The sequence below is a fragment of the Bos indicus genome, chromosome 5 (assembly GCF_029378745.1).
Source record: "Bos indicus isolate NIAB-ARS_2022 breed Sahiwal x Tharparkar chromosome 5, NIAB-ARS_B.indTharparkar_mat_pri_1.0, whole genome shotgun sequence".
NCBI lineage: Eukaryota > Metazoa > Chordata > Mammalia > Artiodactyla > Bovidae > Bos > Bos indicus.
Genome location: NC_091764.1, coordinates 118801133 through 119084654, shown reverse-complemented (window position 1 = coordinate 119084654; position 283522 = coordinate 118801133). Strand labels below are relative to the sequence as shown.

The 283522-nt window shown below is 58.5% G+C and overlaps 1 protein-coding gene and 2 long non-coding RNA genes across 5 annotated transcripts; 2 read left to right on the top strand and 1 right to left on the bottom strand.

Moving 5' to 3' along the window:
• Positions 1–12718: 12718 nt before the first annotated feature.
• Positions 12719–18402, top strand: LOC139183020 (uncharacterized). 2 transcript variants are annotated; one of them, XR_011566500.1, is made up of 4 exons: positions 12719–12768; positions 13644–13778; positions 15077–15176; positions 17900–18402. It is a non-coding gene; the product is annotated as an uncharacterized lncRNA (long non-coding RNA). The 2 variants fall into 2 exon arrangements; XR_011566499.1 differs by lacking the exon at positions 12719–12768 and having other exon boundaries at positions 13404–13778.
• Positions 18403–78609: 60207 nt separating this feature from the next.
• Positions 78610–80625, top strand: LOC139183274 (uncharacterized). Its single transcript, XR_011566902.1, has 3 exons — positions 78610–78779; positions 80202–80236; positions 80512–80625. It is a non-coding gene; the product is annotated as an uncharacterized lncRNA (long non-coding RNA).
• TAFA5 (TAFA chemokine like family member 5) lies at positions 79819–258537 on the bottom strand. 2 transcript variants are annotated; one of them, XM_070790592.1, is made up of 4 exons: positions 258351–258537; positions 147616–147765; positions 106229–106356; positions 79819–81939 (listed from the first exon to the last, which is right to left on the bottom strand). In XM_070790592.1, exons 1-4 carry the CDS (start codon positions 258460–258462, stop codon positions 81931–81933), a joined length of 399 nt encoding a protein of 132 aa, XP_070646693.1. In that variant the 5' UTR covers positions 258463–258537; the 3' UTR covers positions 79819–81930. The 2 variants fall into 2 exon arrangements, with proteins under 2 accessions (XP_070646693.1, XP_019817557.1); XM_019961998.2 differs by lacking the exon at positions 258351–258537 and adding an exon at positions 186866–187116.
• Positions 258538–283522: the final 24985 nt, after the last annotated feature.

Below are 283522 nucleotides of genomic sequence, written 5' to 3'. Positions count from 1 at the left end.
AAATACTATGCTTAAAAGAAATTGAAAATGGATTTCCAGTTAAATCAGACTAAAGAGAAAGTTTGCTCATTAGCATAACCACTGCTTGTGGCATCAGAGAACTTAGCCGTGGACAGATGGGTGTGAAGTAACGTGCTTCTTATAAAGAGATGATCATATACATAGAAATCCAAACAGAAACAGAGATGAAAGCCTGGCACTAATCAAAGGACTTGGAAGGCTTCTCAGATGCAAGGTCAACTTAGCGTCACTTAGCCGTGGACCTCAGTGGGAGCAATAGCCAACTACAGTGTTGATCCTAAAAAGAAGTATAATTTACTAAAATGACAACCCATTTTAGATAAACTAGTCCAACAAAGAACACACAAGATCTTTTGAAGGTTTTTTAAAGATTTCATTAAAGTGTATAAAACACATCCAACATGGTCTCGTTCAAAATTTCATGTGGCTTATTTGGAGATGAGATTCTACAAAATGGTTCAAAATCATTCCAAAATACACATGAAATCGGCACAACTCTTATAAACTCTAGTCAACTCTCATAAATGAACTGCCAGCACAGGCAACTTGCCTCAGGGGTGTTATGACTCATGAAAAAGTTACACAAATAATTTAATGGACAAAAGCCGAGTGGCTGGACAGAGGAATGGGCAGCTGAGGCAGGAAGAGAGGACAGATCAGTCAGGTCTGGATGTGGATGGGCCCCCGGCATAAGGTAGAAGTGGGGACTGATGGCTGATGACCACTCGAAAAGTTCTCAGCCACAGGAAATGTCCAGCAGGTGCTGAAATGAGAAAGACAGAAAATGCTGAGTAAAGCTAAGCAGCAAAGAGACCTTTCCTACAGGATCAACGAGATTGCAAATTGGGACAAAGACCTTAAAAATAAATAATAAAGCCTACAAAGGCTACAGTTAAGGCCAGCCCATGACTCAGCAATTTTAGACCTAGAGATACAGTCGGCAGAAATGCATGCACTGGGAGCAGGAAAAGATGCTGATCCTTATATTTGCCTCAGGGTCCAATATGGCTGCTGGTGCTCCACCCATCACATTAACTTTCCCAGAAGAAAGGGACTTTCCATAATCCTACACTACACTCCTGTTACCACTTTATTGGCCAGAACCCAGTCACCTGGCCTTGACTATCTGCAAAGTAGGCTGGAGTGTAGCCCCATAAAGGAGTGCAGGGCAATCCTACATAAAACCTCAGATCTATGGAAGGTTGTCCAGTTGCTCAGTCATGTCATTCTCTTTGTGAACCCATGGACTGCAGCATGCCAGGTTTTCCTGTTCTTCACCATCTCCCGGAGTTTGTTCAGCTTCAGCATCGGTCATTCCAATAAATATTCACGACTGATTTCCTTTAGGATGGCCTGGTTGTATTTCCTTGCAGTCCAAGGGACTTTCAAGAGTCTTCTCCAACACCACAGTTTGAAGGCATTAATTCTTAGGTGCCTTCTCCCTCCAGCCCTTCCTTCCTGCCTCCCAGGAACGCTTATGTCCACTTGTCCAAAATGTTCTGTCCTTTCAATGCCCTTGAAGTTGCAAGTTGATCCTGCTTCCTGGAAAGACTTACTGCCCAACATTCCTTTTGTGAACTCCTACTTTATCCTCAACACCCACCTCACAGAGTCCTTAATTATTCCTCTGCATACACAGCTGTCCCCCAAGTAGAATGGGAACTTCTCAAGGGCAGGTACCAGTCTCATTGGGTCTGAATCTCTCCTGTAGGGCACACGTGGATACAGTCTGATAGTGGTTGAACTAATAAATGTTTACTTTCTAAAGTTGAAGCCTTCCCTTTTTGCCAGGGAAGTTCTGGCTTTGACGTCAGTGGGATGAAATGCAGTTGCCATTTCCTGTGAGTTGGTTCCTGTGGTCTCAGCAAGTCCCCCCTCCTTTCCAGGATGCCCCCATCCACTCTGCTTTCTGTGTCCTGGTGGGGCTTCCCGGGGCAGGGCTGGTCTCCTGGAAGGGAGGACAAATCCGCCTGCTTCCTAATGGGGCGCCCACATCTCCCAAGCATCTTCCAGGGAAATCACCCCTAGTATCAGAATCAAAGTCCAGTGCTGCTGACCGGGGGGGTTGGCTGCCAGGGGCTGCTGGGCAGCTCTCTCTCTCCCGAGACCCCGGGCACATCCCGGCCAGGCTGCCTCTGCAGGGGATGCAGCTTGTGCACCTAGACCCAGGAGAGTCTAGATCGAGGCGTGTGCTCCAAAGGGGAAACGCACCCCGAGTTCAGAGACACTGCAAAAAGGCTGGACTAGACCATGCATCAGTTTTTAAATTGGGTACATATTGAAATGATAATATTGGATAATTGGAGTTGAAATGATAATTGGATAATTAGATTAAATGAAAGAGATGATTAAAATATAAATATTTCACCTGTTTTCCCTCGCTGAGTGTGACCTGCAGAAAATTTTAGATTATACAGTTGGCTGGTAGCCTGGTCCCCTCAGACGGCGTGGGTCTCCCGGGCGGGGCAGGGCCCGTGGCGTCAGATTCATGGGGGCCCTCAGCTCTCACAGCTTCTGACGCACCCAGGTGACAAAGGAACGGGTGACCTGTCCCAGTCGTCTCCCATCTCCGGGGAAGGACGCGGAGGGAGCTTCCTTTAAGGCCTTGGACGCAGAGGAGCAGGCACCCCAGACAGTCTGCAAGCCGACCCTGCAGGTGCTGTCTGAGCCCCGGGAATGTCAGACAGGGGGCTCCTCCAGGAGGAGGGCACCACACAACTGCAAATCCAGCTTGGGCTGCCTCCACGATGGAAGCTTTGTGCTCCAACCTCGTGGCACCGGCATCGAAGCTCACGGTCAGCTGGATGGAAGGAATAGGAGGACACATGCCTCACAGACCCTGGTGCCCGCCGTGACTGCCCGCCGCGACGTGCACCTGCAGAGCCAGGTTCAGGGGTGCCCGCTGTGACTGCCCGCTGTGACCTGGGCCTGCGGAGCCACAGTTTTGGGGGTGAACATGCTGCCCCCGCACTTACGCAGCCTTGGCCTTCCCAGGGTCTTGTCTGCACACCTGGGCCCCACTTTCCTGGCCTCAGATAAGGTCTGCCTATTGCTGCTCTGCACACCAGCTCTTACAAGCTCCAACCCAGAAAGGACCCCATGCTCTGCCCGTCTCAGCCCACGGAAGGAAGTAGAAGTCGCAGCCCGTGGAAGAGGGAAGGAACTCCTCTTCCTCAGAGCTGGCCGAGTGGTCTGGGGTGAGTAGAGAACCACCAGGGGCTCAGGGAGCAGGACATGTCCCTTCACAGTTGTGCAGGTCCTCCAGCCAGGGAGGCAGAAGGGCTGGGCCACGCCTGGCTCTCGGTTTGGGCTTAATTCAACTGCGGTGAGAGCCCAGGTCATACGCTGATGACCTTTACCTACCAGCGATTTCTCCAGCAGCTTCTATAAAATAGCCATGGTGGTTGTCTGAGTTTCTGCGTCCATCTCTGCAGAGTGTCTGGAGAGTTAGATGGTTCTGACTTTTACAATGGACCTACTGGGTTTGGAGCTGGCATCCAGTAACTATGGGCTTCCCTGAAGGCTCAGGTGGTAAGGAATCCACCTGCAATGCAAGAGACCTGAGTTCAATCCCTGGGTCAGGAAGATCCCCTGGAGGAGGAAATGGCAACCCACTCCAGTATTCTTGCCTGGAAAATTCCATGGACAGAGAAGCCTAGCGGGCTAGTCCATGGGGTCCCAAAGAGTCAGACACAACTGAGCGATTAAACTTTCACTTTCCAGTAACCATGGAGACTTTTGTCTTGGGACCCCACTTCCTGTCGGTAGAATGGACTTCTAGCAGCATCTCCTAGCAGGGCTCGGAGGACTCAGCCACATGGTGCCCACAAGCCCCTGGGAACAGAGACAGACAGACAGAGGTTGGTTCTTCTTTCCACGGATGCTTTAGAAACAGACCCACATGGCCAGGCCTCCCACTCCTGATGTCAGGAATGACTGTGGGAAAGGCAGGCTGGTCATCTGCAGATCCTTCCAGACAGAGGATGGCATCTGAGCCCATGAAAGAAAATAAAGACCCAAAATCACCTCTGAAGTTAGGCGAACAGTAACAGAGAAAGCAAATTAATGGTTTAAGGAAATGTTTAAAAATAGAAAACTAATAACTATTAATTTTAAAATAAATTAATTAGGCAAGCTTGAAAGAATGCCATTTTTTCCTGAGCTGTCAGCGATGAGGAACTAACAGTGCCTCACAGATGACACTATAAATTTCGCTTATATTCTAGTGATTAAGCCAAAGTGATTTATTGGAGTTTTATGAGGGCATTTTCCCTCTGTAACTTAAAACACAGACTGTATCAAAAGCGCCCACTTACTGCCGTTATTCCAACACTGGTTATATTCTGTTCTCTTATTTTGTGATTTATAACTTTGTTTTTCTCAAGATTCTAATCTTAACACTGTTGGTGTGCTGCGTGTGTTAAGTCGCCTCAGTCGTATCCAATTCTTCACGACTCCGTGGACTGTAGCCCGCCAGGCTCCTCTGCCCATGGGGTTCTCCAGGCAAGAATTCAGGAGCAGGTTGCCACGCCCTCCTCCAGGGTACACGCAAAGGTATTTTTTAGGAAAAAAATTATTAATACGAGAAACAGTGACAGGTTGGAGAGGTGTTCTATTTGAGTGTGTGCGAGTGTGTCGGTGCGCTCCTGGGTTAGATGCTCTCTGCTGGTGGGATCTGCCCCGGAAGGTGCGGAAGTTAGCCCCGCCCTCCGTTAGCCCCGCCCTCCGTTAGCCCCGCCCCCGTCACCCCCAGCACCTCCCCCGCTCGTATAGTCACGCCGCTGACACTTACGCTACTGTCGTAAGGTCCGTCATTGCCAAGTTTGTTTCACCGTCACTCTACACCAAGTATTCTTCCTCCATCGACTTGTTTGCTGTGGCCCAGCCATCATTAGGAGAAGGCAATGGCACCCCACTCCAGTACTTTCACCTGGAAAATCCCGTGGATGGAGGAGGAGCCTGGTGGGCTGCAGTCCAAGGGGTCGCTAAGAGTCGGACACGACTGAGCAACTTCACTTTCACTTTCCCTTTCATGCATTGGAGAAGGAAATGGCAACCTACTCCAGCGTTCTTGCATGGAGAATCTCAGGGACGGGGGAGCCTGGTGGGCTGCCGTCTATGGGGTTGCACAGAGTCAGACACGACTGAAGCGACTTAGCAGCAGCAGCAGCCATCAGCTGGACCAAATGCCTCCCCGAGACATTCATATCTCCCGAGCTTCTGTTTAGGTGGGACTTGATTCACTTTGAGCACACAGAATCCTTTCTCACATGTCCGTCTTCGTATATAAAGAAACTTGGTTTTAGATCGACTGTACCCCATTCCCCACTGACCCTCAGCAGGCTCGCTCCTGTGCCTACACGGGAGGGCACGGGGCAGGGGATGTGCCCAGCCCAGCAGACAGCGAGACCCAGAGTCTGAGCCGCAATCTCTCAGCTCGTCCATCCCTTGCGGTTGGAGCCCATCTCTCGCCTGGTGAGATTTCATCCCAAAGTATGTGTTTCCAGCAGAAAGCAGAATCCATTGTGTATTTCAGAATGACTGCGGTTGCCTTTACAGTTCTGGGAAGCTTTACTTTTCCGGCCAAGAACCGCACTGCCTTTTTCCTGGAAGGTGCCCCAAGCAGACAGAGAAACCACACCCTGTCCTTGGAGCTAACGTGCTCCCCCAGGAACTGGAATGTCCTCTCTCGCCCCGAGGGCGACGAGGTCACCAGGAGGCATCCTGTTCTCGGCCGATCTGGGTCAGCTCGCTGCGGTGCGCGCTCCCTTCTGATGGACGAGCCGGTTCTGTGCTTCAGGGGAAGATTTTTCTTCTGTTTTATTTTCGAGGGCATTTTTTTCACGTCGGGTATTGCGGATGGCCCACATGTGTTCCCCGACCGCTAGCCTCTCCAGGCGCTCAGCCCCACCTAACTGCCCTTTCGGCACAGATCTCTCCAAACAGATCTCAGCCACGCCCTCTGTCAACAGCTTAATTTTCTCACGTCTTTTCTATTCATCGCAGTTCTAATGAATATTCTGGTTTGCAAATTGTGGCACTTCTGTCTCGGTTCTTCTTCCGAGCTCAGAAATCTTCATCATTTTCCTATAATTTTCTAATCATCTCATCTCGAGCTCATGTCCTGTGGAAACAGTGTTCTAATTAAGCCTTTAACTAATTCACAGAAAGCTTCCCTGCGTGGGCTCTTCTTTGCTCCAGTTCGCTTTTATAAGTGTTTCTATTGTATTTCTTTTCTCATGTTGCCAATTTCTTTCTCCTCCTTCTTCCTCTTTTGCCAGTAAGCTCAAGCAGTTGCCAGACCGTTTTTTTCTCCTCTGATCCTTCCTGAAAGGCCTCCCTGGACGATTTGTTCTCAGACAGTATAGCAGGACTTGCCTTGACCCCAGCTCACTGGAAGCCGTTTGCTTTTCCTTCTGGGAGATGGTTGGGCGGTTGGGTCCCTGCAGGTTTGTGCTGATGTTAGAGTAGACGGGGTTGGGAGGGAGGTGAAGGGTGATCCTCACACGAGCACCTGCACTCAGGTGGGGGTCCGCAATGCAGCCTTCTTCCTGTGAGATTTCTAACTAAACTTCAGCGGAGAAAGTGAGAGTGCTAGCCCTTCAGTCGTGTCCGACTCTGTGACTCTGTGGACTGTAGCCCGCCAGGCTCCTCTGTCTGCGGGATTCTCCAGGCAGGAATGCGGGAGTCAGTAGCCATACCCTTCTCCAGGGATGCTCCTGAGCCAGGGATGAAACCTGGGTCTCCTGCATCGCAGGCGGATTCTTTACCGTCTGAGCCACCAGGGAAGCCCCACTCCTCCAGTTACCTGGCATTTATTCTGTCTCTGAAGAAACCCCTCCCCTGTTCAGCTGCAACACTTGGAAAATGGTGAGTCCTCAGTGGCCCCTCTGCCTCCACTGGCATCCTCCACGGAAGGGCAGCGTTTCTGTTCTCAATAGTTTTTTAAAATTTACTTTTGATTGGAGGGTAGTTGCTTCACAATGTTGTGTTGGTTTCTGCCGTGCACCAGCACCAATCAGCTGTGAGTGCACACGCACCCCTGCCTCCCAGCTCCCACCTCCCAGCTCCCACCCCTCTAGGTTGTCACAGAGCTCCAGGTTTGAGCTCCTCGCCTCATAGCAGATTCCCTCTGGCTATCTGTTTTTCATGCCATAATCTATAGCTTTCCATGCTGCTCTCCTGATTCAGTCCACCCTCTCCTCCCCCCGCTGTGTCCACAGCTCTGTTCTCTGCATCTCCATTTGTTCTTATTCAGTCGCTCAGTCGTGTCCGACTCTCTGCGACCCCATGAACCACAGCACGCCAGGCCTCTCTGTCCATCACAAACTCCCGGAGTGTGCTCAAACTCATGTCCGTTGAGTCGGTGATGCCATCCAACCATCTCATCCTCTGTCGTCCCCTTCTCCTCCCACCTTCAATCTTTCCCAGCATCAGGGTCTTTTCCAACGAGTCAGTTCTTTGCATCAGGTGGCCAAAGTATTGGAGCGTCAGCATCAGTGCTCCCAGTGAATATTCAGGACTGATCTCCTTTAGGATTGATTGGTTTGATCTCCTTGCAGTTCAAGGGACTCCCAAGAGTCTTCTCCAACACCACAGTTCAAAAGCATCAATTCTTCTGCGCTCAGCCTTCTTTATGATCCAACTCTCACATCCATACATGACCACTGGAAAAACCATAGCTTTGACTAGATGGACCTTTGTCGGCAAAGTAATGTCTCTGCTTTTTAATATGCTGTCTAGGTTGGCTCAGACGGTAAAGCGTCTGTCTACAATGCAGGAGACCCGGGTTCGATCCCTGGGTTGGGAAGATCCCCTGGAGAAGGAAATGGCAATCTACTCCAGGACTATTGCCTGGAAAATCCCATGGACAGAGGAGCATGGTAGGCTACAGTCCATGGGGTTGCAAAGAGTTGGACATGAGTGAGGGACTTCACTTTTTCTTTCTTTCTTTCTAGGTTGGTCATAGCTTTTCTTCTAAGGAGCAAGTGTTTTTTAATTTATGGTGTCACCATCTGCAGTGACCATTTGCAGTAATTTTGAACCCCAAGAAAATAAAGTTTCTCACTGTTTCCACTGTTTCCCCATCTATTTGCCATGAAGTGATGGGACCGGATGCCATGATCTTAGTTTTTTGAATGCTGAGTTTTAAACCAGCTTTTTCTCTCCTCTTTCACTTTCATCAAGAGGCTCTTTTAGTTCTTCTTTGCTTTCAGCCATAAGGGTGGTGTCATCTGCATAATCTGAGGTTGTTAATATTCCTTCCAGCAATCTTGATTCCCGCTTGTGCTTCTTCCAGCCCGGCATTTCTTATGATGTACCCTGCACATAAGTTAAATAAGCAGGGTGACAATATACAGCCTTGACGTACTCCCTTTCCTATTTGGAACCAGTCTGTTGTTCCATGTCCAGTTCTAACTGTTGCTTCCTGACCTGCATACAGGTTTCTCAAGAGGCAGGTCAGGTGGTCTGGTATTCCCATCTCTTGAAGAATTTTCCACAGTTTGTTGTGATCCACACAGTCAAAGGCTTTAGCATAGTCAACGAAGCAGAAGTAGAAGTTTTTTCTGGAACTCTCTTGCTTTTTCAATGATCTAACAGATGTTGGCAACTTTTCCCCTGGTTCCTCTGCCTTTTCTAAATCCAGCTTAGACATACAGAAGTTCTCAGTTCATGTACTGTTGAAGCCTGACTTTGAGGATTTGGGGCCTGACCTTGCCAGCATGTGAAATGAGTGCAATAACACCTCCATTGCTGCCCTGAAATCAGGTTCACCAGATCCATCTTTACAGATCCCATGTGTTGATAAACGGTATTTGTCTTTCTCTTTCTGACTACTTGACTCTGTACAACAGGCTCCGGGTCACTGGGGGCGCACGTGACTTTTTCTCTAGTAGTTCCTGCCTTCACTTTCCTCGGGCTGTCTCTGCACTTCTGTCCACCTCTGTCCACATGTGGGAATGTTCTGGGGTCGTGGACCCCAGACCGCGTCTGCTCGATGGGACAGGGTGGGAAAGTGTCAGGAGATACATCAGAATCTGTTACTTTGGGGGAGCCACGGATTTTCAAAATTCATACAGTGCCTTGCGGGCTCCCTCTTCCCCTAATGCAGCGGCTACAGTTTTATAATAATTATATCATGCCAACCCTTCATTGCTTGGCTTTGCGCCCCTGGTAACAGGCGCAGCCCCGGCCCCACGACTGTGTGGTCCTCCTGGCTCAGCCCTCCCCTCCAGGCACCCTAGTAGAGCGCCGTGAGCCGCCCACCCCTTCCTGACATTTGCCTCCGCCCCCGACACCCCCAAGCTGCCGTCCACATTCCTGGGCCAAACAGCCATGTCCTTTAATGGGCAGCAGCCGATCCTCTGTCCGCGACCTCAGATCCACTGCGACGCAGGCACTTTCAGGACCACGTGTTGAAACTTCCCCACCTCTGTTCCCAGGATCTGTTTTCGCCCCGTGAGACGGTGCCTTGTGAGGCAGGGGAACTGGGCCCCGACGCCAGCCGCTGCTGGCGGTGCCTCCTCTGTCCACCGGCGCATCTGTGAAACATCTCCAGGCAGAACTGGGGAGGATTAAGTGAGACAGTAGGTTTCAAACACCCGGCACAAAGCACGTGATGAAAGAACCCGTGTCCCGACCTCTTCGGGCCCACAGCCCAGGAAGGCACCCCGCCTCTGCCAGCTCAGGAACAAGCGTTCCCCATGTTTGGAGCTGATGCAGGCTCTGCTCCACGGTCCCCGCCCTGCCTTCTAGTCCTGCTCTGTCTGATTCTCCCGGAGTCTTTTGTCCGCTCCCCAGTAGACTGATCTCCCTGGAGGAGAGGCCCATGTTACACCCCCAAACACCTCTCCTGACTTGCAATGGGCCCCAGGAGACATACAGGACACGAGAGCCCGCTCTGGTCACCTGACTCCCCTGCATACACGCCCCACATGCAACAGTCCCACCAGTGGGGCTCAGGAAGGCTGAGAGATGTACACGCTTGCAGAGGACAGCCAGCAGGTCAGGATGCACCGCCATCCCCACCACAGCCGCTCGGCGACCGTGTGGCCAGGCGTCCCACCAGGTCTGAGACAGGAGCAGAGTCAGGACCCCGAGGGGCAGCCGCTGCAGTTCTTGTCAGGACAGACGCTGGGGCACGGCCCTCGGGGGAGAGAAGTCAGGATGCTTGGATGTGGGCCACCAGTTCAGAGAGGGCTTCCTGGGGAGGGAGGGGCTTCGGAGGTGACTTGGCTCAGCCGGTAAAGAATCTGCCTGCAACGCAGAGACCAGGGTTCCATCCCTGGGTTGAGAAGATTCCCTGGAGAAGGGAAAGGCTATCCATTCTATTCTGGCCTGGAGATTTCCATGGACTATACAGTCCATCGGGTTGCAAACAGTTGGACACGACTGAGTGCCTTTCACTTTCATACATATTTGGAGCTCCAGAGCATCTTGGTGGACCAGGTTCTCAACTTCCCCGACTCAGTGTGTTCCCCCGTGACAGGTTGGTGACAACCGGCATCACTCCCCTCGAAGTTCGTTGGGAGCGTCAGTTGAGGTAATCTAGGTAGAGCACCTGTGACCGGGGCACAGAACTCAATACGTGTGTCATCTGGATGAGTGACGGGCGATGCAGGAGAGAGAAATGATACAGGGGGAGAGCCGGACGAGAGGATGGATGGGTGGGTGGATTTCTAGTTTAGGCAGGTCCCATACCGGGCAACAAGGAAGCAGTAATGTGTAAAAACAGATGCAATCTCTATTCTCATGGAGTTTGCAGCATAGCAGGATGAGTAGACATTATTCAAATAACCACACAGGCAAATGTGGACATGAGGCTGTCCTGTCCGCAGGAGAGCTTCACAGCTTTGTGAGGCTCCATTGAGGGGGACCTAACCTGGTCTGTGAGACCAGGAAGTGCCCCCAGATGGGATGATTTGAGCCCAAAGGCGTGTGGGCAGAGAGAAGGGTTAGCATTTCCAGCTTATGTGGGGCATCCCTGGGGTGGGTGCAGCGGGCAGAGCAAGGAGCGGGCTGAAGACGACTCCAGAGCTGCAGAGACGGGCGGACGCAGAACTGGCCAACCTGGTGCTCCAGGGACGCGGAGCGGGTGAGGGTCTGGCAGGAGTCGGGCCCGGCGCCCGGGTTTCTGGCCTGGTCTATGGGGCGACCTCGCTGCTATTCCCTGGGAGAGGGGAGACTCAGGAGCTGGGTTTGGGTGTGAGAAGGCTGGGCACCGTGAGACAGCCCCGAGGGGCTCCCGGGAAGGCATGGAGCTCAGGGCAGGTGGGAAGGTCTGCACGTGGTCCGCGCTCGAGGCTGCAGGGCCTGGTGAGGTCACTCAGAGAGGGCGTAGGAGACGGGAAGGACGAGGTGGTCTCGTCACCCTGGAGGGCCTCCGTCACCCAGGGGCTGGCAGGAGAGGCAGTGCAGCCAGGGGCAGAAGGAGCCCAAGGAGCCATTGGGAGGGACTGCGAAAGTTGTGGGGGGAGGGAGCTGGGGATGGGGTGGGCAGGTGGGTCTGGGGTCGTGGCTGCACATGGGGGAGCAGGCAGAGAGGGTCCCGTGTCTGCTGCTCACGGACACGGACATGCATCCGAGCCGAGGCACCTCCCCAGATGTGTGCTCTGGAACCTTCTAGCTCTCCAGCCACCCCGGTCTGCTCACTGCCAGGAGCACTCAGAGGGGGGTTTTGCCCTGTGCAAAAACACTCTTTTCTTTGTGGCCCTTGAACCCTTCAGTCCTTGGGACACTTAGAGGATGCAACCTCAATGTCCTAGTGGTTGTGGAACCAATTAATACAGAATCCTGTGTCGTATGTTGCTTACCGGCTCTTGGTCAAGGCTTCGAACGGGGGTCTTGTTCATACATGCGCGGGCATGCGTGTGTTTTATTTCTCCTCTCAGCCAAATCACCCACTTAAAATCTGTATTTCAGTGACTTCCCTGGTGGTCCAGTGGCTAAGATGTTGTGCTCCCAATGCAGGGGGCCCAGGTTTGACCCCTGGTCAGTGAACTACATCCCCCGTGTGAAACTAAGACAGAGCAAGGAGCGGGCTGAAGTGCAGCAAAAAAAAACCAACCAACAAAACTATATTTCATTTCTCTTCCAATTGATGCATCACACACACACAAATCCCCTAACGTACTATTACACAATGCTGATTATAATCTCCGTAAGTCCTGATCTCGGAGAAGGCAATGGCAACCCACTCCAGTACTCTTGCCTGGAAAATCCCATGGACAGAGGAGCCTGGTAGGCTGCTGTCTATGGGGTCGCATAGAGTCGAACACGACTGAGCGACTTCACTTTCACTTTTCACTTTTCATGCATTGGAGAAGGAAATGGCAACCCACTCCAGTGTTCTTGCCTGGAGAATCCCAGGGAGGGCGGAGCCTAGTGGGCTGCTGTCTGTGAGGTCGCACAGAGTCCGACATGACTGAAGCGCCTTAGCAGCAGAAGCAGCAGCAAGTCCTGATCTTACAGCGATCACAGCAACCACAGCTGTAACCGCTGTCCTGTGGGGATGGAGGGCCCCGGTCCCTGCAGACGACTCGCTTGGGGCCTTGGGTCTGCCCGGAGCCCACAGGCTGTCCTCCAACCCCGGGGCCCAGACGGAGACCAGCCGCACCCACCCAGGTCTCAGCCTGCGCCTCCAGCCCCTCCCGCCGACCCCGCCCCTTCCCGCTGACCCCGCCCAGTCCAACGGCCACGCCGGGCCCTCCTCCCACCTGGTCCAGGAGCGTCAGAAGGGCGCACTCTGTAAGCAGGGCAGGGGGCTGAGCCCGCCACCTGTTCCTGCACGCCCCGCCCCCCCACCCAGCTTTCTCACTGACGGCTCTGCCTCTGAGGGCCTCTGTGCCTGGCCCGTCTCTACAGCAAGCGGGGTCCAAGGGGAATCTCACCCCCATTCAGCCAGAAGACCCTCTGAGTCTGAGTCTGAGCTGGAGGCCCAGCCCTCCTTCCATCTGGGAAGCTGCGGTGGGGTCCGTGTGGGGTCGGGACCAGCCCTAGGGGTGGGGGTAGGGAAAACAGCCCACCCACGAGGCTGCAGGGATGTCACGGCCGGACGGCTCCAGGCCTTCTGTGGACTCCGTCGCAGGAGTGAATACACTTAATGGTCACCAAGCCTCTAATTCCGTTGTTTTATGATATTAAAACCTGTAATTTCATAGAACTTAGCCCAGCGAGAAGTGCCCACCTAACACCCACTGCAATTCTCGGTCACTTGCCGAGGCTGACGGGGCTGGGGTCACCGCCTTGAGGCTATGCAGCCCCCTCCTCCTGCTGAGGAGGTCCAGCCAGGAGCAGGGGATGTGCAGACGGGGAGGGGGCAGAGATGGGAGTTGCAGGGCGGCAAGGGGAGCTCCGTGGGGCCCTCAGGACCAGCTGTTGGGTCCTGCGGTGCCCACGTGGAGTTGCACCTCCCAGGGGCTGCTGAAAGCCCGCCTGATGCTGTGAGGGTCTTGGCACAAACCAGGCCTCTCCCTGGGGGTTGACACAGGCCCCCCGGGGGAGAAAGCAGGGGAGGATGTGGAGCCTCCAGGCTGAGCAGTGGCTGGAGAGGCCACCTTGCCTGCCTCCCCCCCCAGGGTCACCGGGAACCTCCCTCCCACGCACACCCTCTGCGGTTGCAGCCTCCCTGTCTCCCTGGTGCCCCGAGGGGCCATGTGCCCTCGGGGATGACTACCGGGCCATCAGCGAGAGCAAGCAGCTGCCGAGCACTAAACCCTGTTTCTGGCCGTGAAGAGCAGGTCCTCCGAAGAACCTGGGTACGGTTCTCTCTGGGCTGACCCGAGTCCTGGTCCAGGGGCCTGGGCTCCGCTGCGTGCTTAGAGCCCCCCATCCCGTGGCTGTGATGGGAAGACGGGTACTTGGTGAGACCCCCAGGGCCCCACCTGCCCCACAGGCTCTGGTGCCACATGGATGCCCTCGGGCTTCGGGGGCAGCCCTGGGGGAGGGCTGCTGCTGCAGTGAACACCTAACAGGAAGCTGCCCGGTCACGCCTTCTGGACCCCGTCTGGGGCAGGAGCAGGAAGGGAGGTGATCTCGGGTGTCAAGGTGCGCTGGGGCAGGAGCCCAGGCACCCAGCCACACAGGGCCTTTCACTGTGCAGGCCTGGGGTCAGCGTGCCCTCCACCCACAGCAGGGACCCAGCTCCACCAAATCCCCCTCCTCCCCCCTGCCTTCCCCAGGCCCCCGGGGCCACGAGGGCGGCGGGCTCCGTGGCTCACCAGGAGGTCATGAGCGGTGCTCCCACGTGGTCCAGGGCGCACTCCCGTGGCCAGGACCGGCCGTGGGGCACGTGGAGCCGTGGGGCACGTGGAGCCATGGGGCACGTGGAGCCGGGCTCTGCAGGCCCAGTGGGTATGCGTCCCGGAGGCGACTTCCTGCCCGGGCTCCTCTCCTCTGAGTTTCAGAGAAGCCACAGGACACCTGCCCAGCTGGCAGGAGGGTGCTGCCCAGGGTGGGTGACCTGGGGTGGAGTCTCTCCTGGTGCTGTCCCCCAGGGCAGGTGACCCGGGGTGTGTGATGAGGTGGATGACAGGGTGGGTGATGGGGTGGGTGACGTGGCTGACCCAGGGTGGGTGACCCAGGGGGGGTGATGGGGTGGGTGACCTGGGGTGGGTGATGGGGTGGGTGACGGGGTGGGTGACCCGGGGTGGGCGACCCGGGGTGGGTGACCCAGAGGGGGTGATGGGGTGGGTGACGGAGTGGGTGACGGGGTGGGTGACCCAGGGGGGGTGATGGGGTGGGTGACGGAGTGGGTGACGGGGTGGGTGACCCAGGGTGGGTGACCTGGGGTGGGTGACCCGGGGTGGGTGACCCAGAGGGGGTGATGGGGTGGGTAATGGGGTGGCTGACCCAGGGTGGGTGACCTGGGGTGGGTGATGGGGTGGGTGACCCGGGATGGGGTCTCTCCTGGTGCCGTCCCCCAGGAGGAGGGAGGAGCGGGCCTAGGGGGCTGTGAGGGTCCGTGGTGAAGGGTCTCTGGGCATCTTTTTGGGCATCTAGGTCAGGGGGCCCATGATGCCCACTCACGCATGCCGTTCATGCCCCTTCCCTCCAGGCATCCGGGCACTGTTACCAGGACAAAGGCATCGATCTCGGCTGAGAGAACGCTGAGATGTATTGACAGAGAGGTTTGCATCGATCCAGCAGGAAGTAAGGTCGGTGGCCTCCTGGGCAGGTGCGCAAACCAACCCCTCGCCTAAGGCAGGGTCAGGATCCACTCCTCCTGGCCTCAGTCAGTGGCCTGGCCCCCACTGTCCACGCTTGAGGTTATTCCAGCCAGCAAGGCAGGGAGGCCAGTGAGCCAGTGAAAAAGCCCTGGTCTTGGGGGCCCAGGAGCCCAGGTCACGGGAGCCAAGGACAGGGGAACCCAGGATGCGGGGGCCCAGCACAAGGGGGCCCAGGAGCCTAGGTCACGGGGGGCCTAGGACATGGGGGCCCAGGGTGCGGGGCCCAGCATGCGGGGGCCCAGGACGTGGGGGCCCAGGTCGCAGCAGCCCAGGACACGGGCCTCGTGGGCCCGGGGACTGGCAGTCAGTCCAAGGCCGAGCACACAGCAGCTCTGGGCCCGGCCGACGCTTCCTCTCCAACTCAAAGCCCCTTTGTGAGCAGACAGCCTGCCTGCTGCCCCATACTCACTGCCCATGAGCAGAGCAGGCCAATGGACCACAGGGCCGGGTGGCCCAGCCCCAGAGCACGGCCCGGTCTGAGGGTGACCCTTCCCACGTGCCTCCCTTTAGGCCGGCTCCCTCCTGGAAAGTGGACATGGGGCTGCAGCTGGAAAGACCACCCCAGGGTCTCTACATCCTCCTCTCGTCTCAGACTGTCCCAGGGGAAGGGCGCCCAGGGAAGGACTGGGGCAAGGAGCCCCACTGCACCCGCTGTGGTCCAAAGAAAGCCCACGTTCCCTCTTGGAACTCGAAAGGGTACCCCTCTAGACAGACAGTGCTTGGCCGGACGGAAGCAGAGGTCAGTTCTGAACACTCTGCCACGTCCTGGGGTCTTAGATGGGTGCACTGGGGTCCAGGGGCCCCACACAGCCTTCGGGTACATTAATGTGCCCGGAGACTGTGTTTCCCAGACAAGCCGAGGCTTACCGCAGTGTTCCCCGCAGAACCATCTCAACGACAGGTGACCGGGGGCTGGAGGGGCACGTGTACGCAGCAGGGGAATCACCACGCTCTCCCCTGGCCTGGCAACGCTCACAACGCTCTGCAGGCCTTAGGCCCACAGAATGAGAGTCCAGCCCACGAGGGTGGGCAGGCGAGGCTGCAGGGGGCAGGGGGCACCCGGCCCCTGGACCCTGGGGACAGGACCCCGCTGTCCCTCTGTGGGGGCTCCGTTTGCTCAGGAGCTGCGTGAATGTGGACGAGGGCATGTCAGTAGATGCTCGCAGAGACGGGCTCACCTTGGGACAGAGCAGAGATTCGGAGATTCAGGGGCCGGTACATGCTCTGACGCAGCAGGCAGAGTATTTTCCCGACCCACCCACCTTTGCTCAGCAGCTTCTGACCCACACACTCGCTGTGTGCCCACCTCCTCCAGGGCCCCCTCCCGGCTGGGGGCTTTGAGGAGGGGCTGCCTGGCTGGCACGTACAAGGAGACAGGGAGAAAGCCAGAATCTAGGGGGCTGGAGGTAAGCACGATGGGAGTGAGCGCTTACGGTGAACAATGTCGGATTTGTGATCTCCAAAGCAGATTTAGCTTCGGGACCAGAGATCAGGCTTGATCACTCAAGAGCCTTTGTGCAGTAGAGTTTTATTAAAGAAGGACAAGGGACAGAGGAAGCTTCTGACACAAACATCAGAAGGGGGTGGAGAGTGCCCCATCCCTCGTCTTAGCAAGGGAGCCATATACTTTTAAATTGGTTATTGCAATAAATCAAAAGAATGTCTCAAGGTTGTAAAGATCTTACTAGACCCACTCCCATAGTACACATTTTAAGATAACAGGATTAGTCAGAAAGTTTTCACAAAGGAGAAACATGTCCTTAAGCGGGATACATTGCTGTTATATAATCCTTACTAAGGAATGTAGAAAAAGACGTTTGTCCTTTCCTCCTCTTTGAGAGCCCCAGACCCCTCTCTCCTCCTCGGGGACCCCGGACTTTTTACCAACCTGCCTTGGACTTGACTCTCCCAGGAGGTGGTGGCCCCGCAGGTCCAGGGCACCTGGGCTGGGCGGGAGTGGGGCTCGGCCCTGAGGAAAGAGGGAACGGCTGGGGTGTGAGCCGGACACACACAGAGCAAGGGGCGCCTCTGCTGGCTTCAGTGTTCTTTTTAATAAAGTTTTATTGGCATATAGCTGACTTACAGAATGTGTTAGTTTCAGGGTTCCAGCGTACGCCCACTCTTTTCCAGCCTCTTTTCCATATAGGTCATTACAGAGTCTCAGGCGCGCTCCCTGCGCGGTGCAGCAGGTCCTTATTGGTTGCCTGCTTTACATCTAGGGGTGTGTATGTGTCAGTTCCAGCCTCTGCAGGTGGAAGAGACACTTGTCTGCTCAGCAGTGCCAGAAGCGCTGGTTTGATGGAGGGGAGGAAGCTGAGATGACCCCAGGGAGACAGGACAAGGAGGACAGGTGTGGAGCCTGGAACCCCAGACTCCTCCCTCCCAGAGAGCAGCCCTGGGGCAGGAACTCTGATCCCCTGCTTCCTACACGGGGTGGGGCCTGAGGCCCAGAAAGCAGGTGATCCAGCCGTGAAGGGGGCACCAGGCAAGGGGGCCACAGACCCGGGGCAGCAGGGCCCGCAGATACCAGAGAGAGGCGGGGGAGTGGAGGGGGTCAGAGGGGAGAGGGGGGGAGAGATGCAGAAGGGAGGGAGCAGGGAGACCCTCGGGAAACTGAGCTCTGTTCAGAGTGCCCTGGCCTTCTGTTTCAGCGGTGTGTGGTCACCTGCCCGGGAATGAGACCCACTCCGTACGAGAGACGAGGGGGCTACAGACGACGGGGAGGCTCGGGGCTCCGAGGCTGCAGGACCCCCGGCCTGGGGTCACCGAGACAGCCTCCTTCCCCAGGATGAGCAGAGCGGCTGCAGAGTGGTGGGGAGAGGCCGCCCACGGAGGGGTGGGCGTGGACACGGCATGGCCCTGCCTGGCCCACCCACAGGGAGACACGCGGTGGAGCCCCCGGGGGTCTCCCAGGACCAGCTCCTCCCACCCCGACCTCAGGGGAAGAGCTGTGGTCATGGAAACCGCTTCATCGTCTGAATTTCAGAGCTGGGAATATTTGAGTCAATCAAGAAATTCAATTAGCGGAGTGACATGTTGTCACGCGTGGCTCTGCCGCCCCGCTTCCCATTTTCCGGGAGATAATTGGTGTATTTGCGACAAAACTGAAATTCAATATTTATCGGCTGCTGCTTTTCAATAAAGGAATACTCGGTTAGACCCTCTCCTTAGGATGTCATTTTTACTCAAACCTGCTGACACGCGTGTCCTGGTTCTGACCCCGCCAGTGACTCAGAGATGGGGGCGAGGCCAGGGGCACAGAGGCTCAGGCTGTGGAATCTGTGTCCACAAGGAGGGGGCAGGCAGCACCCTCAGAAAGGCCAGTATCCCGTGGGGGGCCAGGGCCCCCAGCCCAGGTCCCACCTCGTCACCCGCGTCCCGGTTGCACGGAGGAGAAGCTACCTGCTGATCCAGAGGGGCAGAGGAGCCGCGGCCAGCAGGGGCAGGGGGCTCCGGAAGGGTCAGGGCCCAGCTCCCGGGTATAAGTAAGGTCCGGGCCCGGGGTGGCCTCAGGACCGCAGGCAACAGTCCTGATCACAGACACGGAGGAGGCGGGTCTCACACGCTGTTCCTGCTCGGTGCAGCCACGGGAGGGTCGGGAGCGTGACCCCCGGATCATTTCATGACCACACACAGATGCCCCAGGCACCGTCCTGTGTGCGAGCTGTCACGGCTGTGGTCATCAGTTCTCTGGCTGTAAAGTTTGATCAAATAATAATAAACATACAGACCGCGTGCAGGCCGGAACTCTGTGAGGTTGCCTGGCTGCTCACGAGGTCCCCGGGACTTCCTCCTCCCTCCTGTCCCCCTGCCCTGGGATGGGAGCCCCCCCAGGGCACCCCACCCCACCCACTGCTCCCTCAGGCCCTGCCGCTCCCCGCTGTGGGTGGAGACAGTGTGTCAGATGAGAGCAAATCCAGACCTGAAGGAGGAGAGATGTGATGTCAAAGTCTGTCATCGGGGGGTGGGGGGGACACCCCCATCTCAGGCTCTGTGAGGTCCCAGCACCAACAGGAATAGGCTTGCCTGGCCTGGGGAGGTGGGTGGGCAGGGGAGAGGCTGACAAGAGGTGGGGACCCCAGCCCTGAGGGGGTCTCCCCACTTCAGTAGCTGTGCAGGACCAGAGGGTCAGCCCCACGAGGCTGGGGTGGCTGGATGGTCCTGCTGCCCTTTTCCAGACCCGCCTCTTCAGGCCCAGGGCCCCGCCATTCTGCGGGAACCTTGGGTTTAGGAGGAGAAGACAGAGGCCGTGTTCCATCAGCCTCGGTTCCCAGATCTCCCCCGGGCAGCGGCCAGTCTCCTGGGGCCTCTGGGAGTCCCTCCCGAGTCAGCATCCAGCAGGCTGGCCCAGTGGGCAGAGGCCGTGGCTGCTGCCGTGACATGGGGGAAGCAGTGAGTGGTGAGGAGGCCAGGCAGTGAGCCCCCCACCCCCCGTGTTAAGTCCCCAGGGCTGAGACCAGGACCACCCCCAGCATCCAGCTCAAGGGCCCTCGGGGCTTGGGGGGGAATGCACGGTGGACCGGGGTCAGACCGTCGAGCACCTCAGAGCCCTTGTGCAGTTCTAATCTACGGTCTCACAGCCTTCACGCCTGCGAAGCAGCTTTCATGCTCCATCAACTCCCAGCTCCTTCCACCCGGGTGGGGCCCGCCGTGGAAGCCCCATTGTGGACATGGGCACGCGGCTTGGAGCCTCACTGTGGCCGGTGGGGCTGCGCTGGGGGGCTCCGTGGGGGCCCCAGGACGGCTCTGCGGAGGGGAGGGGCCACCTTGCCCGGAGACACGGAGAAAGCTGGGGCAGTGATCAGGATGCTTCTTTTATAGCCTTTTCTGCACAGGCAGGATGCAGAAAGTGGAGAGCAAATGGGTTCAGAGATTATCTACTTTTATTTAAGGGAAAAAAAACCCTTAATTTTGCAAAATCCACTGGTGTGCTGAAGCTGGCAGGGATCCTGGGCTCTGTTCAGGAAAAGAAAGGCCTGGCGGCTGGGAACAATGTCCGTGGGCAGGCGTCACCTGCAGGGCTAAGTGCCCAGAGGGCGCGTGGTTCACAGGAGGGCAAGGGCTCTCCAAACGCCAAAGTGCTCCTGTCTAATCCTGCGGGGCGAGAGCTGGCTCAGCGCCACCAGACCCCAGAGGTGAGCCTGTGTGCCTTGTGGGTGGGGGTGGCTCTGCAAGAATGCTCCCTGCGATGGCCACGCCCTCACAGCCTCCAGGGAGGAACAGAGGTCCCCTCTCTACAGGGTTTGAATTTGTCCTTTCAGAACTCACTCCCTTTTCCACCCCCGCCCTTGTTCATTCATTCGAATCCTGTAGGCTCCATTGCCTGGGTCTGAACGTTCGAGTCCCTCCTGAACGTGTATGTTGAAATCCTCGCCACGGTTATGGTATTGGGAGGTGATGACGTCATGAGGGTGGGACCCTGGGAATGAAATTAGTGTCCTTAGGGAGGCCCCAGAGAGCCCCTCACCCCCGCCACCTGCGGACCTGGCAGAGAGATGCCAGCCGAGGACCAGGAGGAGGGCTCTCCCTGAACCCACCCCTCCAGCACCTCGAGCTCCCGGCCTCCAGAGCTGTGGGAAGTCAGGTCCTGCTGTTAGAAGGCCCCCAGCCTCACGAGAGCCCAGGCCGCCTCGTCCCTGGGAGAGCGCAGAGGGCACGAACCCTACACAGGCCGGGACCCAGGGCTGGGGCTGGGGGCAGAGGGCAGAGACATGGGTGATGGGCTAGGGAGTGTCCGCCAACGCCAGCAACCACCGGATGGCCAGCAGAACACGTCACCCCAGAGGCAGCACCGGGCCGGTCCTTGGGAGCACGACGGCCCAGCCCGGTGGGGGGGTCCCCATTATCCCCCGTCACCTCGTGAGCAGAGCGGCAGGAAACACATCTCCAAGCCCAAGGATTTGCCCCCAAGGTTGCATTGCCCAGACCAGCAGCTCCAGATGAGACTGCGGAGGGGACAGCCCCCCGAGAGGCCTTGCTGGTGACAGAGGAGGAAGGGGCCGTCCCAGCTTTGGGGCCCCGCCACCTGCCCCAGCCTGTCCACCCTCCCCAGCCCTGCAGGGAGCGGACCGTCCAGCCTTGAGGACCTGAGTGACATGCCCTCAGGGCGTAGACGGAGGCTCCCTTCAGACACAGGGCTCGAGGGGCCAGGGAGGGGCGGCAGCTCAGAGCAGGAACCAGTGGAAAGGGGCCAGAGGGACAGACGGGGCAGCTGCTGCCCGCAGGGGTGAGAACGGGGGTGACTGGGGGGGGACCCCCGTACCAGCGGCCTCCCCGGAAGGCGGGGCTGCTAAGGGAGCGGCGGAGCTGGCCACTCCGCTTGTGCTGACTCTGGGGGCTCGCTGCTGAGACAGCGGGAGGTGCCGGGAGGAGGCAGGGGCCTGGCACGGGTCTCCCGTGGCCCTGACTCCATCCTCAGGGCGTCAGAGCGGGGCCGCCAGCTCCCACGGCACAGCCCTCTTCACCCAGAGGGGTGGGCAGCGGGCTCTTTTCCTGTCCCCATGAGGGGTCAGCCCCCGGGAGCAGAGCCCAGGCTCCAGGCGCCCCTTCTGGCCGGTCACTGCTGCAGCAGAGGCTGTGAGACCCTGGCGACCGCTCACCTCCCTGGGAAAACCAGGCAGGAATCAGAGGCTGCTGGGGTCCAGGCCAGGGCGGGGTGTGGACAGGGGAGTCAGGGGCAGAGGCCCTGGGTCTGTAACCACTTCCGTGACCTTCATCATCACAGGGTGAAGACGGAGGCCATAGTCCCCCCTCCGCCCCCATCTGGAGACGCGAGTTTGCTGGAGAAGTTTCGCCCAGGTGCGGGGACCCCGAGACATCACAGCGAGGACCCCCACCACTCCTTTGGGCCCTCAGGACACCAGCCCCCGGCTGCCTCCCCTTCTGGCGGTGGGTGATGCTGGCACCGATGCTGCCCACCTGAGCCAGCCTCCTGCCGCGCCGCGGCAACTGTGCCTCCGGGCTGGCCTCCTGTCCTGGGCCCCAGGCCCTGCCTCCAGCCTGACGCCCCACGAGCCCCACGTGGGGACCAGACCTCGGCTCACAGAGCATGAAGTCGGGACCCGGGAGGGGCAAGCCTGCTGGGCCTGAGTCCTGGGCCATGCCCAGGAGCAACCCACCCGGGAACGGCCAGACCGCAGCCCGACACCAGGACCCCGGACTCCAGGAGGACGTGAGAGGAGGCGGTGTCTTGAAGAACTCTGGTCTCGAAGCCATGAGGTGGACTGAGTCAGTGACAAAGCCCGCCTGCCAGCTCGGGGGCCGGGGTGGCCGGGGCTCTTTTTGTTATTGTTGTGTCTCTAAGTCATGTCCGACTCTGCGACCCCATGGACGGCAGCATGCCAGGCCTCCCTGTCCATCACCAACTCCCAGAGCTTGCTCAGACTCACGTCCATCGAGTCGGTGATGCCATCCAACCATCTCATCCTCTGTCGTCCCCTTCTCCTCCTGCCTTCAATCTTTCCCAGCATCAGGGTCTTTTCCAACGAGTCGGCTCTTGGCATCAGGTGGCCAAAGTATTGGAGCTTCAGCTTCAGCATCAGTCTCTCCAATGAATATTCATTTACAAGGAGGCAAAGGAGATGAGAGCCGATGATTAAATGTAACAGGAAATGTGCCAGGCCAATGTGAGAGCAACTTTAAGACATTTGTGAATAAAAAAAAAAGTTAATTTACTCAAATGCAAATAAACTTAGCCTCACAAAGATGCTGATTCTGTTCATTTATAAATTTAGCACAATCACACACACAAAATACTAATGGGTTGCTTTCCCTGGGATTAGCTGGGGAATATTTGAGTGTCATATGGGGAAAATACAAGCAGAAGCAACCGGGAAAGATGTGTGGGTGGGGGTGGCTAGCTCTCGACATCAAAGTGCCCCTGAAGCCTCCACTGTGATCCGTGCAACCCTGGACTGAGGGGACAGACAGACGGACAGATAGAGGAGCAGAATGGGAAGTGCAGAAAGAGACGGACAGAGCTGCGTGGGACAGGCATGGCCCATGACGGGCGGGACCAGGAGAGACCCCTGAACCTTAAGTGCTGCCCTGGGGGATGGGGGCAGGGCACGGCATCGCCCCCCGCCCTTCACAGGCTCACCCTCAAACCAAGCAAGTTCCAGATCACTGAGAACAGGAGACAAGGAAAGAAAAAGAAAAGAGAACTCAGAAGAGCGGAGCAGAGCAGGGCAGCCGCTCCAAGGCCTGGTTCCTTGGAGGCACCGGATGGATCCCACGTCCTGGGCTCCCCCTGCCCTTGGCAGTGCCTGAAAACACAGCCAGGACACAGGAGACGGGGCCGCAGCCAGGGGACTCGGCTCCTGCCTCGTTCTGAATAACCCCAAGGAAAAGTTCTCGGAATGGATGTGCTGGTTCTGATAATCGGCCAACACGCTTGTCCTTCCACGAAGGCATGGGGGTGGGGGAGGGCTCCGAGAAAGACAAAAACCTCCTCTTTTAAAGTACCATCCTTGTTTGTGGAGTGGAATTAATGTCTCGTTCATAGCGTTTGCTATTGCGTATCTGTCTCTCTCAATCTGGCTGCAGGAGGTGACCTCCAAATACAGCTAATTTAATCTGCAGAAATCACCCTGCAATTGACTTTCCCGAAACTGATATTAGATGAAATCTCTATTCCAATGAGCCTGCCTGTCATTAACTATTCCCCGTGAAAGGCCTAATGTACAACGTTTAAAAATCTTCCCTAATGTTGTCAGATTTCATAAACGCACTCTTTTATTAAGGAATTAGCAGCTCGGGCTGAGGGACTCACTGATGAACAGGCAGATCCTGGGATCTTGCCCTGGACAGATAGGCTCCCGGGGACAGAGGCTGAGAGCAGTGGGCAGCAGAGATGCTGACGCCAGCTGCCCAGGGATCAAAAACGGTGTGGGGACCCCAAGAGGGCAGAGGGAAGGGGCTGGACCCTTGCTGAGCTGGCTTGGGGTCCCCAGGGACACAGGAAGGCCGTGATGGCCAGGTTCAGCCTGTCCACCTGACCCCGGTTCTGGGCCAGAGCTGCGCCACGTGGGTGCCGTGACCACGGACACACCCGCGTGTCGGGAGTGCTTATGCTTCCTAACCGGGAGCGCCTGGTGCCCTGCTCACCCATAGGTGATCCACACGCCTGTGCTCCAGGTCGGGCGGGGCGGTTGATCTCTGACCCCAACCCAAAGCCTCTCAGCGCTCTCTGGGTTGGGACCGGGGAGTCAAAGCGCTCTGCCCTCCCCCTCCCCTCTCTGAGCTTGGTGCCCACATCTGCAAACGGGCGCCACGCTGGCCCGCCTCCTGGGCATGCTGGAATTCCAGGAGGCCATGCTGTGGGGGTCAGCCCACCCCAGGCACAGATGAAGGGCTTCCTGCCCGTGACCTCAGATTAATACTTTGACTAACACTTTCACCTCCTGTATCTGTAAGATGAGTAGTAGGGGGTGGGCTTGTCCAGAGTCCTGTAGCTCATCAGAGCCTGCTGGGGACTGGGGGTACCCAGGCCACCCCCTGGTTCCCAGTTCAACCAAGAATTACATCTGCTTTCTCCTTGGAAAACATGCGGGCAAGAGAGGAATGGGGTGAAACATTCAAAGTGTTGAGAGAAAAGGCAGCAACCTAAAATTCAGAAACCTGAGTAATTGTCCCTCCTTCGAAAGTGAGGAAACACAGCGCCTGTCTCAGAAGAGCAAAGTCTGAAGGCGATTGTGTCGGCACACATGCCTTGTGAGAAGTGTCAGGGAGATCTTTAGAGAGAAAGAAAATGCTGCAGTCCAGAGACTCAGACCTACTTAAAGAAAGGGAGAGTAGAGCAGGACTAACTGAATGGAAAATGAAAATTTATTTTCTTTTTCTTAATTGAACAGATTGCAGTTTGTTACAAATAATGCTGCCAGCGTATTTGATCACATATTCTTATGCCTACGTCTTATGTACATATCCTTGGAGAAGGGAATGTTTACCTATTCCAGTGTTCCTGCCTGGAGAATTCCATGGACAGAGGAGCCTGGGATTGCAAAGATTCAGACACAGCAGAGCAATTAACACACACACATATGTACGTATATCTATGTTTACACAAAAAAATGAATGTCAGAGTAATACAAGTGAGGGAGGATTAGAATTTTTTGACTATTATTCGGCACTTGAACCACCCTTTGGCGGTATAGTATATACTGAACATGTTCTTGGATCTGTTGTAAATGTATGCTGCAGACTGTAGGCAATCTGTTAAAAAAAAGTTACAAAAGAAATACAACTGATATGCTAAGAAAGGAAATTATATAAAAAAGCTCAATTAAAACCACAAAAGGCAGATTAAAGAGTGGAAGATAAAAATAGGAAAGTGAAAGTGAAGTTGCTCAGTGGTGTCCAACTCTTTGCGACCCCATGGACTGTAGCCCACCAGGCTCCTCGGTCCATGGGATTTTCCAGGCATGAATACTGGAGTGGGGTGCCATGGCCTTCTCCAGGGGATCTTCCCGGCCCAGGGATCGAACCCAGGTCTCCCGCACTGCAGGCAGACGCTTTACCATCTGAGCTACCAGCTGAGGCTGCAGATAGAAAACAGGTTTGGTTTTGTAGAAGCTGAAAGATTATTCTAAAATGTATACAAAAATTCAGAGTCAAAACTAGATAATACAGCCTTGGAAAGGAGCAGGCTGGCCAGACTTCCCCGTTGCATTCTAGTGTGTCCCGTGAGCTCGCGTTCAGGGCCGATGCTGTGGAGTAAATGACTCAGCGTTGAGTAATTCAGGAGTGTGGTTGCTTTCAGGACGAGGGTGGGATGGGTGAATGGGTCTGCAGGGTCAGAGCGGGAGCGGGTCCCGGGCAATCTGCCCTTTACTCCCTGGCGCTCCTCCGGTGAAACTGAAATAAGACGCACCTTCGCTTGTGTGCTCAGCTGCTCAGTCACATCCGACTCTTTGTGACACTGTGGGCGGTAGCCCACCAGGCTGCTCTGCCCGTGGGATGTTTTCAGGTGAAAATACTGGAGTGGGTGGCCATTTCCTCCTCCAGGGCATCCTCCCGGCCCAGGGATCAAGCCCTCGTCCCCTGCGTCTCCTGCACGGCAGGCAGATTCTTTACCACGGAGCCTCGCGGAAGCCCGACATGCGCCTTATGCATTAGGTATTATTCTTTGTGTTAGAAGGTTTACAAACGGTGATCCCTCAAGCTTGTCACCACAGCTGTAAACAGTTGCAAAAATGTGATTTTCATGATATTTCAGACATTGAAACAAAACTGCTACCATCGTCACTTCTGGTTTTTGCAACAGAATCTAAGCATATAGCAATGGATGGACACTAGGCATCTATTTTTTAAAGACTTCAGTAAATGCTGGTTTTAAGTTGAAATGGAAGCACTTAATTTTTACCTTCCTCTCATATTTCTGTTCTAGTTCTCCATTAAATCGTAAACTAATATTTTTTTTGCATCAGGGTTTTCGGTCACCCTATCATAATTCCGTATCATAACATGAATAAATATGTATATAAATTGATATTTTTAAATATCCAGATGTCATTGGGCTCTAAATGCTAAATTTTCTTCTAGGTTGAGTTATTATTACAATATTTTCACAACAGTAATTTAAAAGCACATGAAGGCAGTATACATTTTGACAAACAATTAGCAAACACAAAAGGTTTTTTAAATGCATCTCATCCCCACGTTTAAATCACACCCTTTTAGATGACTAATTGCTGGAATGAAGCGGCATTCACTTTTCCCCCCCTATTTTTAATTTTTAAAATTTAATCTAAAGCACTGCGAACATGCCTTTATAAATAAGATGAGAATGAAGGGAACTTTTTCATTCAATGAACATCATTTGGTTGAAGCTGGACGTTGAGCTCTATGCCAGCGAGCACGCTGTATGTGGTACCCACACGTCCCCCACCAGGATGCGCACCCATTGTGTGATGTCGACAAGGGGTCCGGGCTCCCTTCCCTGGAAAAGCTGCCGGCCTGGGGCTCTGGGACTCTGAGGCTGGGGCACACAGGAGATACGTACTGTCTCCCACCGCGAGGATGACTGACACCCCAAATCCAGAACACGACAGGTGTCGAGGAGTGAAATGGAATAGGACCTTGTATCGACCTTGGCCCTCAAGTCCACGGCCTGCCTTTTGTCTGGAAAACAAGTAACCAAGAGTAAATTCTTGGTCTTTTTAATGGTTTTATGGTCTATGCTGAGGTTTCTGATCTCCCCTGTTATTGGTTAAACATTCAAAACCAAATGGTGAGGAGGGCTTCCATGGTGGCTCAGTGATAAAGAATTCGCCAGCCAATGCAAGAAACACGGGTTTCGATCTCTGGCCCCGGAAGATCCCACACGCCATGGAGCAACTAAGCCCATGTGCCAGAGCTACCGAGCCCTCGCCCTGGAGCCCGTGTTCCAGAAGGAGAGGAGCCCAGGCCCCGCAACGAGAGAGCAGGCACCACTCGCCGCTACGAGAGAAAGCCCAAGCGGCAATGGAGACCCAGCACAGCCAAAAACCAACCAATAAATAAAATTCAAACACACCCAAACGGGCTCTGGGTCAGCATGTCACCCCGAGTCGCCCCGTGAGCGGGGTCCGCGTCTCCTGCCCCGTTCCATTCACGGGGCCGCCACCCTCAGTGTTCTGTGGGACGCGAGCTGGTCAGCACAGCTTTACCTGGGAATCTGCCCAGCTGGGAGAAGCGCCTGGCCTCTTTTCTCACCACGTCAGGTTTGCAAACTTTGCAGGTTGGGCGAGTGCAGATCCAGCTGAGGACGGAGCCCGGCGCCTCCCCTGAGCCCTCAGGCTACCCCCTGCCCCACTCCTTTCACTGCCTCCACAGCCAGGGACGTTTGTGACATTGTACAGGAGGCAGGGATCAAGGCCATCCCCCAAAAGAAAGGCAAAAAGGCTACATGGCTGTCTGAGGAGGCCTTACAAACAGCTGAGAAAAGAAGTGAAAGGCAAAGGAGAAAAGGAAAGATATACCCATTTGAATGCAGAGTTCCAAAGAAGAGCAAGAAGAGATAAGAAAACCTTCCTCAGAGATCAATGCAAAGAAATAGAGGAAAACAATAGAATGGGAAAGACTAGAGATCTCTTCAAGAAAATTAGAGATATCAAAGGATTGTTTCATGCAAAGATGGGCTTAATAAAGGACAGAAACGGTATGGACCTGACAGAAGCAGGAGGTATTAAGAAGAGGTGGCAAGAATACAGATGAACTGTACAAAAAAGATCTTCATGACCCAGATGATCACGATGGTGTAATCACTGACCTCGAGCCAGACATCCTGGAATGTGAAGTCAAGTGGGCCTTAGGAAGCATCACTACAAACAGCTAGTGGAGGTGACTGAGTTCCCCCTGAGATATTTCAAATCCTAAAAGATGATGCTGTGAAAGTGCTGCACTCAATATGCCAGCAAATTTGGAAAACTCAGCAATGGCCACAGGACTGGAAAAGGTCAGTTTTCATTCCAATCCCAAACAAAGGCAATGCCAAAGAATGCTCAAACTACTGCATAATTGCATTCATCTTCAGTTCAGTTCAGTTCAGTCGCTAGTCGTGTCTGACTCTTTGCAACCCCATGAATCGCAGCGCACCTCCCTGTCCATCACCAACTCCCGGAGTTCACCCAAACCCATGTCCATCGAGTCAGTGATGCCATCCAGCCATCTCATCCTCTGTCGTCCCCTTTTCCTCCTGCCCCCAATCTCTCGCAGCATCAGAGTCTTTTCCAATGAGTCAACTCTTTGCATGAGATAGCCAAAGTATTGGAGTTTCAGCTTCAGCATCAGTCCTTCCAATGAACACTCAGGACTGATCTCCTTTAGGAAGGACTGGTTGGATCTCCTTGCAGTCCAAGGGACTCTCAAGAGTCTTCTCCAACACCACAGTTCAGAAGCATCAGTTCTTTGGTGCTCAGCTTTCTTCACAGTCCAACTCTCACATCTATACACGACCACTGGGAAAACAATAGCCTTGACTAGATGGACCTTTGTTGGCAAAGTAATGTCTCTGCTTTTTAATATGCTGTCTAGGTTGGTCATAACTTTCCTTCCAAGGAGTTAGTGTCTTTTAATTTCATGGCTGCAGTCACCATCTGCAGTGATTTTGGAGCCCAAAAAATAAAGTCTGTCACTGTTTCCACTGTTTCCCCATCTACTTCCCATGAAGTGATGGGACCGGATGCCATGCTCTTAGTTTTCTGAATGTTGAGCTTTAAGCCAACTTTTTCACTCTCCTCTTTCACTTTCATCAAGAGGCTCTTTAGCTCCTCTTCACTTTCTGCCATAAGGGTGGTGTCATCTGCATATCTGAGGTTATTGATATTTCTCCCAGCAATCTTGATTCCAGCTTGTGTTTCTTCCATCCCAGCATTTCTCATGATGTACTCTGCTTATAAGTTAAATAAGCAGGGTGACAATATACAGCCTTGACGTACTCCTTTTCCTATTTGGAACCAGTCTGTGGTTCCGTGTCCAGTTCTCACTGTTGCTTCCTGACCTGCATGTAGGTTCCTCAGGAGGCAGCACTCATCTCACACGCTAGTAAAGTCATGCTCAAAATTCTCCAAGCCAGGCTTCAGCAATACGTGAACCGTGAACTTCCAAATGTTCAAGCTGGTTTTAGCAAAGGCAGAGGAACCAGAGATCAAATTGCCAACATCCGCTGGATCATTGAAAAAGCAACAGAATTCCAGAAAAGCATCAACTTCTGCTTTACTGACTACGTCAAAGTCTTAGACTGTGTGGATCCCAACAAAATGTGGAAAATCCTGAAAGAGATGGGAATACCAGACCACCTGACCTGCCTCTTGAGAAACCTGTATGCAGGTCAGGAAGCAACAGTTAGAACTGGACATGGGACAACAGACTGGTTCCAAATTGGGAAAGGAGTACGTCAAGGCTGTATACTGTCACCCTGCTTATTTAACTTATATGCAGAGTACATCATGAGAAACGCTGGACTGGAAGAAGCACAAGCTGGAATCAAGATTGCCGGGAGAAATATCAATCACCTCAGATATGCAGATGACACCACCTTTATGGCAGAAAGTGAAGAGGAACTAAAGAGCCTCTTGATGAAAGTGAAAGGAATGAAAAAGCCGGCATCTGGTCCCATCACTTCACGGCAAATAGATGGAGAAACAATGGAAACAGTAGAAACTTCTTTTTCTTGGGCTCCAAAATCACTGCAGATGGTAATTGTAGTCTTGAAATTAAAAAACTCTTGCTCCTTCGAAGAAAAGCTATGACCAACCTAGACAGCATATTAAAAAGCAGAGACATTACCTTGCCAACAGAGGTCTGTCTAGTCAAAGCTATGGTTTTTCCAGTAGTCATGTATGGGTGTGAGAGTTGGACCATAAAGAAAGCTGAGCGCAGAAGAATTGATGCTTTTGAACTGTGATATTGGAGAAGACTCTTGAGAGTCCCTTGGATTGCAAGGAGATCTAACCAGTCCTTCCTAAAGGAGATCAGTCCTGACTAGTCATTGGAAGGACTGATGCTGAATTTGAAACTCCAATATTTTGGCCACCTGATGTGAAGAACTGACTCATTTGAAAAGACCCTGATGCTGGGAAAGATTGAAAGTGGGAGGGGAAGGGGGCGATAGAGGATGAGATGGTTGGATGGCATCACTGACTCAGTGCACATGAGTTTGTGCAAGTTCTGGGAGATGGTGGTGGGCAGGGAAGCCTGGAGGGGCGCAGTCCACGGGGCCACAGAGAGTCGACAAGACTGAGCAAGCGGCACACACACACTGGCCTGCTGCACATGAAGCCGGCCCGGAATCACCTGGAGGAGGAGCCGCTTAGCTCAGCGAGGCAGGCGGCGGGTTCGCTCGGGGAGGTCTCAAGGCTAGCATGCCTCCAGCCCCATTGTCTCAGCCAGCCGACAGGGACTATGTGCACACATGCGTCCAGCTTCCGTCCTGGGGTGATGAGGCAGCCTCCCGATCGCCACACCCTGGGCAGGGCTCACGCGCCCTGAGGACCCCTGAGGGGGAGCAGGTCAGGCGCTGCCTGAGCTCAGCTGAGCCCTGGGGGCTGGGGCTCCCGGGGAGGCAGGGCAGGAAGGGCAGCCTCCCACGGCCGGTCCCTAGGCCTGGCTGGCTATGGGGGTCTCTGCAGGAGGCTCTCTGGCCCCTCTCCGTCCTCCAGCAGCAGCGCCAGCACCTCCGGAGGCTCAGAAGGACCCATACCGGACACGTGGAAGCGGGTGTCGGCCACACGCTGGGCTCCAGAGTGGGTAACTTCTCCCAGTGACATTCATCTGAACCGTTACCATCACCTTCGGGCAGGCACTGGCCTGGGGTTCTGTGTCACCAGCTGGGTTCACATTCTTTGACCTCTGGGTGCTAGGGGGCAATGCCAGGATGCCTGTACCCCTGAGCGCCCCGGGACTTGCTCCAGAGAAGCGCGCTGGGACTGTGGGACCTGACCCTTCACCCCGAACTCTAACCAGGTGCCCCTTTGACAGAGCAGCCCGAGCCTGAAGGGTTGCAGGCGTCTGACCTGGACAAGGTGCCAGGCTTGTTGGGGTGCAGCCGTGGCTGAGGCAGGGGCAGGGAGACACAGGTGGGGGACAGACGGGTCCCCTGCTGGGTCCTCCTCCCTGCCCTGAGCTCTGCAGGGAAGTCCAGGGCAGGGAGGGCCCAGGAGGCGTGGGTGTTGGGCTGGGATGAGGACTGGGGCATCTGAGGACAGGCGAGGCTGGGGCTGCAGCAGGGGCCATGTGACAGACCAGGGGGCCCGGCTGGGGAGGAGCGGACAAGGGGCGGCCCTGGAGCAGAGAGCCAGCTCTCCCCGGACTCCTCCAGGAAAAGCAGAGACAGACATTAAGGAAAACAAATGTACCCTCCAATCCCGCTGTGTTCTTAAAGGCACTCAGGGGGCAGGATTTCATCCCATTAAATAATTCACTCCGACACCAAAAACAACAGTGGATGTTCTTCAAATGGCCGAGAAGAAACCCGTGAGACCCCGGGGGCTGAACCTGGGGGGCTGGGGGAATTTGTTCTTCCCCCCGATCTTGGCCTCCAGCCAAGCACAGTCTGGGCCAGTGAGCCCGTCTGGCGGAAAGTCATCGGGGGCCGGGTTGATAAAGTCCTGCTAACCCTCCTCAGGTGACCCAGGCCCACCCGGTTCTTTGATGCAGGGAATCAAATCCAGTGAACACGCCTGTTTTCTCCATCAGTCTTGGAGAATGTGGACCAGGAGCTGGCCTGGTGTTCGCTGGGGAAAGCCACTGCTGCAGACGGTGTCGAAACCAGGCACCCTCCTGCGGCTCTGTAAAAATAACCCCGGGTTTCCCTGACTCGCCCGCTAGCTCCTGGGGGATCCCAGTGTCTGCACACCTCCTCCGGGTGGTGTGTCCGGCTGTGAGGTCAGGGCTCAGCCCCAAGCCGACCTAGCCTCTGTGCCCCCAGCATCTTCCTGAACGCTGGCTGTGCAGGGCTGGGCACCTGGTGGGCAGGGCTGACAGCCTGCAGGACACGAGACAGGACACCCAGAGCCAGGTGTGCCCCAGGACGGGGAGCTGGTCCTGGAGAAAGTGCCGCGTGGGGGGAGAGGGCGGCAGAGGGCGGGACCGGAGAGGAAGCGGCTTCAGGACAGCTGCCCGACTGTGCAGCCAGGACGCTGGACGGGGTGGAGCTGGACGTTGACCCGAGGAGGACCATCCGAGGGACCAGGCCACAGAGGAGAGGGCCCAAGGAGGAGTGCCCTCCTCACGAGCCTCGGGGCAGCCTCGCAGGTGCTGAAGCTTCAGAGAAGACGGTGCACAGCCAGGCGGGCTCAAAGTTCTCTCCAGGGGACGAGGAAGGAACCACCGTGTGGGCAGCAAGCAAGCAGGGCCCGATGTCCCTCCTACCCCATGCCCTGCTGCATCCCAGGGAGAGACTCTAGTCCTCCCCTGGTCTACACCTAGTCCTCCCCTGTCTACACTCTAGTCTCCCCTGTCTACACTCTAGTCGCCTCTGTCTACACTCTAGTCTCCCTGTCTACACTCTAGTCTCCCCTGATCTACACTCTAGTCTCCCTGATCTACACTCTAGTCTCCCTGATCTACACTCTAGTTTCCCTGTCTACACTCTAGTCTCCGTGTCTACACTCTGGTCTCCCCTGTCTACACTCTACACTCTCCTGATCTACACTCAAGTCTCCCCTGTCTACACTCTACTCTCCCCAGTCTACACTCTAGTCTCCCTGTCTACACCTAGTCTCCCTGTCTACACTCTAGTCTCCCTGGTCTACACTCTATTCTCCTTGTCTACACTCTAGTCTCCCTGATCTACACTCTAGTGTCCCCTGGTCTACACTCTAGTCTCCCTGTCTACACTCTAGTCTCCCTGTCTACACTCTAGTGTCCCCTGGTCTACACTCTAGTCTCCCTGTCTACACTCTAGTCTCCCGTGTCTACACCTAGTCTCTCCTGTCTACGCCCAGTCTCCCGCAGTCCACACCCTAGTGCTTGCCCTGTCCCACAACCTGGTTCTTACCCTGGCCCTCACCCTGGCCCTTAGCCATTCCACAGCTCAGCCCGCCTGGAGACTGGGGCATCTGCCCGTCTCCCTTGGCCCCCACCCCGAGCCGCCCGTCGCCCGCCCTCAGCTCCATCAGCTCTGCACCCCAGCTGCTGGACCCAATTCCTGGCGTGGCTCGGTTTCTTCTTTCTCCAGCAGCCTGTCTCCGGTCTTGGCTCCTGCCCACTGAATGACCTCCAGGCAGGTCGAATCCAGCCCCACCTCAAGCTGCCACATCTCCCACCTGATTTCTGCAGTACCCACCTCCATCTGTTCTTGGTGCAGAGGCCAGTCGGACCACAGTCTGACCCGTGTGGGCAGCCCCCACCCACAAATGCTCCAGGGAGTGGGGGCCAGGGCAGGGCAGACGCACCCTTGCTCTCCTGCAGCTTGTAGAGTAGAGAAGGAAGCACGGGCGACCAGCAAGGCACAGACAAGCAAGGACTAGGAGGCCCTGGGATGTCCCCGGTGTGGGCTCAGGCCCTGGCTGCACCTGTCACCACTGCCCCCCAGCTGTCCGGCCACACGGGCCTTCTCGTCGCCCGTGGGACACTGCCCACAGCCTCAGCACCCTGCACCCTGTGCCCTTGACCTTGGGCCTCTCCGCCCACCTTGATACAAGACCTGCTCCTGCTTTTCCTTTGGGACTTTCCTCAAAAGTCACCTCCTCAGAGAGGCCCCCCAGGACTGCAGCTTCTAAGCCAGCCCCTCTGTCTCCTCACCCCTTCTTTGATTTCTATTTCTTTCCAGCACCTGGCCTCCTAGTCCTTGCTTGTCTGTGCCTTGCTGGTCGCCCGTGCTTCCTTCTCTACCCCACAAGCTGCAGGAGTGCGAGGGTGCGTCTGCCCTGCCCTGGGCCCACTCCCGGGAGCCTTTGTGGGTGGGGGCTGCCCACACAGGTCAGAGTGGGTGGACTGAGTCCCTGCATGCCTTGGGCCGCACCAGGCACCCTCGGTCTTCAAATCACACCAGGAAAGCTGAGTCAGGCACTGCCTTGACTCCGCGGGGAATCCTTCGAGGCTCTGGATGCCCCAGCCGCCTGTACACCTGGCCCAGGAGGCCAAGAGGACCAGGTGAGGCAGGTGCCCCAGCCCCACAGACACGTCTGCCTTCTCGTTGCTCCGGCGACGGCAGCTCCAAAGCCACACAGCACACACGCCGTCGGGGACGCAGCACCGCGCCTTGCTGCAACTGCTCTCTGCCTCTGTCCCCTCTGGCTGACATGCCTTCCGCCTGCTCAGCTCATCATTAACTGATAGTTTGCTGCTCGGAGATAATATTTCCAATGTGTAAGGCAATTTAAAGAGGGTAGAAAGTGCTTACGGTACAAGGCTGTGACTCGGGGTCGCAGACCTGTATGGAAATTGCTGCGGGAGCCGGCTGGGGAGACTGAGGGAGCAGACGGTCCCGGGGAGACGGGAGGACCGTCCCGATGGCTGCTTGTCTATGCAGGAGGCGTGTTTGTAAGTCAGGGGGAAAAGCAGATGAATGCATTGGCATGTTTCCTCTCTCAGAAGCCCGTTAGACATGCTTTATCCAACGCAAGCTGAGCTTGTCCCCCATCGTCAGGGTGAGGCATATGGGTCGGGGCCTACCGGTAATTTTAATCTCCTGAAAGCACATTTCTATGCTAATTTTTAATTACAATTAGTGGCAGTGTCAGCGGTTAGCTTGGCTGACTGGCTTCATGATTTGCCGGTGTTGAACCTCCTCTTGGAGACTCACCGTGAGGGGTGGGGTCCCTGGGAAAGGACAGCGCGGATCCTAAGCCAGGGGCCCTGGCGGCGGTGCCCCGTGGGAGATCTGGTTGTGCGGGTCATCTCACACTGTCTCCATGGGCTCCTCCGGTCACCCCCGGCCCCCGGCCAGTGCACACGGCAGGACCTCTGGACTTTTCCAGCTGCCGGGAGAAGGCGTCCCAGGAGTGAGTGAGCCCCACAGGGTCTGACCAGCAGGGGAGTGACACGGCCGGCCTGCAGTGTGGGGAGAAACGCAAGCTGCCCTTTTCGGGGCCAGGGTGTGCGGGCGTTTGTCTCCTGACCTCAGAAGAGCCTGAGAGTGATGGGCCAGCCTGGGGGCTCTGCCTGTCTCCCCATCCCCCACAAGGCCCCAGCGGGCAGGGAGCTCTTCCCTGGGGGGCCTGGCCTCCGGGGGAGCAAGGAGGGGCAGCGAGGCTGCAGCCTTTCCGCCCAGAGCTTTGTGGGGCGGGGGAGAGGGCGGGGGGGTTCTGAGAGGGGTAAGGAGAGCCAGCCCAGAGGTGGCGGGGACCCCTCAGGGCGCCCCCGACCCCCAGGGCGCAGAGGGCCTCACCCCCTCCTGTATCTCCTCCAGAGTCCGCAGGGCCCTTCGTAATGGAAGCTGACAGAATGCAAATGAGTTTCTAAAGGAACCAGCAAAAGCGGCAATTTTTCTCATTTAATCTTCAGATGAGCTGTCTGTCTCCAGGAGCAGTCTCATTAGAATTCGGAGACTAATTTTGCCCATCAACATGAGATTATTGGTGTGAGGGAGGTTTGGGGGGTGTCCTCCCAGTGGAGCCCGGACACAGAGCTTGGAGCTGCCCCCACAGGCCTGCCTCGCCTCTCCAGGTGGTGCTGTCTACACTGGGAGGGGACCCCCAGGCCCGCGGGACAGACAGTGGAAAGGAAGAGTCTGGAGTCCTGGCTCCCAGCTGGACGTTCCTTGCACGCAGAGACACTTCCGTCCTGCAGTTCCCTGAGTAGCTCGCACACCCAGAACCCACTGCCTCCCAGGGCCCGCCCCCGGCAAGACTTGCGGGGCAAGGGGAGCCTAGTGCGGGGGCTCTACCTCCTGGGCCCCAGGTCCCTCCCAGGAGAGGTCCCCGCCCAGAAGGAGGGTTGTCCACGGAGCACAGCGCTTCCCTGCCCCCATCCCACCCCTGAAGGTCCTGAAAGATGGCACCAGCCCATTTCACAGGCGACAGGAGCAGCGGCATCGGGCTCTCAGCCGTGTGACCCAGCCAGGATTCGAGCCCGGGTCTACTTGCTTCCAAACTCCACGCATGGGTCTCCCTCCTGGCAGGAATGGCCAGGAGGCGGCCTAGCAAAGCCGGCAGCTCCCCTTAGACTCGTAGGTGTGGGCGGGCAGAGCCCGGAGCAGAGCGCATGCGGACTTCAGGAGTCCCCGAGCTGACGAGAGCCGGGCTGTCTCCACGCAGAGTCACAGCGGCCCACACCCCCCCCACCCGGCTTGAGGGGGCCCCCCCTCACCAGCCGATCTGAGCGGGATCTCCACCAGCACCGAGACACCTGCTCACAAGCGGGTCTGTGGGCAGAGAGAGACGCTTCCCAGGGACTCACGTAAAAATCCAGGGATGCGAGCGGTGAGGACCCACTGAGACTTGGGAGCACTGTGTCCCCTGAGGCTCCAGGGTTAAAGGTCAGGGTTAAAGGTCAGGAAGCAGGACCCCAGGAGGGATATCAGTGCTAACCCCTGGCCACCTAGCACCCGAGACAGACTCTGGCTCTGGGAATCAAGCCCCTCTGTCCCCGCACTCCTTTCAGGGAGGGCACCCCTATCAGCTCAACTCAACACCAGGGAAGCCGCGCCTCGGAGCATGTGCGGAGCTGCCCAGGGTCACGCGGAGAGGACTGCAGCGCCAGGGAGGGCTGGGCTGGGCGCCGAGAACCCACCCTTCAGCACTGTTCTCAGCCGCTTCCTCAGTAAGATGTTCTTCCCCATGAAACCAGGGAAGAGCACAGGAGTGTAAGGCTGGGGTCACCACTTTGCACCCCGCCCCCATACTGGGACACCTTCTAGAACACAGGGCCTTGAGCTCATCTCAAATGAGCGAGAGAGAAGGATTGTGAAAAATCCACAGACACCTTCATGAGGGTAAAGGGTAAAGGGTAAAGGTGAGCTGAGGGAGGGACCGGCAGGGACCCCCCACTGGAAACTGGCCTCTGGACGCGTGCAGGCGGGAGCCTGATGCAACAGACGAGCCGACCAAAATGAAGACAAGGATGGATCTGTGAAGGCACACAGCAGTGAAAAACAGAAAAGCTCAGGAATGAGCTTGCTAAGCAGGAAGCCGGGAGAAAGGGCGGAAAGGCATAAAAACAACTTTTTAAAGGAAAAGCAGCATCATTTCAGAAATGAGAATCCAGCCGGTTTGTACATACGGGTGAGCAGAGAGCACGGCTGCTGCGGTCAGGCCAGCGAGAGAGGAGGAGAGAAAACGGGAAAATGAACTAAACAGTGAGGGCTCTAAGAAAGTTGTAGTCACAGAATAGACGCAAAGAAGGCCCAAGATGCATGTGGACGGAACCCTCAAATCGGGTGGGGCGGTGACGGAGCAGTGTTCACCCTCCCCCGAGGGGAATCTGTCCTGAAATAAAGGAGTCTGTGCAAAGGGCCAGTCTGTCAGAACGGCCCACCCTGAGCATGTTCTAGCAGATCCTGGTCTTTAAGGATTTAAACGTCTGCTGGGGCTTTGTGGGAAAAGGGAAAGCTGTTTGTGAGTAGGGTGACAATGTCTTTAGCACCCAATCAGGGCAGCTTCCAGACGAAAGTGGGGGTGTGGTGTAGACTGCTGGGTGGACACGCGGTCAGCAAACAGCTGAGATCAGGCGGGCTTGTCGCCAGGATCCCGGACCGCGAACTTTGTGCCGGAAGGAAACCAAAAGGCAGACGTGAGGTACTCAGAGATAGAAAATCCAGGGGGTCGTAGGTGCTCACTGGCCTTCAGCTATCAAGATCACCCAAGGGGCAGCCCGTCTCCCCCGGCCCTTCCCAGGAAACCCACCCAGGACCTCACAGAAGCAGCAGCTCAAGAGCCAGGGCTGAGCGTGTCGCTGCAGAGCCAGCAGCACATGGCAAGTCCCTCCCAGCAGTGGTCCACATGGTAACAAAGTTATTTCAAAGGGGCAAAGTCCCCAGTCATTTGGGAACAAATAGGGAGAAGCTGTTGTTCAGTTGCTCAGTTGTGTCCGACTCTTCGCGACCCTGTAGAGTGTAGCCCCCAGGCTCCTCTGTCCATGGAATCCTCCAGGCAAGAATACTGGGGTGTGTTGCCAGTCCCTTGGGGTCTTCCCTGGTGGCTCAGAGGTTAAAGTGTCTGCCTGCAATGTGGGAGACCCAGGTTCGATCCCTGGGTGGGGAAGATCCCCTGGAGAAGGAAATGGCAACCCACTCCAGAACTCTTGCCTGGAGAATCCCATGGAGGGAGGAAGCTGGTGGGCTGCAGACCATGGGGTCGCAAAGAGTCAGAACGACTGAGCAACTTCACTATACTACACTATACTCTCCAGGGCATCTTCCAGACCCAGGGATCGAACCCACGTCTTCTGCACTGGCAGGAGGGTTCTTCACCGCTGAGCCACCTGGGAAGCCCACAGAGAGGAGACCCCGACTGCAAATCACGTTAACGATGCAGCCGTGCCGAGAAAGCCGCGGAAAGGGTGGCGGGTTTGTGATGTGGAGCTGAGCCGGGTGTCGTGGGGGAAAATCCACATGGTCAGCATAGTGGAAAGAAGACCTAAGCCTGACCACACACGAGAACCGAGACTCTCCGAGTGAGCGGGTGGCGTTGCCTTAGGACGAGAAGCGGCAATGGACGCCCGCGTGGAGGGCGCCCGGCTGCCCCGACGTCAGGCGGGTCTCCTCCTGCCCGCAGTCATGTTGTCGGTCCCCGTGGGGCTGGCGGACGGTCCTCCAGGCTCTGCTCTCGGCCACTGTTTGAGTCCCTGCTCACACACCGTGCGCCCGCCCCACCCGGAACCCCCCAGGGTTGCACGAGTCTGGGCAGTTTCAGACTCCTGGCTCCCAGGGTCAAAGTCAGGACAGCGGGTGGAAGCAGGAATCCCCGGAAAATGTTACCACTTTTACACTCCTGTGCTTTTACATCGCCCCAGAATAGGCCAGGCAGAGCTTGGCAAAAACAAGAAGGACAGACTGATCAACCAGGGGAGATGGAGGTTTAGGTGAACGTGAGGACTTTGCAGGAACAAAGACCCAAAGGGAGAAGGCTCCTTGAGGATGCCATCGCGGCTCGCTTGTCCTGATGAATAGAAGTCGGATGGAGTGCTAACCCTCGGACTGCAGAGCACGCTTGAAACGGGACAGAGGAAACTGCGCCCCCTGGAGTGAGTTACAGCTGCTGCGCCCTCCAAACGCGACACCGAGGGAAGGAGGCCAACCCTTAGAGACCAACAGCGTGGCTCCGTGCCACGAAGCCCAAACCAGAGCAAGGCCCGCATTCCCCCGCAGGACCGTATCTGCAGGTGGCACAGCTGTGCAGGCACGAAGTGGGCATGGCTGACGCCAGCAGACCTCTGGGTGAGGGGGCTGGAACCTGGACAGGTCGTTGCGGGGGGCAGGGTGCCCAGCCTTCACTTGGGGGCGGGCACACACGTCAGCCCGACCCTGATGCTTACACGCATGGGTGTGTGCCGTCCCCCTCACACGCGTGCACAGGAGACACACGTGTACAAGTTGGCGATGGAGCCGTAAAGAGCGAGAGTGGAATCAACAAAAGTTGGACTCGAGAAGCTTTCTCAAAAGGCAGAGGCGAGATGATAGCAATGACAGAGAAGAGAGACGGAGACGGCCCGAGGAAGTGGCCCCGGGCTGGGCCAGGTGAAGAGCCGACCCGGCCACGCCCGGCCGGTAGAAGGTCACCACCGCTGCGTTTGGGTCCTAAGGTCACGGGGCTGCGGGTTCCGGCCCTGGGCTTTGCCCCTGGGTGTCTGGGACCTCCGGCCCCTCGGAGCCCCAAATCCCAGGGGAGAGGCCCGTGGCAGAGGAGAACCCGCATCCACCCGTGCTCCAGCCGACACAGGAGGCTCAGCGGCTTCCCGCCCCTCTCGATCCCAGCGCGGAGCAGGAGAGAAAGTTCAGGGAGCGCCGGCTGGGCCTGAGCCTGGCCAGGTCCACACCTCTGTGAGCCTGGAGCCGGGCGACTCCTCACCATCCGGGGACACCTGCAGCCGCCCGGCCCGGGTCCCCGGCCCCGGAGGGGAGGGAACGGAACAAGGTCCCCTGAGCCTTCCTGCCACCCGCCGCGGCTTCAGATTCCAGGGGGGCCTGTGTTACCGAAGCCACCCCTGTGCTCCCCGGTGGCTCACATGTGGTCCGGGCCCCTGCTGAAGCAAGGCCAGGGGACCTTTCCTGAACCCTCTCGGCGGTGGGCCCCGCCCCTTCCATGTGAGCCCAGCACCTGGAGGGTCCCTCCCCCCACTCAGAACACCCTGGCCACAGAGGGGCTCGGCAGTGAACCCAGTCTTTCGAGTCCAGGCCTGCTTCCCGACTTCGCTAAGAGAAACGCGGCCCGTCTGCCGACACCTCACACCTCGGCCTGTTCGGCCGCCCTGGTCCAGGGCCTCCCTGACCTGGAAGGGGCCTCTGCACTCACCTGGATGGAACACAGGTGGGCTGGTCAGCAGGCCACCTTGGGGTATGGTGAAGGTCAGTCTCACCCAGCTTTCTCAAGGTCATTGAGACACAAAAGACAGAAATCGGAGCAAAGCAGGTGCAAACGCACGAGGAACGCCCTGGAACAGGTGGCTGGTTTGTCTGCTGCTTCCAGGGTTGGCGGAACCCTGCTCCTGACGCCAGTCAGGGAGCTCGCGGGCCCATCCGAGGGCTCGTTTTCCTACTCTGATTCAACAAGGCACCTCTCCCCGTCTTCAGGCTTTGGTAGAGAGCCTGGAGGGAGGCTAATGGAGCTCTCAAGGAGAAGATAATCTTTTAATGGTCTCCAAGAGGCGGCCCTGAAAACCGTACTTAATACACACACCTGAGGAGTTAAAGCCCTGCTTATCCTCGGTTGAGAACGTTTGATTAGGAGGTTTTGTGAGGGTTCTGGAGGGAGGCCCAGCAGGCCTGATCTGGCCTTTTGTGGAGGAGGATGAGGCTGTTGGCTTGGGGGTTTGGGGCAGCTCTTGGGGTCTGGGCCCTCCAGGAGTGGGAGGAGGGAGCTGGGGTCCCAGCAAAGGCTCCTTGGAGAAGGACAAGATGCCTGGAACGCCCTGCAGTGGACCGCCCCCGAGGCGGGCCCTCCCCGGCCTCTGAATGGCTTCCACTCAGGCCCATCTCACCCAGGCCCTGCCGGTCACCCCCACCCGCCCCAGCCAGGCGGCGTCCCAAACCTGGCCCTGCGCTCGGGGGCTGCAGGCTGCCGAGCTCTAAGACTCAGGCTCAGGGGGCAGACGGCCCTCGCGGGGCGCTAGGACCCTCAGACTCTCAGGCATGGTCTGGGCATCCCACCGACACCCACCCCGCGCCTCTACCTCCTGAGAAATTGTTTTTCTGACCCGAGGTGGGTTCAGTGCCCTGTGAGTGAACCAGCCACATGAGCTGAGAACCGGGTGAGGGCAGCTTCCAGGAGGAGGGGTGCAGGGGAGGCTGTGGGACTGGAGGGGGCATCCCGTCTCCTTCCTGCCTGCATCTGTTCTCTGGGTGTGGAGGCCCCAGGGCACAGGGGTCCAGATGGGATGACCCGGCGTCCACCAGGGGCTCCCAGATTGGTCTCGGGGAGGAATTTAGGGACAACCTGCCAGGGAGCCAGCAGAGGGAGGCGGTGAGGGCTGTGCTGGGGCCGGAGGAAATGGGGAGCAGACGGGAGCGGAGGGTTCTGGCCGAGCTGGATTTTAACCAGAGATGCTGGCTCGTGGGGCGCTTGCAGGGCTTTTCTTTGTCCCTAGGCCTCCAGCGTCCCCTGCCAACCCGCCGCCCTGAGCACCCTCATTGCATCCCTGAGTCTCTGGGCACCCCCCTCCCCCGAGACCCAGCCTGTTCCTCCTCTCGAGAGCCCCCGCCCCAGCCTCCTGGAGGCCGGTCTGCAGCTGGTCTGAATGCACTTGGCCCCTGCCTGGGCGGACGCAGCACACGGCGGAGGACCACGGCCATCCATCTCCTTAATGAGCCCATTTGTCACGCGAGGGCTGGTGTTGTCCACCCTCTTGGCGAACGGTCTGTTCCTGCTGGACGAGCCCCAGCCAGGCCCCGGGGTCCAGGGCCCTTTGCAGGCCTGTGGAGGGGGGCTCGGTCACAGCTGTTATTGTGGGGAATGCGGTCTGTCTGGGCCCCTCAGCTTGCAGCAGACCACGGGGTTTCTGGAGGAGCCCAGGGAGGGTCTGCTGGGTCATTTGTCCAGAAACAAGGGGGTCTGCTGGGTGGTCACACCCTCCGGACATCTGGGAGGGAGCAGCCATCTCCCTGTTGTGCTGGCCTGGACCTCAGCTGACCTGTCTGGGGCAGATGGGGATGGCTGCCAGGTTACCAGCCATGGATGGGGTCTGGTCCTACTCTTGGAAGGGAACAGAGCAAGTGAGGTTCCTTGGTCCCACGGGGCTGGCCCACAGCCGAGCGCGCTGGAGATACCATCCAGCCTCCTGGTTCCTCCAGAACCTTCCAAAGGGCACAGTGGCGTGCCTGCCACCCCCTCTGGCTTACCCCGAGTGCCCGCTCCTGGGGTGCTGAGACGCTGGACTCTTGGTCCACATGAAAGGCTGTGTCCCTTGCTGAGCAGTGAGTGGTTCCAGGCCAGGAGCTGTAGGTGGAGGCCCAGGGACACGTTTGGGTGGGCTTCTGTCCCCAGGGTGCTCCTGCAGGGCCCCCAGGTACCTGCCAGGCAGTTCTGCAGGGAGCCCTCACCTGGCCCTGGGCTGGTAGACTTGGAGGGAGAAGGAAGGCATGACCTGGGCAGGGCTGAGTGGTATGGTTGCAGCTGAAGGAGACCTCCTGGCAGGGCAACAGGGGTGGGCAGACAAAGAAGACCCCGTCCTGTATCACCAGCCCCCACGCCCCACGCAGGAGCCCTCCCCCGCATCCCCTCCTGAGGACAGCCTGGCCATCCCCGGGCGGGGGCAGGCAGGAAGGCTCACACAGGCAGAGCTCTTAATAAAAGGGGATTCAGGACTCAAAGACACAGGTGTGTGCAGAGTCCTATGTGGAGGCACTGATCACCCAGAGGGGCCCAGACCTGGCTGAGAGTCCCTTGGACAGAAAGGGGACCAAGCCAGTTCATCCTAAAGGAAATCAACCCTGAATATTCACTGGAAGGACTGATGCTGAAGCCAAAGCTTCAATATTTTGGCCACCTGATGTGAAGAGCTGACACATTGGAAAAGACTCTGATGCTGGGATAGGACTGAAGTCAGGAGAAGGGGACAGAGGATGAGATGGCTGGATGGCATCACCAACTCAGTGGACATGAGTTTGAGCAAGCTCCAGGAGATAGTGAAGTACAGGGGAGCCTGGCTTGCTGCAGTCCGTGGGGTGCAAAGAGTTGGACACGACTGAGCGACTGAAGAACAGCAGCCCAGCAGCACGCGCGCTGCCCACAGCTGAGCTCGCACAGCCTCTCCGTCTAGCAGTTTCCGGGGAGCGGGGTACGCAGACCCACAGTTCTCTGGCTGCGCCTGTTTCTGGCAGGGGCAGCCTGCTCTCGCTGGGGCTGGGGGTTGGCACCTCTGTCCCACCCGCTCTCCCCACCAGGCGCCCGGGGCACCAGCCTGCCCTCTCCGTCCCCAGAGCCTGCTCCTTGTGGGGCCGGCCTGTCTGTGTCCCTGCACCTCTGAAGCCTGGAACCCTGTCCGGGGCACCCACAGGTGATGCCCAGAGCTGAGGGGGAGCCCCGCCTCTGGCCCCCAAAGACCTCCTGGGCTCCACCCTTGCTTGGCGGCAGGCGCTGATCCATGCCCAGTCCACCTGCCCGCAGTCCCTTCCCACGGTTCCCTGACCTCTGGAGGTGGACTGAGGCTGCTGCTTTCTCTGCTGGCAGCCTGAACCCAGGGCCCGAATCCGCCCAGCTCTCTCCCCTGAATCCCAGGCAGAGCTGCTCCAGATGTAACACAGCCATCTGCGCGCGGCTGGCAGCTGTGGAGAACCGATTACCAGGGACCGATTACCAGGGACCGGCGGGAGAGAAAAGAGCCCGGCGCGCTCCCTAATGGGATTAGGGACGCTGGGAAGAGGTGTTTCCTGCCCCACGGGTGGTGCGAGCTCCGTGGTCACACTTGCCGCCTCTGTCCTGCTCGGGGTCCCCTGGGATCTGCAGGGCCAGGCCATCACCACTGGCCTCATCCCTAATGATGCTCTGTCCCCTGAACTGCATCTCCAGGTTCAGGTCCAGAGACCTGCAGACCAGGGCGCACGGACTCCCGGTTCCCCCGGCCCCCAGAGGCACCCTCCCAGCTCGGCCTGCCTGGGGTTGTCCTCGGTCCCCCAGCCCCCTGACCCCGTTCAGTCCTCCCGGAAGCCCTGGGCATGCTTCCTCCAAAACCAGTCAGGGCCCCTCTCCTCCCTTCATCCCCGCCTCCACCTCCCTCCTCAAGCCCCTACTTGCTGTCTCTTGGGGGCTGCCCTGACCCTCTGCTCACCCCCGGCAGCTTCTCTGGGCCCTGAAGTCGGCCTCTTGCAAGAACAACCCCTTTCAAACTCCGCAGTGTCATCTGGTAAATGCAACCCCCAGCTAAGCTGGTCCACATTCTGCCTTCCAACCTCACTGGGAGCTGATCCGCTTGCCCCAGAGCGCCTCACGCCCCACCCCACCCATGGCACCCTGGGGCTATCGGCACGCTGGTGCCCACCCAGACCCGCTGCCAGGGGGGCGCGTCCTCCCATGGCTCCTGGATTTCAGCCCCTGGGATTTCAGCACCTGTGTTGCTGTGGGGGAGGCTCCCTGACCCTCTGTCACCCTGCCAGTGCTGGTTCCTCATCCATGAAGCCAGGCAGTCAGTCCCCGGGTCCCCCACTCACTGCCCATCCCGCCCTCCTCGTGAACACAATGGCCTCCGTGTTCACTGGGTTCTCAGCACCATGGACAGCACCTCGCCCTGAGCTGGGAAGGGGCTCACCTGACTGGGACGGGTGTGGGGCGGGGAGGACCGGCCCCCTGGTGGCCTCACCCCGGGCTCACGGTTCCTGCATGACAGCCCTCGGGGCGAGGGGACGAAGCATGTCACTTCTAAGTGCCAGTATTTCTCCACGTGATTTCACATGGCCCTCGGGCAGCACTTCCTCAGAGCAAAGCAGTCCAGACGCCAGTGTGCAGTCGCCAGTGTCCAGCCCAAGCTGCAGGCGAGTGGGTCCCTGCGAGCCCTGCCCCTCTCCCTGGCCCACCCCCTCAGGTGACAGACACGCAAAGTGAGCCTCCGTGTTCCCGAACGCAGTGCGAGTGAGCAGTCCTGCCCGCAGGGAGGGGCCAGCACACGTTTACAGTCCAGTGACAATGTGCAGCAAGCGCTGGGGGTCGCGGACAGGTGGACGGGGATGCGAGCTGCAGTGGTGAAGACACCTTGGAAAGTTCTCGGGTGGGAGCCCCAGGGCAGGGCTCAAAGCCCTGAGTCACAGATACGGCTTCTTCCTGAGAAGGGTGGAGACCACACCCACTGTGGAATTAATGCAGCAGTCAAGGCAGCAGACAGGAGCGTCCCGCAGAACCCAGCTACCACGAGGCCCACATGACATTCAGCTCAGCTCCCACGGCCCTGGCCCTTTCCCTGTGGCCAGATTCAGACGTCGGGGCCAGGAATCTGGTGGGTCAGGGGTCTTTCCTGACAGGACGGTCATCTGGGCAGCTCTGGGTGGAACAGGGGGATGTGGACCCTGGGCTGATGGAGGTGCGGGCGTGACCGGTCCCCCCTGCCCCCGCCCTGGCAGCCAGGATCTCAGAGCCTCTGCACTCGCACCCATCCCACCCAGCTCCACTGCTGTGCGGAGTGGCAGGGATTCAGCTGCCAGTCATGTGGCTCCCCCCAAGTCCCCTGGGCAGGTGGTAGGCGTGGCCTGCACGAAGCCCCTCCCACCGGCCCTGGGAAAGCATCCTTTGTCGCTGGTCATCCCTGAGCAACAACCAAGCTGCCCTCATCGAGGGTCTGGGCTTCACCGGGACACCACGCTTGGCAGTACTGGCCCCACGGCCTGGGCTGAGATCAGCCGGTTGGGTGGTCCTGGGGCCCTGCCCTGCGCGCCCACTGCGGAGGAAGGCGCTGGCCAGGGTATCCATCCTGAAATCCCACTGAGGGTCAGCTCACCAGGAGCTTAAGGAAATGGCATGGCAGCCCCCAGGGAGCAATGGATGGATGGCCTTCAATTTCATCTTCAAAGCGTAAGGGGACGGGTCCCTGGGAGCAGCAAGTGGGGGACCCAGAAGCCCAAATAGGGGCCCCAGGGACCTCCCCTCAGGCTGGGCAGCACTCTTCAGGGACCACGGGCATTCCTTCCCCCTGGACACGCGACTCTGCCTGCGGGAAGAACAGACACACAGACTGAAGTGTAGACGGCAGACGGGGGGCCCAGCTGCGACGGGCCCGCAGGCGCAGGCGAGGCAGGCACGGGGATGGAGGCTGGGTCTGCATGAAGCACGGGGGGTGGCGCCTCCAGGCGGCTCCGTCACCCCCTAGTTTCTTGTCCTCAGCAGCCCCTGAATGTCAGCGTGTTTCCTGGCGAGAAGAACCACTCGCCGACTTCCTGGAGCTCCTCTAAGGCGACAGTCAGATGCTCCTCACGGGCTCAGACTTCAGGGGTCTTGCCCAGGAATACAGGGCGGTGTGGGCTGCCCCTCGTGGGCTCAGGGACCAGACTGAGCGGCCCTCCCAGCCCTGCCCTGTGGACGCTGACCGGCCCAGGACACGGACGGGAGACTGCGGTCCTCCTCCTCTCGCCTCGTGAAGTCAGGCTCCAGCTCCTGGGCGTCGGAGACAGGGAAGGGGGCGCCTTCTCTCCACCAGAGATGAAGGCTCAAAACATTCCAGACGCGAGAGCCGAGGGAATTGAGCCCGAAACTCTACAGCAAAGTTCCCTCAAGGCACCGACTGATTCCCCAGCTACGTGCACCCGGGTGGGAGGCTGAGAACCCAGAATCCAGTAGCTGAGACGGCTGGGAAGGCAGGTGTCAGCAGCTCCACTCCCAGGGCGGGAACCACCAATGGTGCCCGGGGAGCACGGGAAGCGGGGCCCCAGGAGAGCATCTGGCTGGCCGTCATGACAGGCCGGAAGGCTGTCCCCTGGGGGTGAGGGCGAAGAAGAATAACGGGGGTCAGTCCCTAAAGAGGGAGAGAAAGGAAGGGAGGAAGAGAGAAAGGAGGGCGATAGGGAGGGACCACATGGTGTCTGAAGGTCAAGGGCAGGTCAAGGGACACGGGGCATATGAAAGAGCCCCCGTCCAAGCTGGAACCATTTTCGTATCAAGATGTGTGGTCTAGGAGACACCCAAACGCCTGAAATAACCCCCTGAGTTCAGACTGATGCAAATGATTGAGTAAACAAGGCAGAAGAGGCCGATCCGGAACCGTCACAGCGTCTGCAAACCCCTGGCCCTCGAGGAGCTGGGGCGCGACCCCCACCCCGGGAGTGTGGGCTGCGCCCGGCGGCTTCCGTCCAAGGAGGGCAGGGGGCCTGGGGGCGCAGGACGCCTCCGCCGGGTGAGAGGCCGGCACCACGGCGACCAGTCCCGGTGACAGCACGTACCCCCGGTCAGCTCCTTCCAAGATGACAGCAGAGGGACCTTCCGGGGAACACCTGCCCCGACGCCCAGACAGCCAAGGTCACAGAGGCAAGGGAAGCTGGAGGGACTGTCCCAGCCGTGGGAGGAGCCCAGGGAGACAGGAGGACTTTGGGTCGCCTGGGGTCCTGGAGAAGGGCGTTAGATAAAAACCAAGGAATTCAGGTACAAACTAAGGAATTCAGAGGAATGCTTGTGCTTCAGCTGATACTGAAGTACGGATACCGCTTTATTTGTTGTAACAGACATGTAAGCATACTAAGGATGTATGGAGACCCTCGCGTGGGGGTATGGGAACTCTGCAAATCTAAAACTGGCCTGAAAAATGAAACGTACAACAAATCCAAGCAGAGTTCCGCTAGGACGGCACCGCGGTCCGTCGAGCCCCTCCCATTCCGCGCGGGCAGCCCCGCCCCCTCGCCCCCACCAGGCCGCTCCAGCCTCCCTGCCCCTTTCCGCTCCTTCCGCCCTTGTCGGGGACCAGACTTCTTCTCAGGAACGTGAGCCCCTCCCACCACGTCGGTTACAGACTTAGTTGTGGTCCCAGCCTCTCCCAGTCAGTTCTGAGCTCCTGACCACCAGGTCCAGCTTCTCCGGGGCCCGTCCTTGGCCCCCACTCTCTCCCCTGGGGGCCCATCCCGTGGTCTCCAGGCTTCAGTGACTTAGCTCAGGTGATCCCGTGCACCTGGAACCCCCATCCCCTCACTGCCGTGGGCCAACCCCTCCTCACACTCCAGGTGCCTCCCCCAACCCCACTGGAAAACCTGCCTGACCTCCCAGGCCAGAGGCAGCTGGGATGAGCTCCCAGGGGCTCTGAGAGCTGTGGGGGTCACAACCTCCGTCCTCCTGCCCACAGGCGTCCCGCTCAGAGAGAACTCAGGGAGGGGCCGGAAACAAGACCCCAGGGTGAGGCTGCTGCCCAGCAAGGGTGGGGCTAGGGACTGACAGCCCCCGCGGGAGCTGGAGGCCTCCCGGGGCAGCTGGAGGCCTCCTGGGGCATCCCCGCTGGAAGTGGGGGCCGGGATGCCCACCCACAAGGAGTCAGGGAAAGTCATCAGAGCAGCCCACCTTCAGAGACCCTACGGATGGTGCCCAGCTCCGGACAGACCCTCCCCACCTTCTCTGTCTGGAATGAGGCTGCCACCACGTAGGTCCCATTCATAGAGACGGTGTAAGTTCCATCCTGTCTGCGAGGCCCTGGGAGAGGCCGCTCCCTGCCCCTCACCTGGCCATGACCCCACCCCCCCCCACCCCGGGCTCCGGGGCCTTGACTGCAGCTCTGGCCTCCCGCTGGAAGCCTGGCCCGGCTCTGGACACACCAGGGCCCCCTCAAGACCCTCCACCCCACCCACCAGGACATTGCCACTTCTCTTCAAAGCTCCCCGCTCCCTCTCCAGGTCTCCTCCGATACCCATCACAGCCCCCTCCCAGGTTGATATTGGGAGCCCCTACCTGCTCCCTGACATCATGGGGGAGGGTCCTTTGGGCACCTCCCAGCACTTCCTGCCCAGGGACACCTGACCCCTGCTCCCTCTGTTCCCGGGTGACCGGTCCCGACCTCGGGGCCTTTGGACAGCTGCTGCCTTGCCTGACCCCAGTGATCACGGGTGCTGGTAGGATGCTCCCCTGCCGTCCTAAGAAGGATGCTTGGAAGCAGTGGCCCCTGCAGGAAGCACCTCCCTGGTACCGGCCAGGGAGGGGACCGGCACCCCCACCCCGGAGATGGGCTCTGCCCTCTGAGGATGGGATGCTAGGGGTCCATCCACCTCAGTAGCCCCATCAATGCCCCTCAACCTATGTCAGATCCAGGAGGCCCCTGGCCACCCCAGCTCCCGGCTCCAGGGGCCAGCCTCAGGCCTGGACGGTCCTCACAGGAGGGAGCATCGTCAGGAGGTCCCCACCCCAAGACGGGGTGAAGGCTAGAGCATCTTGCCCCTGGGCCTTGCTGGGCCCAGGGGAGACCGCCTGTGGCTTCCCGAGCCCCGGGCTCACCGGCCCCCAGGCCTGCTGGCAGCCTCCCCTCCCCACTCCATTCTCCAGCCCTGCTCCTTCCATCCTGGGAGTCAGGCTCCTGCTGGAGCTGGGATGCTATTAAGCTCCACTAAGTTTACACTCTTGGGAGTCCCTTGGACTGCAAGGTGGTCCAGCCAGTCCATCCTAGAGGAGATCAGTCCTGAGTGTTCATTGGAGAGACTGATGTTGAAGCTGAAACTCCAACATTTTGTCCACCTGATGCAAAGAGCTGACTCATTTGAAAAGACCCTGATGCTGGGAAAGATTGAGGGCAGGAGGAGAAGGGGATAACAGAGGATGAGATGGTTGGATGGCATCACCGACTCAATGGACGTGAGTTTGGGTAAATTCTGGGAGTTGGTGATGGACAGGGAGGCCTGGTGTGCTGCAGTCCATGGGGTGGCAACGAGCCGGACATGACTGAGCAACTGAACTGAACTCAACTGTACACTGGCCACGTAGGTTGTTACTGGGCATAGGAGGTGGGTGCCAGAGAGGGGTCCCCCTCCTGGAGGGCGTGTGGGGACTGTCCACTCTCCTGTGCCTGCCTGGAGAGCTTTCTATACTCAGCTCACCTTCAGCTCGCAGGGTAGGCTAGGCCCGATGTGCGGTCATGGAAAATCCCCATGTGGTCCTTCTCCCCTGAGGACGCGTGTCCTGCACTCATGAATAATCAGCAGAGCCGCTCCCACCACAATGAGCCAATCTGGACAGCCGGGCGCTGCCACAAGGGTCACCGCTCCCTGCCAGCCCTGAGGTCGGACAGAAGCCCCAGGCCCAGCAGAGCCCCCTAGGCACCAGTGGGCAGGCTCCTCACGAGTCCAGCCGCCCAGCTCTGCCCCCTGGGAGTGGAGGCCTCCTGAGCACCCAGCTTCCCCAGGGCACGGCTGGGCAGGTAGTCGGGGGGATGAAGGCAGGGCCCGGCCTGAGAGCCTCCGGCGGGAAGGGATGCTGGCTGGGCACTGACAAGGCAGGGGTCCTCCGTCCCGGGGGCAGGGGTAGTCAATCTGATGGCCTTTCTGCTCAGCTGCCTGCCCAGGACTAAGTGTTGGACGGCGTGACTGGCCGACCACAGGAACCAACCCTGGAGGGTAAGCGCCCGTGGAGGGGGGCCCCAGGGCTCAACGGAGGCCTCGACACCCCAGGCCGTGCGTCTCATGATGGGGGACCCCAAGCCCTGACTTCACAGCACCCGCAGCGGCCGCCGGGCAGGCTTCTCCAGGAGCGGGCCCTGCAGGCTGGCTGAGCGAGCAAGGGATGGGCCAGGTCAGCGCCAGAGCAGGGCCCTGCCCTCTACCCCCGCAGCCGTAAACCCGCTGTCTTTAGATGCTACATGAGTTTTATGGACAGACAATGCCTCTCATCGCCTGATGATTATTTTTTTAATTTTGGCATTAATCATCCAAGGTCCCCCTATGTATTTTATGAAACGTTCTATCTGCCATTTAATGAGCTCTATACGACTAATCAGAAAATAAAACATAAAATGCAGAATGATTTAGCTGGTGCGATGGAGAAGGAAGGGTGGCCAACTAAGTCGAGGAGGGCTACTCGGGGCAGAGTTGACCTTGGGATGGTTGAGGAGGCCGGGGGCCATTCCGAGGGGGGTTTGGAGAGGCCAGAGGCGGGGCAGGGGTCCTGATGGTCAGAAGCCAGCCTGGGCCCAGTCTCCACATGGCTCACCTCTAGGACTGGGAGGAGGGTCCCCTTGACCTGGGGGGCCAGGCAGGGCCCCAGGGGCAGGGCACATCTGTGACTTTTTGCTTGGGAATCACTCCCTCGCTGACCCACTCCCAGTGGAGGAGGCCAGGCAGTTGGGAAGTATTGGCCGCTACGTGCGTGGTTTACAGTTGATTTAGCTTTTAAAGGCTCCAGAGCTGAGCCCCCAGAGCTCAGGCTAGGTTTTCAAATCATTAGCCTGAAGCAGAGTTCCCTGTTAACATGCAAATCTCTCTGAGCTGAGGCCTTGCCAAGCTGCTGTCATCCACCCTCGGACCGCAGAGCTCAGGGGGTTGGGGGGTGGCAGGGGAGGCTTGGGGTGGAGGCTGGGGGTGCACGGAGTGGGCAGAGCCAGCAGGGGGGTCCTTGACAGGCTTCTGGACGCACTCTGAAGCTGGAGGAGTGGACCCCTCTGAAGCTGGAGCACTGGACCCCTCTGAAGCTGGAGGACGGGTCCTGCCTGCGGTGGTGCCTCCCCCGCCCTCCCCCTGCCCAGGGCTCAGGTCTTTGAGCCCCTGCTGGAGGAGGCCGGCTGGCATTTTTTAAAGGCTCCATAAATGTTAAGGACTTATTTACATAAATGGCCAATAAACATATGAAAAGATGTTCAAACTCAATAGTCATCAAAGGCATGCAAATGCAAGCGACGAAGCCATTGATACCGTTTTTGTTTAGCAAATTGGCAGAGATTAGAGAGAAGGTCACCCCTGGCGTGGGCGGCCTGTGGGAAAGGGGTCTGTTCCGGGTTGGTGGCTTCTGAAGGGGTCCCAGTTTCCCAAGACGGATCCGGCCAGGGGCAGCAAGTGTGAAAGTGCACAGGGCGTTTGCACGGTCACCTAACAAAGTCCTGCCTGGGGTTTCAGTAATGGAATTTCTAAATGAGTTTGAGGGTCGTACACGGATATACGCAGGGCAGCATCAATCGTCACAACGGGAAGGGGCCAGGTCAGCAAGACTGAGGAGGGGCTGCTGTCTCTGAAGGGATTCCCAGGCCCACGTTTTAAAGAGCAGGCATGCATGCTATCTAAAACTAGCTTCCCTGGTAGCTCAGTTGGTAAAGACCGCCTGCGATGCAGGAGACCCCAGTTCGATCCCTGGGGCAGGAAGATCCTCTGGAGAAGGGAAAGGCTACCCATTCCAGTATTCTGGCCTGGAGAATCCCATGGACTGTATAGGCCATGGGATCGCAAAGAGTCAGACACAGCTGAGCGACGTTCACTTTCAGAGTGATGACTATAGCCCTGGAGACAGCACCTCAGCTCTGAGAAACTGCTTCAAAGAGGCAGGGGGAGGTCAGTATAGGTGTGATGTTGGTGAAAAGGGAGTACGTGCAATTCAGCACGTTTGTTTTTTTTTTTTGCAAAGTGTTTCTGCTAGTCACCAGGGCTTCCCTGGGGGCTCAGATGGTAAAGCGTCTGCCTGCAAAGCCGGAGACTCCGGTTTGATCCCTGGGTCAGGAAGATCCCCTGGAGAAGGAAATGGCAACCCATTCCAGTATTCCTGCCTGGGAAATCCCATGGACAGAGGAGCCTGGTGGTCAGACGTGACTGAGCGACTTCACTTTTCTGCTGGTCATGAGGAACAGATGGCTCCATGAAGGATTTTAGTGCTTTTCTAGGTATGAGGAGATGCCAGGGTCAGGTTCATAAAACCTCCTGAAAACGTCTAACCCGAAGACCTGTTCTGAGGGCCTCATTCCTGATCTCCAGTCTGAGCTCCTTTCTGGGGCTGTTGCAGGTCAGCAGCTGCAGCAGCTCATGTTTCGATCCTTGCTGGGGTAGACGGCAACCTGGACAAAGCTGGGGCTGAGCTCACAGTGACAGCGAGACAGAGCCACGTCCACAGGAGCGAAAGGCGAGGCGGAGTCAGTCTGCAAGGGCTGCTGAGCGGCTGTCACAACCCGGGCGGCTTGCGACTGCGGGGACGTGTTCGTTCAGGCTCTGGAGGGCGGGGGCCTCAAGGTGGGGGCAGGGCAGCTTCCTCTGGAGGCTCGGGGAGGGTCCTTCCTGCCTCCTCCAGCTCCGGGAGGCTGCAGGTGCCCCTCGGCCCGCGGCGCGTCACCATCCCTGCCCCTGGCTGCACACGGCCTCGCCCTGTATCGGCTTCTCTGCATCTCCCACGGGGACCCTGGTCACTGTGGGCAGCACCCACCCTTCTCAGCACGGCCAGCTCTTAACTTGACCCCAGCCTTGAAGACCAAACAAGGCCGAGTTCCCAGGGTGGGCGGGCGTCAGGACTGCAGTGTGCTTTCCGGGGGACACGGTTCAGTCGACAGCAGACCGCAGCCGCCCATCTCCGAGTCCGGTGTCTCCTCTGGTTGCCACGACAACCCTGAACAGGGCTGATGGACAAGGACGCGCCGCCGGGGATCAGGAGCTCCTCCAGGGCCACAGAGCCGACTCGGAGGGTGGGTCAGACTCCTCGCTCCCCCCTCCGCCTCCGTCCCCGCAGGCCCAGGGCGGGGCTGTGACCTCCTAGTGCAGGCCCCCCATCACACGCCCATCCTCCCATCCCCAGGCCAGCCTCCCTCCTGCCCTCGGGTCAAGCAAACTCCTTAATGCCGTGGACTTAACGTCCTTGTTTTCCTTTATGGTTTCACCTCCCTTATCTACAGCCCTGAAACCGAGCGTGGTTTTGCCTTTCGGGGGGACTTTGTAAAAACAGAAGTGCATGCACGTATTCATTCAGTGCCCTGCGTCTTCCGCTCAGCGTGACGGTTTTGAGATTAATCCCTGCTTTTCCCAGATTTGTGGCTAATTCCTTTTCACCGTGAGTGATATTTCACTTTGCTGTTAAGCCTTTGGCTCATCCCTCGAGGCTGTAAGGAGCAATGAGACCCAGTGCTGCCCCCTTGGCGAAGGTCCCCACGTGGGCACGGCGGCCGGGGGTCTCCAGGCTCACACGCTAGACGCGGCCCCTACTGCCCTTGGCAACGCCAGCCAGGCTCCCAGTGGGGCTGGACGAGGTCGGTCTTTATTTCCTCCTCTGCGTTTTAGAGACTGCTTAGAGGTTCCCAAACATTGCTTGGATAGTTACATTATTTTGGAATCATGTTAAGAGAGAGGAGGCTGAACAGTCTTGTGCAGAAAGCTTGAACTCTGCAGTCAGAGGGACAGCGGCTCACCCCACGGCCCACGTGACGCTGGACGAACAGCGCCTCCTCTCTGGGCCCGGGGTCCTCACCGTGCTGCCTCGTGGGCAGAGGGGATTAAAGGAGTCACGTCCTGATGGGTTTGCTAGGACTGCTAGTCTAGAGAGACAGAAGCATTCCTGTTTTGGAAAATAATAAAGCTGCACAAAAAGCAGATGGACAGGCAGCCCGTCGCATGGAGCTGATGTTCCTCGAAAGGCCCAGCCCCAGCGCTGTGGTCCCCAGAAGCCTTCTCCCTGAGCCCAGGGGGTCTTCCTCCCACTCTGTCCCAGCCCCTCTGAGGGGTGACTCTGCTCTTACGGGGCTTCAGGGTCTCCAGGGAGAGCCCTGCCCAGTGAGTTAAAATGTGAAGCCACGGGTCAGGGTCACAGGCCTGTGTCTGAAGATTTGGAGCCAGAATTTAGCTCAGGGTCTAGCGAGTGGACTTGATTCCTGGGCCCCCCAGACACCCCGAGGCAGCAACTCCACACGCAGTTCAGCTCTTCACACTGACCGTCTGTGCCCCCCCAAATTCAAGTGCTGAACCCCCCACCGCGAGGACCTCAGCATGTGAGTGTATGTGGAGATGGGTCTTTAAAGAGGTGATGATGGACCCAGGAGGTCACGGCGGTGGGCCCCGGTCCCACATGACCAGGTCCTTGTAAGAAGACACTCAGGGGGACGGCCACACGAGGACATGGGGAGGAATCCGCGTCTACCGAGGGGAGAGGCGTCGGCAGCAGCCAGCCCCGTGAGCACCTTGACCTCGGACTTCCACCCTCCAGCATGTGAGGAAGTAAATGTCTGCTGTTGGAACCGCCCAGGCTCTACGGAACTGAAGCAGCCTCGTCGTCACCCCCTTTCAAGCTCAGCCTGATTCTTGCCTCCAAGCTGGCTCCAAAACTGATCCATCCTTTCCACCTTCTGCCTCTCCTCCTCCTCACGTGTGTCCCTGGGCACTTTGTCACGGTGAGGGTTAGCTTTATGTGTCAGCTCGGCTGGCCGTGGAGGCCCCGACAGCTGGTTGGAGGTGGGTCTGGGTATGTCTTAGAGGGTTCTGTGGACAGAGTAAGTCAGGGCCCCCCAAGGGTGTGTGTGCTGGGTGGGTGGGGAGCCCTCCATCCCTCGACCCCAGCATGGCACAGAAGGTAGAGGAGGAGCAAGCCTTTCCCTCTGCAAACCCGACGTCCATCTGTTCCTGCCCAGAGATGTCGGGGACATTGTTGTCTGGGCTCTCGTGCTTTGAGATTCACACTGGGACTCAAAGGACCGGCTGACCCTTCCTTATCTCAGGCCTCAGACTCTGCTGGGAGCTGCTCACTGGCTGTCCTGGGGCCCCAGCCTGCAGGCAGCTTGTGGGGCTTCTCAGTCTCCATCACCACGGACACAGATTCCTACAATAAATCTCTTCTGTTTAGAGGCTTCCCCGGTGCCTCAGTAGCTAAAGGATCCCCTTGCCAATGCAGGAGACCCGAGTTTGATCCCTGGGCGGGGAAGACCCCCTGGAGGAGGAAATGGCCACCCGCTCCAGTGTTCTTGCCTGGAGAATCCCATGGACAGAGGAGCCTGGCGGGCTGCAGTCCTTGGGGTCGCAAAGAGTCGGCCATGACTGAGCTCAGGCATATCCCACTGGCTCTGCTTCTCTGGTGACCCCTGACTCCTCAGCAAGGAGGCCCAGGGGGAGTTTTGCCAGAGTGAGGGGTGGGGAAGCTGTGGGCTCCAGCCTCTGCTGGAAACTCCCCCGAGTCCCCAGACTGGGTGACACCATGGCGCCCAACCGGCCGCGTGGACCTCAGGAAGCATCAGTCCTCCTGTGTCTCCTCTGAGAACAAGCAGCTGCCTGGGCGGCAGTTACGCAAATTAAACAAGAGGCCTGTCCCATCGGCCATTCCATGCACGGCGGCCAGTGTGCCCTCTCCCCTGGTGAGGCCAGCCACTTCCGAGTCTTCTGAGTAGAGAGGAGTGCCGGGGTGCCCTGCGCCAGCCCAGGTTGGGGCGTGCACCCCACCCCACTGACGGCAGAGCCACCGGCGGTGAGAAGAGGGACACCTGACGGACCGGGAGCAGAGCTAAGACGGATGTTTGGCTGAGGTTCAGTTACATCTCAAGAAAGTTCCCTCTGAGAAGTTTTGCAAAGTCCACTTATAGGACAATAAAGGCCCACGGCCCAGTTTATGATGCTACGTCAGCCACCATCGCACGGAGAGTGGGCACCTCGCTGCGGAGACAATGGGTGATCCCCTTGTCCACACTGTCCCTGCCGGGGAGCAGCTCCCTGAGCCTCAGCCTCCTGAGCCTTTCATCACTGGTGTGGGCTGGGGGCAGGGCACTGGTCAGTGGGAGCAGGGCCGGGCTCTAGGAGAGTCCTCAGGGAGACCCCCCGACGTGTGCATCCTGTGGTGTGGCCCAGCCCGGACCCCCACCCCACTCCCTGGCCCCTGGGATGCAGCTCTGTGGGAACCTGGCCTCAGCTCTGACCCCGTCCCAGGACCCCCAGTCCCTGCACTCTGCCCCACTGTCCCCGGGCACAGGGCCCCCCGCGGGGGCTTCCTGTCTGTGCTCCTTGCCATGAACCCAGCCTCCTTCCCGAGGCCCTGGGGCCCTTTCCAGGGACTCCCCAGCTCCCCCGGGAGGCCTCTCCCACCCCTCCTCTGCAGTGCTCCCCACAGCCTTGGCCGCTGGACAGCAGCCTTGGCTTCAGCAGGCGGGGAAGGGGGGTCTGGTTCCTGCTGTCGGGCTGCCTCCTCAGCACCAGGACACGGTGGACAGAGCAGCCCTGGACCCTCTCTCCTCGGGGTCGAGTTCCGGGAGGTTCTGCTCAGGGCCTGTGACCTGAGACACAGAGCAGCCTGGCTGGGAGTCAGCGCACCGACGGGCTAGCTCCCCTCACAAGGCAGCGGGAGACAGGGAGGAGGGGACGGTGGGAACACGCTGGCCTCTGGGTTTCAGGGCGTGTGTGTGATCTAATTGCCAGGAGCTGTAGCAAGGCAGGCCAGGCCCTCCTGCCCCTGCAGACCAGGGGGTCCACACAGCGCAAGCCCACTCTGAAGCAGCCGGCACTCTGATGGGCACCTGCCCTGGGACACGGGCAGAGAGCTGCCTGGGCACTACAGGGCTTTCTTAAAACGCCTGACCCTGCGAGGGGTCATATAACTGCGGGCAACAAGGAAAAGCACCGCCGCCTTTGCAGGAGGCAGTTAGTCCATCACATGCTGGAAGAAAGGCATCCCGCCCTGAGAAGTGGCTCTGAAAACCCTGATGTCCGGGATGGAAGCTCGGTGTAGACCAGCATCAGACAATATGCTGCAAGGGTGCCCGTGCACACGCAGCACACACACGCGCACACTCACATACAAACACATGTGTGCACACATGCAGCACACACACACATACAGGCATACATACATGTATGCATATGCACACATGCAGCACACACACGAACACACTCACATACAAACATGTGTGCACACACGCAGCACACACACACATACAGGCATACATGCATGTATGCATATGCACACACGCAGCACACACACGCGCACACTCACATACAAACACATGTGTGCACACATGCAGCACACACACACGCATACATACATGTATGCATATGCACACATGCAGCACACACGCACACACTCACATACAAACATGTGTGCACACATGCAGCACACACATACAGGCATACACACATGTATGCATATGCACACACGCAGCACACACACGAACACACTCACATACAAACATGTGTGCACACACGCAGCACACACACACATACAGGCATACATGCATGTATGCATATGCACACACGCAGCACACACACGCATGCCTACAGATGCATGCACACACAAGTGCTCACGAAAACATGCGTGCATGCACCTGTGCAAACACACACAGGTACACACACGCAAACACATCCAGGCATACACACGTGTACACGTGTGCACACAAGCACACATACCTGTGCACATGCATATACACGCACGTGGCTTTTATCTGTTCGTGAGGATGGACCGCCATAGCTGGGGTAGGCGGAAGTGAGTGTGGAAACTATGAGCAAAATGAAATAATTTGGTTAAGTTTTCAAATACAAGGGAGAATGTGTGGCCATAAAAGAAAAATAGATTGCTACCTGTATATAATTATTTGCCTTGAAGAAGAGGAGGTGAAATTCCTGGACTTGAAAGATATAGAAACGACATATGAAAGCCACCTCTTCCTCTAAAACTTAATCAAATATTAGGGGAGACGTTGGTCCATGTCAGGACTTTTCCATAGGAACTTTCAATATCGGAAGAGCACAGATTGAAGTTTATGGATTTATGAAAACAAAATGCCATTTGATAATTTTATGCCCAGCTCAACTATTATTTGAGTGCAAAATAAAGAGAGACCTTTTGTTGTATAGAGATCTCCCATTGCCTTCTTGAAGAATTCTCTAGAGGGCGAAAGCTGTCTGCTCTGAGCCATCCTGTTCAAAAGCTGTAACGAGTGAACTGGTGTGGAGCTTATTATGAAACCTTATAAATGTAATATGCAGTCTAAAGCGAGGGTAGAAATGATGGCTATCGAGTGAAGATTAAATATTATAGGCTATAACACTGCGAAAATAATGATATGAACTGAAGAGCAGGTGGTGGGGAAAGCAGGCTGAGCGTTGGATCAGCAGCGACCTTACCATCCTTCTCAGCACAGGTCAATGGTTTAAAGCTCATTAATCAAACAATCCAAGTATCCTTATCACATTTAAGTGAATGAAGTTGTGTGTGTGTGCTCCGTTGTATCCGACTCTTTGTGACCCCATGGACTGTAGCCCATCAGGCTCCTCTGTCCATGGAACTTTCCAGGCAAGAATATTGGAGCAGGCTGACTTTTCCTCTCCCAGTAGATGTTCCCATCCCAGGCATTGAGCCTGTGTTCCCTGTGTTTCCTGAACTGGCAGGAGGATTATTGACCCCTGCACCCTCTGGGAAGCCTTGTAAGTATGAACTGGACAACTAGAATTAATAAGAGTGATTGTGAAGCCGGAAGTGTTGCCACCTTATCTTGACCCTCCGGCTCCCAAGCCCACTGGCTTGCAGTTGGATTTGGTCAACAAGGAGATAACACGAGAGACCAAGGGGACTAGGCACGCAGCCTTCTTCCCAGAGGTCCCCTCAGCGCCCCTGGAGCTGCCGTGTCCCCTGACCACAGGTCGCGGCTCCTGTCCACGTGGACTGCTTCACGCGCCGCTGGCCTCTTCCACGTTTCAGCAACTCCTTCTCCTGGCCCCTTATTCTACAGAGCTGGCTCTTCCTACATGAAATGACCACACACAGCCTGCTTTCAGGAGAAAGAAAGAAGGGAGAGGGGGAAAAAGTAAAGAAATTCAGAGAAGGCAGAAAAAATAGCACAGCACTACTTGAACTGGAGTGGGGAGCCTTTCCCTTCTCCAGGGGATCTTCCCAAGCCAGGGATTGAACCCAGGTCTCCTGCATTGCAGGCGGATTCTTTAGTAGCTGAGCCACAATGGAAACCCACACACGTGAAAGTATTCCAATATAATTAATTATAGCAAATTTGAGAAAAGCAGTCATACGGCAAACACAGCAGACATGCCCACGACACAGGGAGACGTTGTGGAAGCACAAGAAGGGCCAGAGCCTTGGAGGCAGATGAAACGACAGTGCCTGGGGGCAGCTGCTGTTAAACGTGGAATAGGAGTTACCGCAGACGAGGAGGGTCACTTGACAACGAAAAGCCTGATTCATCAGGGGCACATGCAAAAGTCCAAATACGCGTGCACAAAACCAAACTCCAGATTTCAGCGTGCCCGTTAACAGAACTGCAGCACAAGTGGGCACGTCCACCACCATTCTGCAAGACGGTAACAGAGCTTTCACGATAAATCAAGAAGCAGAAATATGAGATTATGAGAGGTCAAAGCGACACAATTACCAATAACGAGCAAAGAGACAGCATGAAAATACAGACTGTAGGAGAATGCACCTCAGACTTGCAGGGTTGACTTTCTTTTAAGTAGACGCAGAATGCTTGTGAAAATTGACCCGGACTGGAATATAAATCAGTGCATTTCAAAACCAAACCGACTTTACCACGAGACAGAGCACACTTTGTGAGCATGGTAACGTTGCACGTCACTGACGAAAACAACTTAAAATATCCGTACGTTTAGAATGGTTAAGCAGACTGCCTCCCCCACCATGAACACTAGTCGGTGATGAAATTAACCAGCTACCTGTACCCCAGCACGGAGCCACAGGGAATTACGAGGAGCAAAGAGGAAATGCCCGAGGCTACAGGGGACATGGTTCTCCTTATATGACATTTTAAATGATGAAATTTTAAGACTGGAAGACTGATTAGTGTTTGCCAGAAGGTGGGGTGTGGGGAGGTGTGAGGAGGTGAGGTGGGAGGGTGTGGTTAGAAGGGTGCTGAGTGTGAGAACTGCTGAGTGTCCTGACTGCTGCTGGATTCATGAAGATAACACTGTGCAGGACGGAATTCACGCATGGCACACATGTACCTGCCACACCACACACACACACACATACCACATACACGCACGCGCACACACACACACACACACGCGCACACATCCACACACACACACGCACACATCCACACACACACACACGCACACATACACATGCCACACACACACGCACACAACCACACACACATCCACACACACCACACATACACATGCATGCACACATCCACACACACACACATATCCACACACACACACACCACACATGCATACACACACACACACCACACATACACACACACATACACACACACATCACACACACACCACACACACACACACCACACACATACACACACCACACATACACACACACCACACACATACACACACCACACACACACACCACACATACACACACATCCACACATCCACACACACACGTACACACACGTACACACACACCACACACATACACACACAAACACACACACATACACATACACATGCCACACACACACATCCAAGTAAAAGCAGGGAAATCTGAGCAAGATCAGTGAATTGTGCCACTCCAGTGAAACGCCACACTAAAATTTTACATGATGCTTGGATTGGTGAAAATAGGGCAAAATTGCATGAGATTCTCTCCATATTATTTCTTCTACCTGCATGCAAATCTCTAGCTCAATGAAATTTTTAATTAAAGATGTTGTGTATAAAAAAAAGTTAAATACTTGTGGTTTAAAGGATAAATAACAGTGTAAAGTATACAACAGACATTTCTAAATAATAAAAGAGTCTATGATCAAAAGTGTTAGACACAGCTGACGCAAAACTGGAGAAAAGTTTGCAACCGTAAACTCTTACTTTTGGAAGGAAGAAGGACCAAAAATAACTTAAGAAGTTAGGAAAAATAACAAAAACAAAACCAACAACGTAAATATCAAAAATATAGGATGAAGGTAATAAAAAAGTAGAAACTGATAAAATTGAAACCAAAATAAAGGTATTCAATATTTTCAATGTTAAAAGTTAGACTTTTAAAGAAAAATTTATCAACATTGACAACTTGCAAGAAATTTATCCAGAAAAAACTTCCAAAAACTAAAAGTCCGTTGCATTTTGAGGACAAATAAATGAATACTAGGGGTGTAAAAGACGATAACTGTACTTCTAGCATGACCATATTATCCCCTCAAAGACAATGTCATTTAGAGATTAAGACGGTAGAGTGCACATTCCATGTATTTTTACGACTTCCCCAAAACATTAATAAAATGACTTTTTAACTTGAAAATCTTTTCTGAAGTTCTAAAAAGATGGGGGTGCGAGGAATACAGATTTTGAATCCAAGAAATAAACCAGCGAAGAGTAGCTAATTGAGTGAGTCCGAGAGGTCTGTGTTCCAAGCAGGCACGGGAGTGTGGGGAACCGAAAGGACGCATCCCAGAGAACCCACAAGGGAGGGAGGAGGAAGGGAGGGAAGACGGCTGGGACCTGTGGCGCCAGCATGGCCTCCGTTTGGAGAGCGAGTCGGCGCCTAGCTTTCCTCCCCACCCACGGCCCCCCCTCTACCTCTGCTGGAGTCTGGGGATGTAGTTTCCACACTCGGCAAAACTGAGATGTGGGGACCGTATGCAAAAGACTGAGACATAACCTGGCAGGGAACCCTCGCCTTTCAGGCGAGAGACGAGAAGATAGTCTTCTGGGGAGTCAGCCAACCAAAGAGAAAACATCGAAATGCGCCTCAAGTCTCCAAGGTGATGAGTTCCCACAGAACGGGCCATCCACGTGTCCTTGGGGCAAAATCCAGATTCCATCGTTGACCCTGTAAAGCTTCCAAACATGTTGCACCGTGAGCCATCAGCCCAGGAGTGTCACGTGGGGGAAAAGTTTACGTGGGAGACAGCGGCCAGAGCTACAGAGCAGCGCCACTTGGAGGAAACGAGGACTTTCCAGAGAGCAGAAACTTTCCCCAAAGTCATCGTATACCCCAGAGAAATAAGAAAAATATTGCAATAATAAAGCAAGAACAACATGCTATCTGTAACACACGAGGAAATTCAGAGAACAGTAACAAAATAGTGATTGGAAATGAAAAACATGGCTGTCAAAATGAAAAACCCCAGAGAAAGTCTGCAAGAGAAAATCGAAACAATCTCACGGTGAGGCGAACCCACAAAAAGTACGCAGAGATAAAGGGGAAGTAATGAAAAACAAAGAAATCAAATTAGAAGATCAGTTCAGAAGGTCCAACATCCCAATAACGGGCGTTAGAGGTGAGAAGAGTCAAAGTACATTAAACAGAAAAGATTAATCAACAACAACAAAAAGCAAGGACATTTCTCAGAAATAAAGGGCGTGGGTTGAGGGATTAACAAGGCCCTGTGGATATCTAGCACAGGAATGAAAAGAAGCCCGCGCCAGGGCTCCTCACATGGAGCTGGGCAATAGAGTAGAGACCGTGCTGTGATCTTACTTGTAGGAAAGTTGGCTCAAAGGGTGGAACCAACAAGGTTTTGGGTTTCTCAACAGCACGACCGGCATGCAAAAGACACAGATATGCCTCTTCTGAGTCAGAAGGGAAACAGTTTCCAACCAGAATTCTTTACCCAGCCAAACCCTTCAGTGTGTTTTCATGGTCAACAATAAAATAAATATGTAGAAAAAGATAAAAGCCACTTTGGACAGGCAGACTCTGAAACCATTGCTTCCCTGGAGTGCTTTCCTGGGAGGCTCGGGAGGTCGTGACCACCCGGCCGAGAGCAGGAGCCCACCGAGGGCTCAGGGCACCGGACATGCCGTGCAGAGCGTGGCCGTCACCCTCAGGAGGCAGGTGAAGGTCTCTGTGTGGACAGCCGTCCACCAGACGCAGAGCTCACCATGCCCGGACTGGAGGGCATCCCTGTCGACGGGCACGTGGAGGTTCACCCGGGGGCCTCACCCCGGCCGTGTCAGCGTCTGACCCAAGCTCTGTGCAGCTGAACTGCTGACTGGGGCCCTCCTCTGCCATTCCTTGGCTGTGTGCATGGCTCATCTCCTGGGATTCTGGGCCATCTGAGGGCGTGCACCCCACTGCACAGATGGGGCTTCTCGGGGCGCATCCCGGGAGCTGGAGGAGGACTGAGCAGTCAGCACAGCTGTGGCTCTGACTGTGGCCTAGCTCCTCCCAGTCACCAGCTCCCGGCCCGCACTACAGCCCCCGCAGGGGCCCGGCCTCTGTGAGCGCAGGGGTCCCCGCCTCATTCACGACCTGCTCAGGGCACTCTGCAGAGGGCCGCACTAACTCTCCAGGTGCCAGGCGTCCCCACACACTCTGCTGAGCTTGTTTTCCCCGGGTGTCTTTCCTGTGCGGTGGCCACGGTGCTCTGACCTTTAAACTTAGCTCCCTGACTGTTACTCTCACTGTAAACCCAGTGACAGAAGGTACGGATATGTTCTTAGCTTACAAACTCTTAAAAATGTAAGAATGTGATTTCCACAAAGTCAGGGAGATGATGGCTCTGGGGAGAGTGCGGGAGAAGAAAAGACTGGGGTGAGGTCGTGGCGGCTTCGTCAGGCTGGGGAGGCTCCGACTCTTCACGGAAATGCTGGAAGGATGTGTGTTTCCTGTGTTACTGCTGCTCACCTGCGTCGTTGAATGAGTGATATGATACATCTCACAGTAGAGACATTAAAGATGAGAGAACTCTATAAGCACATCTGTCCTGATAAATGTGCAAACTTAAGTCAACTTGAAAAGTGTCTGATAAAGTATAACTTCCCAAAAATGATCCCCAAAGAAACAGCAAGCCTAAAAAGACCTTTAAGAGTTAAAGAAACTGCACTGGTCTTTTAAAGGCCATCTAGCTCGTATTTTCAGTTTAAAAACTGGCACAGATAGCTTTATGGGTGAATTCTACCAAATAGTCAATGAACAGAAATCATTCCAATTTCATAAAGAATCATCCAGACAATAAAAAATAAAAGAACTCTTTTTATGAGGTATCTTCTTGATCCCAAGTCAGTGAAGGACAGTATAAGAGAAGCGTAGGTCAATATAATTTATGAGCATCGATTTAAAAATCAATCAAAGTGTTAACAATTCAAATGCGGTAATCCATTAAAAATTACTCATGGTCAAACTGAGTTTTCTTAGGAATAAGAAGATGCATTAATACCACATGTATAATTCACCACTTAAAAACATACAGTTATGAGAATAGAGGCAAGAAAGTACATATAAAAATTTTAACCTCATTTTTGATAAAAGCTCTGAAAAAGCTATGAATAGGAGAGTACTTCCTAAAGTTGATATAGGTTATCTCTAAAAACGGACCACAGACATCATGCTTTAGTATAAAACTTGTAGACACACTCTCCTTAAAATCTGGGACAAGTTAAGAGTATTTCAATTTGGTGGAGTAAAACAAGATAAATAGGAAAAGATTTAAAAGGAAAAATGTGACAGTATTGCCAGACAATTTTGTGGCATCAACAGACGTATTATTCAAAACAAGCTTCTCAAAGCTGCTTTCTGTAAAACCTAAAGGAACGAACACTGGTGCATGAAAACCTGTTGAGGAGAAAATAACACAACGACAATGAAAGACAATCAGAAGATCTAAATAAATATTTAAATACACGTCGTCTCATTTATGTAAAGTCTCAATACCTATACAATGCCACCTTCACTGACTTCAGTGCACGTCTCATTAACATTCTAATATTTTTGGTAGAACTAGACAAAGAGCATTTTAAAAGTTTATATTTGGATATGCGGTACTGATAACAGTTGATATTTACAGGGCACAAATGCGACCCTTACAAAATACACATTTGTTTCAAATCAATACGGTACAGTCACCACCATACATCATGCAATAGGCCATCAAACAGGCTCAATTTCAAAGGGCTGAAATCATGCAGAATACTTTCTTTGGCCACAATGCAACTAATTTAGACCTCAGTAACCCTAAAATATCTAGAAAATCCCCAAATATTTAGAAGTTAAATAACCCATTTCTGAACAATCCATGGGTCGAAAATAAATAACCAAGCAAATTAGAGAAATACTCTGAACAGGACGATAATGAAAACACAACAGACCCACACGTGTGTGATGCGGCAGAACCAACTCTGGGAGGGAGATTCACAGCTTTACATGTGTGCATTAGAAAAGAAGGAAACCCACAATGAGACGTGCCACTCTGCCCATGGTTTGTTGCCACCGCAGCCAGAGCAGACTGAGACGGGGCAATGGTTTCAATGGTGTGCGTTCATGTCAAAACGCTGATGTTTTCCACAGTTGTACGTTTGAAATACCTTCAGTTAATTGCACACCCATCATAACTCTGTGTGGGCTTCCCGGGTAGCTCAGTTGGTAAAGAATCCGCCTGGAATGCAGGAGACCTAGGTTTCATCCCTGGGTTGGGAAGATGCCCTGGAGAAGGGAAAGGCTACCCACTCCAGTACTCTGGCCTGGGAAATTTCAAGGAGTGTATAGTCCATGGCATTGCAAAGAGTCGGACACGACTGAGTGACTTTCACTTTCACAGCTCCGTAAAGCTGCTTTTTAAAACCCCAGCATTTGGTTTCATTGCTTTTCTCCGTTACTGGCTCGCTTTCTGGTTCGCTGACCTCCGCCTTCACTGCACCGTCTTCCTCCCATGTGCACGGAGTCTGCTTACGTGCGTGCCTTCCTCCCGTGTGCACGGAGCCTGCTTACGTGCATGCCTTCCTCCCGTGTGCACGGAGTCTGCTTACGTGCGTGCCTTCCTCCCGTGTGCACGGAGCCTGCTTACGTGCATGCCTTCCTCCTGTGTGCATGGAGTCTGCTTACGTGCGTGCTTGCTAAGTTGCTTCACTTGTGTCTCACTGTTTGCAACCCCAGAGAGTGTGCCCGTCAGGCTCCTCTGTCCATGGCATTTCCCGGGCAAGAATACTGCAGTGGGTTGCCATGCCCTCCTCCAGGGCATCTTCCCGACCCAGGGATTCAACCTGCATCTCTTAGGTCTCCTGCATTGGCAGGCGGGTGCTTTCCCACAAGGGCCACCGGGGGAGCCCCTCATGGACTTTCTCTGGTTTCTTAAGGAGGAAGCTGATGTCAGTCACTTCATACCTTTCCCCCTTCCTAATATGATCTTTTAAAGCGCTGCACTGGCTGCATTGAAGAGATTTTCAGTGTAGTGTGTTTTTATTTTCATTCAAGTCAAAATATTTGCATTATTTTAATTAAACATGTTAAGTTCACAGTGTTCCTTATCTTCTGGATTGTGTAGAAGGTATTTCCAAGTATTGGGGAATTTTCCAGATACTGTTTTCTGATTGATTTCTAACTTGTGGTCAGATTCAGTTGTGGTCAGACAGCATGTATTACATGATTTTCATTTCTTGAATTTTTTTGAGATTTGCTTTTTCTCCAACATTTGGTCTGTCTTGGATCATCTTCCATGTGTCTTGAAGAGAGTGTGAGTCAAGTTAGTTCATTAGAATGTCTAAAGTTAACAAAGACTGATCAGACATGTACAACTACTTTTGAACAGAGTTTAGTAATTTGAGAAAATATAGGCACACAGCCCTACCATGGGTCCTGGCACGTGTAGGGGCCATTCTGTTGGTGGAATGTTCTAGAAGTGTAATTAGGTCCTCGCTGCTCTTATCTGAGTCATCCATGGCCTTACTGATTTTGTGTTTCTTTCATCAGTTACTGATGGCAGAATAATGATATCTCCATTTCTAATGGTTCAGTTCAGTTCAGTTCAGTCGCTCAGTCGTGTCCCACTCTTTGAGACCCCATGAATCGCAGCACGCCAGGCCTCTCTGTCCATCACCAACTCTCGGAGTTCACTCAGACTCATGTCCATAGAGTTGGTGATGCCATCCAGCCATCTCATCCTCTGTCGTCCCCTTCTCCTCCTGCCCCCAATCCCTCCCAGCATCAGGGTCTTTTCCATTGAGTCAACTCTTCACATGAGGTGGCCAAAGTACTGGAGTTTCAGCTTTAGCATCATTCCTTCCAAAGAAATCCCAGGGCTGATCTCCTTCAGAATGGACTGGTTGGATCTCCTTCTAATGGTTACCGTCTCTGAATGTCCTTTCAGTTCTGACCATTTTGTTCCAGGTACTGTGTATTCATTTTCAGGCACATAAACATCTAGAATTCTTTTATTTTTCGGATATACTGACGCTTTGTCATTATTGAGTGGTCCTTTTCAGAGTATTGTTCCCTGTCAGAGACTCCACTCGTCTGTTATTACTCATGAACCCCCTCCCGCTTTCTCCCGCCTGCTGTCTGGATGGTACAAGCTGTCCGTTCTTTCACTGTGTGTGGTTCATGTTAGGGTTTGCCTGCATAAAGCACACGTTTTGTTCTTACTGTTTTATCCCGTCTGTCCTCCCTTGACTTGTCATTGGGGTGCATTCTGTTTACACGCGGCTGCTGCTGTGCTGGGTTTGGGGCCGGCTCACTGTCTCTCCCATGGTCTCAGCTCAGCTTTCTTTCTACAGCCTCCCCTTCCCGCCTTCCGGGGCTGACCGCATGTCAGTAGCACACCGCTTCCCTTCCACTTTCAGCTTTCTAGGTAACACTCTGCTTTTAGCACCTGCACAGTGGATTATACTACGTTATCACACCTCATTTAAGATTAATATTAAGTGACTTCTGAAAAAAAAAGGAACTTTGTAACAGAATATTTTCTATCTGCAACCATCATCTTTTGGGCTTATATGCCTTTATACAAGACAAGTAAAACCTCTGTACATTTGAAACCCAACCAAATGTATTTTGAAGAAATTACGAAATTGTGGACACGCTGCTGTTGTTTGTATTTATGATACTTGACCACTTCTTGCACTGCAATGCTACTGGCAGGGAATTTTCTCGCTTTATTTTACTGGAAATGTCTTTATTTCACATTCTATTTGAAGGATAGTTTTTCTGGAAGTAGATTGTTTGTTTGGTACATTTTTTTTTCTCCTAGATACTTCCGATGTGACTCTGCAGTGTCTGACCTCCACATTGGTTTTCTGTTTGCTTTTTTTAAAAAAATAGAATTATAGTTGATTTTCAGTGTTGTTAGTTCGAGGTGTACACCAAAGTTATTCTGTTATACATAAAAACACACACATTTATAAATCTATTCTATTTCAGATTCTCTTCCCTTATAGGTTCTTACAAAATATTGAGCATAGCTCCCCGTGCTGTTCAGCAGGTCCTTGCTGGTTACTGATTTTGCGCTTAGTCATGTGTGTATGATAATCCCAGCCTCCTGATTCTCCTCTCCCCTCACCCCTTTCCCCTCTGGTGACCATAGGTTTGCTTCCTATGTCTGTGGGTCTGTTTGGTTTTGCAAATTACTTCACCTCTGTCACGTTTTAGACCCCACGTATAAGTGGCACCTTATGATACCTGTCTTTCTCTGACTTACTTCACTTATTATGATGATGTCCGAGTTCATCCCTGTCGCTGCGAATGGAGTCATTCCATTCTTTTTCACGGCCGAGTAACACTCCCTCGTATGCACACACGTGCGGGGCCTCTTCTCACCCACTCCTCTGTCCGTGGCCTGCCTGGTCTCTGGCGGGGTGTCAGCCGAGCGTCTGAGCACCGCCACCTCTGTGGAGCGGGCTGCTTTCTCTTGCGGTTTTCGAGGACGCCTCTCAGTGCTTGTCTTGCGGAAGTTTCACTAACATGCTCTTCGTCGTGGTTCTTGTTTTTGTTCCACTTTGGGCTGTTGGCCCGAAGGGTCTGTGTATTCACGTCTTCTCCAGATGCGCAGGCCTCGGCCAGCACTCCTACAAATGCTGCTTCTACACCATGTTTCCTCCTCTCGTTCCAGGGCCCTAATTCCGCCTCTGCTGGACAGTTTCATCTCCTCCCCAAAGGTCTCTGAGGCCTTCCCACTTTCCGTCCACAGTTTCGGTCCATTTTTCAGATCGACTCACTTTTACTGGCCCATCTCCAGGCTTACCAGCCTGCTCCTCTGTTGGCTGCCGGCTGCTATTGAGCCCATCTGGTCAATTTTTCAATGTATTTCCTAATATTGTACTTTTCAGCCCCAGAACCGCCATTCTTAGATGTCGTTGGAGGTTTCTTTGTGGACCTTCTCTGCCTCTCTCCTCATTGATACCACATGGCGTGGCATGGCGTGCACACTCAGTCATGTCCAACTCTCAGAGACCCCAGGCTCCTTTGTCCATGAGATTTTTCCAGGCAAGAATACCGGAGTGGGTTGTCATTTACTCCTCCAGGGGATCTTCCCCACCAGGGGTCGAACCCTCGTCTCTTGCCTCTTCTGCACTGGCAGGCGGGTTCTTTAGCAGCTGAGCCACAGGGAAAGCGCCCTGCTACCACACTGTCCTTTAAGTATTTGAACACCTTCATGAGAGCTCTTGGAAGTCTCTGATAAATCAGCAGCAGGCTGGTTCTGAGATGATGTCAATGTGTAAACTTTTTTCCTGAGTACAGATCACACATTCCTGCTTCTTTACACATCTGATAAATTTTGGTGGAAAGCTCAAAGTAGTATGTTGTGGGCACTCTGAAACGTCTGTTATTTTTTGAGGGTTCTTGCTTTGTGTTACACTTGGCAATTCTTTTGCCTGCACTCAGACTGTGAAATCTGTCTTCCCTGAAGTGAGGAGCAGCTGACACTTCTGCTTCAAGCTCCTATTTTCTGGGTTTGTTTTGTGTTCTTTGGTTTCAGCTCGGCTCACTTTAAATCCTGACTCCTCGTGTGTGTCTCACACCTGTGTGGTCTAGTGCTCAGCTGAGGATTTGGGCGGAGTCCACCAAGGTTTGGGGGCTCACCCACTTTCTGGGTCTTCGGCTTCTGTCTTCCTTGGTCACCCTGTGTTCCTCCTTCTGATGCCTCAAGTTGGAGCATCTCCTCTCACGGCGGCCTGGACCGTGCAGGTTGGAGACTGTCCTTTATCAAAGGCACGGCCTTCCCATCCGTCATCACAAGCCTTTGTCTCCAGTTTCTGCCGCACGGCCCCCTGTTGCTTAGTGATCAGCCAGGATCACTCAGGACTGGACCCTCAGTCCTGGATCTGGCCCCATCTGTGTCCCCTGCTCACAAACCTGCTCTTTCTTCACCCTTCCTGCCGCCTGCTGCTCCGCTCTGTCACCTGCCGCCGTACCCTCCGAGGCTGTGCATTTTCACCGCCGCGGCTGGGGTTGGGAGTAGCCCCAGGAAGAGAGCCGTGAAGTTGCAGTTCTCACCTGATCAGCAGCAATCTTCCGAAAGTAACTCTTCCCTGTTTCTTCCTGCCTCTATTCAGTGCCTTCGGAGTGTTGTGTTGGAGAACTGGGTTCAGGTTTTGTAGTTGTTTCTTGGAAAGAGTTTCCAACCTTACCATTCTCCAGTAACCAGCATCCCAGCTCCCTGATCCATGTTCCTTCCTGAACCTCCAAGATTCTCTGGCCAGTGATCTGCTGGGGCCCTTCTCTCGAGGCCTGGGAGGGTGATCTCCTCTTCAAATTCCTCGTGCAGGCAGGTTGGCATTCCCTTTATGGAAGAGGAAATGTTTGAACAGGCCCCAGGAGACGATGCTTTGAATAGGCGTCTTTTTTCTGCTGGGCGTCTGCAGCGTGGTGGTGGCCCTGTGGGTGTGGCCGTGGACTGTCCAGCACGTGTCCTGCCTGTGCCCTGCAGGGGCAGGGTGCCAACCAGGGCTGGTGCCAGGAGAGCCCACGTCAGGTCACACCTAGGATGCCGCCGTAGGGCAGGGCATCACCCAGGGCCGGCTCTGCAGGCGTGTGCAGTGGGCAGAGATGATGCTGGGCATGGTGCCTGCATGAGCCTCATGGAGCAGAGGGCAGGTCTAGACCCGACTCTTGAAGCACCTGAGTTTCGGAAAGGAGGGCAGAGCTGAGCTCAAACCTCCAGGTCCCCCCGTCCTAACAGAAGGCTATTCTGGTTCAAGCCTTCATCCCAACCAGGTCAGGACAACTTAGGCTGTGATGGGCCCTGGCCCCCACGTCCAGCAGTGCGCTCCCCACATCCCCGTGGCCCAGTGGAGACGACATTTACCCGTTTGCTTGTGGGGGTCGTCTTCCTTCCCCTCCCCTCACCCTGCAGCAGAGCCTGGCCCCAGCACTGCGTCTGCTCTGTTCCCCACCACCCCTCACCCCCAGGCTCGTCCCGCGCTGGGTGGGCTGCGGTGAAAGTGCAGGTGAGTGAGTGTGGGAGGGGTTCTCACTCCTGGGAGCCAGGAGCCGGGGAGGTGACGCCTGGGTGAGCTGGGGGCTGGGAGCCGTGGCCACAGCCCTTGGCTCCCGTACTCCTGTTCCCTACAGCATCTTCCCCTTCAACACATTATTATCCGTTTTTTGGAAAACCACAGTTCATCTGGAGCCCACACCTGACGCTGCGTCCGTGCTCCGGGGTAGACACTGCTGTCAGACGTTTCTGGGCCCCCGGGCGCCCCTCCCCGTGCCTGCTGGACTGTGGGGCTCGTGTCTGGGGGCCTCTCTGATGGGCCGCGTGGCCGAGTAGAGGGCGTCCCTGCAGGAGGACGCTGGCTTGGCCCTGCCTCACACTGCGCCAGGCGGGAGCAGCCTCCTGTCGCTGAGGAGCTGCGCCCCTGAGCAGGCCTCCTGCGGGGCTCAGCTGCGGCAGGACACACACATGTGGGCTCTGACACACACCGTGGACACTCCCATGAACACACGTGTGTGTGCACACACATTCACACACACACACAGAGACATTCACACACACAGACACACACACAGAGACACATTCACACACACAGACGTTCACACACAGACATTCACACACAGAGACATTCACACACACACAGACACACACACAGAGACACACACACAGAGACACATTCACACACATGTGCACATACACAGACATTCACACACACACAGACACACACACAGACATTCACACACACACAGACACACACACAGACACACACAGACACACACACACAGACACATTCACACACATGTGCACACACACACATAGACATTCACACACAGACACAGACACACACACAGACTCATCCTGGGATCAAACAGTGTCTGGAAAGCTAACTGGGAAAACAGAAGCTTCTCTGACCATCTGGCAAAGCAGGATCCCATGAACAGACAGCCCAATTTAGCATCTGAGCACAACCCTCACCCACTGCTGTGGAATATTCGCATTTGATTGCCCTCCCCCGGCACGTATGTCCCTGGAGCCTCACCGGAAGGGCCGGGACAGCACTGACCGGCATGGGGAGGAGCTGTCCAGCCACCCCTAGGGAGCTCCGCTCAGCCCCTCGCTCCCCCGGCACCCCGACCCCACTCAGCTCTGCCCTGCAGGAGACTGCGGCTCCTCCTGGATGCGGCGTGCACGCCCGCCTCCCCTGAGCCTGTGCTCCTGGGGTCACTGGGGCTGAGGGCTGCACCCCGGGGGCTGGAGAGAGGGCGACCACCCAGGGGCCTAAACGCCCCCTCCAAGCCTTGACCTTGACTTCACCTTGACTATGGAACACAGAAGCCAAGTCACCTGATCACAGCAAAAGCGATCTTTTCTGGATGAAGGAGACTGTTCAGAAATTCCTTGGACGAGAACAAAGCCAAGAGCATGGACCCCAGCGGCCACGTGGTCTCTGGGGGGCAGGCAGGGTGCTTGCTGTCATTCCTGCAGCTAATGCTTCTTGTCTTCTTGTGAAGAGTGTCTGCACATAAGGGGATGAAGCAGGGCTGAGAGGGTCTGGGGGAGCCCCACATGGAGAAGCCTGAGTGTCCACCTGGCTGACCCCCGTCAGGATGCACCCCACGCCCACGACACAGACTATTTCCCCAAAGGGATGGGCCTCCTCAGGCCGCAGCTCACCTCCAGATGATTGAGGGGCTCTCGCAGTCATAATTAAGGGGAAGTTTATGAACCCCAAGCAGAAAAGTAAGTTTAATTATTTGCAAGTCAGAAGCTCATTCTCTCTGGGTGACTTATGACAGCCAGCCTCCAGCCTTGGGGATGAGATCGGTTCCGTTTTAGGCATTAAATTGATAACTTGACCAAATCGATTTCATTAGCGGCTCTGTCATATCCGCAGTTACTGATGGGCGGTCGGCCCCGGGAGCTGACCACAGCCCTGCGAAAGCGGGAGGAGGCGGCGGCTCCACAGAGCTCGTGGCCTGCGTGGAGACACTCCTTCTGCCAGGACCTGTGCTCATCGCCAGATCTGCCCTCTGCCCCCGGGTCACCTGGGACTGCTCTTGTCTTCGGGGTTCACGGGGCCGAGGCAGTGGGGGCATCCGGTGGGTCCAGGCACCTGCTCGGGTGGGGTGAGGCCCTGGGCCCCTGAGCATCACGGATGCTCCTGTAGGGACAGCGGCCTCCCCGGGCGCACAGCAGATCTGAGCCGCTCCCGGACCGTGTGGGTTCTGGGACTCGGGGCTGTGTTCACTCTCCTGAGTGCTCAGCCCGAGGTCCTCCGGCCTCCTCCCTCCACCTGCCAGGCTGCACAGGGGGCAGGGCCCGCTTCTGTGTCTGTGTCCCGGGCGTCCCGCCCCCTGAGCCAGTCAGATGGTCCCATGGTGGTCTGTGGGTCCCAGCGCGTTAGCTGACCCACAACACGAAGCACAACATGGCGTTTCTGGGACGAGATGGGGCTGGCTCACGGGGCCACGGCCCCGACGTGGGGTGGGATGGTCGGCGTCGCTCAGAAGGGAGCCCAGGCCGTCCGTCTGTCCGGCTCGGTGAGGCCTCGTCCCTCAGAAAGGCCCCGGGAGCCCTCACTGATGGGGCCTGGGGTGGGAGGGCAGCCGGGCCATCCTTGGCATTTGGGGCTGGGCCTGGACGTTCCCACTGGGTCACCTGTCACTCAGGGGCGGGCTTAGCTCTGGGGTTTGCAGCCAACCTCTGCCTGAGAGCTGGCCTTGCCAGGGCCCAGCCAGTGTCAGACTGAGTGTCACCTGGAAAGTGCCTCGGGGCAACCCTCCTCCGCCCTTCTCCCAGGAGTGTTGGGGGCCCAGTGGTGACCACGGGCTCAGCAGGTGTCTCGGTGTCTCCTTGGCAACAGGAGCTTTTCCTTCCTCGTCTCTCTTCCTGCAAGTGAGGCCAGGCTCAAATGGGAGGGCCATGCTGTGGCGGCTTGTGTGGGAGGTACCATCTCCACGCTCAGAGAGGCTCATGACCAAAACACTCCCCTTGACCGGGTCTGGTGCTCGGCCAGCCTGGCGTCGGTATCCCATGTATGACCTCAGCAGGCCCATCTTAGCCAGAGTCCTGCCGGGTCAGTCTCAGGGCACCCACCTTCGCTGACAGGAACCCCAGCCCCACCGTGTCCAGTCCCGGCCTCCATCCACTCTGCTCCTTGGCTGTAAATCCCCAGCCATCCGTCTGCTCTGCTGGGAGTGGAACTTGACCTCCCGACTGTTGCAAAGGTCCTCAGTGGAAACTTCCTGACCGTTTCCACAAGCCTCAGAGTGAAAGTGTTCACTGCTCACTCGTGTCTGACTCTTTGCGACCCCATGGGCTGTAGCCCACCAGGCTCCTCTGTCCACAGGATTTCCCAGACAAGAATCCTGGAGTGGGTTGCCATTCCCTTCTCCGGGGGATCTTCCCAACCCAGGGATCGAACCTCGGTCTCCTGCGTTGCAGGTAGATACTTTACCATCTGAGCCACGAGGGGAGAGTGACTTTTCCTTAGCGCTCGCCCTCTGCGGAGCTGAGGTGCTGTGAGGCATGGACACCTCCACGTTTGGGTTCCTTTCTCGCCTCCCGGCTCACTCCCGTCTTTACCACGGGACCAGACGGTGCAGCGGGCCTGGACGGCCAACTTCTGGGCTCCTCTTGCCCTGGAATAAAGCCCTCTCCTGGTGAGGGGCCCCTAGGGATGAAGGGTCAGCGACACCACAGGCGGGTCCACTGGGTGCCACCCCAGTAGCAGGGGCCCCTGCACCCCCACCAGGAAGGAAGCGGGTTTCCTCCCTGCGGTACTGGCAGAAGGAATAAATGAGGTGACATCTATAAAAGCAAAAAATAAATGTGGTTATTATTTTAAAGCAATTCCATGACCCTGGGAGCAGGAGAAGAAATAAAAGATAATTTGAGATTCAGTGTGTCCCCTAAGGAAGCCAGTGACTAAATGGAGAAGATACACGACCAGGAGACCAGCTGGCCAGCCAGAAGGGTGCACGCGGGTCCTCCAGGGCAGTGAGAGCAGAGAGCCCACCCCCACCTTCAGGAGGGACGCCCGATGCCCAGGCCAGGAAGAGTGGAGGGGTGACGGCCTGTGCGTTGGGTGATCAGGCCCTGCCTTGGCGGTCTGGAGGGTGGCTGAGAGACAGAAGGACAGAGGGGCGTCTGAATCAGGCCAGGGCTGTGAGCTCTGACCTGACCAGTGGAGCTGGGGATGCGGGGCAGCGCCTGTGAAGGTCTGCATGCGGTTCCTGGTAGCTGCTGGGTCCCCTGTCTGCATGACAGGACCCCCGGGGCAGGACACAGGGTGTGAGCAACCTCCGTGGGATGGGGGCGTCTTAGTGGGGAGCAGCCGGCAAGTCCCGGTGCAGGTGAAGAGTGCTGGTGGGCAAACACGGGCATGTGTCCTGGGAGGGCAGGCTGCCGTCCTGAGGTCCTGGAGCTGCACGGAGAGGCCCGGACACCCGTTTCAGCCCCTCTCCTTGTCCCCCGCTCCCCGGGGCCCCTGAGTCCACTTCCTCCCACTCCTGTCTGCCTTCTCTAGCCCCTCCCCGAGCGCCCACCACCCCCATCTCCGCCAGGAGCCCCTTCCACACCCTGGTGTTGCCTCTCCCTGGGCTGGGCTGACCCAGCCACTCAGGGAGCCTCCTGAGCCCTGAAGTGGGTCCTCTCGGTGGCACTCAGGTGCTGTCACAGGTTCTGCTGGGGACACAGGGCCTACTCAGACCAGCAGGACGAGAGGTGGCTCCCACTCTTGCTGAGCCCAGCACTCTGAGAACCTCTGGGAACCTCCTGAGCCTCACCTCCACAGGGGGTTTCAACAGAAGCACACTCGGGTGGGCAACAGCCTCCCTGGCTGATGGTGTGTGACTTGGACTTCTGACCTAGGAAGTGCTCAGCACACAAGGGTGACCATGAAAACAGGCACGTGTACACACACACACACACACACACACACACACGTGCACACACTCCCTACACAGCATGTACAGTGGTCCTGGTTGGCTGGTTCAGGAACCGACCATGGAGGGCGTGCCTGATCGCTGTAGAGACAGTCACAGAGGGATCCGCTTAAGAAGCCCTGCCCTGCCCCTGACCCGGAACCTCACCTGCCCCCGCAGGCAGGCGCCCCCAGGACCCCCATCACCCGCAGCCTGCTTCACTCCTTCCAGGAGGCGGAGCTGGCTCCGAGAGATGGGGCAGTGTTGGCGGCCCTGACTCAGAGTCACCCCTAAATCAGCACCCACCCTCCTGTTCTCTCAGGCTGCCGGCGCTGGGTCATTCACGTGCTCCTCCTCCTTGCTCTCCAGGAACCCGGTGAGCTCCGCCCAACTCCCTTTACTCCACCAACGGGAAAGCCGAGGCCCAGAGCGCAGGCGCATCTGAGCTGTGCGGGCAGCCGGGACAGGGCCCACGCCCAGACTCCTGCCCCTCCTGACACTCAGCGGGGCGGCCTCCGCAGCCGAGGGTCGTGTCCCTGGGGAGCATGGCCCTCCAGCAAGGCTGTCCTGCAGGGGCTGGAGAGCAGTCCTTCCCCTCCTGGGGACGGTGTCCACGCCTGCCCAGCCTCAGGTCACAACCCGGCTGGGACCGGGCCCCGTGGGGGGAGTGTGTGACCGTCCCCCACACGAGGAGGTGGACCGCACGTCCTTTCCACACCCTGCAGGTGGGCAGCAGGGAGGCCTATCGAATTTGGTGGGTCAGGAAACTGAGGCCAGGAGCTCAAGTTAGAAGAGCCAGACTTGGCCCAGCCTGGAGTGGACAGGGCAGAGGGGGCGTGGCCAGGCCAGGGGAGGCGTGCGGGGCAGAGGGCGTGTCCAGGGCAGAGGGCGTGTCCAGGGCAGAGGGCGTGGCCGGGAGGAGGGGCGTGGCCGGGTCAGGGGAGGCGAGGCGGGGCCAAGGAGACGTTGCTTCCACGCGGAGGGCTTTGCAGTGCGTTCTGGACGCCTAAGTGTCCACACATTATGGAGACGCTCTCGCCGGGCACTCTGGCTTGTGGCGGGAGGGGAGAACCCTGCTGATGGGAAGGCCAGCCTCAGAGAGTTCGGCTGTCGCTGCAGCACACCAGGACCATCCAGACAGGTACACCGGGCTCCGCTTGGAGATCAGGGTCTGCTTTTATGAACCCTGGCGGTTACGAAGCTCTTTCTCTTTCCTCTGGCCTCACGATTCTGTTTTCCCCTGCTATGCCCAGAAGGCTCTGGAACAGCGGCCGTGCCCCTGGCTCTGGGTAGGGGAGGTTACTTTCCTCTGGCAGGCACGCCCCCTGCGCCCTTCCAGCGCATCTCCGTGTGCACAGAGGGAGGAGCCGAGGGCTGGTCGCTCTCCCGGCCACACTGCCCCGCCCTCTTGGCCTCTGATGGCCAAGTCCCCTAGGTGCTTCCTGTGGTGTAGTCCCCGGAAGGTCCTATCTGTCATGGCCGCCCAGGCCGCCCACAGTGTAGGGCACACCTGGGTGCCCTGTGGTGGCAGCTAGGCCTGTGTTCTGTCCTTCTTCCTCCCTCCTGGGATGAGCCCGGCTCTGTGCGGGAGGGCGGGGTCTCCTTCACTCCCTGGAGCGGCTCCAAAGGCCAGTGAAGCCTCCTCAAATCTAGCACAGACCTCGAGATGCCCACGGCCCGCCCGCCAGGCTACAGGTCCCAGAGTTGAAATTTTATCAAGAGCAGTTGCAAGCTGGTGGTCACAGCCTGCCTGATTTGGAACACGCCAATATCTGCTGCTTGGAGGTCCAAGCAGATTCCCCTAGAAAGGGGGGCCTTAGACAAGGGTCTCCTTCTGGAGCCCCGAGCAGGGTTCTGCAGCTGGGCCTGGGGGCATGAGCAGAGCCTGGCTCACAGACCCCGGTGTGGGTGAAGGCAGGTGGCCGTCAGCCTTCCCATGGGCTTGGCCGGGGATGAAGCATTAGCTACCGGTCAGGTGCTGCTCGCCCGCCCAGGGCTGGGCATCAGGGAGCCTCCGTGTGGTCCAGAAATGCCTGGAGGGCTCTCGCCTGCACTTGGTCACGGGGCCCACCTCCTGGGAAGGAGGCCCTGTCACCACCTGTGCCCTGAGCTCTGTCTCTGCCAGCCACACCGGCGAAAGCCCCTCCCAGGACACCGCGGCCAGCGAACAAAAGCCATGCTTATCAAAGGAGTTTCTCTTTATTTTCATAATTTAGCTGAATCAACACAAAATTGAATACTGTAAAACAAGGGGAAAATGCTGCAACATATCAAACTCCCAGTCTCTGCCCTCAGAAGGTGTCTACACCCACTGTTGAAAGAATCAAACTCCCAGTCTCTGCCCTCAGAAGGTGTCTACACCCACTGTTGAAAGAAACAGGCCGGGGGGAGGTGGTGGGGACGCTGGCAGGCAGGGCAGAGGTGCGCTGGGCCGGGGACCCCCCAAGGCCTCCCTCCCCACTCCTGGAGTGACCCCGGGCCGAGGAGCCTGGGGCGGGGCAGCACCCCGCGGCTGCCTCCTCTGTGATGAGAAACGCAAGCCCAGCCATCTCTTTCACCCCAGGACAACACGTGCCCGTGAATCTGTGGTGACCGAAGGTAACTAAATACTCATGGACGTTGGGATGGGTCTTAAATAAATGGAGTTTCTCTCCTATCTTTAGTCTATGGGTGGCTGGAACAAGTTCTATATAGATTTTTTATAACTTTTTTTTTTAGTAGCATAGACCTAGCATAACGCTCCTGTTAATTGGACTCTTAGGTAGTATACTTCAGCTGAAACTCAGGAGGATAAAGGGGTCTGGCACAGGGCGGCCGGGGGAAGGTAAACGTAACTGTTCCTTATCCGTGGGCCTGGCGACCCCACCTCGCAGGAGGGACGCGGGAGACACGGGCTCGGCCCGTCCCCCCCTGTCTCCGCCTTCTGGCATGAAGACTGGGATCACGGGGGCATCCGACTGGGAAGACGAGGTCGGCTGCCAACTGCCCTCCAGGTCTGCGAACGTCAGAGGGGTAAGAAAACAGGAAACAAAACTGGTCGGAACAGGCGTGATCCAGGGACTGGACACTCCCAGGACAGAGGCCCAGGAGGCAGGACGATCCAACCCAGACCATGGGAAAGGCCACTGGCCCTTCTGTGTCGCCGACCAGCGTGCCTGTGCCGCCCGGACCTGGCCCTCAGCCCGCTGCCCCCGAGTCCTGCCCCCTCCGCACACTGAGCGCCCCTGTGTCTGGGGGTGCAGGTCCCCAACACCCACCCCAGACCCTTTGGGAGGCCCCTGTCCCGGCCTGCCTCTCAGGGACGGCTGGGGCTGCCACATGAATTGTTAAATAGGATTTTCTACAAATATACAACATATAAAAACTGTTAAATATATAACTTTCGGCTTTGCAAAATACATTTAATGATCTCTTTCAAACAAGTGTTACTTTCGCTTTCTTTAATTTGCTTTCTGGAGCTAAAGGGCGGTCAGATGAGACAGCAGTCATGGGAGACCCAACATGCTCTTGCGGATCCTGGATTGTCCCGCTATCTGAATGGGGCGGCGAGAGGCGCGTCGAACTGGTTAAAACAGAAAGTGATTTTAGTAGGAGAAGGTCCACCTAAGTACAGAGGAGCAGGTGTGCACGGCAGGTTGTGGTCCCCGGCAGGCGTGCCCGTGGGGTCCGCGTGGGGACATCACGGGCCACATGTCCTCCGGTCACGTCCTCTGGCCGCGCGGGGCGGGGGCAAGGCCCACAGTGTTCGTGGGGCGGGGGCCGCCCAGGCACGTCTCTGCCCCCGTGTACCCCCCGGTACACAAACCCAGGGACTCGGATGGTGAGGGCGAGTCCACTTGAAAATAGATTTTGCTCTTTGGTCTATTGAATATACTGAAAGGATAAGAAAATAAAAGCGATTCGGACAGTCTGGGGCTCGAGGAGAGGCCACGTCTGCGTCCGAGACTCAGTCCTCCAAGGACCCGGCGCTGTCCTCCACTCTCAGGCTGGCAGGGCTGCAGCCTCGTCCTCCTCCTTCTCCGAGTCCACGCCGGGAGGGCGGCCAGGCCAGGCTCCAGGGGTGCCCGGCGACACGGCCTCGCGGTGTGTCCCCGGCCCGAGTCCTGGGGGAGGCCAGACAGACTCAGCGCGGGCGGCCGAGGAAGCAGGCTGTCCTTGACGGGCTAGAGAAATGGAGCGTGGGCGGATGGCAGCGGGTAGGTGGCGTCCACGACGGGCCGAGGACCGCGGCCGAGCTGTGGACTCTCCAGGGAGCCGGGGCCGCTCCTGGGGCCCCTCTGGGGCTGTGTTTGTCAGGAGACCTGAGAAGCAGAGAGAGGAGAGCCGTCAGCCTCCACACACACCAAGAGTCCCCGTCGGGAACAGCAGGAGCCCAGGGACCCCGCGAGGTTGGCCTCACCCGGACAATATGCTGGAAAGACACCAGCAGACCTTCTTGAGGACAAAAACTAGTTTTCAGAGCCACACTGGAGGAGAAAGCTATGCTTGTCACAAGAAGTCCCTGGGAACACCCTCTTCCTCCGGGTGGGGCCCTGCCTCCCACCCTTGGCTGTGACAAAGGAACGTGCTGGAACTCTCAGCTGCTGGTGTGAACTGCCTGTCCTCCGCCCTGTGCTGGCCAGGTCCTTGGGTCTGGGCGGCATCGGCCTGTTTCTTTAACCGTGTACACAGCAGGTGCTGCATAATTGCACAGAGGAGAGCGCTGGAAACAAGGGTGCCTCACCCCCACAGAGCCCCTGGCAGGATGCAGAGCTGGGGTGTGCATGCTGGTTGATGGGTGCACAGCCCCCCAGGCAGCACTGGGGCATCTCGGGGACACGACAGAACACGCCAGGTCAGCGCCGTGAGGGGACGGGGTCCCCAGCCTCTGCTCTGCAGCGGGAGCATCACGGGTGAGACAGTGGACACAGGATAGGGGAGGAGGCTTCCCCGGGGTACCCCCGCAGCCTCCTGCCCAGTGTCCACGTCTGCGCCGGGCCCACCCACTCGGCAGGACGGGGCCTCCCAGGGGCTGCAGAAGCAGGGCTGGTGTGGGACCCCAGGGCTGTGGGTGCGTGTCCAGAGTGACAGGAGCCCCGAGGGGAGCTCCATGTGCCACTGGAGAGGGGGATGAGCATGAGAGCGGGCAGCAGGGGAGACGCTCGGAGCCCCTGTGTCTCTGCCGACTGAGGCCCAGCCCAGGAGGGGGTGGGGAGCAGGGCCAGGGTGGGACACATCCTGGGCTCACTGTCCAGACTGGCGCAGGGTGCTGGGGGGTCACTCTCCAGACCGGTGCAGGGTCCTGGGCTTCCTGTCCAGACTGGGGCAGGGTCCTGGGCTCACTGTCCAGACCATTGCAGGGTCCTGGGGGGGTCACTGTCCAGACCGGCACAGGGTCCTGGCGGGGGGTCACTGTCCAGACCAGTGCAGGGTCCTGGTTGCATGTTTCTCCCCATCTGACCAGCTGCCTAGCAGCCCCGGGACCCTGACCCTAATCCACAGCGAGCACCCCTTCCCCAGCTCTCCTGAGTTGGACAGAGGCCCCTGTGTGTGCCATGGTGACCCTCAGCTGCCCAGGACCCCGCAGGCAGCGTCCAGGCCCACCCTCTGCTCCGCTGCCCACAGCCCAGGGCAGCTGCCCCTCCCTGACCTGTCCAGTCACGTCCACGACCGAGACCATCCAGCCCGCTCACTCACAGGCTAGCTCGAGGGGCTAACCAAGAAAGGAAGCACTGAGCCCACTTTTTCTACATAGAAAGTTGTATAAATTCTTACTCGTGGATAAATGGGAAAACACTGGAGCATAAAAAGAAAATAAAAGCCCACCCACGTTTCCATACCCGAAGGTAAATATTTTGATAACATTACTGCATTTCCTCTGCACTCTGTAACAGCTCACATGCTCTGTGTTACAGCTATGATGAGGCTGGGGCTTGGCATGAAAGCTCGCGTCGTCCGACGCAGGCCGGCAGCCTGTCCGAGGGGTCGGCGACCCCTGGCCACGTCCATGCTCATGCGCCAACCCCAGGACAGACGGGCAGGGCCCGGGCTGTCTCAGCGTCCCCTCTGAGCCCCGCCTGGGGGGCTACTTCTCACGTCTGCGAGCTCAGACAGCAGAGGCTCCCACGCCCCGTAATTCCACCGAAAAGAGGCAGGGTTTGGTTGAGGATTCGTCTTCACTCCTCGTGCCGGCCAGAGGAGTGGAGCACGCTCACCAGCGGGGTCCCGGCCACGCGCCTGTCTGTGCCAGTTCGTCTGGCCGGGCTCTGCGTTTCTTCCCGATCTGAACAAGGACGCGTGTTTCATCACGGGCAGGCCCGCAAGAGGCCCCGGCACGTGCCCCGTGGGCCTGCCGCCCAGCTTGGTCCACCTGCGGTTCACATCTGTGCCGTGTCGCGGACACCCAGGTTTTCTTTTCTGGGAGGGAAGCAGGGCTGGGAGTCCATTCGGGACGCCCTCATGGCTTAAAGCGACTCAGTCTACACACCGTCCTAGGGCTTGTCCCAGAGGTTCCCCCATCCTCAGGAGGCATCTTCTTTCCCCCACACCCCCGGCCTCTGGCTTTTCCTGACCTTGGGCGGGCAGGTGGGTGGGGCAGGAAGGACACCAGGCCCCTGTCTGCTCCGGCCAGTCCCCCTGACAAGGGCCCAGCCTGGAGACAGAAGCCAGGACGGGTACACGGGGGCCCGTCCAGCTTCCACCCGAGCCCAGAGAATCCCCTTCCGTCTGCGGCAGGGCCCAGGCTGAGTGGGGGAGGGAGGCAGACCCAGAACCACCAGAGATGGGGGCTGCAGCCAGACCGGCCAGGCGGGGGCTCACAGGTCTGCGGCCTTTGTGGGCAGACGTTGGGCTCAGCGGTCCTGGCCTTGGCCTGACTATCAGGAATGGACAGGCGGCCTGACGTCCTCAGAGGTGGTGTCCGTCTGGGACAAAAGGCCCGGCCCACCCAGAAGCACCCACGGTGGGGACTGCCAGCTGGTCCCGAGGCCCAGTGACCGGGAGAGAGGCTGGGGAGTCGGGTCTGCAGCCCGGGAAGGCGGTCAGGAGCCCGGGGACCGGCTGCGGCGGGGCCGACAGGGCTCGTCTGGCCGCAGAGATGCGTTTCCAGGCGAGGGACTTCATGGCCGAGGCCCGTCTCGGGGGCCCTGCTCAGGGCCCTGCGCTGGTCCTCATGGCGCCGGCTGGCCCCTGCGGGTGGCTGCTCTGCTGGGAAGTGGGTTCTCTGGTTTCCAGCATCCTTCCCTGGGGACAGGCCCCTCGAGACAGTAGGCCAGACCCCCAGGGACCCCTGGGATCTCCTGGCGGGCTGCGCCCACACCTGGGGACCACATGCCTGAGCTCTGGCGGTGACAAACAAGAAGGGAGGCAGACCTGAGCTGGGGGTCTCAGCCCCAGGGCCCCTGCCTCCACCTGCTCAGGGACAAGCGGAGTCAGCGACCGGGACCCCAGGCTTGGCGGGACTGTGGGCTCCATTCCGCCAGGAGCTCGGGCAGCTGTCTGTCTGTCTCTGGAGGGGGGCATCCGGCCTGGCGTCCCCTCCGCGTCTATGCACCTGGGGGTTGTTCTGAGCTGGCGTTGTGGACCCGCTCGCATTCCTGTCCAGGTGAGTCTCTCCCACCAGCCGGGGAAGCATGTGTTCTGAGGTGATGAGTTGGTTTTTCTCGGTGTTTGGAGCCTATAAAGCTTTGTTCACAAAACACAGGGACACTCTCCAGCTCCAGGAGTCCATGGAGCTGTGTTACTGGTTCCTCTGAAAGTTCCCACTGCCTTCTAGGTCTGGATGAATCTTCTGTTCAGGAAGCTTGAGGTTCTGATTTGAACGCCCTGAGCAAGAGGTCTTGAACAGCAGAGACACGGAAAACATGGGGCCACAAGATGACGGTGGCCTGCGTGAGGTGGCTTGACCACGAAGCCTGTTACTGCGGAGAAGCTTCTGGAAAGGCTGAGCATCGTCCCCTCCACACCCAGCCAGTCGTGTGACTGAAGCTCTAGGACTGTTTCTTGACCTCACACGTGAGGAGTGCTGTTAACTGAGCCCTGAACCCAGAAGGTCCCAGATGCGCGAGGAGGGAGGGACATACTCATTCCCAGAGGGGCGCAGATGCTCAGATGTGGCCCCCTCTGCCCAGGCGTGAGGGAGGCAGCCACCTGGAGACCCAAGTCCTGGTGAAAACTCACAGCTGCGGCTGGTACCTGGGGCAGACAGGGCGGAGACGGGACACAGCAAATGGTGGGGCTGCAGACAGAGGCCAGGGCAGCCCGCGGCCCGGGGACGCCTGGCATGAGACAGCGGGGCCCCCTCCTCGCCTGCCCCTTGGGGACCAGTCTGGCTGCCCTGATCACAGCTACTGGTCACCGCAGCTGCCTCCACAGCTGTCTGTCCCCACCCCACCTGCACCCCCCTCTGCCTCCCTCAGGGGCTGCTGGACACCAGGAAGGTGACAGCCATGCCGCCTCCTGATATTCAGGGTTCCCAGGGGGCAGGGAATGAAGGGCTTCGTCCCCTGGAGCCCACAGCCCCTAACGGTCACACGAAATGCCCCCGACCAGCGGGGACACCAGTGATGACACGCAGTAGGCACGGCCCGTGCCTGGGAATCCGTCCTGGAGGCTGCAGGCTGTGGTGGTCTTGTGGGACCTCGTTGAGCCGGTTCTGAAGGGCCAGGCCTCCACGATGCCCCTGACGAGAGAGGCCAGGGAGGGGAGGCAGTCGGGCGGGGGCGGGGGACGCCTGGGCGGGCAGCTCTGTCCCTGCCCCGCAGCCTCAGCACACTGCCCTCGTGCCTACGAAGCGGTGTGGGGTGGCCACCTGTCCCGTGGCAAGGGACACTGACAGCCGCTGTGCACATCACGTCCCCAGGGCACCCCTAGGCCCGGGTCTGGGGCCCCAGCAGATGGGGAGAAGCTGAGTCTGATCTCAGGGCCATCTCTCCGGCTACCCTCACACTTTGGCCCTTGGCGAGGACTCAGGTGACCACGCCTGCCCTCCCGGGCTCAGCACCAGCCGTGGGTCTCCCCTCCTGGGGTCTCTGGCTAACAAAGCTGCTGCGTGGCCTCAATCACCCCGAGCCACTGGCCTTCCAAGGCCGGAGAAGGCAGGCCCCACCTCTGGCCGGGCTGGTCAAGAACCGGCAAAGGATGGGAGGGCAGCCGGCACCCAGCCCGAGGCGGGAATGCGAATGAACTGGACAGTCAGCTCGTCTGGGTCTCAGTGGCCTTCCCCTGGCAAAGCAGACCCTGCGTGTTGAGGAGAGGAGCTGATTCAGCACCTGCTCACCAGGGCGAGGATGCTGCACCGGTCACAGTGGAACCGGCCCTCGGGGGACAAGCGACGTGAGTGTGTGAGTGTGTGTGTGTATTTGTGTGTGAAACGCCGCGAGGGGCTGAGTGCTGGCGTGGGCGTCCCACTGGAACAACGAGACGGAGAAGACTCGAGAGCCAGCGCTTGTAACACACCAGGAGCTCCTGGGGCCACCGCAGACCTCTCTCCCCGCGTCGGTCCTGCAGGCCCGTCTCCCCAGCAGGCGGTGAGTGCCTGGCCTCAGGCAGAGGGAGGCGGCAGAGAGAGACCTCCACTCCGCCCCGGGGAGGCTGGGACCCCCGCAACATCCTGCTCAGCTACTGCCCAGCTCTTGCAGGGGTGCACGCCCTGGACGGGGCCCCCAGGCTGAGACGGCGGGCGGGTCCCCGCCCCAGCCCCCTCCAGCTCCGTACTGGGCAGTCCTTGACCTCCCCACCCACTCAGCTGCCCCTGGAAGGGCCGGCTCGGCTTTTCCAAAGGGGGTCTGACAACACTGGCCTCTGGTCTGTCTGCTCTGTCCCTGGGCACCGGCAGACTCTGAAGTCCCTTCTGCCCCCGCTCCCCGCCGGCTCCACCAACACCAGCAATGAAAGCCCGGCTGATTTGGCCAACCATCGCTCGCAGCCGCCCCACCGTCCTGAAGTCCCAGCAATTCTGGAGATGACAGGGCATGGCGGGGGGTCCTCCGAGGGGCATCAGGCAGTTTCCCTGACGCCTGGTCATCCACAGTGTGCGGGGCCCCGCGTGCCCGGGGAGCTCAGGGGGGAACCCCGACCCTGCTCTGCCTGCCACGTCCGCTTTCAGTGGGTGGGGAGTCACTTCTGGACGCAGGCCGCGTCCTCAGGGGGACACGTGTCAGCAGAGGGTGCGGTGGCCCCACCAGGCGGCTGTCAGTCAGAGGAGCCTGGGGAGCAGGCCGAGGATCCGGCCAAACACTTTCTGGCTCAAATACCCATCCACGTCCATCTGTTAAAAGGAGCTTCACTGAGGGACAGCTCACAGCCGAGGTGCCCTTCGACGGGGTCAAGTCTGCGGTTTGGTCTGTTCAGAGCCAGGAAGCCATCACCATGGTCAACTTGGAACACTTGCCAACATTCCCCAGAGTACACCCGTCAGCAGTGACCCCCACGCCCATCCCATCCCGGAGAGCCCCCAGGAAAGGGGTTCTGCGTCACGGGGTGGATGTATCTAACTTTCTGAGCAACTGCCAGCCCGCTGTCCAAAGGCGCTGACACGTGCACCTCTCTCGATGACGCACCGCCCAGCACTTTCCAGCACTTTCCGGAAAGACTGGCAAATTCACACGCCTCCCAGCGTCCTTTGTGAGGCTTCAGAGTGAAGCTAAAGGAGATGGGACCCAGCCCGGGAGCCCTGGGAGCCGCGCCGTCTGCGCTGTGACCCCTGATGGAGAACTTCTCGTCACACGTCCCATCCACATTTCACGCTTTAGGAAGTTTCTGCCCCGAGCTGCGATCCTCCCCGTCTGCCTGCTGCCCGCTCCTGGGCTGGGAACCAGTCCCCTTCCATGGGCCTCGGTCCTCATGGAGGGGAGCTTGACTTTCAGAAGCTCAGGGTATGGGGGCTGCCCCTGAGGATGGCCCAGTGCCGGCCTCCTGGTCACCGGGAGACCTGTAGAGGCCTCGGCTGTAAAGCAGGGTGACGACAGCCCACGGCGACCACTGGCCTGGACGGGTGACCTGTAGAGGCCTCGGCTGTAAAGCAGGGTGACGACAGCCCACGGCGACCACTGGCCTGGACGGGTGACCTGTAGAGGCCTCGGCTGTAAAGCAGGGTGACGACAGCCCATGGCGACCACTGGCCTGGACGGGGGCCCTGGGCATGTGCTCAGAACAGCGCCGGGGGGTGTCTGCCATCACTGCTGGTCACTGATCGTGTTCAGGCTGCTGGGCCTTCAGTGTCCTTCTTCCTCCTGAACTCAAATGCCCCCCGGACTCGTCTCCAGCCCCTTCATGGTTTCCGGTGTCTTAGTCTGTAACCCATAGGAAATTTAATTTGGGATGAGGGGTGAGGTAAGGATCCCACTCGAATCTCCCCCAAATACAAAGCGGGTGTTCTCAGCATCCGTGTCATGGGCCGCCCCTTCCCCCTCGCTCCCCTGTCCGTGGTACCAACATCTGGATTCGTGTCGGCCACGTGGTCTGGTCCTCAGATCAGAAAGAGCATCGGAAGAGTGAACGTCTTCGTGGGTGGTAACTGGATCCTGGGAACTTCATGAAGCAGGGTCCGCTATGGACTCAGGAGGTGGGTGGGTGGCAGAACCAGGTTGCAGCCACACTGCCCAGCGCTGATCCCCTCACAAAGCTTCTTTACCCCCATGTCGCTCCTCAGCGGGAGGTGGACACTGGGGCATGTCCCAGAGTCCCATTCCACACTGTGGCTGAGTCCCACCCGACAGGAGGCCTGAAATCACTCTGTAACGTTCCAGAAAAGTCTCATCGGAGATTTGATTGAAATTGTATTAAATCCAAACATCAAGTTTGAAAGGACAACGTCATAATATTTAGACAATCCCTACCTTATCAAAGTGTGTGACGCCTTTCTATTCATCTCTGCAAGTCTTTGTAAGTTTCCCATGGGGAGGCTTTGTCATGATCTTTATAGGTGCTTTTTCTTACTGGAGTTATTCCCAGCTATTTTATGTTTGCTCCTGCCATTAATGCAGCTCTCCTCTCTTTCACTTTCATTTCTTTATTAACTGTAATGAAACCGTTATGCTTTCTACACATAGCTGCCTGGAGGTAAGAACACAAAGGCTTTTTTCCAGTCTCTCCTCCATGAGCCAGTGGGCATGTTTTTCCTTAAAGCTGCCTACACACCTCACCTCCTGTTTTCACCTCCTAAATGACCCATGTTTAAGCGACTGCTGACTCTGTGCCCCAGGCCTCAGGACTGTTGAGCCTTTATCAGTCTAGTCTGGGACTGGCAAACTCATGCTACCAGGGGCCAGTTCGTGTACATTTTCAACTTTGCAGGTTGTAAGGTCTCTCTGCAAAGACTCAGCTTTGCCATTGCAGTGTGAACACATCCCTAGATGATATATAGGTGAATAAACCAGGCTGTGTACCAATAAAACTTTATTTACAAAAACAGGTAGGGGGCCAGATTTGACCAGCAGGTGGTAGTCAGCTGACCTCTGATCTAGACCAGAGCTTGCTCCTGTCTATGACAGTTTACAGTTGAACACAAGTAGAGAAACTTCCATGTTCCTCATTGGTCTAATTTAACAAATTCTTTAATTCATTTTCAAGGCATTCAGGTGATCCTCCAGAATTTAGGAAGTACCTGTTTACTTTCTGTAGGTAATAGTGATTGCATTTTCTCATATCAAATAGTTTTGTGAGTGCCTTTGCCAGAACTTCCAAAAAGTAATCAGTCCTGGGGGGCTGTAGGCCAGCCTCACGACAGCCACTGGCCCTCGGCCCAGGAGGGCCAGGGTGGGGTCTGCGTGTAGTGCAACGTCAGCCCTGGCTCCAGGGGGACACCGGGTTCTGGGAGGACCCACCTTCTCCTCCAGGTTAGCCTGGAGGGCTGCAAACATCGCTCCTGTGATATTTTTTCTGAGGAATAAATACAGGGTTTGACTGCTGTCTTTTTCCGCATCTTCTGAATTAGAACACGTGTTATATTTGATCTCCTGACAGATCTTGTCCTACCTGATTCTGAAATATTAAAGTGTATTTGCATCTCATATCAATCTACTGTGTGGGGGACTGTCCTGGGTTCTTTTGAAGGCCTGCAGAAATCAGCAGGCTGTCATTGTATGTGAGTGCCAGCATAAGATCACCCAATCACCACTCACACCAGGGGAGGGATCCCCTGAGAAGCATGTGCACCCTGAAAACAGTGCTGACTCCCAGAGGGCCCCGGGCATTGGCTGAAGGAGCTCAGTGCTTGGCAGGGCACACAGCCCTCATCACAGACTCAAACCTCTCTACCGAACAAAAGGACTCTCTGCGAACTTTAACTGTGGGGACCTTCCTGGCATCAGGGTTTCACCAGCCCCTAAAATGAACAGGGTCATTCACTGCATTTTCCAATTTGGGGAAGAGACACCTGTGTGCAGAACGCTTCCAAGAACGTGCCAGTTAAAACATCTGGAACTTTTACTGGAAAACATTAACATTGCCTACTTCTTTGGTTATAATTCCCCCTGCCCCCAGAATATGATGTATTTAATCAGATTTCCATGTGTCGTGATCAGGGGCCCAGCTCTGCACACGCTCCTGAATAATTTGAGGCCACATTACAGGCTGATTTTTCTTTCTCCCTTTCAGGTTTATGCTCTAACTTTTAAAAAACCTACACATGACAGAAGTAAAATGCATTTGTATAGTTTTTCCAGAGATGCAAAGATCAATTCCCTGTCTTTAAAAAAAAATCATTAATATTTCTTTTTCATCTTCACAGCTTTTCTCCTCTTGTTTTGAAGGTGGCTTTTTCTATAGCTTGGGTTCTTCATTTTTGTTCTGAGTTAAAAATAAAGTTATTTAAGGCATAGTGTATTGACGAGTCCATCTTTCCCTGTGCCCACAGGTGCACTGTGCTGTTCTCATCACATCCGAAATGAGATTTAACAATAGCTCAGATGTGTACACTGTATCGTCCAGTAAGTGCCAGCCCCACAAAATGCTGTTCATGTTCTACCTGTCTCAACCCTTAGAGCAGCCCTGGTGGGGCTCCCCTGGTGGCTCAGATGGTAAAGAATCTGCCTGCAGTGCAGGAGACCCTGGTGCAATCCCTGGGTCAGGAAGATTCCTTGCAGGAGGGCATGGCCACCCACTCCAGTTTTCTTGCCTGGAGAATCCCATGGACAGAGGAGCCTGGTGGGCTATCAGGAGTCCCCAAAGAATTGGACACAACTGAGCGACCAACACTTTCACACTTTCAGAGCAGCCCTAGGAATCAGGGAATAGCATTTTGCCCATTTTTATAGATGCAGAAATGGAAACGCAGAGAGCAAGGCCATGCACTCTGAGTTAAGCAGATCAGGCTGCTCTGACAGGGAATCAAGCGGGAAGATTGATCTCACATGCACAAAACTCATGGGCGGGGCTTCGTGTTTTATTTCATCCTTGACCAACAAATTATAGGAAGGCCCTGGTTGCTCGGATTATGATTATTTTGAGAGGTATGGTTTCAAATATATGGTATCATGATTGGAAAAGAAGGCTGGCACATTCCTCCTTTTCAGTTCAGTTCAGTTGCTCAGTCGTGTCCGACTCTCTGTGACCCCATGAACCGTAGCACGCCAGGCCTCCCTGTCCATCACAAACTCTGGAGCTTGCTCAAACCCATGTCCATCGAGTCAGTGATGCCATCCAACCATCTCATCCTCTGTCGTCCCCTTCTACTCCAGCCTTCAATCATTCCCAGCATCAGGGTCTTTTTAAATGAGTCAGCTCTTTGCCTCAGGTGGCCAAAGTATTGAAGTTTCAGCTTCAACATCAGTCCTTCCAAAGAACACCCAGGACTGATCTCCTTTAGGATGGACTGGTTGGATTTCCTTGCAGTCCAAGGGACTCTCAAGAGTCTTCTCCAACACCACAGTTCAAAAGCATCAATTCTTCAGCACTCAGCTTTCTTTATAGTCCAACTCTCACATCCATACATAACTACTGCAAAAACCATAGCCTTGACTAGACGGACCTTTGTTGGCAAAGTAATGTCTCTGCTTTTTAATATGCTCTCTAGGTTGGTCATAACTTCTTCCAAGGAGCTAGTATCTTTTAATTTCATGGCTGCAGTCACCATCTGCAGTGATTTTGGAGCCCCCCAAAAATAAAGTCAGCCACTGTGTCCACTGTTTCTCCATCTGTTTGTCATGAAGTGATGGGACCAGATGCCATGATCTTTGTTTTCTGAATGTTGAGCTTTAAGCCAACTTTTTCACTCTCCTCTTTCACTTTCATCAAGAGGTTCTTTAGTTCTTTACTTTTTGCCATTAAGGGTGGTGTCATCTGCATATCTGAGGTTATTGACATTTCTCCCAGCAATCTTGATTCCAGCTTGTGCTTCATCCAGCCCAGCATTTCTCATGATTTTGCTTTCTATAAACTTATGTTAATCAGTACATAAAGGTTTCTGTGACACTTCCACTAGTTTGAACTGTAGTGAATCATTTTGTGTCAATAATCCTGTGCACATATATATCAATATATGGCACCACATTGTTCCACTTTAATCATTTTACCTGGACTTAGCAGATGGCTCAGACAGTAAAGACCCTGCCGGCAATGCAGGAGACCAAGGTTTGACGCCTGGATGGGGAAGATTCCTGGAGAAGAGAATGGCTACCCACTCCAGTATTCTTGCTTGGAGAATTCCATGGAGAGAGGAGCCTGGCAGGCTACAGTCCATGAAGTCACAAGAGTCAGACCCGACTGAGTGACTAGCACACTTTCACCTACTGATTTCTGTTCCACTCATTTGCCTCGTATCTTTATTATTTGCTTTTAAACTTCTGTTTGTAGGAGTGCCCTGAGAACGCAACACGTTTGACTCTTAAAAACACCCTGGTGAGTCTGTGCCTTTTGGCAGCGGAGACTAACCCGTTCACACTTATTGTCGCCGCTGATGCTGCGGTTCTGTCCTGAGCAGCAGGTTCCACAGCCTCTCTTTCTGCTCCGTTCGAGGTTCTTTTCCTCACACACAGGCTTACTTGCTTTCCTTCCACGCCGGTTTAGAAGAAATCATGTTCTTGTTTCTACTAGGGGTGGCCTTTACGTTAGTCCAGTGCACTTTCAGTGACTAAGCCATTTCCTTAGTGATGGCTGTTCCTTCTTCCCACAAAGAGACACTCAGTGACTTTTCCTCTGCAGCTGCCCCCCTGCAGCTCTGTTAAATTAATCAGAAGTCACAAATCAGTTTATTATTACACAAAAATGTTCTCCACCATACATGGAGCGCATTGAGTAATAGTGTTGTCAAGTTTGTGTTCAGCTGTGTAACCGCCATCATAGGAATGATTTACATCTAAGCGCTGTGTAGTTAATTGGCATCCAGTCACCAGTGACCTTACCTATGGCCTATGACCTTTACAGTCATCAGCCACTCATTCATATTTCTTTGATGGCTCCAGGGCCTCTTTTATTGACTCTTTCAGGAAAGGTATGTGAGTGGCACACTTTCTAAATTCTTGCAAATTTAAAACTGTCCTTTTCATTTTGTCCAAAACCACAATCAGAGATAGAACTGAACTCACAAGTAAAGGGGGCCACAGAGGATGAGATGGCGGGAGGGCATCACCGACTCCATGGACGCGAGTTTGAGCAAACTCTGGGAGACAGTGAAGGACAGGGAGGCCTGGCGAGCTGCAGTCCACGGGGTCGCAGAGAGTCGGACATGACTCAGCGACTGAACGACAACAGAGACAAAACTGTTTTTCGACAAAACCCTGGAGATGGTGCTGCTCTTCTCTCTGGTGCTGGGTCTCACAGTTCGCAGGCAGCTTCTCTGTGCCTGTGGAGGGAGGTCCATGGGCTTCTCCTACTGCTTTTGCTTTTTTCTCCAATCCAACCTGGGAGATTAGAGAGTTTCCCTTCATTCTGCCAAGTCCAGATACTGCTGTGGACGGCCGAGTTCCGGAGGCTTTTGCTCTGCCTTAACTGGGGGCTCCCCTGGCTCCGCAAAGCTTCTTGAGAACCCTCTCTTCTCACCTTCAGCTGGCCTTCTTCTCACCATGTGGCTTCCCCCAGTGGCATCCACTTCCACATTCTCTTTGACTTAATTTCCTGCATCTCCTATGAAGCGTCGCTTGGTTTAAGGTCGGTCCACGCTCCTGCGCTGATCCTCTGCAGCGACACCTCTGCCATCTGCAGCTTCTGTACGCATCTCAGTCCGCTCTGGTCCACGCTCCTGCGCTGATCCTCTGCAGCGACGCCTCTGCCATCTGCAGCTTCTGTGCACATCTCAGTCCGCTCTGATGTCTTGGGTCCCTTTGTGTTCAGCCGCTACTTAGTCCTGCAAACTTTTGGGTGCTTGCCTGCATTTCATCCCAGGCTGCCATTTCCTCCAGGCTCTTTGCTTCTGGGTCACAGAGGTCACAGCCTCTTGTATCTGTTTGATGCCAACAAGCAGATGGTTCCCAGAAGCCTCACATTTACTGCAGAGCCTATTTCCAGAGCTAATCTGCCTTTAAGTCTCCAGAAAGCATTCCCTTCCACAGAGAGCTGGCGTTCTTTTACAGCCTTCTGTTTATATTTTAGATGTGATGCTTTTAAGATTCCTTTTTGAACAGGCAGCGGCTGATCCCACCTGGGAATGTGTCAGCAGGCTTGGGATGAGCAAGTTTGATTCTCTTAATTCTTGGGGCTGTGGGAGGCCCTGCATGCCCCAGGCTGGCCTGGAAGGTTGGGGCGATGTGCAGAGACCCCGAATCTTCATTGCTCCCGGGGGGGCCTGTTCCCATCTGGGAGGTCAGGTTTTCTGTCTAAACGGCAGACTTTTGAGAAGGAAGGATGAAGGGAACATCACAGCCTTGGTGTGCTGGGCAGGCTTCTCTTGCCCCAGGCAGCAGGCTCTTCTGGCTCACTGCCCCTTCCAGGGGGCTCACCTGCACGCTGGCATCCTCTATTCCTGTTGCTGCAGCCGTGTACTCACAGAGTGCAGCTTCCCCCATCCCCATCCCCGCCCCTGGTGGGCAGGCTCCACCTCTGCCCGCTTGTTTTGTGACCACGGCAGGGTCTCTAGGTCCAAGGTGAGGTCCAAGCATGAGGAAGGGACCCCAGGCTCCATACCTGGGGGTGGCCTTCTCCTCCGTTATCTCCCTTTCCCCACACCCCAGGACCTGTGAGGTGGAACGGGGGCATGCTCCCCTCCCACAGCTGAGGAAGCTGAGGCTCACGGAGGGGAAAGTGGCTCCTGCAAGGCTGCCTGTGCATCACACCTGTCACGCCTGCAGGCGGAGGGTGGGGGGATGGGCCTGTCTGGGCATGGCCCCGGAACAGGACTGGACAGAACAGGGGGGCTCGGGAGGTGTGATCCCACACGGGTCCAGGTGAGCCTGAGCTCACGCTCTGGCTCAGGGGATGACGGGGGGCAAGAAGACCCGGGGACAGGACGGCGGGGATGGCAATGGCAGCCGTGGTACCGGCCCAGCAGCCACGTCACCCAGTGGGTCTGTTCAATGCGGAGCTGACGTTTAAAGTGATCTAGATTGAGACACAAATCCTTCTTTTTCATTTTTCAAGAGTGATCTTTAACAAACGTCTGTGCCAAATGTTGTATTTCACGCCCACTGCAGCACCCAGAAGCCATCAGAGCTGCCACGTGGGTGGCAGGGCCAGGCAGGGGACGGGGGTCACACCTGGCCGCAGCAAGAGGGCAGAGCAGGAAGACATGACCACAGGGAGGGGTTTGGGGCGACTAGATGCCGGGCACGAGGGTCAGGCTGGGGCAGGCAGAGCGGATGCCAGGAGCCTGGCATTCTGCATCGGAACCAGAGCTGCGCCGGGTTAGGAAGAAGGTCACCACCCTGATGACTTCTGCTGTGCTCATGCTGACTTAACTTCTGTCTTGAATGTATGATCTGACTTTTCACAGAACAGTAAAGAAGGATCAGGCTTACCTTTGTCTTTTATGAAAAAATAAATCACCAGGCGATGAAACGCCATGTGTAAGATTACAAGGACATCGTAAACCAGCAGGAAAAAGCCGTGTTTTCGATGACTTCGCCAGGATTTCTGCCCAATTAGTTCATGAAACATGGAATCAACAAACAGTATTAACTCAAGCAGCTCTTCTGGGAACTGGGGATGACTCTGAACTTCATCCATCCTTATCAAAAGCTCACGTGGACAAGATGGGAACTCGCGTGCTTGCAGGACCTCAGGGGCACTCTTGACCAGGGCAGAGGGCCAGGGGGAGGTGGAAGGCCCTGGGCAGCTGTGGCCAGCGTGCAGGCTGGCTGAAATGGGCAGTGTGCTGGGAGTGATGCCTGCTCACTCTAGAACCGCTGTCCCGATCATCAGGAGGGCTCTCTGCAGGTTCCTCTGTGGGGACACACGCCCTCAGGCTTCCCTAAGGCTCCTAGAGATCTGCGACTCCTTGGAATTCTCAGATCCCCGCCCCCACATCCGTCTGAGCGGTGGGACTCGGGTACCTGGCCAGTGCCCGCTGCCCCCTACCCCCGCCCCAGGTTCTACAGACAGTATTCTCATCCGTTTGGTCAGCAGCCACTTGACCTCACCTTCCAAGCACCGGGCATCCCCACAGCCCCTGAAGCAGCCCCTCCAGGGATTCCTGAGGGGCGCCTGCTGATGCCCTGAGATCCAGGGGCTGTGCCCCAGCGTCCAACACAGAGCTGACAGGGCCAGAGGGTGGGGGAGGGGGGAGGGCAGGAGGCACTGGGGATACTGCGGACTGATCACGTGACCCAGCGGCCCGTGCGGTGCGAGGGGAGGGCCACCCCGGGGCCGGCTGAGCGGGCAGAGCTCAGCTGACCCCGACCCTGGCCCACTGCTCTGTCGCGGAGCCTGTTAGCCTGTTAGCTCCGTGGGGTCAGGAGCACCCAGCCCCACGCAGTGGCCCGTCCAGCGCCCACTGGCTCTTTCCACTGGACACGCTTCCTCCCGTTTCAATCCTCACCACTGAAGTATTTAAAATCGAAGAACTGTTCTGAAGAACACTGAGGCTCGCGGCACAGTTACGGTAAAGAGCCCCCGCAGGAAACGCCCCCCGTCTCAGAGCGGGCCAGGAGCGCCCAGGAAACGCTGTGGCTCGGTCAGACCTGCTTTCCGGCTCGGGGCGCGTCTCCGCAGAGGACATGAAGGGTGTCAGTGCTCACGGCGCGGTGGTGCTGGGCCGCCACCTACGTTGGTGTTTATACACGGAATCTATTAAAATGCCCCGCTATTATCGCTGTGATGAATAGCAGTGATTCGAATGAACACAAAATGGATTGCAGACAGGGATTGGAGTCACGAAGGGGCATTTTTCATTGTTTGGCAGAAGGAAGAATCTGTGAGGGGCAGGTACCAAGTTCCTTCTGCGGCGGACGCACCATCTGCTTGCCTTTTGACGGGTTAACCCCAGACCTCCTGCACGAAGGCCTCTCGCCCTTGGGAGGGTGTCTTGTACACAGCGAGGAGGGCTGCAGCCCGACCTCCCTGCTGGACAGCTGGGTCTGCACGGACCCCAACCTCCCCCTCCACCCCCGTCTCTCTGCTCCAGCACCTCCCAGGACGCAGCGAGGCATCTGGACCCAGGACCAGGTCAGAGGATGCCTAGCGTGTGTTTCTCGGAAGCAGAAGACACAGAGAGCCGGCCCAGGTGTGGCAGAGTCCTCAGGAGGAATCCTGCCTGCCAGACGGCGCCCTGGGGCCGGTGAGCCCTCCCACCGAGTAACCTGCCTGCTGAGGCTGCACTGGGCAGGCGGCGGCAGACGAGAAGCCCCCAGGGCTGGGAGGTCCAGGAAGAGCCCTTGGCGCACAGGGCAGGTGGGGCCTCTCGGGGTCTCAGGACACACGCCTGGCGGACAGATAGGAATTCAGGATGGCCCACCTCTTCCCCAAGGAAATAGGAAAGACGGCCCCAAGGCAGCTCACTGCGGTCTCTGCTCAGCAAGGCCATATGGCACCTTGCTCCCGGCTCAGAATCAGTTTCATTTCATTCATTCTCAGAAGAGCAGTGGGAAGGTGGTGACAGAGGATGAGATGGTTGGATGGCATCACTGACTCCGTGGACGTGAGTTTGAGCAAGCTTTGGGAGTTGGTGAAAGACAGGGAAGCCTGGCATGCTGCAGTCCATGGGGTGGCAGAGTCAGACACGACTGAGCGACTGAATGGCAACAAAGGGAAGGCTCAGCGACAAATGCTTCTAACTGCTGGCTGGCCCACTTGGGAGCAGAGAGGAACGTGACGTCGCCAAACGTCCGCAGGAGCCCTGGCCGTGCTGGGACAGTCCCGTCCGTGGAAACCCACACCCAGCGGGGCGGCTGGGGGCCGGAAGCCCCGGGTCGTAAGACAGGCCGAGCGTGTGCTCCTCCGTGAAGGGGACGGAGTCCACTGCTCCAGGGGCCCCGGGGCGGGCTGACCTGGGCTGACGGTGGACGGATGGCCAGACGGTGGGGGAGAAGGCCTTCAGCTGTGATGGGAGTGTGGCCTGAAGGATGCCAGTCGGGGGAGTGACGCAGCGCACACAACGCCCCCCAGAGTCCTGGCCCAGGGGGGCAAGGCTCTGCCATCTTGACCGGGGAAGGAGCCCGCTTCCCAGGGAAGGAGGGAAGGACTCACACAGGAGACAGCAAAGCGGGGGCGACGCCTGCAGACACTGCAGCGCATCAGAAAGGCGGCGGGAGTTCCTGGGTGTCCAGGGGCCTGGGGGGAGCCTGGGAGGGTCAGGGGAACCCTGTGGATGAGTCAGAAACCCAGAGCCCTGCTGGGCTGCACTCTGAGGACAATGAGAAGGCACGGCCCCCCAGGAAGGCTGGGGATGGGGTGAAGGGCGCAGTGCAGGGCCCCCAGACCCTGAACCACATCCTTCACCCAACGCGGGGTCAGCCACCCAGAGCCGATGTCACCTGCCAGGGCCTCTGGGCTCCCCTCCAGGTCCACGGCCCCACCTTCCCTGCTCGGGGGCCTCCACGCTGCCCCCACGGGGATGCTGCCCCCTTTGTCCTCAGTGAGTCTCGGTCCTTCTGATCTGGGTGCGGCCAGGAGGGGTCAGGACGGGGTCGCCTGTCCCCACAACGCTCGCCTCTCCTTCCACCCCTTGCACCCGGCGTGTGCCTCTCGGCCTCCTCCTGGGTGCCACAGAAGTCTCTGTGCTGCATCCTGGGATGGTTTCCCTTCAGGTTTTCCTGGGGAATCTTCCAGGGGCTCCACTGCCTGACTCCCGTGCCTGCGGGGTCAGCCCACAACTTTCTGGAAGCTTCTTCATGGCCCACACTGTCCTCCGTGGAGGGGCCCTCTTGGGGCCTGTCTGGCCGCCGTGGGCTGTGCTGGGGGCGCATGGTGTCCCGGGTCCCCCGCGTCCTTCACACTTATCCGCGTGGACCACTTCATCTACAGCCTCCGGAGGACGGGGCTCCCGGAGCGGGGAGCGGGCCCTCGGCTCCTGAAGCTGGGAGGACCGTCCCAGTTACGGACTCCAGGCTGGCGGCCCTGCCCCCGCCCGTGGACTCTGGGCTGGCGTGGAAATCCACTGGGTCCCCGCTCTGGAAGGTCTGGGCTGCTGTTTTCCAGCTCCGAGCGCTTCAGCTGAGAAGCCAGATCCACTCTGATGTCTGCATCTTTGTAAGTGACCTATTTTTTCCCTCTGAGTTTTCAGGATGCTGTTTTCATCTCCACGGGCCTGAGATTTCACGCTGACGCGCCTTGGGACGGGGCTTTCTTCACTCATTTCCCGCCGGCGGTGAGTCCCTGCACACAGGAAACCCAGGCTTTGAGTCCTGGGAATTTCTTTAGAAAACACTTCTTTGATAATTCCTTCTTCATTTGTCTCTATTTTTGGATCTTATAGTCTCTAGACCCCCTGAATCGATCTTCTAATGTTTTTTTTTTTTTTTTCTTTCGTACTTCCTACTTCTTTTTTTTTTTTTTTTTAAGTTCTCCTCCTGGCTTTATGAGACCTCTTCAATTTTATGTCCCACACATTTGCCAGAGTTTTAACAAATTCTGTTACACAGACACACACTCACACAGGTAGGTGCTGTCTGCAAAGACAGATACACACTTCACGTGGTGTGTGCAGGTATGTGACCCCCGCATCTCACAGCTCTTGAAATACGTCGTGCTTCCAGGAAGCTCCAGCCTCATACAGACAGCAGCCGCCGCGGGCGTGGCGGGGGCGAGCGCCCTCGGCCGCGAGCCTGGCGGGCTAACCGGGTGCCTTGCATCTGAGCTGTCTCCTCTCTGCGGCCTGGGCTCTGGTCTCCTCTGAGCCCCTCACCCCCGCCCCCAGCTTCTGCGTGTCTGACCTCTCTCTCCTCCCACCGGTGAGGATCCTGCTGTTTGAACCCTGACAGGTGGGTGGGGGCATCACAGGGGGCCTTGGGCCCCAGCTCATAGAACCCAAGCTTCTGCACTGGGCTTGGCAGGCTGGTGGGTGGCATAGGGCACCCCCACAAAGTTCTTGTCCATCCGGAACGTCAGAATACGACCTTCTTTGGAACTGGGTCCTTAAGATGGAGCGAGGTAAGGACTTCGGGATGAAATCACCCGTCACGGAAGGTGGGCCCCACATGCGATGCTGGTGTCTCTACGGGAGGAAAGAGGGGAGCTCAGATGCCCAGAGAGGAGCCGGCGCCTTCGTAGGGGATGTGGCCTCAGCCCAGGAGCCCCCAGGGCCACAGGCACACCTCAAGGTTGGCAGGACCCTTGACCTTGCACCTGTGGCCTCCATGCTGTGAGGGAAGCTCTCTGTGGCTGTGGGTCACCCAGCGTGGTCACTGGTCACAGTAGCCTGGGAAGCTGGGGCCCCGGGTTTGCTGGAGAGAGGCCCCACGCCCCGCCCACACCCCTGGCAGTGGGCAGGTCTCACATCTCAGGAAGTTCCTCCACACTTGGCGCTGGCCTCCCGGGGCCCAGAGGCGTGCAGCTGTGAGTCCTACGGGCGTGAGCCTCTGGGGGTTCAGGCTCCCGTGGGGCACACAGCCCCTGGGCCAGTGCCTCCACTCCATAGGCGGGGGGCCCTGCGTCCTGGCCCCTGAGGCGGGGGTCTGAGAGCAGGCCCGGCCAGTGGTTCCTCGGGAGTTAAGTCCCCCGGGGCCCCCGAGGTCATGGGCCTGCCCCACTTGGCTCTGCGGCTGCGCTGAGCTGGGGAGCCTTGCCCCCGCCCCGAGCTGGGGACCCGCACCCCCACCTGGTGGACTGTGTCCCCGCCCCGCGTCCCTGTCCACCCAGGTGTCTCCAGGGTGCGCAAGTGGGAAGCATGCCTTCTGCTCTCTATCACGGTGGGGGGAGCCTGGCACGGGCAGCTGCAAAGTGCCCCCTGAATGCCCTTTGAGAGCCTGAGCCCCTGTGTGCGGGCTGCTCTGGCCAGAGAGCCTGGCTGCCCGGCCCAGTGACGGCCGGTTCACGACAAGATGGGGGATGCGGGGTGATGACCCATAGACCACTGGGCACCTCTCCTGGTGTCCAGGGGAGCCCCCTGGGCACCTGTCCGTACCTCACCACCATGCACTCCGGGGTCGGGGACACCTGGGCTCAGGCAGAATTCGGACGTCCAGGGTGGCTCCTGGGAAAGTGCTCTTGGCGTCACGAGTTTCCACGAAATCCAAGGTCCTGAGCAGACTGTACAGAGCCCCCCGCCCCCGCCAAGAATTCCCCTCACCCTCTAGAGCATGGCGTCCATGCAGCACAGGATTAAAACACTGAGCTTAATTGCTGATTTGAGAGACGAGTTCAACCAGCTGGCCTGTCCTGGTCTAGGAGGCGCTCGTTACAGCAGCTACCAAGGCGCATCTTCAACACAGAGACACCGAACGTGGTGGACGGAGCGTGGGTCACATCGCCCTGGGTGCCACCAACACCCAGGCGCTGCCTCAGCCACTCACGTCTGCACAGAAGCCAGGAGTGGGGGCGGTGCTCACACCCACCGGCCCCAGCCTCTGCCCGCCCCTTCCGCCTGCCCAGTCAGCTGCTGTCAGCGGCTGTTTGGTTGCCAAGGAGAGGATGCTGCTTGTGACCTTGGGGAGGGCCTGCGATGTTCACCTTGCCCCGTGTCGACCAACGTCACAGAGCAGAGACAGATCGCTAAGGGAGCCCCTGAAACAGGGATCATGGGGGCCCCAGAAGCCAGGTTCCCCCCACCCTGCATACCCCCAGGATGCCGGGTCCCCAAGTCGTCATGGCAACTGGCCCTAGTACCCACATAGCCTCACCCAGGGGCCCGTGTGCATGTCACCAAGTAGCTCTCACCCTCAGGACGGGGATGCACCCGAACATTTTTATTCTATTTCTTCCTCCTTCTTTTAATGCTGATCGTGAGCCACTAAATTAATTTCACAGCCCACTAATGGGGTGATGACCTGCACTTTGCAAAGCGGTGATCCAGGAAATGCAGGCATCGGCATGCACCCAGGGCCTGGGTTCTGCTAATCAATTAATCAATTGATCACAAGCATCTACGTAAGACCTAAGTGGGGGATGGGGATGGTGAGACCCCCAAGGCTCATGCCTGCCCTTGGCTCGCTCATGGTTTGCTGGGGACACTGAGAAGGGAGCAGCCACGGCCATGTGGAGAAGGAGCTGGGGCGTGACCAGGTGGGGGCGGGGGGGGGGTGGCCACCTGTGGACAAAGCCTGGCTGCAGGGTGCTGGGCTGAGGACCTGGCCACTGGGGTGGAATTAGCCGTCTTGTGGCCAAGCAATCCCGAGGTCTCCTAGATTCCCGCCCCCCAGCCCCCGCCACGGAAAACCAATTTATGGTAAAATGTGAAACTCCACGGTGCTAATTTGCCAGCTGTAAGAGGCCTGCAATTCAATCCTAGACGAAGATTATGTGCTCCAATTATAAGATGTTTGGGTCAAGAGCTTGCAGCTTCCCTTATAGCTCAGTTGGTCAAGAATCCGCCTGTAATGTGGGAGACCTGGGTTCAATTCCTGGGATGGGAAGATCTGCTCGAGAAGGAATAGGCTACCCACTCTAGTATTCTTGGGCTTCTGCTGTGGCTCTGCTGGTAAAGAATCTACCCGCAATGCGGGAGATCTGGGCTCGATCCCTGCGTTGGGAACATCCCATGGAGGAAGGGAAAGGCTACCCACTCTAGTATTCTGTCCTGGAGAATTCCACGGACTGTATAGTCCATGGGGTTGCAAAGAGTCGGATGTGACTGAGCGACTTTCACTTTTCACTTTGGGTCAAGAACTCAGGTAAGCATTTAAGCAAGCTTGGAAAACAGGTCTCTGCAGGCCGGGGTCACCTCTGCAGACATTGGGAAGACGACGGAGCCTGTCGGTCCCCTAGGGCCATTGCCCAGTCGCTCGGTGCCACCTGCCAGGGCGAGGACCCGGGGCCCACTTCCTGGGCGGGGCTGTGACGCTCAGGGCCAGCACGTGGGCGGGAGGTCAGTGTCACCGCACACACCTGCCCCTCGGCCGTGCCTCTGAGTGGGGGGCCGCCCCAGGAAGTCGAGGGTCCCGGTGCGTGCATGCCTCCCCCGACCTGCCCCATGCGTGCCGGGTCCGTCCGCCTGGACCACGGGCTTCACGGGCTCTAGCACCAGACACTCCCCAGGGAGGGGGGCTACAGGAGCCCCAGGAGGCACGCGGGGCTCCTGCCAAGCCAGGGCTGCATCTGAATTCCACAGACCCGGCAGATTCAAGCCTCAGCTCCACGGCCCGCCGACCCCTGGCCGTCGGCATCTCTGTCTCTCCCAGTTGCAGTTTTCACGGCTGTAAAACCGAGATGATGGTTCTGAGCCTGGAGGTCTGGGGGATGGAAAGGAATGCGCGTCTGCACCTTCTCAGCAGAGGCCTTGGAGTAAATCAAGGATTCGGGCTGTGCCCGCGAGGAGGGGCCAGCCTCAGAACCCCTGCATGGCAGGGCGCCTGGAGGGGCTGGGGGCTTGATGAGAGGGGCACCCCAATTCACCATGATGACACAGACAGGTGCTGCCTACACCATGCAGCCTGGAGGGCAGGCCTGACCCAGCGGCAGTCCGCCGAGGCACCCAGGGCCTCTGGAGCCCTGCCCGAGCCTCCCCTCCTCTGGGGGTTCATTCAAAACCCCCAACACAGCATCACCTGCACCAGAGCTGGCCCAGGTCCCAGGGAGCCCACACAGGGACCCCCAGGCCTCATGGATCTGGGGATGGTGACCCCGGGGGTGCCAGTCTGCTTGTCGCCAAGGATCCATCCCAAAAAAGGGCACAGCACACAGATGGGGCCCTTGGAAAGGTTACCCGCCTCCTGGACTCTGGGGGAGGCGGCAGCCCCAGCTCAGAGCCCATTCTGCTGCCGGAGCAGCGAGGAAGGTTCAGGAAAGGGGCTGGGGAGCCTGGCACACCTCACGGGTGTGGAGACAGGCCCTGCCTCCATGCTAAACACAGAGAAACAAGGGCGGCTGATATCAGACAAGCGCACGGCTGCAGCTCCAACTGGAGATCCGGGGATGCTCGCTGCAGCCCGGCTCTGACACCCTTGAGGGGCCGCCCTGCTCAAGACCCCTGCCACCCAGGCCTGCGAGGGGGAGGCTGCTGGCAGGGCCCCCAGGCCCGAACCCCCACAGTCACAAGAGGCTGCCGAGGCATCCATGGGGCAGCGGGGGGCCTGCGTCAGCTTTACAGCGCCGACCTTGGAAGGTGCCCCACTCAAGCTCAGAGCTGACCTCTGACCGACCACGGGGCACGGACCCACAGCTCCCTGCAGAGCAGCTGGGCCACACTGGCCTCCTGACGGTGCTGCTGAGAGAGCCCACCTGCGCCCTCACATGGAGGCTGCGAGAGCGGGAGGGGCGGGTTTTCCTCTGGCCTAACTCCCAGGGGCCGTGGCCCCCGCTTCTCTGCCTGGGGGTGCCAGCAGAGAGCTCCCAGGTGCTTCCATGAGCTCCCGCTCCCTGACCTAACGCTCCCCGCCATCGAGGTGGGCGTCGTAGCCTGGAGCCCATGCCAGCCCTCAGCTTCCTACGGAAACCTCAGGAGGATGGGCCTGGATGAGGCGTGATAATTGGCCTGTGGAGCCAGCAGTGAGCGTGCCAGGCCTGCGGAGCCCCAGAGCGGCCCCCAGAGGTCACGGCCGGGCGTCCCCAGCTCCCCTGGCCTCACTGTCCCCCTGTGCTGGGGGAACGTTCCTTTGGAAAAGGAATCTCAGAGAAAACATCCCTGGGACTGCTCTGCTGTTCTCGCCTCCCAGCCCACGGAGGTGAGCAGGGGACCCAGCGCTCCTCTTGGTGGATCCAGGAGGGACCCGGGGCCCCCCCGGGGTTCTCAGAGCCTCTGCTCTAGATGCCTGCCTGGGGCGCCTGCATCAGACCACGCCCCACCCCCATTCTTTCCTCTTAAAGGCCCTCTGCCCAGAGGTGGGGTCTGAAGCCCCTCTGTGGGTTCGAACCTTTCCTGCAGCCTGGGGCTGGGAGGACATCGCCCAGAAATGAGAGCCCCCCCACACAACAAGCTTGTGTGGGCTGAGCGGCCTGGAGGTGCTCTGTGTGGCCCCTTGGGCCGATGGGCACTCAGTGACCCCGTGATGCTCTGAGCAGCCAGGGGACAGACCCATCCGGCCACAGAGCCGGCAGCCTCTTGCATCAGGAAGCCGGGGCCCGGCTTCTCGCCGTCGCTGGTGTGGGGTCAACCCCCAGCCCCACCTGCTTAGGCCCCTGCACCCCAGGACAGCCGGGGGGCTGCGTACATACCGTGGTGGTCTTTATCCGCCCACCGGGCTGTGTGCACGTCCAGCCTGACCGGTTGATCAGCAAGTCGCAGCCCTCCCCCTCCAGACACGGGAGCATGTCACACCACTGCTTTGTCCTGATGATCCGCGCTGTGGACAGAGGACAGAGGACAGAGGTCAGCGCCGGCCGGGGGTGGGGCGGATCCCATGCTGCCCAGCACCCAGCCCTGGCCTCAGGGACGGGAAGGCTGGGTGGGCAGCCCCTGGGGCCAGTTGGGGAGCCCCGCCGGGCACCGCCCCTGCCCTGGGCTCCCAGCCACCTGCTTGCTGTCTGTGGGCAGCTCTGTCATTGGTTACTCGGTCAGCAGGGACGGAGGGCCTTGGGGACAGTGTCAAGGAGCAGCCAAGGCGCCTTCCTGGAAGGGACAACATCGTTCTCTCCTGTGTCTGGAACCCATGTGAGAGCAGGAAAGCCTGCCCGGTCAGAACCTCCTCACATGTCTTGGGAGCCACCCATCCGCAGGTCAGAATCCAGGTGCTGGGTCAGGCTGGAAGGAGGTGGGCGGGGGGCGGGCGGGGAAGTCTGGCAGATCTAACAGTGACCACAGCACTCCCAGAGCCCCATCCACAAAGGGGACCCCCCAGAGGCCATCCTGGGGTGGTGAACCCCCAGAATATGTCCCGGGGCGGTGAGCCCCCAGAGGCCATCCCAGGGCAGGGAACCCTCAGAATATGTCCCGGGGCGGTGAGCCCCCAGAGGCCGTCCCGGGGCGGGGAACCCTCAGAATATGTCCCGGGGCGGTGAGCCCCCAGAGGCCGTCCCGGGGCGGTGAGCCCCCAGAGGACGAAACCCACCACTGCTCTGTGGCTGTAGTCGGGGGGCTGGGGACCCCTCACTGATGGAAACCCTGGAAGGAGGGGCTATGTGATGGAAAGAACACGGATCATATTAACGGACATGTCGTTAAAGGAACCTGGGAACTGCGGGTCGTTTCTGAATTAGGACCAAGTGACCCATGTCCTTCCAGAGGCGATCGCTGTGGTGGCTGCAGACCCGGGTGGGGCGCAGCCCACGGGGCCCACGCTGTTCTTCCTACGCCTCAAAATTCTCAGCAACCTTTGCAGCCTCCTGGCGCTTCTCTTTTCACAGAGGACAGCAAGCACAGCACCAGCCACGCAGGCAGCGGCTGTCCCTGCAAAGCGACAGCCACGCAGGCAGCGACTGTCCCTGCAAAGCGACAGGGGACCCGGGAGCCTCGCCCCGTGGGGGCCTGGGCCTCGGGGCCCCTGCAGGGGAGCAGGACTCGGTGAGTCTTAACAATGGGTTCCCTGGGAGGTGGTCTGGAAGACAGACAAGGACGGCATCCCAGGTGACCCCTTGGTGTCAATTCTGACAGATAAGCAGGAGCTGCCTGAACACAGGGGAGAGTGTCCTGGGACCGATTAGTGATGCCCGCTGCGGGCACAGCAGAGGGCCCTGTGGTGTGTGCTGCCCCACGGCCCCACCCCAGGCATCTCACTATCCATGGTCACCGGTCAGTCAGCCTGAGACCAGCTCCGTTCTAGGCCGAGCTATGGACAGAACCGTGACCCACCAAAGTCATAGGATGACCCCAGGGTGGCTGGGCTTGGAGACGGGATCTTTAGAGATCCTGTTTAACTGAGGTTAAACAAGGTCACAAGGGTGGGGCCTCCCCCCACGGAATCAGTGCCCTTAAGAGAAGTGACCTCAGCAAGACCAGCCTCCCCTGCGTGGACACAGTGAGGAGGGGGTGCCGCCAGGAGCCCGTCAGCAGCACCTGCACCACAGCCTCCCATCTCCGGAGCTGCAAGAAATGGAGTTTCTGCTGCTCAAGCCCCACGGCCTCCAGTTGTGACTGCAGCCTGAGCCTGAGCAGACAGCCTGGGAGACCCCACGGCTCAGAAAAGCCGCTCATGCAGCTGAAGTCAGAGCGGAAAACCAGTCTGGCTGAGTGGCAGCTCCTGCGGAGGAAGAGACGGGCTCTGCTCCCCCGAAGGGTGAGGGGGATGCCCCAGACACGGCTCCAAGATGAACGACAAAGGCCGCCCACCACCTCGTGTCCCTCGGAGCCCCCAGGGCTGGCAGGCAGAGACGGCTGTGCCCCCAGCACGCCCCGCTCGGGCCTCCTCTCCTCGTCTGCACTAGGCAGAGATGGCTGCGCCCCCAGCACGCCCCCCTCGGGCCTCCTCTCCTTGTCTGCACTTCATTCCGGTGGAAGTCCCCAGTGCACCACTTTGGCGGCAGTAAAAGATTCACAAAAACCTTGTCGTTGCAGCAAGCACAAACCTTAAACCCATGGAGCAGCGAGACTGAAACACACACCCTGCCAATCCCTGGAAATCCTGTGTGCACAGCATAGAGAAGATCAAGACGAATTAAAGAAAGAAGGGAGGGTTTCTCTGGGATCAACCAGGACACGCGGGGTGAGAAGAGGCTCACGTGTGGTTAGAAAAGTCTGAATCTGTGCTCCCCTCTGTGTCCCGGGGCTACGCCCAGGGAGATGCTGTCAGGCCACTGTGCCCGGCTCAGAGACCTCCATCGGGGGGGCGGGGACCCAGCCCCTGGCGGCCCAGGGACCAGAGCAGGAACTTGGCCTTCTCAGGCAACAGGCCTGCTCTTAGCTGCAAGAGGGACATGCAGACCAGGAGGCAAGGAGGCTGGGGTGAGGCCCTGCTAGGAGAGGCCACAGCCATCCAGAAAGTGGTCATCCCACACCAGGGGCAACGTCAGAGTCCTCCTTCTGATGTCGACGCTGCCCTGGCTGGTTGCAGGACCAGATGACGGAGTGGGGATGGATGGATTCAATCTGCCCTGCTGTGCCAGCCAGGACCTTGAGCCCGGGGTGCCCCCCTCAACCCACCATAGGCGCTGTCCTCCCCGGGAAGCTCAGTGACTGTGGGGACAGAGGAGAAGCTGTAGGTGGAGTATCCGGCCCAGGGCTGGGCCAGTCCACACCCCAAACACACGTCCTTCACAGTTGAGTGAGGACAGAAGCCACTCTCGGCCGCTGACCATGGTGCCAGAGATGGTGGACAGATGCTGGGGGAGACGGAGCCAACCTCCCCACAGCCAAGGGTTGGGATGCCCGCTAGTCCCCTGGAGCCCGCCCCCAGGCTGCAGTGGGCACGGCTCCAGGCCCTTGGTCAAGGCCACGAGCCCCATTCATCTTCCCTGAAGCTTCACGTGAGGGCTGCTTACTCCAAGCCTCCATCCCCTCCGGGAGATGGGGGCACACAGCCCCAGCGGTCATGGGGGAGCCCCAAAATGTGACAGGACATTTGAAGGTCAGGGAGAGGGAGGAAAGCTTGAGGGGTGAGGGATAAGGTAGGGGAGGGACAGAGGTCCTGCCCATGCTGCAGGCACAGACCTGCACACACATGTTCACACACACACATGCACATGTGGAAACATGCATAAGGATGCGGAGGCCCTAGATGGAGCACACTCACATGTGGAAACACCCAAAGCACACGCACACGCCTATATGTGGGAAACGGCTCATGTGTGCACAGCTACATACACTGACAGGCACACACGTGTACATGAATGTGGGGCTTCCCAGGCGGCGCTGGTGGTAAAGAACCCGCCTGCCAAGGCAGGAGACGCAAGAGACGCAGGTTCAATCCCTGTGTGGGGAAGGTCCCCTGGGGAGGGCAAGCAACCCACTCCAGTCTTCTTGTCTGGAGAGTCCCATGGACAGAGGAGCCTGGCGGGCTACAGTCCATAGCACTGCAGAGTCGGACACGACTGAAGCAACCCAGCATGCACTCGCACTCACGGATGCTTGAGCACACACTCATCACCACACACGTGGGACCGCTGTGAGGGCTGCCTGGCAGGGAGCAGGCACGCGGATGTGTCTGCAGAACAGACAGACACACCGACTCCCTGACCACTGCCCTGCTCCCACCCAGAGAGGTGGCCTGGTGTGTGGGCACCGGCCCTGCTGAGGGTGCTGGATGGCCAGTAGCAACCACACAAGGCCTTCTGTTGGCCTTGGGAGCTCGGCTCAGCCAGCCCCAGCCCACTTCCTGTGGGGGCAGTCGGCGGCGCAGGGCTGGGCCACCGTGTTCCAGGGACAAAGGGGCCTTTCATGCCCACACGTCACCACCTCATCTCTGGTCCTGACGTCATGGCAGCTCTCAGCTGGGGAGGGTGTTCCCTGGGGTGGAGGGGGTCCAGTGAGCAGAGTGACGTGGACGACAGCTGGGGACCGCAGTCCAGCCTGTTCCGGTGTCACGACCGGGGGCCCTCGGCCTCTGCAGGCCCAGGGCGTGGGTCTCCTGTGGCCGCATATCCAGTGCCTGTCCGAGGCACAGGGGAGGGCGGGTCCATCCACGCTGGGCCTTGGGGCCCAAGATGGACCAGCTCTGACAACCGGAGCCTATGACGGGCGCTGCACCCAGGGACCCAGCCTGGTCACACTCCTCTCCTTCTGCCTCACACACACACATTTGCACATATGCACACATTTGCATATGCACACGTTTGCACACAACACACGCTACTCCATGTATACTTGCACTCACACACATCTGCATGCACACACACACACATTCGCACATGTTTGCATACAACACATAAATGCTTGCACGTGAGCACACACATCTGTGAACACATGTGCAACCCAGCACATGCAGTCTGCACACACTTGCAATACACGTCTACACACGCTTGCACAGCACACATCTGCATGCACACAGTTGCACATCCACATGCACTTGTGCACGCACTTGCACACGTTTGCACACACCACACACATTTGCACGTGAGTACACATCTACACACACACATGCCTTCACAGGCAACACTTGCACATGCAGTCTGCACATGCTTGTACATACATGTCTCACGTTTTCGCAGTAGTCTGCACATGCATGCACGTCTGCACACGCTTGCACACACACACATTTGCACACACAAGCACTTCTGCACACGTACTCATGTCCACAGGGTGGTGTGAGAATGCAGGCTGCAGAGCCACTCTTCCCTCTTGCAGCCATGCGGGGGCAGGCAGAGGCTGGTTCCTCCTCTCCGAGCGCCCCTCTGTGAGAACACCAGGGTAATTCCAGGCCCAGAGCCTCAATCCCGGCCACCGTCTCCCCAGAAGGACGCCACCCCTGCAGCCCAGGTGCTCGTGAAGGACAAGACACGCCTTGTGGGGCACAGAGGACCAGCGTCTGGGGCAGGGAGGGGCCTGGAGCCTGGTGGGGAGCAGGGCAGGGCCCGGGTGTCCCAGGGGCTGAGGAGCTGGGGTCCGCTGGGTGCAGGTCGTGAACACATCAGGGACTGGCTCAGGCAGGTCCCGGGCAATCAGCTGAAGGGCCAATTGCCAAAACTGTGGGGGCAAACTGTGCCTGGCATCAAAGACAGACCCCCGGAGCCGCAGGGTGACGGGGGCCACAGAGGGGCCTGGGACACCTCCTAGAGAAGACAGAGTGCCGCAGATTCAAGGGACAGGGCAGCACAGGCCCATGCGGAACCCAAGCGGGGACCCTCAGAACAGGTGCCACAGGGACACAGCGCACCTGCCTCGGGGCCTGCTGGGGGCGCCAGCTCCTTCCTCCTTAAGAGACAGACGCACCCTCCCACCCCTGGAGCCTCACTCTGAATATCAGCCACCTGGGGTCAGAGAAATTTGGGGCCAAATTCACTCGGATCCACGGCCAGCCAGTGAGAGATGGGGCACTGCCTGAGCGCATTACACCCTAGAAAGCTCGTGGGGCTTCACACGTGCCGCTTCTCAGGAACCTGCAGAAGACCCAGAGTTGGGCTCAACCAGCAGAGACCAGCAGCGTCTCTCCTGGGAAGGCCCGGGAGACTGAGCCTTTGTCTTATCTGCAGACAGTTCCTGAGTGCTTGCCCTCACTGGGCCCCCCTCACGGGGCCCAGTGTCCACCCTCCAGGGCCACCACTCTGGAATTTTCCATCTCAGCAAAAAAGGCAGCCTGCAGGAGGCAGGAAAAAGGCAGGAGGGGCCGGGACTGAGGCAGAAGCTGCAGGGCCTAAGCCTGGACTCACTCTGCTCAAAGAGGACACTGCACTTTCCCCAGCGCGCTCCTCGACTGGGCCAAGCACAACTTTGATTGCTCTAATCCTCCAGACCAGGGTCCTGAGGATGTGTGGAGGGTCTGATTGGACCTCAGACCAAGCAGCTCACCAGCCATGAGAGCCTCCTACAGAGGCTGTGTGCAACTGTTGACCTCGTGGGTGTTTGTGTATATGCGTGTGTGTGTATGTGGTGTGCACAGACGTGCCCCTGTGTGACACCTGAAGCTCTCTCGCAGGGATGAGCTGCGTGGATGTGGGGCCCCTGCCCCTCCCCACCAGGACTTGTGCGATTCTGGGACCCCTTTCTGCTCCCAGCACACGCAAGCTCCAAGGACGGAGAAGGTCAGAAACGCACCCCTTCCAGACGCCTCTGCCGGTCCCCCCCCCACTTCCGCAAAACCGAGGACATGGACACGCAGGATGACCTTGAAGACACCCGGGGCTGGTGGCTGGCATGCGTGCTTGGACAGCAACTGTGGCGACGAGCGTGCTGCCCTCCGGAGTCTGGACAGATGGACGGGGATGCGTGGCACTAATTGGCTGGGATCACAGAGACCGTGCTGCTCCGCTCAACGCCCGCGCCCTTTGCTGCTCGTAAATTGCATGGTTCCCTTTGGAATAAACTGTTTCTTCATTTCCATTAACACATGAATCTGCTTACTTTACTCAACAGCTCGGAAAAATGAATCACCCAGAACAAAACCAGTGGGATTCCAGAAATCTCCGGCCATCTCTCAGATGCAGTCATAAAGGGACTGTGCCCATCCAAGGTGGGGAGGCTGCATCTGGCAGCGACGTCCCTGGCCCCAGAGTCCCCCCGGCCTCGCTGGTGACGGAGGGCTCAGGCCACACGCACACATGGGGGAAGCGGCGGCTGACATTTAACACGAGCAGAGAGACACTAACTACATACACACACACACACACACACACACACACCCACCCACCCACGGGGGTCAGGCACAACTGAGATGTGCGTAGGTTTCCAGAAGAGTCCACCACACGAGGGGCTGGCACAGGCCCTGAGGATGGAATCGAGATGCTTCTGCTGCAGGAATGTCTAGAGGGTCCCCAGAAGGCCCCATCTTTCTGCTCCTCAGGGCAGCACGTGAGGGCCCCTCCTGGGAGTGGTCACCAGCTGGGGCAGGAAAGCCCAGCGGGGCTGGAGGTCAGAAGGCGCCTGGGGTTGGGGAGCGCTGTTCAAGGGTGTTCCCTGCCAGGCCACTCTAAGGCCAGCCCTCCTGGGTAGGAGGACTTCGAGGAGGGGGCTGGGGGCCCGCCCAGGGAGGCCCTGCCCAGCCTGGGGAGACGAGCCTACCCAGCTGGGCTTCCTGGCGGGCTCTGGTCTCCCTGCATCCCCCCGGAGACGGGTGGCCCTGGGCTCAGGAAAACTCCAGCAACCGTAACACCTGCTGGGACCTGCACGCTTCTGGGAGAGATCCACTGTGCCATCACACACTAGGAAGCAGCTTCTGTGTTCCAGAAACTCCTGTTTGAAATGCCAAAGCCCAGGCACACCCGGTGAGCCCACCTGGCAGGGGGCTCCTGGGGGCTCCGGACGGAGCTACGGGGCTCGCGGGCTCCGCTGACAGTGGGCCGGCTTGCCGCTCCTCCCAGGGACACACAGGCTTCCTTGTGGGTAGATGGACGGCTGGCTGTCACTCATGAGGAGGCGATGTGACTGATCCTCTCATCACTCACGGGGGCGCAGAAGGAGAGGTCCAGAACTGTGCCAGGGTCACAGAACTGCTGGAGGGGCGAGGCGGGGACTGGAGTCTGCTCAGCCTGACTGCAGCCCCGACTCTGACTCCACGTGGCCGAGGCCAGGACCCGGCTCCCCCAGCCGGCCGGCAGGAGGAACGTGACCCGCCCAGAGGGTTCAGGGCCTCTGTTTCCTCACTGTCCATGGGATGAAGGCGCCCACGGGGTGGGGGTCTGGGGCTGCTGCAAGGATGGACCTGACGTAAGAGCCAATGGGAATGAGCTGGCCAAGGTACCCCCCCCCCCCCGCCCCACCACAGTCCATGCTAATGAGCTGGCCAAGGTACCCCCCCCGCCCCCGCCCCCCCACAGTCCATGCTCTTAGGATTATCACGGTAGGACAGCAAAGACAGTGGCCAGCTGAGTGCTGTGGGCGGGCAGCGGCTCTGCGGCTGGCAGGAGGGTGGGGGCACAGGGCCCTGGCCGTCTGTGCCAGCGCCCCGTGCCCTCAGGGGCAGCCCAGCCACAGCGAGGACCCCCAGCCCCCACCGGGCACCCCCGTCCCCAGGCACGATTAAGGGCCCCCACGCAGCTGCCTGCCCCAGCCTTCCCCTGCCCCCGGCTCTGCCGGCCCACGGTCCTGCTCTGTGGAGGCACTGGCCAAGACCAGCTCAGGCCCCCGCCATCCACCATGTCATTCCCGAGAGAGCAGCTCAGCTCTCTCGTGGACAATGTCCACCTCGTTTGGAATTCTTTTCTCAGGATGCACTCCTGAGAAGGGGACGACGGGATCGAGGGTCTGAGCGTCTCCATGGTGCTGGATGCGTGCGGCCAGGCTGCCCGGAGGGTGGATGAGACCCTGACCGTGCCGCAGATGACCCTCTAGGACGTCCCGAGTATGGCTGGTCAGGCTGCAGGCCTCTCCGTGTCCTCGGTCCCCTGTCCCTGGGGGAGCCAGCACCGAGTCGCGTCTGGCAGGAGGGTCTGTGGCCATCGCAGCAGGGGGTCGGGGGCAGCTTTACGATGGCCTTGGGCCTGAGTCAGTGTCCCCATAGAGGCGTACCCTCTCAGCGCCCGCCTGACCGCAGAGCTGTGGGCAGAAATGGGGGCTCCTGCTCCTCGCTGGGTCAGCCCGGGCCTGGGCTCCGGGGCTCTGCAGGCGGGGCGGGGGTCACGGGCGATCCGGGAGGCCTGTGTGTGAGCACCCTCCCCGCAGCACCCGGGGCTGCAGGGCTGGGGTGGTGGCTTGTCCCCCGCTCTCTGTCCCCAGAAGCATCCGGAGGGCAGGGGACGGACGGGGTCCCACCGCACTGGACACACAAGGAAACCAGCGGCATCTCACCCGCGGGCATCCCACCCTGGGGGCCTCCTACCCCGGGGGCATCCCACCCCGGGGGCATCCCACCCGCGGGCATCTCACCCCGGGGGCATCCCACCCGCGGGCATCCCACCCCGGGGGCCTCCCACCCCGGGGCCTCCAGGCGGCTCTCCACAGACCCGGGTGCCGGCGCGGGGCTGCTCCAGCCTGGGGCCGGCTGGGCCTGGGTCAGCGGCCCGAGGACAGGAGCCGCTTCCCAGGCTGACCACCAGGGTCTGAGGCCGCCTGCCGCTCCCACGAGGGTTTCCGGCGTCCATGCAGACGCACGTCCACACTCGTATTCAGGAGCTTCTGAGTGCTCCAGGGCTCCGCTAGGTCTCTGACAATCAGAGCACGCAGCAGGCGGCTGCCGGGTCTGCAATCGCGGGCGGGCTGAGCTCACAGCCACCGCAGTTTAGAGGGCTGACTTCACCCCCTCCGCCGCCCCCAGCGTCAGGCTGCGCTGACTCCTCTTGTGAGGAACGGGTATGTGAGATTGCCGCCAACGGTCCCAAAATAGGCTCTGGGCCTTTGCCACGTTGATTACGGCTGACAGCCGGGAAGGGGGGACCGTGAAGGCATCGCCACCACCTGGCTCCAGCGAGTTCTGTGGGCCCAGACGTCCCCGCTGGGCGCGCGGCGGGCATCCTGATGCAGGCGGGGGAGGGCTGGGTCTGGGGGGCCGGGCCGTGCAAGGGGGTGGGAGAAGGGGCACAGAACCCAAAGGGACCCGAGACCCTGCAGTCCTGGCCTGGGGCCCCCTGGGGGGACCCGAGGGACGGAGCTCTGGGCAGAGAACCCTTCCCCCCGCCGGGCCAGCCCCGCAGACTCCTGCTCCAGCCCCCAGCTCTGGGGCCCACCTGGTGGCCGCTGGACCTTGGCCCGAGGATGGAGAGACACGGGGTGGACTGTCTGTGGACCCTGCAGGGGAAGTGTTTTGAGTTCTGTTGGAAACGTCGTGAGGAGACGGGACGAACGGAGAGCGCCCTGGCGGGGACGTGGAAAGAGCTGACGCGGCCACACGTGGCCACTGACCGCACGTCTTTACTGGACAGCACGGGTCTGCGTGGTGGTTTAAAGGCCCCTGTGCTGCGGGGCACAGAGGGGTCCCTGAGGGCTCCAGGGGATGGAGGTGGCCGTCCTGAGTCCACAGAAAAAGGTCTCCGGGACAAACAGCCCTCCCTGTCCCAGCCTTCCGGAACCTTCTCTGACCCTGCCCGACTTCTGCGAGCCAGCTGGGGCCTCTCTGCGGTCCAGGGTGGTCTCTGTGCCCGTCCTGTCCAGGGGGGCCAGGACTCAGGGACTTCTCAGGAGCAGCCTACCTCCTCCTTGAAAGGCTGCCCCCGGGTCTGGCTCCAGGCTCCCTGACCTGCTCTGGTCCCCTCCGTCACGTGGGACAGACAGATGTCAGTGAGCCAGCCCAGAGCATGAACCGTCTGTGATTCCTCTTCCTTTGCGGCAAAGGCTGGCGGCAGCTTCCTGGAGCCTTCTCAGGTGTCCCGAGTACTGCCGGGCCAGACTGGAGGGCCCTGTCCTCCCCCGGTACCGAGACTAGCCATCAGAGATGCAAGAGGGGTGGGAGTGGGCACAGCTCAGCTGCTGGGACCCCTGAGCTCCGGTGGCCTGTCAGCCTCTACCCGCCCAGGCCATGGGGGCCACGGTCGCTGGCTCAGGCTATGCTCAGCCCACCTGCAAGGCACACCCAGCTCGAGCACTCGGGCCTGCACTCAGAACAGACAGACAGGCAGGGAGACCCACTGTCCCCGGATACGCCTGGGGTCCAGAGGCCCCAAGGCCACGCTCCGCCCTACGGTGGGGTCTGCGACAGAGGCCGAGGTTGTGGGCCGCGCCAGGCTGGCACACGCCACACCCGAGACCTGGGGATTCGAGAAGAGGCGAGTCCTCCTCCCAGTCACTCAGGCGGAATCTTTCAATCACCCGGCAAAGAAAAATCTGCAAAACCCAGATTATGTTTTAAAATTAGACAAAAATTTTCTTTCGACAACTTCTAGACAGTGTAATTTAGCGAGCACATTCTTGATAATTATTTTTTCTTTAAATAGTTACAGTAGAATGGATTAATTTTCAAGACGAGTCTCTGATTAGCATGACTCATTAGCTGCCTGGGCGCTGTCCGCACTGGAATGCAAGGTCAGAGAAGTCCCCTGGAAGACTGGACACCAGCCCCCGCCCGTGGCAAACTCTCCAGATTTGGGTAATCAAATTAGATTGAGAGAGAAAAACCACAGTTGTCGCGAGCTACCTGCTTCATTATCTCATTAGGATCAAGAAACGTATGTGGAGGGGGAAGAAAAAAAATCTTTCTTGGGCAAATTCCCATGAACCGACAGAAGCGCCTTGGGAGAGCAGACAGGAGAGGCAGCCAGGTTTCCAGTTTAACTCGTGACCGGGAGAGCATCCACCCCGGCTCCGGGAGGCCGCGGGGCTCCTGGAGGGCAGCAGGCGGGGGGTCAGTCCCTGGCTGCATGGGGACATCACACCTCCATGTGCGCAGAGCTGGACACGCCCTCATTTAGGGCGGCCACCCGGGGCAGCCGGGCACCCACAGGGCTGGGGGCTGTGCTGGGGGCCCGTCTACAGAAAGTGATGAGGCTGCGGTCCAGGGGAGAGGTCCGGCCTCTGCAGGAGAGATGCTGGACGTGGCGGCAGACGCCGAGGCTGAGAATGCCAGCTGCTTTCAGGGAATCCAGGCCCCCACTAGGACTCAGACCTGTCACCTTTCATGGACGATAAGGCCCATGAAATATCTAGAAAACCACTCTGCCCATTCAGCTCTCCTTTTATCCATCCACCCTCCACCCATCTACCTATCCATCTATCCATCCACTTATCAACCCACCCACCCTCCCATCCACCCATCCATTCATTTATTGACCCATCCACTCTCCCATCCGTCCATCTAATCTTTAGTGTGTGCAGCACCATGAAACTCTTGAACTTGCTTTCCTTTGCCCAGTGGTGAGAGGCCTGGTCATGCCTACTGAGAAAGGCCAAATAACCCGGTGCTCAGGGACCCCCTGTCCTCCTGCCCCCCAGAGCAAGCTTCAGAGGGAAGCGGGGGAGGAAGTGACATCACTAGCTGAATCAACCCCACCCCGCCTGCCTCTGGCTCCTGCGCAGCAGACATGTGGCCAGCACACAGCGTCCCAGACTTCCTGCCTCCCCTCCTCTCCTGAGGTCCACTTGGCAATGACATAAGGAGCCGGGGACAGCCCGTGGGCACCGAAGACTCTGCCCGGGCTCTCTGCCCCTGATGTGAAGACTGACTCATTGGAAGAGACCCTGATACTGGGAAAGACAGAGGATGAGATGGTTGGATGGCATCATCAACTCCATGGACGTGAGTCTGAGAAAACTCCAGGAGATGGTGAAGGACAGGGAGCCCTGGCATTCTGCCGTCCATCAGGTCGCAAAGAGTCGGACATGACCGAGCGACTGAACAACAATTGTAAACAGGGAACCAGCGAGTTTCCACCCATGAACTGGAGGTTCCAGCGGCTCTTCAAGTATTTCCTCCAGACGGCGCTCCCCGTCCTCCAGCAGCTCAGGCCTCTCCTTCCTGATGGGCTCAGAGCCCCTCTCCCTGTCCCCGCAGGAAGGGAGGCTGTGAGGCCTGGGGAAAGCAGGGCTGGGGAGACGGAGGCCCGGAGGCGGCTTGCAGCCCTGCAGTCCCTGCCTCCATCTGCATGCGGCCCGCCCCTGGGGCCTCTGTCTTCACGTGGCCTCTCCTCTTCCCATGAGGACCCAGGCACTGGAGCAGAGACCCCCTTGATGACCCCGTCTTAACCGGTCACCTCTGATTACATGGCCACCCAAGGCCACAGTCACAGGCCTATGGATTAGAACTTCAGTGCATCTCTGCAATCCAACCCACTACAGACACCCTTCCTGGGGCACAGAGCAAGGCAGCCAGGGCAGGCCATGTCCCACATTCAAGTTCCACATCCCACACTTAGGAGTGACCAGCACAAGGCCCCCTGGCCCCAGGAAATGGACTGAGCCACGTGCAGGCTGCTGGAATCCAGGGCCACGTGAACTCAGCACGGAGCCCCTGAACTGGAGGGTGTGGGTGTTGGATCATTGGGGAGACGCTGTGTTCAGACACCACACCAGGATCGATCGAGTTGGCAAAAAGGATAGACTGCTTCCAACTGAACCCAGTAGCTCCACACGAGCGTTTCATCTCAGAATCTGGGAAAGGCGTCTCTACCAGAAGCACCTCACCTGTGTTAAGATTTACAAACTTCGATTTAAGGAACGGGAAGGAAGCCTCTCCTGACGTCTGTTTATCCACTCTATGGTCTGAGCCCCTCACGGTCGGAGAAGCTCCGAAACGGGGCAGGCTCAGCCTGGACGTCTGGATGCGGTTCCCTTGGTTACCACTTTGATCTGCGTCCCCAGGTCTCCCCATAACTTTGAGCTCAGTTTCGGTCCACGCACAGGGCCCTGCCTGGCATTCCTAATCTTGCTGAAATCCCCCAAGCCGGGAGGCTGCGCCGTGGTAGCGGTGAGGCCCTGCCAGCCACCCGAGGTGAGGGGGGCGAAGAAAAGGCCCAGGGAGTGAAATGCCCACAGGAGATGCTGGAATCAAAGGCTCTGGGTTCACTGGGCTGGAGCCTCCTAGAAGCCCCGGGGGGCTCACTGAAATGAGCCCGGTGCCCCGCCCTGGGAGGTGGGGCTGGCGCGGGCCGGGGGTCTGGGGGTCCCCACGCATCGCGCTCCTGGGGCTGCGGCAGGGTGAGGCCCGTGGTCTCGCGGCAGTTTGGGAAAGCCTCCGGCCCGCGGCCGCTGTGTCCCCCTCCGGCCCGGGGCCCCTGTTCCGGGCTCTCCTGCACTGTCCAGGGCCGCCCCGCCTCACTCAGCACAGGGCCGTTCTGGCTGCCTCGGGGAGCCCACGGCTGAAAGGGGTGAAGCGCCCAGGGCCACAGAAGGCGGCGTTGGCAGCGGGGGGCTGGAAGCGAAGTCCTGTCCCTGCCTTTCTTCCTTGATCTGAGCCAAGAATCCAAGAGTCCAGCAACCAGTGACGGCCACCTGGGCAGCAGTATGAATGGCTCCCGGCCCGGCCACGGAGCTGCCAACTGGGCGTTATTTGTAGTCTGCCTCTGCCGGGGTCAGGGTCCGGGGAACGGAGCGGGTGGGACCGAAGCCTCGGAAACGGACTCCCATTCCCCGCCTGGGGCCGGACCGCCGCTCCTTCTGGGGCAAACACCGTCAGATCCTGCTGCAGAGGCGAGGCTGGCGCGAGGCCGGCCCAGGCCAGCGGGCTCTGTCCTGCCTTCCTGCAGCCCCCGTGGTTCCTGGGGACAGAGCCACCCTCCCTGCTGACAAGGGGGCACCGAGGTCCCAGGCAGTCAGCCCCAGGCCCCGCGGGGGCAGCAGAGAGCTGGGGCCGGACCCAGCGGTTCAGAGCCGACCTCTCCCACTCGGGGGGCACCCTCTGCCCCTTCCAGCCCTGCAACCTGGGACGTCCGACTGCATGAGCCTACACCTGACTTTTGTCCTATTTCTTCTTTTCTTTGTTATTTCTGTGTCGTGACACTCGTCTCCAGCATCTTTTCCGTGAGTCAGGCTTTCATCCCATGGGCCATGCTGGAGACCCCCTCTGACTGTGGGACCAAGACCCCCGGGCCACGTGCCATGGCTGCCTGCCTGCAGCCTGTCCCCCACCCCCACCGTGCGTGGGTGCTCCCCGCTGCACCTCTCAGGCCTGACCTTCCCCCAAGGGAGGCCTCTCCTGCCCCCTCCACTGACCACAGGCCCCAGGGCCTTCCTTGGGAACCCTGACCCTGCAAGAGGCCAGTGACACACAAATCCGAGTGTGGATTTGGGGAGTCTGCGCCCCACGAGGGGCTCCATGAGAGTGGGGCTGGCCTGCTCTGGCCCCTGCCGCAGGCCCTGCACAGCTCCTGGTTCAGAGAAGGTTCTGGAAAGAACCCGTAGACGGTGGGGGAGGAGGAGCTGCTCTGGGAGCACTGCTGTTTCCAGAACATTCCACATCCTTCCATCACCAAGCGTGGCTGGGCCTGGCCGCTGCAGCTCCGGGAGTGGAGGCTCCAGGGCTGAACTGCATCTCATTTCCAAGCTTCCAGGAACGTGCCTGGCTTCTGCTGGGCTCCTCCATCGCTGCCCCGACCAGCAGCCGCCCTTGGTGTTCAGAGGCATGACCAGTTGCTGGCTGTGGCCACAGGGTGGGCACAAGGTCAGCCTTCTATGCCTGGGGTCCCCGTTGCCAGGAGAGTCAGCAGGAGGCACCGGAAGTTTCCGGGTTCAGATAAGACTCCAGGCAAGGCAACCTCCTCTCCTCAGCAGGTGGACAACGCCTTTCCTGCCCCCAGGGTACCAGGCACCCGTCGGCCCATCAGAGGACACCACAGACAGGGCACCTGCACACCCCGAGCTGGTGCCGGGGAGCTGGTGCTGGTGGGTGCAGGGCGAGCAGGCACTGGGCCTTGGACCAGGGCCCCCAGGATGGCATCTCAGGGCCCGAGAGGATGGCCCAGCCCCATGGCCCCAGCAGCACCAGAGCAAAGGGGCCAGGTTCTCCCCCAAGGGGGCTCCATCACCCCCACACTCTCCTTGGGCTTCCCAAGGCTCAGAGTTCATCCACGCCCCCACCCAATCTGAGGGCATCACTCTGAGATGCATGGTGCAAGGTCAGCTTGCTTGGGATGAAGGTCCCCAAACCCATTTCCTCCTTTCCCTGCATATATAGCAAGAACGCACTTCCCAGGCTCCTGCACGGAGGCAGTGGCCCGGCCAGAGGACCTTAGGAAGCCGAGAGGCTCTTTCCAGGCTCGGCCCAGAACCTGCCTGCCCTCCCAGGCCACACGTGGCTCCTGTAAGACGGGGGCCCCAAGGTGTGGGGGACCCTGGGCCAGCGGGGCAGCACCACCATGACCCTGTGGTTGTTGTCTGGCCGCTCAGTCGTGCCCGGCTCTTTGTGACCACGTGAACTGCAGCACCCAGGCTTCCACGTCCTGGAATTTGCTCAAACTCATATCCATTGAGTCGGTGATGCCATCCGGCCATCTCATCCTCTGTCACCCCCTTCTCCTGCCTTCAGTCTTCCACAGCATCAGGGTCTTTTCCAGTGAGTCAGCTCTTTGTATCAGGTGGCCAAAGTATTGAAACTTCAGCTTCAGAGTCGTCCTTCCAATGAATACTCAGGGTTGATGGAATAAAACAAACTTGTATTACAGGCTTGATCATCAGCAAACTTTTCTTAAGCCAGAAAGTGTCCCTGGAGGCTCAGTGGTAAAGAATCTGCCTGCAATGCAGGAGACCAGGGTTTGAACTCTGGGTTGAGAGATCCCTTGGAGTAGGAAACGGCAACCCACTCCAGTACTCTTGCCTGGAAAATCCCATGGACAGTGGAGCCTGGTGGGCTACAGTCCACGGGGTCCCAATAGTCGGACGTGACTGAGTGTCTGAGCCCAGATGCACAGGACATCTCACAGCTGTGGCCCTGATGCCCCTGGAGGCTGAGTGTGGAGGGGACCCTGTGAAACTCCGACAAGCCGGGCGGGCCCTGAGAGGACATCTCAGCTGATCCCAGCTCCCCATGGGCTCAAGGCCACTGCCAGCAGGCACGAGGAGGGGGTGTGGAGGCCTCCCTCCCACAGCCCTTCTCTAGACAGGGTCTCTATTGGGGAGCCGGCTGGCCAGGGACCCCCACCCTGTCCCTGATCTAGGAGTCAGGGTGGGCCGTGGGCAGAGACGCCCAGGAGGCCAAGATGCAGGGTCCGGCTCTGGTGTCGACACGGGTACCTCAGGTCCTGGCTCTGCCCCCCGAGGCTGTGCCCCAGACTTGTCAGAAGCCTGCACCCCACGAAAGCCCCATGACGGGGTGGTTTCCAGTGTCAGGCGGTTGGTCAGGCGCCCACCTGGGCTTCCACAGAAGCTGGGCAGGTCTGAGACAGTCCAGGGCCCCAGGGTCAGAGCACTGAGGCCCCTGCTCCACTTGTGACCCTGGATCCCCACCCCCCCGCCCCCCGCCAGCTCTGCTGGGCCATGTCTCAGGCAGGCGGTGATTGAGGCCTGGGACGCGGCGCCTAACGGCCTTGACCTGGATCAGCCCTGGTGCTCATGCTGACAGCACAGTGTGCAAGCCACACCCTCCAGTCCTTCAGTGAGGCCACAGCAGCCTTTGTGAGAGCCGGAAGGATGCACAGGAAGGTCACTCCCATAAAGGCAGGAAGGAGCCCTGCAGTCGGGGAGCACATGGGCCTGAAAACCGCCCGCCTGCACCTTGGGCTCGGGGAGGGAGGTGGGCGGGAGGGGCAGCAGACGCAGATGCAAACGCGCCAAGAGGCACAGCTGCACTTACCCCGGCACCCACAGCAGCTGCGTCGGCGTCCCAGGCAGTGGGAGCAGAGGGAGCCATGGCCACAAGTCTGTAGTGAGAGGCTGGGCGCTGGGTCCCCACGATGTCCCGGCGCATCGCGACGGGAGGCCAGCCCGCCGGGGAGGGGCCAGTCCTCCCACCCCCCGCCCGGTACCCACGAAGCAGATACCACAACATCCAGCCCCACATCCAGCCCCTAAATCACCCGTGGGCTGGCCAGATGGGTCTGGGGAGGTGGGCACATCCATGGAGAATTGCAAACAGTGGCCACCAGAGCCTGAAACGGCGCTGGCCCTCCATCACCCCATCTTTCTGAGTCCTTTCCCCCCACTGCCTCACACACGAGTGCAGACCTTCGGAGGCTCAGGGGCTTTGGCGAGGAGGAGATGGCCCACTTCCAGGATGTATAAAGCTGTCCTGGTGGGGCAGGGACAGGGCATCATCCATCCTCCACCTAATGCCTGGTACCTGAGAGCTGTCCCAGTCTCCAACTTAGGGAACAGGCTGCTGCAGATGCAGGGGACCCTGGGCTGCCCCCCTGTGCAGTGACCTGGCGCTCCCGGTTCAGAAAGAGGCAGATGTCCAGGGGTGGCCACAGGCTGGGGGCAGGGCAGAGAGGAGCCGGTGGGAATCCCGCCCGGGAGACCATACAGGGCAGAGACCATGGTCAGCCCATCTCGAAGGACCCCTGAAAGTCACATGGATGGACGTGGCTCATGTGAGAGGAGAGTGGGTTTTGGTGACGTGGAAGCAAGGTCACAACAGCAGTGCTCTCAGCAATTTTCCACAGCATCGTGAGAGCAGAAGGCAGGAAGGACAGAGGGCACGTGGCACCAAGTTCTGCAAGGGCCCTGGTCTCTACGGCCATCACAAACACCCCTGCACCTGGGAGCTGAGCTTCTCAACACCAAGAGAAACCAACAGGAAAAAGCCAGGCAGAGACGGGGCTGAGGCTGATCAGAGATCGTACAAACGTTTCCCCAGCAAATCTGGAGTCTCCAAGGGCCCACTGAGCGTCACCACGACTGGCTGTAACCCAAGGATGCCTCTGAATGCAGGAATTCCATGGAAAGTTTCAGAAGGCTCTGGGGGGAGGGGAGGACGATGCCCCGGGCGTGAGCAGGCACTGACAAAGGAGGCGCAGCCACAGAAGGTGCGAGAGGCCCTGTGGACGCGAGCGAAGCCTTGGGGGCCCCGCAGGGAAGCGAACATGAGCTGCGACTATACCCAGCCAAGATAGCACCCAGCACAAACCACATTTGCAGGAAACACGAACCTGAATTTCAGCCGTGTCTTCCACACGTGGGTTTTTGTTCCCTGATACACATGAGGAAAACAGGCATTTTCAAAAGAGCTAACTGTGGAGTTTTTTTGGGGGGGGGGTATGAAAGAAACATCTCCATCTTCTTCTGCCCAAATGATCTACCACAAATAATTAAAACTCGGTGCTAGTTTTAAAGATGACTGCTCAAGGGGATGGTCAGATCGCAGGCCAGTGCGGGCAACACAGGTCCACAGACCGACCCTCCCAGGGTCCATCAGTCACGGCCTGAGAACAGAGTGCTGAAACGCAAGCGAAGAACAGGAGTGTTTGCAGTCAAGGTCTGGGGAGGGAAGTTCACGGGCGCAAGTTTCCAGGTGAGCCCAGACCGATGAACACAGCGTGACAGTCACCACCCCTCACTCATGATATTTCTGGTCCTTGAAGCGAGCCCACGTGACAGAGGACAGAGCAGACTCAGGAGGCCTAGGAGTTTCTTCAAAGACACACGGATACTCAGTGCAAGAATCACAACTGAGCCCAAGGGACCACGTTCACACTCTGGGCTCACGCCCTGGTCACTGGAGATCGTCTGAGTCTTGGAAACAGGCAGCTTCTTTCTTTCTTCCTGCGAGCCTGGCCAGGGCTGCAGGAGCCAAGGGTGAGTCGCAGGTGCGGCTGGCTCTAGGACACAGCGATTCTCGGGGAGGGGCCCCCGTCATAAGTCCTATGACTTATGTCCAGGGTACTTGTGGGTCTCACGGGGCTTGGAGGCCTGAGTGATTCCCTGACAAACACGCCTGCTCGTGTGGGGTGTGCTGCAGGGTCATCCCATGGACGGCAGGTCCTCCTGGACGCCACTTCGCCCCGACAGCAGAGTCAGCAGAGACCCCGGAGTCCTCGTGCCCCCGGTTTGGGTGGACTGGACATTCTGAGCCCCCTGCAGGCATGGAGCTCCCGCCCGCTGTGGTCCCAAGCCCGGCAACCCCCGCCCCGTCCAGCTGCAGATTTCTGTGTTTCTCAGCAGAGCACCTCAGGTCCGGGAGAAGAGAAAGGCGACCTTGCCAGAGGGGCCCTGGGTGCTCTGGTCTCCAGTTTGGGACAAGACGGTGGTCTTGCAGCGGTGGTGGCGGGGAGGAGCTCGAGGTCAGGGCCCACCTCCCTGCTAAGTCTCCTCCCACTCGGCTCATTCCTCGGGGAGCTCAGCTGGGGAGGGCTTGGTCGTGGTCACCGCCACCAAGGCTGTGGCTCCCCCAGCTTCTGCATCACAGGCATATCAACCTCGGGGTGTAAGCAGTGTGACCAAATAGCGGGCTCTGGTCGTCCCAGGCTCACCACGTCCCTGGAACACGGAAGCTGTCCAGCGTTTCCTACTGGACACCTGCAGGCGATGTTCCCCGGGCCCCTAATTCACAGGTAATGTGTGATGACAGTCTGACTCCCTGGGGTTTAGGGTTTTCATCGGCACAGATAAGTCAGGACCGGCTGTCCCAGCCTCTGGAAATGGTGATTTCCTGTTGTATTTATGACCCAGGACAGTCACCAGAGGCCCGTAAAGCCCGCTGCGGAGAAGCTGCTGTTAATCACCGTCTGCATCACGAAAAACCTCCCTCACTCAACACGGGAGGTGCCTCCTTGCCGTCAGGACCGTGACAAAATGCCCTGACCCCACAGTCTCTACTCCTGATGAGCTGGCAAGTCTGCATGGTCGTCACCCAGTGGCTCCGAAGCAGCTCTGTCCTGCCGGGAGCTTTGACCACGGCGCCGCTCTGCCCTGGCCGTCCCCAGCAGACTGCCCTCCCTTCTCGCCCCTCAAGTTTCCTCTGCAGGGCTAGACGGGAACAGGGGGCTGCCTTCAGCCAGCACTCTTCTGGATCCGAGCTGACAGTGGCCACGGGTTTGGCCACATAAGGTGAACAGAGCTCACTCAGGTGCATTTGTCACAGGCACACTAGACGGGTCTCCCAGCAGCTTCTAAGTGGCCTGTCCATGGAACCCTCCTCCACGGAACCCTCCTCCACGGAACCCTCCTCCAGCAAGACCCTCCCTTAAAGATAGCTTCAGACGTCTCCGCGTGCCGAATCATGACGCCCCGTGCAAGGCAACACTGCTCTTCGTAACGGACTGTAACCAATACTGCATTTATTTATCAAAAAAGCCACAATCAAAGAAGACCACCCCGAGAAGTACACAGCGATTAGCAACCAATTATGGGATTGGGGGTGGCATGCGCTGGCCCGAGGGCACATTCAGAGCCCGGAGCCGCCCCTTCCAAGAGGAATGAATGAACCGTCCAATGCCAGAGGTGGGGTGTCCAGCCCCTAAAGGCCATCCTTTATCTTCCTGTGATTCCCACAGGCTTGGACCGCTGACCAGGGCAGTCTGCCAGATGGAGCAGGGGCCAGAGGTCAGGATTTTCCATTCCCAACAAACTGAATGGAGAGGCCAGCTAGGGCAGGAGGCAGCTTGCCTGGGTGGGGGTGGGCGTCTGCAAGATCTGGCTGAAAACCTGAGCTCTGTGAGGTCCTGCTATTTGGTCACCAATGGGCAGGGACCCCCTTGTGCAAAGTCCAGGAGAAACAGGGCTGGGAGGGGGCTGAGGGGGGGACAGGACCGGGGGAGGGTGTTGGGGGGGAGGGGACAGGATGAGGGGGAGGGGGCTGAGGGGGAACAGGACCAGGGAGGGGGCTGGGGAAGGGACAGGACCTGGGAGGGGGCTGAGGGGGGGACAGGACCAGGGAGGGGGCTGGGGAAGGGACAGGACCTGGGAGGGGGCTGAGGGGGGGACAGGACCAGGGAGGGGGCTGGGGAAGGGACAGGACCTGGGAAGGGGCTGAGGGGGGGGACAGGACCGGGGGAGGGGGTTGGGGGGGAGGGGACAGGATGGGGGGAGGGGGCTGAGGGGGAACAGGACTGGGGGAGGGGGCTGAGGGGGGGAGGGGACAGGACCAGGGAAGGGGGCTGAAGGGGGTGGGCAGGACCGGGGGAGGGGGCTGAGGGGGGAGGGGACAGGACCAGGGAGGGGGTGGCTGAGGCAAGCAATTCATTGCCACCCAGCAGGTACTTCCAGATGGTGCGCAGTTCTGCACCATTTAAACCACGCCTGTTCAGAAAGAGAGGCCGCAGAGCCAGCTTACCCCTGGGAGGGCCTCCATAAGGACACCTCGTGGGTTCGTTTCCAAAGAACCACCCAGGTGGAGCCTTGGGGACCCCGCTGGCCTGGGGCAGGTCACAGACGCTCCCTCCAGACGTGACCCGAGGCTCGTGGGCGGTGGCTGTGACCCAGGTCAGCCTGAGGGCATGCTGCCTCCTCTGCTCAGGGTGGCACCGGGTGAAGGTCACCAGGAGGGAGAAAGAGGCACACCGCCCTTCCCGGAATGACTAGTTCTCCTGGAGGAACAGTGACTGGGCTTCAGTCAGGGACCCCAAGTGCCTGTGGTCTGGATGGGTCTCTGGGTTCCGGCCAGGTAAGGTCCCGGGCGCTGAGCAGCGGGTCCCACTCTCCTTTCTCAAGGGTTTTGGAGATGAACCTATGCCCGATTAGAACTGCATCTCTGTTCATCCATTAAGGTTAAAGTTGGGACCTCCTCTGTCTCCTGCGGCTGGGAGTCAGGGTGCTGTGGGATTGGCCGACCCCAAAGACAAGGTCAAGGAGGACGGGGGTGCAGCACCCCCAGGCCAGGACCTCAGGGCACCTGCAGACCCAGCCCTCAGGGGAGACTCTGCGGACGGGGGTGCAGCACCCCCAGGCCAGGACCTCAGGGCACCTGCAGACCCAGCCCTCAGGGGAGACTCTGCGGACGGGGGTGCAGCACCCCCAGGCCAGGACCTCAGGGCACCTGCAGACCCAGCCCTCAGGGGAGACTCTGCGGACGGGGGTGCAGCACCCCCAGGCCAGGACCTCAGGGCACCTGCAGACCCAGCTCTCAGGGGAGACTCTGCGGCCCTGGCAGCCAGAAGCCAATTACTTTTGTCAGCGGAGTCAGAACAGGAGGGAAATTGAATTAAGTTATAATGCAGTGCTGGCGAGCCGACGAGCGTCGCCCTCCCAGCAGAGCCCACGAGGTAAGTCAGCGTCAACAGGGGAGAGCGGCCGGGCCGGGCGGGGGTCAGCTGGACGACGCTGCTCACGCGCAGCCCCCGTGTCAGAACCAATACGGCGACAGGCGCATCACCAGCACGGGCACCGCTATTTCAGGAAATGCAATTCTATTAGAAGTTCTCCAATCTCTTCTCCTGCCTCCTGACTCTCGGGGGCCACACGCCCTCCTCCTGCAGTGTGGGCGCGTCTCCGGCCGGCCGGGCCAGGAAGGGGCGGTTCTTGCTCCCGAGTCAGCCCTCTAGGGCTCTGGAGCACTCGAACCCGCTGCACACACAGGACGCTGGCCCAGGGCGCCCTCCCCCGAGCTCCCCCAGGGGCATCCAGCTTCTGCCCCACGCACCTGCCTTCCGGATGCCCCTGCCCTTCTGGGCAGGAATAATGGCCCTGCCCTGGTGCCCTCTAGCCCCCCGCGCTTGGGGCCCCGCTGGGCATTCCCAGATAGACAGGCTGCCAGTGTGGACAGAAGCCTCTCCGGGAGCAGCCGGCCCAGGGGTCTCTGCAGCCTGGAGACTTTTCCCCAAACCGGCCAGGCAGCACCTGGGCATGGGCCACAGTGGGTGCTCTGCGCGAGGGGCAGGAGGCCCAGGCCCCACCGCCCACCCGGGGGGCTGGCAGACACTCAGGAGGGTCTCTGGATGCACCAGGTTCCCCTGTCGTGGTGTCCAGCTCTAGCCCTGGCCTGGTGACAACTACCTCAGAATCAGCAGCGCCTGCGAGGTGGGCTCCTCCGTGGGCCCTGGGAGCTGGGAGGGTGGGCTGCCTTCGGGAACACAGACTAGGTCAGCTCTTTGCCTCCCCCATCACTGTCGCCCCGGCTTCCTGGTGTGAAAGGGAAGAAGTGGCCTCTTACCTGCCTTCCTGAAGACCTCCAGGGGGACGACGCCCATCTCAGTAGGCACAGGCGTACCCTGGGTACCAGTTCCCTTCCACCCGCCACAGGGACCCCTGTCTTGGGGAATAGACCCCAGAGTGTGGAGGGGCCCCAGCTTGCCCCGACAGCAGGCTCCAGGGCAGAGCGACATTGTGGCTGATGCCGTCCCCATGGGTCCCTGACACGGAGTATTTGGCCAAGCCCCTGACACAAACGTGGACTCGGGTTGATGACAGTCTCTCCTACCGGCTCCTCAGCCGGAGCAAAGTCAGTAGCAACACCATCCTTAATGCCAATAAGCGGGGTGTGGGGGAGCTGGGAACACTCTGTACTTGTTGCTCTATTTTTTTGTAAACTGAAAACTTCTCTAAAAATGAAGCATATTAATTAAAAACAAACAGACGAAGGAAAAACACAGGCTCCAGCCCAGACGATGTGGAATAAGACACGTGGCCCGATCCTCGGTGGGAGGAGAGACCTGTCCCCCCAGAGCTCACAGCCCGGACAGCCCAGCCCCGGTCCTCTGCCGGCTGCCCGACCACACGGACAGAAGAGATCCTCCCCCGTCTGTGGGTGCAGTGCAGCCCAGGCCGACAGCCCAGGATGGAGGAACAAGCCAGACCCCTCTCTCTGCCTGTCTGTCTGTCCTGCCTTCAGGCCAAGAGTACAAGACTGCCAGGCCAGGGTCCCCCTAAATGACCAGCACCCTCACCCCATAGAGCCTGGCCCTGCACCCCCACGGGAGGACCCACAGGCCAGGACTGTCTGGGGAACGAGGGGTGGATTCCTCCTGTGGATTTCACCCTGAGATGCTCATCAAGGTGGAGAAGGACACAGAGGTGCCACGGGTTTGTTAGCGCTCTGGGTGGGGGGAGGGGGGGAGGATACACAGTGACACACGTGTGACCTGAGCCCCCGCTGTCAGCTGATCAGACAGCAAGAGACGATTAGCTAATGAGGTCGATACAATCAGAGGAGCAACCCAGCTCTTCCACTCTGCTTCAGAAGCATGTTTTAGAACTTCACATGGTATTGTCATGAGTTCCAAAGACCAGAGCTTTTTAGTAGTGACCCTGGAACTGCAATCAGAGCTCCATCTGAGACCACATGAAACGTCAGTGAGAAGTGTTCACAGACCCACAGGTGTGATGTGGACGCCAGAGCTCGTGGGAAGACATAAGGCACCAGCCCCCGACCTGCAAAGCACGTGGCTTAAGAGGAGAGCCCAGTAACACAGACCTGCTTAAAACAGGAGTTTCTGTTCATCCAGAAATTGCCTGGGAGCCCTCGTGCTCTGATTGCTGGACACCTGTGGCATTATGCAGGGAACAGTCCTGGGTGGGGTCTGTGCCAATCACCAGATCTGCAGGCCGCCTCCATCCTGCCCGCCTCCTGCGGCTCAGGGACATCACAGACCCCCATCCTCATGGTGGGTGGACACACGGGAAGCCGGCTGACCACGCCAGGCTGGGAGAAGATGTTAGCAGGACAAGCCCCCAAGGCAGGAGTCGGATGCAGACTAAAGAAAGAGCTGCTGAGAATCACCCAACAAATAAGAGATGCTCTTCAGCTGCTCAGCAAGCCTGAGGAATCACGCTCACCATCACCACTCAGCAGAGGGATGCACGTCAGCTCCAAAGTGAGATACTGCTTATACCCCGGAGGATGGCTAAAGTGAAAAGACCCACAGTAGCAAGTGCTGGGGAGGGCACCGGGCAAAGGCGGCTTGACTACGTGGCTGGAGGCGGGCCCGATGGTATAAGCACTTGGAGAAACACTTCGGCTGTCCCTCCCATAACTGACCGGCGCCCCTGCCATGCCTGCGTACGTACACTGGGTGTGTATGCCCACGGTGTTTACCAAGACACACACACGTGTTCACAGCTGCTGTACTAACAATGATGAAAAGTTCAAAATAACCCAAACACCCGTCTTCTCTGAAACAGACAAATTATGGGACAATGATGCAATGGAATTCTACACAGCTGTAAAGTAAAATATCGCTCCACACAACACAGTCGATCTCACAGACAAGGTGAGTGAACGAAGCCGCACACAAAGGTCTACTTTCTCTCTGGTTCTTTTTATGGGAGGCTCCAGAGGACGGGACGCTAGGGATGGGAGGTGGAGGGAAAGACCGCGGTCGGGGGAGAAGCGCCCAGTCCCGGCCGGCCAGTTGTGTGCAAGCCTGTGTGTGTGTTCGTCTCAAAGTGTTTTTATTTAAAAGAATAAACACTGGCTTGGGACTTCCAAATCCTACGCAAGTTCATAGAATCTTTTCTGAACGTGTTACCCGGGCATATTTATGGGTCTGTAACTGTACAGACACAGATTCCCCAGGTCGCCCGGTGCTGGAGAGGAGGCCTTGCAGGAGAAGGGGCCCAGTTCACTTCCCCCTGGCCCTGGGACACCCCCTCCACTCTTCAGGCTCCCCAGGCGCACTCACGGTTAAAGAAGAAGCATCTCTGCACACACACGCCTGCATCTCTGGTTTGGTGCCCCCGGGGAACTCTGACTGCCAGGCCAGCTGTTGTCAGAGGTCCACACGGGAGAGACCCCGGTGCTCAGGCTGGAGGTGAGGGTCACGGTCAAACGGGAAGCTGGGCTGAGGACCTGTGACGAGTTGGGTGCTTAAGCCCCCGCGGGGCCGGTGGCTCTGCCTCTCAGGGGCGGCGCATGCCCCCCAGGCTGTGGACCCAGCACGTGAGCGTCATGTCCTCCCTGGTTCCGGATGAAATCTGAGTCAGCGCGGCTGCTCGAGTGTCAGCTGAGGACACTCAACAAGGTGACCGTAAAGCCAAACTAAGTGCAGCCGAAGCGCAGGGGAGGACCCCCCTGGCCGATCCAGAGAACCGCCCACCGGCGCCTGGCCCTGAGGGCCCACGTCCCTCCCGAGGCCCCTCTGACCCCCAGGCGCCCGGCCCCGTCTCACCCGTCAGACAGGCCGACTCTGCCTGGTCCTGCCTGGCGACTGAACAGTGAAAGGGAGAACTTTACTCGCCTCTGTGGCTCCCTTACCAGGGGCCTCCTTCCTGTGCCCCCCAGCCGCAGAGGGCAGGAAGGGGACGCTGACCCCCCACCCTCCGTGCCGGGTCTCTGAGTGGCAGTCACCACCTGGAGTCAGGCCAGCGGGCCTGTGGCCGGATCCCCGTCCTGAGCCGCCTCCCTGCTGACCTCACGCTCCTTCCCGCCAGCCAGGGGAGCCCCTTGAGCCTGCCTCCAACCCCTGTAGCCCACCCGCTCCCCCGCCCACAGCTGGGCCACACCTGCTGGGGGGAGGAGGACAGTGCTCAGGCCAAGCCCAGGTCCTCCTCGGTCAGCACGGACGCCTCTCTGCACTGAGATCCCTGTGGCGCTGGGGGGCAGGCCCACCTCCCTCCCAGAGGGGCTCCCCATACCTGCACTTCTTGGCCAGGCCCTGCCCTGTAACTCGAACGGTGCCTGGGTCCACTGCTCTATGGAAGCTGGGCTCCCAGAGAAAGCGCTGGCCTCCCTGGGAGGGGTGGGACCCTTGGTGGCCAGCTCCCACGACCCACCCTTGGACTCAGCCTGGACGCGATCAGGATGGCAGGCTGGGCTGCGTCCAGTCTGTGCCTCCTTAAGGTCGACCCCAGGCAGGGCCTCACAGTGGCTGGGGTACCCCATGCCAGGACCCAGGGCTGGGCGATGGACCGAGGCTGAGGACAGCCCTGGTCACCAGGCTGAGCACTGGTGTGACCCTCTGCTGGGCACATGGGCACATGGGCAAGGTGTGGACAGAAGGCAGAGGCCACCGCCTCACTCCTCTGCAGCCGCCACACCAGGAAGGAAGGGGGACCCTCAACCACAGGCTCTGCAGAGCACGGACCCCTGAGACTTTGTTCACGACAGTAATCACGGCCTAGTGGCCGGCGAGCACCCTGGATGTGATGCCCACTGCTGCCCGCCTGCTTCTGACACCTGCGGCCCCATGATGAGCACTGGCGTCACCGATGCCTGCCTGCTCCTGACACCTGCGGCCCCGTGATGAGCGCTGGCATCACCTCTTCCAGGAAGCCTTCCCTGCTCACTGCAGCCTGAGTCCCTGGTTCCCTCCCCTGGGGTCTCGTGCCTCCTCCAGGCGTCTCAGGGTAGGTCAGGACCCTTTGTTCCATCTCCCCAGGTCCTCGATGAGGCTGCTAGCCTGGGCCATTCTTATTCTGCACCCAGGTCTGGACCAGCTCAGCCCTGCTGAGGTGTTTCCCAGAGGGAACTGCGACTTTCCCGGTGGCTCTAAAATCCCGGTGCCCCCGCGATGCGGCTGACCATGCAGGGCCAACTCCACCCCCCAGATGGCCCAGTCTTCAGTCTTTAAAGGTGGGCGCAGGACATTGCTTCTCTCCACGGGTGTTTGTGGAAATAAAACCAGTGATTCATTTAAGGCTTTCAGCAAGGACCTGATGCCCTTGTCAGGCCCGGGCACGCTGGCCTGAGGAACTGCTTACAAAGCTCTGTCACCCCCACGTCAACCGTAGCTTTGCTTTGGGGGTGCTGAAAACATCCAGATCTAAAGTCCACCCAGAGTCAGGGGCTCCAGAGCTGAGGACCCACGTCACCCTCCTTCCCCGGGGGACACTCAGCCATCTTGGGGCGGTGGGCCTGCCCCCAGCATCCTGGGCAAGGCCGAGGGGCTCCCTGGGGACCTGGGCGAGCCCGGGGTACCAGGCTCTCCTGGCCACGTCTCCCTCCACAAGGACGAGGGTCTGTGATGACGCTGAGCTGCAGGAGCGGGGCGGGATGGAGGCGCCTGCAGATCCGCCTGTCGCCTGGTGCAGACCCCACCCCGGTGCCGTTCCCTGAATAACGTGGCAAGTGTACAGCAATCAGAGCACGCGGGCTCCCACCGCTCCCCGGGGCACGGCGTCGCCCGCTCCCGGACGGAATTTCCTCCAAGATGTTGCAAAGATCTTTCTTCTCTACGTGCTGATTATCCTCAAACACTGATGAAAATGTCTAAGGGGAGGGAGGTGGCGTTATTAGCTTTCTGTTTTATAGCTTTCAGCGCAAGAGTCTGGCACTTCCGTTGAATTTATTTTTTAGTATTTCACTCTTTCTGAAGCTCCCGTAAATGGAACTGTTTCCCTGAGATCATTTTCAGAGTGCTCACTACCATTGCAGACAGATTCCATTGTTTTGTATCCTGACCCTGTGCTCTGCGACCACGCCAAACTCTTTTATTACTTTTAAGTGTATATGTGTGTGTGGATTCCTTCACATTTTCTTTGTGAAAGATCACGTGGCCTGTGAATAGACAGCTTCGCTTCTTCCTTTCCAATCAGAGTGACTTTTACTGACGTTTCTTGTCCAACCACCCATGAGGCCTGCAGGACAAAGCTGGATACAGTGGGCAGAGCAGACATCCTAGTCCTGCTCCTGATTCGAGGGCAAACGCACCCACTCTTCCCACTGAATGTGAAGCCACCTGATGGCTTTTCACAGACGCCCTTTGTCAGGTGAGACGTTCACTTTTGTTTCCAGTCTGCTCAGTGTTTTTATACTGAAAGGATGTTGGATTTTGTGACGTGCTTTTTCTGTGACTATTGGGACGACGTGGGACTTTTGATCTTTATTCTATCAATACCAAAGATCAGCAATTTTCATTTTTTGAATATGAAATAAAGTTACACCAGAAAAACCCCACAAATACCACAGCTACTGGTTTTCTTATGTTGAGCCATGCTTGCACCCTTGAGATAAATCCACTTGGTCATGACGTATAGCCCTTTTCCTATGCTTCTGGAAGCAGTTTGTGAGTCTTTTGTGGAGGATTTCTGCATTTATATTTATCAGGTCTGTTATTTAGTCACTCAGTTGTGTCCAACTCTCTGTGACTCCATGGACTGTAGCCAGACAGGGTCCTCTGTCTGTGGAATTTCCTAGGCAGGAATATTGGAGCGGGTTTTCATTTCCTTCTCCAGGCGATCTTCCCGACCCAGGGACTGAATCCAAGTCTCCTGTATTGACAAGCAGATTCTTAACCACCAAGTCGCCTGAGAAGCCTGCTGCAGTATCCGTGTCACGTCTTTCCCTCACACTTCTGCTCTCAGGGTAAACCCAGCTTCATGGAGCAACTCAAGAAATGTTTCCTCTTATATTTTTGTTGGAAGAGTTTGAGAGGAATTGACATTAAGTCTTGTCTAAATTAGGTAGAATTCAGCAGGGGAACCATCTGATCCTGGGCTTTTCTTGCTGAGATACTGTTAGATGATTATCTCATTATCTTGACTTCTCGTGGGTCTACACAGACTTTCCATTTCCTCTTGAGTCAGCTTTTGTCTTTCCAGGAAGGTTTCCATTTCATCTGAGCTTCCTAATGTGTCGGCAGCCAGCTGTTAAGTTGTTTCTCATTTTGGAATTTAAGCCTTTTTCTCTCTCTGATCAGACTAGTTAAAAATAAAATTTTGATAGTTTTGTTTATCTTTCAAATAATTAACTTTGGTTTAGCTGATGTCCACTGGTTTTTTCTATTCTGTTTCATTTGTTTCCATTCTAATTTTTATTATTTTCTTCCTTCTACTTGATTTGGGTTTAGATTGTTCTTTTTTTACAGTCTTAAGGTGAATATCTTTCTTTGGTATCTCTCTTTTTAGTATCATTTATGTACAGGTAAATTTATGTAGCGGGCAGCTGCGACGGTGCACAGAGTACAGCCAAGAGGAGCTACCCCACATCCGAGGTCAGGGGCAGCAGCCGAGAGTGCCAGGCTGTGACGGCGCAGGCACGGCCAAGAGGAGCTACCCCACGACCGAGGTCAGGGGCAGCGGCCGAGAGGAGCTACCCTGTGTCTGAGGTCAGGGGCGGCAGCTGGGAGGAGCTACCCCACACCCAAGGCCAGGGCAGCGGCCTGAAGGAGCTACCCGCTGCCCGAGGCCAGGGGTGGCGGCCGGGAGGAGCAACTCCACGTCCAAGGAGCCGTGGCTGCACGGGCGCAGGAGAGCCGAGGGGAGCTATTCCACGTTCAAGGTAAGGAGGGGCGCGGTGAGGAGATACCCCTCGTCCAAGGTAAAAGAAACCCAAGTAAGATGGTAGGTGAGGCAAGAGGGCATCAGAGGGCAGAAACACTGAAACCATAATCACAGAAAACTAGTCAATCTAATCACACTAGGACCACAGTCTTATTTAACTCAATGAAACTAAGCCATGCCCTGTGCAGCCACCCAAGATGGGAGGGTCATGGTGGAGAGATCTGACAGAATGTGGTCCACTGGAGAAGGGAATGGCAAACCACTTCAGTATTCTTGCCTTGAGAACCCCATGAACAGTATGAAAGGGAAAAATGATAGGATACTGAAAGAGAAACTCCCCAGGTCAGTAGGTCCCCAAGATGCTACTGGAGATGAGTGGAGAAATAACTCCAGAAAGAATGAAGGGATGGAGCCAAAGCAAAAACAATACCCAGCTGTGGATGTGACTGGTGATAGAAGCAAGGTCCGATGCTGTAAAGAGCAATATTGCATAGGAACCTGGAATGTCAGGTCCATGAATCAAGGCAAATTGGAAGTGGTCAAACAGGAGATGGCAAGAGTGAATGTCGACATTCTAGGAATCAGCGAACTGAAATGGACTGGAATGGGGGAATTTAACTCAGATGACCATTGTATCTACTACTGTGGGCAGGAATCCCTCAGAAGAAATGGAGTAGCCATCATGGTCAACAAAAGAGTCTGAAATGCAGTACTTGGATGCAATCTCAGAAATGACAGAATGATCTCTGTTCATTTCCAAGGCAAACCATTCAATGTCACAGTAATCCAAGTCTATACCCCAAGCAGAAACGCTGAAGAAGCTGAAGTTGAATGGTTCTATGAAGACCTACAAGACCTTTTAGAACTAACACCCAAAAAAGATGTCCTTTCCATTATAGGGGACTGGAATGCAAAAGTAGGAAGTCAAGAAACACCTGGAGTAACAGGCAACTTTGGCCTTGGAATATGGAATGAAACAGGGCAAAGACTAATAGAGTTTTGCCAAGAAAATGCACTGGTCATAGCAAACACCCTCTTCCAACAACACAAGAGAAGACTCTACACATGGACATCACCAGATGGTCAACACCGAAATCAGACTGATTATATTCTTTGCAGCCAAAGATGGAGAAGCTCTATTCAGTCAGCAAAAACAAGACTGGGAGCTGACTGTGGCTCAGATCATGAGCTCCTTATTGCCAAATTCAGACTTAAATTGAAGAAAGTAGGGAAAACCACTAGACCATTCAGGTATGACCTAAATCAAATCCCTTATGATTATACAGTGTTAGTGAGAAATATATTTAAGGGCCTAGATCTGATAGATAGAGTGCCTGATGAACTATGGACGGAGGTTCGTGACATTGTGCAGGAGACAGGGATCAAGACCATCCTCATGGAAAAGAAATGCAAAAAAGCAAAATGGTTGTCTGGGGAGGCCTTACACATAGCTATGAAAAGAAGAGAAGCGAAAAGCAAAGGAGAAAAGGAAAGATATAAACATATGAATGCAGAGTTCCAAAGAATAGCAAGAAGAGATAAGAAAGCCTTCTTCAGCAATCAATGCAAAGAAATAGAGGAAAACAACAGAATGGGAAAGACTAGAGATCTCTTCAAGAAAATCAGAATTCCAAAGGAACATTTCATGCAAAGATGGGCTCGATAAAGGACAGAAATGGTATGGACCTAACAGAAGCAGAAGATATTAAGAAGAGGTGGCAGGAATACACAGAAGAACTGTACAAAAAAGATCTTCACGACCAAGATAACCACGATGGTGTGATCACTCACCTAGAGCCAGACATCCTGGAATGTGAAGTCAAGTGGGCCTTAGAAAATATCACTACAAACAAAGCTAGTGGAGGTGATGGAATTCCAGTTGAGCTATTTCAAATCCTGAAAGATGATGCTATGAAAGTGCTGCACTCAATATGCCAGCACATTTGGAAAACTCAGCAGTGGCCACAGGACTGGAAAAGGTCAGTTTTCATTCCAATCCCAAAGAAAGGCAATGCCAAAGAATGCTCAAACTACCGCACAATTGCACTCATCTCACACGCTAGTAAAGTAATGCTCAAAACTCTCCAAGCCAGGCTTCAGCAATATGTGAACCGTGAACTTCCAGATGTTCAAGCTGGTTTTAGAAAAGGCAGAGGAACCAGAGATCAAATTGCCAACATGCACTGGATCATGGAAAAAGCAAGAGAGTTCCAGAAAAACATATATTTCTGCTTTACTGACTATGCCAAAGCCTTTGACTGTGTGGATCCCAATAAACTGTGGAAAATTTTGAAAGAGATGGGAATACCAGACCACCTGACCTGCCTCTTGAGAAACCTATATGCAGGTCAGGAAGCAACAGTTAGAACTGGACATGGAACAACAGACTGGTTCCAAATAGGAAAAGGAGTATGTCAAGGCTGTATACTGTCACCCTGCTTATTTAACTTATATGCAGAGTACATCATGAGAAACGCTGGACTGGAAGAAACACAAGCTGGAATCAAGACTGCCGGGAGAAATATCAATAACCTTAGATATGCAGATGACACCACCCTTACGGCAGAAAGTGAAGAGGAACTAAAGAGCCTCTTGATGAAAGTGAAAGTGGAGAGTGAAAAAGTTGGCTTAAAGCTCAACATTCAGAAAACGAAGATCATGGCATCTGGTCCCATCACTTCATGGGAAATAGATGGGGAAACAGTGGAAACAGTGTCAGACTTTATTAATTTGGGGGGCTCCAAAATCACTGCAGATGGTGACTGCAGCCATGAAATTAAAAGACGCTTACTCCTTGGAAGAAAAGTTATGACCAACCTAGATAGCAAATTGAAAAGCAGAGACATTACTTTGCCAACAAAGGTCCATCTAGTCAAGGCTATGGTTTTTCCTGTGGTCACGTATGGATGTGAGAGTTGGCCTGTGAAGAAAGCTGAGCACCAAAGAATTTATGCTTTTGAACTGTGGTGTTGGAGAAGACTCTTGAGAGTCCCTTGGACTGCAAGGAGATCCAACCAGTCCATTCTGAAGGAGATCAGTCCTGAGATTTCTTTGGAAGGACTGATGTTGAAGCTGAAACTCCAGTATTTTGGCCACCCCACGCGAAGAGTTGACTCATTGGAAAAGACTCTGATGCTGGGAGGGATTGGGGGCAGGAGGAGAAGGGGACGATAGAGGATGAGGTGGCTGGATGGCATCACTGACTCGATGGATGTGAGTCTGAGTGAACTCGGGAGATGGTGATGGACAGGGAGGCCTGGCGTGCTGCGATTCATGGGGTCGCAAAGAGTCGGACAGGACTGATTGACTGAACTGAGCGAAATTTAAGTAACTTATTTGTGATCATGGCTGGCAGGGCAGTCAGCTCACAGCACTTCTGAACGTGTAGCACAGGGCCCTCGCAGGTCGCTGCCAGCTTGCCGGGCGCAGCATGGGGTGGGGCTTGCAGGCGCCAGAGGGCAGGTGAGCCAGGTGAGGAAGTGCAGGGCTGGGCCTTCGCTCACCTCTGCTGTCCATCTGCCCACAGCTCAGAGAGCTGAGCCAGACAGCTGGAGGCCGCACAGCGGCACAGAACACACATGCAGGGTTTTAAACGCACACCAGAACTCACTTATCTCAGTATTATAAGACCTGACTGCTTTTCCCCCTAAACTGGGGCCTGCTGTCCGCTCTGCATGTCTCCTTCAGAGAGAGCGGGTCGGGGGTCTGCACAGGGATGGACATGGATGTGGGGTGGCCACTCATGGATGCCTCCTGTTATAGGACCTCCGGGAGTCTAGCACAGCCAGGGCCATGGAGCGTGGCCGCCTCCCTGGATCACAGGGACCAGCTCCTCCAGGAAGCCTTCCTGGATATGCCCTGCCACATCTGCCCGGTTCAGCCTCCATCAGGTTTGTGCTGCCGTGTGATGCCCCCTCCTCTCATCTCACACCTCTGCCTCTGGGCCCCACCCGAGCACTCCTGCATGGACGCCGGGGAGAAGCGAGGTGATCCAGAGGGCTGGGTGCTGAAACGCCAAGGCTCCAGCCTCCTGGGTACGGGCCTCCCGCTGGGCCTCTGGGTCCTTCCCGAGGTGGCCCTAGCCCCAGTCCCAGCCCTGTCCTGGGGATTCCCAGCCACTCCCAGCTTCTCTGTCCTTCTCAGCTCCCGATCTTCTTCACCAGCATCTAAGTGACCTCACATTTGCTTCCCTTTTGCTCTGAGTATCTCAGCCCCGTCACGGGCCGCGATCGGGGCCGCTGACCACAGTGCTCTTGACACAGTGGGCCGGTGTGGCAGGGAGGCCCCCCAGGGTCCGCTGGACCTAGCAGAGCACGCCAGGACTTGAAGGCTCTCTGCAAGTCTGTTTCCCAGCTACGTGCTTTTTACCACATCCTGCAAGACAGATGCTGGGCCCTGCCTTCAGTCTAAGGAACGGTGGTGTACACTCGCCTCCCCTGTCAGAGCTTCTCCGACCTGAGCTCCAACCCAACCGGGCTGCAGCACAGCCCTCGTCCTCACCGTGACCCTCACCTGTCGGGGGTCGGTGGTGCCAGTCCTGCACTGTGGCGCAAGTCTGCCAGGCACCCCCTCCCAGCTCACCCTCCTCATCTACTCTGTTCGCGTGTGGCGGGGGGTTCACACACCTCAGAAGCGCACACCGCCAGTGGCTTCAGTGTGCGCAGAGCCGTGTGTCCCTGTCAGTTTTAACCTTAGTGGTTCAGACAGGAAAGAATCTGTCTGCAATCCAGGTTCGATCCCTGGGTTGAAGATCCCCTGCAGAAGAGAACGGCAATGTACCCCAGTATTCTTGCCTGGAGAATTCCAGGGGACAGGACGTCATGGACTCCACAGGGTAGCAAAGAGTTGGACACGACTGAGCGACTAACACTTTCACTCTCACCCCCCCAACCCCCCAGAAGAAACCCCGTCCCCTCACCCGTCACTCCCCAGCCCCCCGCACCCACGGACCAGCCCCTTGTGTCTCCGAATCTGCCTGTTCTGGAAACTCCGCGTACGTGGAGTCACACACCACGTGCCCTTGGGGTCTGGCCTCCTCACAGAGCAGCACGCTTTCCAGGTTGGTCCACGCCGAGCCGGTGTCACATCTCGTTCTCTTCTCTGGCTCAGTAATGTCCATTTGTGGGCACACCGTTCAGCTGACCCGTTTTTCTAGTAACGGGCTGCTTCCGCCTTTTGTCCGCTATGGCGAAGGCTGCTGCGAGTGAGTGTGGACAAATTTTTGAGTCGCCAGCCACAAACTGACGCTTGTCATCTGCCTCTACAAGGATTAAATCATGAGCTGCTGCAGCCGCTGACCTTCAACAACTCCCAGAAGGAGCTCAGGGTGGAGATCAGTAAGCGGGTGCTCTGTGTCCTGGGAAAAAACTGGCAGAACAGGTCTTCAGATAGTTAGGTATTTTCAGGAGGTTTTATGAGCCTAATTCTTGCATCTCCTTGTATCTAGAAAAGCACTATAATCCTTCTAGGTGATGCCCACTCTTCATGACCAGCAGAAACCTCCTGTAAAAGATATGTGCTTGATCAAATGTACTCCACTTTCACCAAAATCGCACAAATACTGACCTTCCTCCCCTCCACCTCTTGGAGCGAACGGTCTCTAGAAGCTGACTGAGGGGCCGTCTCCTAGGCTGCGGCCCTCATTTTGCCCCAAATAAAACTCAACTCACACCCGTCACGGTGTGCGCCTTCTGCAGCTGACACAGTGGGTGTGTGGTTTCATTCCTCCTGGAGAAAGAGCTGGGATTCCCCTGAGAGTCGGGCTGTCAGCTCACAGGACTGCTCTTGTTTAATCAAGACCATTCTTCCAAAGCAGCTGCTTCCCGTCACCTCCCGGTACTGGTGTATGAGGCTCTGATTGCCCACGTCCTTGGCAACACTTGCGATCATCTGAGGCCCGACTGCAGCCACGCTGTGGGGTGTGCGGGCTGTCTTACTGTGCACTTGATGTGCAGGTTCCTGCTGACTCACGGTGGCTGGCGTCTTTTCAGGGGCTTATTAGCTATTCACGTCCATCTTCTTTGAAGAAGTGTCTACTCGGATCCTTTGACAATTTTTAAAAAATTGTGTTAACTGTCTTCTTAGTTTTCAGTGGTAGGAGTTCTTTATGTGTTCTGGATAAAAGTCCCTTATCAGATCCACAATTTGCAAATGTTTGCTCCGTTCTGTGGGCTGTCTTTTCACTTCCTCAATGGTGTCCTCTGAAGCCCCAGAGCTTCTCCTTTGGACGAGGTCTCATCTAATGGCTCTTCCGCTTGCTGCTTGTGCTCTGGTGTCGCACGTAAGGACCTTTTGCGAAACCCAAGGTCACAAAGAGTCCGCTCAGTGTCCCGCTACAGGTTCTGCTGTCTTCGCCCTTGAACACCAAGCACTTTGATCCACCTTGAGGCCGTCTGCATGTGTGGCATGGGGCGGGCACCTGACTTCACTATTCTGCACGTGGAGATCCAGATGTCCCAGTGCCGCCCGTTGAAAAGACTTCTCTTTCCCCATTGAGTGGTCTTGGTGCCCGTGTTGAAAATCAGCTGGAGTGCCGGGAGGGTTCATTTCTGGACCCTCAGCTCCTTGCATGTGCCCGTGAGGAGCCTCCTGGGGCTCCATCTTGGAGCCTCTTCTGGGTCTTCACTTGATCCCGAACCACAGCAGCCGTCTGTGCCCAGGCCCCTCCCAAGCCCACCTCCCTGCTCCATGCTTCCTGTGCAGAGCCCCTCAAGGCCACGTCTGGGACCCTCCTGCTTTTAAACTGCTGGAAAGGGTGCCAATGGGCACAGGTGGTTGCCGAGGCTGGTACAGCCACCAAGTGCGGGCCTTGGAGCCCACCCGCCTTCCCACTCTAAGGAGGTGTGATGCTCTACCCTGACCCACGGGGGCAGAGGCAGGCACAGCAGGTGAGCAGGCACAAGTCCTGGGGCCCCGGCTCTCCAGCCCAAGCCCTGGGCCCCGCCTCCCGGGCCCCCTGGAAAGGAAAGGCGCACGATGTGGCCTGGCCCTAACGTTGAGGCACATGACTTGGAGGTGTCCGTCCCCTGCTCAGGGCGTGGTGCCTGGTGGACAGGCGGGCTCCCGGCAGGGGTGGTGGGCAGCAGCATTGGCCAACGGGACCCTCCCCACGCTGCGCCAGCCCCGGCTGCGACCTCCTGCCCAGGGCTGCGGTGGACCTTACAACAAACCTGCCCACTGCCGCCCACAAGGCTCCGGGGTCCCCCTGGGCCTGGCTGAGACTCTTAGCCTCACCTCCCCAATGGCTGAGGCAGTCCTGCTTCTGAAAGCACCTCCGCTCTCCCCACTGCACGCCCGGCCCAGGCACCACGCTGCTTCCTCTGCTTTGATTCCTTTCAGAAGAGTTTCAGGAGAATTCAGCCGGTAGGGGAGGACCTCTCTTTATGAGGAAAGAGGCCAGTTCAGGGAGGCGGGCTGCTCGTGGATGGACGGCCTGCTGTGTGCTGGGCGGGGTGCGGCTTGGGGACCCGGCCTCGGTGCTCCCAGGGGTGCTTCGGGGCATCAGGACCACCAGGGAACCTGCTGGGGGGCAGGGTCTCCAGAGCCTCAGAGCCCCCGGGAGCAGCAGGACGCAGAGCCCACCAGAGTGGGGGTCGCCACTCTGTATCCGGGCAGGGACGGTGGGTTTGTTTGCATGAGAACCTCTTTCCCCGACGGTCCCGTGAGTGGGAGCAAGCTTGGCCAGGTGCCCTGGGTCACCTGCATGCAAGGTGCCAGGGGAGGGGGCGGTGGTTTCAGTTTGTTGGGAAACACTTCAGGTTCTGAGACACGGCCGGGAGCTGCTGTCTAACCACCAGCAACCCCCCGCCGCCTCCTTTCACAGAGATGCTCTCCTGGTGAGCTCCTATCCATCCTTCAGTACCCTCTCAAATGGCCCCTTGGAGATGCAGCTTTGCCAAGGTCACAGGCAGGAAGAGAAGGCTGTACTCTGGGGTCCCACAGCCTGGACCCCAGTCCCCCAGCAGCGCAGGTACTAGGTCCTGGACACCCTAAGAGTCAATCTCCATTCCAGCTCGCCTCCCTCCAGGAGCAAGCACCTTCTCTGATTCAGTGAGTGTGTGAATGAATGAATGATGCTGATAAATAAGTGAGCGGAGGTAGCTGGGCTCTGGTAGTTTAAGGCCCCGTGTTTGCTGAACATGGTGGGTGGGGTCAGCACAAGCCCTCCCTCCAGTTTAAGCCCTGCTCACACCAAACTCCAATCCCACCCACCCCCAACACACACACGCAGAGTGAGTTTCCTCTTCACCGACACAATCCACAGGTGAGGAAACTTATCATGCACACGAGCAAGCAAACAGAAAAGCAAAAGTTAAATTAGACGGCAGCATGGAAATGCCCACTGTGCAAAAAAATGCCAACTAACTGGTTTGCGTGGCCTCCCCTGCAAACGGCTGGGTTTAATTTGGGTCTCTGGGACCTGGCTCCTGAGGTGTGGGGAGCTCGCCAGAGAGGGGTGAGGACGAGGTTTCGGATGAGCAGACCCAGATTCAATTAGTGATCAGTTCTGACCCGACTCCCCGCTAGGCGCGCAAAGCTAATGAGCAGAGGGGAGGGACTCGGGGCCGTGAGCTCCTGCCAGGCCTGCGCCACCCCGTCCCTCCCTCCCAGCCAGGAAGAATCCATCAACGCCAGCCAGAAGGCACTCGAACGCGCCCTGGCCAGCTGGAGTTACAGGAGCTGCAGACACATGTGATGCGGGGACTCAGCCCACCTCGCTGGGGTCACGATGACCCACCCGGGGCCCAAGGGACTGACCAGGCCCAGGGTCAGCGCGGCAGCCTTGCGGAAGCCAGGCGTGTCCTCCTGGAGGAGCCCTGGTGATTGTTTCTGAGAAGGGTCCCAAAGGCAAGGATGTGAGCACCACGCACGAACAGCCGGCTGCTCAGTCACAGCCCATCCACGGGACGCTGATGGGTAGATGCTCAACAAAGACCAGGCTTCGCAGAGACAAAACCAGCTCCGGACCCTCAGAGGGTGCTGGCAGCCCCGGCAGCACCCTCCACTCGCTCCAGCCCCTGATGGCACGTCCTGACCCTCCAGGTGCCCCCAACATGCCCAGGGAGCCCTTCTGGACCAATGGCCGTGGCCACGGGCCTGAGGGAAGCAGGGTGGGTCCTGGGGCTGGGGGGTGGTCCCAGAGCCTTGCGTGCCCTCAGGGAGCTTCTGGACACCCCAGGCTCTGCGGGTGAGGCCCCTGCAGCCAAAGGCGCCCAGGGCACCGGGGCCTGGACCAGTGAGCCCTCACCCAGGGTTTCCCTGTCCTGCTGGAGGCCCGGTGGGGCCACAGCTCCAGACTCCAGGCCCCGAGCAGAGTCACCACCCGGCCAGGTCCCCGACAGTGCTTGGAGAGGCTGCTGCTGACGTGGCGGGTTCCTGAGTAGGCCCGTCCCTGGCGTGGGGCTCACGGCCCCGCTGATCCCTTCCTTGGGGGCCTTTCTCGCTGTGGGGGCCGCCCTGGGACCCGCCAGCTCCTCAGAGAGCCCCCTCCACCACTGGGATGACGCGTCCCCACTCCCGCGGCAGGCCTGCCCTCACTGCTGATGAATCTCTGGCCTCGGTGCCCAGAGCTCGCCCGTGTCTGCACGCCTGCCACCTCTCCGTCACCTTTACCACCATCCCCTGCAGGCACGGTGGGCCTCCCCACACCCCAGGTCAGAGCAGAGGAGGGCTCCGGGCAGAGGCAGGAGACTCAACCAGGGGCCTCCCTGCGCCCCAGGTCAGAGCAGGGGGCTGGCAGGGCAGCACTCCGGGCTGGGGCAGCAGACTGAACCAGAGGCCTGGGACCCCAGAGCCCACGCAGAGGCCCTAGGGGAGCAAGGGCTCAGTTGGAAGAGCCCAGGTCCCAGTCCAGCTCTGGGTGACCCATGTGACCCTGCCGCCCTGCAGGATGGACCGGCTGATACCTCGGAGCCAGCCTCATGGACTGCTGTGACCACGTCTCCCCCAGTCCCCTGCAGAACCAAGGACCCCACATCCCGCGTGGGGCCACCCACCCAAGGAACCTGAACCAACGCAGCAGGCCCTAGGAGCCCACAGCCCACCCAGAAGAGGGGGTCTGCCCTGCCAGAGCCACGGGGTGGGCAGGGCACCTGGCTCCCACACCCACTGCGGCCTGTGCCCTCCCAGCTCGCCCGCCGCCCCGCCCCCGGCTGGTATCCCCACCACGTCGGCCTCGGATGCCCAGGCCTCCTGCTGGGCCCCCCGGGTCAGTGCCCTGCACCCCACACGGTGCCCTCGGCATCCCCTGCACCAGGAGCTGCGCCCACGGCAGTGCCTGATGGAAGGTGAGGGGCTCCTCTCTCTGTGAAGACCGAGGATGGTCCCCAAGGCAAGGACGCTAACAGGACACGTCTCGTCCCCCAGATGGCTCAACCTCTGGGGAGCTGCCAGCCTACCTCCGGAGCGCATCGGCTGTTCCGGGAGCCTGGGGAACCTGCCACCTGCCAGGCCTGAGGGCAACAGCCTCACGGGCATTCGGGCCCCTCATCCTATGGCAACACCTCGGACCACTCGGCCCATAGCAACCTGACCGGCCAAGGAACGTCCTCAGGCCACGTGGGGACCACGGTGCCCCAGGCCCCACTCCTGCAGGCAGCCCAAGGCGCCTGCTGGAGGTTCCATCCAGCGAACAGGGGGCCCGGGAGGAACGTCCTGGATGGCCGGGGGCCGGCGCCAGGGGGCCCTGGGCTCTTACCGTCCACGCAGGCGGGCCGGGCTCGGGTGGTGCCTGCGATCTGCCCCTTTCTGCAGGCACAGCGGGCGGTCTGCCGGGCGATCGTCCTCCGCGGCTGGCTGCTGTCGCGGTCCAGCGTCACAATCTCACAGGTGCCGGCCGCCAGCTGACCTGCAAGAGAGGCACAGGCAGGCTGAGCGGATGAGCCCCGGGGACCAGCCCACGCGGGGCCCACGCGGCGCCCGCCCCACGGAGCCCGCCCCATGGAGAGTAACCAGCTCAGCGTGGGGATGGAGGCCGCTCCCTGAGGGACGTCTGAACTGCTGCCAGCGACGCTGTGAGCCCGGCCCTGTGAATGCCGACATGCGCACAGGGGGCCCCGGTGTCCTAACCGTTCACGCGGCAGGGCGCTGGAAGCCCTGCCCTCGCGACAGGACATTACCTGTGGCCAGTCTCAGTCTTGGCCAGAAAGGAAGGAGGGAAGGGACTGACCCCCAGTCCCGAGTTAGGAGTGGGGCTGCGCAAAGCTCGGCCATGGGGTCCAGGCTGACCTGGAGCGGGGGACCAGCCCAGACCCTGTCCAGGATCTCTGGGGGCTGCGCCGGCCGCCACTCCGTCAGGGAGAGCGGGCCACACATGCTAACCTCCAGGCCAGGCCACCCAGGGCCTCCTCTCCGCCCCTGCTGGGCACACACCTATTCACGTGTGTGCCCGTGAACTGCACACACACACACAGTTACACACAAGGTGCAAACACACGCACTCCACACGCCTGGTGCCTGCACACGGAGGACAGCTTACATGGATACAGGACTGAGGTGTGAACACGCCAGGGCCGAGAGGCACACAGGCCCTGAGCCCCACAGACGCGAATGTGCGCGCGCACACACACACCCGCCAGGGAGAGCAGGCATCGCTCTGAGGAGCTGGCGTGGCCAGTGTCCAGCCGCAGGGCCCGCCCCCCCGTAAACCACGACGCTCTGGGCGGTCACACTGGAGGGGGCGGCCCAGCCGCTGGCCCCACGGAGGCCGCACCCCAGGCACCGCAGGGCTCCTGGTGGCCCCTCCCCACCGTGGGCCAGATCCTGCCCCGCGACGTGGCCATGGCCTCCACCAGGGCGTCCACTCACTCCTCTCACTCATTCCCTCAGCAAATAATAAGCACCTACTGTATGCTGCCTCCTGCGTGGCCCTGGGACCACCGTGGGAGAAAGCGGGCGGGACGCGGCCCCAAGGGGCCCTCCCAGCTCGGGGACACGGCCTCCTAAAGATCCCAGTCCGCCCCACGAGCTCGGCAGGGAGACGGGTCGGGGAGCACGCCGCAGCTCACAAGGGAACCGTGGGGAGGTGACACCCTGGAGAGGGGCCCCACCTGCAGGGGCGGCGGGAGGTGGCAGAGTCCACCCTGCGGGGACCAGCTGGCGGCCTCCAGCCCCGGGGGCCCTGCGGATGCACTGCGTCACATCTGGTCCCCTCTCCAGGCAGCCCACTGCACTGACCCATCCTGCCTTTTTGTCCCTGAGGTCACCTCCAGGTCCCCAGCCAGCCTGGGGCCGGATCCCGGGCAGCACCACACGAGCTGGCAGGACAGAGTGCCCAGAGCAGCCACCAGCTGCCAGGGCCGCCCTGACCGGGTGAAGCTGCACCTGGGTGAGACCTCACCCAGGAGGCCCAGGGGTGTCTGCATCGCCTGGCCCTGGGCTTGAAGGGGGCTGCGTGCAGTGACCCCAAGCCAGCCACCCGGGGCTCGTGGTGGGCAGCTCATGGGGCCACACAGGCACAGGAGGAGGGACGCGGGGCCCTGGGCACCTCCCCCCTGACTGTTGGGACCCCCCCTTCCTGAGCAGAGCCCCTTCCCAGGCCGACACCGCACAGCCCCGAGGCTGAGGCTGCGGCGGCAGGTTTAACGTGCTCGAGCCAATTACCTACAAAATTATAGACAACACCAGGACTGGGGTGAAACTAGACAAACAGACGTGTACGTCAGTCGGTAGACGCACGGAGGCAGCAGGGATGCATCCCGGGAGGACGAGGAGGCTGCGTCTGGTGACAGGCGGGGCACAGCCTGCAGGACGCAGGTTCGCGGGCTGGCCCCGCATCGCCCTGTGCGGTCGGCCGCAGCACGGGCTCTGTCCAGCTGTTACTTAAGCTCCGCGGGGCTGCTCCAGTGTCCCCAGTCCTCACTGCGGCCCGCTGGGGCCCCGGGCACCTCTGGCTGACGTCAGCGACCGGCAGAGCCCCGCATCTCCTGGGGTCCTGAGCCCTGGTCGCTAACTAACAGAGCAACCACCCGACCAGACACGCACTTGCCACCCAAGCCGTGACCTGACCAGGGTCTGGCCTCGGCAGCCCAGTGCGGGAAACCCCTGCCCTGGGCACCTCACGCTTCTGGGGCTTGGACCCTCACTGCCAGGGGGATGCTGGACAAGACCACCGGCGGGGTGTGGAGAGGGTTTCCACATCCGTGTGCCCTGCCCCAGGTGGCCATCAACCTGACCATCACCCCCCCAACTTGGTGCCATGACCTTGGACCACAGCCCACGGGGCTGGGGGAGGGGAGGCCAAGGCCGTCAGTGGCCCCACCCCAACTCCTCCGCACAGGCACCCACGCAGAGATGAGGCTGAGAGCAGGGCCACGGGCAGCGGTCCGTGTCCGGGGCCTTAAAGAGCCGTCGGAGGCTGGGGGCCAACCCCCCGGAGATGTCACCGGCATCCTGGGGCTGCACGTCTGAAACCGCAGCATCGGCAGCACGGCCCTGGCGGGGGACCACGCTGCTCCCTGGGGCCCGGGGGCCGTCCTTGCCTCGCAGCCTCGCAGGCCCCACGTCTGCCCCCAATGTCATGAGGCCTCCCCGCGTCCTGCTCTACTCACGAGGTCACTGGGCACTTGATGAGGGTTCACTTAACAAGGTCAGGACTTCCCTGGTGGCTCTGACGGTAAAGCGTCTGCCTGTGATGAGGGAGACCTGGGTTTAATCTCTGGGTCGGGAAGATCTCCTGGAGAAGGAAATGGCAACCCACTCCAGTACTCTTGCCTGGGAAATCCCATGGATGAAGGAGCCTGGTAGGCTACAATCCATGGGGTCGCAAAGAACGGACACGACTGAGCAACTGCACTATCACTAACAACCTTGTCTTAGCTTGACCACAGATGCAAAGACCTTATTCCTAAATGCGGCCACCTTCGCAGGGATCAGGGCCACCTGAATGTGTTTTCAGAGACGCCATCAACATACAAAACAAGGGAACTCGCCTCTGAGTGTAGAAACGCCCGAGGGGAACGGGCTGGCCTGGGGTCCGTGAGCACACACTCCTCTGTGCGTCTGGGAGAACACAGGGCTGGTTTATTGATTTATTCCCAGTGCACCCCGGGCACACACCCTCCGGCCGTCTGTACCAGCTCTCTCTGCTGCCCTGCAAGCTCCCCCGGGGTCTCCAGCCCTTATTTTTCACCACTGGATTTCATATTTGGGGTTGGCTGTCTGCAGACTCGGATTCCATCCGCTGGCCTTCACCCCAGGGCTTTCGTGTGGGCCTCACCCTGCACTAAGAACATCTTCCCTGCTGCGCTGGGTCTCAGATCTCGTCCCTTACCGACCCCTGGAGAACCTCACGGAAAAATGCTCAAAGCCTGCCGCCTCGCCCCTGGCTCCACTGCCCCCGATGACACAGGCGGGCAGCATGCACTGAGAGGCCAGGACTCCTGGAAGTAAGCGGCCCACGTGAAGGGCGAGGGGGCAGGGACTCGGTGGGCCAGGACCAGCACACGGGCCTGGCACAGAGGCTCCGAGAGACCTGAGGCGCTTGCAAGAAGCGGCTCCGAGACCCCCGGCCGCTGTTCCTGCACCCCCCACCCCCAGCCCAGCGAGGACCCGAGGCCCTCTGGGGCTCAGGGATGAGAGTGCCTGTGTGTACACACGCGTGTGCCCAGGGGTGCAAGGGGTGACAGGCTGCTTCTGTGGAGACGGAAAGAAACAAGAGGCTTTGCTGAGAGCCAGGCAGCAGCACAGTCTTTAACAAAGACCAGATGCCAGAAGGAAATGCAAGGAAAGGGTGCTTATCCCCCAGGGACGGGCTGCCTTCCTGCAGCACCTCCCTGGGCCCCTGGACGGCAGCCACAGTCAGAGTGCGTGTGGGGGGTTGTGCAAACCCTCAGTTCTGCGGCCTGGCTTTGTCCCACATTCGTGGGGACCTCATTCCAGGAAAAGAGCTGGCCACCCTACCCTGGACACTGTCGCCTCTGCCTGCAACTGGGGGTCCCCTGGGACAGTCTGCTTGGGATGGGGGAGCGGGAGGCACCCCAGGAGAGGCCAGGTTACTTCTCAGCCCCATCGTGGCCACCAACATGGGAGGCAGCCTTGCCCAGCCTTGGGTGCAGACGCTCCGTGAGCCGCAGGGCGAGGGTCTGTGCGGGGGCCTGGTCCCCACTGCAGGGACAGAGACAGAGGATGAACCACAGCCACCGGGCATGGAGGCTGAGCCCGAGGAGGGAGCCCTGCTCGGGAGGGGCCCACCGTGCAGTGCTCACGGCCCTGTGGCCAAGTGATCCAGGCAGCTGAACGTGCGCCCAGGACCGGGGGCTGGGAACGCCCACGGAGCCCCGGGGCTGGGAGCCCAGCACTGCCCCTGCTAGCCACGCTGCTCCCTCGCGGTGCTGGGCTGGACGGGCAAGAGCTGCGCCCAGCCCTCGATGATGCCGCTGGACGCTGCGTGCCGTTCTCTTCCCTGTCTGCACCAAGAGCTCACAGACGTCACTCTCACGTCCACGGGACCCTGACTGGGTGCCTGGGGCTCGGGGAAGGGACGCTGGGGAACATTTCTGTGGACCACGCCCCCACCCTCGGGGCCTCCTGGTCCCCGGGATCCTGCAGGCTGTGGACAGTTGCTGTCTTCTGCGCATTCAGGGGCATAGCCTCTGCTATGTTCTGGCCGAGTGAGTCAACTTGGCCAGGTTTCGTTTAGTCCCTGAGCCAGAGCAGGCAGGATGGCTGGACACCAGCCCCTCGATGTCCCCAGGATGGTCCCCAAACCAAGGCAGCCACCACCTAGACCCCAAGCCCAGCCACGGGACGGGCAGAGAGGTCCAAAGGCGTGTGATGCGAAACTGCAGGTCAGGGGTCACTTCTCAGGGCCGGGAGCGCTGTGCATCCTGGTGGAGGTTTCGGGGGCGGGGCAGGTCCACGTGGAGAGGGCAGCCAAGGCCGGCCTGAGGGGCAAGGGCTCCATGGTGACTCGGCTGGCCCGGGTCCTCCCTGCAGCACCTGCCCGCCCGCCCGCCCCCAGAGCCCACGCCAGCCCCTCTATCCAGGCTGCACCGACATCCATCTGGGAGACCATCTGGGAGAGTGTCTGGCAGGATAGATTACAGGACAAAGGTTCAGGCCGCCTTGACGGGCACTCAGAGCCTTGAGAGATCACGGACGTCAGCCCGTGCCTGCATGAGGACGAAACCAGGGCGGACGAGGTGGCCAGCGGGGCCGGAGCTGACCACCAGCTGGGTCAGCACTCAGCACGCACGTGGCGAGGAAGACCAGGGCCTGGACAGGTCCCCAACAGGAGGGAAGACCTGGGTGATGAGGCAGCTCTGCTCTTGGAGAGTGTCCGGGCGTGCCTGGGCACTGGCTGTGGGGCCGGCCTAACCTCTCCAGTTACAGGAACGGGCCTGGGAACTCCAGACCCTGACCCCGCTGGTGTGGGGTCCCAGATGAGAGGGGGCCATGCCAGGGGTCAGCGATCAAATCCCAGCCTGCAGAGGAGAGGCTACCAGCCACCCGCAACGGCCCAGAAACACAGCAGACAAAGTGCCAGTTGGGCGGGTGCGATACACTGCCACTCAGCACCAACTTGACCTTTCACCTCTGACCCTCCGTCCCACTGCTGGCCTCAGAGGCAGAGTCCGACGGTCCTGGCTACGTTGGGCGGTCGGTGCCCCTGCCCTGTCCTGCCCCGGTGACCCTGCCTGATGCTGCTCCACTGGGGACCCATCAGGAAGGGCAGGGGTAATCGGGGGACAGGCCACGCTGAGGGGGAGACAAGCCTCAGGGCTCGGAGCACAACACCCGCCTTCTCCCAGCTTAAAGACGAGCCTTTGAACGAGCTCACCCTGCCCTGTGGGTCAGCCCTTGACTGCTCCCGTCAGCACACCAGGGAAGGATCATCACGGCTTTCTCAGCAAAGCCTCAGATCGTATGCAAGCCCCAGGGGCCCGCTAACGTGTCCCAGCTGGTTCCCCGGTCGCCGCCCCTCCAGTCCATGGCTACATCCTCCCCTCCTGCGCAGAACCCGGATGGGCTGGGATAAGAAGGGCAGGTGGTGGCCCTTCCTGTGGCCGGCGCGCCTTCTGGAACCTTCTGTGTGAGGAGCCCCCTGCGTGCCTCCCGGCCTGTCCTGCAGCCTCCAGACACGGGAAGGGCTCCGGGGGAGCAGGGGGAGGGAGGAGAGGGTCCCCTCACGGCTGCCAGCTCTGGGAGTGGCCTTGGCTTACAGATGCCCGCCCAGCAGGCCCTCCTGCGATGCTCGCCCGGGCGCCCCGAGGGCCCAGCCTTTTCATCGGCAGGAGAGCAGGTGCAGGAGGGACCTGTAATACGAAGGGAAGAAGGCGGGCTGCGACCCCAGCAGTGAAGCGGGTTTCCAGAGACTGTACTTGAAATCCCCCCAACGGTGCCACGGCGGCCCCCGCGGTCAGTCAGTCCCCCCCCCAACCCCGCTGCCGGCCGAGACCCCGCCCCCCGAGTGCAGGCTCCCCCAGGCTCGCAGGGGAGCCGCAGGGGCGCTGCGTGACCCGAGCTCTCAGAAACCACCACGGGCCGTCGGGGACCGCCCCTGCAGTCTCCGTCGCGGCCGGCCGGCCACCTGCAGAGCATAGGGCAGCGCCCGGAGGAGGGACGCGCGTCCTTGGGATGTGAGATCACAGGGCCGCGGGACAGAAACGCAGGAGCCGATGGAGGCCCCCAAGATGCCCTTGCAGCCGCCACGTGGAGCGACGGACGCCTCCCCCAGGAGCAGCTGTGGGTTCCCGGTTCTGGGCCCTCAGTCGGGCAGGGGAGGGTCATCAGAGGCAGCCCAGGCTGGGCCTGCAGAGAGCAGATGGCTTTAAGGTCGGCTGTGGGCGTGTGGGTCTCTGCTCCGCCCTGGAGAATGCTGGGTGGGGACCAGGCCCCCCAGGACTCACAGGCCCAGCACTGGCCCCTCCCTGCCTGCACCGCCGACCTTCCCAGGCCCCTGGCCTGCCCTCCCTGCCGTCAGAGCCCTGCTCCCCTCAGCTAGGCCCCTACCCCCAAGGTCCACACGGGGCCTGGCCCACTCACAACCACAGGTCCCCATGGAAAGGACACTTGTGGGCGTGCACCCGGCCACCCCACCTTCCAGCCTTCCCCCTCTAGCTGGGGGGGGGAACGAAGGCGGTCATGGAGAACACTGGTGGCCACACAGCCCGCTCCCCGTATCAGGACAGACTCCACAGGGGGGTGGGCGAGGCCTGCAGGTCAGAGCTGGACACGCCCCCCCAGGCGCCCGTGACCTCTCCACGGGAGGGGCCATCTGAGCCCGGACTCCAGCGGCCTGGCCTCACCCCGGGGGCTCAGGGCACGTCCGGCGGGTGCTGTCCTCTCTCCTGGCCTGCACGCTGAGGAGGGCAGACGCTACCTCTCCACCCCACACTCCCTGGTGAGCCCGCAGGGCCCACCCGGGGTCACAGCCTTGTCGGTCGGAGCAGACTTCTTGGGGAAAAGCAATGAGGGTGGGCACAGGCCGTCCGCAGCCGTGGGCCTCCTCGCTAAGGTCACAGCCGCCTGACGGGTTCCAGGGCCACAGACAGCAAGACCCAGGGTTACAAACAACCCCATGTAGCCGGGAGAAACACGGCCCCAGAGAGGCCCACGCCGTAAACCCTGGAGCCTCACACAGGCGAGCATCGCCTTAACTGGTAGAGATGTGAGTGAAGGTCCTGAGTGTGGCCATAACACTGGGACCCATGGCATCACAGCGTCCCTCTAAGGGGGCAGAGGGAGCCTGACCGCAGAGAGGGGAAGTCAGGTGTTGCTGGGCTCGGGGGCTGGAGGAAGGAAGAGGCCGTGAGCCACAAAATTAGGGAAACACAAGGGACAGACGCCCTCCTGGAGCCTCTGGGGGGACCCAGCCCTGCCTGAACCTTGACTTTGGCTCAGTGCAACCCATGTCCACTTGCGACCTGCAGGAGTGCAAAAGAGTGTGGTGTGTTCCAGCTGCAGCCCCGGCAAGCAGGCCCTGGGACTGATGACCGGGGACCACTGAGGCTGGGCCCAGTAGGCAAGGCTGGTCGGCGGAGGGGAAGGGCCTCCAGAGACAGAGCCTGTGGCGAGTGGGCCAGTCAGTGTAGCCCACATGGTCCCCAGTCCGGGTTTTGCTGGGGGTGTCAGAGGCAGAGGAGCCCCATGTCTGGGTCCTGGAGAGCTCCCTCCCCAGCTCGGAGACAGTTCCGGGCCAGCTCCTTCTTGGAAATGCGGGGAGAGGGTGTGGCCAGCCTCGCCCACAAGGCCGGGTGTTGAGACGGAGCTGGTCAGCTGGGCGAGGTCCCTGCCAGGAGCCCAGGTGGCCTGGCAGAGGGGCCAGCACCCCAGAAGTCTCCCTGGCAGGTCTCGGCCACAGCAACGGGGCTCAGCAGACCTTCAGAAGTGGCTGAGGCTCCGAGGAGCCGGTGAGGCAGCAGAGTGGGGTGGCCAGGGCCTGACCCTCCCGGATGTCCCCTAAGGCGGGCACGAGACCCCTCTGTATTCCAAGCACGGCCCCGGCTGGAGACTCTGCAGGCCTCTTGTCTGCCCCGCCCTCCCCCAGCTTGCGGGATCTACCTCACTTCTCTGGGTGTAGCCTTCCCCCCGGCAGGGCAGGACAGTCCAGGGTCCGGTCCACAGCTCCCTGGGCTGGTCCTCGGCCTGGCTGCCTGGTTTCAGGCGGAGAAGCGGGGAGCGAGAGCCTACTCCCCGGCGGACTGCACTTTCTGCTGCCCGCCCCCCCCCCCGCCCCCCCGCCGAGCACCGCCTGCCTTCAAGGACAGCGAAGGCGACCGCCCACCGCCCCGAAATGCCCGTTACAAAGCGCCCGGCCGGTCCAGCTGGCTCCCGGTCAATTATCCCCGCGAACGTGTCTGCTAATGAGGCGAGCGCGGCTGGCGGGTCCCTGCGGCCCCGGGGGCCCGGCCCGAGCTGGACCGGAACGCTGTTGGCACAGCATCGTAAACATGGGGTAATTACGCCGCGGTTTACGACTTCACAAAGGTCGATAAAAGGCACGGAGCACCACTCTGCATCGGAGCAGCCGGAGCCAGAGACGTCAGAGAACCGGGCAGACTCCTGCCTTGGGGCCCCACCCCCCAGGTCTTGCCCACACACCCCCCACGGTGCCCTGCACCGGTCAGAGCCAAGCCTGGAGTCGCCATGAACCGCGGCCTTCCCTGCAGCCAGGAGCCCAGCACCGTCTTGCCAGCGGGGCCCCAGAGAAGCGGGCATCTGCTGTGTCAGCAGCACAGGGAAGACCTTGCCCGGGCCTCTGGGCTCCAGCCCCGTCCCCACCCCGGTCCCCTGGGGCCCTCTCCTCGGGCAGGGTTTGGCCTCTCCTGGCCCCACGCCCTGCACCACAGACAGGACACCCTGGGGCTCCAAGGCACCTGGAGCCCAGTGGAGTCACGGGGTCACGCTGGGCGATTCCCTGGATGGGGCTGGGCATCCAGCGGGGCCACCCAGAGCATCGCCGGTGAGAAAGGGGCCCTGCGAGAGGCCCCCCTGCCCCACATGTCCAAGACCCTGCCGCCCCCGCCCTTGCTCCTGGGATGCAGCGCTGCTGTTTGCAGTGACCGTCTCCGCCGTGACCAGGGGTGCTTCCGGCAGGCGATGGGAGGAGTGGCTACTTGGGCCACGAGGTCCCCGTAGGGCGGTCTGCCCCTCCCATCCTGATCCAGAGCCTCTCCCCTAGGTCCTGGCCTCCAAGCGGACCGGCTCAGCCCGTAGGCCAGGCAGAGCCAAACTCCTTTTCCAAGAAGAGGAAATAGGGAAACAGGGGCCCAGCCGCTCCCAGAGGCTGGCATCAGCAGCCTATAGACGTGCCCCTGCTGTGGGGTGAGGCCCCTTCAAAGTCTCAGCTACTGGAGAAGAGCCTACAGGGTTCTGATGGATCCGGATGCTCAGCCACCCCCAGCCGCCTCCAGAATCAGGGTCTCCAGGGTGGCTCCAGCCACATCCATGTTTCAGGTCAGAGGTCGGAGCCTCTGCAGCACCTGCCCGGCAGGCCCCACAAAGACAGGAGAATCTGAGGACCCGGATTTTTGCTGCAGCCTGGGGTGCTCAGCAGCTGTCACAGCACGGCCTTCAGCCCGGCAGCCCAGGGACAGGCCTCAGGAAGCCCATCTTCCCCGCCTGTGCCCTGGCATCCAGTGGCCTTCGACCTGTGCGTGCTCCCAGGTCCCCACCCGCCACACAGGCCTTGCCACAGGGTGCTGCTGTGCCCGCCTGCCAGGCCAGGGCCACTCACTGCTGTCGGCACAGAGCAGGCACTGTCCACGGGCATGGACGGAGGGATGGATGCATGGGTGGATGAGCAGATGGACTGATGAGTGGATGGATGATGGATTGATGGACAGATGGGTGGATGGGTGGACGAATGGATGGGTGGACAGACGGATGGGTGGGTGGACGGATGGGTGGGTGGGTGGATGATGGATTGATGGACAGATGGATGGACATATTGATGAAAGGGTAGATGGATGGTTGAGGGGATGGATGATAGATGGATGGACAGATGGATCGGTGGATGGATAAGTGCATGGCTGATGGACAGACAGATGGGTTGATGAGTGGATGGACGGACAGAGGGAGGGAAGAAGGGGAAACAGCTGACCATGAGGTTCTCGAGGGTCCATTCTCTCTGACCAGGGCCTCAAGGCTGGAACAGTGTGGGGCTCCAAGAACAGGCGCTGGATAAATAACCTGGCAGGACCAAGATCCAAACCCCACGGGCTGCTGTCTGGAGTCCCTGGCTCCCCTGTAAAGACACCCACACGAAGGGCTGACAATGCTAGCCGACCAACTCAGGCAGCCACGGCCTTTGCGACTCGCACTTGGGGGCCGGATTCAGCTGTCCTCTGCAAGAAGAGCAGAGCCAAGTCAGGAGCCGAGGAGGCGGCCACAGCGGGTCCACTGCGGAGAGACGTCAGAGGCGCCACCAAGCTACGCGCACTGGCCATGCACGGCGGTGAGGGTGGCGCTCCCGGGCAGCAGCGGGAGGCAAGGGGCCCTGCAGCAGGGCGGCACTTCAGAAAGGCAAGGGTGGGAGTCTGCGGCAGGGTCTGGAAGGCTGGTCCGGACCCATCAGACAGATCCGTCTGCAGCCTGGGCTTCAGGCTCAGCTGAGGCGTCTGCTCTTAGGGGGTCTGAGCCATCAGTCACCGGACAGAACCCAGCCTCTGGCGCTGGCGCAGGCAGACAGCAAGAGGACGAAGCGTCCTGGGGCAGTGGCGCTGGGGTCAGAGACGGGGAGGGGGCTTGTCTCTGCCCGTCCTCCAGCCTGGCCGCCCCGAGCCCAGGCTCACTTTGCCTTCTTTTCTTTCTTCCTTTCCTGTTGGATTTGACACGGGGGTTTCAATAAAAGCCTGCAGCACTGAGCCCCACAAACACCCAGGCTGCAGCGCCCAGGGCCTGGGGCTTGGACACGGACGACTCAGAGACATGGGAAGTGGGATCTGACTTCAAGGAAGAGGGCTCTGCTGGACAGTGTGCGGCCAGGCCAGCGCTAAGGCTGTGTCTCCGTCCTGATGCTGCCCCTCAAGTGGACGCTGGGGTTGCCCATCCCTGTGTGAGCGCCTGCCTAGGTGACCAGGCCTGGGACTCGGGGCTCCAGCTGTGTCCTGCATCCCTGGGTGCACCTGACCAGCAACGGCACCTCCAACACGGGACCTAGGTTTCACAGGGCGCGTGCCAGGGCTGGGTCGAGGAGGGGCCGTGGACCCGAGAGTCCAGGCTCTGACCAGGGCTGGGTCGAGGAGGGGCCGTGGACCCGAGAGTCCTGGCTCTGACCAAGGCTGGGTCGAGGAGGGGCTGTGGACCCGAGAGTCCTGGCTCTGACCAGGGCTGGCTCGAGGAGGGGCCGTGGACTCCTCTGGCCAGGAGTGAGGACGCTGAGGCTGGAGGCAGGTCGCTGCCTCGGGAAGTCCCAGCTCACTTGCTCATCCTTCATCCATCTCTGCTTTGTTCTGCAAAGATCAGCAGAGCAGCTCAACTGGACAACTCCAAGCCCACCACCCTCGTGGGCAGGGGCAGGACAGGGGGCAGGATGGATGTGAAGGAGCCTCGCAAGCAAAGGGGCTGGAGCACCCACCTCACCAACAAGGATCCCCCAATGGCCGCAGAGACCACGCAGCCCAGCTCTGCACACTGCCATGAACCCGAGTGGCCGGATTGCCAACGATGAACATTAAGCCGGCCGATCAATTACTCATCATGGAGCAGAGCCGTCCAGGGTATCTTTATGAGCAAGTAAATCCTGAGCTTGTTCCAATAAAGTATTTACGAGGACTCTTGCTTCTAAAGTGCATGATGGCCTTTTCTAATTCAATTGGCGCGGCAAGAGTAAATATGAAGACGTGAGTTCAGGAACGCCGACATGGAGCGCCCCAGGTGGGCATGTTGCCCACCACAGCACTCACTGCAGGCCTGGGCAGTGGGCACCGGGGAAGGCCGCTGTGCCCACACGGACGGGGCAGCCCCGAGGCCGGCAGACAAGCCCGCTCCCCTCTGAGCCCCTCGTCAGAAACTCCGGGGCTCCCTCTGCCACGGACGCTTTCACACAGCCTGGACATTAAGCGTGAGACCAGACTCCTTGGGTTTGAAACCTGGTGCTGCCTCAGTTTCCCTACCTGAGAAATGGGCACAAACAGCACCCCCAGGAGGAGGTGCTCACTCACTAAGTGCTCCCCCCAGAGGCGGGGCTAGGACCTGGCCCTCCCACTGGGCCCACGTGTCCCCAGGTGTGGGGTCGATCAAGTCTCGGTGCTCACGGCTCACCAGCCAGCCAGACACGCAGCACACACGCCCAGCAGGGAATGGGGCCCAGGCCGATGATGCCTCCCGCCTTGGGGGGGCCCTGAGTGCTAGTCTCCCCTCTGAGCAGGTGATGACCTGCAGGGGCCATCGTGTTCCAAGCTGCTGCCCCCAGCAGCTCTCACGGTCACTCGGCCTAAGGGGCAATGGCCGGGGCTGGAGCTGAGGGTGGGGGTGTGCGGGGACCCAGACCAGCTGTGTATGAACCTCCTGTGGCTCCTGAAACAGACGGCGCCACCGCCAGGGGGGCCTCCAGCAACACAGAGGACAGCCCCCAGCTTCCGGAGGCTCCTGGGCCCCTCCCCACGGAGCCCGGACCCCTGCCTCCATCGTCCCAGTCACACGTCCTGCTCCGTGACCTTCCTGCCTCCCTGTTATAAGGAACTGCGGGGAGGACCTGGGCTGGAGCAGTTGGCCGATGGCCCGGGGAGGGCACGGGTCAGGGCAGGCCTGAGCGGTCCTGGTTCCGGTCCCCCCACCAGCCCCCACAGCTACAGTCGGCCATGACCTTGGATGTCAGACGGAGGACGCATGTGCCTGCTTTACAGAATGATGCCACTCTGCCTGCCCGGGACGCCCCGAACCCAGCCTCCAAGGCAGGTGAATGCACTGGGACCGTCCTTCTGGCAGCAAATGGCCCTTCCCACACTCGAGTCATCGAAGCCTTGGCTCTGGGGTCCGAAGGGCTTTTCTGTAACGAGGAGATGGCACATGTCCTGACTCTGCAGCCGTGGACGCCTGGGTGCTGCTCAGTGCAGACTGAAGGGCCGAGGTGGCCCCAGAAAAATCACAGACGGGCCTGGGGTGCCCGCCCCACCCGTCCCCAGAGCTTTATTTACGGCCGCTGCAACTTGAATCTCATCAAAGTGTTAGCTGCTCAGTCGTGTCCGACTCTTTGTGAGCCCGTGGACAGTAGCTCGCCAGGCTCTTCTACCCAAGGGATTCTCCAGGCAAGAACACTGGAGTGGGTTGCCTTTTGCTTCTCCAGGGGATCTTCCTGATCCAGGAATTCAACCTGGGTCTCTTGCACTGCGGGCGGATTCTTTACCATCTGAGCCTCCTTCATTAGATGTTCTTGTTAAGTTCTTCAAACATTTCAAGGTGTAAACAACAATTCTCATCTCAGGAGCCTTGTAGGCAGGGTCTGCCCTCGTGGCCTCGCCCACATTTCTTGGGGGGCGGGTGGGGGCCTGCGGCCTCAGCTCCCCTTCCGCGATGCTGTTGCCCCCACCGCCCGTCAAACCGACACCCCTCAGTGGAGCAGGCTTTATGAAGGCGCTTCTGCACTCCTGGTGGTGGGCTTATTTTTCCAGTGACTGCACCTGAAGTCTCCGTGCGGGGCTCACACGTGTCACCGACAAGTGCCCCTCTCTCCTGGACCCCTGAGGACGCCTCCGTGGCCTTTTCTGCAGGACCGCGGGGTGGGGGTCCTTCAGGTTCAGTGGGGCTACCCGCCCCCAGCAGATCTCCAGAGCCCACCTGTTTGGAAGTGACGCCGTCCTGATGTCAACCAGACCCTCTGCCTCAGCGCCTCACTGCGCTGGCCCACTGGGATCTCTGCCCCTCCTCCTGAGTCAGCCCAGACATCACCTCCACCAGGAAGCCCCCACTCCAGCCCCAGACCCAGATCAGCTGCTAGTGCCTGAGTTCCTACGTCAACGACCTGTGAAAGTGGACGTGCCAACCCCTGCCTCCTGCCAGAGAGGGTCTCGGGGGAGGAGGCACCCGCCACTGGACCTACAACAGCTCACACCCAGAGCCTGAGAAGAGGCCTTGGGCTTTTGTGGGAAAGACTGTGCTCTGACGGGACAGAGAAGTGACCACTGCAGCGGCGGGCTGCTCTGGGTGGCCTCCGGGGGCACCTGGGCTGCTGGGCCACGGTGGCGGGGCTGCCAGGGTGTGGGCACCCAGTCCTGCTCCTGTGGGCACGGCAGCCGCTCAAGGGTGGGGGGTATGGGGTGGAGTGGGGTGAGGTGGGGGGCCAGCTCTTGTGCTCACTGACAGCCGAGAGAGGACACAGATCCATGTTTCCTGGACCCAGCGGGACCTCCACGTCCAGCCCGGAAACGCCCCCACCTGGGCCACCCTTCCTGGAGCCTCTGGGCATGCGGGGATGTGTGGGAGGGGCTAAGTATCCACTCCCAGGCCATGGCCTCTGCTCAGGAGCCGCCTGCAGCCCTGCACCCTCTGCTGCTCCTCGCTCCGTAAGTGCTGCTTCCAGAGGGGCCCAACCCCAGGGAGCAGGGGCCGACCAGCGTTCTCCGGCATCCGCAGGGATCCAAGTCCACTCTCCCCCTGAAGACCAGTGCACTGCGCCAAGGAGCCTCGGAAATCAGGTCCAGGCTCAGAGGCTGTGATGCCCACGCAGCTGTGGGTTAGGGCCCCTGTGCCTGGACCACGGAAGCTTTGCCATCCTGCCCGGGGCGCTGGGGTTGGGGGGAGCCTTCCCTCTGCTGGAAGGGGGCCCCGTCTGGAGTCAAAGGAGCAGGAAAGAGCCGGAGGGCTTTGGGAACAGAGCCCTGCCCCGAGCTTTGTCAGCTCAAGGAAGAGCCATCGCCCCTCAACACACACACACACATACACACACACACACACACACACACACACACACACACACGGCTGACCCCCTCCCCGAGAACCCTGCTCTAAATGCATCCGCCGTATCCTCTGCACCACGTGGGTGGGTCAGGATCAGGATGGGCTGCGAAGCTCACGATTTTCCTGCCCAGCATCTGGTCTGGGCAAAGTACACAACAGCCGATGTCCCTGGGCCCCGAGACTCAGCGCCCTCCCCGGGGCTGGAGCCAGCTGGGGCTCTCCGCCCCCACCCCCAGCCCCAGGGGTATCCCAGACTCAGGCCAGTAGGCCTCACGGTGGTGCCCGCGAGGGGAGGGGACAGAGGGGTCGGGGGGCACCTGCCCTAAAGGGTGACACGGACCCCACGGAGGGCCTCCGGGGTGAAGGGCAGGGAGCAGCCACCTCACCCCACAGCCACCCACGCCCTGCAGGGCTGAGAGGGGCCCGCACCCCACTGCCAGGAGGAAGGCTGGGCCGGGGCAGCGCACACACGGCCCTGCAGGTCCGGGGCTGTGACTCTCGGGGAGGGGGCTGGCCTCTCCTTACTCAGTGAGCTCTGATCCCGGTGAAACGCGCGTGACAAAACTCACTTTCAGAACTGTTCTTAAGCGCACCGCTCAGCGGCAGTAAGCACAGTCATGCTGCTGCGCGACCATCACCACCATCCTCTCCAGAACTTTCTCATCTTCCGGAAAGGAAACTGCCTACACTGGACACTGCCCCCCCCACCCCTCCCCTCCCCTCCCCTCCCCCACCCCTCACTTTCTGCATCTGCGGCTTTGACGGCCCGGGAAAGAATCGTGCCACCCCACGCATCTGCGTCTGCTCGGGTGCACAGGTAAGATGCAGGGTGAGGGGTGACGTGCCGCTTGGGAACACGATGGCCAACCCCGAGAGCAGAGGCAGCAGCTAAGGCACTTTTTAATGCTGCATTTTTGCGATTACAAGTAAACACGATGTTTATTTAAAAAGAAGAAAGTCAGAGAAGAGAGAAGTTTCGCGGATAATCATGCCACCCGAGGAAGCCACCACAGTGGGCTCTTCAGCACACGCTCATCCCATGTTCCTGCTCTGTGTGTTTCACACACGCATCTGTGTTTATAAACACGGGTCTCCGGGGTAACCCTGGGAGTGTCGCACTTAAAGCATAAACCCACTTTCCTCAGCTTTGAGAATGTCACCTGTGTTCCTGCCCCCGTGGTGGGGTGGGGGGGGTCTCTGTGTTAGAGATGCCGGGGGACCCTGCTCTTCTGCCCCCAGACAGGTTCCACTCCCACACGACCCCGCCGGGTCCCAGGGGAGCTGTCACGTGTCCCAGGACCAGCTCCCTGAGGCGGGATTTCTGGGGCAGCTACCCTGGACATGGGGCACACACGTCCCAGAGGCTGAGCCCGGGGCTCCGCGGCTGAGTCTGCAGAGGGCGATCAGGGGCCTCCCCAGCTGTCCCCCTGCAGGACCAGAGAGCTGAGGCCTCCTGAGGTCTGACCTGTGCTGGCTTGCAGGCCACAGGGCTGAGCCTCCCGTAACCACTGCCCCGCTCCATCTCCTGTATACAGACCCAGCATCCCACTTGGGAGGGAGGCTGCCGAGTCCACTGCTCAGGACCCAGAACCCGAGTCTGTGGGCCTAGCAGCTCCCCAGGCCTGACCTTGTGCGCACCTCAGCTGGGCTTAGCAATGCTCACCCCAGCGGTGGGCGGGGCCCAGGACAGTCACATCCAGATTCTGACCCCTCAGGGCTCCAGACGCCAGCAGCCTCTCCTGCCACTCAGGCCAACTAAACAGATTATAATTATTTCCATTGTGTGCCTTGGAGTGAGAAAGGATCTAATTTTGGAATCAGTCAGTCTCAAGTTGACATTTGAGGCTTGCCAAGTTATTCATGTTGAACCTTGGGAAAGGTACTTAACGTCTAAACCCTCAAATACCTCACCTGTAAAACGGACGTAATACCTGCCTTCCATCGACCAGGGCTCCTAGGGTTAGAGGAGGTGGTGGATGAAAGGCACCTAGACAGATTGGTTCCCACCCCCATCAGCATCACCATCATCACCACCATCAGCACCATCACCACCATCAGCATCACCACCCTCATCACCACCATCATCACCATCACCACCACCATCATCACCCCCATCACCACCATCAGCATCACCCCCATCACCACCATCAGCATCATCACCACCATCAGCACCATCACCCCCATCACCACCATCAGCATCACCACCCTCATCACCACCATCATCACCATCACCACCACCATCATCACCCCCATCACCACCATCAGCATCACCCCCCATCACCACCATCAGCATCATCACCACCATCAGCACCATCACCCCCATCACCACCATCAGCATCACCACCATCATCACCCCCATCACCACCATCAGCATCACCCCCATCACCACCATCAGCATCATCACCACCATCAGCATCACCACCCTCATCACCACCATCATCACCATCACCACCACCATCATCACCCCCATCACCACCATCAGCATCACCCCCATCACCACCATCAGCATCATCACCACCATCAGCACCATCACCCCCATCACCACCATCAGCATCACCACCCTCATCACCACCATCATCACCATCACCACCACCATCATCACCCCCATCACCACCATCAGCATCACCCCCATCACCACCATCAGCATCATCACCACCATCAGCACCATCACCCCCATCACCACCATCAGCATCACCACCATCATCACCCCCATCACCACCATCAGCATCACCCCATCACCACCATCAGCATCATCACCACCATCAGCACCATCACCCCCATCACCACCATCAGCATCACCACCATCATCACCCCCATCACCACCATCAGCATCACCCCCATCACCACCATCAGCATCATCACCACCATCAGCACCATCACCCCCATCACCACCATCAGCATCACCACCATCATCACCCCCATCACCACCATCAGCATCACCCCCATCACCACCATCAGCATCATCACCACCATCAGCATCACCACCCTCATCACCACCATCATCACCATCACCACCACCATCATCACCCCCATCACCACCATCAGCATCATCACCACCATCAGCACCATCACCCCCATCACCACCATCAGCATCACCACCATCATCACCCCCATCACCACCATCAGCATCACCCCCATCACCACCATCAGCATCATCACCACCATCAGCATCACCACCCTCATCACCACCATCATCACCATCACCACCACCATCATCACCCCCATCACCACCATCAGCATCACCCCCATCACCACCATCAGCATCATCACCACCATCAGCACCATCACCCCCATCACCACCATCAGCATCACCACCCTCATCACCACCATCATCACCATCACCACCACCATCATCACCCCCATCACCACCATCAGCATCACCCCCATCACCACCATCAGCATCATCACCACCATCAGCACCATCACCCCCATCACCACCATCAGCATCACCACCATCATCACCCCCATCACCACCATCAGCATCACCCCCATCACCACCATCAGCATCATCACCACCATCAGCACCATCACCCCCATCACCACCATCAGCATCACCACCCTCATCACCACCATCATCACCATCACCACCACCATCATCACCCCCATCACCACCATCAGCATCACCCCCATCACCACCATCAGCATCATCACCACCATCAGCACCATCACCCCCATCACCACCATCAGCATCACCACCATCATCACCCCCATCACCACCATCAGCATCACCCCCATCACCACCATCAGCATCATCACCACCATCAGCATCACCACCACCATCACCCCCATCACTACCACCACCATCACCCCCATCACCATCATCACCCCCATCACACCATCAGCACCCCCATCAGCATCACCACCATCACCCCCATCACCCCCATCACCACCATCACCACCATCAGTATCACAGACATGTGCTTGCTGGGTTGGCCAGGTGCGACTGAGCCTCTCCCACCTCAGGCTCTGCTCCTTGCCCCTCTCTTCCCAGATGGCCTCCACCACTCGTGAAGCCCTGCCTGTTTCCCACAGGTCGACTGGTTTCCCCCTCCCCGCCCTGGCATTCTCTCCACTCCTCACTCCAGTGCCACCCTAGGGCCAGGGCTCAAGATGAGTCCACTGGAGAGGCCCCAGCTCACAGTGCTGGCATACTGTTGGCACAGAGGGGAACAGGAGGGGAGAAGAAGGAAGCGTCTGCCAAGAGGTCACCCATCCCAGGCCCAAAGAGTCCACAGCCAAACCCTCCTTCAGCCCTGGATGTGGTCTCCATGACAACCTTGAGCAGCTCGCCACTGAGGAGCACCCAGTGGGCACCACGTGGGCGTGGAAGGGCTGTTGTTGCCCAATAGGGACCAACTTCAACCCATGGGACCAGGTGCCCCAGTGAGCCCACATCCCGGCACTGTCCGTGGAGGTCAGATGGAAGGAACCCGGACCTTCCTGTGTGCCCCAGGGATGCCCCAGGCATGTCCACAGTGCGTCACGACCCTGCCTGGCTGCAGACCTCCTACTCAGCCAAGGACCCCGAAGCTGGGTGACCTCTGGGCTTCAGTGACCCCGGTAGCCGAGGAGCAGAGGGGCCCAGCCTCAGGACACCCTGCCCCCAAATGCATTCTCCCGAAGTGACATTTGGAGGCCGTCCATCACTAAGGCCGAGGGCCCGCTTCCCCGCGGGCTGCGTGTTGCTGACCATCCGGGGAGCTGAGGCGTTACAGTGAAAATCGCTTGTTGGAAGAGGGACCAACCTGACAGGCTGCAGCCATCTGCCTGGAAGCCCCACACCTAGTATGTCCTCAGACACAGGACCTAGAGCCAGGGTTCTCTGCGCCCCCAGCCCCTCGGGGCTCCCCTTGCTGCTGCTCAGGTGGCAGCCCGGCCACAGGACGACAGGCAAGAGAGGACCCGGAGCCAAGAGTGAAAACCGCGGACGATAAAGCTATATTGTAGGAAACGAAGCCTCTCACCCAGGAACACAGAGAGGCTGGCAGGTCTGCGAGCTGCTTTGGGTCAGCGCAGGGCCTCTGCCCAGGTGCGCCCGGTGCCCAGGGCAGGTGCCCATGAGGGCACAGTCTTGCAGTCTCTCTTCCAAACTTTGTGCGAAGTTAAAAGTGTTGCCTATGCCAATACAACACAACCTGCTCACACACCCACACACAACGCACACCCCACAGTAAAGATAAGTGAACGCACACACACGTGTATGTATACACATGCTATGCTATGCTAAGTCGCTTCAGTCGTGTCCGACTCTGTGCGACCCCATAGACTGCAGCCCACCAGGCTCCCCCGTCCCTGGGATTCTCCAGGCAAGAACACTGGAGTGGGTTGCCATTTCCTTCTCCAGTGCATGAAAGTGAAAAGTGAAAGTGAAGTCGCTCAGTCGTGTCCGACTCTGTGCGACCCCATAGACTGCAGCCCACCAGGTTCCCCGGTCCCTGGGATTCTCCAGGCAAGAACACTGGAGTGGGTGCCATAAAGGGGGGAACCCAAGGGTGAACATGCCCCGCTGGACAGGACAGATGTGGCCGCAGAGGCCACCGACAGCCTCTTCATCTGCAAAGGCCTTCAAGCAGCCTCTGCTCTGAAGCACGTGGCCGGTGCCCAGGGCCCACCTGCCGGGGCCCTCCCTGGGTTGCCACCCCTGGAGACCCTGTGTCCCTGCACACACACCCCTCCCCCCCAGCTCTGGGCCATCCCCACCCCCTCCAGGCCCCCTGCCCGCCCGCCGGCTCACTGCTGTTTCATTTTCACTGGAGTCTGGCAGAGACAGGGCACTGCAAGGCCGCCCCAAGCGAGGAGAAGCGTGTGACGGGGGAGAGCCTCAACCGCAGCCGCGGAAGGGCGAGGCCTGGATGACGGCGCAGAGCGCCCCACCTGCGCGCTGAGCTGTGGGTGCCCCCGCCCCCAGGCAGGGCTTCTGAACCCAGCGAGGTGAGCAGGGCACCTCGGGCAACACCTGCGGATTTGGGGCAGGCTGCCACTGGCTGCGAGGGTGGGCGCCAGGGCTGCGAGCCTCGATGACAGGACGGCCCCCCAAAAGAACGGCAGCCCCAACAGGCAGGGCGCCCAGCTGAGGCAGACCTGCCAGGGGGGGGAGACGGCACAGCGCTTTCGCACCAGGAGGCCACTGAGGCTCCCTCTCCTGGACTGCGGACACCTTGGGGGCTGCTCACTGAGCACGCTGTCCTGGCAGGTGTGGGGCTGAGAGCTGCCCGCAGGGCACTCCACTGCCCTGGACTTTTGACGGGCACCCAGCCCTCAAGCTCCCAGTCCACAGGCTGAGTCATCAGCAGAGCCGAGCTTCCCCACCCCTGATCCCTGCTAACCTCTATCCCTGCTGACCTCTGACCCCTCTAACCCCACCCCTGCTGACCTTGGACCCCTGCTGGCCTGCCCTGAGGACACCTGTCTGGGGATGAGCCCATCACCAGGCCCCCAGATGACCCCTGTCCCAGGTGCTGACCGAACCCTCCATCACCAGGAGGAGATGGTCCTTCAGGCACGCCCACCATCAGCCCCTGAACCATTTCCATAATTGGTGCCTCCCCCTCCAGGCCCTCCCCACCGCCACCCTGAACACACCTCCCCACAGTGGCCGACTTCAGGGTCCACCTGGCTGGGCCACCGCGCCCAGACACGTGACCAAACATGAATCTCAGTGGTTCTGTGAGTGTTTGGGGACGAGATCGACACTCCCATCAGTGAACCAGTGACACAGAGGACGCATTAGCAAGGGCCTCGCCCAATCAGAACGCTGCGTGGCCCCACCCTGGCCTACGGGCTCGCTCCCGTCAGATCTGGGTTTACCATGACTTCGCCATCGTGTGACCCCTCTCTCTGCACACCTCTGGCTGGCTCTGCTCCTGGAGATCACACACACACACACACACACACACACACACGGATGGTGGGGAGAGGGGTTTGCAAGCAGAGACACTAAAAGTCCAGGGGCCGAACGAGCCGCCTGGGGGATTTCTTCCCACGCGAATCACAGAGAAGCGGGCGAAGCCTCCACCGGCCCAAGGAGTGTGGGCACAAAGAGGGGATGTGGGGGGGGGGGCAGGCAGAGGGAGGTGGAGGGCTGGGTGGAGAAGCAGAGGGAGGGGCGTCCTCTCCTGAGAGGCGGGTCTATTACTGGCGCTTCACAGGGAACAGAGTTATGTGAGCACCGCTTTCTGGTGTTAAAGGAAAAAAAGAGATTGTAAAATAAAATGCTGGCATCTCAGCTGTATCTTGTGTCATAAATGCCACACTGCAAAGCAAGGCAATAGAGACACAGCCTGGTCACCGAGGATGGGTGGTCCCGAGTCCCCTCCCATCCCCGCCCAGGGGACCCCCGGGAGTGCTTGTGGCCAGGGCCAGGGCCAGGGCTCGGAGAGGCAGGCGTGGGCCCAAGAGCTGCAGCCCGATGGCTGGTGGGCAGTGCCCAGCGGGCAGAGCGAGAAGATGACGGATGACGGAGCAGGGAAAACCGCGCTGGAGACACGCAGCAGTGGGCAGGGTCGTTGTCCACCTGCCAGGCCACGGAGTGGACGCCAGCAAGACGACAGAGCCCCAAGGACAACTGCGGACGGGGGTTAAGAATAACTCGGGGATCTCAGCTCATCACTCGTGACGGACACCTCCCTCCAGGTGAGGTGAGGCGCAGGCACCCTGGGGCGGGAAGGCGTGTGGGGGTCCCTTTCTATCTGCTCAAACCTCCTCCAACCCTAAACTGCCCTTGTAAAAAGGGGACATGACAATTTTTTTAAGTGAGACTATAACTACATGGTTCTTGCCCTTTGACCCAAGTGAGAACGTGCCTTAATTTTTTTTTACTGTGGTAAAATGCACTCACAGGAAATTTACCATTTTAACCATTTTAAGCACACAGCTCACCAGCATTAAGAACCTTCACACTGTTGTCCGACTGTCTCCACCATCATCTCCAGAACTTTCTCATCTTCTCCAACTGAGACTCTGTCCTCGTTAAACATCCCTCCCCCTCCCTGCCCCCAGCCCGGGGCCCCTACTGTCTACTTTCTGTCTCCAGGGATGTGACTGCTCAGGGACCTCACGTCGGTGCAGTCGGACACGATTAGTCCTTCTGGGTCCGGCTTGGGCCGTGGAGCCACACGGTGCTCTCAAGGTTTATCTGTTTACCAGGCGTTGGGATTCCGTCTTCCTGAAGGCTGTGTAATGTCCCTCGTACGCCGAGCCCTCGTTTATCCGTTCCTCTGTGGATGCCCGTCCAGAACATGCCTTTGGACGGAGCCAGCGAGGCCAGTTCCCCACCCCAGCCCAGCGCCGGGCCCCACCCTCGGCGACCAGACAGGAAGGTTCTCAGAGGCCATGTCACCCCACGTCCCCTGGCCCTCCCTGGAACAACTTTATCTCAGTAACTTTCAGGAAAACACCTTTTTTTTTTTTTAATTAGATGAAAAAACAAATCTGCTGGCACGCGACCAAAATATCTACAGATTAGTAGGCTTTGAAATCTCTCGTGCTCGCTCCCTTGTTAAACCAGGGAAACCAGGCACTGCTTCCAAGATACATTTCAAAAGCTTTGCAACGTGCTTTCTTAACACAAAAGTTAAGATTTAAACAGTAATACCACTAATTCCCCCACAATGGAGCTTAAACAGAGCCGAATGGGAGATAATGAATGTCCTGTAGGAATCACACGGAAAGTTGCATTATCACACGTAACGGTTTTTTTCCACATAATCTCGCCACTTAATAAGGCCACACGATTCCGTGCAGGAGGGATTTTAACAGATGCCGCTCCGAACTCAGCTGCCATTGAGACTGTCTCTGTTCTTAAAGGATTAGCATCCGGCAATGTTGGGGGCCTTGTAGACACTAATTAACCAGCGCGAGGAGGCAGTTGGGTCCCACCGGGCTCCCAGGGGCACAAGATTCGCTGGTGCTCACTGATGCTGAGACCCCACACCCCCACCCAGAGAACCCCGCCATGGTCTCTGTGGCCCCCACGGACTTGGGACGTGACCTAGAGAGTGGCTCCAAGCTCCACCCCTGGAGGACCTCATTCCTGCTGCTGGTGACGTGCTGATCCTCAGGACAAAATGCATTCACCTCCCCAGCTTTTCCGTGCAGTCGGACCACCCTCACGCCATCAGCCGCCTTCACTTCTGGGACACACCAGCTGGGGCTGATGGCACGACTGTGACCACTGCCACCCCGGGGGCCACGGGGACAGAGGCACCTGGGGAGGGGACAATGACTGGGGGGCAGGGAGTCCCCCGGAGCTGGAGCTGGTCTCCTTCCAAGACCCCTGCTGCCCCAGAAAGGCAGAAGGAGGACCCCCTGTGGTTGGGGCAGTGAAGGCTGGCAAGGTAGGTGCACGGGTGGAAACACGCTCAGGGCCCTGGGGTAGAGTGCGGCCTGGCATCCCAAGTGCCCGGCACGGGGCTCGGGAAACCCTGAATTCCAGACTCGATGACCTGGGGCTTGTGCGCTCAGGGCCGACGGAGACGGCCACTCTGGACAGGGCTCCGGCCGAGCCGCCTGTGGCTGAGGGAGCGCTCACCGCTGGGATCCAAAGGGCTCCTCTGGGGTTGGGGGGGCACACAGGCATGTCCGGGGGGCACTCAGCCCACCTCCAGCCCCACCCCAAGGCTGGATGACCCGCTGGAGCGTGTTTCTGAGGTCTCAGTAGCTGGAGCCCCACGCCCAGGGGTCCATCCGTCACCCACAGCACTGCCTGCATGCAGGGCCCAGGTAGGCGGCAGGGACCACAAGGGTTCTCGCGGCAGGATGTCCGAAGGAGCTGCTGACGGGAATGGGGGACCCCCCACAGTAGCCCCCCGACTATTGGGAGGAGCCCTGGGTCCCCAGGTGCCAGTCTGTATTCAGACAGACACACACTTGTCACAGAGAAAACCAAGAGGTTCCCTGTACATGTAAGGCCTGCAAGGCCCCCCCGCCCGTGCCCCCGGCTCATCTCATGGGCCCTCTCGAGGGGTGAGACACACAGAGGTCTGCCATCTCCTGGGCAACCCGCAGGGCCAAGCCTGGCTGGGTCCCAGCCACCCCTGAGGCCGCAGGGGCCCCTGGGGGTCTTCCCAGTGAGTCTCCAGGGCCCCAGGGACATGGGCATCCCTCCATGGGGGAGGAGGACCGCTTCCAGGGCCTGGGGAGGGTCTGCAGGCCCCCCACACAGCGGATGGCAAGATGCTCATGTTTTCTGGCATTTATCACCATCAGCAGCCTCCTAGGAAACCATGGCTCTTTGAAACAGGACTTGGGTAGACAAGAAAAATAACAAAAATAGCTAAAAAGAAGAGCAGCGTGGATCGAGGGCGTATGCGACGTGGGCATGGTGGCGAGTGCTGCCCCTTCCCCCTCCCAACCTCACACCACAGCTGGGGGGCAGCCGGAAGCATCTCCCTTACAGACTGGGCAGGTGGGCCCAGGAAGTGAGGCCACAGCCACAGCTGGATGGTGCCCAGGCTGGCTGGTGGCGAGGACCCCACAGGGTCCTGTGGTTGGGCTCCCAGCTCCCCGGGCACCTGCCCTGGGGGCGGCATGGGGGCGGGGGGCTGGGAGCAAACACACATGGGGCCCCCTCGGTCCCTGGGGACGCTGACCAGGGGGTCCGATGGAGCGTCTCAGCTTGGTAACTAGCCAGACTCAGCCCTGCCGACCCAGGCCGCAGTCTCGCCCCATCCCTCAGCCCACCTGCACAGGCCCCCAGGCTGCTGAGCCAGTCTGGAGCCCCCACCGGTCATGTGGGGGACAGCCCCCCGTAAGCCTTCAGCCGCACGTGTCTCCCCACGAGAAATCCACTCCCGACACCTGCCAACGTCATTCGCCGAGCGCCACGCACCCTCGGCGAGCCCCTCCCTGGCCCAGCCCTCGGTTTTCCCACCTGTACAATGGGGCACTCGGTCTCGGCAGGCGCCCTCCAGCACCTCCACCTCCAGCGTCCGGGGTAACCCGTCCTGAGGCTCCTTTTACAAACAAGCTGCGAGCCTGCCGGGGACACAGGTGTGCGCCCAGGCTGGCCTGTCCACACGGAGTTCCCCAGGAGAATTCCACAGGTGACACCGTGCATGCGGGCGACTCTGCGGGCTGGCCGCCTGGTCCACTCCGGGTCCTACCTGGGTCCGTGTGGACACACACAACCGTGGCTGCAGGCAACACGGTTGTCCTGTCTCCCCTCCCTCGCCCAGCAAGCTCCCAGGACGCCCCCGTGTCCAGGACGCCGAGGGCTGGCTCTCCACACACGGACCAGATTTCACACACAATCGCCCCAAGGGCTCTGCCCTGCGAGCCCCAAGACAGCAACCCCCCACGATTGGCCCCAGGAAACACAGGCGGCCTCAGGCTGGGGGAAAGAGCATGGAGAACGCTCCCTCTGCTGCATGTCGGGCTAAGTTCTCCAGGGAATTCTGCTGACCCTGTGGCTCCTGCGCCCCAGAGCCCAGGGGCCAGGTCCAGCCTCTCAGCCCCTAGAATGCAGCCACGCGAGGGCTGGGGCAGGACGATGGGAGGAAACCCCCGGCGACTCCCTGCCCACTAGCCAGGGGCTGTGTCGAGAAGCTTCAGCCCAAGGCGGGGGAGGGGGTGCAGGCGGCAGGGACCCCGGGCGGGGCAGGGCTGGAGTAAGGGCAGCCCCTCCATACACACACCATCCTGGAGCCACGGGATGCTCGGGGGCACCTGCTGTCCTGACCCCACCCCCACCCCGGGTCCAGGCACAGAGAGCGCCAGTGCTCACGGGCACAGACTGGGAGGAGGAGGGCCCTGACTGGACCGAGGGGCCACGGGCTCCCACTCGGGACTAGGGGGTGCGGAAGTCAGAGACGGATGGTCTCTGGTCCCTGGAAGGAGGTTGGCTCAGGACTCAGAGAGCTCATCCCAGGGCCCCCGTGGGAGCACTCCCACCCCCCAGGGAGCCCACCCCGTGTGCAGGCGGGTGGACACTGGCTATTCCTGGACCACAGGCAGCGCCACCCCCCGTCACTCCTCCAGCAGCTGAAGGGCGCTCCGGACTACTGGTCTCACCTGAGCGTCCCTGTGGCCACCTCCACCCCCCGTCACTCCTCCAGCAGCTGAAGGGCGCTCTGGAATACTGGTCTCACCTGAGCGTCCCTGTGGCCACCTCCTGGGTCCCTGTGCCCACCCCAAGCCGGCAGGAGACCTCCGTCCACAGTATGGGCGCCCTCAGGACCTCCCACACCTCTGTGCCCTCCCCTCCACATGGTCAGAGCTTGGGGCATCTCGGGCCGCCCTCCAGGTGGATGGCTGCGTCAGAGGCTCTCTGATGAGGGGCTGGGGGAGTAGGACCCCGGGGGACAGCCTGTGATGGGGCCTGGGCATCCCTCTCCTGCCCCCTAGTCTCTGCCTTTAATGGTGCTTCCCACCCAAGAGGAACCACTTTCCCTTCCAGAAGATTCCTCAGGCAGAGTACACCCCCGCCCCTTCTCATGCACAGTTTCCCAGCCTCAGTGGGAAGAAAACTACACCCAGAAGTTTGTTCTCAATGCCAAGACACACACTTAATGGAAAAAAAAAAAAAAAAAAAGAAATACGCGAGGTTCAGTGGTGAGTCAGCTCGTTAGGACTGGGGAGTGAAGAGAACGAACATCATAGACACATTTTGAATAACGTGCCGGGAAACTGCTAAGCTGGCAACCGACTGTTCCAAGTGGAATCAAACGTGCGCTGGGGGAGGCCGGGCACCGATGCCAAAGTGGCTTTCACAATTTTCTTTAAAAAATGAAAGAAAAGAAAAAACAACTAACTTTCACACAGACACGTGCAGTTCACGAATAGAAACAGAGTCCTGGCCCCATGCGGTCAGCTCAGCCTGCAGACGGCCGGCCCCAGTCAGGGCGGGACACCAGGGCCTCCGAGGGCAGGATGCAGGGTCTCTCGGCGTTGTCCCGTCCATCAAGGAGTGATGGGGTTCAGCAGGAGGAAGTCCCCAGCCCCCAGAAGAACCCAAACACAGGGAAGGCCCAGGCTGGAGGGGGCTGGTGCTTGCTACATTAAGGTCTGCAAGACCTCTGGTCCTGGGTGACGGCGTCAGTGCCCGGTCACAGGTGCATCATCTTCCAGCCCCCATGCGGTGAGTGGAACAGTGGACCCCAAAGGTAGGTGTGGTAGGTACCCAGAACCCTGGAAGGTCTACCTAGAACCCCGGAAGGTCTACCCAGAACCCTGGAAGGTCTACCTAGAACCCCGGAAGGTCTACCCAGAACCCTGGAAGGTCTACCTAGAACCCCGGAAGGTCTACCCAGAACCCTGGAAGGTCTACCTAGAACCCCGGAAGGTCTACCCAGAATCCCAGAACCCTGGAAGGTCTACCCAGAATCCCGGAAGGTCTACCCAGAACCCCAGAAGGTCTACCCAGAATCCCAGAAGGTCTACCCAGAATCCCAGAAGGTCTACCCAGAACTCTGGAAGGTCTACCCAGAACCCCGGAAGGTCTACCCAGAACCCCAGAAGGTCTACCCAGAATCCCAGAAGGTCTACCCAGAATCCCAGAAGGTCTACCCAGAACTCTGGAAGGTCTACCCAGAACCACGGACGGTCTACCCAGAACCCCAGAAGGTCTATACTACCCCAAAGGTAGGTCTACCCAGAACCCTGGAAGGTTTACCCAAAACCCCAAAAGTTCTACCTAGAACTCCAGAAGGTCTACCCAGAACCCCAGAAGGTCTGCTGCTGCTGCTGCTAAGTCACTTCAGTTGTGTCCGACTCTGTGTGACCCCACAGCCGGCAGCCCACCGGGCTCCCCCGTCCTTGGGATTCTCCAGGCAAGAGTACTGGAGTGGGATGCCATCTCCTTCTCCGCCCAGAAGGTATAACCTACCCCAAAGGTAGGTCTACCAAGAACCCTAGAAAGTCTACCCAGAACCCCGGAAGGTCTATCCAGAACCCTGGAAGGTCTACCCAGAACCCTGGAAGGTTTACCTTACCCCAAAGGTAGGTCTACCCAGAACCCCGGAAGGTGGTCTGCTCTGGGGTAAATGTCCTTGCAGATACAGTGAAGCTCTCAGGATGAGGTCATCTGGATGCGGGTGGGGCCGAAATGCAAGGGCGCGCATCCTGATAAGAGAGGAGCAGGAGGAGGCCACGTGACACAGAGACTGGAGAGATGGGTCCCAAGCCCGGGAGAGCCAGGGCTGCCGGGAGCCACCAGAAGCACGAAGCGGCCTGGAAGGAACCCCCCCACCCCCGCAACGTCTCGGCCTAGACTCCCGACCTCCAAAAGAAGGGGACAGTAAATGTCCATTCTTCAAGCCCCCGTCGTGGGCCTGTGTCCTACAGCCCCTGGAAGCTGACCGCCTACCTCTCTCTCCAGCATCCTCCGTGGAGTGCATGTCCCGCATTACAGGGAGGCCCCTTCGTTCTCAGTTGGCCTGGACACCAAGGAAGTGACCATGGCTACTGGAGCGTGGCCTGTGATGACCCTCATCCAACTGCACGACCCTCTGGGGCCCCTGCTGCCCAGAGCCTCAGCCCCGTGCCCACCAGCCTCCTGCTGCCTGGCTTAGCCTGTTCGCTGGGCCTGGCGCGCAGTAGATGCTCCATAAACATGCGCCCCCGTGGCTCACTGCCTCCACCGCGACCCCCCCACGAGCGTCCCTGTCTGGCTGGGAAGGAACTCTCCATCTTCTGTGAGCAGGAAGCCAGCCCCGTGGCCGTAAATAGAAGGTAACCATAAAAATAAACACACGACCGTTAAAGTGAAAAATGCCCACCCAAGCCCGCATAAAGTCATCTCGTATGCACAGCCTACGTGCCCTGGCTTTGGGAAACACTGATTTACAGATGGAGGCGTGCTGAGGACTTCCGGGCCGCTCCCAACCCTCACCTCCAGGAGATGCGGCTTCTGCCTCAAGCTGGGACTCAATGGCCATTGCCCTGTGGGCCCAGACGCCAGACAGGGACCACGTCTTTGCCTGAACACTGATGGGGCGTCTGCCCGTCCGGGCGTCCCTGGGACAGAGGTGGTGAGACCCCTGCACGCATGGCACACCTGGCCGGGCTCCTCCCGGCATGCGCCCCTCAATCACCCGCGTGTGGCCTGCTGGCTTCCTGCAGCCGTGGCAACAACGAGAGCAAACCCTGGAAACTCATCCCACTGGGTCCTGGGAGCCTCAGGTTCAAGGTCACGGCGTGGGCAGGGCCGCGCACTCTCTGGAGCCTCTGGGGGAGGGTCCTCTGCCTCTTCCAGCCTCTGGAGGCCATGGGCATCCCTTGGCTGGTGGCCACATCGTCCGTCTCTGCCTCCATCTTCACATGGGCCTCTCTTGCATCTCTTCTTTTCTAAGGACGCTTCTCTCTGGGTGCAGGGTGGACCCCATCCAGACGATGGCGCCCAGAGAGTCTTACCTTAACCTCACCTGCAAATCACCCTCCTCCCCAACCAGGCCCCCCCACAGGTTCTGGGTGCACCGTCCCTGGGGGGCCACGGCTCAGCTCTCAGCCGCGCGCTTCTTCAGGAGCCCGGCTCGTCACGCACAGGGTCTCACGGGCACCAGCACACAGCTCGTGCTGGCGTACTGCAGGCGTTCAATGTGTGGCCCACCCTGGGCCACTATGTCTAGCAAGGCCGTCGCCCAGGCAATCGGCCCCGGGGGCTGTGGCCGTGCAGGGCTCCTGGGGAAGTGGGGCTCAGGATGATGGCGGGGGGTGGGGGTCCTGCAAAGCATAGCTAAGCATCAGCGAGACCGGGGCTCCTGTCTCAGTAAAGCGTGCGGAGCCTGCTCAGCTGCTCCTGCGGTTGGAGGAGAAGAGAAGGAACTGGCTGATACAACCCGCCTTCTCCAGGCAGAGGCTGACTTTGAAAAGACTGTGTGTTTGAAAGGCTGCACACCCTCCTCCAGACTCTTGGGAAGAACAAAGGGCTGAGGGTGGGCATGTGTGGTGTGGTTTGGGACTTCCCGCAGGGTCCTCAGGGACCTTCCAGAACCAGCCTCCAAGAGGGAAGCGGCAGAGGGGGCCGCCCACGAGGTCCAGCCTCAGCCCCTTGCCGGACTCACTGTCATACCAGGAGACCAGGGCACAGACCAGCCACTGGCACCCCGGGGTCACAGGTCCATCGCTGAGGTCTCACCCCAAGTCCTGCAGGGTGGGGAAGGCAGGCACCACCATGCCGTCCCCCCAGTCTGAGACCTCGGATCGCTCCCCCAAGCCAGGGAGCCGGTGCCCATGGGACCCGCCAGGGCCACAGCTGGTGGACTGAGGCCTCCAGGGTGACCACCCCAGGCCCAATAAGGACCAAGTCATTATTGCCCAGGACACCAGGGAGCTCAGTGTACTGAAGGTAGCCCTCTCAGGGCTGGCCAGGCTCCCCCAAGTCCTGCCCGAGGTGCCCCGACTGTCCCTGGGTTACACTGCCCTGGAGGTGGCCACCACGTGGCTGGAGAGGCACCACCCTGGCCGTCCCATCCCGCCCTAGGAAGGCCTGAGACGGTCCAGGGTCTCCTGGCCCCGACCTCAACCACCAGGAGCATCCTGGCCTGGATGCCAGAGGAGACATCATACCTGCAGGGTTTTCATCGGACGGGGCAGGCTCCATCTCCTAAGGAGGATTAGACGCAAAGAATAAAAAGGACTCCCGTGCACCCTGGGAGAGCAGCAGACAAACACGGGCCCGTGGGTGGGAACGGCTGGACCCGGGGTCACCCGCCCCACGGGTGGGCTGCGAAGACCACTGGACACACCCACAGCCCTTGGCTCAGTCTTGTCAGACACGCGACTCCGTCTACGGGGCTGGGGGTCAGCCACGGTGCCTCACGTGGGTCCCCCGAGCACGGTCTGAGTCTGTGACCCACTTTCTCCAATCACGTGTGGGATCTTCCTACTGAAAGTGGGGGTCGTCTGGGTGGTACCCCCCGAGCTCCCGGGCGGCCAGAGGGGCTGGGGCACAGGGCAGGCCTCCCTCCCACTCCTGCAAAGTTGTGTTTGGACAAAGGGCCACGTGATCCACAGGGGACCATCCATAAATCACCACAGACACCATCAAGTCACCCAGACGAGGGCGGCAGAGCACACGGCCCAGCTCCTGCCCTGGGCCGCCGGGGCACTGGCGACGATTGGCGGCAGAGGCCGTGTGGATGGCAGGGGGCGGAGGGCCTGCACAGCCAGGCCATTGGGGGGACGCCCACCCGGTTCCCCACCTGCGAGCGTCTGCCCTTCCCCTGCTAAAAGGTGACCCTGCTTCTCCTCCCCCACCACCCCCTGCAGCTCCACAAACACACACGGGTGCCTGGAAGGAAGGGGCTGGCCCTTCCCGCTGCTCAGGTCACTGCCAGGGGGCTGGGTGGGCCGAGAACAGCCTCCGTCCACCGCCAGCCCCGTGCAGCCAGCTCAGTGGGTGACCCTCCGGGCCTGCAGCCTGGGCCAGCTCGTGGACAGCATCTCAGCCCCAGGCAGGCGGCAAAGGCTTCCCGCCCTAGGGACTACGGAACGGCTAGGAAGCAGGCGGGTCCCAGCCTTCCTGCGCTGGACTCTCTGGGGCCACGTGGGGATGGGCCCTCCCCGCCGGGGTGGGGGTCGGGGCAGGGCTTCACTCAAGCCTGGTCAGCGGCCTCCAAATCCCTGGAGGCTTGGGGCCACCCCAGCCCACCAGGCTCTCAGGGCCCAGGCCCGCGTCTGCCAGGAACACGGCCGAGACCCTCGGTCTGACGGGTCCCGGGGTGGCCTGCGGGGCTGGGCCTGTCCCCTGCCCTTTCAGCTGTCCTGGGCTCCATCTCCCTTGGGAAGCCCCTTGCCTCAGAGATGGTTCTGGAGGGCACAGGTTGGGTCGGTGGTCAGAGCCCTTGTGAGGGAGAGATGGAGGGCCCTGTCCCTCCCTGGGAACTCCCTGAAGCAAGACCCAGCATCCTGGAACGTGCTGGCAGCTGCAGCTGAGGCCTCCCAGATGAGATGACCTGGGGAAGGAATCTCAGGGGGGCAGGGAGTGGGCGTGGAGTGGGCAGCTTGAGTCCCTGGAGGGGCTCCGTCCAAGATCAGCATCGTCTTCAGCTCAGGAAATACGGGCTGGACCAACCTAAGTCTCTGGTCTGCGACCTGTCCATTCTGCCAAGGAGGAGACTGAGGGTCCCAGTGGTCCAGTGACTTGCCTGATATCACATGTCCAGCCAGCTTCCCAGTTACAAAGGCCATTTGCACAAGCATGTGTAAGCCCACGAGCCAGGCGCTGGGTCAGTGAGGTACGGGATGTGTGAGGGGGGGTAGGTATGAGACTCCAGGAGCCGCTGGGCTCCGGGTCCAAGCAGAGAAGAAGAGACAGTGAGCGCACACGCTGGCCCACGTCCCCTTGGCTCTGTGACCTCTGTGACCTGTCCGTGGACATCGCTGGGCCTCGCTGGACGTGGCCGCCTCGGGCAAGGCAGCCCCAGGGTGCTGGGGGCAGAGACGGGACCCCCGGGCCTCTGCCCTGCTTCCTGCCTCCAGGCTGGGCGCTGCGCCCACGTGTGCCTGCCTGTGTGTCCATGCGTGCATGTGTCCCCACGTTTGTGACCATGTCACCTGTGTGAGCGCCTTGGTGAGCACAGAGGAACAGACTCAGAGGGAAAGATGAAAGGGAGCGGTCACGGCGGGCCGGCTGGTCACCAGCACAGCAGGACGAGGACTCCAGGCCTCACTGCGTGCCCCTCCAGGGGGCTCAGAGTCCATTCACTGAACACGTGTGAACAGCAGCACACGTTACACGCAGACGCACAGTGACAACCTCGATGCTTTCTGTCACGCAGCTCATACTGCACTCTGCGTCTCCTGTAACCATCTACTGACCGGCAAGTGCAGAGATTAAGGGCGGCTTCCTGATCCAAGAGCAGGTTCTCAGTGGATCTCACTCACTCCATGTGCCTACGGACATAACACCTGTGGAGAGTTTAGTGAACGCATCCACGTCATCCAACCAGTCCACCCTAAAGGAGATCAACCCCGAATATTCAACGGAAGCACTGGTACTGAAGCTTCAATACTCTGGCCACCTGATGCTCAGAGCCGACTCACTGGAAAAGACCCGATGCTGGGAAAGACTGGGGGAAGGAGGAGGGGACGACAGAGGATGAGATGGCTGGATGGCATCACCGACTCGATGGACGTGAGTTTGAGCAAGCTCCGGGAGACAGTGGAGGACAGCAGAGTGCTGCAGTCCATGGGGTCGCAGAGAGTCGGACGTGACTTCACGACTGAACAACAAACCACCACACACACACACACACACACACACACACACACACACACGATGAGTCGGCGGTGCTCCGCTGCCGGGGACCCAGCACCCCCGCCTCCTGCAGGCCTCAGCGGCCCTCCACAGGGAGGGGACCTGGCCACCCCACACTGCCCCCTCGCCGCTGGCACCCCTACACGGGGCTGTGTCCCCAGGATGTGCAGAGACCCTGGTGTAAGAGCCTGGTGCGTACAGGTTTGTAAAGCAGACTCTGGAGCTGGAGCTCACACGGTCTGCTGCAGGGCCCCTGATGCCTGCTCAGGGTGGAGGCCAAGACAGGGCCTGAAGAGCTTCCAGAGATGAGGGCGGAGAGTCTGGCCAAGGGCAGCCCTCCCCAGCCTGCACGCCTGTGCCTGGCCCGGGGGTGTACAGCAGCCGGCCAGGCCCTGGCACCCCAGCAATCACCCCCTGACCAGCCCTTCTCCGCTCTCACTTTGTCCAGCTGTCAGATGCTCCTCAACAAGGCTCCCGTCACGTTGAGTGCGGGCTTTAGACTCTCTGCCACGCGGAAATGATGATACATGGCAATGAGGAGCCGGGCTATTTCAATGCAGCCCCCAAGTGCCCCCCAGCCAGCCCCACTTCCCTGGCCTCACAAAGGGGCTCTGCTGAGGGGAGAAAAGGCAGCGTGGCCGGGCCCCTTGGTGCGCACCCGGAGCCTCCGGGAGAAACAGGCAGGCAGGGTGGGCTGGGTGCCCCTGGCCTCCCGGGAGGTCCGGGCGGGTGGTCGGAAGCGTCTGGAACACAGGGCGTCTCAGTCTTCTGCCGACTCGAACACCAGCCCCGGGCCTCTGTCCTGACCCTCCTTGTTATCACAGCCTCTGAGAACCATCTGGGCACAGCCTAGGCCCCGGAACTCTCCCGTGCTCGGAAGCTCGACACGGGATCCACAATCCTTCCCGACCCACAGGGGACTGCCTGCATGCGTCAGTGCCTGGGAGACCCTGTGTGGGTTGTAACCAGGATGATTTTCTGCTCCCACAGATACATTTCTGATGGACCCCTGGGTTCCAGGAACTGTGCTGTCAGGCCTCTGTCCACTTTTTAAAATACACTCACAGGCGTAAGAGACAGAGTTAACTCTGGGCTCACTCCTGAGCTCGTGACGACGACAGCGATGACCGCCAGGAGCACAGAGTCACGGCCACTCACAGGACACCACGGAGGGGCTGCTCGGGGGTACGCGTGCTCCCCCGGCCCTGGGCGCCCAGAATTCCGTTTCTCTTCCAGAATGAGGCGCTAACTAAATAAACCAAAGTGGAATCCTGTTTACTCAACAGTCGGCCCTCAGAGCAGCTGTCCGATTCAGAAAGGACCTCCGGAATCAAGGCCGGGTCCACGGCAAGCGTGTCCGGATGTACACACTCATCTCCCGAAACACGCTCTCCCACAGAGGCTGTGAATCACACGCCCACCCACCTCCCAGCTCTGCGGCCCCCAAGGAGAGGGAGACAGGCAGACCTCAGACCCACAGCTGCAGGGAAGAGCGGACTGTACTGCTCCGGTTACATCAGCGGCGACCCGAGGGCCTGAATCTGCACGGTGATTGAAAAGCTAGGAGAAAAATACCTTCAAGTCTTTCGTAGAGAGAGACGGAAAATCCTTTTTTTCCCCTAATTCCTGCCATTTCCTTAAGGCCGTGTTCTGAGACCTAGCATGGTTAGGGAGATCAAAGGAAGTCTCCCCTCTGCCTTCTTGGGGCGCAGCACCACGCGGGCCTTCTGTCCCCCGAGTAAGAGGCTGCATTTGAAATCAGCTCCCCAGACCGCCCCCCCACCCCGCCCCGGACTAGTTCACAAACACGGGGCACGTGAGTGCTGTGTCGAGGCCAAGGCCAGCCCGAGCTCCCCAGAGGAGGGGCAGGGCGTCCCGAGGGGTGAGCAGGAGGAGGCAGGGTTGTCCAGTTCCCCACGGCCCCCGCCCCAGGCCGCAGCCCTCTTTCCCCCGCCCTCTGAGCGCCCGGCCCGGCTGGCCACGGCGGGCAGGAGGCTCTCACAAAGACCGGCCCGGCCAAGACTGCAATCAGGAACCACAATACGCCTCTCTCTCGTGCACAGCCCTATTCATCTTCGCCAACACTGGGAGACAGACTGGCCAGAGGGGGACAGATTAGCCACGGGGTGACCCGCATCTGCACACAAAAGGCGGAGTGTGGAAAAGCGGCTCCCCAGGCCCCCCATTCTTCACCGCTGAGAAAGCCAGATTCAGGGAAATGGCCATTTAAACAGCTCTCTCCCACCCGTCCGCAGACAACAAGTCACGATTGTCTGTCCGCCCGCCGCGCTCCCCCCTCCTGGGGCCAGTGCGCCTGGAAGGAAGTGGCCCGGGGCCTGCAGCCAGAGGGCCCGGGGGTCCCGTGCATCCAGGGCGGGCCGCCCCCCGGCCCCCCAGCACCTGCCCGGGGCTCCTGACCCCACAGGGGACAGTCAGGGAGGGCAGGGTGCTTGCTCTCAGTCTGACCTTTCAGAGATACGGGGTGCAGGGTGCTCCACCCTGGGAAGCAGGACTGTGACATTCTTCAGGATGGACAGACGGCGCTTCTAAGGACTGCAGAGGGCTGTGCACACAAACTTCCCCCGAGTGCCTGCAGAGCGCGGACCTGCTCCGGGCCCCACGCCCCACCTCCCTGTTCCTACACCGGCTTCCAGAGCGTTGAGCGCCTCGCTGAGGTTGCTGCCCAGAGCAGGGTAAACGCGGAGGTTTCTGTGCCAGGCTCTCCAATAATCCAATCTCAGAAAACAGCACCCTCTCCAAGCAAGATGAGGCCCCGAACCCCTGCCCTGCCCTGCACCCATACTCTTTGAATCCAGAAGACAGAAACTCTCTGTCGATCAAAACATGCGTTTTGACCTTAAGACGCGGGGCCTCATGAGGACGGCAGGGCCTCTGAAGACAGCAGGACCCGTCGGCTCCCACCGGGCGAGCGGAAGGCCGGGGCTCAGCCAGAGGTGCTCAGAACTCCCTCTCTCACCACGACGGCTCTAGGATCACGGAGAATCTGTGTCCACACAGAACAACCCCCTCCCCGGGGGAACACACACACAGCCCGGCCCTTTCCACCTTAGAAGCAGTGAACTTCACAGGAGTCCCCTTTCGAGAGATCCCCCTGAAAGCACAGCCCGGTGGAAAGGAACCGTCGTCCACTTGGTGGGCCCCAGAGTCCCCTGGCAGAGGGCGCAGCTGGCATCAGCCCCTGGGTGGCTTGCTAGCCCCCAGGGACCACCCATCCCCAGCCACTCCTGAAGCAAGCCCGTGGTGGAAGGCGGCCCTCACCGGGCCCTCTCGGGGCCGCCTGGGCCTGCAGCAGCACCGCCAGGGTCGGGGGGTGGTCCCCTCTCCCTTCAGGGCCTGGACCCAAAACCAAGGGCAGGAAGTGGACACCAGGCCAAAGGAGCAGGTGACGGGCAGCCTGGCCTCCCACACCTACCTGCTTCCGGAGAGCCAGAGGCAGCTCGTTAATTAGGCTGGAAAGCAGCTGAACGCTGCACACTGACCTTTGTGAGGGCCGGGAGCTAACGAGGATCTGCCTGCTCTTCGGGCCACGGAGGCTTGGAGGTGGGCTGACCTGCCCTGTTGGCCGGGGTTGGGGGGGCACCGCGCAGTCCTGGGGGCAAGGGGCCTGGGGGCGAGTGCACGGCCACCATGGCAGTGGGCGCCGCCCGGCGGCTGTTCCACAAGGGCAGCCGGGCTGAGCCCAGTGCACCTGGGCTGCCCTCCAGAGCCCAGGCCTCCGAGCCAGCAAGTTCCCAGGAATGCCCCGGTACTCGGGTCCACACCCGCCCTGCGAGCCCCGGGGCTCCTGCCCTGGACAGCAGGTGCAGGGCCGCCCGTCCCACAAATGCTTCCATCAACTTGCTCGACTCAACCAAGTCCCAAGAAAGAGACCCACTGCAGCGCGAGCTCTGCTCTCAAGCAGGCAAGGAGGACGGGGGGCCGGACTTGGTGCGGGGCCAGGCGCTCTGGCGGGCGAGCCCCTGCTCCTAGAGCCGGCGGGCCCCGGGCTCGCCCGGAAGGCGGCGCGGAGAGCGGGGTGCGGACGCGCAGGCCTCGTCCGGGGCTCCCTCCGCCCGGGCCCGCGCCTGGCCCGCCAGCGTGGAGCGCGGGTGCCATCTACCGAGAGCCGGCGGACAGAGGCCAGGCGCCGCTGCCCACGAGCCGTGCGGGGAAGGGGACGGCACGGCAGCCCCGAAGCGGGCCGGGGCCCGGCGGCGCCAGAGGCACCGAGGCCGCCGCGTCCGCGCCGCCCGCCACCTCGGACCCGGGGCTGAGCGCGGCTGCGGGATCCACGCGGGGCCGGGCAGGGTGCGCGCCGGGCGCCGGGGCCCCGCGGTGGTGCCGGGCTGGCCGGGCCGAGCGCGGCGGCGGCGGCCGAACGTGCTGGAAGCCTGGCGCGCGGGGGGACAATTACCTTCTTTCAGGAACTGCGCGTGGATCACCAGGACGAGGAAGCAGCAGAGCGCGGCCCCCGCGAGTGCCCAGAGCGCCTTCAGGAGCTGCATCGCGGAGTGCCCACTCGGCTGACGCCCCCCAAGTCGAGCAGCAAAGGTCCAGGCGCCGCATCAGCGCCCCGCCGGGTGCAGCCGCCGCGGCCGCCCGCTCGCGCCCTCCATCCGCGCCAACGCCGCGCTCCGCCGCGACTGGAGGTGCCGCTCCGGGAGCCGGGCTGTGTCTTTTTGGGCAGGGGGAGGGGAGCGGGCGGGGGCGCGGGGAGGGGGCGGGCGGGGCGGGGAGGTTAGCACCGAGGCTCGGGCCGCGGCGGCCGCCGCTCCGGCCGCTCGGCCACCAGCGCGGGCTGCGGGGCGCCGGGGGCCCGGGCGCGGGGGGGTGGCCGCCGCGGCCCCATGAATCAGCCCCGCCGCCGCCCCCGGAGCCGCGCCGCCGGCAGGGCTCGGACGGCGGGCCGTGGATTGCGCAACGGCCCGACCGCCGGTCGCCTGTCGCCTCCCGCCGCTGCCTTCCTCTCGCCGCCGCCGCCGCGCTCGCTCCGGCCCGGGGCTCAGGGGGCCGCGCTGCCGCCGCCGCCGCCGCCGCCGCGGAGAACCGAGCGCGGGGCCGGGGCTGCGCGCCGGGCGCGGGGCCGCCGCACCATCGCCGCCGCCGGGGCCCGCGCGGCCGGGCCCAGCCCGCAGGCAGAGAACTTGCGTGGCCCGGTGGCCCTCGAACGGTGCCGGCCTCCGCGCTCCCGGAGCCCGCGCCTCCGCCGCGGCGGCCGGTCGAGGCCCGGCCCGGGCTCCCGCGGGCCGCCTGCCCGGCTGGGCCGGTGGCGGCGGCGGTGGCGGCCGCGCCGACAGGTGGGGCCGGCGACAATGCGCGCCTCGCCCGCGGGACGCCGCCGCTCCGGCCCGTGGCGCGCGCCCGCCGCCCGATCGGCTCGGTCCTTCTGGGGAGGCGGCGGGAGGGGCCGCGCGGCGCTCGGACTCCGGCCCGCGCCCGCCGCCGTCTGCGCTCCTGCCTGCCCGCCGAGCCGCCGATGCGCACTGGGCCGCGGAGGGGACCCAGGGGACCCCTGCCGCCCTGCAGCGCCCCCGCCTGGCAGGCCGGCGGGTCAGGCGAGGCCGGTCCGGCCGAAAACCGCGGGTCGGGCTCCACCTAGGCGCGCAGGGGCCTCACTGCAGAGGCGGCCGAGGCGGGGGCCGACCGAGCGGGGATCGAGCCCCTGGTGCGCCCAACCCCCCAGCGCTCCGCGGCTCCCGGGGAGGACGGGGGGGCGGGGACCCCGGCCTAGGCGTCGCCACTGCCCAGGACTGAGCCGCGGCGGCTTCTGAAAATCTGCACCTCGTCCTGGAAATACACTCGCTGCACATTCCGGCCCCAGTAGGTGCCATCCTTCCGGCCAGCGGTCGGCGAGTAGGCGCTCACTCAACGCCCGGGGCTGAGCTAGATGCAGGAGCGGGCCGTTCCTGGCCCGGCCTCCTCCTGCCTCTGGGAAGCGCTGGCATTCGCTACCAACCCGTTTTCCTCACCAACTCTGAGTCCCGGAGCCGGGGTATCTGTGCCCAGTTCAGCGTCCCGGAGGCCAGTCTAGGTCTCAAGGCAGTTGTTTGCCTGAATTGAATTTCAAATAAAATTCCAAATTCCCAGCAAAGAGCTTTGGCTGGGAATCAGGGAGGGAGCCTCTGCCTGATCCTAAGCCCCACCGTGTGGGGTGGGTGGGGCACAGGAAAGGGTCCCACTGCCAGAGGGTCCTAGGGAGCCTTAGGCCTGGACAGCAGGCCCCAGAAAGCTGCTTTCGGCCTGCAGGGACATTGATGTGCAGGAAGGGAAAGGGGCCACTCCTGGGAGTGCTCCTGGAGGTCAGGTGAGTCACGGCCCTCCACCACACTTGGGGACACAGACAGCAAGTCACTCCAGACCAGCACCAAGGTTGCTGCCGCCGACCTGGCCTGAGGTGCTGCGCCAGCCCCGGTCAGAGGGGAGGCCGCCCCTGAAGCAGTGCCCCACGCGGGCTGCGTTGCTAGCCAGGACCCCTCCCTGTGGATGGTCCACAAGACAGAACACCAGCTCTGGGCCGCTACCTGGAGAAGTGGCTGCAGCCTCAGACAGGCCAAGCAACTCAGACCCTGCCTTGTGGGTGGCGGGGTGGGTGGGTGTGGTCTCTCTCCCCTTGCATGGACCCTCGGAGTCCCCTTTACTTTAACAGCCTCTTCCTTGGCCTTCACCCCCAGGCACTTTGCAGGAAACTCCCCCTGCAGCAGCCTCTGGGGAGCCGCCCTTCCTAACAGAATAGAGCCTGACCTCCACCAAGGTCAGTGGCGGTCAGTCCTCACCTGGTGCTGTGCTGTCCCCCTCAGAAGGCTTGAGGATCGCTGGGTGCTCACTACACACACACCCCCAGGACCCCAAAGGGACCTCAAGCAGAAAGCAAGGCCAGCCTCTGACATCCTCTGTGCCCAGTCAGGTGGCTACTACTGGAAATTTTGAACATTGCAAGTATTCTCCATTCCCCAGGAGAACTTTTACAAACTAACCATTTCGAAGCTCCTTCTATAAAGAGAACTAAGAGAAGAGAGTTTATAAAGAGAACCAGGGTGTAAATTTATTTTCAACAAGTGCAACAGGAGGGGAGGTGCCGTGGGGACCAGACTGCCCTCCGGCTCCAGGGCCTTCCCCAGGGCCACACGAGCCCGTTGCTCGTGCCCTCAGAGGAGTGACAGGTCCACAGAGGGGATTAGCCGTGCCACTGGGGAGTGAGTTCACGGTGTCCGAATAAACACCACACGCACCGCAGGAGGGAACACCCGGGGTCTGATCAAAGAGATGCATCGGAATAAATGATAAAGCCATACTGGTGTGTGTACGCATGCGCAGTCACTTCAGCTGTGTCCAGTTCTTTGCGACTGAATGAACTGTAGCCTGCTAGGCTCCTCTGTCTGTGGGATTCTCCAGGCAAGAATACTGGAGTGGGTTGCCGTGCCCTCCCCCAGGGGATCTTCCTAACCCAGGGATTGAACCCGCATCTCTATTGTCTCTTGCACTGGCAGGGGGGTTCTCTACCACTAGCACCACATGGGAATTGCGCCCCCCCCCCCAAATGAGGACAGTCTTCAGGCCAGGAAGGGTGGGGAGTCCTGGAGCCACATGCTGGAAAGAAGGGAAGAGGCTGTAGCCAGAGGTGTTGGAAGGATGTCCAGGGTTCCAGAGCCAGCACATGTGACCCCAGAGGAGGAAGCATGCCTCCAAGGAGCAGAGGCCAGGCGCTCGCAGGTGGGAGTTGTGGAGCGAGCTGCTGTCAGGCAAGGGTAGCTCAGGCCACAGCTGTAAGAGGGCTGTCCGAAGAGAGAGGCGTCTTCTGCCTGGGGAGGGGCCCAGAGGGCTGGGTGTGGAAGACGTGCCTTTTGCTTGATGTGTCTCCAACTGAAACTTGACGTTCCCTTCAGTTGGCCACGTAGGCAGTAAACGTAAGAGTTTAGGTGTAACTGTGATTTTTGTCACTACCAGAGATCGCAGGAATCTTCATATCACATTACAGCTCATGCAGATAGCTTGAAATATCACCCTGACTTCCAATTATGGTTGTCCCACTGCCAGACATTTTTATGTAATGTTTTAATAAGGAAGCAAACATATTACTATATCAAAATAGGTTTCCCAACATTTGATAAAACTGCATTTCAATATAATTGGTTTTCTTAGTAATCTTGTATGTTTTTATGTTGTTCTGAGAAGGGTTTCATAAGCATCACCAGATTGCCAAAAAGGCCCATGGGACAAACAATGCCTGGGGTCTCCTGATCTCCTGAGAAAGGGAGAGTGTGAGAGAGAGCCAGAAAGGGCAGAATGGACATCTCTGGTCATCCACAGCAGGTAGGGACAGGGGTCAGAGGCAGGACCATCCCCTGGGAGGGAGATGCACAAACATCCCCAGGCTGCAGCTGGCCATCATCAGGCCGGTCTGGGACTTTGCTTGCCCACCACCTCCACTGCTCCTTCCAAGGGTGCCTAAGTGTCCATGTGCCCTGCCTGTTCGCAGGGAACCCGCAGTCAGCTCTCCAGGTCAAGCAAGAAGCCTGCTGGTTCAATAGGACGAGAGTGACATCGGTGAGCAGTGACTGTACTCACTTCCACACTTATTCCTGTAGAGAGAGGACCTGGCCAGGAGGACGACCAGGTGTTTGCAGAAAGAGACGGAAAACCCAGGACATGACTACTCTTAAGACATGACCCTGGGCGGTGGTGGGGGGTGGAAATCACTAATGACTCAGAGAAAAGTAAAGTAATAAAAATAATAATTCAAATAGCATCATTCTAGAAGAAATTTGATAGAACGTGCACTAGTGAAAGAGAATAAGTTACCGTGAAACAAAGGGAAAGAAAACAAGAAGAAAAACTTGAGAATCAACAAGACTAACCAGCCTGGGGCTCGAGGGGATACCCTGAGAAGTAAAACGGGCATGAGTGGAAACCAGGCGTGGAAATTAAGGGATGCCTTGCAGAACAGAGAGTAGATAGAAATAGATGGGAGGGTCGGTAAAGGCTGAGACATGCAAGGTGTCAAACGCCTATCTACAGAAAGTTTAAAGGAGAAGGTAAAAGGCAACAGAGACTAGGAAATTCAGACAACCGAACACACATCCTTGGATGGCAGCCCCCAGACTCAGAATAAGTCTGACTCAGACCAGGACCCAAGAAATGCAAGGGACTTGGAGCAGCTGGCAGAATGAAGAGAAGAAAGGAATGTTCTGGGAAGTCAGACGCTGGGGTTTCCATTAGCAGCACGGCTTCTAGAAAACCCCGGAGCAGGTCATTCGGTGCTAAAGAGATAAGTTTTGGCACCTAGAATTTTATACCCAGCTAGACTATCAACGTGGTTCCGCATTTGAGGTTTGAGGGCACACACGACTCCGGTTGACTGGCCACGTGTCCACAGCAGCAAAATGACCCAGGGTGACATCCCAGCAGAAAAAGGAATCAAGGAGTTGGGTGTGGGAATATGGGACTGAAGAATATCTAGCATATTTGATTCTTTAGATGTGAAATAAGCTGTAAAGTATGTGCTTAAAAGCACATTAGGCCCTCACACTGGGGAGAATCTCCTTTAACTGGTAACACCTTCACTATAAAATGTTACATCTCTTTCTTCACAGGGCTGTCTTTGCTGAACAATATTTATAAAGTAGTATTGTAAATGACACTGATCTCTCGGTTTGTTTTAAAATCCACAAGTAGACAAAACTCAGAAAAAAATGTTTATGGTAGAAAGGTAAATACAGATCTTAAACCTTGATTTTTTAAAAAAAAATTATATGAAACAAGGGAAGGTACGGTGGTATTGAAGTGGGCTTTCTGATTTCTCCTGGCTCAGAGTGAGAGGTGCTCAGGCCCTGCCCTGGAACTTGCTCTAAACCATAATGTGTGTCTGACTATTTCCTAACAAGGCTGATCAGAAGCAGTGAGTCAAGGGGTAAACATTTAAGTCAGCACTTACAGCCACATTGGGTAAAAATAAATAAATAAAAATCACAGCAGGAAGGCCCAGATGATGAACAGTTTTGTCCCTGGGGAAAAGGTCAGGGCGTGAGAAAAACCGAGGCAGAATCTTGCTTTCCATTTGTTATTTGATTTTTTTTTCTAACATGTGAGACATTTAAGCTCTGTGATTTGAGAAGACCTAGTATTATAAAAATACTGTAAATGAATCGCATTCTGTCCATATAATGTAATAGTCTGCACTTGTTGAAGAGAACGAAGTGGTATTTATAGAGGGAGATAACAGATATAAACAAAATAGAGATGGTCACAGCTATGTTTTTAAATAAGTGTGAACACACTCTAACAACTAAAGACCATGAGATCAGGAGGGGATGGAGGGCTGGCCCTGGCTGGTGGAGAGAAGTCACCCGCGTGGAAGGGAGTCACGTGGCTTTCTAGGAGGGGGAGGACCAGGAAGACGCAGCAGGTGGGGCCCAGCTGGCAGGCTCATGGCCAGGAGACCGGAGTCCAGAGCTCGCAGAGGGGACCGAGTTGCCAGTGAGCGTGCCAGACAAGGAAACGGGAGGCAACAGGCAGAGGAAGCCACGAAGGGCAAGCGTTGGAGGTCAGGACTGGGGTGAATCCAGTGCAGCCTCGGGCCGCCGACGCTGTGGGAAGGAGTAGGACCCCGGGCTGAAGCTCTGCCTCTTCTGGGTCCAGGCGGGAGAACAGGCCTGAAGGGCAGACTGGGCCCAGAATCAGGGCTTCATCCTCACCTGGGACCAAAGCCAGGGCTGGGGGGACAGCTGGAAGGTGACCGCCACTGTGTGCGTGGGTAAGTCTGGGGGTCACCGTAAGGGACCCAGCCCCCGTCAGCAAGAATAATTAGTTAGCAACAAGTGGGCGTGGAGACAAAGAGCAGGGCTTCCCTGGACACACCTGTGGCTTGAGGGCGGGCTTGTCTCCAGAGGAGGGGCCGTCCTGCTCACAAGGGGACCCTGAGCTTGACCATCCCCCCGCCCCCACCCCAGGGCCCTGGTGTCCTTGGGAGACCCCAGCTTTACCACCAGACATCCATCCCAGCCATCCCAGAACAGGGGGTGCCTGGACCCAACTGATGCCCAGAGCACACGACCCCTGAGCGGCTGAGGGCACAGAGAAGCGGGGAGGGGAGCCACGGGGCAGCTCAGCAAGGGTGGGGCCGTGGTCGGGAATCCCAGCTCAGTCCCCATGCTGCCGAAGCCTAGGACTCTGTACTCATGGCTGAGCCACAGCAAGGCTGGAACAGGACCACAGTGACCGTCCTAAGAAGACGGCCATCTGGAAGCCAGGCCTGTGTGTGTCCAAAGTGGGGTCCTGCTTGCCTCAGCCTTGTCCACACCTTGGTGACTGCAGCCCCCCGCCACCCACAGGCAACCCTCAGTCATCAGGCCAGGCCAGGCGCTGTGGTCACCAGGCACTCCTAGGGCCGCGGGTCCCCATGATCCTCCGAGCAGAGGTCTGTGTGTCCACCAAGAAAAGACGCACGTCCACTGATGTCCTGAGTACTGTGCCCTGATCACGCCCCAGGACTGTGCTAAGTGCGGTGTGAGGCTCCCCGTCCTGCAGACGGGAAGGCTGAGCACTGGGGGTGGGGCTGCCCGTTTCCACGCCTACTTATGCACTCTGGGGTCAGGCAGGGACGGACCCCTCACCCGGCTGCCCCTCTCAGATTGCATTCAACCGTGTGACCCTGTTGGGGACACACTCCTGCTCTGGGGAGGGCCATGGTGCTGGGGGAGGGGTCAGGCCAGCAGCCAGGGGTGGCCTTAGCTTAAGACAAGGGCTAGGGGCCTGAGAGGGGGCCCCGGGCTCAGGTCAGCAGCTGTGCAACCACTGGCCAGCTGTCAGGCCCTCTGCCCCTCGGTCCCTCACGAGTGCTGGGGACTCAGACTAGAGCTAATTGGGCAGATGGCACCTCCCGGACTTGGCTCCCTTCCGTACACACGGAAGGGGCAACATCGACCCCCAGGGAAGCTGGGGGCATGGGCATCGCTATGGGAGCCCCAGCGAGATGGGCCAGGCCATGCTGGTCTGGAGTCACCCCGGAATGCAAGCTGTGAGCTCAAGCTCTGATCCTGTGTGGAGGGCAGATCCCCCAGCAGGGCTGCCTCCTCGGTCCTTTATACCCGGCGCTCGGGGGCGGGCAGGGGCGTCCGGACCATGTCTCTAGAGCAGGAGTGAGCAGAGCCAACGCAGGCTGGAGAGGGGGACGTTGCGGATGTGAAGGCCGTTAGCGGAGCGAGGGCGGCAGGGACGCTGGGGCGGGGGCCGGCTCAGTCTCCACCACACTCAGACCTGTGTGGTCGGGAGTGCTTCCTCTCTCGCTCTTGTTTCTTCTGTGGCACCCAGCACCCCCAGAAGCGTGTGATCTCAGTGAAACCTCCCTTCCCGTCATCCACAGGCCGGCGCTAAGCCCCTGCACCCACGGCCGCTCACGGTAAGCCCCCAGGCCCTCATCTCCCTGCTCGGGGACCGCCTTGCTGAGGCCCTGGTGTCTGAGCTTGCCATTGGCCAGGCTCAGGCAGGAACCGCGGGCTGAGCCCTCCTCCTGCGTCCTCCCCCAGTCCCCTGAGCTGTAGCCGGGCCCCTTAGGGAGCAGGGCTGAGTCCTGGAGCTTTGCACTCCGTGGACTTCCCTACCGGTGCCAGGTGACAAGGAGGAACTCAGAGGAGGCGACACCTGGGTGAGGGCTGGGGAGGGGCGGGAAGGCGGGTGGGAGTCCAGGGCTTCACTGAGGAGCAGACGTGCCCCCTGCAAGGACAGCCTCCAGGGCCCAGCGGCTCCCCTTCTCCGGCCTTGCAGCAATGCCTCTGTGGCTCCGGTCCCCGCCCTGACCGCTGCGGCCCCATCCTCTCCTGTGAAGCCCCGCCTGGTCTCCGCACGTGGTAGCCCTCACTCTCACACCCTAGGTGATCTTGATACCTCCCCTTCGCTCAACGTGTCTCCTGATGAGCCGGAAGGGAACTGCTGCCCACGGGGGAAGCCTGGTGCTCCGGGTCCCTGGGACAGCTACGCATGTGCTGTTCCTCCCAGGGCCTCAGGGGCTGGAGGAGGCCGGAATGCAGCCGGCTCACAGCATCCAAGTGAGCGGCCACTCTAGGAGGCAAACAGGGAGGTTCTGGTTTCGTTTAAAAACAGTCAACTCCTGTTGAAGAGTCCTTGAGGCAATACAGTCAAATTCAAGATGTCTCAACCCTAAATCTGAAAGTCACACCCTCAGAACACCTGGAGCAGATTGCGGGTGTCCAGCGAGGTGCACAGGACTCAGGGGAGCCTCTCTTTATTAATAACAAAACCTCTGAAATCAGACGACAACAGGAGTGCCTTCCTCCAGGGAGGGGTGATGGTTGCAGCAGAACCACAGGGCTGGACACCACACAGCAGGTAGGAAGGAGGCAACGGGATCTACTGTGCCAACAAGCGTGAGTCTCCAAGTCACAGAGGTGGGCAAAGAGCAGACAGAACAGCCCCCAGCACAGGCAGCAGGACCGCGGCCACAGCTGGAGCCCTGCCCTGGGCCCCTTATCACAAGTGGTCCTCACAGTGACCTCCTGAAGCAGAGGTTCCCCACTTACTGCTGAGGAAACAGGCTCGGGAGCTCAGGACCTGCCTCGAGCCAGGCAAGCCGGGGCTGGGCCAGGGCTGGGCCACCTGGCTGCCCTCACCACCCAAAGAGGCTGTAACACCCTCAGAGCTGCTTCATCTCTTCACCCATCCATCACATCCACCTGTACATCCATCAGTCCACCCCTCATCATCCAGCTCTTCATCCTTCCATCCATCATCCCTCCATCTGTCCACCCACCCTTCCATCCATCATTCATTCCATCATCTACCCATCCATCATTCATTCCATCATCCACCCATCCATCTACCCATCATTCGTTCCATCATCCACGCATCCACCCATCCATCATTCGTTCTATCATCCATCCATCCATCATTCCATCATCCACCCATCTATCCACTCATCATTCGTTCCATCATCCGTCCATCCATCCACCCACACATCTATCTATCTAATCCATCTGTTGTTCTCTCTACCCAACTGCACATCCTATACATCTGTCCACACATGTGTTCCTCCATCTGTCCATCCACCCACCAATCCTTCCATCCATCTAGGCACCCATCGCTCATCTATTCATCCATCCATCCTTCTATCCACCCATCTGTATTTCCATCAACCCACCATCCATCACCCATCTATTCACTCATCCGTCATCTGTCATCCTGTCCTCCATCCATCCATCCACTATCCATCCATCTACCTATCCATATTTCCTTCTAGCCACCCAACTATCCATCCACCCATCCATCTATTCATCTATCTGAACATTCATTATAATACATCTATCTATCACACATCTGTCTGTCCACCCATCCATCTACCTGTCTGCCAATCCATCCATCTATGTCTCCTCCAGCCTTCTATCCATCCATCTGTACATCCACCCATCCCCTACCTGTGTCTGACTCTGGTCCAAGCAAGGAGCGTGCAGATGGAAATGAGACCCAGACCCTTTCTCCTGAAACTTCTCCTGGAGGAAATGGATGTTGGTCCTGGGCAGTCCAGTTCCGGGAGGCACATGCTGTGACTGGGGCCAAGAGGGGCTTCCTGGAGGCTGAGCACAGGGCTGGGTGGGCGGCAAGACCAAAGTCTAACAGGGCTGAGGACTTCCAGAAGCTGAGACCCCAGAATAACGAGGCTTCTATGTAGACCGAAAGGCCTCCATCTGAGGGAGGAAAAATGCCGGATTCGGCTCAACGCAGGCAGAGCCAGCAGCAGTGTGGGGCTGGCCTGGCCTTCCAAGCGCTCCGGTAGCTGCTGCTGGGACTGAGCATCTTCTGCTGCTCAGGCCAGAACCAGAGGCTTCCCGGCCGCCGCTGTGGTGACAGGAGCCGGGTCTGGGATCATCTCTTTGGTGCACATCTGGGAGCCCGTCTCCGCAGCCAGCACCAAGGCGGACCCCCTGCACCTGGCCTCCAGAGCGGGTCCTCGCATGTTCCCGAGTCCACCCTAAGTCCGAGTCCACGGGCCCATCTAGGGGCTCCAGCCAATCTCCCACCTGCTCCTTACTGTGCCCAGCGTCCCCCAGAGATGTTCCAGCCTGGCAGGGGCTGGTTCCTGCTCCACCCCCATCCCACCACCCCAGGCTCCACCCCGCGACGTGCACCCCAGCCCGGCCACTAGGAGGCAGGTGGCATCATACGGACGCCGGCCAGACCACAGGCAACAATGGAGATCCGACTCCCGGCCCACCCTACGGCCATCAGTGACCCTCAGCTTCCCTTGTTCCTTTTCCCGATTCCAAGTCAGGACAACCTGAGGAGCCAAACATGTCCCTAACCACTCACACGGACGCCTCGCTCTTATCCACAGCCCTGCCACCCCAGACCCGGCCTCTGACCAGCCCCTGGACGCCGGCCTTCATTCTCCAGGATAGCCGCCCCTGCCCACAAAGTGCCCGGGCCCTGGACCACAGTCTCTGCTCCTTCCGCCCCTGGGGCAGCCTTCCTCTGCCCCACCAGGCGGAGCTCAGCCGCCCCGGGGGGGACTGGGGACCTCCCCCTGATTTACCGCCCTCTCTCCTGACGCCTGTCTCCCAACCCCCAGCTACTCTCTCCAGTCACGCCCATGTGCAGGCCCATCCTTGTCTCGGGCGGCTTTGGGGAGCCCAGGCCAAGACCCCGTCGCCCAGCAGGGCACCCTTTCTAAGGAGCACAGACGGGGAGCCGTCTGCATGGCCCTCCCAGAACTGCTGGGCTCAGGAGCCCGCAGGAAGGAGCCCGACGTGGTCCTGGCAGGGGCTGCCCGTGACTGCTGGGTGGGAGAGCCGCCTTCACACTCAGCAGGACACCACCCAGCTGCTGCCCCACCCCGGGGGCTCCTTGCCCTTGACCTCTGGGGCCCGCAAAAGCTGTCCATCCAGGAGCCGACACTCCCGCGACCCTGCTCGGCGAGCTGGAAGCAAGACCAGATGTCCCGGGACCACTGCTGCCCGGAGGGCGGCCACTCCTGCGGCGGGTGGGGATTGCTCCAGGTGTGGGGACAAGAGGCGGCGAGACCCAGGCCTCACCTACTCCCAGGAGAAGCCCCTTCTGAGCATGCAGCAACCCCTGGGCCTGTCAAAAGCTGCTCAGCTGAGGCTGCCTCCAGGGTGAGCAGGCCCCACCACAGGAACACAGGGAGCATCACTGCCCAGCGTCCTGCGTCCAGGGACTCAGGAGTCCGGGCCGGCTTCCCCCATCCCCCAAAGAGTTCAATGCTCATCCCCCGAGCTGCTGGTGGGGCCAGACAGACCATTCGAGGCTCAGGACAGTGACCCTTTGTCCTTCCAACCTAAATACCCACCACCATTCCCTCTGGAGAAATGTGCAAATGACCCCCGGGGTGAGGATCGGCCCCTTGTCTGCCGGCATCCTCACGGAGCCTGCACAAAAGCCCGGCTGAGACTCCAAGGAGGGGGTGGCAGCCGACACTGTTTGCTAAACGTCAGAGAATCGGCTGAAGGTCAGGGGCCACGGCCTGGCTCGGGGAGGGGAGGCCAGATCCAGCCCCGCATCCAGTCTGGAGAGGGTCCTGCCCCCGGGACGCACAGCTGGCCCAGGTGCCAGCCTGCGGTCCACCCAGGGCCCCCAGCACCACGCCCTGCAGAGAGGCCGGGTCAGGAGAGGAGCAGAAGGCTGCACCCGCCCGAGGGCAGGGCCCCGGTGGCCTGGGGAGTTCCGCAGAGTTTGGGAGGGACCCCCTCTTCCTGTGGAGAAGCAGTTGGCCCCGTGCTGACCCCCGATGACCAGACCCACGCCTGCGGGGAAGGGCCCAGAAATGGGGTGCCGTGGCCCTCGAGGCTGTGACCTGGCCCCGGGAGTCCCCTTCCCGGGTCCAGGCTCCACCTCCTTGGGTGTGACGCCCACTCTGCGGGGGAGGCTAGGATTCCCGCTGGGCCGCGGCCACCGCCCAACCCCCAGAGTCACAGGCCACCCTGTGGGGTCCGCAGTGCTGCTGGGGAACGTTCCTGAATCCCACGCACTTCATTTTCAGAAAGGGACTCCAGGGTGAGGCTTTGGGGGTGTTAACAGCAGCTGCAGCGGGAGCAATGTGCTGACCTTCGCTTGGCGTGTCCTCTGTGCTCCGAGTCTGGTCTAATTCCTGCCTCGGCCCCAGGTGAAGTGAAGTCGCTCAGTCGTGTCCGACTCTTCGCGACCCCGTGGACTATAGCCTACCAGGCTTCTCCGTCCATGGAATTTTCCAGGCAAGAGTACTGGAGTGGGCTGCCATTTCCTTCTCCAAGAGGTAGTTACTATTACTAATTCCTGATGAAAAGAAATGGGGGCTGTGCCAGGCGGGACCCCCGAGGCCATCCGCTGAAGCCCGCCCCTGACCCCTCCCAGGTCCCCCGGCAAAGGGTCAGACATTACCTGGACTGCATGCAGTGAGCGCGAGGCCCAGGACCTGACCCTGAGCAGCGACGCCAACAGCCAGCACATCAGCGGCTAAATAAGGTCAGAGCCCGCGTCAGAGCATCAGAAATGGCTTATTGATTTTAAAAACGTGGGGGCGCCTTGTTGGCGAAAGTGCTTTATTACACCTGCTGCGTATGGAACTTTCCAGCGGGACCATCTCCACCTCGGTAATAACAAAAGTCCATCATCCCAGCTTGGGTCAGCCTGCTGACTCTCAGAGGAGCACGAGAGGGAGTGGGTGGCAACGCTCTATAAACTCTCAGGTTCACAGACTGACGAGGCTCCTGATTCTCATCCACGGCCCGCCCCCACCCCCCGAGGCCACAGCCAGGTGCCCAGGAGCCCAGAGGGGCGGGCGCCTCTGCAGAGCGGGCAGGGCCAGTGTGGGCACCAGGCCCTCGTCACAGAGCCCAAGGCACCCCGGGGCCCGAGGTGGAGCCTGAAAGCTGCGGTCATGAACCCGAGCAAGGCCACGAGTGAGGACCCGCGTGCCCGAAGGGCCTGGCCCACGAGGCCTCGAGGGCCTGGTGCGCTTTTCAGCTCAGTGTGGGAGAAACGCGCCCTGGGCTGCCTGCCTGTTGCGGGCCGACACCGGCAGCACCCGCTGACTTCTGGGTTGGCCTCACTCTCCATGGGGCAGACGGAAGGTTCCAGCATCCTGTCTTGGGACCACGGGGGCCCAGCAGGGGGCTGTGTGCCGTAGGGACCCCCGGCGAGGAAGCTCCCGCAGCCCTGCAGAAAGAAGGGCCCTGCTCTCCGTGTGTTGCGTCCACTGCGGGCTCTGTGTTTCCACCTCTGAGACGGAGGATGCTCCCAGTGCTTCACCCGGACAGGCCCGGAGCGGCATCAATGTCCCGCAGAACCGCCGAGGAGCACATGGACCCCGGGACAGGGCAGGCCATGTGGGCGGGACAGCTCCCCGATGAAGGGCGGGCAGGCGTCCTCTGCGTGTGTGACACACACCTCCCTGTCCACGCCTCCCTCCCAGGACCGACGTCTGATGCCGCTCTGGGTCCTGCGACGGCCTCGCCCACAGGAGCCCATGTTTCCCTCCTACGGCCCGTCCCCCAGGACGCAGGGGTGGGCACGGGATGGAACCTGTGTGTCCAGGAACCACTGAGAACGCAGGTGCAGGACAGCTACCACGGCCCCCTCGGGTCTCGGCCACACCCTCTCCTAAGTGCTGGGGGCCCTGAGTCCATGCTGGGTGGCGCTCCCCCGGGGCTGCCCCTGCTCTGCTCACGTGCCCGCCCCTCTGGCTCCCGGGCACCTGGCCATGGCCTCTGTGATGGGGGGTGCCGAAGATGAGAGCTCAGGTGCTTTGTCAGGGTCCTGACGGATCAGGTGCTGAGGAGGGCGCTGGGGGGCCGGCCTGGAAGGCCGCGGGGACCCAGCCCCAGGAAGCGGTGGGCTGGGAGTTAGAGTCACAGCCCCTCCTTGGGGCCTCGCTCCAGTCACCCCGGTGCCCCCGTCATCCCCGGGTGGTCCCGCCCCCGCCCGCCTTCCTGTTCATGCCATGGCCTTGCCTGGCCCCCATTCCGTGTCCCTTACTCCTCCCGAAGGCTCAGCTCAGACCGGCCCTGGTTCCCGGGACAGTGCAGCCCTGGGTCCCAGAAGACCCATCAGCAGTCTGCAGGGGCCACAGCACGAGGCCCTGAGAACCTGGGAGTCATAGAGACCAGTCACCTGCTTGCCTGGAGGTTGGGAGGGGTCTCTGCTCCCTGGGGAATCGGGCCTACCCTCCTGAGAGCATCCATCATCACTGGCTTCGGAGCGGATCCGCTGCTGGGGGCCCACGTCGGGTGGCAGAGCGCCCACCACCCTGGGCAGCCAGCTGCATGACAGATGGCACAGACGGGGGCTCAGACGGCCGGCCTGCCCCTCCCACCCGTCTGGAGGCCCCAGGTCCAGGCGCTGCTGGCCCGGTTCCGGGAGACGGCTCTCCTGCTGGGCCCCTGCTGGCTGCACACGGCTGTCTGTCTCCCTTGCCCCCCGGCGGGGTCCCCACGGCAGAGCCTCGTCACCTCGCAGTCCATCTCACTGGGGTCAGGACTGCAGCCTGTGGCGGTGGGGACACGACCTGGTGCATACACGACATGTGCCAGCTGTATCCTCGGCCCCGAGCAGCCACCCACAGGCCTCCCTCGGAGCCCGGTGGCCGAGTGGACGCCCGCAGGTGGACCGAGCCTCTCTGGTCTGTCTGGCCCACGTGGCTGGCAGGCAGGGTCTCTCTGGACCTCAAGAGTGACCAGCCTGGCTCAGCACCTGCTCACCCCGAGGTCCTTACCAGCCAGTCCTCGTGCCCCCCGGGCCTCGCCTGCCCTCCGCTCCCGGAACCCACCTCCAGTCGTGGTCAGGAAGGGAGCGCTGCTTGGCCAGATGGATAAACACACAGGACAAAGACTCCTCTCCAGCCGCCCTCAAGCCCTCAAGCCAGCCCCAGAGGGAATGTGGAGAGGACCCATATGGGCCCCAACTCCGACTAATAACTTCATTATGGGCTTGGAGGCCACATCTCTGTAAGTAATGGGCTGCTTGGAAATGCAGATGATTCCAGCTCCGGCACCCCGAGAGGTGTGAGGGTGATTAACGCCCATGATGTCAGCTCCGGAGAGGGCCGCCTTCACGTCGAAATTTAATTTGCCTGGTGGAAAACGCGCGACTTTCAGAAACACCCAGGGCCAGGAGCAAATGAGTGTGTGTCACCGAGGAGCCGGCGACGATTTGCCAGCTCCCGGCAAATTGAACATAAGCTCACATTACCATGCAGCTGCAGAGAGCGGGAACGCAGTAATGACCGCCGGGATGGTGCGGGGCCGGGAGGGAGCGGGACCGGCCAGCCTCCGTCCGTCCATCCGGGAGTTCCTGTCCCCAGCCGAGCTCCCCCGAGACCCTGTGCTGACCCTTCAGGTGGGCGGGCGCCCTCTGCCCGGGGCGGGTTAGAGGTGGACGCTTCTGCTGGCGGAATGGGGGGTACTCTTCCCTCCAGGTGCCATAGGCGAGGCGGGGCAGCTTGAACCGCACACACTCACCGTCCCCCAGTGGAGGAGGCTGGATCTGAGGTCCAGGTGCCCCAGGCTGGTCCCTCCGGAGGCCTCTCCAGGGCTGGAGACGCCGTGTCCTCCACCGGTCCCCACCTGGTCGGCCCCCTGGGAGTGCGTGTGTCCTGATTCTCTCCTAATAAGGACACTGGTCCTGTGGGATTGGGGCCCCACCCCCCTGGCCTCACGAATCCCCTGTAAAGACCCATCTCATCTCGGTCTGAGTCTGGGGAGGCAGTCAGCCTAGGACTCCTGCCCCCCACCCCCACCGTGCTGGTTCTCGTGTTACCACCCAGCCGTGAGCCCCCACCGCTTGCCTCTGGTCCCCTGACCGTGGACACAGGCGCCCAGCTGGCTCCCCGTGTGCTTGCTGCCTCGGGGACCCACTCACTGTGCGAGCCTCTGCTCTCCCCGCAGGACCGAGCTGGGAGGGGGTGCACGACCCCCAGAGCCGATCAGGGGCGCCGGGGGGTCCGCAGTATCTCCCACACCCACTCCCCCAGGACCAGCAGGGCGGCCAGCTCCCTCCGGGCGCGCTGGGGCTCCGGGACTCCGCCCGATTCCCGGTCCTGATGGCCTTGCTTGCTCTGCGAGGGTGCTCACTGCACACTGGGCGTGCTCGGAGCCCCCCGAGCACCATGAGGGGGAAAGGTCATCACCCTGCGAGGTTGCGGCAGGACTCTGAGGCTGAGGGTGGCCCAGGAGGCCAGCCACGAGGGCCCCTCCCCTCCTGCCTCCCGCCGCGCACGCGCAACTCCCCACACCGCTTCTAGGGAGGCGTGCTGGTTGTTTTCTGAGATTTTAAGGCCAAACTTGAGCCTGGGATCCCAGGTTCCTCCCGAGGCATCAGGGGTCTCTCTCACACACATCTCCCCAGGTAGAGACCCTCAGAAAGGCAACACTATAGCAAACACATACCAGCCTTTCTGCCAGAGGACCCGGCTCTCAGAGGAACCCCAGCCCCAGACACGAGGGCTCCTCCCCACCCCCGTGGCCTCCCATCCTGCAGGCTGGCCTGGGGGCGCCCGATTCTCTGAACTGCTCACCCCTCCCCCGTATCTACAGAGCACCTGCAGGGCTGGGTAGGGGACACAGCTGATCCAGCCCCCAACGAGAGAATGCGTGATCTCATAGAGGGCACAGCAGGGCCCAAGGCACCGTCCAGAGCAGGGCCGTGGGGTGAGAGGGCATGGGCTGTACAGCTGGCGGAGGTGAGCGGAGGCTGGGGCGGGAGGTGGGGATGCTCTGGGGCAGGTGCGGCTGGCCCTGCGTCCTTTCAGCAGTTCTGGGGAGCGGGCAGGCACAACAGGAGCGTGGAGGCTGCCCGTGAACCACGGGCGTGGTGCCAAGGGGCCACGAGAGCCCCGCCCCACACGGCCCTCTCCCCCAGCCCCATCAATACAAAGAGCTGACCACTCCCTTCCCACCAAAGACCCCCCCTTCAAATCTGGACAGGACCCTCAGACTCAGATGCCGTCAGCCTGGGCGTCCGGATACAGTTCTGTGCCGGCCGTGAGGTCCAGTGGGGGTCCTGGACCTGCCGCCCCGTGTGCATCACGGGCCTGGGCTGACCACTCAGAGGGAACCCACGCGCAAGGTGCCTCCGCGTCCTGGGACCTAACCGGTGTCCGGGTTGCAGGAAGCTGAGAGAGTCATTTTAGGACCTGTGGCTACTTCCCAGCAGTGGCCAGCACCCAGAGCTGGGAGGAGGGTGACAACCAGCTGCCCGACCGAGACGCCTCCTGTCAGATGCTAACGGGAGGCCCCCAGTGGGCTGCACACAGAGCCGGGACCAGCGGGCAAGGAGACGTAGAGGGCGGGAGCCCCCGCGTCCCTGTGGCTGATCCCACCATGGATCTGTCCCCCCGAGCACCGCTGAGGGACCGCATCCCGGTCCACCCCGGACTGCACCCCACCTGGCTGTCCACGGGCGCAGCGTCTGCGGTGCAGGCTCACGGCCCCATCCGCCCCGGGAGCTCAGCCCTGTGGACCCCGGTCTCCTGCCAGTCCCCCGCCCCCCTCGGGGGTTCCCAGCTTTCCCTTCACAAACCAGAGGCATCTCGACACGGGCCTGCCTGGGACGCATCCCTCCCTGGATGAATACAGATGGCAGAGGCTGATTTAAATAAATCTATTAATTATCCACAGCTTAGCACGTGTGTGTGTGTGTGCAAGCTACGGCTTCTAAATAATGTAATTCCGGAAGCCCCGGTGTCTATTACATTTAATTACCTCTCCCTGCGGTGCGCGGGATCGAGACGCACAGACAGCATGCCGCCCCCCGGGGAGCCTGCAGACCCCGGGGGTCGCTCTGCGGGAGGTGCCGGCCCCCTTGCTCCAGCTCCATGCGGCCGCAGGCCTGGGGCTGAGGGCAGAGGCTGGGAGCATGCCCCCGAGAGGCCCTGCCTCTTCCCCCGGGCCCCCGGGAGCTCCCCAGTGGCCAAGACAGACTCATCTCCTCTGCCCCAGACCCCCTTCTGTGCCCCTGCCAGGCTCAGTGACAGACCTTCTACGGGTGGTCCCCGAGGTCATGCTGTCAAAGCTCCCAACACACCTGACTGCCCTGAGGAGCCTTCAAGTCAGGTCTCAGCCAGGACATGAGGTCCAAGCACCTGGACCCCCAATGGGCAGTCTCTTGGGCAAGGAGAGTTCATGTCTGGACTGGGGTGGGTCTCACAAGCAGGGGACCTCAGACCAGCCCCCTGGACGCCTGACCTCAGACCAGCCCCCCTGGACGCCTGAGCTCAGACCAGTCCCCTGGACGTCTGACCTCAGACCAGCCCCCCTGGACGCCTGACCTCAGACCAGCCCCCCTGGACGCCTGACCTCAGACCATTCCCCCGGACGTCTGACCTCAGACCAGTCCCCTGGACGTCTGACCTCTGACCAGCCCCCCTGGATGTCCAGGGGCCTCCGTCTGGGAGGACATGCTCCTGCTCCTGGAGAGACGGACGTGACCCCAGGCCACCGGCCCCAGGCAGGTCTCCCGAAGCTCCCTCCCCAGCTTCCTGGGCTCAGGGGCGGGGCGGGGCTCAGACAACGGTTCTCTGTGTTCTTTAGTAAGGGATCATCTGGCTGCAGAAGAGCTCAGACCACTGGGAGCTGAGGACCTGGGGTGCCCCATGGCCTGGGAGCACGCCGGGGGTGAAATGTCTCCTTCTTGTCTCTGTCCCCCCTCCAGTAAAGAAGATCCTGCTGAAGACACAGACAGCCTGGAACTCACGCTGTGTGCAGGGAAGAATGTCAGACAAGCCCACCGGGATGAGCTAGAGCTGATGCCCACCCCCGGAGCAACACCCAAGGCCCCAGAAGGCCAGGGTCTGGACCCCCGGCGCTGCTGGAGAGGAGGGGGCTGCTCTGACCTTGTAGGAGGGTGACCTGCCTGTGCAGGGGGAGAACCAGCCACGCTGCAGGGCCACGAAGAGCCCTGAGCCTGCAGTCACCTGAGCCAGCAGCCTGCATGCCGCCCTCAGACACTCACAGAGCCCCACCCGCCCGCCGGCACCAGGCCCTGGGCAGTGCCTTGGAGTCAGCAGTGAGTGGACGGTGGCAGGCTGCCCAAGGGCTTGGGTCGGGCGATGGGGAGCTCCCGGCCCCTCCTCTGATGCTGGCGGCTACTTGAGCATCCCCTGCCTCCGTCTCCGCTGACCGGATGGGACATCTGCCCACAGCATCTCTGCAGAGCCCAGCCCAGAAACTCGGACATCTGGGGACAAGTGTGCCCACACGGTTGTGAGCACGAACAGATGGGAGAGGGCGTTCTAGGCATGAAGGGGTCCCCAGCATTTGATAATTCTCAAATTACACCCCAAACACCTGGGAAGTTTGAAATAACAATCATTTGGTGGTCTGATCTGTTAAAACAATAGGTTTTAATATTCATTTGTTACTGGCAATAAATGGCCATAATAATTTGATGATTAAGCTGCTATGACCTTCACTGAACCTTAACAGTTCTCATTTGCATTCTCATTAAAATGACAGTTTCCCTCTCATTCTTTGAAATCCATAATACTCGCCTTCCCAGAATTTGCAAAGCCTCCCTAAAGAGTAATTAACTCATGTGATTAAAAATGTAATATGTTGGGAACATTTTTTACTTTAGGAAGGTACCAGGTTAAAAGTTTTAATATGCACTGTATTCATCATAAATCATTTTGATTAAAAAAAAAAAACCCTCCCAGAACGAGAAGTAAATGGGAAAGCTTCATTGTCAATGCTGGATTATGATAATTTCTTTCTTATCCTAATTTTCATTAATGGGAAAAAATGATGAACTAAACTAACCCGTCAAACTTCTGTACTTTCAAAGCCGCAGCCAGGCTCGCAGACACTTCCCCCCAGACCCCGCCTAGCCATGGGGCCTTTCAGAACGTCCAGAAGTCACTTGTCTCCCCAGTTTTTCAAAGGCCCCTGCAGGCCCCCCGGAACCTCTGAGCAGCCCCCAAGGACGCGGACAGCTCAGGGGGCAGGGGCTCCAGATAGAGTGTGCTCACCGCCTGCCGCCATGGCACATCCTTGTCGCCCGGACGCTCACAATCCGAGGACAGAGGCCTGGGCAACACGGCTGTCCCCCCGGACCCCAGCGGGCTCAGTGCATCCCCTACAGGCCCTGACACCAGCTGACTGCCAACTTCTTGGCCGGGTTCTGGGACCCCAAGAAGCCCTCTGAGTGGGACGCCTGTCAGAGGAAGAGGCACTGCAGTCCAGGCCCGTCCCCCGGGGTCTCCTCTCCCCGTCTGCCTGACTGCGGTCTCCCCCTGACACCCCCGTGCCGGGCGGCCTCCGCCCAGGGTGGCACCTCTGTCTTTCTCGTCCCCACAGGGCCTGCGGGGAGGTTCTCGAGATGCTGGGAGAATGCACAAATGAGCCAAGGAGCTGTGAAGGGTGGCCCCCGGCGGGACAGCAGAACTGGGCAGTGAACCCCTCCAGGCTGGGGTGTGAGCCGACCTCCAAGGACCCCAGTTCTCAGCCTCTTCCCTCGGGCCGAGCCCAGGGACAGGAGTGGGTGCCATGCGGCTGGGCAGACCCCAGTGTGCACAATCAACATTTACTTAAGGTTTTTCCAGTTGTCAGTGTGATAAACGGACCCTTGACAAAATCAATGGATCAAGTAAGCCGAGTTAATCTACAGGAGACCCTCCTGAGGGCATGTCCCACTCCGCCTGTCACTCAGAGCGCTGCAGGGGGTGAAGGTGAGCGCCCGTGGGCTCTGGGGGCTGGGCTGAGAGGTGGTTTCCCTTCCTCTGGGGCCAGGACGGGGCCGAGGCATGGAGCTGGGATGGGGCTGGTGTGAACACGTGTCTCGGGAGTGCAGAGATCCTGATCACAGGCGAGGTCTAGTAGAGGACCAGCTGCTGGCAGGAGGGGTCCCCGTCCCACGATGGCCGGGCCGGGCCAGAGCCCCCGGGGCATCGAGATGCAGAATCAGGGAGACCCTGGGGAGCCTGGTCCATAAGGATCCCTCCCTGGGCAGGGGCTGAGTCTGGGCCCGGACCTCACCCATGCCCGGCTGCCTCTGTAGGAGGCCAAGCCGAGTCCAGTTAATTTCAGACCAACTCAATTAGAGCAACACAATTCAGTGGAAACCATGTGATCTGACTTACAAATTAAAAAAAAAAAAAAAGCCAAAAGCCTCTCCAGCACATTTCTGTCCTCCAGACTGAGCACCACCGACCCGTCCGTGGGGCCCCCGTGGCCCCTGAAATGAGCCGACCACACCCTCCACCTCCGCGGACACAGCAATCCCCTGGGTGCGTCTGTCCCAGAACGGAATGACGCTGCCTCCTGCCGACTGCACGAGGCCATGGACTGTCCTTGTAAGTATAAGTTTAACGGGTACCAGCGTGCACCTATTCCTTCTGGCAGAGGGGAGCAGGTGGACAGGGCGATGGGGCTCAGGCCAGAACCGCTCCCATCTGGCGGTCGGCTGACTCACGGCTGCAGCCTGGGCCCTTCATCCCCAGAGGGAAGGGCCCTCGCCTGGGTCCCCAGGTCTCTGGCCAGCAGGTCGCTGTGCCCACCCCACAGCCCAGCTTTGTCCAGAGCCCAGGACCCCGAGCTCTCTGGGAGCCTGGCCTAAGGGGCTACCTCTGGGGTGGGGGCTGTAACCAACCGCTCCCCCCCACAGTGACGCACGAGCCCCGGGTGGCCTTCTCGGGGCAGAGGCCAGGCCCCGTGCCTTCCTGCAGAGTCTCTGGCCAGCAGCCTGGCAGGGCCCGGGAGGCCTTGGCAGGGCCGCCATGTGCGTCCAAACCCATCCCAGGAGCTAAGGGGCTGCCAAGGCCCTGCCCTGACCTGGGACAAGAGGGGGCACCGAGACCCAGAACAGAGGTCCCCCAGAACACGGAGGCCCCCCGACGCCAGACACGTGGCTGAGGGCCCAGGAAGTCCAGCCTTTGTGGGGGCCACTGGGCATGGAGGGCTCAGGCCTCTGAGGTCACAGGACTCTGAGCTGGGTCAGCCTGTATGGGGCCACTTTCTAGACAGCTCTGTCCCAGGAGGAGGGCCCTGGGGCCTCCCAGCCTGCAGGGAGAGCCCCCTGGAGACGAGGGGGACCACGTGTTAGCTCACAGCCCCCAGGTGGTGTCTCCCGGCTCCCAGCCCCGCCCAAGGCTGACCCAGGAGATTCACTCAGCCAGCCGCCCCCCTCCCCGAGCCTGGCCTTACGGCTGTGGAGACCTCACACGTTAAGGTATCTGGTTCCCAAGCAGGGCACAGCCAGGCCCCCTTCCCAAGACCAGGCCCCCAGCTCCCCACCCCTGCCCACCACCAGAAGGACCTAATTCACACCCCACCCCTACTGAGTGGGCAGAGTCTCTCAGTGTCCCCAGGCGGACCATCCGGGCACAATGATGCCTGGGGGACAGAGGCCGGCCTGGCCGTGCTCAGCGGTCAGAGCAGCCGGCCTCCCCAAGGGTCAGCCCAGCCCCGCCAGGACACCCTTCCCTCCTGCAGGAGTCTGCGCTGGCCTGGGCAGACGGACTGGCCTCTGGGTCCCCGACCTGGTGGACCCCCCGGGGCTCTGCTGGGCCCTGGAGGCGGCGAGAAGAGTCCAGAAGAGCCAGCACATCCCCAGGGTGCCAGCCCTCCCGGCTGTTGGGACTGGGAGGGCAGTCCCCAGGGGTCCGCCCACTACCTGGCCGAGAAGGCTCTCAGATGGGCAGAGACACAGATGGAGTGCCCTGGGCACTGCGGGTTCCTGGCTGTGACCCGGGGGCTCCTCTGATGGAGGGGGAGGAGGCTGGAGCTCTCGGGACCACGCCTCCAAGAATGGGACAGACAGCTGGGACAGCACCGGCCGTGCGGCCCCTGGCACAGGGCCTGTGAGTGCGTCGGCCACAGGGACCCCGCGGCATCGCTGACCCCTTGCAGGGCCAGCTAGAGACTCAGAGGGCCCAGTTTCCTCCGAGGCCCCCAGGCGGTGCCACCTTCCCACTGGGGCTCATGCTCTTCATCACACTGTCTGCCGTCCCCTCCAGAGTCCCCAGCTGGCCCCGAGGCCCCCATCCTGCAGCTCTGCCCCCCCACAGCCTCCACATGGGCAGAAGCGGAGGGCGGGCTGGGGCGGGGGTCGCCCCGGCCTGGGGGGTGGGCAAGCCGGCGGCCTGGCTCTGCTGGAGCGGCATCCTCAGCAACGTCCTGCCCCCGGGGTCTCCGGCAGGTGTCTGTCTCCTTACGAGATGCTGCAGGGTGGATGTGCGGATAGGCAAGCCCTGCCCGCCTGCTACTACAGCCGCACGTGACCACACACACACCTCCCAGACAACACGCTGTGACGTAGCCCAGCAGGCTATATTTAGAGCTGAACTTTAAGGCAAATATCAAGGAGTTCTGGAGCGGAATTCTCGATGGGCTCAGAGCACCAGCCAGGCTGCTGTCCCCTGCCTCACCTTGGAGGGGGGCGGGGAGCCCTGCCCCGGACTGTCGGAGAGAACACAGACTGTCCTTCCCCTGGGAGGCCCTCAGGCCAGGGGGGCACCTCCTGGTCACCGAGACCCCGTCCCCCAGAGCATGGAGGGTTTAGAATGACACAGGACAGGGACTCGGAGCAGCGGCAGTGGCCACAGGGACTGTGGGTCACGGTGTGCATGGACCCTCCTCACGCTGGCCCAAGGCCCCAGCACCAGCTGAGGCCTGAGGGAGCGCTTTCACCAGCGGCTGTTTTCCACACAAACGAGTGAGTCCCCTGGCTCCCGACACACTTTGGTCTGGAAGTTCCTGCTTCAGGCCCAAGAAGGGGACGGTCAGAGGAGGTGTTCCCTAAAGCTGACGGCCTTGGACCAAAATGCATTTGTCCAGGCTCCAGGCCCAGCAAGGCCTCCAGCCTGGAACTGTGGGGGACGCCTGGGCGGGCCTCCTTGGGAGTCAGAACCGGGAGTCTCCATGCTGAGTCCCTCCCTCAGACGCATTTCTCTTCCCGGTAGAGAGGAGGACGGGGAGCCCGGACCTCAGCCGTCCCACCCGCAGCTCGCTGGAAGGTGGGAAAGGGCTCGGGAGGGGCCCTGCACCATCTCCAAGGCAGCCCCGCATGAGACCCCGTCTCACAGCAGGGCAGACGGGCTGGCGCTGCATACAGTCGTCCCCTCAGCCCAGGAAGAGCGAGCAGAGGGAAACCACCCAATGCCCAGCGCCTGCGGGCCTCAGCTCTGCGGACAGCGGGGGAAGCTCCATGGTGATACCCAACCTCCCAGTGACTTTCACCTTGGACTCGGGAGGCAGCCGGGTAAGCAGGATCAACCCCTTTACCTGTCAGGGCCGCTGGGCAGCCCCCAGCTCTCGGAGATCAAAGCCGGTGGCCAAACTCCACCTTGGCTGCCTCAGCCTGGCGCCAGGGCACTGTCAGGGTCCCAGACCTGCCTGCCTACTGCCCTGAAATAGCAAAGGCTCCAGGGTGGTTCCCCCATCTGACCCGCAGCAGACATTGCTAATCCGTCCGCCTCAGGCCCCAGGAGATGCCAGAACATCTCCTGTGGGGCATCTGAAGCCAGACTGGTGACCGCAGGGGACAAACGCACGCCACGCTGGACACCCACCGCCCACCGCGGCCTCCCATCCAGCCCCTCCTCTCCCTCGCCCCGTGCCCTGTGGCGTGTGTGTGAGCAGTGCTACAAGAGAAGCCAAAGTCAGCTGTGCCCTCCCCTGGCATGGCCCTGCGTCCCCCCAGCCAACACAGGCAGGCTGGCTGTCAGTCAACCCAGCAACGACAGCTGGGGCTGCGTTGGCCCCACGGTCACTGCCTGCGGTTGGAACAGCCCACAGAGGCGTCCGCTTCTGTCCACTCGCGCACACGCAGGCCACAGCGTCTCTGACGACCTGGGCTGGAAAGCCTGGAGTCCCGATTCCAGGCTTCCCGGGCCAGTGGGAGATGGCATGAGTCTCCTGAGGGGCTTGTCCCTGTAGCCCACCCGGAGGGGGAACGGATACTTGGGGAGGTCTCCTTAGGCTGAGATCGCTGTCCTTCCAAAGGCCATTTAGGACCTTCCTTCCAGCGGTTCCGGGAGCGTTCTTGCCGCTGCGTGTGGTGACCTGGCGGGGGGAGGTCTGGGGGAGGCCCTGCCCAGCAGCAGCGGGCCCCGCGGGCATCCTCATGGTGCTGGCACCCATGTCGGCTTCTGAGACCAGCGGGCCACGTGCTCGGGGTATGTACACACTGTGGCTCCATCCCTCCACTGGAGAAAGGGGCCGTGAGAGCGCCTCGTGGTGGGGGCAGCAGCCGTGAATGAGTCACTCGAGAAAGCCACCTGGACTCACGCCTGGTGCGCAGTGAGCTGCCGGCACTGCCTGAGCTCGGAGGGCACGCGGCCAGCAGCGGTCTCGGGCCTGCGGTCCCTGGTGATGTCCGGTCCTCACACCTGGGTGGGGGCCTGCGGCTCGTTCACCGTTCCAGGCCACACGGGCAGTGAGGGCCACAGAAGGATCCCAGTGCCACGCGGTGGTCCCCAAGCTGCCTGCGTCTTGGCCGCGCTCTGGCCACGTCCCTCTCCCAGAACGCCGGGTCAGGGGGTGTCACCTCCAGGAGAATGGACAGACTAGATGGATGAGAGCCAGCCCAAGCCCCTGGGAGCGCCAGGGTGCTGAGTTCCTGCAGCCTGCTTGGCATGGCGGTGGGGGTCCCTGTCTCCAAATGCCGCTGTGTGAATACGATGAGCACGATTTAAATTCGGAAGAGGGCCCCTTTCTGAAGGGCAGGCAGAAGCGCCGAGGCACCAAAGTTCAGGACGAGCACAGTCTGGAGCCACGAGTGCACCTCTGGCTCTGGGGCGAGAGGGACGCGTCACGGGCCGCAAACACGCAGGGGTGGCCTTCGGATCGGACCGGCTGCACGGGCGGGACCTTCACATCCCAGACCCCTTGGCCAAGAGTCTCTCTGAACCTCTGGAGACGACAGACACACTCTGCTATGGGTGGGGGGTGGGCGGTGAGCCCTGCATTTGGCAGAAAGAGTAAGACCTGCTCTGGCCGGGAACAGACTCTGCGTGTTTCCATTTCGGAGACAATTTAAGATGGGATGGGCACTGCCATTTCATGCCAATGAATTTACATTTGAAAACTCTTCTTGGGGTCAATTTGATTTCTATAAAGGAGGTCACTTTGGCAGAAGCCTCCGCACGGCGGTGACGGCGCTGTGTCATCTCATTCCCAGAAAGACAATGAATTCAGAGAAAACAACCAGCTCCCGGCTGGACCTCAGGCCTGCATTAAGCACCTGCCGTCTGACAGGCCCCCCAGGGGAGTGGATGGAGGGGCAAGAGCTGGGAGCAGTGGTGAGCACTGGGGGAAAGGCCCCGCCCTCCCTGGCGCTGCGCCCTGGGCAGCCTGCATTAGCCAGGGGCTGTGGTGCCTGGGGGCCTGGAGTGGGCCCCTGGCACTTCATGCACAGAGCAGCCCAGAGGCTGGGGCCCGGCCTGCTGAGCCCAGCAGGACCCCAGGGGGTCCACAGCTCTCTCCTGAAGTCCTGGTCTGGGTCCAGGCTAGCCCTGCACCAGCTGACCCCAGATTCACAGCTGGGACCACCCAGCCGACCCACAGACGCCTGCCTGCCGTGTTGAACCACTGAGCTGCTGGCCTGGCACCCAGTGCTGCAGGGCAGCAGCCAGCCGAAGCAGACCCTTAGTTTCGAAAGCAGGCTGGCTGAGACGCCAAGCCAAGCTGACCCGAAGAAGGGGCGGGTCACCGTCAAGTTACTGTCCGTGATGGGAGGCGGGGGCAGGGGGCCAGGGAGAGTGGGGAGACGCAAGTTACTGTCTGTGATGGGAGCAGGGGCGGGGGGCCAGGGAGAGTGGGGAGACGCATGGCATCTCAGATGGTCTCTGGAGACGCGGCTGAAATCCCCAGCGTCTTCCTCGTTACTTTCACTTGTGAGCAAGGAAGTGAGTACCCACACCAGGGATCTCCGCCCCAGGAGCGCTGACCTGGCGCGTTTGGGGAACCCACCAGGCTGCTCTTGGCGCCTTCTCAGCTTGGAAGCGGCCCCAGCGGGTGGCAGCACCAGGGGCCACGCCGTCCCCTGGGACAGAGACTTCAGGGTCCCCCCCATCGGAGGAAGATGGAGGATCCAGCAGGGAGCACACACACGGCAGGTCCGGGGGGTGCCTGCTTCAGCCCTGGATGAGCACAGAGCCTTGTCCTGCTCCCGTTTCTGTCGTGGACGAGACGTCAGATGTCAGGCAAGTTCGTTCATATTGACTTTCTCAACTGTCCCACCCAGAAGACGGGGAATGGGGGACACGTTATCCACTTCAGGGCAGCAACTTTCAACCCTGCACGTGCGTCAGAGCCCCTGGGGAAAGATGAGGGAACCGGGTCCTACTGGGAGTCTCCAGTTCAGGGGGTCTGGATGGCCCAGAGCCTGCATTTCTGACTGGGTCCTGGGCGAGGCGCAGACCCCACACTGAGGACCACTGTCTAGAGTGGGTCCTGAAGGTTCAATACCCGTGAAGTGGCAGACGGAGCTGGCGGGTGACACAGAGCTTCCAAAGGACGGTCGCTGCCACCTCCGCTGCGACCACTTAGACAGAGTCTCCAGGCCGCCCAGGTGCAGCCGAGTGGCCGCTGTCACGTTCGAGGTCCCCTCTGCCCCTCTCATCACACAGCTCCCGCCCAGGGCTGACATCTCAGGGTCTGGAATGTCACAGGTGTGTCTTGGAAGGGAAGGCCTGGGACGGGGGGTGTCCCCACACCCAAGAGCTCCCTGGACGGGTCCAAACCATGGGGCCAGCATCTCCGAGGGGACAGCTCAGGGATCCCTCCTTCCAGAATGCTGAGGGGTCTCCAGTGGGGCACCCCCCACGCCCCACGTGGCAGAGGAAGGCCCAGCCCGAAGCACACGAAGCGCAGGGGGCGAGGTGGCTCCCAGGCTGCGAGGGGCTCGGCTGGAGGGCTTGCTGCCTTTCCATTTGAAACAGAGACACCATCAGGCGTTTCGATCATTTCTATTTTTGTTTCTACGCCTCAATTTTGGCAGTTCTCTCCCGGGAGCTGGGGTGGGGAGGGGGGAGAAACACATTTTTCTCTACCATTTTTAATCTTCTTTTATTTATCAAACTTAGCTCCTCTTTTGGTGGATTAAAACAGACTTGGACAGAGTCTGGAAAAACAAACTCTTCGGAGGCAAGACGAAGATTGAGTTTGGCCAACTGGCTGCTTGCAGCCGTCCGGGAGCTTCATGTGCTTCGTGCACATGAGGGTGGGTCCTCTTCCTCCGCCATGGGGGGCGTGGGGGGCGCCCCGCTGGAGACCCCTCGGCATTCTGGACAGAGGGATCCCAGAGCTGTCCCCTTGGAGATGCTGGCGCCGCAGTTTGGACCCATCCAGGGAGCTCTTGAGTGTGGGGTCCCCCCGTCCCAGGCCTTTCCTGGAGCTGTGGCGGGAACAGCTGATTCAGTCACCCTCCTCCTGGGCCACGGCTCCTGGAACCAACCAGCCTGACACCAGCATTGTGGGGCGGGGGGTCTCTCCAGAACCACAGAGACGCCTCTTCTTGGAGGACGGGCATTTTGTTCGCTGGGCCCCAGGGGACGCACACGGCCTGGGTGGCCCTCTGACCCCCTGGCTCCTTGAGGAACCAGAACCAGAGTGTGAGGCTCCCCTTCCTGACCCAGCTTGCAGGGCGCCCCGATGAGCAGCGTCATGGAGACAGAGGACCCCACCCCAGGCGCCCCTTCCTCTGAGAGCTCAAGGGCGGGCGGTGGGCTCTCAAGTGTCTCCAGGGACCGTCCGCATGCAAGACAAGGGTTTGTGGGTGAACCCCGGACTCTACTGGCACACCAGGCTCAAGTCCCCACGGCCCGGGACGGGCGAGCCCAGAACGAGGAAAGAAAACCCACAGAGCGGTTCTGGGATGCTCAGGGCCGCGGTGCAGCCTCCGAGTGGGGCTTCAGAGAAGGCGGCGGGGCTGCAGCCGCGGGGACACGGGAGGGGCTGGCGCGTGTTTACACGACTAACATGCCCTCCCCCCTCACCCCCCCGCCAGCGCACTGCTCGTTGAACAAGGCCCACACTAGCGTCCAGCACAGAGCTTCCACGAACACTGCCTCCTAGATGCCACCTCGATGGAGGTCTATGGTGTCCCTGGGAAGTCCTCCAGGACAACAGGCAGGGGGTCCACAGCCCTGACAGGACCTCCGTCTGCAGGGTAGGGGCTCCCACTGTCCCCCAGGGTGAAGCATGGAGAAGGCCGTCAGGCCCAGACCAGGAGTTCTGGGCAAAGCTGGGGGCCTGGAGGCGCTAGGGAATCCTGGAACCCACTGGAAGCTCTTCCTGTGGGGGCCGCCGACCCCTGCCCCGGACCCTGGCCTGGCACCCACTGGAAGCTCTTCCTGCGGGGGCTGCCGACCCCTGCCCTGGACCCTGGCCTGGCACCCACTGGAAGCTCTTCCTGCGGGGGCCGCCGACCCCTGCCCTGGACCCTGGCCTGGCACCCACTGGAAGCTCTTCCTGCGGGGGCCGCCGACCCCTGCCCTGGACCCTGGCCTGGCACCCACTGGAAGCTCTTCCTGCGGAGCCGCCGACCCCTGCCCTGGACCCTGGCCTGGCACCCACTGGAAGCTCTTCCTGCGGGGCCGCCGACCCCTGCCCTGGACCCTGGCCTGGCAGTTGAGACCACCGTGTGCCGGGTCTGCCTGTCTGGTGCACAGGAGTTTGGGGCTGAGTGGTCTCAGAACCCTCTGTGCCAACGTCTCTGGCCGCCAGGCGGCTCAGTGCAGGCCAGACCATCACTGTCAGATTCCCCCTCGTGTGGGCCACCTGGGCAGGGCCAGTCCAGCCCCCTTTAAGCGCCAGGGGCTGAGACGATCCTGGCCTGGCTGCTGAGGGACCAGCCCCCAGTGTGATACCTGGCCCAATTCCTCTGCAGTTCGGGGTCTGCTGGAGTCCTGGGAGCAATTCCAACCTCTCCTGAGGGGCGTGTCTCGTGGGTCTGCAGATGCAGCTGGAAGGGAGCCGCCCTCCTGGCCAGAGCCCACCTAACAGACACCCGAGGGCCACGTCTGAGTAAACCTAGCTGGCCCAAGACCCCGCAGTCAGGACCCTGCCAGGACAGGGCAGGGTCACCGCAGGAACGGAAAGATGGGGCCCGCTGGTGAGGAGAGGGGTGGGGAGGCTGCAGGCTGCGTCCCAGCACCACTCCTGATTCACAGCGAAGGTTCTGCCCTCCGTCCAGACTGCTCCTGGCCACAGGGCAGGGTCGGGCAGGCTGGCCTTGGGTCAGGAAGTGCCAGGCAGGCAGGCAGGCTCTCCTCGGATGTAAAACCCCTCCACCCGCTCTCCTGGGTGACGTTTCCTCCAGAGGAGCTGGAAAGGTCACCTCCTGTCCACTCAGGCCAGCTTCGCAGGCAGGATTACATTTTATGATCCGTTTATGAACATTTTGTCTTTACGTTCCACAAATGTTATTGCACAGAGTGACTGGGGCCTGACCTCCCGCCCTGGGGAGGCTGAGTGTCTTGACTGATGGGTGTTGGGTAATGAGAGCTCACACCACTCAGTCCTCGCAGCTGCAGAGCCAGAGGAGGAACCAAAGACAGGGAGCCGCAGCCCTGATGCTTCCCCGGAAAGAGGTGCAGGTACCTGGCCTGGTCCTGGAGGCAGAGCCGTCCCCCCGAGGCTTGTGGGGTCGGGGGGGTGGCGCTGTGATGGGCCAGGATGCTGCCTTTTGCTCGCCCCCCAGGCAGGAAGGTGCAATGGAGGAGACGGGGTGACTCCCAGGTGCCCCTCAAATCAGGACAGAGACGAGCCGGCCACACAGGGCTCCCAGCACCTAGGAGGCTGGGCTGCAGCTGGTCCCGTCCCCCTCCTGGGGGTGGGCTGCAGGCGCCTGGGCCTCCTGGAGGTTGGGTGGCCACCCCTGGCCAGGGCCCACCTGGGGCTCCGCCCTGCATCCGGCCCTTGCACACGGCTTCATGTGATGGTGGGGTGGGGAGGGACTAGGGGAAGGGAACGGCCACCTTCCCTAGAGCAAGACTGAGCATCACCCGTGTCCTTCGAGGTCCTTCCCCTCCCGAGGCCATCCGGACCCACTCGGGACCACCCTCACTCACCTCCACACCCTGAGGCTGGGGTCCCGCTGAGGGCCTGGCAGTGGGGTTGTTGGGAAAGCTGTGGTCCCCCCGGTTGGCTCACAAGGACCCCCACACCCTGGGGAATGGGAAGCAGGGCCCCATCAGTGGTGGGTCACCCCCCTGTCATGTGGGGCTGAGGGTAACAGGTGGGTCAGCTTTGTTTGAAAGTAACAGATGTCACCTTCCAGCCAAAACGCACCTCCATCACCTCCCAACAGCCAGAGAGGGTGGTGCTGTGCGAGGAAGCGGCACAGAGACGTCAGCCTTGATGGGCTGAGTTACGTCTCCTGAGAAACATCTTCGAGTCCTGACCCTCGGAAGCCCCCGGCGTCCAAATGTCTTCATCTGCAAACAGGCGGCTGCAGACTGCCTGGTGAAGATGAAGCCTTCCTAGAGTGGGGAGGCGCCCGAGCCAACGAGACGGTCCTCATGAGAGGAGAGACAAGAGACAGAGCTCTCCCTGCGAGTTCGGAGGCAGAGACCGGAGCGACGCAATCCAGGCCAAGGCGCCCCTTGAGCTGGCAGAGAGCAGACGCCCCGCCTCTCGGGCCACCAGCCTCTTCTCTGAGTGCGAGGCCAGAGCCCGCTGTCTGAAGCCACCAGTGAGCAGTGCTTTATCACAGGGGCCCCGGGAAGCCCACACGGGCCCAGGGCCCAGGAAACGGCTGGAGACAGTGGAGCCAGGCAGGACGCCCACACAGCATGAACAAGTGGGCTGAGCCGGAGGCGCTCAAGGGCTAGTGGACACGCGCCTCCTGGGTCCGTGGGCCCCGCCGGGTCACTCGAGTTGCAGGGAGTGGCCCCCAACCGCAAAGGCAACTGCCCGCCAGTCCCCAGGCTGGGAGCAGAGCCCCACCTTGAAGGGCTGTGAGTCTGGGGCCAAGACGAGGCCGGGGGAGCCGAGCCCCAGCACAGGCCGCCTGCAGGGACCCCCAGCACCTCGATCCTCACGCCAGCCGACAGGTTGCGTGTGACCACGTGCGCCAGTCTGCCCGAGGCTCTGCACCTGGGCCGGAGGCCGGGTCCGGATCAGACAGGGGTGTGCCGTCACTAAGAGCAGTAGCCCCCGAGGCCCCCGAGTCTCCATCTTCCGGCCAGAAATGCACCAAGAGCTCCTCACCATTCCGGGTTCCCGCACACACACCCACAGATCTCAGGGTGACGGATCTGCGGGTCCCTGCAGAAGCGGGAGCAGGGGGTCCCCAGCCCTGTGCACTCGCTCCAGGAGGCTCCAGCGGGGAGCGCCTGGCGGGGGGGCCCCACATACAGGGGCCTGACCGAGGCCCCCGCATCTCCCTGCATGAGGGTCCGAGGACCCGCCCCTCAGCGCCGGGTCCCACCTCCCCGTGGGAGACGCTCTCAGCACCAGAGCATCACACCCACACATAAACCACCGTCAGGCCTGGCACTGCCTGCCGGCTTCTAACGGCTTCTTCAAACGGCTGCTTCTACCACAGGCGGCGAAAAACGGACCGACAGGCAAACACAGAACCAACCCGGACACCGGGAGCCACCAATCTGCATCCAGACGTCGGAGAGGGGCCGGGGCCATGTGTTCGCACAAGTTACTGACTACATTCTGAACAGCACCGTCTTGTAGAGAAGGAATGACTGGCGAATGACAAGATCCTTACAGCCCAGTAACTCGAGGAAGAACTGGAAGCAGGCATTCGGAGCCTTAGATTCATGGGAAGAGCAAGGGGCATGTTTGAGGCCATAGTGGGGGCTGCAGGCGGGGCGCTCTGCTGGAGGTCAGGCAGCATCCGCCTCCCCAGCCCCTCCTGAGGTCCCCAGGTTTCCGCTGTGAGCAGCCGTGTTCTGGGGCACCTGGTCCATCCCTGGGGGCAGCCCCACCAGCTTCAGCACATCTGCCCCCTCCACGTCCCGCCTGTAGTCCTCGGCTCCAGAACAGGCTTGCGCCGTGCACTGGTCCAGCCAGAACACCTGCAGTCTCCCAGGCCTGGGCCCAGTGCTGGGCGGGGAGGCCCTGGCCTGGGTTCTGCTGGGGGCTCACCGGGGCCCCAGTGGAGCCGCCCGAGGGGGCGGGACACCAGCAGCCCACCCGCCGCTGGACCCGGACACCCCTCCCCGGGCCGGGTGCCGACGGGCCCCTGCTGTTTGAGCCGGGGTGTGCCAAGCTCTCGTCACCTCTGACCGGGAGCGTCTCAGCTACGACGACCCCCTGGGCAGCCCTGAGTGGGGCTGGGATGAGATGGCACGGACTCCCCTGAGGGCCCCCTTCCCCCCTCGCCAAGCACCGCCAGCTGCCCTGACTGTCCCCTCTGCCTCCCCACGGGCCCCGCTCCACGTCCCACCCCCATGCCCTGATCACCGTTAGCCCTGGAGCCTTCAGAGGCTGAATCTGACAGCCTTCCTCCAGAGACTCCACTGCACGTGGAGGGAAACCAAGGCCGTGTCCGCCCCCAGGACCGACTGCCTGCTCCCCGGTTGCACAGGACAGGGGCTCCCTGCCCACCCGCCCGGGGTGCCTGCACGGGGACCGAGGGCCCCCGCCCTGTGCTGTGTGGGCGTGTGTGCGGGGACCTGGCGCTTGGCTTGAGGCCTTTGCATTTTTCTGTCCTGAAGATGCAGGACGCATGGCCTTGGAGGCCGCCTCTCCCAGCAACCTCACTCCTGGACGGGCTGAGTGTCCTTGTGGAAGACCTGCTTCCTGCCACCCAGCCTTCAGCAAACTGCCACCTCCCGGGGCACAGCCCTCCCCGAGCATCCGCCCCCTGCAGCCTCCGCACCACCATCAAGCCCCTGTCGTGATTCGCTGAAGGGACCGTCCAGGGTGGGATGGACCTGTCGCGTGCTTGTTTATCTGCTCCTGGCTTCTCCTCCAGGGGCCGGGGCCCTGGTTGGCCAGGCTACGGGTGAAGGAGCCTGGGCTTTGCAGAAGCACGGGCACCACCCGGGGTCTCGGGCAGCCCTGCCCGCGTCACGGAGGCAGAGACGGTGAGACCAGGCCCCGCCGGCCCGGCAGATGGCAGAGACCCATGCGCTGTGCCCCAAACGGCCGTTAACCTCCGTTCCTTATCGCTTCCTAACGCGCTCACACTTTTCCTAAATGATGTCCTGGCTCGGAACAGAGAGGCGGAAGGCAGGCAAGAAAAGCTGCAGTGACAGACGACGCCCTCTCGACACAGCTCCGTCTTTAGGAAAAGTCCACACAATGATTCTGTTTCAGACCAGACACCCAAAGGGAGCTCACCCGGCTTTTCTTTTCGGGGGCAAGGTAATCACAATTTGGAGGCGGCCGCCCTCCAGGCCCATCCCGCGGGGCCCAACCGCGCACAGGCTACCCCAGAGCCCGTGTCCTATTACGGCGCCTTCTGTGCCTCTGATTACCTGGCAAATAAACCAATTTGGGGACCCACTGGGGTCTTTCTGGCCGTCTCTCCAGGGCCTTGCCTTCATTACCACAGAGCCAGCATCTGCCGTGAGACACAGAAATGTCATTATGCGGCAAGAAAGCAGGGCCTGAACGCAGCAATTACCCGGCAGGTCACGGAGGGCCCCGGGAACTCCGCTCAGCGGAATCCAGCCCGGCCCGATCAGAGCCTGCACCCAGGGTGCCCCACGCCCCAGGCACCGTGTCTGACTCGCTACCCAGAGTGAATGCCGCCCCCCCCCAATGTGTATTTATTCATGCCTGAGCACAGACTCCTACAGCACACATTACAGAACACACACTAAAGAGAGAGAAAGAGGGAGATAAACACGAGGGCTTCCCCTGCGGGCCCAGCGGCTCATCTCCGCAGCACCGGAGACCACCCTAGAACCCGAGTCAGGCTTGTGCAGGCCACACACCTCCGCGGTGCCTCACGCGACCTGTTCCCTTTGTCGCAGTGATAACCCTTCAATAATGCAAAATCCACTCCTGGTGTGTGCTCAGGCCCTCAGTCGTGTCTGACTCTGTGACCCCATGGACTGAAGCCCGCCAGGTTCCTCTGTCCATGGGATTCTCCAGGCAAGGATACTGGTGTGGGTTGCCATTTCCTCTTCCAGGGAATCTTCCCGACCCAGGGATGGAACTCGGGTCTCCTGCACTGCAGACAGATTCTTTACTACCTGGGAAGCCTACCTCCCTGGAAATACAAAAGCAGGCCGTGGGCAGGAGTGCCAAGCAGCGGGCGACAGTGACACCTGTGTGCCACCGGAAACCGCGGGGCGTCCACAGAGACCCCCGCCACGCCCGTCCTGACCCCCCAGCCCCGCTCCCGGCCTGAGGAACCCGGGGTCTGCTCCCCGATCCCCCGGCCACGTTCACCCAGGCAGGCGGCAGCCACCGAGGACAGGACGCTGTTGACAAGGAAACCCCAAGTTAACAGCTCCTTGGGCGGTGTTTGAAATGTCACATGTTGAGAACCAGGCTGGAGTCCGTGTTCCCCCTGTGAAGTGCCGGGCGCAGCACGCCGGGCCACGGACCCCTAAGGACGCGTCAGGTCGGCACCTGGGGGCCCCGTGTCTGCTCGTCGGGGGGACTCTCTTGGCTCACACACCATCAGCACCACAAAGGGCAGCTGCTGGGGGTTCCCCATCCCGACCTGGGCTTGCAGGCCAGTAAAGGAGACCCCTCGCTTCCTGGCTCAAGGGAGTGGAAGCCCTAGGAAGGACACGCCTCCTCCGTGCGTCCCTGCAAAGCCTGGGCTGCCTGCTGGCCCTGAGCCGGGTGGGGTGGGGGAGGGGAGTCCAGGCCCTGGGTGTGTGTGCGCGTGTGTGCGCGTGTGGGCATGGAGGGGCTGCAGGCGATGCACAGACCCAGTCCCTCACCCACACACAGACGCTGTCTCTCCCAAGTTCCCCCGAAGAAAACCACCAGAGGCTGCAAAACGCTGCTGGCCCGTCGTCAGCCTCGCGGGCGGATCACAGAGCAGGGGGCCTCCCTCCCCACAGGGGCTGTGCACGTGTGTGCGTGTGGCCGCTGCTGTGCTGTGCACAGGGGTCAGCACACACTCATACATGGTTCAGTCCGAGCAGCCTTCGCACACGTGTGTCTCTGCTATGCGTGTGTGATGTACACACATCCACGCAGCTCTCAGTTCAGACGGTTCACACCCACACAAAGGTGGGGCTTCCCTGATAGCCCAGTTGCGAAAGATTCCACCTGCAACGCAGGAGACCCCGGTTCGATTCCTGGGTTGGGAAGATCCGTTGGAGAAGGCGTAGGCTACGCACTCCAGGACTCTTGGGCTTCCCGTGTGGCTTAGCTGGTAAAGAATTCGTCTGCAGTGCGGGAGACCTGGGTTCCATCCCTGGGTTGGGTAGATCCCCTGGAGAAGGGAAAGGCTACCCACTCCAGTATTCTGGCCTGGAGAATTTCAGGGACCGTGTAGTCCATGGGGGCGCAAAGAGTCGGACACGACCGAGCGACTTTCATGTTCACGCAAAGGAGGCGCAGGCTCTCTGCTCCCTTTCTGCGTGCACAGGGCTCGTGAGTGTGTATCTACACACACGCGCGTGCATGGGTCCGATAATTTAAACTACCTGTGTGTGTAGGAGACATGCTCTTCTGAGTCACAGCACGTCCAGTGGGACGGTCACCGTCACACGGCCCCGTAGAAACGTCCCTTCTTCCCGGGAGCCGCGCCTGTGCACATTCACACACACAGCCAGGACCAGAGCGTCCCACGGCAGAGGCTCGATTCCTGCCCCTGCGTCCACTCCGCCGGGCTGGGAGCCTGGCCAGCGTGTCCTCGGGAGGCGCCTGCCGGGAACACAGGCCCAGGGGTGGGATCCCCGCCTCCAGCAGACAGAGCCAGGGAGGGGCCCCCCAGGTGGGGACGCGTGGGTGGCAGGGCCTGAGCAGCGTCGCCGCCTGCCCCCACCTCCCCGGCAGGTGGACAAACACCACCATGGTGGTGCTTCTCCACGGTCCGAGAGCTTCCTCTAGGTCGGCGGCCCCCAGCGTTTTCGGCCACAGGGACTGTCTCACGGAAGACGGCTTCTCCAGGGACAGTCGGGGACAGCTCGGGCAGGAATAGAGCGTGGGGAGCAGTGGATGAAGCTTCGCTCGCCCGCCTGCCACTTGGCAGCCTGGTTGCTAATGGTCCGTGGCCCGGGGGTGGGGGCCCGCTCGAGACACACGGGGCGACCACGTTTCCTCCCCAGCGGCCCGTGTGGAGCTGTGCCCCTGGGGTCATTCTGGAGACAGAAGTGTCAGTGGGACACCACGCACCTCTGCCCGCCTGCCCCACTCTGCCTCCTGACAGGAGGGGGCCCTGCGACCCTCTCGGGGTGGGGCCGGCGGCCGAGACCCACTCAGGCCAGGCTGAGCCCGAGAGGGGGCTCCTGTGACCCCAGCCTGTGGATGCGCGTGTGGACTTCACGCTCTGTGACCCAAGCTCCTGCGGGCACAGGGCAGTCCCCGACCCTCCCTGAACCGTGGGTGACCTGATACGTAATTGGTGACTTAGCCCCAGAGTCAGTGTTTAAACCTTCTCCCCTATGGCCTCCTCCTGGAGGCTCCTTACGTCAGGGGCAGCAGCCAGGCCAACAGCTGAAGCGCGTGGGCTGAAAGGCACGGCCGGGAAGGGGTGGGTGGAGGGGCGGGGCTCTCTGGAGCCGTGGGGTGGGACGGCGCCCCTGAGCCGCGGGCCGCACCCATGCACACTCTCATCCACACAGGCACTGCACACGCGCCCCACACCTGCACACACTACATGCACAAACACGCACATTCATGCACACACATGCTCGCAAATGCACACTCACGCGTGCACACAGGCACGCACACACGTGCACACACACTGGGACGTCCGCTTCTCCACCACGGAGACCCCGGGGCCTCCAGGGGAATAAGAGCCACGTGCCCACAAGGGAGAAAGACGCTCTGCCCACTGGGGCCCCTGACAGCCCCCTAAGCCCCAGTCCCCCGGGAGACCAGGCGCACGGCTTCTCCCAGGAGCCCAGGAGGGCTGCCCACGAGCTGCTTTCAGTCTGGAGGAACCAGCACCCCCGGGTGGCTTCCACCCCCCCAGCACCGGCCACCACACGCACGGCCAGCCTGGGGCCCTCGGGGAGGCCCACCTCTGTCCAAGTCCCCACAGCACAGGCAGCCAGGGCAGGGCGCCTCACCCCCGTCAGACGCACGGCAGGAGGGCGGAGCCCACCATGCACACGTAGGTTCTGGCAGCGGTCCTGGCATCCACCCTCCCTGCAGGGCTCTGGCACATGGTCAGCCCCACCGGGGTGGACGCCAGGACCACCGCCAGACCCGACGTGGTGGGGTAGGGCCTTCTGGACGGAGCCCAGGGGGACCCGAGCGTGCTTCTGCGGGGATCTGAGTTTCCTGACTGTGTGCAATGACCTACACCTCTCTCTCACTCCAGATAAGGAATGACTGAAATTCCAGATAAGGAATGACTGAATACCCGCCTTGGGCCCAGGGGGGTAGGTGGCCGGGGTGATGCCAGGGTGGGGTCTGCCTGCTGCCCACCGCAGCATCCGGATCAGGGCGCGCTGGGGATGTGAGCAGGGCAGAGGGGCCCCAGCCCAGCCCGCACCCTCCCGACTCCCACACTCTGCTGCCCCTCTTCCCTGAGCCACTCCCCTGTCTGCCTTCTGGAAGGTTTTGGGTTCCAAGGCCAGGATGACCCATCCTGCAGGCAAGAGAAAGGACAGGAGGGGCGGCCCGGGGGCAGCTGAGAGTGGCACCTGCCGCTGCTCCGAGCCCTGGGGCACTGACCCCTGTTCTGGGTCCTGCATGGCCTCTGGGATCCCGGGGTCTTCCCAGGAGAAGCTTCTGGGCGAGAGTGGCTCTGAAGGGATGGGGCCGGGAGCCCTGGTCTCTGCTCTGGAGCCCAACACCGCAAGAGCACATCCTCCATGGAGCTTTCCGGGGAAGAAGGCTCATGGGTGTTCCGGGGCAGGAGGCCACAGCTGCCTGGCCACCCTGCATTCACTCATCCATCCATCCATTCAGTCGCCACCACTGATGCAGACAGACATCTGTGTCCACATAACACAAACGCATTCGCTCCTCTGCTCTGTGTCAGAGGAGGCACTCGGCGGAGGCTCTGAAACACCGCCCTCTGGGAGGACAGCTAAGAGGGCAGGTGGCCCGCACAGCCCAGCCTGGGGCCCAAGATCTCCAAGGCTGGACCCGGTCCCACAGTGTGGAGTGGAGACCCTGGGAGGGGCCCTCTGAGTCCTGAGTTCTCCAAACGCACACATCCGACTTCTACAAAATGAATAAATACCGAAGTTACGAGAGGCCTTCCTCACGAGGGAGACAATATGTAAAAGCAAAGAAATTCTTCCACAAAGTCACAAGGACAACGTCTCCCTTTCAGAGGCGTGTGGCCCGTCTCGCAGCTGATGTCACTGTTAATTTTTTCTAATGACACATTCAGGAAACAAAGCAAAACAAAAGAACCATCAACTCAGCATTTAGAACAACATATTTTGACAGCATATTTTTAAACGAATTCCCCTCTTCCAATGAAAGTGCCATCTTGCAATCTTTGAAAGTCTATTCAGTATCTACCAACATGATTATCTCATTCTTCCCACGATAAAAACTCCCAGATACATAATGACAGCGTGATCACCATGCAGATGCATTCCCGGGACATTGTCTCTTCCTGCCGGGACCAGGAAGGAGGAACAATACACGATGCCCCCGGGAGCGCCTGTGGGCCGCTGCGCAAAGCCGGCTCGCACAGGGCTAAGGGGAGCGAGAGGCACTCCAATGCCCGGCCCGGTCCTCAGGGCCCAGGGCTCGGCACGCCACCCTCAGATGGGGCTGCAGGCACCAGCTCCCGGAAGGCTGGGCCGCCGCACCTGCTCCCGCTCTCCCACAGAGAGCTCCAGCGTCAGGCGTTGCTCCACCCAAGGCCCTGCAGCGGGAGCTGCCCCAGGGTCCTGGGAGGCAACAGGGACGCCCCCACAGCTGCACACACAGCCGGAGTCTCTATCACCTGGGAACACCTGGGCGAGGCCCTCACAGGTGTGTCCTGCTGCCCACCTGTACCAGGAAGCCGGTGGCATGGAGCCCTCCCACCCAGCAGCCCCTGGAAGGCGGGTGCAGGGGTCCCTGAAGACCTCCGAGGCCGGCAGCCAGGCCTGCGCTCCCCAGGGCTCCCTCGGGGCCGCCGGGTGCTCTCATCCAACAGGGAGCCGAGCTCAGCCAGACGGAGCCCCCTCAGGGGCCCCCAGGTGATGGCGTGGGCCCAGGGGGCAGGAAAGGCTCAAGGGACCCCACGTCCTCAACCCAAGGATGGGGGACCCCACAAGCACGCTCTGTGAAGGTGCAGGCTGGCAGGGACACGCAGAGCCCCCATGGGCCTACACCCAGGGTGTGTTTGAAATAGACTTTCAAAGATTGTGGGGGGATCGCACAAGCGGATCAGGCTGGAAGCCTGAGATCAGCGTGTTGGCCCGCCGGCTCCTTCCAAGGTCATGAGGGAGCATATTTTCCAGGCCTTCCTCCGGCGCTGGGGCTCGCTGGCCATCTGCATGTCCCCACCAGCCTGCACCTTCACACCTCCGGGTGTAGGCCCACGGGGGCTCTGGCTGTCCCCGCCAGCCTGCACCTTCACACGCCCGAGCCCAGGTCCATGGGGGCGACAGCCCCACCATGCAGGTTCTCGTGAGGACACCGGTCACCCTGCATCAGCCCTCTTGCCAAGTACGGCCCCGTCCTGAGTTCTGGGGACACGACTCCAGCGCCTGAGGACAGTCAGCTGTCTGCCCAGCGAGTTCTCAGTTACACAGCCAGGCAGAGGCGCTGCGCTCGACACCGTGCGGCCCGCAGAGCTTGTGCGAGTTTCTGATCTTTAGAGAAAGCGAGTGCAGAGCCTGATTCCGGATGCGAGATTCTGGGGAGGAGAAGCAGTATCACACGTGAGCCAGACCTCACAGAGCTGCCGGCCACAGAGCGGGTGGCGGTCTGAGTAAATACGCCTGCGTCATTGAAGATGATCCTGACCCACCAGATTGACTGTACATCGAGGCAGGGTCACGAGCCACAGGTTGAGAAGTGCTGGGCTTAGCGGATCCTGGAGACGAGGGACTCCTGGGAGGGGGGAGGAGGGCCTGAATTTGGGGGGTTCTCCTAAAGCCTATGCGCCAAGATCCTGGGGTTGGAAGACTCTGGGTGCTGTGGGTGAGGCTGATGGTGGTGATGACACAGAGACAGAGAGAGAGACAGAGATAGAGAGACAGAGACGGGGGAGACAGGGACAGAGAGACAGAGGCGGGGGCAGGGAGGCAGGCACAGACAAGGAGAGGCAGAGGGGGCTAGGGAGACAGCTGCTTGTCCACGCCAAGATTCAGCGCAAAGACCACGCCCCGCGTCTTCCCGGGGTGGCTGAGGGCTGCGCTACGGGCCACACGTGGGCATCACGGCCCCGCCAGGCTGAGTGAGTCCCCACCAGCATCCACCGTGCGGGCTGGCCTGGGCCTGTGCACCCTATCACCCTGTCGATCGGACCCACTGCCAGTCCAGCCTTCAGCAGGAGCCGCTTAACTCACTGGTCACACCTCCCATCAGTCCCACCGCAGCGCTGACGGGCTGTCGGGTCTGACATGGGCTGGACCTGTCACGTGACCACCTTCCAGACACGGCTGCCCGGGCACAGGGCGGGAGACGGGCCTGAAGCTGCCGGTGCCCCCACTGGAGGCACAGAGACCCTGCCCCCTGAACCACGGGCTCTGAGCCCCGAGCCCACCCGGTGCTCTTGGCCACAGCCACGCTCCCGCTGTGCTGACAGCTTCGAAGACACACGGCCACGGCCGCTGCTGCGCCAGGATAGCTGGGCCCCAGGCAAGGGAGTTCCCGAGCAGGAGTGTCAGAGGACCGACCCTCGAGCCGGGAGTCTCAGCTCTGGGGTGGCCTGCAGCCCGGTGGCTGAAGCTGTCCCCCAGGCTGTCCAGTGCAGCCTCGGTCACCCTCTGGGAAGACCTGCCGGCCCTAGGTCCCCTGCTGGCAAGGAAGTGACATGTGTGCCCAGCCTTTCCTGCGCCCTGCCCTCTGAGCACCTTGGACTGCTCCTGGTTTCCCGAGACAGGCCGGTTTTCCACCCCCAGGACAGGCTGGATGTGAGCTGGCCCCGGGGTTCCTGTTTGCTCTGCTCTCACTGCCATGAACTCACTTGGGATGGCAGGCAGATGCCCTCTGGACTCTGCCAGGTCACCCACAGTGAGTGGACACCCGGCTCACCTTCACTGGGACTTGAAGGGGTGACGCTCCCAGGAAGATATGAGCCCGCCTGCCAGGCAGAGCTGGGCCCTCCTCTCCTCCAGGGTTCCCACTCACGCTGTAGCATCATCTCAGCAAATGGAAGGAAGTGTGAAGTTTCATCAGCCAGAGCCCGTGCTAGAGAGGGAAACAGAAACCCAGATGGTGTGGGGATGGAGAGGCCCCCGGGTCTGGGGCTGGACAGGGTGGCGGGAGGGAGCCTGCCCCACCCTGAGAGGGGCAGGAGGGATGGACAGGCCTTGCCTTCAGAGCCCCGGTCAGCCCCATGTTGGCTCTGGGCTGCTCACTTTGCTCTTTCACGGAGAACAAGGTCTGCCTGCTGACACCACTGCTGGTCAGATGCCATCACTCCCAGGGGAGGTGGCAGGAAGTGACCGGGGCCTGGAAGCACCTGGAGTGGCCCCTGCTTCCCCTGCTCCTGCCTGTTTTTTGTTTCCCGCGGCCGCCAGGCGCTGCCCCGAAGCCTGGGCTCCGTTTCTGGGACAGAGCTTCCCTCCAGATTGCCCGGGGTTCCCTTGTGGCTCAGAAGGCAAAGAATCTGCCCACAATGCAGGGAACCTGAGTTTGATCCCTGGGTTGGGAAGATGCCCTGGGGAAGGAAACGGCAACCCACTCCAGTGTTCTTGCCTGGAAAATCCCATGGACAAGAAGAGCCTGGCAGGCCACAGTCCACAGAGTCGCAAAGAGTCGGGCACGACTGAGTGACTTAACTTTCTTTTCCCTCTGGATGGTTCCAGTGCCCTCATCAGCCAAGCCCACGGCCCTGCTCTGTTCCAAGGAGAAACAGAGACGGCGCGATGAGCAGCCGCAGCCACAGACCGCCTCCCAGTGGCAGGAGAGGCGGGTCTCAGACAACATCCTGAGCTCACAGACACAGGCCAAGGCCACCGGGGACGAGCGTGATGCTTCATGATAAACCAGTACATCCTCGCAGCCCACTGCCCAGGCCTCACGGTCAGGAGGTGTCCGCAACCGCTGCCACAGGGCCGCTCCGGATCCCCAGAACCCCACATTTGTAAAAACATCACTCATCAAAGACACCCTGGAAACACAGCTGCGGAGTATCTTTGCTTTCATCCTCAGCTTGACGACTAACACCCGGCTGGCTTCCTCCTGCTCCTTCCTCGTGGCACCGGGAAAAAACGGCGCCACGTTTGTTCCTGTCCCTGGGACGGGGCAGGGAGCGGGCGATGCACTCGCGGGGACCAGCTCGGGGGCGTCTGCACGCTGAACCCCGAGGCCTGCAACCGTGATCTGGAACCTTCCATCCCTCACTGTTTGATGCTGAAAATAAAACAAACCCAAATCGGGGAAAAGAGTTCCCGAGATGCACTCACGTTATTTTGTGAAAGTGCCCAGATGTGCATTTAAGAGCAGCATCCTGCTGGGTAAATAGAGCAGCGGACTGCACGCCAGCGAGAGGCAGCAATTGCTGAAGCGGGCCGGAGGAAACTCACACAACCCTGTTTCCTTGCCCTGGATTCTGCTTTGCTACAGCCCAGATGGGAAGAATTCACTGGACAATTAACTTTCAGGGAAAATTCCATCCACGCTCACGTTCCCCCCACAAACAGACTTCTCCGTGAGTACAGGCCACAACCCTATCCCCCTCACTGGGCTCTTCCAGGAGCTGGGGTGGGAGTCGGACACAGAATGTAGACGGGGCCGTGACCTCTGGACATCCACGCTCTTCGCACTCCTTGCACCCAGCCCGGCCCGGCCCGGCCCAGCCCAGCCCTTGAGATCCAGTGGAGCCCAGGTAGGCCGGTCCTGATGGAAACTTCCAGACCTGGGGTGTCTGTATGCTCCTTCGAGCTGTGTCCTGCCCACCTGTCCCTGGCCATCCAGTGAGCTCCGTGCAACCCTGTGGCTGGACCTCCCCCGGCACTCAGCAGCCCTGGGCAATTCGAAGTGACCGTTGCTGCTGCTCCTTCCCCTGAGCTCAGGGTGGGGCCCCGTGGGGTGAGGCCAGCACGGGCAGCCAGGTGCGTTCCAGGAACGCCAGGGAGACTGGCCACACCGCAGCCTCCAGGCTGTCTCATCTGAGTGCTCAGCCCTGCAGCCTCTCCCGCCATCCACCCTGCAGTGAAGCCCCCACCTCGATTCAGGACCACTCACAGGATCAGCCTTGAACCACCATTCCACCTCCAGGGATAAGCCACACGCACAGAGCTGGTCCCTCCAGCTGCGACTCCCAGGGATGCTGTCCACCTGGTCCCACCCAGGACACGTCCTCAAGCTGCCTCGCCTCACCCAGCAGTGGTGGTCACTCCGCCCCCCCAGAACACGAGCTGTGGTTGCTGGCACGACCCTGCCCCTTCCCCTGCTCCATGGTGTTCAGGGGTGGACCAGGGGCTCAGAGCAGAGCTGTGACTGGCCACGGCCCCCAGGAGGGATGGAAATGATGAGTCAAGAAAAGGAGGCGTGGATGCAGAGAACAATTTCCACGGTGCTGCCTGGAGCCGGGGCTTCTGCCAGTGGTTCCCACACTAGCACACAATCAGGGCACCCTCGGGCTTCCCTGGGGCTCAGTGGTAAAGAATCAAAGCAGGAGACAAGCCTTCGATCCCTGGGTCCGGAAGATCTCCTGGAAAAAGGTGTGGCAACCCACTTCGGTATCCTTGCCTGGGAAATCCAACGGACACAGGAGCCTGGTGGGCTACAGTCCATGGGGTCGCAAAGAACTGGACACAACTGAGCGACGAAGCAACAACAGGGCACCCTCTTGCCAGCCCTGGGCCGGCCACCGTGCCAGCCCCGGATGGCACAGCGGGAGCTCCCCCGCCACAGGAGGTCAGGGCTGCTCCGTCCTGGGCCTCTCCCCGGCTCTGGCGCTCACCGGGGTTGGGGGGCTTGTACGCACATTGCTCTTATCTCTGCCTTGGCCGTCACGTGGCTTCCCCTGGGGTCTCTGTCCTCTCCTCCCTCTTCAAGGACCCTAGTCACCGAGTTCAGGGCCGCCCTTCTCCAGTACGACTTCCTCTTAACAACCGACACCCGCAAGGACCCTATTTCCAAAGACAGGCACACGCGGGGGTCCCGGGTGGGTGTGAACTGAAGGCAGGACACGACTCAGCCTTCCAAGAGGCCGTCCTGTAGTGGAGGGGAGCCCACGCCCAGAGAGGCCGAGCCCTCGTCCAGGGTGGCACAGCTGCTGCGTGGTCAAGGCAAGACCAGACCCCGGCCCTTGTCCCCAGTTCAGCCACGCGGCGCAGACGAGGAGACAGAGCTGAGAAGGCTGCTGCTTGTGGACAGTCACACGGGTGTTTGGGCTGAGCGGCTCCTGGGACGGGGGTCTCCAGTCTGCCCCCCTCCTTGGCCCCCAGCACAGCCACCCTTCGAGACGCGGAAGGGTTCCACGGACGCTCGAGGGGCTTCTGGGAGCACGAATGTTTCGCCCCTGCCACACGACCGCATAATCAATAGATTAGGGCATTAGGCGCCCGAGTTATTAAAAGTGAAAGATCCTCCATGAGAAGGCGAGGGATGCTTGGAGCCTCTGTCTCCTACAAATATGTAATGAAATTTAAATTGAATCTGGTTTAAAATCATTTACCTTTTGACATCATGTATCAGCACACTAAGCATCGGCTGAGAAGCAAATAACCTTTCAAGCAGAATGAAAAATTACTCTGTCTCCTTTGATTTCATGTTAATTTTCAAATTTAAACTACCCCAAGGCTCTCGGCTCGGGGTCAGCCCCTAAGAGCCTGTTGCTTGCACGAGGTCTGGGCCATCGCAGGCGACCCCTGGCTTGCCCTGCAGACCGGGGTGCAAACTGCCCTGTGGAAAGAGGTGAGAGCCCCGGTCCGTTTCAAGCGACGGTCCGCAGAGCACTGGGGGGTCACTGGCCGGGACGCCCCCGACTGTTACAGTGCCCGGGGAACCATTTTCTCCCAGGGACCTCAGTTTCCTCATCTACACACAGGCCATCGCTGCCTAGCCAGCCCACCCGGCCTCCGGAAGACCCTGGAAGCTTTAGGAATCCCTGGACAGGACCGTGTGGGGCCAAGCAGGAGGCTGGTGCAGCAGGAGGGGTCCCAGGGTCATCCCGTCCACAGCCAGGCATTCTTGCCGGGACCCCACGTCTGGTAAGGTCACGGCGGGTCATCCCGTCCACGGCGAGGCATTCTCGCCGGGACCCCACGTCTGGTAAGGTCACGGCGGGTCATCCCGTCCACGGCCAGGCTTTCTCGCCGGGACCCCACGTCTGGTAAGGTCACGGCGGGTCATCCCGTCCACGGCCAGGCTTTCTTGCCGGGACCCCACGTCTGGTAAGGTCACGGCGGGTCATCCCGTCCACGGCCAGGCTTTCTTGCCGGGACCCCACGTCTGGTAAGGTCACGGCGGGTCATCCCGTCCACGGCCAGGCTTTCTTGCCGGGACCCCACGTCTGGTAAGGTCACGGCGGGTCATCCCGTCCACGGCCAGGCATTCTTGCCGGGACCCCACGTCTGGTAAGGTCACGGCGGGTCATCCCGTCCACGGCCAGGCATTCTTGCCGGGACCCCACGTCTGGTAAGGTCACGGCGGGTCATCCCGTCCACGGCCAGGCTTTCTCGCCGGGACCCCACGTCTGGTAAGGTCACGGCGGGTCATCCCGTCCACGGCCAGGCATTCTTGCCGGGACCCCACGTCTGGTAAGGTCACGGCGGGTCATCCCGTCCACGGCCAGGCATTCTTGCCGGGACCCCACGTCTGGTAAGGTCACGGCGGTGATGGAGCTGGGGGGGATACGGCCTTTCAGGTGAGATGGGGCGTGGTGAGCCCAGCACTCCCCTCTGTGAACCTGCTGAGGTCAGGCGGAGAGCCTCGGGGAAATGTGCTCCTGGACTCCTGCTCGCATTACACAGACCAGTGCACCGAGGTCCCAGAGGCTGAGCAGCTCACCCAGGCCCGTCACTGCATCTCCAAGCTGAGAGCTGGACCAGCTTCCAGGAACCTGTGGGTCACGGGGCCCAAATGCCAGAGCCCGCGCGTGTCCGTTGGATTCCGCGAGGTCGGAGCCCTTTCATCTCCAAACAGATCAGAACCCGTCCGCTCATCCTCAGCTTTAGCCACTACTGAAGCCGGGGGAGGATGGCTGGCCTCCCTGGGCAGGCCCGCTGAGTGGGGCACAGCCCTGCCGCTCCCAAAGGCCACGGTGGGAGGCGGGACCCCCAGCAACCGCTACGGATGCCATGCCAGCCTCGCAAGAGTCCCTGGTCCCCGCCCCTGCGTGCACACGCTGAGCAGACGGGAGCGGGGAGGGATGCCCAGGGGCAGGGGGCTGGCACACCAGGCGCCACATCAGGCGGAGTCAGTGCGGAGACAGCGGCCCTGCTGGGGGTCCGCGCCTCGGGGGTCACGGCAAGGGCCTGGGAGCAGCCTCGGGCGCTGCGGCCTCTGCCCTGCAGCCTCCGGGGCGAGTCCGCCCTGTTTCCCAGAGAAGAGCGTGGGGCCTCGGGCACGGTGCCTGGCCTGGGCCTCCAGCGCACACACAGCAGCGGCCTCAGATGCTGGGCCTCCTCCCAGGACTGCGTCAGCGTCCGGGCTTGGAGGAGAGGAGGTGGCTCCACACTGACCGGGGCTGGGAGGCCCCCAGAGGCAGCAGCCGCGCCTGTCCAGCCCTCCGGGACCCTGGCCCACGTCCAGAGAGGACCTGGGGCTGGGCCCCCTCCGAGGCCTGCTGCTACTTCTTAATTAGCCAGGCCAGACAAAGGGGCTTTTCATGGGCACTGTCCCCTGCATGGTCACATGTGGGCACCACTGGGCTGGAAGACAGAGTGAGCTTTGCCAGGACTGCACCCCCACTGAGCCTGCCCGGAGAAGACGGACCGGGAGAGGCGGGGCTGAGGAGAGGGCTGCCTGGGTCCCCAGCCCCGCCCCGGGCCGGCCAGGGCAGAGGGCCCCGGCCCCGGGGGGTGACACGGCAGGCCTCCCTGCTGCCACTCAGGCGGGGCATCCGGGTGCCCGGGCGGCAGGGCCCTGGGGTCCGTCGCTCCCCCATGACTAGCCGCTTTCCACCAGGGCATGGTTCGGGGCCCCCAGGCGGCCCGGAGCCAAGCCACTGGGCAGAAGCCCCGGACGTCTGCATGCTGGGCTCCCCGGGGGCAGTTACGGCGCCGGCCCAAGCCCGGAGCTGGGTCAGAGTTCACTGCTGTGCCAGCGTGGGGAGCCCAGCCCACAGCCAACATCTGGGCAGGGAGGCGGGGGAAGCAGGGCCGGGCGTGCACCCCGGGGGTGGGGTGGGTCACGGGGGTGCCTGCAGGCGGGCTTGGGTCCCCCTCTGGGCAGCGGCCGATGGAATATGATACGGCCTGTCAGACGCCCCCAGCACAACCGCGCCCCGTATTCCTCCCACGGTCTGCGTGTCTGGGCAGCGGGGTCAACGCCAAGGTCTTGGTTTCCCTGCTTGTGAGCCTCCAACTGTGAACAACCGAGGGTCTCTCGGGCTTTGCGTCACCAAGGTATGAGTCTGGGAGGTCCCGGGGTGGGCAGAGGGGAGACAGGAGCGCGTGCTTCGTGTGGCCGGGGTTTCCTCCCGGGGAGATGAAAAGAGAACGTCATGGGGACGGCGGTGGCAGGACACGCTGGATCCAACGAAGCGTGCATGTAAAGAGGTTAGTTCTGTTATGTGAGTTTCACCTCAATAAAAAGCAAAACAAGGAAACATTTTAAAAGCCCGTCAGAGCAGCCAGACTCTCCCCGAGAGCAGGAGTGAGGCCCGCTTGCTGCGGAGCAGACCTGGATGAGGAGCACACACTTGCTGGGGCCCCCACGGGCGCCCTACCAGGGGGGGCACTCGCCCGTGCACCAGCGCCCCATCCCTGGGGCCATGCACACTGCTCGGACATGGAGGGTGGGGGACCCGCGGGGGCCTGGCTGGGCTGCAGCCACCACTCCCCCGAGATAAAGCACTGGCCTCTGGAGGGGGGCCTCCACTCCCTCTTTGACTGAGCATCAGCACTGCCCAAGCTCAAAGCCCCCTAGCCAGGGACATGGTCCCGGAACAGGATGACACCCACGCACAGAGAGGCCAGACAGGCCGTCGGCACGTTGCCACGGAGACGGCCATCCTCGGGGTACCTGGGCCCGGTGCGAAAGGCCTGCCAGCTCCGCAAGGGACCTGGGGGTCAGCGCAGGTCCCTCCATCCTGAAGGCCTGCCACGCCGGTGACGCCCGCGGTGGGTGCTCTGCCAGCTTAGAGGACATGCAAAGCGGGCGGCCCCGAGGCCTCGGGACAGGGGCACCAGGCGGCGCGAGAGATGTGAGCGGATCACCGGGAAGGGGTTTGGAAGGGCCGCTCAGACGTGCGTACAACGCTCTTAACCTCCACCCGCATGTGCCGTGCCACCCAGTTCTGATCAACTTAAATGCAGAGCTGTCTGCGCACCTCCACCTGGGACCCAGTGCCACCTGGTCTCATCAGTCCTCGGGCGGCACACGCAGCACTGACGGCGGGGCATGTGGGCTGATGGCGGCTCACCTCGACCACCTCGCCTGGGGGGTCGGGGCCGAGGTCGCTGGGGACGTGGCGAGGGGCACGGGGGGTCGGGGCTGAGGTCGCTGGGGACATGGCCGGGGGTCGGGGACGATGTCCCTGGGTACACGTGCCGATGGGTGTGGTGTGTTGGGGCCGAGGTCGCTGGGGACGCGGTGGGGGGTGCGGGGGGTTGGCCTGGAGGTGGGCCTGGGCACGAGGCTGGACGTGGGAGGTCAGCCACCCCGCTGCCCTGGGCAGGGAGGGGTCTCTGCTCTCAGCCCCTGGAGGATACACGCCTGTCTGCAGGCTGCTGGAGCCCTCGGGTGGCCCCAGACCCATTTCCCCCACCAGGCTGGAGGCTGGGGCTTGGCAGGGGTGGGCAGTGCTCCCGACATGGATGACAGAGAGGCCAGCCCGGAAGAACGAGGCTGGCTGCACACAGGCCAGGAGCGGCCCATGGAGAGTGGGGAGGGGTCGGGGAGGGGCTGGATGAGCTAAGCCCTGATGCTGTGAGACCTCGGAAGACCTCGCGACTGGCAACTGCAATGGTGACCTTGACAAGTTCGACCCCTGGGAAGAAGGAGCCCAAAGTCCCAGAGAATAGGTGATGGTCCTGTGGCTGTGGGGGAAGCTGAGGGCATCTGGTCTGAGGCCAAGGTGCCAGAGTGTGGGGTGGAGATGGGCTGTGAAGGGTCCCCTCCGGCAGGACCAGAAGCTGCAGTGTCGGGGGGCCAATCCCCGTGCGGCCCCCGTGCTGGAGATTCACCAAGCTCCCGGGTGGGGAGGGCCTGACCCCTCTCTCAGGGTCACGTCCACCCTGCCCCGTGAGAGGCCCCCGCTTTGGGCCTCTCTGGTTTCAGCCTAAGACTGGGAGTGACAGTGCCCACCTCGCCCAGCTCTGGAGGCTGAGGGGTGAGTCATCGGGATGCTGGAACAGCCAGTGTGATGGCTGGTAGTTGGCAGCCCTGTTGGTGTCATTTCAACCTTCTGAGCTGAGTCCCTAATGGACACTCAGAGCCTTAAACCCAGTGGATTTTACCCTTTTGTCTTGCCTGCCAGAAAGCTCAGGGCCGAGTTCTGGGCTCAATTTCAGGGGCTCCCTTTGCCTGGGCTGGTAAGTCTCAGCTGGGAGGAGTCACCTGGACCTGCAGGCTCCAGCTCTGCCCAGCCTGGAAGTCACCCAGAAGATCCAAAAAGCCCTTGAGACCTGGGCCATGTCCGTGGAGACAGGGCTGACGGAATGGTCCCCTCGACTCCTGCGTGCTCCTACAGGGTGACAGATCTGCCAGGCAGGCTCACATTTCCACCGTCGACGCCCAGAGAGCCCACACTCAGAGGTCACAGGAAAGTTATCTCCAACAACCCGAACTAAATTTATTAAGAGGTAACGGGTTTTCAGCGAATTTATTAATCAATTTGACAATGCCTGGGGATTGTAATATAAAAATAATCAGTTGGCCTTCTCACCAACGTGAGACGCCAAGAAGGTATCGTTTAATTTTCTAATGCCGACTGCCACCTTTCCAAGCTTACTGTTGCGTTAATTGAAATGAAAACTTTGCAATTTGGAATTCCAAAGGAGCATGTGCTCACTCCGTCTGGAGCCTGTGCACACAGATGCCCGTGACTCGGTGGTCCGCATAGGGTTCCTTGCCCGGAGTACAGGAAAGACCCTGAGGTCAGCTGTACCCTCGGGTCAACAAGGTGCACCCAAGAAGGGGCACAATCCCTCTGGGGCCGCGCCTCACGAAAGGGAAGGGGGGCCGGGTCTCCCTCTGTCCTCCCCCACCCATGGCAGGCAGCTGAGGGCCCTTGTCCACACCAAGCCCACCCGGACCAAACCCCTCCCAGCAGCACCCAGCAGCCCCGGGCCAGAGGTCGGCAGACAGACGAGCTTGTCCACACAGCGAGCCCCGACAAGACTAAAGAGCCCCACGCCAGGACACGTGTGGGCCCCCCAGGGAGAAGCAGCACCGGAGACCACAGAGGCCGACACGGCCGGGGCCCGGGTCAGCCGCAGCATGGACTCCGCTCCGAGTCAGGGTCTCAGCCTCCCTCTGCTGAGTCCCCAGGCTGACCTCTGGGCTGGGGAAGCCTCCGATCCCAGGTTGGGAAAGGAAGATGAGGAGGTGCTGGGCCACAGGGACCCACCGGAGGGAAGAAGAGCACGTGGAGAGGACTTACGTTAGGACCAACGCTTGTGCACACAGACACACACACACACTGACACAGACAGACAGACAGACATACACACACAGAGACAGACACACAGACACACACACACACAGAGATACACAGACACACACACACAGACACACCAACACAGACAGACACAGACACACGGACACACACAGAGATACACACACTGACGCACACACGGACACACACACATATACACACAGACATAGACACACACACAGATACAGACAAACAGAGATAGAGACACACACTGACACACACACGGACACACACACATATACACACACACAGATACAGACAAACAGAGATAGAGACACACACTACAACACATACAGACACACACACAGACACACACACACAGACACACACAGAGATAGAGACACACACTGACACACACACGGACACACACACATATACACACACACAGATACAGACAAACGGAGATAGAGACACACACTACAACACATACAGACACACACACAGACACACACACACAGAGATACACACACTAACACACGCAGGCATACACAGAGATACATATACACAGACACACACACTCATACACACAGAGATAGACACCCACTGACACACACAAAACACACAGACGTACACACACACACTCAGAGATTCAGACACACTGACACATCAACTCACACACAGATATAAACACAGACACACAGACATGCACACCAGACGGACAAATAGACACACACACACACACACACACACACAGACACTCTACAAACCATCTACGTTCTGACACTGTCCTCATCTCAGACTTTTTATTTCCCTGCAGGTTTCTGTTAAGGCCTCCTCCTCCGAAATGACCGCCTGTCTCCGGGAGCAGAGCAGGGGCTATTTCCCGCAGGAGCGGCTGTGACAGGGAGACGGAGCAGAGGGAAGGAGGAGCGGGTCACCTTGCAGCCTGGACCACACGGATGCGGGCGCGTGCGCAGGCGGGCCCCGGCCACCTTCCCCACGTCCACGCCTACACCGCAGCCACCACCCCGGGTCAGCTCCTTGCAGCCTGCCAGCCACGCTGGGCCCTGGGGACCCGCCCCTTCCACCACGAGCTGTAGTCAGGGGACGTCCGTCCAGCAGACACACCTCTCCCTTCCCAGAGCCACGCAGCGTCTGAGGACTTAGGGGACCCCCCAGCTGGGGGAGTCCCAGCGGCGGCCACCACGGGGAGTGGGGAAGGAGGCACTCAGAGGCAGCTTCCCCTCCTGCACCCCCAGCAAACTGGCTCCTGGCACCCGCACAGGCAGGGGCTGTCCCGAGACCCCACGACACCCACTCAGGGTCTGCACGAGCCCGCCTCACGGTTGGCCCTCAGAGCTCCAGGGGTCCAGGGGGCCTAGCAAATGAGCTGGAAGGGCAGAGTCCTTGCCATCCCGGGGGGTAGCTCTGAGCGTGACTCGGCCTCAGGAAGCTTGTGCTGTGAAATTCACACTGATGAGCAGTTTCTCTGCAGACCTGCGTGCGGCAGGATCAAGCTGTCTTTCAGCAGCACGGCCCTCGGGGCTTTGTCAACTGTCTCCCCAGGAATGACAGGCCCCTTGGGACTAAAGGCACACAGAAGGGCTGGACCCTGGACGGCACCACCTCCTGGAAGCCCGAGCCCCACAGATGGTTAACAAACGCTCCTGGGGTGATGGGGCCGTGGGGAGCGCCAAGCACAGCTTGTGCCCCGAGGCTGCTCACTGACCAGCTTTCTCCCTCCAGCTGCTCCCAGTTCCCAAGACTCTGCAACCTCTGGCTCCCAGTGAATGTAGGGTCCTGGCCACCCCAGGAAGTGCTGGGTGTCACCCCACAACAGACGACAGCCGTGCCCGTGCTGGCCAGCGCCCTCCACTCAGGTCAGGGGAGGATGGCCCCTGAGGACCGAGGTTTTATTTCTTTGGTCCGTGTTGTGCGACACACCCTCCAGCCTCTTGCACACCCGGCGGTTTGGACTCCCTCTTCCCTCCCCCTCTCCTGCCCCCCGCTCCTTCCCTCTCCTCACTGGCAACCACTGGCTTCTTCTCTGTATCTGTGAGGCTGCTTCTTTTTTGCTACATTCACTGGATTTCAGATAAAAGTGATGTCATACAGTGTTTGTCTTTCTCAGTCTGACGTTTCACTCAGCACAGTACCCTCCAGACCCATCCATGTTGCGGCAAATGGCGTTACTTCACTCTTCTTTATGGCTGAATACGATTCCATTGTGTGGTGTGTGTGTGTGTGTGTGTGTGTATATATATGCTGCTGCTGCATCGAATCAGTCATGTCCGACTCTGTGCGACCCCATAGACGGCAGCCCACCAGGCTCCCCCGTCCCTGGGATTCTCCAGGCAAGAACACTGGAGTGGGTTGCCATTTCCTTCTCCAGTGCATGAAAGTGAAAAGTGAAAGTGAAGTCACTCAGTCGTGTCCGACCCTCAGCGACCCCATGTGGACTGCAGCCCACCAGGCTCCTCCGTCCATGGGATTTTCCAGGCAAGAGTACTGGAATGGGGTGCCACTGACTTCTCCTATATATATATACATACACACACACATATAAGTAAATACCAAATACCGTATCTTTATTCATTCAACTGTTAACTGCTTCCGTATCTTGACAATTGTAAATAATGCTGCTATGAACACTGGGGTGAATGTATCTTTTTAAATTAGTGTTGTTTGTTTTTTTATTTTTTTTTTCCGCATATGTACCCAGGAGTGGGGTTTTTGGCTTGTATGCTAGTTCCACTTTGAGTCTTCTGAGGAAACTCCATACTCTTCTCCACAGTGGCTGCACCAAATTACATCCCCAGCATCGGTGTAGAAGGCTCCCTTTCTCTGCGTCCTCACCAGCACGTGTTATTTGTGCTCGGTCTGACGACAGCCACTCTGACAAGCGAGGGGGGAGACCTCACCCTGACTTTGATCTGCATTTCCCTGATGATTAGCCATCTCTTCGTTTCTAAGGAAAACCGTTCAATATCGTGGTAATCCAAGTCTATGCACAGACCAGTAACGCTGAAGAAACTGGAATAAAACAGTTCAGTGAAGACCTATAAGACTTTCTAGAACTAACACCCAAAATAGATGTCCTTTTCATCATAGGGGACTAGAATGCAAAAGTAGGAAGTCAAGAGATACCTGGAGCAACAGGCAGATTTGGCCTTGGAGTACAGAATGAAGCAGGGCAAATGCTAATAGAGTTTTGCCAAGAGAACGCACTGGGCATAGTAAACACCCTCTTCCAACAACACAAGAGAAGACTCTGCACATGGACATCACCAGATGGTCCACACTGAAATCAGACTGATTACACTCTTTGCAGCCAAAGATGGAGAAGCTCTATACAGTCAGCAAAAACAAGTCTGGGAGCTGACTGTGGCTCAGATCATGAACTCCTTATTGCCAAATTCAGACTTAAATTGAAGAAAGTAGGGAAAACCACTTTTCCTTTCCACCTGAATGGAAAAGCATTCAGGAATGACCTAAATCAAATCCCTTACGATTATACAGTGGAACTGACAAATAGATTTAAGGGACTAGATCTGATAGACAGAGTGCCTGATGAACTATGGATGGAGGTTCATGACATTGTACAGGAGGCGGTGATCAAGACCATCCCAAGAAAAAGAAATGCAAAAAGGCAAAATAGCTCTCTGAGGAGGCTTTACAAACAGCTGAGAAAAGAAGAGAAGCTAAAGGCAAGTGAGAAAAGGAAAGATATACCCATTTGAATGCCGAGTTCCAAAGAATAGCAAGGAGAGATAAGAAAGCCTTCCTCAGTGATCACGGCAAAGAAATAGAGGAAAACAATAAAATGGGAAAGACTAGACATTTCTTCAAGAAAATTAGGGAAGTTTTCATGAAAAGATGGGCACCATAAAGGACAGAAATAGTATGACCTAACAGGAGCAGAAGATAATAAGAAGAGGCGGCAAGAATACACAGAAGAATTATACAAAAAAGATCTTCATGACCCAGATAATCACGATGGTGTGATCACTGACCTAGAGCCAGACATCCTGGAATGCAAAGTCAAGTGGGCCTTAGGAAGCATCACTACGAACAAAGCTAGTGGAAGTGATAGAATTCCAGTTGAGCTATTTCAAATCCTAAATGATGATGCTGTGAAAGTGCTGCACTCAATATGCCAGCATATTTGGAAAACTCAGCAGTGGTCACAGGACTGGAAAAGGCCAGTTTTCATTTCAATCCCAAAGAAGGGCAATGCCAAAGGATGTTCAAACTACTTCACAATTGCACTCATCTCACATGCTAGTAAAGTAATGCTCAAAATTCTCCAAGACAGGCTTCAATGGTATGTGAACCATGAGCTTCCAGATGTTCAAGCCGGATTTAGAAAAGGCAGAGGAACCAGAGATCAAATTGCCAACATTCATTGGATCATTGAAAAACAAGAGAGAGTTCCAGAAAAACATCTACTTCTGCTTTATTGACTATGCCAAAGCCTTTGACTATGTAGATCACAGCAAACTGGAAAATTATTTAAGAGATGGGAATACCAGACCACCTTACCTGCCTCCTGAGAAATCTGTATGCAGGTCAAGAAGTAACAGTTAGAATTGGACATGGAAGAACAGACTGGTTCCAAATCGGGAAAGGAGTACATCAAGGCTATATTCTCACACTGCTTACTTAACTTAAATGCAGAGTACATCATGAGAAACACTGGCCTGAAGGAAGCACAAGCTGGAATCAAGATTGCTGGGAGAAATATCAGTTACCTCAGATATGCAGATGACACCACCCTTCTGGCAGAAAGTAAAGAACTAAAGAGCCTCTTGATGAAAGTGAAAGAGGAGAGTGAAAAAGTTGGTTTAAAAGTCAACATTCAGAAAACTATGATCATGGCATTTGGTCCCATCACTTCATGACAAATAAATGGGGAAACAATGGAAAAAGTGAGAGGCTTTATTTTTCTGGGCTCAAATATCACTGCAGATGGTGACTGCAGCCATGGAATTAAAAGACGCTTACTCCTTGGAAGAAAAGCTATGATTAAACTAGACAGCATATTAAAAAGCAAAGACATTACTTTGTCAACAAAGGTCCGTCTAGTCAAAGCTATGATTTCCCCAGTGGTCATGTATGGATGTGAGAGTTGGACTATAAAGAAAGCTGAGCTCCGAAAAACTGATGCTTTTGAACTGTGGTGTTGGAGAAGACTCTTCAGAGTCCCTTGGACTGCAAGGAGATCCAACCAGTCCATTCTAAAGGAGATCAGTCCTGAATATTCATTGGAAGGACTGATGCTGAAGCTGAAGCTCCAATACTTTGGCCACCTGATGTGAAGAACTGACTTGCTGGAAAAGTCCCTGATGCTGGGAAGGATTGAAGGCTGGAGGAGAAGGGGACGACAGAGGATGAGGTGGTTGGATGGCATCACCGACTTAATGGACATGAGTCTGAGTAAGCTCCGGGAGTTGGTGATGGACAGGGAAGCCTGGCGTGCTGCAGTCCATAGGGTCACAAAGAGTAGGACACAATTGAGCGACTGAACTGAACTGAACTGATGATTAGTGATGTTGAGCATCCTTTCACGTGCCCTGTTGGTCATCTGCATTACCTCTTTGGAAAAATATTTATTAGGTTCTTTTGCCCATTTTTTAATTGTGATTTTTTTTTTTATGTTGAGTTGTAGGAGCTGTTTATATGTTGGATATTAATCCCTTATTGATCATACTATTTGCAAATATTTTCTCCCATTCACTATGCTGTCTTTTCAATTTGTCAATGATTTCCTTTGCTTTTAAGTATAATGAGGTCCCATTTGTTTATTTTTGCTTTTATTTCCCTTACTTTTGAAGTAGCTCCAAAAAGACATTTATGTCAAGAAGGGCTCCACCTATGTTTTCCTCTAGGAGTTTTACAGTATCCAATCTTACATTTAGATTTAATGCATTTTTAGTTTATTTTCATAAATGATAGTTTCACTTTTTTACATAACTGTCCAGTTTTCCCAGCACCACTTATTGAACAGACTGTCTTTTCTCCATTGTATCTTCTTGCCTATTTATCATATGTTAATTGACTATCAGCGTGTGGGTTTATTTCTGTGCTTTCTATCTGGTTCCGTTGATCTGTGCATCTGTTTTTGTGCTAAAGCCATGCTGCTTTGATAACTGTAGCTTTACAGTATAGTCTGAAGTCAGGACCGGTGATGTTCTTGTTTCTCAGCTCGGTTCTTCTTTCTCAAGATTGTTTTGGCTATTCAGGGTCTTTTGTATTTTCATACAAACCTTAAAATTGTTTGCTCTAGTTCTGTGAAAACTCCCATTGTATTCTGATAGGGATTGCACCGAACCTGCAGATTGCCTTGAGTAGTACAGTCCTCTTAACAATATTGGTTCCTCCAACCCCAGAACATGGTATATCGTCCATCTGTTTGTCCTCTTGTGTCTTCGTGTTATCTTCAGTTTCCTTCATCAGTATCTTCTAGTTTTCTGAGCACAAGTCTTTTGCCTCCTCAGGTAGGTGTAGTCCTAGATATTTTACTCTTTTTGATACAGTGACAAATAGGATTGCTTCCTTAATTTTTTCCAGCATTTTATTGTTAGTGTATAGAACTACAACAGATTTCTATTAATTTTGTATCCTGCAACTTTAACAAATTCATTGATAAGTTCCGACAGTTTTCTGGTGGCATCTTTAGAATATTCTATGTACAGTATTATGTTGTCTGCAAACCATGACAGTTTAACCTCTTTTCCAATGTGGATTCCTTTTATTTCTTTTTCTTCTCTGATTTGCCATGGCTAGAACTTCTAAAACTATATTGAATAAAAGTGCTGAGAGTGGTCACCCTTGTCTTGTTTCTGATCTTAGAGGAAATGCTTTCAGCTTTTCACTGTTGAGTATGATGTGAGCTATAGGTCTGTCACATATGGCCTTTATTATGTTGAAGTAGGCTCCCTTTATGCTCTCTTTCTGGGGAGTTTTTTCTTTATTATAAAGAGATGTTTAGTTTTACCAAAAGTTTTATCTGCATCTATTGAGATGACCATACGGATTTTATTCTTCAGTTTGCTCATGTGGTGTATCTGCATTGATTTGCAGATATTGAAAACTAAGGAAACCCCACTTGGCATGATGTATGATCCTTTCAACGGACCACGAAGTCGGTTTGCTATTATGTTGTTGAGGGCTTTTATGTCTATGTTCATCAGTTATATTGGTTTGTAAATTTGTTTTGTGTGATATCTTTGTCTGGTTTTGATATCAGGGTGATGCTAGCTTCATAGAATGAGTTTGTTAAATATTCCTTCCTGTGCAAATTTTTGGAATAACTTTAGAGGGATAGGTATTAACTCTTCTCCAAACATTTGGTAGAATTTACCTGTGGAGCCATCTTGTCTGGACTTTTGTTTGTTGGGATTTTTAAAATTACTGATTCAATTTTGTTACTGGCAATTGGTCAGTTCATATTTTTAAATTAATTTTAATTGGAGGATAATTACAATATTGTGATGGTTTCTGCCATACATCAACATGAATCAGCCACAGGCATACGTGTTCCCCTCCCTCCTGAACCCCCCCACCTCCCCACCCCATCCTCCAGGTTGTCACAGGGCCGGCTTTACGTTCTCTGCATCATTCATCAACTCCCACTGCCTATCTGTTACATATGGTAACATATACGTTTCAATGCTATTTTCTCAACTCATCGTACTCTCTCCTTCTCCCACCGAGTCCAAAAGGCTGTCTTATATCTGTGTCTCCTTTTATTCCCTGCACAGAGCATCACTGATAGCATCTTTCTAGAATCCACAGATATGCACTAACATCTGGTATCCGTCCTTCTCTTTCTGACTTACTTCATTCTGTATAAGAGGCTCTAGGTTCTTCCACCCCATCAGAACTGAGTCAAACGTGTTCCTTTTTATGGCTGAGTAATGCGCCACTGAGCATATGCACACGACTTCCTGACCCATTCATCTGCTGATGGACATCTAGGTTGCTTCTACGTCCTAGCTGTTGAAATTAGTGCTGCAATGAACGCCGGGGTACAGGTGTCTTTTTCAGTCTGGTTCCCTCAGGGTACATGCCCAGTAGTGGGACTGCTGGGTAGCACAGTGATTTTATTCCTAGTTTTTCATGGAATCGCCATAGTGTTCTCCACCGTGGTTGCATCAGCTTGCATTCCCACCAACAGTGTAAGAGGGTTCCTTTTTCTCCACACCCTCTCAGGTCATATTTTCTCTTTCTTCCTGGTTAGGATCTAGGGGGACTGGAGCCTGCCCATCAAGTGGTCCCCAGTAACCACTTGGGTCCCAGGGCCCAGGTGAGTCCCCTTCCTGGTGACACCCCAGGCTGTCACACGTCCTCACTGGGGAACTGAGTGCCGTGCGTGCCACCCTGGGGCCTGTCTCTCCTGGGGACCGTGTCTCTGTGGACCTGTCCCTCCTGCTGATTTAATCTGGGTCCTTTCACTCTAACAGCTGTCCCCATGACCTTCACAGCTTTTCTGAGCCTGAGGAAGGTCTCAGGGACCCTGACGCACCGGGAGAGGCGACGGTCGGCACCAGGTGTGCTCAGGCTGACAGTTCTGCAGATGCGGTGCCAGACGCCAAGGCTGCTGGGATGCCTCTGGGTAAAGGCTGGCTCTCAGTCCCCAGGCAGCACCACGGGCTGGTGGCAGTGTGGGGTGGCCCTGGTGACCACCCGACCCCACACCTCGTGGGGACCAGGTGTCTCAGAGGTTACTGGCAAGACCCAGAGCTGAGGAGCCCTGCGCGCATGTGTGCTGAGTTGCTCAGTCCTGTCCGACTCTGTGACCCCATGGACTGCAGCCCCCCAGGCTCCTCTGTCCATGGGATTCTCCAGGCAAGAGTACTGGAGTGGGTTGCAGTTTCCTTCTCCAGGAGCTCTTCCCGACACAGGGATCAAACCCACGTCTCGTACGTCTCCTGCATTGGCAGGCGAGTTCTTTACCACGAGCGCCACCTGGGAAGCCCGAGGAGTCCGGGAGCCAGGTTCCCCTCCCAGCCTCTGCCCATGGGGGGATGACTGGGAGTCACGATGGGCCTCCGAGAGCCCCAGTTTCTCCTTCTATAAAAAGAAAACCACTGCCCATCTCCCACTTTGAATATCACAAAGCACAAGAAATCACTTCACCTGTCTGACACCCAGCAGTGGCTCAAGAAATGTCCTTCCTGGGAGGGCTGCGGGCTTTTGTGTGGGTTCCCGAGCACTGGGGCTTTGAGATGCGACTGGTTCGACTCCAAAGGCAGACGTGTGTCGCAGCTGCAAGCAGGCATGCCCACAGTGCGGGGCGGCACCACAGTTGCCCTGCTCGGCGAGCTCACAGGAGGCTTGGGGCAGGGAGTCTGCGAGGCACCAAGCACCCGAAGTCTCCCCAGTGCTCACCCTCGGCCCCAGCCCGCCAGCTGGAGGGAGCCCTGCAGTGGCCTCCAAGACCCCATTTGGGAGCCCCCACTGTGACCATGCTCTCCTCCGCTGATCTCCCCTCCCTGCCCCCCGCATCACAAACCTCCTCTCCCAGGCCCCTTGGGAGCAGGCTGGGGGCCCCAGAAGGTCCTGCTCTGTAGCCACCTACCCCGACTGGGGCCCTGGGTGCACCCCTGACTTCCCTGAGTCCCGCTGTCCTCTAAGATGAAGAAAAGTATCGAGCTGGGAAGGTTGTCAGGTCAACCCAGGAGCAAATGGACACTGTCTGCTGGGTGCCTGGTGGTCCATCTGTCCACCAGGACTGAAGCTGAGTGGCACAGGAGGGCCGGTGCTCACCTCTCCCAGGACGGCCCGTGATAAATGGGCAGTCTCACTGCGTGGACAGCCCTGGGGTGACAGCATGCATCCCTCTGGGCAGCAGGTCCGGCCTCGGTCACCAAACCCCTGGGAGGTGGAGTCTGCCAGGCTTGGGGAAGGCTGTGGGTTTCCTGTGGGACCCTGGGTGGACCCTGGAGGCAGGCTTCCACGTGGGGGTCTGGATGGGGCAGGGGTGAGAGGCGCCGCAGAGGGGAGAGTCCAGGGGCAAACGGGGCCTCCATCAGGGTTACAGGCGGGTAGAAACACGAGGCGCCAGCCAAGAGGACCCTGGGGCCTGGACGACCTGTCTCCTCTCAGAACTTCGTTGGATTAAAAGGTTGGTAAAGGCTCTTTCCCCACGCAGGTAAGGACAGCTGCTGGAGCCAGTCTTCCAAATCAGGGTCAAAGCGGGTGGGTCCCCCCAGGTCCACCCCACCCCCGTCAGCCACATTTGCATCGGAGCCTTTTTCACACACACATGTGAACGGCTGACAGCAGCAGTCAGCCCGGATAACTCATCTGCAGCACCTGCTCTTTGCAGGCCCTGGCCCAGCGACAAGGACAATACGACCACCAGGAAGCCCGGCTCCTGCCCAGAGCAGGTCCCAGCCCAGGGTAATCGCAAAGCCCACGTGGCGAGAGGCCGGCAGGCCCAGAGCCCCTGCCTCTGGGGGAGCTCCTGTCTGCTGCTCTGAGTGGAGATGCCCCCACCTTCCAGACGAGCCCAGGTCACAGGAACAAGGGCTGGGCCTGCTCACACGTGGCCATGCTCAGCAAACACAGGGCCCCGAGGACCCTGGGTCCAAGGCCACGAGGTCCTGCAGGGCCGGGCCAGCTCCTGACCCTCCCACGTGGCGTCTGCCTGATCCCAGGAGAGGACGTGCTGAAGTTTCAGCCACTCCGATGAGAATCTGACTGGCGAAGGCCCAGGTCACCCAAAACCAGAGCTGCCTCCTGCCCAGTGCTGGCAGAGGACAAGGCTGCACGGAGTGCCCACCGTCAGGGGGCCTGGCCCACCCCGGGGAACTTTCTAGGCCCCAGAGAGTCCCACCCAGGACACTCCGGCCTGTCGCGTCTGCGTGGCCGTGCTGAATCAGGCTCCTCTGTTTCTCAGAAGTGCCTGCCCCTTCGCTGGCTCCAAGAAAACAGGAGGAGCACATAGCATGTCAGGTCTGAGGGGCCAAACCGGGGCCGTGATCACGAGGGAGGGGCCTACGGTGTGCAGACTGTTCTCCGAGGGTCCCGGCCCCGCGGGCAGGCTCATGGCCAGGGGACGGGGCTGACAGGCTGAGGGGACAGAGGTTTCTGGGTGTCCTGCCCACTTCCCAGGGTGCGACAGAGAAAAACCTTCTGACCACCTGAGACGGTGATGGCGACGGCAGCGTCTTGCAGATCTCCATGACGACCGCATCCGATGAAGCCGCGTGCATCCCCCCCCACACACTGCAGGCTTTAGAGCTGGAGGTGGCCAGCCACCACTGCGCTACCCCACGTGGGCTCCTGCTGCCCCTGCCTCTAGAAGCTGCCCCCTTTGCATCCCGGAACCTTATGATGAACACTGAGCTAAGACAGACTGAACACCAACCGCTGCCAGAAGATGCATTTCTGTTGACCACGGAACACTGTCGATTCGGTTGGAGTCTTTGTAAAGAGGCACGTGGGTTGCCACGTCCCTAGGACCTTGGTGTCAGGAGGCCTAAGCCTGCGAGAGGGTTTCAGAGGCACTGGGTGCCCAGGCCAGCCTCTGCCTCCCTGCATGGCACCCTGTCAGGGCCACAGAGCCCCCCATGTGCGCAGGAGAAGGGAAGAGACACGCTGGGCTGCACGGAAACTCGGGGCAGACCCGGCGTGGCTCCACAGCCGGCCTGCTCCAGCCATCAGCACGGCCGCGAGAACCATAAATTAGCATCAATTAATTAACACGAGCCCTATCAACCCATTAATGGCATTTAGTATATCCGGGGAAGTGCTACCAGGTAATGGAGCTGCTGCAGAGAAACATAATTTAGAAACAGAGCCAGGAGGGGCCACTCACCTGCATCCAGCAGTAGCCAGGGCAGTGCGGAGGCACCGGCGCTTCAGTTCTGCAGCATCCTCACAGGAAAGGCCTCCGGAGAACGGCCCAGAGACCCAACCCTCCCAGACCCAAGGCTTCAGGCTGTGGGTGTGCTCTGAAACCCCCTTTCTCAACGCTCAGTAAAGTCAGATGTGAGTCAGGTCCTGGAGAACTGGCGTTCTTCCCCTCCGCGTCACCCAGGGACCTTGCAGCAGGAGACCCCGGACCTGGCCCAGTTCCAGCCGACTTGCTCATGGGCAGGTCAGCCAGGCTGGGACGACTCCTCCATCACCGCGTCACCAGCGGATTTTAGTAAGTGAGCTCAGAGATGCTTATAATGCTGGTGCTGACTTTCCTCAACAGCAGATGAACTCTCCCAAGTGAGCTCAGGAGAAAGCCGCCCGTCACAGGCCATCAGCCAGGACCCCGGGGGCACCTGCCCCACCACGTGAACCAGCCTCTCTTGCTGGATCCGAGATGCCAAGACGGGCAGATGGGACCCACTCGGGTGACGGGGCATCCTGAAAAGCTCGGGGCCCTGGCTCCCCACACTGTCTCTGCAGGCACTCCATTCTGTCTGTCCTCTTGGAAAACCATTCTGCAGCTGTCAGTAAACCAGAGGCACTGTGCTGAGCACCCTGCCCTGGAGAGGCCGGCCGTGACCATGACGTGGGGTTGGGGGTGGGGTGGAGCCTCGACAGCCGGATGAACACGGAGCGCATGGAGAGGCAGAGGAGCTGGCATACTCAGGGGAGGCTTCCTGGAGGAGGAGGTCTCCAACCCTGGGGGCTGGGGGTGTTCCGGGGACCAGTCCAACCCCAGGTTCCCACCTTGCACTTGCGACAGCACAGTGGGCAGTTACCGTGGGAGGGGCCCCGTGGGCAGCAGAACATTCCAGTGAGACCAGGTGTGCAGGAGAGAACCAGCACACATACACACACGTTCCCCCAGAGGGAGCCAGGGGTGCAGGCCCCAGAAGGACTCCGCCAGGGGCGGAGGGGACCTCCTGGGCAGGAAACGTCAGCGGCAATGGTCAGGCCCTGAGTGATGTTCGCAGGGAGGAGCGGTGGGTGCCAGCGCCATTCTAAGGGGAGCCGGGGCGGGGCGCTCCTGGCAGCCAGCCTGGAGGCAGTGGCCCTCCGAGAATGACGCTGATGTGTGCATGGGGAACTCCGCTGATGGCACTGCAGACAGACCTGGAGGATGGTGAGTGGTGTTTTGGAGAAGGACTTCCAGGAGGCTGGGCACAGGGTTAGAGCCAGAGGCCATCCTCAACACAGAGGCCCTGGTGGAGGCAGGCAGGGCAAGAGAAGGCTCCAGGGATGGAAGGGGGTTCGGGGCCAGAGCCTGGGGCTGAGCGGCTGGGGCAGGCTGTGGCCGGAGAGAGGCCGGGCAAGGACCCAGAAGAACGGGGTGCCCGACCCACTGAGAGCCCCCTCCTCTGCTGCCTTGACTTGAGTGGGCCGTCTGGCGCCCCCAGGATGAGAGCCCAGGAGGCCACTGTCTCACCTGTCTCTGTGTCCACACACTCCCCAACTCCCTGTCCCACGGGCGCACGGAGTCAGAGATGCGGGGGCTGGCTCTCCCCGCCTCCTGCCTCCTTCAACACGCTTGGAAAGACAGCTGGGTCCCCGGGTGGAGTCCCTCCGAGGCCAGACCTCCGGGGGGGAAGCTGACCCCACAGTAGTGGGCAGCACAACAGGGCCCAGGACTGACCGGGAGGTGGGAACAGCGCGAGAGGAGTGTGGTGTCCCCGGGGCCATCTCACCACGGAGCCGCCATCCCATCAGACCCAGGCCCCCATGCCTGAGGTCGCAGCGAGGCCCCGGGGGAGCTGGAGGAGTCCCGCCAGCCTCGGTGGAGACAAAAGCGATTCCACGCCCAACTCCTGCCAGCCGCTGGCACAGATAAGGAAACGCTCCAAAGCCTGCGGGCGCCCTCCACCACGTCCGCGGGGGGAAGGAGGGATGGGGCTGGCTGCCCAGATCCACCGCCAGCGGCCAGGAGGTTTGCGGGAAGTGGGGCCGAGGAGACGGCGTGTGCGGCCTGCCGGGAGCTTCCGTCAGCGCCCCTCCGGGGTGCAACCCGTGCCGAGGGGCACCTGGGGAGGGGCGGGCAGCCGCTGGAGGTCTCCCAGGTGCTGCGGGCACCCTGGGCAGGCTGTGCGGCGCTGGCTCAGCTCTGGGGCCTACGGATGGCGTGCCAGGCTGCAGGCACAGACGGGCCCCCCTGCCCCAGGCACTCTCGGCCCTGGGAGCCAGCCCAGGCCACAGTCCTCCAAACACACACAGCCCATAGGCCCCGCAGCCGCCCCTGGGCGCACGGGAACCTGCCCACGGCCCCCTGCCCCACGGCCCCCTCGTCAGCGGCTCTCCTCCCCACCACTGGGCCGGCGCCCAGGGCTCTGGGTGACAGGTGGCGTGCGGTGGAGGTCATTAACTCCAGAGCACCACCGCTTTAATGCAAAAACGAGCCCTTCTCAATCAGCGCAGCTGCGGAGCTATATAAAGAAATGGGGATTTTAATGTTTTGCTTTTCTTCCCTTTTCTAGTGCCACATTATCATAACATTTTCCCATAATTACGCCCATAAAAGTCACCTGAAAATACTTCATGCCACAGAGACTGATCTTCATATATCACTCGAGGGGCAGGTCCGGAGCAAGGAATTCCAGGGCAGGGGTCGGCCCGGACGCTTGGTGCCCAAGGCTCGGCCGGCTGAGCTGCGGCGCGTGGCCTCTTTCCTGGCTGTGTTGTTCCCCGGGCTTGCTGCGACGGGTAAGAGGCCCCCCAGGGGAGCCCTGCACGGTGCAGCCCCTCCTGGCCACGTCTGGGGGACTAGGCAAGCGAGGGGAAGGGTGAGGGCGCACCGACCTGCCTGGCTGGCTTCGGGGGGCAACCCCTCCCCACCTCACGCCCACCCCTGGGCATGGAGTTCCGCTAACACACACCCACCCGCAGGTAACCTGTCTCTCCGTGGCTGAAAGAAACACACAGGGCACATCTTCTCCTGCCAGAAATTCATCAAATAAAAAACGCAGTAGGAGGGGAAAAAAAGACAAATAAACTTCTGAATGGCACCACTTCATTAAGTTTCCAGTACTTTCAATTTTACCTCTTGGAAACCCCCAGAAATAAAATGTGAACAGCAGGAAAGTGGCCTAATCTCTCCTAAATATGCAATAAATTGTATTTGTAAAGAAAACGCAGCACCAGAGAGCCTACGCTTGGTTAGTATTCTAATGGATCAACAATAATTCAGAAGTTGTTTGTAGTTTCTTCTCGTAGTTACATGCGAACCATGACGCGAGATTTAACTTGAAGCTGCCATTCAATCCTGATGAGATTTATTCAGAAAAAATCAAAAGTCAAAAACAGAGTCACACTGCCTCTCCCACCCTGCTCCCTTGTACTTTAAAATACAGACTTTCCTCCCAACGTTTACACGCTGTCCAACAAGCCTGTCCAAATAGGGGACTCGCAGTCTACGTGAAAGCCCAGCCGTCTCCACCTTCAGATTAAATACTGTGCACAAATATCAAGTCAAGGCTTAGGGTCCTAAGGCAGCCTCTAGGTCACCATTCTCATTGTTATTACAGCCTGATGCGACGAGCTGACTCATTGGAAAAGACTCTGATGATGGGAAAGATTGAAGGCAAAAGGAGAAGGGGGTAGCAGAGGATGAGATGGTTAGATGGCATTACCGACTCAATGGACACGAATTTGAGCAAACTCCGGGAGACAGTGGAGGACAGAGGAGCCTGGCGTGTTATAGTCTGTGGGGTCGCAGAGTCGGACAGGACATAGTGACTGAACAACAAATGCAAGCTAGCACGAGAGACGGCATCTTTGAGGTCTTAGGACGAGCACAGCATACAAGCAAACCTCTCTGGTTTGGCCAGAGCTGTCCCACTCTAGCCAAGAACCGAGTCCAGACAGACCTCTTGGCTCTGGATACGCTAAGGGGAAGAGGACCTAGGCCAGCACTTTCCAAGCCGCAAGGACAGAGATCTCCCCCAACTAGGGAGAAGGAGAGTTTCAGGGTCTCATCCGAGCTCTTCACCTCCCCAGGACGCCTCTTTGCCGAGCGCCCAGCCCTGCTGTACTGGGAATGTACACAGACACGGAGTACGCATCTTGAAAGAAAGCCATCGAGGGCCCCATTCCCCTTCCTGCTTCTCCTGGCAATTCTTCCCCAACAGGAGAAAATGACAAGGCTGTGTCACTATAGCAACTAACCTAATTGGTGGACTGCAGGTCTTTCTCCAGCCAGAGGGTGGAGCCCATGTCCTTAAACATGAAGCTCCGCAGGCTGCAAAAAAGCCAGGCTTTCAGGGGCCAAGAACAGCAGAGCACCCCTGACTGAAAACCAGGCCAGGAAATATTCCAGTTTTCTTTCAGCCGTGCCAGGAAGTGAACACCTTTTGTGCTGCAGCAAAATGCACAGATTGAACAGGCAGGATAACTGAACCCTGAATGGTGAGTTATCAGTCTCCCTAATTAATGATACAGATAGATCTTCTCCAAAACACAAAAACATTTCGGGTAATAAAAATCCTGACAGATAACAAAAACAATTTACAAACACGGATGCTAACTATTCTTCTTCATCCCAGATATACTGGAAAAGAGAATGAAATCCCAGGGACTGTTTCATTTGCTTTTTATTTGCTTTATCAATTTTAAAAAAGAAGGGGGGTTCTTTTCTCTCCAAGACTGCTGTTCCAAGCTATCAATTATTACCATGTCTATTTCGTATTTTAGTGCCATGCGTTAATTTCTCCAAGTGCATATGTCTACTTTGTATTCTACCGAAAGGTTTTAATTTCTCCAAGTGCCTTTCTGGTGTAATGGGGTGTGTCCACAAACGTTATCTTATTGTCAATTATCCCATTCCATGGAGACAACCATAAAAATGTGGTGAACCCAAGCTTCTGCTATTAATGATTTCTGCCATTCTGGATAATAAGATGTTTTTACCACATGTCCTCATCCTGGTGGAAGAGCTGTTTCTAGAATGCCCGGGAGGCTTCCAAAAGGCAGCCTGAGTGTCCCACGGGACCTCGGGTTCCACCAAGTGTCCGAGCAGCGGGCACAGTTCACTCTGACCCCAGCCGGGAGCAGGCGGCCGTCTGGCAGAGGTGTGAGTGTCAAGACAGCGGAGAGAGGGTTCCCTTTCAGGTTGAAGCAGGGCTGGCGCGGGGGTGGAGCGAGCAGCGGCTGCACAGAGATCCGAAGGCGAGAAAGGAAGGCCCCGGCTGGTGTACCTGGGGCGGGAAGTGTTGAAGCCACGGGCGGAGGTGTCACACACTTCACAACAATCAGCGGCTGTTCTTTTCCCCACCCGGAGGGCTGCCTCCCCAGCCAGCCTGTGGTTGCCGGGTTCTCACCGCGATGTTGTCCCCAGAGCCAGCAAGGGACAGCGGCCGGCGGACGCGGACAGGGACACAAATCGCCTCCCAACACGGCCGGTTGTGGTTGGGACCCCTCCCTTGCCGCCACCAGGAAGTGCATCCACAGGGCACCTCCTCTCGAGCCCCGAGTTTACCTGCCCCGGGGACCTGCCCCAGGGTCCCGAGATGGCCGCAGGGAGCTGGGGAGAGGACACAGGCCTCCTCCCTCAAGCCCCAGACCCCCTCCCCCTCCAGGCAGCCTGCCCCGGAACACACTGGGAAAGGCTCCTGGGGCGCATCCCCAGGGATGCGGTGCCAGCCAGGGCAGCTGGGCTTGCGACCCCGCAGGGAATCTTCCGGCTCCGAGACCCCTCCCCACCGCTGCCACAGCGCGCCAGGCAACTGTAGGGAAATGCACAGCCCGGCTCAGACCAACCGCACCATTCCCGCTCTGAGCACGGATTCCCCAGGGTTCCGGGTTGGGGGGCGCCGTCCCAGGACTGGGCACCCGCGCGCCCAGGGTCTCCATGGCCCGCTGCGGTCCCATTTTGGAGAGCGCGAAGGCTCGGGCTGGAAGCTAGGAGGCCGAGGGAGGGCTGCGAGGTGGCGGCGGGGAGCGTGGTACGCCGCCGGCCTCTCTCTCTCTCTTTTTTTTGTAAAGAATCCATATTTTTCCATCGCCTCCCGCGCCCATGGCAATTCTCCATGACAGGTGTTCCTCAGCGCCCGTCCCTTCCTCCTGCTGGGGTGGGAAGGGACCCGGACCCTGTGCCAGGCGGCCGGCGGGGGAAACCTACCCCACCCCCAGCCCTCGCCATTCCGGCTGGGAACCCATGCCCGGACGCTGACCACTCCCCACCCACCCCAACCAGCCGCGAACCCGTGTCTGGAGCACTGACCACTCACCCCACCCCAGTCCTTAGGCTCAATGTCCGACCACCTCCCATTCACGCAGTGCCCAGTCTGTGCCCCTGACACAGAGCACCCCGACGCACCCAGGCAGACCTCAGCCTGTTCCTGGCACCCCAGCCCCCAGCCTGTGCCCCGGGCGCCCACCAACCCGTGCCACCACAGCCCCGAGCCCGAGGCCCCGCGCCAGACCCATGGGGGTCACCCGGTTCGGGTCCCCGGACGCTACCCGCGAAATGCCGGCGGCAGCGGGCACCCCACCCCTCACTTCTCTGTTTTTAGGAGAGCGCCGGCGAGCCTGCTTCCCTGCAAGCCAGCAGCTCCAGCGCGTCCTAGCCCGAGCCCCGCTTCTGCCCCGGGCGCCCCGCTCCGGAATCGGCCGCCGCGTCCCCCCACGTTCCCCGAGCGAGTGTCGCCCGCGGAAAGCCCCGGGCAGGGCGCTCCGCCGCCACCCCCGGCAGCGCTACCCGCCCGCCCCAAACCCTCCGCCGCCTCCGGAGCGCGCGGCTCGGCCAAGAAGCCGCCGGCTCAGCTCGCATCGTGGGCCTGGGCCGGGAGCGGCGGCGGTACGCTGGGCAGCCGCGGGCATCTCCGCGTAGGGACGCGCCGCGCCACCCGGGGCCTGGCGCCCGGGCCCTGCCCCGGAGTCGGGGGAGGGAGGCTCAGAGGTGGCGCCGGCCTCGGAAGTGCCGGACCCCCGTCCTCCTGGCCCAGCGGAGGGCCGGTGGGGACCCGGGGGACCACGCGCCCCGAGCTCGCAACTCCGCACGGACTCCGGGCGGCCCGAGGGGCGCCCTGCCGGAGCCGCGGCCCGGGATCGGGGGCCGGGGCCGGGATCCGAGGGCCGGGCGGGGGCCCGGGCCGCGCGGTACTCACTGCAGTAGGCGATGAGCAGGCTGGCCAGGATCATGAACGCCCAAAAAGTTGAGGACATGCTGGGCAGGGCGGTCGCATCTTGCCGGCTGCCGGTCCTGGGCGATGGCGCCATTGAAGCCGCGGCGCCCGCGCGGGGGGCAGCAGCGCGTCTCAGCAGCCGGCCCTGCCCGCGCCCCCGCGCCGGCCTCCACGTGCGGGCCCCGCGCGCGCCATCCTCCGCCGCCGCCGCCGCCGCCGCCGCGCCCGGGCTCCGGCCCACTGCGCCCCGCGCCGGCCCGCCCCGCGCCGAGCTCGCGCCCGCGCCCGCGCCCGCCGAGCCCGGGGACGCCGGCCCTGCCGCTCTGGGCGTCGCCGCGCGCCCGAGCCAGGCGCGCGGGCCACCGAGGCGAGGGGCGCTCCCGAGGCGCGTGCCCGGCGCCGCGGGGGCCCAACGCGGGCCCTGGTACAGGCGGGGGAGGCAGGCGGCGGAGGGGACGAAGCGCCCGATCCGCGCCTCTGGATGGCGACAAAGACGGCCCGCCGCGCCCGCGTCCGGAGCCCCTCTCGGGGAAGACGGGCGGCCAGCGTAAAGTTTGCGGACCGGGCCGAGTGGCCCGCCAGCCCTCGGGGCCCATAGCCTCCCCTGCCTGCGGTGCTCGGTCCCCGACCTTGCCGGGGGTGGGGGAGCCGGACTTTGTTCCAAGCACAGGAGTCTTCGGACCCTTGCCCCACATGGGCCTTGTCTTCTCTGCTCGGAGTTGAATGTTGGCGTCCTTGAACCCCTGGACAGCACAGCCTTGGCCCCGTGCAGTCAGTGGAGTTCCGGCACCCGGAAGGCCGGGCACACGCCCCAGGAGCCCTGTCTTGGCCCCTCTGAAGCACCCCGCTTCTGCCCACCGCCCTGGCCTTGGTGAGTCGTCTTGGTGCCGCCGTTCACAAGAGCCCAGTCCTGGGTCTCCAGCTCCTCCTCCGGAGACTGAGTCCTCTGAGTTCAGTGTGGCCATCCCCACCCCTCCCTCTCCTGTCTCCTCAGCGGGACACGCTGGCAAGTCCAGGTGCCCTCAGGGTCATCTTTCCGCCCTGGGAGGCTCTGGCCCTGCAGCGCCCAGACTCACTGTCCACCCCAGCGCTGACTGCCCGGCCCTTTGTGGACCTGCTGCAGGAATCGTCCTTCCTGATTCCGGGGCTCTTCTGGATTCTGCATGAGGAAGGGGAGCTGGGCACCCATGACGTCCCGATGAAGCCGGCGACCCTTTCTCAGGAGCCACTGGAGGGCCCGGGCACTGACCGAACAGCTGGGAGGCGCCGAGGTGGAAGGTCACTGGTCCCTCCTTCCACCTGAGTCCTGGCTGGGGAGGCCCCAGAGGAACCACAGAGCCTGCCGTGAGGGCGTGAGGATATAGCTCTCCCAGGACCATGCACACGTGCACACAGCGTACACACACATTCACACCACGCGCACACACGTGTACATATAGCAAACACACACATGCACGCCACACACTTGTACACACAACACACACACACATGCACACCACACACTTGTACACACACCATATACACACATGCATAGCACGCATGCACATATGTATACACACATGCATGCCACACACGTGTACATATAGCATATCACACATGCATGCCACACACGCCCTGTGGGGGAACCAAACAGGTAGAGAGGAGGAGGCTCAGGCCAGGGGGTCTGTCTGGTCTCAGGGCTCGGCTCCATGGTGCCTGGGCCGGGGGCTTGGACAAGGCTGGTGCCGTAATATGGTTGTGTCCAGGCTGAGTTTCTTCGTGAGCTTTCTGGTCCTGGTTAATCACATCCTCTGACTTCCCATTTCAGTGTCTTCCCAGCTGCAGCTGCCCGTCTCCCTTGGCTGGCAGGGAGGTGCTGCAGAACCCGGGCCCCTGAGAACTGGGGGGCAGGAGGGCAGCGCCTCGTGTCTCCTCTGCCCCCAGCCCAGGGAGGGCGTCCCTCAACTGGAATGCAGGGTACCGCCACGGATGCCTGCATCCCCACCTTCACAATTCATTCCTTTGATTTCAGCCTTTCATCCTGTTAAAAGGGTGTACAGGATAAAAACCTTGCACCTCGCATTTCATCGTGTTCTCTCTGAACATCCTGGACGCTCCTTTCTTCAAAGTCTGTTTGCCTAGCACCTGTGAGATGCCAGGTGCTGGAGGAGTAGGGGAGGAAAGTGGGGCAGGCGTGCCCTTGGCCCCTGCAGATGTGTGCTGGTTTGGGAAAGCAGCCATCACACTCCCGTGTGCAGTGATGGAGCGCTGAGAGAGCGCCTGGCGCAGAGGAGGGCCGCCCCAACGCGGGCTGTGGGCTGCAGTAAGGGCGTCCCAGGAAAGCTTCCAGAAGAGCCGTCTTCAAAAGCGCTGTCCTTAAGACACACACACTCACACAGACACACAAACACTTGAAAGTTTCACAGAACAATACTTATACCCTCAGCACTCTCTGACATGTTCAATTCTATCCTAATTCATTTCTTAAAATGCTGGTTGCCCACCCAATAATTTTGCTGACTGTAATTTTCTTTGCTTGACAAACACGGTTCCAAAGAGAGATGTGGTCTGTGTTGAACCTGGGCGGATAGATCGGGGCTGTCCTGCCAAAGGATGTAGGGGATGCAGGATGGTTGGGGAGGGCCCCCACACAGAGGGAGGGGCACACGGAGATAAACAGCTTCCTCCATTCTAAAACTCAGGCCTCGAGAGTTTTGTGGCTGCAATGTTAGGAGTCTGACATGTTAAAGAAAAAAAAAATTCAAGGACTCTTGTCGAAGATGGTAAGGCAGACTTTATTCAGGACCATCACAGCGTGCATGGGGACCACGGGGACGGGATTTTGCTATTGAGGAAGCAGGCTGGGCTCCTTACTACAGGCAGCAGGGCGAGTGGGCATTTATAGCCCAGAGCAGGGAGGGGAGTCAGGAGATGGGAAATTACTGATAGGAAACAGCAGGGCTTGGGGGGCTTCTGGCTAAACTGACCGGGCAGGATTCTTGCCCCAGGCAGGCCAGGTGGTCAGAATAACCTGGTGATCGCGGGAGGGAAAGGAGCCTGATCAGATACGGAGGGGCTGGTTCTGAATAAACAGACTTGGTAGGGCTTCCCTGGTGGCTCGGTGGGAAAGGTGGTAAAGAATCCGCCTGCAGCACAGCAGAAGTGGGTTTGATCCCTGGGTTGGGAAGATCCCATGCAGAAGGGAATGGCTACCCACTCCATTTTTCTTGTTTGGAGCATTCCAAGGGCGGAGGAGCCTGGCGGACTACCAGCCACGAGGTTGCAAAGACTCGGACAGGACTTAGCAACTAAATGGCAAAACAAGGGTTCTTGCTGAAACTGGATACTACAAGGAAGTGGGGTCAGAGAAGGTTCTGGAGGCTGAGTGAAGATTGATGGAGCAAAGAAGCTTTATCAGGGGGGAAAATTTAGGAAGTCAGAGCACATGGATGAGTTCACGCCCGTGCACTGAAAACTCTTACCAGGTAGAGGCAGGGGAATGGAGTTCTTGGTGCTTATGACTCGAATCCAGGGTGACGGAGAGGCTGGAACCCAGTGAGGCTGGAAGGGGAAAGGAGGTGGGGAGAGAGACAAGGCCGGGGCCTCCTGACCTGGGCCGACAGCCCTGAGGCAGTCGCAGCAACACAGCCGGGGTGCAGCCCCAGTCCAACGGCAGAAGCTGGAGGCTCCCGGAGGCCTGGTGAGAGACCAGGATGGAACTTGAGGACAGGGATGAGCAGGGCGCTGAATCCTGTTGCTAGGAAACAGAAAGCTCAGTCCTGGAGCCAAGCGTGCTACCCAGCGACAGTTTGTGGCTCTTGATTGGCTGCTTTTGATTACTGGCCATAATTGATGGAACGTGAAATTTTGAAACACGGATAAGTTTATTAGAGAATCACACCACCTCCACGTCAAACCGAGGAAGCAAGGGATGCAGGTCTGCACCCCTGAGGATATCCCTGGGTTTTACCCCACATCAAGCTGAGAATCACAGGGCTGTGGAGATGTGGCCCTGGGGCAGGGGGTATCCTGCCAGTGGACAGCCTAGGTGGCCGTGGAGGCACCGGGAGTGGACAGAGCCCCTGAGGAGGCTCCCTGAGGCGCTCCTCCCAGGTCTGGGCCAGAACCCTGGCTTCTCCTCTCGGGCTGAGTGTGCCTCGTGTCCCCCGCTCTGCTCTTGAATTTAGGGATACCAGCTGTGATTTTCCCATTCGCGCTTTGGGGGCTATGCTGGATCTTCGCTGCTGCGTGTGGACTTTCTCTAGTGGCAGCGAGCGGCAGCTACGCGCTAGCTGTGATGAGCGGGCTTCTCACTGGGGTCACTCCTCTTGCTGAGGTGCATGGGCTCAGTTGCCCCGCGGCAGGTGGAATCATCCTGGACCAGGGACTGGATCCGCGTCCTCCGCGTTAGCAGGTGGATTCCCCACCACTGGACCACCAGGGACATCCCTCCCATTCGCTTTTTACTCCTCCATTTTGGGTGTCATATTTGTCACCCTAGTGATGGGCTGCCAGGCTGGCCAGGAGGTCCCAGAGCGCCTGAACCGAGTGGGATGTAGGGGAGCTGCAGGGAATGTCTCCAGGAGACATCCGGGAGGGACTCTGTTATGGAAAGGTGGCCCTCTTTCACGGAGAAGACACGTGGGTCCGGGTAGCAGGCAGCTAAAGGGCTGGACTGTGGTGGACCTGGCTCTTCCTTTTCTGGGGACACAGAAGGTTTCCCTCTGAGGGGCTGGAACGGGCCACGCGGTCTCCCGTGTGCCTTTGGAAAGACATCGCTTCCAAAGTGAGTGTGGGAGAGGGGGCGGGGCGAGGGGGCGGGGCGAGGGGCGGGGCGCAGACAGCAGCTGCACCGGGTGCACGAGTCCACGTGAGAGGCAGGCTGTCCAGGAGACAGGGGATGGAGGCAAGGGGTATTCAGCAGCTCCTAGGGCATGGGCTGGACCCGCCATGGGAACCGGGAGGCAGGGCGGGGGCGCCTTGGTGGACATGTCCCAGGTGACTGTAAGTTTCTGTCCAGAAACCCAGGAAGAGGGTAGCCGTGTCTCCATGTCTCCTGGGTCAGGCACCGGCCCGGCGCTGGGGACAGATAGCGAGGTCAGCCGCTTCCTGTGCGTGCTCTCAGATGGTGGGAGGCTGCAGCCCAGAAGAAGAATCGAGGGTAGAAGATAGAGAAGCAGGAGTGGGCGCTTCCGCCGGTGCAGACCGTCCACCCCGCGGGACCAGAGGCCACTCGGCAGAACTCTCAGTTCCTGGAGCAGCACCGTCCAGGGAGCTGGTCGAGGGCATCTCCACGCTGGTTTAATGAACCATCACCCATTGTATCAGTTCAGCCTCAGTCGCGATAAGTGGTGTTTCTTCCGTGCCATGCACTGGGCACTGCTCCGTTCTGGGCAGGCACGTGTGGTTACCTGGGCCAGCGGGACCACCCCGTGAAGCACTCATCCTGGGATGTACAGGTGGGACAGATGGGCAGGAAGGAGCTGGGCCGTCCCTCCGGGCTGTGTACTGTGAGGGCTGGCGGAGGCTGCACCCAGGCCATCTGGCTTCAGACAGGGCGTCTTAAGTGCTGTTGCTCCCCTGCTTCTCGTTGCTCAGTTAAGTTCGTTTATAGAAAGTTTTGTAAGACAGACGGATAAGCGAAAAGAAAATCAGATGTTCCTTCCTTCCGCCACTCAGAGTCAGCCACACTTGGTATTTTGTTGGTAACTTGTGTGTCTCTTTTTGCACATCCAGTCCATTGATCTTTCCTTTTTTTAATTTTTGTCACAGCTTTATATTAAGATAATTCACAAACCATATGATTAACCCATTTAACCAGTGTGTAATTCAATAATTTTAAGCATTTGTGCAGTCACAATCAATTTAAAACCTTTTTATCACCCCAGAAGAAGTCCCAGACCCCCTGTTACCCCGGAGCCCTTCATACCATTCCAGCAAGCCCTAGATAACCGCTAATCTACTTTCTGATTTGTAGATTTCTTTATAGATCTGCCTAATCTGGACATTTTATATAAGTGGGACCATGCAATGTGTGGCCTTTTGTGGCTGGCTTCTCTCCTTTAGCAGAATGTCTTCAAGGTTCATCCATGTGGCAGCCTCTCCTTCCCATGTCTGAGTACTAGTCCACTGTGCAGCTTGACACCTTCTGTTTGTTCATTCACTGATTCATAAACACTGGGTTCTTTCTTCCCTTGGGCTATTACACATGATGGTGTTGGCATCTTATGAACATTTCCGTGCAGCCTTGCCTTCGTTACTCTAGATGCATCGCTAGCAGTGAAATCGCTGGGTCTGTAGCTCTTTAGTGAACAGCCTTCTTATATGTTTCTGGATGGCCTCTGGGTCCCAGTGGTGACCCAGTGGGTGTTATTTCATGGCACCATGTACTCTTCCAGAACATTCTTTCCATGCAGCTGGAGTACAGGAATGCATAAATATCACCATTTATTTAATTAGCAATTCTACTCTGGGGCATTGAGACCACTTCTAGTGTTTTCCTGTTGTAAGCATTTCAGCAACGAGCACACTTGTACTTATATCATTTCCTATAGTTATGGTTATTTGTAGAAAAATACTGTAGAGCCAGAATTGTTAGGTCAAAGTTGGGACATCAGTTTAAGGACTTGAGATGTATATAACCCCATGAATTTCCAAATAATGTTGTATTAATTTACATTCCTCTGGACAGTACCTGACAGGAGCCATTTCAGTCAACTCGTGTCAGCCTGGTTATTATTATTGACTCAAGTTCGTTGGACAATTACTTAATTGATAAAAAAAATTCTTATTTTTTAACTTTGCTTTTATTTGCTCTAACAAGAGTTGACATATGTATGTGTCATTTCAACATCTTTTGTGAATCAACTGTTTATATTGTTTGCTAAGTTTCCTCCTAGCGTTCTTATCTTATTATTAATTAATAATGCTTTTAACTTTGGAATTAATTTCTTTCAAGTTTTTGAAATGTAGAATATACAGAAGGGCATAAATAAGACAACAATGGGTACTACCGATCTTACACGTATATTATAAATTATTTTTTCAACTGTTGAATGAATTGTGGGCCATTCATTTTTCGATCTGTAGATTTAAGTATGCTGTCAATGGAAGTATGGGTTTTCATCTTTTGTATCTTTTGATATTTTTAACAGCTTTACAGATGTGGATTCATCGGCGTTCTCCAGAGAAACAGAACTACGAGGGAGAGGCAGACAGAGCGAGAGATTGAAACGTAAGGACTGCATCGTGCAGGTATGGAGGCCGGCACGCCCGGGATGTGCAGAACCAGGCAGGCTGGGCACTCAGGGAAACACTGGCATCACTGCTGGGACCCAGAGGCCATCCAGAAACAGAACCCCGTCTTCCTGGGGGACCTCACACTGCTTTCTCTTAAGACCTTCAGTTGGCTGGATGAGACCCAGGCACATGATGGAGCATCATTTATTTTCTCCAAGTCTGCTGATTTAAATGTTAATCATATCTTAAAAAAACTACCTTCACGGAAATGACTAGATTGGTGTTTGGTCAAAGAATTGGTCGTCATGGTCCAGCCAAGTGGTCATGAAATTAATCATCACAGGACACGCGACTGGCATACAGTAAACGACACGCGTTTGCAGTAGACACTTTTATAAATTTTGGCATTTGTATGCCTGTGAAATGGAGAAGGCAATGGCACCCCACTCCAGTGCTCTTGCCTGGAAAATCCCATGGACGGAGGAGCCTGGTAGGCTGCAGTCCATGGGGTTTCTAAGAGTCAAACACGACTGAGCAACTTCACTTTCACGTTTCACTTTCATGCATTGGAGAAGGAAATGGCAACCCACTCCAGAGTTCTTGCCTGGAGAATCCCAGGGACGGGGGAGCCTGGTGGGCTGCCATCTATGGGGTCGCACAGAGTCGGACACGACTGAAGTGACTTAGCAGCAGCAGCATGCCTATGAAAAGGCTTCCCTGGTGGCTCAGTAGTAAAGAATTTGCCTGCAGTGCAAGAAACGCATTCTCCCTGGATCAGGAAGATCCCCTGGAAGAGGAAATGGCAACCCACTCCAGAATTCTGGCTGGAAAATTTCATGGACAGAGGAGCCTGGTGGGCTGCAGTCCGTGGAGTAACAGAGTCTGACGCGACTGAACACCTGTGAACATGCCTATGAAAAACCGTCACACTCAAGAGAATAAATGCATCCGCATCCATCTCCCCAGGCTGTTCCCACTGGCCCTCTGCAGTCCCTGCATCCTGCATCTCCCCGTCCGCTTCAGCCCAGGCTGGGCTCATGATGCATCAGTTTTCATATCCTGGATTCGTATTAAAAGTGGACTGACACAGGGTATCCTCCTTTTTTCTGGCTTGTTTCACTCAGTAAAATTATTTTGAGATTCAGCCATGTTACTAAAGCTCCCAGTAAACAGTTAATTCCTTTTCACTGCCAAGTAACGTTCCCTTACGTGGACACAAAAGTTTTCATGAATTCACCTGTTGAGGGGCATTTGGGTTGCCTACATGGGCTATCACAAATCAAGCTGCTGCCAGCATTCATGTGTAGTTTTTGTATGAGCATATGTTTTCATTTCTTGTGGGTGAATATTATGGAGTAGGATGGCTGGCTTGTATCTCAGCTGTACACTTAACTTTGCATGAAATGGTGAACTCTTTTCCAGCGTGGCCGTGCCACTTAACATCTGCACCAGCAGCAAGAGTTCTGGGTGCTCTGTTTCCTCCTATCTTGGAGTCTTTTTTGGTATTATCCTACTGGGTGTAAATCAGTATCTCCTATGGTTTTATTCTGCGTTTCCGTAATGACTAATAATCTTAAGAATCTTTTCATAGGCTTGTTCGCATACGTACACATAAATACTTCTGTGGAGAGGTACCCAACATTTTTATTGAGTTGTTGGTTTTCTTGATTTTTGATAGTTCTTTATTTATTACTACTTAAAGCTCAGTTGGTAAAGAGTCCGCCTGCAATACAGGAGACCCCGGTTTGATTCCTGGGGTGGAGAAGATCCCTTGGAGAAGGGATAGGCCACCCACTCCAGTATTCTTGGGCTTCCCTTGTGGCTCAGCTGGTAAAGAATCTGCCTTCTGTGCAGAAGATCTGGGTTCTCTCCCTGGGTTGGGAAGATCCCATGGAGAAGGGAAAGGCTACCCAGTCTAGTATTCCGGCCTGGAGAATTCCACAGAATGGGGTCGCAACGAGTCAGACACAACTGAGCAACTTTCACTATATATTAAGATACAAGTCTTTTCTCATACATGTACTTTGCAAATATTTTCTCCCAATCTACAATTTGCCTTTTCATTCTCCAAACTGTGTAAAATGAAGAACCAGAAGTTTTTAATTTTGATGAAGTCTTGTTCATCAGTTTGCTCTATAAAGTACATATTTTGGTATCCTACTTAAGAAGTTTTTGCATAACTTCAAGCCAAAAATGTTTCAGGTATGTTTTTTTCTAGAAGTTTTATAGTTTGGTGTTTACATTTAGATCTATAATTTATTTTGAGATAGTTTTGTACTTGGTGTGAATTACACATACAAATTTATTTCTGAAAATGAATATTTCAATTGTTCTGGCACCGTTTGTTTGAAAGACTGTCCTTTCTCCACTGAGTTTTCTCTGTAACTGTGAAAACTTGGCAGGCAACGTTTGCATGGGTCTATTTCTAAACTCCCTTCTCTGCACCACTGATCTATTTATCCACGTTTATGCACACACTTGATTACTGTAGCTTTACAGAGTCTCGAAATGAGATAGTGTTAGTTCTCTACTTTTTTCTTTTAACTTTTTTAGATGATTTGCATTTCCATGTGAGTTTTGGCAATAGCTTAGGATGTGATCGTCAGCTTAATAATTTTGAGTTTTGACCCACAGACACTGTGTATCTTTCCATTCAGATTTTATTTCATTTCTCTCAGCAATATTTTGTAGTTTCTAGTATACAGGTCTTTTAACCTTGTGCCATATTTGTCATACTTTTGGTACAAAATCATACTTTGTTAGTTTTTAAGTAATTTTTATTTCAATTTTTGACTGTTCCTACTTTATAGAAATTTTTTTGTTTTGTTTTGTTTTGTTTTTTACATTGATCTTTGATACTGAAAACTTGATAAACTCAGATATTAGGTCTAGTACCTTTTTGTTGATTCCATCAAATTCCTACAGAATCCTAATTTCTGTGAACAAAGACAGTTTTAGCCCTTCCTTTCCAATCTGGGTGGATTTCATTTCTTTTTCTTGCCTTATTACATTGGGCAGAAATGCCAGCACAGTGTTGAATACAAGCAGCTGGGGCAGACATCATTGTCTTATTTCCAATCTTAGAAGTAAGCCTTTATGTCTTTTCCATCACGCATTATGTTCCCTGAAGATTTTGAACAGGTGCTCTTTCAGGTTGAAGAAGTTTCCTTCCATGCCCAGCTTTTGGAGTGTTTTATCCAAAATGGATATTACATCTTCTAAATATTGTTTCTGTGTTTCCTGAGACAATCACAGCATTACTTCCCTCAATTACTATTCCAGTTGTGTTTTCATTTCCATTCAACCCACAACACTCTCTCATTTCCCTTTTAATTTCTTTTTTGAACCATGAGTTATTTAGAAGTAGATCATTTAGTTTAAACGTTCAGAAGATTTTCTAGAGATTTTCTTTTATTGATTTCTAGTTTAGTTCTGTTGACAAAGAGCATATCTGCCTGACTTGAGTCCTTTAAAATAATAATCATAGGGTCTGTGATTGTAAACGCTTTCCTGCGTCCTTGACAGGAGTGGAACACCCCTCTTGCTGGGTGGGATGCTGAACACAGTCCTGTCAGGCAGTTAGTGTGCGGTGCTGCTCACATTATCTACGTCTTTAACGATCTATCTACTGGACCTACTGGCGGTGGTTGTGCAGTCACTCAGTCGTGTCTGAGTGTTTGCGACCCACGGACTGCAGCACGCCAGGCTTCTCTGTCCTTCACCATCTCCCGGAGTTTGCTCAAATGCATGTGCATCGAGTCAGTGATGCCATCCAGCCATCCCATCCCCTCTTGTCCCCTTCTCCTCCTGCCTCAATCTTTCCCAGCATCAGGGTCTTTTCCAGTGAATTGACTCTTCGCATCAGGTGGCCACAGTATTGGAGCTTCAGCTTCAGCATCGTTTACTGAGAGTCATTCCAATGTTTGCCGACAATTGTGGATTTGTCTATTTAAGCTTGAATTTCTATCAATTTTTGCGTCAAGTATCATATTGTGAAACTCTGTAATTAAGTACATAACCACTTAGGATTGTTGTGTCCTCTTAATAGATTGATCCTTCTCTCATTATAAAGGCCACATTGATTCCTAATAATAGTTTACTATGAAATCTACTCTTCCGGATTAACATTTCCACTCTATTAATGCAGCATATCTTTATATTAATGTAGCGTGTCAGCATGCTGTAGGGTCTCAGTTTTTCTATCCAATCTGGCAATATCTGCTTTTTAGTGGGGCATTTAGACAGTTTACATTTAATGTGAATATTTATTAGTTAAATTTAAATCTAAATATTTTGTGTTTTTCTCAGCTGTTCTTTTCCCCCATTACCTCTTTTTCTGCCTTCCTATGGATAAATTGAATATTTTTATGATTCAATTCTATATTTTTTAGTTCTGTTGTTTGTACTTTATCACATTAGTGTCTGCTTCTCACAGCGTAGCTGCATTACACCACACTGAACGCGTATTATTACAGCCTTCATTTACGGTGTAAGTAACACTCACACTGGCCGATGTCCCGACATGAATAGGGCAGTTGTTTCCTTTGGGATTACTTCTTCCTGCTTGAAGTACCACTTTTGCCATTTCTCACAGAGTGGATGTGTTGGTAAAGCATGCTGGGTTCACCGGCGTCTGCTTCTCGGGCGGTGTTTTCTTGCAGGCTTCTGTCAGCGTCTTCCTCCTGCACCGCTTGTGACAGGAAGTCTGCCGTCACTCTTACGCGCCTTCTCTATGTAGCCTATCGTTTGCTTCTGGCTGCTCCGCGGGTTTTCTCTTTATCTGTGGTGAGCAAACTGACTATTATAATATATTTAATATAGTATTTCCCTGTGCTTGGAGTTCTCTGAGTTTCCTGGCTCTGTGCGTTCAAAGTTTTCCTCCGATTTGGAAATCGCTTAGCCATTATTTCTTTAAATATTTTTTCTATTTATATTTCTGGAGGATTACCATTACACACTGCATAAAGCTAGCCCACTGCCTGATAATTCTCTAATTTAAAATTGTTTTCTTTTCTTTTTGAATGGCTTCTACTGCTATTCCTTCAAATTCATTAATCTTTTCCCCCTTAATTTCTAATCTATCATTAATCCCAACAGTGTAGTTTTCATTTGAGACGTTATAGTTTTATGTCTGGAATTTCATTTTGGGTCTTTTAAAAATATCTTCCATGTCTCCACTTAGCTTCATGACCATATGGATTACTGTTTTAACATCTTTTAAAATGCTTTGTGTGCTAATTCTAAAATCTGTGTCAGTTCTGAGGTGGTTTCAATTGATTGGTATGTCTCCCCCTTATATGTTGAAATGTCCTCTATATAGCGGTCCTGGTGGTTTTTAATTGGACAGCAGACATCAGGAATTTCCCTTGTGGAAAGGAAAATGAAGTGAAAGTGTCAGTCACTCAGTCATGTCTGACTCTTTGTAATCCCATAGACTGTAGCCTGCCAGGCTCCTCTGTCCATGGAATTTCCCAGGCAAGAATACTGGAGTGGGTGCCATTCCCTTCGCCAGGGGATCTTCCGGATCCAGGGGCTGAACCTAGTCTCCCGCATTGCAGGCAGACTCTTTGCTGTCTGAGCCACAGTGGATGTTTTTGAATTTCTGTGAGTGTTCTTGAGCTTTGTTGTAGGTTGCAGTTCACTTGGAAGCAGTTGGATCCTTTTGAGTCTTGCTTTTGGAGATTATTTTAGGTGGGACAAGAGCAGTAGGTGGTCTAGGATTAATTATTTCCCACGTGCTGTGCTTTGCTGTGCTTAGTCGTTCAGTCTTGTCTGACTCTTTGCAGCTCCATGGACTGCAGCACACCAGGCTCCTCTGTCCATGGGGCAAGAATACTGGAGTGGCTCGCCATGCCCTCCTCCAGGGGATCTTCCCAACCTCGGGGTCAAAGCCAGGTCTCTGGCATTGCAGACAGATTCTTTACCAGCTGAGTTACCAGGGAAGCCAAATTACTTCCCACAGTTAAGGCAAATCACAGATTCTGAGCACGCTGCCCATGGCTCCCTGAACCTTGAGGTTCTGTCTTCTGAGACAAAGCAATGGGAGCAAGCACTAATAACGGGCGCTGTGTGGACAGTGGAGACGGTAGACGGCCACCTTGAATCCTCTGTGGTTCCTTCCCTGGCCTGGGGCAGTTTCTAGCTGCCTGCATTGGCTAGTTCTCAGGTGAGCACTAGAGGGAAGAGGCTGTGTCAGTCTTGGGGTTCTCTCTGGGTGGATCTCTCCTCCCAGGCATCCTGTGGGTGACCTCCGGCCATCCTGCGCCCTCTGTACTCTGGACCCGTCTCCTCCATTCAGAGACCCGTGGGCTCCACCAGGTCCTGCTGCCCACAGCCCAGCCTGGGGCCTCTTTCCAGGCAGCAAGTTGGGGCGATGCCAGGGCTCCCTTCCCTTGTTTTCCACCTTTCAGGGGTCACTGTCCTCTGTCTCCTGAGGACCAGTATCATGCAGACCCACGCTTCATGTGCTTGGCCATTCCCCAGTGGATTCACGGGAAGGGTCTATTCCATCACTGTTGGCCCATCATTTCTGAAAGCACAAGTCTTCCTTTTTGTAATTTGAATAATGAAAATGTGCTACCCTGTAAAATATGTGATGAAATAGTCATCCTTCCAGTTACTCGCTGCTCAGTGCTGTTTTGAGCCCCAGAGAGGGACCGTCACCAGCCCAGCCCCTGCCCCAGGGGAGCAGTCACAGCGAGCTCGACAGATGCTTCAGCAGCCCACAGGTAAGCGTGTGGGGGTGTTGCCACAGCGGCTCAGAGCAGGCTTCCAAGCAGGAGACACCAGCTGTTTCCAGAATGGATGAGAAAGCTCTGCTGAGCAGAGGGCATCGAAGACAGAAGCAGCCGCTATGCAAAGGCCCCGGGACAGAGGGATGGATGTCCAGGCAAAGGTAAAACATTTGGCAAGAGTGGAACTCAGTGTGTGTGGGAGGGAGCAGTGGGATTTGAAAGCATCTGTGCGTTTGTCGTTGACCAGTTAGTCCTGAAGGTCCTGTGGCCTTTGTCAGGCGTCCCGCCCGCGGTCAGACAGGGGTGCCCACAGGCATGCTTGGCTGCTCAAGGCCTGAAGGAAGTCCCAGCAGGCAGGATGAGGGGCTCTGGGAATAACCTTCACCCTGGAGGTGCCCCAGGGTGTCAGAAGACAGTCCTCAGCCACGCCATCATGGCTAGATATTCAACAGTATTCAGCTATTATTTTATTAGTTGTGATATGGTTACTGATTTTGTAATAAATATGTCATTATTTCAGAGGCATCTACTGAACTGATCAGAGGTAAATCAACAGGATGCCGGAGATTTACTGGAAAATGTTATGGCATGGGGGGTGGGGAGGAGGATGAATGCATACATAAATAAATGAGTGAGGAAGAGTAGGTTGGTCGGTGAGTGTTGAAGCTGGATCCAGCCCGTCCTGGCCAAACGAGCCAGCCCTGCCACCCTGCGCACTCACCACTGTCCACCCCTGGGATCGTGGGCCGGTAACGCTGTGCTGCATAAAACCCAGAGCTGGGCATCTCAGAGGATGCCTGTCTAGTCCTGGGCCCGAGGACCAGGGGCCCTTAGAGTCTCCCCACTGCTCCCAGTCCTCCTCTCTGTGCCCAAGACCCTACAGCATCGCCTTCACGCCTGGGAGGCCTCCATGCAGACCCACTAAGTAACCCTCGCAGACCCTGCAGGGGGCTCCTTGGTATGGCCCACACAGACTCGTTGGTAGGTCATCTTGCCTCGAGTGGGTGGTCAGCGCTTCTCGACTATTCTTCTGGTCTACTTGGAGTTCCATTTTGAACATTTCCAAGAATATGAGCCCCTCCCCAAAGGGCTCCCGCCCACTTTGGCCCATCCAGTTTGTCCTAAGGCCCTTCCTGCTCTTTCCAGAAATGGCCCCAACACTGAAGGGGTGGGCCAGCTTGGGTTCAGAAGCTCCACAAAGCTGAGGACTTGTCTGCTGGGGACCCTGGGCCCCATCCAGGGTGGAGGTGCGAGGACAGAGCTGGAAAGCTGCCTGGCCTGTGGGCCCCGTGCTCAAGAGTGGACAGCCCTGCAAGGGTGTTCTCCCACAAATGGCTTTTACTGAGGACTTTTAAAAATCAACTTTTAAATTTTAAAACACTTTCAGATTCACAGAAAATGGTGATAATATTACAGAATTCCGGGGCTTCCCTAGTGGTCCAGTGGTTAAGAATCTGCTTGCCAGTTCAGGAGACATGGGTTCCATCCCTAGGCTGGAGAGATCCCACCTGCTGCAGGGCAGCTAAGCCCGTGTGCCACCACTTCTGAGCCCTGCTCTAGAGCCCGGGAGCCGCAACCGCTGAGCCCCCGGCCCCGACTACTGAAGCCACGTGCCCTAGAGCCCAAGCTCTGCAACGACAGAAGCCTCTGCAACTCGAAGCCGGTGCACGCGATGACGGCGTAGCCCCGGCTCGCTGCAGCTAGAGATGGCCCATGCAGCGATGAAGACCCAGCACAGCCCCAAATGAATGAAAACAGGTAAATAATAGAAATAAACACAGACCCCCGTACACCCAGCGACTTACGTTGGTCCCGTGCGTCCGTTTCCATGTGGATACCTTAAACGAAAATCCACGTTTTCTTCCAATCTGCTTCATTTTCACCCAAGGCCTTGTTTTTTCCTCACAGTTTGGTCCTGGGACCCCCACCGAGGTTCCGCATCACATTTGATCACTACATCTCCTTAGGTCACAGGGTCGTGACTGTTTCTCAAACCTCCTGCGTGCGTGACCTCGGGAGCTTTGACGTATGCTGGGCAGCGGTTCTGTAGGTGCCCCGTCTAATGGGGTTTGTCTGGTGTGTTTCTCGGGGTCAGGCTGGGGTCCTGGGTTCTGGGGGAAGGCCCTCCGAGATGAAGTGCCCTCGCCACATGGCATCAGCTACGAGCCGCCCACCTGGCTGGCCTCGGTGGTGTCGCCCCGGTCCCCGGGCTCAGCTGTGCCTGTCAGGCTGCTCCTCACTCGCTCCTCTTCGGAGGCTGTCCCTGGAAAAGGCGCGCACTTACGGGCTGGAGGTTCTGTCCCGGCTCCCAGACTGTGAAGTGTCTACAAATGGTTTAGTGTGTTTCTGCCTGAGAGACGTGTCCCTTGTTCTCTTTATGTCCTCAGTGGTGTGTTTATATTAGCACAGACTGGGGGCTGTTTATTTACACAGGGTGTGATTTAATGGTCCGTGATTTATTTCATGCCTCGGCCAACGGGCACCCTCTCAGCAGCCCCTGAGTCCTTTTGACGAACCCTCATCACAGCGGGTGTTTTGTCTTTGATGGCTTATTCAGTATTCTCAAGTTACACTTTTGTCTGTCTACCTGTCTGTACGTCTGTGACAAGCGGCAGACAGCCTAGGTGGGGCCCCTGCATCAGGGCGGCCCCAGGAAAGTCACCGCTGCTCTAGTGTAGATGCGGTTATGTTTCCTGCTGGGCTTTTTCCAGCTCGTGAGACAGAGCTGGCATACGAAGCTGTGCAAGTGCAAGGGATAGAGCGTGGTGATTTTATACACGTACATATCGTACAACGACGATCACAGTGAGGTTGGTTAATATAGAGGCTCCTCAAAAGTTAGAAACAGAACTGCCCTACGATCCAGCAAGCCTACGTCAGAGCGTGTACGCGAGGAGCTGAAATCAGCATTTTAGAGATACCTGCATCTTCACTCTCACGGCAGAATTATTCATAGTCAAGACATGGGAACAACCCGTGTCCCCTGGTGGATGGATGGACAGAGAGGATGTGGAACCTATGCTGCTGCTGCTCAGCCGCGTCTGCCGCTCTGCAACCCCACGGACTGCGGCCACCAGGCTCCTCTGTCCATGGGATTCTCCAGGCTAGAACACTGCAGTGGGTGGTCTTTCCCTTCTCCAGGGGATCTTCCGGACCTAGGGATCGAACCCAGGTCTCCTACATTGCAGGTAGATTCTTTAGTCTCTGAGTCACTAGGGAAGCCTGGATGTTTTCATGTACAACTAAATCGCTTTGCTGTATACCTGAAGTGAATGCAACGTCGTAAATCAAATACGTTTTGTCGTTTTAGCCATTTCAGTTGTGTCTGACTCTTTGCAACCCCATGGACTACAGCACGCCAGGCTCCTCTGTCCCTGGGATGCTCTAGGCTAGAATACTGGAGTGGGTTGCCATGCCCATCTCCAGGGATCTTCTTGACCCAGAGCTCAAACCTGCGTCTCCTGCATTACGGGCAGATTCCTTAGCACTGTGCTATCTGGGAATGCTCGTTGAGTTCAGTTCAGTTTAGTTCAGTTGCTTAGTCATGTCCGACTCTTTGCGACCCCATGAATCGTGGCAAGCCAGGCCTCCCTGTCCATCACCAACTCCCAGAGTTCACTCAGACTCATGTCCATTGAGTTGGTGATGCCATCCAGCCATCTCATCCTCTGTCGTCCCCTTCTCCTCCTGCCCCCGATCCCTCCCAGCATCAGAGTCTTTTCCAATGAGTCAACTCTTCGCATGAGGTGGCCAAAGTACTGGAGTTTCAGCTTTAACATCATTCCTTCCAAAGAACACCGAGGACTGATCTCCTTTAGAATGGACTGGTTGGATCTCCTTGCAGTCCAAGGGACTCAAGAGTCTTCTCCAACACCCAGTTCAGAATCATCAGTTCTTCAGTGCTCAGCCTTCTTTATGGTCCAACTCTCACATCCATACATGACTACTGGAAAACCCAAACCTTTGACTAGGCTATGCTTAGTCACTCAGTTGTGTTCGACTCTTTGCAACCCCATGGACTATAGCCTGCCAGTCTCCTCTATCCATGGGACTAGACAAACCTTTGTTGGCAAAGTAATGTCTCTGCTTTTTAACATGCTATCTAGGTTGGTCACAGATTTCCTTCCAAGGAGCAAGTGTCTTTTAATTCCATGGCTGCAGTCACCATCTGCACTGATTTTGGAGCCCAGAAAATAAAGTCCCTCACTGTTTCCATTGTTTCCCATCGATCTGCCATGAAGTGATGGGACCGGATGCCATGATCTTAGTTTTCTGAATGTTGAGCTTTAAGCCAGCTTTTTCACTCTCCGTTTTCACTTTCATCAAGAGGCTCTTTAGTTCCTCTTCACTTTCTGCCATAAGGGTGGTGTCATCTGCATAGCTGAGGTTATTGATATTTCTCCCAGCAATCCTGATTCCAGCTTGTGCTTTATCCAGCCTGGCATTTCACATGATGTACTCTGCATGTAAGTTAAATAAACAGGGTGACAATATACAGCCTTGACGTACTCCTTTCCCGATTTGGAACCAGTCCATTGTTCCATGTCTGGTTCTAATTATTGCTTTTTGACCTGCATACAGATTTCTCAGGAGGCAGGTCGGGTGGTCTGGTATTCCCATCTCTTAAAGAATTTTCCACAGTTTGTTGTGATTCACACAGTCAAAGGCTTTGGCATAGTCAGTAAAGCAGAAGTAGATGTTTTTCTGGAACTCTTTTGCTTTTTCTATGATCCAACGGATTTTGGAAATGTGACCTCTGGTTCCTCTGCCTTTTGTAAATCCAGCTTGAACATCTGAAGGTTCTTGGTTCATGTACTGTTGAAGCCTGGCTTGGAGAATTTTGAGCATTACTTTGCTAGCCTGTGAGATGAAGGAAATTCTGCTGTAGTTTGAATATTCTTTGACACTTCCTTTCTTTGGGATTGGAATGAAAACTGACCTCTCCCAGTCCTGTGGCCACGGCTGAGTTTTCCAAATTTGCTGACATATTGAGTGCAGAACTTTCACAGCATCATCTTTTAGAGCTTGAAATAGCGCAGTTGGAATTCCATCACCTCCACTAGCTTTGTTCGTCGTGATGCTTCCTAAAGCCCACTTGACTTCACATTCCAGAATGTCTGGCTCTAGATGAGTGATCACACCATCGTGGTTATCTGGGTCATGAAGATTTTTTTGTACAGTTCTTCTGTGTATTCTAACCCTTTCCTCTCAACGTTTTCCGTTTCTGTCAGGTCCATACCATTTCTGTCCTTTATCGAGCCCATCTTTGCCTGAAGTGTTCCCTTGGTATCTCTGATTTTCTTGACGAGATCTCTAGTCTTTCCTGTTCTGTTGTTTTTCTCTATTTCTTTGCATTGTTCACTTAGGAAGGCTTTCTTACTCTCCTTGCTGTTCTTTGGAACTCTGCATTCAAATGGATGTTCTTTTCCTTTCTCCTTTGCTTTTAGCTTCTCTGCTTTTCTCAGCTATTTGTAAGTCCTCCTCAGACAGCCATTTTGCCTTTTTGCCTTTCTTTTTCCTGGGGATGGTCTTGATCACCACCTTCTGTACAATGTCATGAACACAATATTTGTCTTTCTCTTTCTGACGTACTTCGCTCTGTGTAATGGTCTCTAAGTTTTTCACCTTATTCAAACTGAGTCAGATGCGTTCCTTTTTATGGCTGGGTGGTATTCCGTTGTGCACATGTATCACAGCTTCCTTATCCATTCATCTGTTGAGGGACGTCTAGGATGCTTCCATGTCCTGGCTGTTGTAAACAGCCCTGCGATGAACACTGGGGTGAGTGTGTCTTTTTCAGTTATGGTCTCCTCAGGGTCTGCCCCCTACTTCTGACAGTGCCAGACACACTGCATTCTCCCAAGGGGAATACCCGCTTGTCTTTGCCCATGGATTTGGGAGGGGCTGGTCTGTGCCCTTAACCCAAAGCTGGCAGAACTCCCCACAAACCAGTGATTGGTTCCTATACCAGTCAGTTCTAGGGTTTTTGCGGAAAATATTGGGAAAGAAATTGTTCACAGGCACTTCCACTCGTGTGAGACACACACACCCAGGCCTGTGGAGAGGACTTCCCCCAGGACTGTGTCACCAAAGCCCACATCGGGGGCATGGAGGGGCCACAGGAGATGGTGATCAGCCCTGTCTTCAAAACCAGACTCAGCCTGGAAGGAGAGACAGCCTTTCTCTCTCTCTTTTTTTTTTCAATTGTGCAACTACATTTCCCTTTAGGAAGGAGTGGGTTTGAATGAGGTTGCCCACTTCCAATGAAAGCTTCCTGCCCTGAGAGGCTGGGCCCAGAGACCCAAGCTTGGGGAATCCAGGCTGCCTCTCACCGCACCCACCTCCCTCGGGGAGGACCCACCCTGGACACCACCCCCTCCCATGCCGTGAAGACCCCCTCTGCTCCCACCCAGCCTGGAACATGTTCTCAGGAGGCTGTTTCACTTCTTGGACTTTGAGACCAAGAGATTTATGGGCTGAAGTTTTTTTTTTCTTTTCCAGGGGAACTGTCTTTTGAATGATCGTGTAATTAAGATGCTAATGGCTGTTTATAGAACCTTCTCCTTCTGAGTCCAACTGCTTTCTGAATAATAAGGACGGTCCTCTTTGTTATGGTGGAGAGTAGCATTGAGAGCAGAATCCTTCATTAAATCATGGTTTGCATCTTTTTCCCTCCTTACACTAAAAGGAATTTACTAATGCTCATTAATTTTTTGTGGTGTGAATAAATTGCAGGGAATACTTCTGCTCACAGCCCATTTCCTTCGTGAGTGAGAATAAACACCTTCTTGCCCTCCTTGCTGGGCCCTTGGAAGGTGCCCGAAGAGAACAGCTTCTTAATCAAAGTCTTAAAAGAAGATGCTTTGCCGACCTCCTTCAGAAAAACGTGTTGTGAGTCGGCGGGGTTGGAGCAAGGTCAGCCTGTGGCCGGGCTCCGGGGTTGGAAGCAAAGCTTGCCCGCAGCCCGGCCCTCCTGGGACTGGCTGACCCCCCAGAGGCAAGCCCCTCCTCGCCCTCGGGGACTGGGGCCCGCATCCCATTCCTTCTAGGGGCGGGTCTGAGGCTAGGCATCCTGCGAAGGTGACCGAGAGCCCCTGGCATGCCTGGGCACAGTGCCAGGCTCCTGCTCCACTCCTCCATCTTGAAGAGGCTGCCACGTTTCCCTAGAGTTAAAGCAGCCACATTCCTTCTCGAGTCGTTTTCCCTGGCTGCTTCCAGATCAAGCCCCACCAAGCAGCTCACAGTCACTAGCGGGGCTGCTGGGTGGTTATATCTGACCAACGAAGGCCCGTTGAGCAGGGACACAGAGTCGGACAAAACCTCCCCGGGGCTACTGTATGTGCAAGGGGCCCCACCTACTCCTAGAAATGTGTTTTCCCCTGGCTCTGGAGCCAGAAGTCCTAAAGCAAGGTGTCAGCAGGGCCGTGCTCCCTTGGAGGCTCGAGGGAGGGTCCTTCACCTCCTCCAGCCTCCTGAGGCGGCCGGAGCTCCTTGGCTTGTGGCCACAACACACGGGAGCGGGGTGTGCCCAGTGCTGAGGCTTAACCAGGATTCTGTGACCTCACCTCCTGCTTGGTTCAGAAAGCTTCTGCTCTTTCAAAGGCTAATGTTTTTATTTACCCCTTTTTTCATTGTAAATACAAAGATTTTTCTAATTGGTATCCCGTTTAGCCTGTAGACTTTGACCTATGTCTTGCAGTTAGAAAAAAAAAAATCACCTAGACATTAAATACAATTCTTACTTCACTCTTCAATCTACCCAACTATCCCACACTCTGGAATTACTGTCATTTTAGACACACTAAAAATCAAAGAGAAATTTACCCAGAATCCTATAACACCTACGAATTTTTCTTCAGTTTGCTAAGTTCTCTCTCAGGTTGCATCCATACACAAGTGTAATTCTTATTATTATACATTCATTTTGCACTAATTCTATATTACTTTTCAGGGCTTCCCTGGTGGCTCAGTGGTAAAGAATCTTCCTGCCAATGCAGGAGATGTGAGTTCAGTCCCTGGGTCAGGAACATCCTCTGGAGAAGGAAATGGCAACCCACTCCAGTGTTCTTGCCTGAGAATCCCAGGGACAGAAGAGCTTGGCGAGCTACAGTCCATGGGGTTGAGAGTCAAACATGACTCAGCAACTGAATAATGACAAACAAAAACTTAATTCTACAAAAATAACCCATTCATTATTTTTGCTTTATAGTCTTCACAATCCGTCATTGCTTGAAAAGTTCCGAATAAAAGACAAAAATTAAAATCCTATGGTTTAAAAGCAGTCACTGGATTTCCTGCCAGGACAGGACCAGGTGTTGTGTTTCAACAGCTCCCTTTGCTCTGCACTCACAGAAGTAGCAGACAAGGTGTGAACAGAGAAAATGTAAAGACATCACCTCTGAAACCGGGAGACACACCTGTGCGGCTTCATTTCAGCAGCGGGCGGGGGATGTGCGGCTGTTGAGGGGAGCGATCGAGGGCCGCTGGTCGCCAGGTCCACACAGGTGGACGAGGCTTGACACCCACCGAGTAACGAGGCCAGAGTATCAGACTGGTGAGAGAGCCAGGCTGTAGCCAAGGCGTGGGGAGGGACCCGATGAAACAAGACTGGAGGCGACTTGCTCTAAGATCCAGCAACCTAGTCGGAGTGGAGCGGCAGGCCTGGGGACATAACAGACAGAACCGTGAGGCTGGGATCTGAGCCTGGTACCCGCCAGTCCTTTCTCCAGCATCCTTGCCAGCCCAGCACATGAGCCTGCGTAAAACCAGGAACTGGATGCACTGCAGGTGGAGTTGAGGCCTGTCCTCAGGTGGGAGAGGTGAGCGCAGGAAAAAGGCAGGAGGGGAGCAGGGAGGAGAGAGACACAGCAACAGAGGGGAAGTGGCTCCAGACTCCTCCACTCGGATCTGAGGCCAAAGCTGAGAAGGGCCTACAGCAGTGTGATTCTGAGAGATATAGCCAAGAAAACGTAAAGCAAATCAACCCTGAATATTCTTTGGAAGGACTGATGCTGAAGCTGAAACACCAATACTTTGGCCACCTGATGCAAAGAGCCCACTCACTGTAAAAGACCCTGATGCTAGGAAAGACCGAGGGCAGGAGGAGAAGGGGACGACAGAGGATGAGATGCTTGGATGGCATCACCGACTCAATGGACATGAATCTGACCAAACTCCGGGAGACAGTGGAGGACAGAAATGGTGTGCTGTATTCCATGCGGTCACAGAGAGTTGGACATGAAGAAACAGATGCTTGTCATATCAACTATGTTTCTGGGAAGATGGAACATATAAGTCCCTCTGAAAATCCATGTTTAAAACTTCTTGTAGAAGGTTTATGGCGCGAACGTGCATTTTCTGTAGAGTCCTACAGCACGGTTGGAGGAGGAAATGGCAACCTACTCCCGTATTCTTGCCTGGAGAATCCCACCAACAGAGAAGCCTGGCGGGCTACAGGTCCCGGGGTCGCAAAGAGTCGGACATGACTGAGGGACTAATGCAACACGCAGCCTTGCAGCTGACTCTTTATGTTTAGACATGGCCCCAGGTCCATGGGGCTGCAAGGTCCTGGCTGAAAAAAATGCAATATTCTCCATACTGTACGTCCAGAAAGCCAACCTCAGGATCTGCCCAGTGAGTGACCCAGAAACACACAAAGACACAGAATGCCACTGGGTAGAGACATATGCACACACGTGTGTGCACACACACACACACGCAGCAGCACCTTCCTACAGACTTCAGATTTGGGGCACTGGCAGGCAGGGATTGTAAATACATATGTGCTGTGTGTTCAGTATAAGAGGAAATTGAATTTAAAACACAAAATTGATTTGAAATGTGTGTGTGCTCAGTCTTGTCCAGCTCTTTGCCACCCCGTGGACTGTAGCCCACGTGGATCCTCCGTCCGTGGGATTTTCCAGGCAAGAATACTGGAGCGGGTTGCCATTTCCTTCTCCAGTGGATCTTCCGCACTCAGGGATTGAACCCGTGTATCTTGCGTCACCTGCATGGCGGGTGGATTCTTTACCACTGAGCCACCTGGGAATGTGGGCAGGGACGTAAACACTGCTAAAGATAGGAGCTTGGTAATCAAGCCACCAAAAACTCCTAGAAATGAGAACCCCTGCAACTAACATGAAAAGCCAAATGCAGGGATGAAATATCAGAGAACTTGAGAAGGAGACAGATGTGGAAAGACAGGAAAGAGCAAATCAAGTGGGAAGAGACATCAGGAAGGTGGATCCCACTGACAGATGAGAACTGGTTTCTGGATTGTGGGGGAGGGACCCATCCACACACTTGGAGACGCGGCGAGAGCAGGTGGAGAGGCCCTGGGGAAGTGACAGAGCCTTTCAAGGCACGTCAACTTTCAGCTACGTGCCTGCTCTGGAAAAAGGGAAAGGCTTCTCGCTGTACTCTTATAATATTTATTTAGAAGAATCCTGCTTGAAAACCCCCTCTGGAAAATGAGGACATAATTTCCTTATAAACTTTATTTTGTAAAACATGATAAATTTGCATTTATAGTTTATATATATATATATATTATTAAACCCGAATTCAACTTTGAAATATTCTGCTGTGATATTTCAGGTTATGTCCGGATTTTCTCAGGACTGGTGTTCCTTGGGCACATGGACCGTCTGCCCTGACCGACACCCTCCCCAAGGCAGCACCGATTTCTTCCTATTCCACCTGCAGTGTACGACGCTTCTTATGACTTGCAATCAGATGGCTGAAAAGTGGTGGATTTTTCTTATTTTTGCTGGAATTCCATTACTTTTGCATACTTGTGAACATCCTTTCATGTATTCAATGAAAAAAAGAAAAGTCGCTTCAGTTGTGTTCGACTCTTTGCGACCCCATGGACTGCAGCCCGCCAGTCTCCTCTGTTCATGGAATTCTCCAGGCGAGAATACTGGAGTGGCTAGCCATTCCCTTCTCCAGGAGATCTTCCCCGACCCAGGGATTGAACCTGGGTCTCCTGAATTGCAAGCAGATGCTTTACTGTCTGAGCCACCAGGGAAACGCCATTAATTTTGAATAAGGCTGAGCATCCTTTCATGCATTCAGTAAACCTTTGTATTTCTTTTATCTGAAAATTGCCTGTTTTGGTTCTTGGCCTGAATTTCTTTTGGGTTGTTCACCTTTTACTCTGGGCTTGTACACACGTTGTAAATTGTAGCACCGCAAGATATT

Excerpts from the sequence above, each read along its gene's own strand:
- TAFA5 (XM_070790592.1), bottom strand. The coding sequence starts at position 258,462 with ATGGCGCCATCGCCCAGGACCGGCAGCCGGCAAGATGCGACCGCCCTG. Across the intron at positions 147,766-258,350 it reads CCTGCTCATCGCCTACTGCA|GTCAGCTGGCGGCCGGCACC; the intron begins GTGAGTACCGCG and ends CCTCTCTTGCAG. Across the intron at positions 106,357-147,615 it reads CCGGCCCGCCTGCGTGGACG|CGCGGATCATCAGGACAAAG; the intron begins GTAAGAGCCCAG and ends CTCTGTCCACAG.